This window comes from Camelus ferus, chromosome 5 (genome assembly GCF_009834535.1).
Source record: "Camelus ferus isolate YT-003-E chromosome 5, BCGSAC_Cfer_1.0, whole genome shotgun sequence".
Taxonomy (NCBI): domain Eukaryota; kingdom Metazoa; phylum Chordata; class Mammalia; order Artiodactyla; family Camelidae; genus Camelus; species Camelus ferus.
The window spans coordinates 85,933,836-86,222,193 of NC_045700.1; the positions used below are offsets into that span (position 1 = coordinate 85,933,836).

Consider the following 288,358-nt stretch of genomic DNA (forward strand, 5'->3'; position numbering starts at 1 on the left):
TTTATAGCAAGGAAGAAATAATCTCGATTTAAGTAAGGTTAAAGACTTTCCCTCCTTTGTCCCTCTGTAACAGTCCAAGCATAAACATTCCGGGGCTGACATGGCATCTCCACCATGGTTTGAATCTAGACTCCTTTATATTTTTATAGTTTTATTCATCTATCTTCTCATGCAAATTTCCCCTTGTGATCTAAGATCACTCTCTGCTGCATCTTGTCTTGCCATATCTGTATTTTAGACACCAGGAAGGGAAAAGGGTAGTCAGGTTCCTTTATTTTAAGGCATGGCCCAAAATTGTATGATTCCCTTTCACTCATTACCCATGAGCAATGACCTAGTCATGAGAGTACACCTAGTGGCAAGGGATGCTGGAAAACTCAGTTTTCAGCTGGGCGGGAAAAAAAAAAAAGAGTATTGACAGAGCATCGCAAGGTTTTACACAGACATTTATGTTCCTTCTATACCCAGTTCTTTGGACATATAAACTTCTAAAGAATATTTGAAATTATAAAAAGGTTATTTCCCCCCAAAATACCAAAAAACAAGCCCTTCAAACTATAATTTAATCAATATCTAATAACATATCCATGATTTGTAATTAGAGCAAATTCATTAATTATTTAATTCAGTGTTCATAAAAAGCTGTTTCTTTCGAAAATAGTATTAACATTGGATTTTCTCCCTTTGTCAAAACCCTAGAATAGGGACAATTCTTGAAAAATTATAGTCAATCATAAATTAAACAATAACTGTATAGCTAAAATTTTCATAGAGCAAATTTTAAAATATTTTAAAATTTCATAGTAAATACTATATTAAATGTGGTGTGTGTACACAACTTGGTTTGTTTCCTAAGAGTCAAGTAGCAAAGTCTTAGAGCTACGGGATTTAATGGTCTTCAAATGCTTTTCCAAATGGTCCTGAATAAATGACTTTAAAAAATGTAAGAGTCAAGTAGTATGAATCTTAAAATGTCAGCTGTTTCATTAAATAGTGATTTGTAAAGATCAGTATTTGTGGGATGTAGAACTGACTGCAAATAGAATGAGTGGGAAAAACATGTATCTTTATAACTATCAAACCATGAGCCCATATATTTTAATAAAAGGATGACTGTCATTTAACTGCCTGTGAGTTTCTCCCGTTCAGTGATAAGGGAGGGTTTGTGTGAATATTGAAGAGAAATGCTCTTTGTGCTGCCTTCAGAAGAGTTAGGGAGGAGAACAGGGCAAGGTCTTTCTTCTGTGATGCATAGGACACCATGTAAAGACAACTGGGTGCCCAGTGAGGATGCTTCAAGGGGCGTGTTGGGAGCCGTGTTCACTGGCCTCCGGGACAGCTGCCCCTCTGCCCCCTGCTACAGCAGCTTCCTATGGGGCTTGAAAGCTGCTTAGGAATCTCCATCAGCCAACAGTCATGGTAGGACCAGTCTTTCCACACATAAATTAGGAGAATAAACTTATTTTTTCCTTAAAATTCCAGCAGAACTTTGAGTACTCAGGGGCTAGAAAGGGCTGTTCTTTGAGTTAGAAAGAGTGATGATGTGTTAAAAGGAAATACTTAAAAAACATAATGCTTAACATTTCCATCATGGAAGAAGCAATTTCTTTATTTTGAAATTGTTCATGCATTCAACCAATAGTGGCTGATTGTCCATTCTGTCCCCGGCATGAATAATAAGCCCTGGAATGTACAACATGAACTTGGAGGTGCTCTATTAGACCAGCTGGTGTTTCCTGATAATGCACTTTCTTTGTGAACTTGCTCCTCTGAAAACTGTATACCATGTTATTTCACAATAGATAAATAAATGGACGGTGCCATTGTTGCAGATGGTACAAAGCTATACGTTATAATTTAACATATTTGATGTGTTTCTTTACATAAATCAACATACACACACATATACACACACATATATACATACATTTATATAGATGAAAAACGGACTGGTATGATTAAAAAGCAACTTGACATCCTGCAGATATGATCCGATTTGCCTATCTGTGCCAGACATCAACGCCGAATCCATCCTTCATTGGGGGGAGCACTGTTGTTCTCACAAGCTGTTGTACAAACAGCTGAGAATGCTCTCGTAGACAAGCCTGGATATTGTCCTGGGATACGAGAAGGTCATTGTGTTTCATGACACTGCTCTTCCTGCATCCTGACGTGTGATTTGTAACTTCTTTACTAGCCTTTTATATATATATATTTTTTTTTTCTGTGTTTTGCTTTTGTTGGTGACATTTCTCCTCTGAATTTACAGCCCTGATAGTTGTTATTTGCCCTCAAAAATAGTCTTTAATCAAAATAAACACTAGAAGTAAACTAAACAAAGGGGTCATTAAGAAGTATCATTTTTTTTTATTCAATATAAATGGCAGTAAAGGAGGAGGTAAGAAAGGGAAAGTGACCTACGCAAGGAGATAAATATAAAAGTTTTCTGAAATTTGACTGTACTTGCGTCATAAATACAAATGAGGGTGAATTAAAGTGGAGACCCCAGAAAGTCAAGTGCTGTGTTCCACCTTCAAAGTCACAGTCAAAGTCGAGGTTAAAATGGGCTTAATTGTTTAATTCGACTCAACTGGTCAAATACTCAAATCTCCTTAGACCTATAGCTATAATCTACTTATTGATATAGTTTTATTTTAGCAAAATAAATTTTATATCACTACTAATTATTGAAATGCTTATTAATTTTCTACACATTGATATTCCTCTTACTAATTAATTTCCCTGTAAAGTATCCACTCCGATAACATAAAGGGATAGACTTATATTACAGCAGTGGCCCTTCGCTGCTGTATTTCCCAGTCACACTTACGTAACACATACATACACAAGCATATAACGTGCACTCATTCAGTTATTAAACTTAAATTTATTATAGGACCAAATAGCATAGTGGTAAAGAGCCTGGACTTTGGAAACAGACAGATGTGGATTTAATTTTTGGCTCCACCGCTCAGTCCTTTTGAGCATCAATTTGCTCATTTGTAAAAAAGGATACTTGGTAATACCTCCCTTGTGGGATGGTTCCAAGAGTTCAATGAGGTGATGCATGTAATGTACCAGGCATTAAGTACTAGTAAATGTAAAATATAATTATTTATATTTTAATATAAATAATTGCACTGGGACTTGCGGTTGTGCTGCAGACTTCTTGTTGGTCTCCCTGTCTCTAGTTCCTACACCCACATTTAGTCAATCTAACATGCAACAGCCAACCTAATTGGACCGATGAAGTCTCTTCCCTGACGTTTTTTGTGCTTTCCTTTTGCCTATAAAATAAAGGTCAAACAATCCTTGGATCAACATTCACAATGAACTAGGACTGCCATAACAAAGTTCAGTAAACTGGATGGTTTAAAAAACAGAAATTTATTGTCTCACAGCTGTGGAGGCCAGAAGTTCAATGTCAGGGTGTTGGCAGGGTTGGGTCCTCCCGAGGGCTGTGAGGAAGAAGCTGGTCCATGCCTCTCTCCCAGCTGCTGGTGACTTGCTGGCGACCTTTAGCATTTCTTGACTTGTAGATGCATCACCTCCATCTCTACCTTTGTCTTCACATGGTGTTTTCCATGTGTGTATGTCCAAATTTCCCTTTTTTATAAGAACCCCCATCATATTGGGTAGGGGCTCACCCTACTCCAATAAGACCTCATCTTAACATCTGCAATGACCCTATTTCCAGATAAGGTCACATTATGAGGCACTGGCCATCAGGACTTCAACATATGAATTTGGAGGGGGAACAATTTAATTCATAACATTAAACATGCCTTAATCTGGCCCCAAATCTGACTCTCTAATCTAACTCTGATCATTTCCCTCCATATAGTTAAAAAAAAATGCTTGCTGACCTCTATATTTCCCTGCCTTTTATCAGCATAAAAGATGTCAGAGTGCCCTTTTTCGTATTTCTAGTTCTCAGGTCAAATTCCACCTGCTTCATGAGCTAATACGTGTCAGAAGTCATGTCCAACCTAGACCTGTCTGCTTTTCACCATTGCCTCGTCTCAGCTCTCTTTCCCTAAGTAATTTATGGATGAGAGTTGCAGTTCAGATAGTCACAGAGGAAATGATGGTAATTGTTTCTCTTTCCTCTTCTCTCTGAAATAATGTAGAACATACACACTGTTGAAATAAGCAGCTTAAAATATGTGTTTTCCTGCTATTTCATGTGCCTGTCTTTAGATCCTGAGTATGTTTCTACTAGCAGGTTTCACATCAAATCTTAGTTTATGTGTCCTGGACCCTTTTCTATATCAACCCAGTACTGAGTAATTAGTAGATGTGTCAAAACTATTAGTTGGTTCTGAATATTCAACTTTACTGGGGACAGATGTGTTTTAATGCGCATGGATAAATTTCATCTGAAAATTACCACCTTAAATAATGCCATAGATAAACTTGGAGATTATGTATATATATATACATATGCGTATACACACACAGTGCTATTATTGTGGTTTTAAGAGCCTGACACAGAACAAAGATTCTGGCAAGTGCCTTAGCTTTATCAAAGATAGACACTCTCGCCTTCTTCACAGAGCGCTGCCCCCACCATGACACCACAGTGGCAGGCTCAGACTCTGGGCTCTGAACTGCGAATTCACAGACCCTATTTGGCAAGTATTGCAAGATCATTGACAAATGACTGATGTTTTTATATAGGCCTTTGCATTGTTTTAATGTCTAGAGATAAAAATACCAAAATGTTATGGTAGATAATAACTCATATCTCTTTCTTTGTCTCTAAGTGAAAGAATTAAGAGTTAAAAATGGTAGGTATCTTTAAAATATTTTCACCTCAAGTCCAAGGGTAAAACAGGAAGATAATCTAAATGATTTGTTCATCCATCTACTCTTTCACTCAACACATATTAATTGCACCCTGACCTTTTTTTGATACTAAGAATTATGCCAGAAGAGTATAGATAATAGAACAGCATAGTACAAATAGGCAGTTTAGATCATGTATTGACTTTAGTTGCCAAGTCTCTTTAGTGCCTTTTAATATGTAACTGTTAGTTCTTCAAAAAAAAAAAAAAAGTATTATGATAGAAGATGCACATGCTTTGGAAAGACTTTTGGTTGTGCTTCCAAACCAGAATTAGAGTGTCAGTAAGGCTTCCTGGATGAAGTAATAACTGAATTAAGACCTGTGTGATGAGTACAAGTTACCCAGGACAAGATTAGGGAAAAGACTGTTCTAAGCCAAAATGAGAAACATGATCAGAAGCTCCCAAGAATAATGGGTTTAAGAAACTCAAAGAAGTTTAGTGAGACTGAAAGAAAATGTACTGGGTGAGTGAGGCGTGCTGGAAACGGAAGCAGGGGAGAGATGATGGATGCATTTCCTGTGTGAGTCTAAGCGAGTCGATGTGTTTGAGGGATGGGGAGGAGACAGTTGAGGGTTTGAGGACAGTGAAGAAGGTTTGGCATTGCTGACGGGCAGATTGGGAGAGGGAGCTACATGAAGAAGCACAGAGAGTGCCAGCATCACTGAAGGTTGAGTTTAGGTTGGAGACCATGAATATATAGTGTCAACAAATTACCCAACCAGTGATGGGTTTTCTCATTGTGCCCAGGATCTTGGATTAGGCTATTGAGAAGAACAAATTTTTATGAGTTGGGTTTTTGAAAGTTGTATTTAAATGATGTACTTGGAGAAAAGAAGTTGAAGATATGGGAAAGAGTATAGTTATAGAGATAGATCATGGAATCTAAGCCAAATAAAGAAGAGCATTAAGCCAGAAATGGCCTCGTAATTAGAGAGAAGGTAGGAAGGCTAAAATTTGGAATTTCACTGAAGTTAAAGTACAAGGGAGCAGAACATGAATAAGAAAAAGAGTGAAAAAAGGGATCTGAAAGGATGGAAATTTGTGATCACAGAATAGGTTATCTGAATTTATTCTTTCAGTGGTAGAGAGTTCTGGGTCACCACAGATTTCAGGCTAAAGCCATGGAGGTAGCTCACTGATGTTAAACAGAAGCAAAAGTTGTTGGAAATGAAGACACTAAGGAAATTAGAGGTAAGAATGAGTCAGTTTCCATTGGACATTGAAGATTCCCATAATGATGACAAGATGTGGAGTAGATGGGGACATGGTGACTCACATGACTCATCCTCAATTAAAAAGAAACTGAAGGGACCAGCAGTTTATTTTGTTTTTTTTTTTTTGCATAAGGATGGCAGGCTAAATGCGAGCAGCATGGTGCCCTTAGGGGGCTGCTGATGCTACCTTCCGATCATGGGGCCCGTCAGGTAGAATAAATGAAGAGTTTCATCTGACACTAACAATGAATGGCAATGAAAATCTTACTCGGTAATTTTTGGCAATGCTGCAAAATATGGTTTTGACCAAATGATGTAGGGTTAAACGTGTGGACTCAGCAATACGATGGTTTGGTTTCAAATATCAGCAAAGGAAAACAAAACAAAAGCTTTTTCTACAAAGAGTTGCTTTTTTTTTTTTTTCAGCTAAGGAGTTGTAAAAAATAGTACATACTTTTTCATGCATAGAGGTTTTTATTAATAGGTTTTTATTAATGGGTAACAGAGTACAGGGTAGAATGGTATAAGAACTAGAAAAACTATGTGAAGTTAGGATAAGGTCAAGGAGAGAATGAAATAGATTGAAATGCATAATGTAAGGCACAGGCTTGAGGAAAGACCCAAAGTTTGGGAGAAAAGGAAAAAATACTGTTTTGGGGGGCAGTGTGACATCTGAGGCAGTGGCCAAGGATAGCTGAGCTATGAGGTCCCCTGGATGGAATTTATCTGATCTCAAAATTGCCAAAGGATTTAGTTCTTCCAGTCAATATTGGCAAATTTGCCCAGAATACTAAGAATGCTGCCCAGTTTGGGTAAATTGTACTTCTGATGGGAAACTCCTTATGGATAAAACAATGGGAGATTCCCACGTCCCATTGTTTTATACAGAAGTCTATGGGAATTTGGTTAACCTGAGGCCATCACTGAGGGACGAATCCACTTCCTGTACAAACAGATCAGATTAGGCTGGGAACAAAACCTCTCACCAGGGGCAGGTCCACACTAGTGTGCAGGGAACTATGGTATGACCAGGACTTGAGTGCCACTGGCAGCTTCAACTTCAAGCTGAAAATCTGCATTTGCTCATTGAGGAGAGCCACATAAAAAGGACTCTTGCACACGACCATTGGGAATTCACCAGGCATTACCATGTCTCCCTGTAAGGATGTGTCTGGGCAACCAGCAGGTTTTTCTGGGATGATACCCTTCTGGATTGCTGGATGTTCATTAGGGATTTTCAGCTTTGAAATGCCTACAGATGTAATCTGTATGAGTTCCAAGTCGTGTAGCAAGTTTGGGAAGTGATTTTTAGATTAAAAATGTACGTTGTTGATGCTTACGGCTTGATACACTGTAAGGTGCCTCTCCCTAAAGTCTCCTTTGCTCAACTCCTGTCTCTGTTCAAACTGGCATGTGAATGGGTTGCTCCTGCCAAGTGAGGCAGTTAAAAAAGGAACAATAATTTGAGTTCACTGAAGTCAATGTCATGCTGGAAAAGGTGACTGTGTGCCCCACTGGTGCTTGGCCTCATGCACAGTGGTTGGGCTTGCAGTGAAAAGGCAATCCTTATAGAAGATGCTTCATTCTTCTTCAAGACAAGACTTGTACTTCCCAGAGCTGACACACATAGAGGAAGGCACATCCCAATGATCACACTGATGAATAACCAACTTTATGCAGACATGATCATTTAAAAAAGTTATAGCTTTTGCAGTGCATATTAATTTTCTTAAAATTATTAAGCTATTTACTAATACTAAATTCTAATGAAGATCTTTTATTTAATGAAAGATATAAAAAAGGACATACATATGTTTACATAAGGACTATGTCACGTGATGGATTGGGAACACAAGGCAGGGAACGAGGACCAGAAAATGAAGCTAAGGTTGAAACAGAGAGTAGAGAATGAACTAGGAGTGGAGGGTTAGTCAGAGCAGAACAGAAATCCAGAGTGTATCAAAGGTCATCAGGGTTTGAGAGATTAGAGAAATTGGAGCCTTTGATACATCTAACTCAGTCAAAGGGAAATGATTGGTCGAAGATAGCCAGGTAGGTTAGAATCCAAAAGACACAAATATTGACAGGTCTCAGAGCAAACATTTAGAGAAATAGTCAGGGACCATACGTCAACAGAACTTAAAGGGCAGGATGGAACAACAGGACTTGAATGGCAATAAGTTGGGTGAAATTAGGACTGAGATTTCAAAGAGAAAGAAGAATCGTTTACACATGTACAAAAATTCTGTAAATCAAAGAACAAATTATAAAGACTTGCTAAGGCAAAGAATGAGCACGCAGGAACTCAGAACCCAAGAAGTAAAGGAACAAGCGTACACAATATGGCCAGTGGGATTCCAGGGAGGAGAATCTAGGGAAGGCGACTGAGTAACAGGCAGAGATAGTGATAACATAGTTTTTACTGACCCAAGAACTGAGTATGTCTAAGCTGCTGAGTGCAGTTTCCTCTCGATGACAGAATAACCTTAGAGTTTGCATAAGTCCAGCCTCCCAAGCAGGTTCCCCTAATTGATGTGACAGCAAGAAGAGATCATTTCCCAAAGTGTGTTCCGTGAGACACTAGTCCTTCAGAGATGCTCCTTGCCTATCGAAGCTCTCTGACTTTACATTTGGGAACTAAGACAGATGTTCTCCCATCTTCATGATGTGCCATCATGCACTTCCTCATCTTAGAAGCTCTGAGAAGTTGTACAGGAAACAAACCTTTCATTTTTGCCCTGTATTCCTAGCATTTCTCAAACTTACTTGCCGGAGCACAGGTTGGCCAATGAGCAAGCCTACAATGCTGCTTTCTGGAAAAGTCTTTGGAGGGAGAAAAGCCTGGCCTCCAATCATACCTCTGCCATTGACTCTGGGCAGGTTATTAATTTTCTGTGATTTAGTTTCTTCACCTATGAAATAGAGGTAGTTATCATTCTGATGGAGTTGTAGTAAGGTTTAAATGAGATTTAAAAAAATAAATAAAAGCCTCCACCAAGGGTACTTAAATATTATTTCCTGTCCTTCTTGTCCTTCCCAGTGCGTGCTCAGGCAGCATCTTAAGACCCCAGCCACACAGCTCTGGGACATAAGGTGCCAAGTGAAGGGCTGCTCTGACACTCATGCAAACAAAGATTCTTTTACGCATCAGTCCTTGCTGCTTGAGTAGAACCAATCCCTGGGTCTGGTGCAGAATGATGGTTCTAATACATGTATGGTTCCATGGCAAGAAAAGAAAAAGAAAGAAACGTGTATTCTCATTAAAAATAGAACTAGATCTGCAAGAAACTATAATGAGATGGCCCTATTAATATTATACCATCCATACAGCTTTTGAATTATATGCAAATATCATATCTAAAGTTTTGAGTTTCTTTTGAGGAACAGCTACATAATAATTGTACCACACAATTCAGATCTCTTTCCCTTTGGATTGGTGAAGTACCTTTATGAGATGCTGGCTCAGACTGAAAAGCAATACTCAGTAACCACAGAGAGATGTAAGTGAGTTAACAATCTTCTGCAGGGATTACATTTTTGGTCTTGTGCGATCTGCCAGCTCCCAAGACATTTAACACATTCTTTGCGTAGTCTTGTGCCCAGCCAACATGGCAGCTGCTAGCAGGGTTCAAGTTATCTCAATGTGTGGTTCCATATTGAATGAGTTAAACACTTAGCAGTAATGATCTGTTCCTGGCATAATTTTTTCAGATGACCTTGGAATTATTTTAAAAGGCTGAAACTAGATTTAGTCAAATGGCAGCCAACTATTCAGAAAGAATTGTTGCTCCAGCCATGGATCCCCAGAGAGATTGGTTTCCTCTCTTCATTATGGCATCAACACTTCTTATGAAAACTCAGTGTATGTGGTCTAATGCCAACAGAGCCAGAATCAATATGAGTTAAATTCTGTGCACTGGCAACCACGCCCTCCCTGAATTCAGTGTTTCTCTCTTAGCACACACGTTGTCTGTGTCCCGTGCCATCTGCGGTATTTTAAAATGATGTGAACATATATGAGTATAAGATTGTGATCCAGACTGAAGTGCTTCTAAAGAGTAAAATCTTCCCATAAAGATTTGCATAGAAACCTGCAGACACCTGAATTATTTGATTCATCATTTTTCTAAACATATATATATATATACACACACACATAAAGGTGATGCAGTAATATAAAATGTAGGAGTCAAAATCAAGAGACTAATATGTGTTCAATTAATTTACTTGAAGTAAGCTCTTTGAGAAATGTGATTCCTTAGTTTGAGAAGAAAGGATATCTAGAACTTTGATGGAGGTGAGGAGGGAAAAACGGCATCACAGACCAGGTGTTACTGGAACAATATTATCTCCCTGTCATTTGATTGCCAAGTTATAATGCCTTGATAAAATAACGTGGTGCCTTAGAAACACAGGTATTTCTCCCATCTAGCTTGGTAATACAGGTTCAAAACTGATACTACTTATATATGTTATTTATCAACTTCTTCCATAACGTTACAGAAAGAAATACTTAAAATCGGAGACATTCCCCTCCCCTCTCCCCTTGGTGGCACAAATCATGCTGAATGAAAAAAGCGTCATCCCACGTTCTGTGTCATTGACCTAGCTATGAGCTCTGTCGCATTTCACTTCAGTTATGCTCATAAAACTTAATTTATAGAAAGTGATGTATTTCACCAAAAAATATAGAGGTAGATCCCTGATGTTTTCTGTGGTAAAACGTAAGAAACGTGTTTGAGTTACTCATAACATCGGAAGATGTTTCAACCACTCTAACTAAAAAATGTTGACTTATTTTCCATACACAGTTTTGCCAAAATATTACCTACCCCAGATTGCTAAAATGCATCCAAATTTTGTTCTTTTAATATTTTAAAGAATAACAAAAATTTGTGTCAGTTGAACATGAAAATGGCTCTCAATCATGGATATTTCTGAGACTTAATTTGCATTTGAATTAATGTGAAGTCAGTAAGCAGATCAGAATTACAGAAAAACCAAGCTCGAGGTGCCATCTGGAAAAGACTTTACTTCTCTCTCACTCCACTTTTTGACATTGGGTGTGTATATATTTATGTATTTTAATCCACTGAATCATGTGTATACTGGAATTTGAGTTCACTGAATTTTGATATGAATGGCTGACATATGATTTATGTGGCCTGTGAAATCTCTTAAAATAAGACTTAAAAAAATATATATATATATACGACTTAAAACAAAATCTGATGCAGTCAAACTGTGATAATTCTACCTAATAAAACTGAAAAAGGAAAAACAAAACAAAACACAAAATCTGAGTAACCCAATTTAATATCGGGCTAAAGCAAGAATGAATTAGAGTAACAGTGTTTTATAAAATATTGCAAGGAAGATATTAGGAATAAATCATTTTAATTAAAGGGGTATATAGACATATACAACCAAGTTAAATGTTTCTCCTAGTATTTTTTCATAAAATATTTTATTTATTTACTTACTTAGTAACAATATCCAGCCTTACCTTGTGCTATCTGACCTTTCTTTGTCCAAATTTCCTATTCCATAAAATTAATACCAAACTTATGGAATTACTATGATAATTAAGAAATCAAATGGCTTGGAGAGCATTAAATGGATATTAGCTTCCACTATTTTTCATTCATTCATTCGTTTATTCATTAATTCACTGAATCAGTTATGCTCTGCTGAATCCAGAATACAGAAACAAATCGCTCTCTCTGATATGAAGAACTAATTCTACTGGGTAGACAGAGATGTGAAATAAACAAAACCAACTCAGATGAAAATGAGAAAATCTGAAGTTACCTAGAACCGCAGAGGACGGAAGTGCGAGCTGAAGAAGGGTCAGAAGCGAGAAGACCCAGGCCCGTGGTGTCTGCAGATGTTAACAGTTTCTAGTGATTAGCAATTCATTGCAAGATCCAATTAAGTAATATTGATTTATTAAAAAGAGCATATACTTCCAGGCAATTGAAATGCCCCTGTTAAGTGGCAAAGCAGTCCATACACAGCAGCAGGGTGGCTAACAGGGCCACAGGGATGACGACTGCAGCTGTTGCATTTGGCTGGTAAGGGAGCCCAAAGGGATTCAGACAGTTTATGACTTACACGGACGGCAAGGGCAAGGTCAGCAGGGTGTCTGCTCCCCATGCCCTAGTCCCGCAGGACAGCCCTGAACCAGTGAGGCCATGGGAGAGACAGGGCAAGCGGTGTCTCTTCCACTGAGAAGCCAAGACCTCGCTGCAGCCAAGCAGCTCTGCCGACTTGCACAGAATCCCACAGCTCTAGCCTGGGGTCAGTGAGGAAGGAGCCAGATTGATGAGAAACTGCCTCTTGGCAGCTTCCCACCAGACTGCTAACCTCCTCTGGCTGCAGCAGAAACTGAAGGGTGTCATGCCAAGGCTCTGGGAAGCCTGTGGTCCAGCCTGGCCCATGGAGCCCAAATGGAGACATACAAGGTCATCTGGGCACCTCCTGTTGGGGCTCTTCCCTTTCATCCCCAGGTTGACCCCATTGTTCTTTGATTCCCATAATAGATAATCCAACTTCCCTCCTGTTTGGCTAAAAACATTTTTTTAACTGTGATTTCTTTTTTTTTAAATTGAAGTACAGTCAGTTACAATGTGTCAATTTCTGGTGTAGCAGCACAACGTCCCAGCCAATGCATATACGTACATATATTCTCGTTTTCATATTCTTTTTCATTAAAGGCTATTGCAAGATATTGAAAATAGTTCCCTGTGCTATACAGAAGAAATTTGGTTTTTTTTAAATCTGTTTTTATATATAGTGGCTAACATTTGCAAATCTCAAACTCCCAAATATATCCCTTCCTACTCTCTTTCCCCGATAACTATAAGATTGTTTATTATGTCTGCGAGTCTGTTTCTGTTTTGTAGATGAGTTCATGGTGTCCTCTTGTAATTTCTATTTATGTTAAATTTCTATGTTAAACTTGTTCATCTTAAAATATTCTAACTTTTGATATTAATATCAAATAAATGTTAACTTCATTCCCTGACCTAGAGAACTCAATATTAAGACAATATAAATTGTCCAAGAATAAATTAACTTGAGCTACAAACCCAAAACCTGCTGTAAAATGCTAGTAGCTAAGAGGAACTATACATATGAAACGTAAATAAGAATGATGTTGAGTACATTCCAAACTTGAAGGTGAGAACCACAAATTGACCGTCAATTCTTTAAATTATGTAGAACGGATGAAAAAAATCAGACAAAACGATTAGATAAAAGAGGTTGAAAGATCAAATACAATAAATCTATGCTGTTCAGAGCACTAACCTAGAAGGAACTTGGAAATGGCCAGGGAACAGTAAAATCGACGTCTTCTGCATTCCACGGCATCATTTATGCTCAGTTCAATATTAGTCATTTGAACTTGCAGCTCCCTGACCAAGAGATTATAAAAGAAGGTTCTGAATACAGTGAGAGCTGTTCCAAACAGCTGTTCAAACAAATGTAATTTCTGTGAATGTGCTTGATGTTCTTGGGTCTGACTGATCCTTAGTTTAAAGGGAACTAAGAGGGGGGATTCCATTTGAGGTGGAATTTAGGAAGACCGAACTTGCGATGATAAGGCAAATGAGCCTGGGACGCTGTCCCAGTTTGTTACCACCTGAGATTGGCCTTTTCAGCTTTGCTGGCAAAATACAAGCTCACGGCTATGGCTGGTTCGTGAGAGATCCAGTCCTACAGAAGCAGAGTAAAGAAAGCGCATTGGTAGAAAAAAATAAAAAGCAGGCCAAGTGGAGGCGTTGGAATCTTTTCAGCCAATTAACACTCCACCTCCTGCTTTTGAGAACACAAGCTGTAATCCAATGACAGTCATCAATAATCGTTAAAGATCAGGAGAAAGTGACAGGGCTGTGGTGCTGGAGGTTCACACTTGAAGGAGACCAGAGGAATGAAAGGAAGCAGAGGGAGATTTATTTAAATCAAAATATTCAGGGGATGGGGAGTAGGGAAGGATGCTAGATTGTTTAGTTACCTTTCTTTTAATGAAATACTTAATTAATGTGCTCATTCTTGGAGTTTCAATTTAGAAAAGAAGTATATAAGTAAATTAGTCCTTCAAGAAAGCTCTTATACTAAAGCTAGAGGAAATGAATGCTTCTGATTTATTGATTCTTAGAATTCAATTAATGTATGTGTTCACCTCTCCTGTGAATGGGCAGAGATCTGACCAGGTCTAAATACTCCCAGTAGTGCTGGTTCTCCTCTCTTCCCAAGCTCACACTTTAAGCTACACCTTCCAAGCTTTCAAATTAGCGTCACTGTTTAGAAGCACTGAATGTGGTAACAAGCCATTGTGTTTATCATGCTCGGGAATCAGAATTAGCCAGCGGGGATTCAATGAGCGAGTCCTAAGTTTAGGTTGTTCATTTTCCAATTGTTTGGCAAAGAGTGAGCTTTGTTTCTGTTCATTGCCCTAGTGGTTGATATTCATTCGGATCTGCATCAATTCTGGTGAGTGAAAAGGACACGTGTGTATAGGACAGAGCATTGCGGTTCAAACTGCCTGGTGAATTCCTTGGGGACAGTAAAAATGTCGATTTGTTACAGCATCTCTTTGCATCTTGTAGTATTCCATGTAACACACTGAAGATATTCTTAGTAATGAAGAAAAATAAGAGCCAGTCAAACTAATACATCTTTCGTGAGCATCTGCTATATGACAGATACTCTGCAGTCCATAAAATAATAAAATGGAAGAGGGGAAAGGTTTGCATGTAATAGTAGGTGCTGTGCCCTGGCAGTCACTTATCCTTGAATCTAATTTTCCTTGACTATATAAAATAAATCACAGTACTAACCTTACAAGGTTGTTGTGAGAACCAAACGAAACAATAGATGCTCTGCATAGTATAAACTCTGATACACTCCGCCAGCATGGAGCGCTCTCACAGTACTGTGCACAAGAGCCGTGGTCCACCAGGAAGAAAGCCTTACTCTGTATCTGAGGACATGAGAACTGGTTCTTGACATAGCAAAAAAAAACTACGCGTTGAGGAGCAACAGTCTAACGAGATCACTTAGTGCGTGAAATGCCAAAGCGAGAAAAAATCTAGACTAGTTTCTTGAAAAATGCATTTTCATGTTGAAACACCCTTTTCTACCCTGGACCCGAGGAACGGAGATCTCGCTCAATTCAGAGCACCTAAACCACACCTCACATTTTTCTATGCACCACAACTAGTTCTGATAGTCTTATACCTAGTAAAACTTCATTAGGCACCAATTTTGAAGGATGGACCCTGCAAAATCAGAGAAAGATCATATACAGTTTGGGCCCTTACCTTAAGGACAAATAGTTTTGTTCGGGGAAAAGGTGACATAGGCATTACAGATAAAGAATTCAGCTCCATCAAGGAAAATGCTACATGCCCTACTTTGGTGTAAGTTTGGTAAGGGTACAGTAGGGAGAAATCTCATAGACTGGAGTAGGTGAGGAGAGCTGTGTGCTGGAAATGTAACTTCGGTAGATAATACTCAGTTGGAAAGAACAGATTTAATGGAATATTTGTAAAGTCAGTAAATATGAAGAGTGAAACACATGAGACATGTTTTTGTCTCCGAGGGGACTGACTGGTCTGGATTTTGGTAGTGATGGCCAAACCGATTCCAAACGTCTTGGTGGGAATTTTTAGCTCCATGATGTGAAATTCACAGCAACAGAACTGGCTTCAGTTCAAATGACAGCACTTGAAGAGGCAGACGATAGTGATTAAAGCTGCACTTCCTGGAGCCACACATCTCAGGTTCAAACCCCAGTTCTGTCCTTTGATACCTGTGTGTCCTTGGACACACCTTAAAAACTGTGTGCTTCAGTTTCCTCAGCTGTAAAACAGGAATATGATCCTTGCAACCACCAACACGAGGTATTTACACGTGTATGGTGCTTATAATAACGCCTGCTGCATTGTAAATGCTTCACAAGTGTTCATCTTGTAATTGTTAAGATCCAATCTTTCTAGATCTTTGCCATCTCTTAGGAGCCATGGGGTGTCTAAAACCTCCCTGATGAGGACCAGTAGAAAGAGTACGTTTTCCCCCAGTTTACGGTGACTTTTTATCCTTAAACCAATCACCATGGCCAGAAAACCCCCACGTTCTGACCAACCCTCAGTGCTCAGTGTGGAATATTCTTGGAATAAGTGAGATAATACCACATAGGGGAGGAAGGGGTTTCCAAAAAGCAAAATAGGAATGCCCTGACCGTATAAAGGATAGCTGAAAACGCAGCAAAAACAATGTTACTTCTGCAGGCTTCAAAGGGAATAATGGAAAGAAATTAAATTAAAAAGGAAGGTGGGAACTAGGTTGAGAAAGGATTTGATTTTTGGCATTGGAGAAAACAGGTGAACAGAGTGAGGAAACGCTGGCAGATCCAACCACAGCTGCCAGGCGCCAGAAAGGTAAGAAATCACAGGGATCAATTTGAAATTCTCCTCATTGTCTGTACTTGTCCACAGCGAATGACAAAAGCTTTTATCTGATTTTAAGTGCCCTTGATATTTCAGTATTAATATTTTTCTTGTTTTAATAATTATATACGAAGGACCACAAAATGTATCTGTTTTTTTATGCAGAGAATTATTTCATTGAGGTTAAATGAAGGTTTTTTTTTTTTTTTAATCACACTACGAAGATTTAGATCTGGCAAAACTCCATCACTATGTGTAAGTGTCATTTTGAGGCTGGAAATTATTGCTCTGCCTTTAAAATATATATATATATATATACATAATACAGGATGAATGTGTTTACCTAGCAGATGATATGTACTTTACGGAAATCATTACCAAGATTGTAATTTAAAGTAATAGGTGGGCCACTTAAGAGCAGAGAGGAACGGCTGGCTAATTCTAGTTCACATTGATCACAAAACCTCACAGGACCCACATTTCTTATTTCACTCAGGTACATACTTCTGTGGCATTTAATACATACAAGATAAAAATAATGAACCAAATAACATCATTCTTAGCTTCAAAACTATGCTGTATGATGTGTTAATAAGAATGTTAATAATAGTTCCTGAATTTCTTCTAAACCATGTGCTCTTGAGTTTTTTACAGTAACTTGTTTAATCCTCACAATAACTGTGCTGTAGGTAGACAACCCCAACTTTCTTCTTTATCTATTTATATATGTATGTCTGTAGGTGTATATATACATATTCATATATACACTGTAGATGTACATACGCATAGTCATATATACATATACGCATTCATATATACATACATATGCTTTCATATACATATTTATGCATTGTACATTTTCATATATACATATACACACACGTATACATATACATATTCATGTAGTGAGAAATATTCAAAGGTTTATCCTGTATCAAATAACTGAAAAGTGGTAAAACATAAAGTGTTATTCTTTTTTTTTCACTGAAGTACAGTCAGTTACAATGTGTCAATTTCTGGTGTACAGCACAATGTCCCAGTCATGCATATACATACATGTATTCATTTTCATAATCTTTTCCATTAAAGGTTATTACAAGATAGTGAATATAGTTCCCTGTGCTATGCAGAAGAAACTTTTAAAAAATCTATTTTTATATTAAAGTGTTGTTCTTAAAAGTTAAGAGTCATCCTGTGCTCAGCACTGATAAGCAGGAAGGGCTCCAGTTGAGGAGACAATGGGGTCCCAGTCTAGCTTGCTTTGTTTGAAGTGTCTCATAGCTCTATAATCTGAGGGACTTGGCTTCGAACCCTATCCCTGCCACTCCCTGCCAGTCACTTGTACGACTTAACTTCTCCGAGCCTTTATTTAAAATGGAGAAAACTGTAGCACCTGCCTTACGGAGTTGTCAGTAATGAAGTTAAGGTTGTCAGTTGCGTTGCACCCAGCTCTTAGGAAGGGCTCACTAAATGTTATCTCTGACTGGTAATCATCCACATGAAACTTGAACCCCCTCTGCGGTGCTCATTTCAAACGGTCATTCTGCGTGAAGCTAAACACTTAGGGCAGCAGAGAGTTAGTTCTTCGGTTCTCAAGCCAGCCCATTTAATCTTTAAACAGCATTCTTGAATGGTGGGAAAATTATTTCTTATGAGGAATAATTCCTCCCTGTAACTTCTTCACGTTGTTCTCTGTTTTACCCCTTAGGGCGCCATCGTACACTTCTCATTCCTCTTCCATTGGACAGCCTCTCAAATATGTAAGGACACCTTTCTAGTTTCTCACTGAATTTGTTTTGTTCTAAGCTAAGCAGCCCAAGAGCGCCTGCAGGTGTTAGATTGATCAGTCTTTTGTTATTGTTCACTCTGATTTGTTTCCTATCCAAGTCAGTGTTAAAAGATAAAATCTACCAACACACACACACATACACACACAGAGTTCAGTTTCAGCCTCATGTTACCCTAAAATCTGCTCTAGCTTTGACTTTACCCTTGGCCTTTGGAAGGTCGAGTAACAAGATACCTGTTTCAGTGTAATCCCTAGAATTCATAAATTTGTGTGTAATCGACCATTGCAAGACTTTTTCAGGATACTTTCAAATCCAGTCGGCACACCCAGCTTAGTAATAAAACAGAGCATGTCTTCCAGCTCGTCTGTGTAATTACTCTGAATATTCACTTTCAAATATAGGTGATCATTCTAGACGTAACTTAACCCACAGCCTGTCTTTTTCTTTCTTTATAGACTGAAAATTCTGTCAGCAATGTGAAGTATGTTTATTTATTATTGTACAAATAAAATTATGATTATGAAGGCTGTTAATTTAATGCGCAAAACATTAATGAAGGCTTTTTAAAGAGTTAAATAAACAGGAAAACATATTGACAGCTAATATAAATGTTTACATTAATAAGAGGCTGCTCTATCAGCATTTCTCATAATTTAATGTGCTCACAAATCAGCTGGTAATCTTGTAAAAATTCAGATTCTGATTCAGTTTGGTGGACCCTAAGATTCTGTTAGTTCTAACAAGCTTCCAAGTGATGCTTGTCTTGAAGAATAGTAAATCCTGTTAGGGACAATTAGTGATCATAAAAATAAATACAAACACACAGCAGAAAAACAAAAGGAGATATGAAAATTGTAAGAGAATTATTTTAAAATTACTGCCAATAAAATAACTTTAATTCGTTTTAAAATTTCAGCTATGTAATGTCTTTCTGATCACATAGAACACTGGCCAGAAAAAGTGCCAGTCTGTCACATCTTCTTTTTGACTGTGGTATGGTTGATTTACAATATTGTATTAGTTTCTAGTGTACAGCATAGTGATTCAGTTACACATATATATTTACATATATTTTCTTTTGAATAGTCATTTTCATTATAGGTTATTGCAAGCTATTAAATATAGTTCCTCATGTTATACAATAGGACCTGTTGTTTAGATATTTTTTATTTAACATATTTGTTTATTTATTGAAGTTTCACTGATTTACAATGGTACATTAATTTCTGATGTACAGCATAGTGATTCAGTTATATATATATTCCTTTTCATATTCTTTTTTTTATTATAGGCTATTGAAGGTATTGAATACAGTTCCCTGTGCTATACAGTAGGTCCTTGTTGTTTATTTTGTATATAGCAGTTTTTTTAAACAAATAAATTAGCATTTTTGTGTTATAATGTTAAGACTTTCAAAGTTTGACTAATAGATTTTTCTCAATGAATTTCAAAAATCTTTTTAAAATAAAATTACAGATTTATTCTAGTGTCCCAGGAGTTCAGTTTTGAGGGTGATATTGGCTTCAACTTTATAGCATGGTCAACAGAATATTGGCTCCCGAAAATATCCATGTCTTGATCTCTGGAACTTGTGCATATGTTTCATTCTATAGCAAAGTGGAATTGACTGACTCTAAAATAAGGACATTATTCTGTATTATCTGGGTGAGCAGAATGTAATCACAAAGGTCCTGAAAGGCAGAAGAGGGAGGCAAAAGAGTCAGAATCATAGGACTTTAGAGAGATTTCAACTGCCCATTGTTGGCTTTGAAGATGGAGGGAGGGGCTCTAAGCTGAGGACGATGGGCAGCCTCAAGAAGTCAGAAAAATTAACAAAACAGATTTTTCCTTAGAGCCTCTAAAAAGACGTGCAGATGCCTTAATTTTAACAAGTGAGACCTAATTCTGACTTTTGACCTCCAGAAGTGTCAGCAAATGAATTGGGGTTGTTTTAGGCACTCAGTCTGTGGTCATGTGTTACAGCAGCAAAAGCAAACTAATACACTCATCGTTGGCTGAATGCTTATTTTAACACTTGGCCATGGAGCACACATCCAAAGCATGAGCCTCTCATTGTAAACATACCCAAATTCTCAGCTATCCATTCTTCGTGCAAGACCCTGCTTAATGCCCAAAAGCCCAAGAAATCATGCAGACCCCCTTTCAATGAAGTTTTCCTCATAATTAATCATAAATTTTGTCAGCAATGGGCCAGAGAGGAAATGGCCAATGGCTTTTTCTCTGAAACGGAGGTATAAATGTCCTTCATTTCACACACACACACACACACACACACACAAACACACACAACACACACACACACACACACACACACACGTGACTAGGGCATGTCACATGAGAATAAATGTGGTATATCTTCCTAAAGCACTTTACTGTTTTTATTTTTTCAAGTGGATATGTTGTGAAGAAGATGAAATAGTACCATAGCTTTTAAGAGGAAGTCAGACCCTGGAAGGTTGAAGGGTGTCCTCGCACACCTCTTCTCTAGAACAACACTCACGCTTCCCTGCTCTTGGATAACTTGGTGTAAATGTTTGAGAAGCAGATTGCTTTTGAAGGTGTTCAGAGAATGTCACCCCAAAATATGCCACTTCGGTGCACATTGGTTACTTTGAGTTACAGGCACTTGAGAAGCAGCAGGTGTAAGAAAGGCATTCTGACCTTCCATTTCCTTCCTAGAAGCAGGAGCTACAGCTCCCAGTGCAAGATGCCCTCCTGTACTGGGAGGAAAAGAGGTGCTCTTATCTTTTTCTTTTTTTTAAAAGTTTAAAAAAAATTGAAGGACAGTTGATTTACATTGTGTTACTTTCTGGTGTACAGCATAATGATTCAGTTATACATACACATTTTTTTTCATTTCCTGTTACAAACTATTGAACATAGTTCCTTGTGCTATGCAGTAGGACCTTGTTTATCTATTTTATATAATGGTGTGTATCTGCTAATTCCAAACTCCCAATGTATTCCTCCTCGCCTCCTTTCCCCTTTGGTAACTATAAGTTTGTTTTCTATGTTTGTGATACAAATGAACGTTCTTATCCTTAAAGGTGAGAAGTTGAAATTGAAAGAATTCTGTACAAACAGATCTTGTTAAAATAATTCTTCTCTTCTCTGAGCTCCCCCCCAACATAGTATAGTCACTTGTTTACAATAGTCTCCCATTTTCTACTTAATATAAAAGCAAGTAGGTTTTGCCATTTCTTTAGGTCATTTTCATGAAGGGCCCAAGTCATATAAAACTTAAATAAATTTATACTCTTTTCTCTTTGTCAGTTTACTTTTCAGACATGGTCAGGGACCCTAAGAAGATTGAGGGAAACTTTCCTCTCTTCACTTTGGTTAGATGCCCAGCTTTCATTATACTTATTAAAGATTATCAACAAGTTCTTAAATTTCCAGTTTGATTAAGTGATGCAGAGACCTATCTTTAGAAAATAATTTTTAAAGAGACAACATAGGTTCAGTCTCTTAATCAGAAGTTATATGAGTAGTCCTGGGATTTCCAGAAGCACCAGTCCTCGTGAGAGCCACCGTGCTTGTCACTAGGCAGGCTGGCCTCCTAGAATCTAAATGTACAAAAGCAGTCATGTTCATTACTCTGTTGGTGGAGTTCTCAGATGAAAGCCATTTGCCACAAGTTACATTTGCAGAAGAGTTACCATTTAATTACCAATGGTCTTTCCCTGCTCCTTTAAAAAAAACAAAACAAAACCAAAACAAAAACAAAACTCTAGGCCAATCACACGTGACTCAATGAATTTGAGTCACTTCTTGCCCACACTTGCTGCATGATGAACTGTTTGTCACTGAGAGTTCCTCATACTGGCTTTGATTCATAGCCTAAGATCTAACACTTGTCTGACTTGCATCTGGACATCTTCTACTCTGAAGCTGAGAACATGATTTTGGATTTGATTTCTGTCTCTGCCATTGCCTTCTATTCTCTCCTTCTTTCTCCATTGATTCAGTTCTCACTTATCAAGACTCTATTCTTTGCCAGGCACTGGCCCAACACTGTTCCAGAGTGTTGGCTGCAGTGCACATCCATTGCTTTTCCTATACCAGTCATGGTCCTGTGCCCAGTGTTGGTCTCTACTCAGCTCGGAAGTGAATGCAGGACAGTATTTTATTACATAGATTTAATGCCAGTTGTTGACATTCTTTTATAGAGTCTCCCAGATTTATTGCTAGAAGGCATGCTAATGTTCACTGGTAAAGTATAGAAGGGTCCACCAGTCCCTCCCTAACGCTGCCCTTTATTGATAGAAGAGAAAAAAATCACCTCTAAGTAATCCCACTTTAATTCTTATTGTGGTTACCTTTGTGAATCAAATAAAGGAACAAAATTTCTATATTATATAAACCCTATGTTGTAGAAACCCCTGCTGTAAATACTCTAAGGAAAATAGGAAAAACTGAATGCAATTAAACCTAAAACAAGGAACCGAGTAACATCTTAACCTCTCCTTCGAAGAACATGGTGGACTTCCGTGAACTTCGACCAGACTGAATGTGTTTAGCTAATAGTAATTATGACTGAACAGATGACTCAGTTACGCCATATGCCATTTTATTGGCCCCAGGAGTGTATTTGTGAATTCACAGAGATAAATGTAATTCATTATTATGTTAATCAAGACCAGAGGTCTTAGGGCAGGGAGGTAGGAAAAAGAGAGTGCCTGGTGAAACGTTTGCTTTTCTGTGTGAAACATCACAGAAGGAAAACATTCTTTGTGCCCAGATGAGTTCACAGTGGCAACAGTGCTCCTACATGAAGTTTTCCAGGAAAAAAAAATTTGTTTGATCAGGCAGAAATAGTGTGGAATCATTTCTAAGATTTTTTATTTTTAGGCAACTGATTTGTTGAGCTTTAGTTTTCTTTTGTTTTACTTTAGTTACCTGATTAAGTGTTACAACGGAAATAATTTCCACCAATACTTAAGAAAAAATAAATATGCAGAGTACAAAGGAGATTCACTTCATGGGTCATTGGAGGACATACACTGAGATTTAGGCATTCTCTTTAGCTTTAAGATTTCAAAATACAGGCCAGTCTATAGGTAAGATTTGATTTTAAGTTTTTAATCAAATTCATGTTAGTATAGCTTGAATCCTTTTACTTAGCAAAGAAAATCATTTTAATTGTTTTACTTTAATAGACCATAACAAAGGCTTTGATTTATTGAATGTCAAAGTAATGCTGCTTTCTGTTGGGGAAAAAAGAATTCTGAGTTCTGACTCATACTAAGGGAGAAAATTCTGCATTGATTCTGTGTTCCATCAGACCAGAAGCCTCTGCTTCATTTCACAATTTTTCACAGGTTTATGCTAATGTTCTGGTAAATGGGAGCTCAGTTAAATGCTTGCACTGAATGTGTCCCACCTTGAGCAACCCCAAATTTAAATTTATGAATATTTGGTGTATGAGATATATAAATGTTTAATTTCTTCTTACCAATTAGTCAAGAAGGTACAAGCTACTTCTAAACTAATTCTTTGCTGATGAATTTAAATCCATTCCTCCTTTCTCTGAAGACTCATATGAAGAGAGTGAAGAGGAGTCTGTTTTTTAGATATTATTAACACATTTTAATTGACTTCCATTATTAACTTTTTCATTGGTGATTTATCTCTACTTATGGTTTTACAACCTCATACTTAGTCTCTTTTCAGTTTCTCTTTAATCCTTTAAAAAACAGAAAGACTGATATTCACTTCAAAGTTGCAGGCAGTGAGTAGAACAAGGGAAGAGAGAGAGATTTACAGTTACTCGGCTCTATTGTACCAGACTCACTAAAAAAGAAAGATTTATCCCAACATAGTTGAACAATTTAACCTGTTGATAGAAATGGTTTTAAATTATGCGCATTTTTAATGTTTATTTTATTGTGTCATTCTACATGTGCTATTGTTATTTATATATATATGTCTTCTTCCTTACGAAAATGTATGTACAATGTAGTGTTGAGATTAGGGTGAAGATTACGATAGAGTTAAGGTGTCCCGTTCATCTTTCTTTCCCCCAATGACTAGTGTAGAACCCGCCCCTCCTCACCAGACTCTCACATAACACTTTTATTAGGTGTACAGAATATATGTTAAGCTAAAATAAATGTCTCCCTCCACTAATGGATGAACTATGTCTGCAGGCTAACATAAACCTCCATTTAACTATTTTAACACATTGACAATTAAACTAAATAACTAAGCAATACCCATTTAAAGGTGAAAATACATGCTTTAAATAAAAAATGGGTTGTGGGTAAATTCTCCTTTCGTGTTTATGACTTGGTGCTCTGGAAGCTCTCTCTGAGGTAGGTGATTATAATTAGAGCATATTAACAATTGGGGTGGGTGAAAAGATTCGGGGTGGCATTATCCCTTAGTCACCCCTCCTTAGTTGTAGGCGAGATGCTAATCAATCCATTAATTAACCAATCGATTGATGATATTCTTGTATATACACTATTTATCCCCCATGGTATTAGCTTTTAAGACACTCCAAGAAGATACCAAGCTCTCTTGCAGACAATCTGTAATTAATAAGGCAGTAATGTCTTATTAGTCAATTTGTTATATTTTATTTTCTATTGAAGTTTAGTTGATCTATTTTAAATGACAGTTTCTACTAATATTGCTAGTGGTGGATTATTTTCATTGGTGATTTACTTTAACTAAAAAAAAAATCTCAAAAAACTTAACTCTAAACCTACCAGTTTTCCTGGTTTTTCATTTTCTGATTTGACTTCAGTAGAAGGCTTACTAAGTTATATGATAAAGCCGCCTTTGGTTATGTACTTACCTTTTCATGTTGGAAGGTGGGTGGTAATGCTTCTCTTATCCTCATATTTCTTCCCACGTGGAGGGAGAGTTATCAGTGTAATATTCCTAGGCTCTCTCTGAACACAGGCGAGGAGGAGGTACTCTCTGCTGGCTCTGTTTGGAAGGAGTAATCTGGGCATGCTCATTTCAGCGCTTCCTTGTTTTCTCTCTTGAGTTAAGACAGCCAGAGGAGAAGGTGTTCTGTGCTAGACCTTCACTCTGGAATTTAAATTGGCATTTAGAAAACAGAGGATGGATATTTTGCTCCTGTGGGATGGATTCATGGCATCCATGATAAGTGGTCAAAACCTGATCTGGTGACTGAAAGAGAAACGAGCTTATCCATTAAGTGGATAATATTTCTTTGAAAAGCCAGCATCAGTGATCCTTTGCATGCAGGCATGGTGGGGGTTGCTTACATATTTCACTAAAATTATTTTTCTCATGCAAATACTTCTTAAAGTTGAATAATGACTCATTCTAAATAAATACCAGATGCACTTAATCCATTTTTTCTATATAAGGAATCTCACTGGCTTAGCTTAGATTCTGGCCCTGAGAAGTCTGTGGCAAACTCTTCCAAGGATTTGAGAATATATCATGTTTTGTTCTTATAATGCATGGCTCTGAAATTGCCATCCAGACCATTGTACATAATCTTCCATCCATCCTTTCTCATTGAGCAATTCGACCTTGTAAATCACTGTTTGAACATTTAACTGAAAATGAGACACATTTTATAGAAGAAAGAATTGCTTGATATAGTTAAAATAGACTAGTAGAGAAGAAAATCTGTTCCTGACAAGGAGACTTTGGGGAGTGGAAAGCTGAGTGTATTTGAAAGATAAATTAGTCTTCTATGCTTATGGAGATGGAAGACCTTTCAACTTCCACCTTCACCTTTCATCACTGGGCCCCAGATGTCTCTGTCCTGCTTTTGGCTTCATAGCTTTTACCATATTTAATTTGGGGACCATCATAGGGTAGTAAGGAAATCCAAGGATGCTTGTATCTACCAAGGATACTTCTAAAATTCCATTACTCTACATGGATTGACATGGGAGAAAGCTCATTAACAAAAATAATAGCAATTATTATAGGCTTAAAAAAATTTAAGCTCAGTGTTACTGTTAACTCAGGAAAGACAATAATTTATGTACCTTTGTTGTATCATTTATTTGAGTCAAAACATGTATTTTCTTCTGCCACAGATTGCTGTGTAATTAATGTGGGTGTCTCAACATCAACACTAATTAGTTAGAAATGTAAATTTCCAGGATGCTTGATCCTAATTAGAAAGTGATTTTCCCCCTAAAGTTTGTATGAATGTCATGTAAAAAATCTAATATCTAATTAAATAATCTCGAACATATAAATGTGTATGGTGTATCCATATATGCTGTATATTTGCACAGGTTTATTTATTAATATGCAAATTTAGTTAATTAGATTTGCTCTTTTACATATATATCTGTAGAGATTTTCAAATACATGCACAAGGCAGTGATTGTTACCAAACTTGAAAAAAAAAAAAGGTCTGAAGATTTGAGTCATAAAAATTACTAAAAATTGGTTTTAAAGAATGAAATGAAGGATACATTTATCACCTCTCTTTTCATTTTTCATTCTTCTGCCATGCGATCTTTCCCCGATCTCTCTCTTGCTTCCATCATCATTCTCCCAAGATCTGACTTCACCCTTCCCTTGTGTCTTGATAAGTTTCACCCGTTTTCCTGACCAAGGCACCCACTCAGACTTGAAGACTCCAGTGTCCAATTCTTGCATCCCAATGAATGGCTTTGTAACTTGGATGATGTTATATTTGGGTCAGAGGACAAACATGTCTGCTATTCATCTTCTTGATCTCATTAGATCATATCTTCCCCGGCCAGCTCCAAGGAAATGTGATTCCCTCTAAACCTGTACTGAAATCTCTGACATTGCGCAGGTGGGTGACCTGAATCAGAATGTAAGACAATAGAAGTATTTTTAGCACTTTTGAATTCTAGTCAGATCAGAATATTATTTAAAGCCCCTCAAGTAGCTTCAGTTGGTGCATTAAAAAAAAAAAAAAAAAAGACCGACTTCATGCTCCAGTCCCCTGTACCTGTAGTCACCAAGGGCACTTTAAAATGTTGACTTAGATGGCTTCATCCAGGCGATCTTAGTGATTTATATGTCTTTAAGCGGTTGTGATCAAATGGTTCCTATTTAATAGTGATCCAGAGCCAGAGATTCAAACTCACTTAACCCACTGTGACCAGACGTGTAACTTACGTCCTGAAACAGACCAGCTTGGACATGAAAAGGTGGAGACTGGTGATCTAGAGAGGAACGCCCCCTTTAAGTCGGTCAATTGCCCCTCAGCACATTTTAACACCATAAATTCCAAATCAGCATTGCAAAGAACAGCCTAAAACTTGCAACTCACCAACCCTGGAGTTGAATTTAGCTGCCGTCACAGTACAAAAGCCTTTGGGCAGCCCTGCTGTCAGTGCTGGGGTGTGGGATGGAGTGTGGGATAATGACAGGCCCAGTTCCATCTCTGGCATTTGGGATGATTTTGCAGCAGATTATTGAGTGGCAAACAAATCTGCAGAAACACTTTTGTCAAAATGAATAGGTCGTCAGTCAATCAATCATGCTTTTTAAAAAAAAAAAGTATTTGTAACTTTGATGTGTCTTTGATTAGCATGTTATTTGTGAATAATTTTGTCCAGTTGTTCAGAAATCTTCCTCTTTAAAAAATGTGTAACTTAGCTTTATTTGTAATAGTGAACACTCCAGAGCATGGGACCATGCTCCCGGGGTGCTCTAAAGTTATCAGCAAGTAATTAACCCAATGCCTAGTTGTGCCATTTGGACAAATTGTTTTCAATCAATCATTTGGAACCATTTTCTCTCACATCACCTTGCCTTTTCGTCTACACCTGCCCCCCAAACCCCTCTCCAGATCCTTTCCTGGAAACTCAGAAGGCACTCAGGTGGTGGAGTGGCCGACAGAAGCTGGCTAAGCACAGCAGTTTATCTGGCTCTGGATTATAAGCAGTATACACTTCAGTAACCGTGGAGGGCTCTGCTTATAGGGAGAGACAGCTGGATAGGTCATCCTGGTGACTCTTCTGAGTTAAAGAAGCTTGAGTCCTCCCAGCAGTTGTCCTAATACAGGTAGTGGGCAGCAAAGATCCATCCTTAAAACTGTAACAGGTGGGAGGGGCTGAGGGAGGAGGAGGGAGCAAACTGGCTTCTTGGATGCGATGGACAGAGACTCGTCAAGGAAAGACTTGTCTTCCCGGCTGTAGGGACTACAGTCAGCAGGGGGCGGCCTGCATCCAGCAGCTGTGAGAGGCAGGGGTCTAAAAGCCAAGCTTAGGACAATTCCAACAGCCATCTGAGTTACAGCTCTCTCTTTAGGACTGCGTTGCAGCTACACTGTCATGACCTCATATCATGAGGCTTTGGGGAAAAGCAGAATGACAGGGTCAGGAGCAGGTGCAGGGAAATAGGTAAACATTTGCTGCAGCAGAAACAACACAAAATCGAAAAACCTCAAGGGGCTAGGAAAGTAGCATGGATGATGGAAGCGTTGCGATTCTAACTCAGCAGGGAGGGGTACTGTCTGCAGTGCACTGGGGAGCTCATGCAAACTCAGCTCCATCCTATTTCTGCCTCAGGACCATGTGATGCATTGTTGCCACATTTTCTGGATTAAGGAGGAGCCAAAATTTTATTCATGTGACATTTTCTAATTCTTTTAAGGGTACAGATGATGAGGAAGTGGTCCGTTTTAGTCTTTCAGCATTTATCCATCCCTTAGGTGGTTTTGGGGAATGGTAAGAGCATGGGCCATGAGGCACACAGTTGCACCCTCATTTTGCAAAAGGGAAGAGAAGATCACTGGTTGACGTGTGCAGGGGCCCAGACAGTCTGATCTGCATCTGCAATGCATGCTGCTTTCCCCTTTGTGCTGCCTGTTCTCCGAAACGCTCTAGATCATTTGGGATAGCATGTGTGCTGCAAACTCAGCAAGGGATGAGTTATTTAGAGACTGTTAATCCCATTACTGGCACAAGTTGTATTTCCATCTCACCCTTAGATAGGGTACAAATTTAGGGATCCAATATGTAGAAGGCAATTAAATATACTACTTTAAGTACATAAAAGAATGAGTTTCTTTAGGTTCTCTGTAAAATCAAGAGCAAAGGAATGAGCAGTGGGGAGTGGATTTTCTCCACCAGTGGAAGGAAAGGAGTCTGTTTGCATAACTGTGGGATGGCTTTTTCAAATCGGGTTCTACCTGGCCCAGGTGGGCTCATTTGTATCTTCTATCAACATCTGGGCCCCTACATTTCTGCAAGAGTTATTATACCTCTGGATCAGACTCAAGAAGGAATTTATACTGTGGGGTATTTCCTAGACCAATACGCATGCTAAAACTATTCTCTGTGTCCTTAAGGGCTTTGTGGAAAAACATGTCTGACATCCTGTGAATACATCTCAGTGGACAAAAACCTGAACTCTGCTCAGCCATGATCACTAGACTTCCTTTTTCCTTCCACACTCAGTCACCTCTGCCCATTGTGAGGGTTCTTGTGAAATGCTCTGTGTTCCAACCATTCAGCAATCCCTGAAACACAAAATAACTGCACTCTTAAGAGGCAATCAGCAGGCTTATTAAGGTTCACCTGCAATTTGGAGGCACCATGGGGCTTGTTAATTTACATTGCAAATGTGGGGCTGGTGGCCTTAACCGGGCCTTTGTAGGGCATGAGCACTTTAAGTGCTTTGTGGCACAGGGAGGAGCCTGCCCCCTTTGTGTGCCATCACACGATACTGAACTGAAAAAAACAACAGATCTACAACGTTTCCTGAACGTACCATTTCCCCGAAACATTTTTGCTTCAAACATGTGCGGGAGATTTATGCCCTTTTGAAAAACCCTGTTTTCCCTTTCCCCATAGGTGATTTTTTATGGGAACTTGTGCCGTTTCTTTTCTTTTCTTGATGTTCTGTGGGTGGAATGGATGCCTGTTAAATTTGCCAGGTATTTAATCATCAAGGTTAAGAAAATGAACATTTGGGCTTACTTTGGGAATTAAGGGTCTACTTAAGTAAAAACATTAATAGAGAATTATTTAATTCTCCTATGTCAAGTATTCTTTGTCATATTTAAGACCCCAGGTGAGAGCCTTGCTCTGCTCCCCGTTGTGAAACTGATTAGGAATTATGAAAAGTTAACAGTCAAGACTGCAGGAGTTGCTTTTAAGATTTTCTAGTTTAAAGTGCTATTTAGCAGTCAACTGGGTATATAAACATGTATATGTATATTTTTTTCCCTAAAAAAAAGGTACAAATGGAAAGAGAAACATACCAAGAAAATTCAAAACCTGAAGTCCGAAAGCTACGTCCAGATGGTATCTAAACTATTCTAATCAGCTAGGTATCTGGAAATTCCTATAATATTGAAAGAATTGTGTTTGGCCTAAGCAAACCATTAACCACCGATCTATTTGATTTGGCTTTAATCTCAGGCCTTTCCTTGCCTGAAATAGCCTCCCACTTTTTTTAATGCCTCTAAACAGACTATTGATGTCTTAGAGCCTTTCAATCAGATTTTTCTAGCCCAATCAATTAACAAAGCATTTATCAGATTATTATCCACGTGGGAATCCCATGCTGGACTCTGTGCGTCTGGAGTACAAGGATAAAACAGTATCCTTTGCATTCTTTTAGAGGAGCAATTAATTTAAATAAAACAAATGACACTATGCCATTGTAGAGAACAATGAACTGAATTATATGGTATAAATTTATTCACTTTTTGAATATAGTCACTCATTTAACAAGGACTATTTGAATTCTTATTGTGTACCAGCCACTAGTCCAGGCTCTTGGAGTATAAGGATGAACCAAACCAGCCAGAGTTAGTGCCCCCAGTGAATCATTCAGACTTAAAAAATTCAGAAAAAAATATGAGCTAAAGAAATGAAAGGCATCTTCCTGATGAAGTTGGGGCGTATGTTGAGCACTGAGAGATGGGTATCTTGTTGAGTTGAATTGTGTCCCTCCAAAAGAAAGGCAGAAGTCCTAATCCCTTGGCACTTATGGATGTGACAGTCTTTAGAAATAGGATCTTTGCAGATGTAGACAAGTTAAGGTGAGGTCACGCTAAATTACGTGGGTCCTAATCCAATACGAATGATGTCTTGTAAGAAGAGATGAAACACAGACGGCACAAAAACAGTCTTGTGAAGACAAAGGTAGAGCTTGGATTGACGTGTCTACAAGCCAGGGGATGACAAGGATTGCTGGTGACACCAGAAGCTAAGAGGCCGGCGTGGGACAGAGTCTCCTCTCGAGACTTCAGTGGGAGCGTGGTCCTGCCAGCACCTAGATTTCAGACTTCTGGCCTCTAGAACTGTTAGGGAATTTCTATTATTTTAAGCCACATAATTTGTGCTAATTTGTTATGGCAACCCTGAGAAACTTACACAAGAAACAAAAACAGGACAGTGAGAAAGGAAAGATAAAGAAACGGAACAGAAAGAGCAAGTAGGGAAATGAATAAGACGGCTGAAACCACATGTTCAATTCAAGTGGGCAATATATTCCAGAAGCCATTGGCATTCAGATTAAGGATGTGATTGAATGACAAATAGAGAAATTGAGATGTGGACAATAAAAAATCAGAGAGGAGAAGAGGTATAACAAAAGGACTTTTAGGAGATTAATCCAGCAGCCATACACAAACCCACAGACTCAAATAACCCAGTCATTCCAGCAAATTCCTGGACAGCACCCACCATCCTAATGAGAGGGCAGAGCAAGCCACTGAGGACATGTAGAAGATAAAAAGGAAAAAAAAGATGGCTTCTGCTAACAGAGATAAGGAGTGATTTCATGTAACCTATAAATGTAACAGTTTGAATTCATATTTGAATTCTAACTTTGATGCTTAGAATTTCTCTGTCAGTTGGGCAGGCGGTACTTCAAAACTCTGAGTTCAGTCAGATCAAATAAGGGAAAAAGTGCTGGTTAACAGCTAATATGTAATTCTACAGACTTACAATAAAATATGCAGCTTTCTTTGTCTATTAGGCACCCTATAAATGGGAAGTGATTGCATTGTGCACTTCTGTTTTAGAGCCCACTCACAGTTTTAAAAATTGGTATGTTTTTCTAACGTTACTTGTGACCTAAATTTTTTATTCCTGAAGTAATGGATCTGGTAAGATTCTTCTCTCGAAATATTACTGTGGAAAAAGCCAGTCCTTCCCTATTGTCTCCACGTCTCCTTATTCCTATATTACAGGCAAACACATGCACATCTATTCTCGCATTTACTAGAAATCAAAGTAAATTCCCATTAGGATTCACTTTGACCTATTCATCAGCATAAATTGAAACCCCAGATTTCAGGACAGAAGCGAAGTCTGGCATATACGGTTCTTTGGAGTTTCTGTTGAGTCTTGCTAAAATTTGTGTCATGCTTGAGGAAAAGTGCACTCAGCATTTCTGATGGGTAAAAGCAATCAGAATAAAAACAGCTTGGATGGGAGGGGAGCCTGCTGAGAAATTCTCCTTTCCCACAGAATTCAGGGCATTGTCTGTTCTGTTTCACTCGCATTCTAAAATATTAATAGCCAGGTACATACGAGGACAGTAGTAAAAAACAAAAACAAAAACTTAGCACATATGGTCGCATTGGCTTGTAATGACTGTAAAAATGTATTTAAAGTAAGACTTTACAGATATATTTATATATGTATATACCACATATGTGGATAATCTCACATGCATCTCACATGAAACATGATTTTTATATGGCTATGCCAAAAACGCTGCTGAATCTTACTAATATGCATTCATGCCTCTGAAAATTTGCCCCTAATAAATGTTCAAGCAAGATGGAGGGTCAACCTTCAATTCAGTGTAGAGGAATTTGAAACAAGCCTCCATCGTTCATGGAAATTAAATAGACTCCAGCCATTTGAAAAAAAAGAAAAAGAAAAAAATGTCTGCCAGAAATCATGTCTGTATTTTTGCGTCTGCTATAAACATAGTTGTCCCCAAACAAGGATGCAATGGTCAGTTTCAAAACCAGGCCTGAACAGCTATTTGTGTTCTGATGTGTGTGTATCTCCATGCCTGAATGAATGTGTCAGAAGAACAGTTTGGATACGTTTTAATTTTTTGTTTGCTTAAAAAAAAAGAGCCTCTATAACCTTGATCCTTAGATATCACTGTGGTGATAGATTAAGAAAAATATACTTGAGACTTTTGAAAAGTAGTATTTTCTCTCAAATACTTTTTTTATCCTCTACATACAACCAAGTGCTGAGGCACAGTAGCATTTATACATATTTTGTATAACTGAGTTTACTTGAATTTGGAGTGGTCTTTAAACATTGATAGAAGTATCGTGGGCAGACACCCCATGGAAACATCTGCATGGCTGCGATTGACTTTGGTGAACACATGTAGCCAGTTTTTACAAGGTTCCAGGTTATGGGTGAAGGCACTGTATAGGCTTTATCTTCCTTAATCTCCACGCAGCCCCTGTGAAACGTGTTGCCTCATCTGATGCTGGGGAAAACAGGCTGGGAGACGCCAAGTTGCTCACAATCGTGCAAGGTGAATGGCAAGACCAGGACTGACCTGACTCTGTTTGCCTTTAACGTCAGACTCATCTCTCTCTGTGATGGCAAAAGTGCTTTTGGAACCCACTAAAACGCAGCACAGCAACCCCAACACACCCTGCCGTCCCTCAGCTGCTGATTTTAACATACAGAACTTAACCAAGAGGTCAAAAATAATGACAAGAAATACCATTTAAAGATTGTTTATTATATTTCCTGCTGGATGTGTATTAACCTCATGTCATCTCCCTGCCAACCTTTAAAGGAGACACTAATACCTTGTTTCATGGACGAATTAAGTAAGGATTAAGGAGGTGAAGTAATTTGCCTAGTCACGTATCTGGCAAGAAGTAGAGCCAGGATCTGAATCTTGAGAACCTGACCCCTAAGAATCATACTGCCTCCCAAGAAGAAGAAAACTGTTCAAATCAGCCAAATTCAGTGTCATATCTCTGAGATTCATACAGTTCTACTCACTCTTCAGACTTTCACGTGGAAGCGTCTTTACCTCTATTTCAATTTATTCGTGCTTCTGGTAGAAATTTTTGAAAGTGTGGAAAAATATATGCAAAAGCATAAGAGAAAGAAGTTATAAATGAACTGAAAAATGTATTCACTATGTGCGTTTTGGACTATGTCACTGTGAAGAGCTTTCCCAAGTTGACAGTCTTTCAAGTTTTTTTACTGGCCAAGGTCTAAACTAAACCAAACTAAGCCACTCACATTATAGTGCATGGACTAACTTCATTCTCTTTTTTCAAAAGATACCATCTTCTCTCTGTTCCTGTGACACTTAAAGTTCTCTCTGTATTGTTAACAATAATGCTAATGTTGAAAACATAAACAAAACAGAAGGAAATAAGTAAAATTAATTTCCATTTGATTTATACATTATGAGTATGAATTTCCAATGGGATAGGGCAGAAACAATTCTGCTTGAATCTGAAAAGCAAGAATGATGTTTTGACATTTTTCTGTGTTTATGTTACCCTGAGGAATCTCGATTAAGAAATCATTTAGTTAGACATTCAGATGGGAGAGTTGCCATTTGAGTCGGCTAGTTGCATATCTTAATAAGGAACCTTTTCAGATTTCATTCAGCTTTTTGGTTATTGAGTAGATAGAGCTAGAGAGTAAATCAATATTTCATTTATAATTCAAATCTCCTGGTCCAGTTTGTTGGGTCTATTTTTCATAGTACTGAACTGATTTCCCAATGAGAAACTGAAAAAGACACTCATCCCAGTCTCTAATACAGTACATGTTCAGAATGTTCCCTGGCATAAATAGTCCTGGAGAACATGGCACCCTCATTTTCCCATGATAAGAAAAGAAGAACCTGGAGATGTTGGGTGATTTTCCAATAAACGTGTGGACTTAGAGCTTGTTTAATGGAATAATTCATAACTTGGTGCTTCTAGAGAAGATCAACATAGATTCAGAGAAAGTTTTGTGTACAGTCTAAATGAATTGATGGAAACCTACAGAGTAGCTTACCTTAGTTTCAATAGATGTCCAAAAATGTTTATACATTTTGCAGATCTGTGAGGTTTCTGTTCATTGTAGGGACATTCTAGTTCTGGTATCTTTACCCAGCCATGTGCTGGTAAACGTTCAACAGGATTCTTTAGAAAAAGAAAATGTATGTAAGTGCATATTTTATGATGCACTTTAAAAAATTTTTAAAAATTGTTTTGTTCTATTATGGTTTTTAATACAAATTTTAAAGTTCGCAGTCCATTTAAGTGATTACAAAATATTGGCTGTATTCCCCTGTATTGTGCAATACATCCTTGTAGCCTATTTTATACCCAGTAGTTTGAGCCTCTCACTCCCCCGCCCTCTGCATGGCTGGGGCAGTGCCTACCAGAGCACCACACACTACCAACCCATTTCCAATGTTTCCAGAAGCTCCCTGGGCCTGCCCCATCACCCCACATCCTCCTCTACCTCTTCAGGGTCCTCATCTTCATCTTCCCCACCACCCACTGTGCCATCCAAACAGAAAACCAGGTCCCTCGGGCTGGTCTGGGCCAGGATCACCAGGTCTCACTTGGGGACAGATGATCCTGTTCCTGGTCTTTGCTGCCTTCCCGCTCTTTGTTTACTACTCCATGCAGGCTGAGGATGGCAGCCCCTTCTGGTTGGAGTCCTAAGGGTCTGGCTTTGTAGCTTTGGGGCCAGCTGCTCTTGCAAGTCCTAGCTGACTACCTTAGAAGTGTTTGCTGGGGGCTGGGGGCTGGGGGTTTTCTGTGTGTTCTAGCTTGAGGATACTGGGACAGGGGCAGTGTTTGCTTCCCCTGCCTTGTCCTGCCAGGGAGGCAGCAGGCCTGGGCCCTCTGCAGCATGGTGGGCCTGGGCAGGCCTTCCCCTGGAGCCTGTAACCACTAATTCCTTCTCTAAATCTGAATCTGCTTCTTTTTTTGTTATATTCACTAGTTTGTTGTATTTTTTACATTCCACATCTAAGTGATATCATACAGTATTTGTCTTTTTCTGTCTGACTTATTTCACTTAGCATAATGCCCTCCAAGTTTATCCATGTTGCTGCAAATGGCGAAGTTGTATCCTTTTTAAAGGCTTAGTAGTATTCCATTGTGTGTGTGTGTGTGTGTGTGTGTGTGTGTGTGTGTGTGTATACCACATCTTCTTTAGCCACGTATCTGCTGATGGCTATGACATACTTTTAAGTTTAACCTGCATTATTTTCATTTTCTCCATTGCTTTAATAAATCCAGAAGATCAAAACAATAAATAAAGCCCCGAATTGTAGCATTTGTGGATCAAGCAACCAACCAGAGGTCAGTTAATGCAGAGCTGCAGAGAGATGTACACATCATTATAAAGTATTTCACCAGACAAATGTAATAGCCCTAAGTCACTGCAAGATATAATAGTAGAATGAGTAAAATAATTGGGAAGTGGTGAGTTTTGAGTGTGTTACTTTTATCCCCAATATGATTTACTTGTGAGTCTGTATCATTTAATGTTTAAAAAAAGGCTATATTTAACAGCAACCTCAGAAACTTACTAAAATTTCAGTAATTGTGTTTTGCCAGCCTGTGTAAGCCAGCTTTAGCCATCACTGCCTGTATCTTTAGAGGAAAGAGGCTATGAAAAAAAAAAAAACTACACAGTGCATGGTGTATCATGTGTTATGCACACCATATTGAACACTTGTGAGGTATATAACCTATAAGGGTGCGTTTAGAAGTGTAATTCTAAATCAGTGCTTCTCAACCTTTAATGTGCATGTGAATCTCTTGGGGATTTTGTTAAAGTTCAGATTCTGATTTAGTACGGCTGAGATTCTAACAAGTTCCCAGATGCTAGTGATGCTGCTGGTCCACTGTTCTGGTCCAGGCACCATACACTTTTTCTTTTGTTTTGTTTTGTTTTTCATTTTTTAAACAACTTTTTTATTGTGGTATAATTTATGTACAGTAAACGACACATAGTTCAGATGTACATTTGGTGAAATGTAATAGGTGTATACACCTATAAAACTACCACCACATTCAAGATACCTAATATTTCCTTCACTCCCCAAGAGGTGCAAGTTTCAAATGTCCAATTTATCCCTTTCCATCCCTGTTCCCGCGGTTACCCTAAGTCTCTTCTGTATGTCTGTGAGTCTCTTTCTGTTTTGTAAATAAGTTCACTTGTGTCTTTTTTTTTTTTTTAGATTTCACATATAAGCAATATCATACGGTATTTTTCTTTCTCTTTCTGGCTTATTTCACTTAGAATCATGATCTCCAGGTTGTGAACCGTACTTGACTAACAAAGCCTCAGACTAATCTCCTTAGTGCTCTGCTATGTAAAAGGGTCAACCTGTTGATGTATGTATGCCTCAGACTAATTTCCTATCTATACATAGACAGAGAGATTGATGTGGATATGTAATACACACACGTGTGGTATGAAAGCGGTCCCGCCATCTGCCCAAAACAGAACAGTAAGTAATCAATTAAGTGTCACTCTGCAGAGAAAACAGGGAGACAAAGGAGAGTTCAAAGTGCTGGGAATGGCCCAGCCGAAGAGGAGGAACTGGCACTGAGGACAAGTAGGATAAACAATTCAGGAAGGAGTCAGAAAATCAAGTTTAAAGCCCTGAAGTCAAGGCTTATCAATCCTAGTAGTAAAGACAATGTTTAAGGAACAACCTAATCAATTCAAACTGAATGAGATGTGAGGGTGCAGGGGGGGGGGAAGTAAGCCTTGAATTTCAGCCAGGAACATTCAAAATTCATCCTGTAGGCATTTATAGGGACATAAGTAATTCATAAAAAAATATATTATGCCCTAGGAAGCTTAGTCTGGTTCTTTCCAAACTGGAGACACAGTAGACTTGGTGCAGAGAAGCTGTTTGTCATAAACTAGGGGCAAGTGATAAATGTCTGTGTCAGAGGGTGGAAGAACCCAGGAAGAATCTCAGTCCCAGGAATGGACAGTGGAGAATCTGAGCTACTAAACCACTGTGACTGGGAACATGACAGTCCAGCTGATTGGACAAGAGTCCTGGGAGGAGGAGAAGACAACCTTTTTCTTTTTTTTTCCTTTTCTTTCCTTTTCTTTTCTTTTCTTTTCTTTTCTTTTCTTTTCTTTTCTTTTCTTTTCTTTTCTTTTCTTCTCTTCTCTTTTCTTTTCTTTTCCTTTTCCTTTTCTTTTCTTCTCTTTTCTTTTCTCCTTTCCTTTCCTTTCCTTTCTTCTCTTCTCTTCCCTTCTCTTCTCTTCTCTTCTCTTCTCTTCTCTTCTCTTCTCTTTCCTTTCCTTTTCTTTTCTTTTCTTTTCTTTTCTTTTCTTTTCTTTTCTTTTCTTTTCTTTTCTTTTCTTTTCTTTTCTTTTCTTTTCTTTTCTCTTTTCAGTGGAGAGTAAGGGGGAAGACATGAACTTTGCTTGTTAATCCATTTTTCTCAAGGTTGGAGTAATTAAAGGCCTAACTCCTGACAGGTTTAGAAGCGTGATAATCAGGAAGTTCATGACTGGAAACCTCACGGTATAGTGAGAAATCCTATACACTACTAGGTTGCCTTTTATAACAAAATAAATTTTCTGAAACAAAACCAAACAGTGAGTTACACTTTTAATCTGCAGGTGGGGATATTTATTTCTATTTATGTCATTGTTTATATTGTTTTTATTCTTCGTGATCTGACCCTAAGTCTTTTTCAGGAGGAATCTAGGCATTTAAATAGATGATAACACATTGTCATGAAAAGCAGTGGTTCTGAAAGATTCAGGAAGGCGAGGCTAGAGTATTTTAGGAAAAGGCGACCAAGGACCTTACTGAAGGATGGAGAAGAAAAGCATATTTTAAACCCTGATATAGGAAGCATTTTTTCAAACAATATTACAGGGAGTTTCAAAATATCTATTTTGTGATTGTGATTTTTTTTTTTTTTTAATACAGAAACATGGTCTGCCAATAGTGGAAGGAATTGAGGATGACGTTTCATGGGCAGTTTCCAAGAAAAGTACTTAAATAGTGAAAGAAAGGAGTAAAGACATTTGACTTGTTTAAATTTAAGATGCCATCAGGGAATCCAAACCTCATAGAGAAATGAGAGATCCTGCATTAGGGTGTCAATTTATTTTAAAATTATGATAGCAGGTTGAATATAGATGGAGAGAGATGAATCTACAGATGATTCAGGGAACAACCGATGAGTGGGAACCGAAGGAGAAAACAATGAAAAAAAGAAGAAGGTGGAAGAATTAATGGGGGATCCGTTAAGGAAGGGGTGAGTCTTCCAGCAGCCAGAAGAGGAATTCAGTTAAATAAAATCACTGTTATCAAAAATCCATCCCTTTGAATTCAGAATAATTTGCATGGGGATTTCTAATTGTTATAAAATCAGGTCAATTATTCTTAATTTAAAATCCGAGTTGTCCTAAATTAATATTCTACCTCAGTGCATTAGAGTATCCTGACGTGATCTACTTATTAAGTGAATCTCAGAGAGGCTACTTCATGAAAAAAATCCAGACCGTTTGAACTACCCTAAGTGACCCATCAGGATAGTTAAAAGGCACTGTTTCCATATGCATATCAAAAATTCCCCAATACAACAGCATGGCATGCCAAAGGTTCAACTTTCCATGGGTCTGGTAGTCCAGCCAAAATAATAATCTCTAATAGCTTTTTTGGATCTGTTACAGTGCATTATGAAGACACAATTCCAAAGTACCATTATTTTCTTTTCCTGTTTTAATCCACCAGCAATGAGCAAAGGTTATTTGCTTACGCAGTCACTTTGTGTATCTTGCAGTGTGATCAGCATTTCCTTAAGGGCAAACTTTAGAAGATGCAGAGGTTAAATTTAGCTAGGTTGTTGGAATATGAGAAGCATTTCAATTTTGCAGAATATGTAATCGAATTTCCTTACACTTTCCCCTCAGTGACTTCCTTCCCCCAGTCCTGTTTTCTACAAAATATCTTTCTTAATGCAAAACTATATTCCATCTCCATGGTCCTCTCTTCAATTTCCAGCTGATCCCAAAAGTGAACCTGTATTAAGAAATTCTGGTTCTTTACCTGTCTACTGACAGTATTTGACTTTACCAGCCATGTAACCTTGGTAAAAGTTAAAGCAATCAAAACATGTATAACTTTCTAAGGAAATCCAAATCAGTCTCATATAAATCCCTAACTTAGCCTTTTCTGACAGTCTAAGATGTTTTTAAATTTTATAAAATAATTTTCTAAAAGTTATGTCCTTGTTAAGACAATTTTTTAGTTCAACAGAAGTCACTGAATGTCTACTGTGTGTGGGTATCATTACAGTTGTTACGGGGAGGGGAGGTGCAGAGAAGGTGTCTAGAAATTAAGAAAATATGGTATCTTCCCTCCAGAATGTGTAAATGTACAATAAGGAAGACAAACATTTATATGGAAATTCTAATACCAAACAAAATGTATGGTTAAAAATCGGAGGCATGGTGGAAATACGGTGGAGAGAAAGGTGAAAACTAACTCAGTGAGTTTAAGGAGTATTTCTTAGGTGAAAGGGCATTTGAGCTAGCTCTTAAAGAAATGTATGTTTTCAGTCGGATAGGTGAACTTTACCCTGGGAGGACTTGCAAGGGAAAGGAAAGAGTGCCAAGGAATAATGAGGTCCAAGAATGCAGGTTTTGTAGCTCAAGTAGTCTGTATAATCGATACATAGACTATATTGTGAGGCCAAGATGACGCAGAGAATATCAAGAAGGCTCTTGAATGCAAAGCTAAAAAAGAATGGCAAAATAGAAGAACGAAAAAGAATAGAATAACTATCCACTGAAGATAGTTAAGTAGGAGAATTGCACACACAGAGCTGTGTTTGAGAAGATGACTTAAAACTTGTTTGGAATGATTAGAACAGTGAGAAGACAATCTGGTTTTCTCTACAATGTTATTTTTGAAATTTCAAAATTTCTTTTAAAACGAGTTTGCTGTAATTTTGCTCAATAACACAGTCCGGGTATTGTTTCTGCCTTAGTGATCTTCAGTTTAGAGTGAACGACCCTTCTGCTTATTTATAATCCCTTTGATGTAAGGACTGTCTTAGAATTCAACAAGAAACCCAAAAATGGAAATTTACCTTTTTTCTTCCCATTTCTTCCCTTAAGTTGACATCTCTTTGAAATTTCAAAATTATTTTTATTTTATGCACCATGAAATCAAAGGGCTAAATCAGGATAGAATTGGATGATGTCTATTGATCTCTGGTTTTTTTTCTTTCTACAAGAATGCCTTTTCTACAGAAATATTTGTTAATTGAAAGATTTGCCTTATATATAATTCATCATATCTCAAGAAACAGGTCATCCATATACCTTTTAGAACTTTGTTTTCTCAATGTTTTTATCAGTGGTCAAACTTTCCACACTAGATGGGAAAATTATGGCTGTTACTTCTTTTCTCCAAATAGTCACTGTCAATTCATCTAATGCCCACTGTATTCACTAGCAAATGCTTTAGAATAAAAAATACTGTCTTAAATGTAGTAATTTAATACACTTGTTGCATTTATGTCTTTATTCTAAACTTCAAGGCTAACTTTTGAATGAAAAACTTTGTGATGTCCTAATAAAGAGCTGAATGGATTGAGAACAAGAATAGGGAAAACAGAGTTTTGTGGCCAGTTACTCTTACTAACTTTTCAACCTCTGTTGACTGATTTAAATGAATAGTGTTTACGAATGAGCCATTCGTTTCCTTAAGCAATGATGTAAAGTAGTATGTCTCAAAACTTTAAAATCGCTAAATATTTTCTATACTGGGAACCAAATATATGACACAAAGTTTGTGATGTTCTGGCTCAGAGTGGGCCCCTGGTGAGCAAGATTCCGCCTCAAAGGCATTCACTTATCATTTCTTCAATAAATATTTTTGGTTCACAGTTTGGCCAAACTTTGTGTAAGTGCTGGAGATGAAAGCAAGGCAAACTCAGAGCTCCTGAGGTTTGTGATTTAATTGAAAGAGAGGAATACCAAAATAGTAACAACAACAAACACACACACACCCCCCACCACACACACACCCCACCACACACACATCCCCACTACACACACACCCCACCACACACACACCCCACCACACACACAATGACAACTGTGTGGTATTTCATAAAAAGCAATGATGCATCAAATTATGAACAAGTATAATAAAAGTAAAATTACATAAAGCAACAGCATGCAAAAACCTCTCACCCTTACACGAGAAGCAGGATGATCATTCCTACTCCATTGTTTTCTGTCTTTTTATGGGGAGGGTATAGCTCAGTGGTAGAGCGCATGCTTAGCTTACACAAGGTCCTGGGCTCAATCCCCAGTACCTCCTCTAAAGATAAATTAGTAAAACTCAATTACCTGCTCCCTAAAAAATAAATTAAAAAAATTTTTTTAAAACAAAATTCTGATCGTGACTGGCTAAGTTGATTTCAAAACCCTCTAAACCACTACTTGCAATTTGACAGAAAAAGGATGTGTTAGAAATTTCTTTCATTCTGAAACATCTTTCTGTCTGCTTTTGCATATAAAAATTGGGGGCAGTTTTGTTGCGCTGCCCTTCAGCTCTTTATGTATGGTATATGGTGTCTGGTCCGAGAAAGGAAAGGACTGAAAACAGGATGTATGTGCTGGGGTGGCAGACATTTGTCCCTCCCCAGTGCACACTGGCTCTTTCTGTAATTTCTCTCCTTTTCAGCCTTTGTTGCTTTCAGCATAATATCAACCAGGAGACTAGTCAATATTTTTTTTCCTTCTGTATGTTAGCAACAGTTTAAGGGAATATTAAAGGAAAATGTAGCTCCTAATGCTGGATAAATAAGTCATTTTGAGGGAAAGGTGCAGAGTCTCCTGAGAGGTTTGGGAATGCACGCAGACTTCCCTCCTCAATCCTCCTTACTCAGAGGCAGCAGAAACCCAAACCTTCCAGAAGGTTACTTTATGTATTTGCCGCTTCATCTACCACCACGGCTGTTCTCCCTGTGGTCGCCCCCTCCTCCTGTTTTAGGGTCATCAGTTCTTTAAAACTCAAGTTCCCTCCTCTGAGTCTCTTAGCTGGAATCCCTAAGGTGGCTCTTTTCCCCAGCCGGCCCTACCTGAGCAAATGACTTAGGTAAACAAATGTGCAGTCTTGCTGCAAATGGGAAAAACAACAGAGTGAGGGAAATGGATGAAATGGTGTTTGGAGGAAGGAGGAAACCTGTGGACTCTTTAGCTCAGGGATCCCACGGACTGTTCAGGACATCTTCAGAAAGCTGGTAAATATTCCGTATTTTCTATTGAGAAGAGACTGGCTTATGTTTTCCTAAAAGATGCGTTGCTATAGTGCGCCTGTGCGAATTTTCCACGTTGGTAATTTGTATGCAGATATGAGTAATGTGAAAAGCTTTCATTTATTGTTAATTGTTTAAAAATTGAGTTAATTCCCCACTAGCCAACACTTCTGTCCTGGTTTGAACAGAGACTTAAAGGAAGAATGTTTGTTTCATGCTTATTTCCAGAACTGTTTCTGGAGCTGGTAAACATTGGGTGAGAACACTGGTCAGAATACTTCTTTTTGTATTTATTTGTAATTTTCACAAAGGCACTCATAGAAGGGGTGTGAAAAGTACTCAGACACAGGTGTACACAACATACACACTCTAATAAAATGATATTACGAGTAAAAGTACGTCTAAGACGAATATTGCCTCCAAGTAAATATTCAACTGAGTGCTCAAAATAATTTGTTAGTTATAAGTTTTATATGGTGAATAGAAATGATTTTATTTGAGTCCCTCAGAGTTTTATATGGAAATAATTAGGTAACAATTGCTAAACAAAGGAAAATATTGTAGCCATTTCTTTATTTCAAGCTTGGGGAAATAACTCTCTTGAAAAGAGTGCTTTAAATTATTTTAAGTGCTATCAAGGAGAAAACTCTTTCTTTGCTTAAAGAATCAGATAAACTATAAATACATGTAGGGAATGTAATATTAATTTTTTTAATAAATACATTTTAAAATAAAAATTTTTAATAGAGCGATTTTAAAAATTATTTTTATAATTTTTAAAATCGCAGGACTCCCATCTGCCAAGATGTGTTTTGGGGTTGTGGTTTACAGGGATGATTTGAGGGTCTTGGGATTTTCAGCTTAAGAAGCAGTGACATTCCCCCCAGCCTGCATAATAAATGCTCACTACGTATTTCGGGGGATCAGCTTTTCAGCATAGTGCTTTATGTGTATAGAAATTCCACTCTGTTATGAGAGGCACCAGGTGGCCATGTTTTCTAAGAAACTCTATTATAGCGTCTAAGAAGCAAACAACAATTATATGTCTTTGTTCCCATTGTTCTTTCTCTTAGCTCTGTAAGAGGGAGGGTGGAGCCCCAGGCTGCAGAACTAGAGACAGGATAGTCCTCCAGTAGGAATTTTTCCAGCTTGTAAATCCCAAATGAGCATTAGGGCTGGGCAGGGAGCACATCCCTTCACCAGGGCTCGGCTGTTTGCATCTGTGGCTTCAGGCTCGGTGTGGAAGCATAAGCATTCTTACATCCATTTGCAGCTAGTGTTACCATTGATCCTTTGTGAAAATCTTATTTAATAGTGTCCATGACACTGTGAAGTAGGTAAGGCAAGTATCTTCTCTCTATTAAAGATGAAGGGTTGAGGATCGGAAATTCAACGATTTCCCGAAGACTACTTATCTCCACTAATTCATAGGCTAAGGAGCGAGCCCTCGTGTCTAAAATCCAGGTGTTACCATGTGACATCCTTTACTCTTCCTACTGGACTCTAAGCCTCCTGCTCATTAATGTTGACTAGCTTAATACTGAATTTCCTCAAAGAGTCATCGCCAAGGTTGATTGCTGCTTTAAAAATGCTATTTGTGAATCTTAATGTTTGAACCTGAGCTTTGGAAGCAAACTTGGTCCTCCACGTCGTCCTAGGATGTCGATGTGTGGTCCCCAACCAGCAGCCTTAACACCGCCTGGAAGCTGGCTAGAAATGAAAGTTCTTGGGCCTTATACCAGATCTACCAAATCAGAAACCCTGAGGGTAGGGCCTATTCATGTGGGTTTCAACAAGCCCTGCAGGGGATCTGAGGGCTCTCTGGAGAGTTTTTATCATAAATGGATGTTGAATTTTATCAAAAGCTCTTTCTGCATCTATTGAGATGATCATATGGTTTTTATTCTTCAGTTCGTTAATGTGGTGTAGCACATTGATTGATCTGCGGATATTGAAAAATCCTTGCACCCTTGGGATAAATCCCACATGATCATGGTGTATCATCCCTTTAATGCATTACTAGAGTCAATTTGCTAGTATTTTGAGGATTTTTGCATCTTTATTCATAAATGATGTTGGCCTGTAATGTGTGTGTGTGTGTGTGTGATGTCTTTGTCTGGCTTTGGTACCAGGGTGACAGTGGCCTCATAGAATGAGTTTGGAATTGTTCCTTCCCCTGCAATTTTTTGGAATCGTTTCAGAAGGATAGGTGTTAACTCTTCCCTAAATGTTTGGTAGAAGTCGCCTGTGAAGGCATCGGTTCCTGGGCTTCTGTTTGTTGGGAGTTTTTCAATTACCAATGCAATTTCAGTAACTGACAATTGGTCGATTCATATTTTCTATTGCTTCCTGATTCAGTCCAGTTTGGGGGCTCTCTGAACGAAGCTTAGGATCACCAGCCTAGCCAGTTCAGACTCGCATAGATGTGCTTGCCGCAGTGGGTCACCGACTCTCAAAACCAGTTTAGTCACGTCTCTCCTAAGTTAGGCTTGTGCTTGCTTTGACTCGAAAGCTTTTTCAGAAAGGTTACTGGGGAGGGGCGCGGGGGTGGGATGTCTCCAAGACGAACTTGGTCTATTCAGTCTCTGGCTTTTTGATATTTTCCAGAGGGCTGTTTAAAAGCAGCAAGGCAGTGGGGAGCAGTGTGTGTTAGTACACGGGGCACACGCTCGGCTAGGAAAAGTACACACAGTACGTTTGGACTGAGCGTCCTCTCTGAATGCCACAACCCCACACTCAGGGCAACACTGAAAAGAAGATGGATATTTTCCAAATTGCTGAAATGAGGAAGTGATGGGCATAAGAGGAGAACGACATGTCATCGCCTCGAAAAATGTTGGAAGCCACGAAGTTAGGGTGTCCCACTGGCAGTGTTGAACTGGATCGCTCGTTGCGGAGACAGCTGTCCTACGTGCTGTAAAATGTTTAGCAGCATCCGTGGCCTCTGCTCACTAGGTGCCAGGGGCCGTCATCTGTGCTGGCATCATGATGGTCCAAAATGCCTCCTGGCATTGTTCACTGGGCCCTGGGGAGCAACACTGCCCCGGCTTTGGTTGAGAACTAGTACCCTTGGGCACCCCTCTCTCACTCTTTGCATCTCACAGCGCCATCTTTGAGTGAGCAAAGTGCCTGGTACCCTGGCTGGACTAGTCATCATCTCTGAGCTCTCCTTCTCCTGGCTAGTATTTCAGGATCAGTGTAAAAAGAGGAGAACCAGACTCTTGAGAAATGCAGTGGCCGTGCCTGGGAAGTAAGTCAGGGGAGCTAAACAGTAAAGCCAAGAGGGGGCTCACTGCTCTCATGCTCTTGGTAACAATTGACTTTGAAAGAGTGACCAAGGGTGGATGGGAGCTCTGGAAGTAGATGAGCTTCAGTAGAAATCTGCCAGCTATTAGCGTTTCTGTAGGAAGTAAACGTTCCAAGCTTTGATGCTACCAAGGAGTCTCTGAAGTCTTGGGCACAGAGCACGGTGTGTAAGCCTGAGGAGCCAGCAGACACAGGCATTGAGCCTTGCCTGCTGCCGCGCTGGGCTTAAGGTATTAGGCTGACGCGATCTCGGCTTCCAAGTGCTACAGATTTCCTCCACCGAGACGTTTGCTTCTCATAAATAACCTTTGCAATAACCTTTGGGTTTATTTCCCGGCACTGCTCATGTAAATTCATCATCCCCAGTCAAAGCAATCATGGCTGTTTTAAAATACAGAAAAAGCAACGCCATCAGAGCCCACTTTGGAGGTGAGTTGGCTGGAGGTGATGCGCCCCTTCAGGCTCTGCTGTGATATTTTCTTGCCCACCCCACCCCCACCCAACTCCCCTCTTTCCCTCCGCCGTGCACTCTCTCTGGCCTCTTCCCTCTGAGAAAATTATCTGACACTTCTCCCCTTCGCACATCTGAGTTCCCACTGTTCCTCAGAATCTCTACATATAAAATTTTTTGAGGGGAAGGGACTTACCAGTTAAGGGAATGTTCACCAGCTGGAACCAGTTAAATCCATATAGCTGGAAACCTTAGCCAGTGGTGTGGGAGAAGAGTCACACTGGGGTTGGGGTGAAGGCGATTGGCACTTCTGAAATTGTTACTGAAGGCAAGCTCGTGTGCCTGATGCACCACGAGGCCAAACAAACTGAAACATCAGAGTTTGGAGCAGAGAAAGGTTTACTGCAGGACCAAGTAAGGAGGACAGGGTGGCTCATGCTCTAGAAAACCCCCAACTCCTCAAAGAGTTTCAGGAAGGCATATTTAAAGGCAAGTGAGGGAGGGGGTCTCGCAGGGTGTGTGATCGGCTCGTGCACAACTCTCTGATTGGTTGATGTTGAAGGAACAGGGTGGTCAACACTATCAACCCCCAGGCGCCAGAAGGTCTGGGGCCCTGTGCTCTCCATCATCAAGTAGTTAATTTCTTCCCTTTGGTGGCGGTTTTTAGCATCTGAAAAACTCAGGAAATATACATGAGATTCTGTCACCCGGGTACTTCAGAGAGGAGCTCCAGCAGAGGATATGGGGGAGGGTCTGACCCTGGAAGGCTCCACAGGGTCCTGCTCGGTTACAAAGTCACACAAAATCATCAGCTGCCTCTGGTCCTCAAGGCCAGCCTCTCGCTTCTCTGTCTTCTGGCTTCTGTCCTCTTGGACTCTTTCGGGGGGGGGGGGTGAGGGGATTTTTCTGGCTCGACTTCTGCTTCCCTCTGGGGATGAGCATCTCGGCGTGTTCTCTGCTTTGCACTGGGAGTCAATACCTTTTGGCCTGGCCCTGGCCACAGACACAGATTTTGGCAAAAAAAAAAAAATGACAGGAGGGGACACCACACACACTTGGTTCCCTCAGAGGCGCTGGCCTCCGGGCCCTGAGACCCCTCACAGCTCTCCTTGACATGTTTCGTCTAGAGCCTCTCTTCTGCTTCTCATAGGTAACTTTCAACTTGGTAGTCTACAAATTGTTGATTGAATTTGATAAGCCAGTTTTATCCCACTCTGTAAGATAACCTATGGTATTTCTGGTGGTACTGGTTATCCTTAGGCATTTTCAGATATTTTAACAGTTTTTTTTCCATCACTCTCATGTGCATCTCACCTCCCATCCCCACCCCTGTGCCCCCAGTACTCACATCTACATCCACAATTGCACAGACAGCATTTTCAACAGATCCTAGACTGTCAGTTTCTATGTATGGTGGCATATCTGTTGGTGGCATTGGCAGACACCTGACTGACAGTCCCAGGGTGGTCAGAATAAGTGGAAAGGAAAGATCCCATTGGGGACCAGAAAATAAAATTTGGACTCAGCAGCCACAAAGCTCTCTTTGCTCTCTTAAAAAGTTTCTTCTGACTTCTATCGATTGACTGTCATAGGGTTAAAACCAAAATGTATGTATTTACATCCCCTAATCCTGCTGCTGCTTAGAAAAAAGAATGACAGAGAAAAATCTTAATTGTTCTTCTGCAGAGCTTGAAGGAGAACAAACATGCTTGGCAACAGATGCCTAATGAAGTCATAAGTGCCAGGAGAAGAATGATAATCCTTGGCCTTTACAAACAGAATAAACAGATTTGGTGTATTTAATTTAAGAAAAAAAAAAAATCAGACTGCTCATTTTGGAAGCCAATCATGGAAACTTAGCGGAATTTTTATTTCATCTCTTTGATATGACTTTTACTTCCCAAACTTTCCGAGTAGGCAGTTTGCCTCTTTGTTCCTCCTGTGAGGGACACTGTTACGGGGTAGATTTTAGCCAGTTGCCACGAGGGTCTACAGACCCCAGGAGACAATTGTCGTGAAATGAATTCAACCACAATGGGTGCTGAGTGTGAGTTGGTCAGTAGTACTGAAGTACTGAAACAAGGACTTCCCTTAAAGATCAAACTAGCTCAAAACCACACAGTGAAAATGGAACTATGCCAGCCAGGTAAGGAAATGAATGCTTTCCAGCAGAGCTTTGCAAAGAATCCAGGGGGAAGAATCCAGGGGTTCCAACTGCAGCTGCAGAACTGTTTGATGACTGGTGACATCAACTCTCGGTTGAAATAAACAATCTCCCTCACTCAGCTGCACGCCCACTCCAAAGTCGGCCTCCTACTTCTGGTTTTGTAGTTGTTTCCTCATAGACGAGAGGTTCCGCTTTTCCTTTCAAACATGAGTTGTCCCAGTCACCAGTAGCTGGTAATTAATCATAAAATAAAACAAGCATGACAATCTATTCCTGCTTTTCTTTCTTATTAAAAGTATAGTAAATAATGTATTGCCTTCTTTAAAGATGAAACAAGCACCAGTATTTACCATGTTCTGAACTCTCCAACTTTTATGGGGCTCGTGAAAGGATTGTGGGGTCATGCAGCCAGGGTCTGGAGATGCAAGTAAGCTGGTTTTCCTCACTCTCACAGCACAAGACTTCTCAGCCCTGGCTGCCCATAGTGAGACCTGGGGAGCATTTTAAACTCCAGTGCCTGGGACCTTGACCCAGACCTAGTAACAGATCTCTCTGGGGATGGATCTCAACATCAGCATTTTTAGAAACTCCCCGGGTGGATCTGTGGGCAGCCAAGGTTGAAAATCACTCGCTACAAGTTCATTCTCAGAAGGATGCTCTTCCCTCTATGAGACTCCTTGAAAAACAGTTTGGGAAACACGGCAACCTGTGAAAGCTTCTGGGATGGTCACAGTGCACATTGGCATGTTGTTCATCCTTGGGACCTGCAGCTAAGAAGTTTACTGAACTGCCTTTAACTTGGCTGTTTTTAATGACTTGACTATGAAACTCTTTTAACTCACATGTCACCCATTAGATGAGCTTCTCTTTGTCAGAGCAATTCAAGAAGCACCAAACGCTAGGGATTTAGGGCAGCGTCTGGCTCTGAGATTCAATTTCCTTTCTATCCTCTTCTGTTCTCTACCATTCAACATCCAGTGTTGTCCCAAAGGTATCCCTTTGATTACTTACAACATAAAACTCTTGTTTTACTCCCTTAGAAACAACACATGAGACCCATAAACATTATCCTTTGAAGAGAAATTTTTGAGGCTTCTCCATGAACAAAGCTTTGGAACAGTGATTTAGGATGCTTGTTGCTAAATGAAGGGGAAGATTAGTTTTGAGGAAGATTGGGGATTTTCCTGGGCAATGTAAATACTTCTCCTTGACCGTATTTGTAAATTAAATTTTACGAGTAGTGCATACTGTTCTACAGTGAAGTCTCCTGGGTGACACAAATGTTGAGGAGACTGAGGAAGGCCTGATGCTTGGGAGGATGAGGTAATCTGAAACCAGGAGTGGGAAATCTAAAACCAGGATTACCAATCCAGAGACTAAAAGGGGATTTCATGCAGGGCTGACTCTGAGAGGAAGGAGCCTTAGACAATATGGGTCCTGATGAGACAGAGATAACTAATTCTGTAAATTAAAATGTTGATGTACTCTTGTTTTGTCTCAAATGTGGACTTGCCAAATTTGTCCTGAAGTTTGCTATTGGCCAAACAACCTGGAACATGTTTGGGTGCTTGTACAGTGAGTTGCATGACAAGTTCCTGTTAAGAGGTGTTGATGGTCAGACTCGCCCAGCTGGAACATTATGCTGTTGACAGCTTTTATGACAGTATTCGTTTGGTTTATTATTTAACCAGTACTTGAAGGTGTTCATATTCCAAATAATGCACCAGATGCTGGGGACAGAATGAGGATCAAGATGGACAAACCTTGGGGTCTTCTGAATGCCACCCATCCCATCCAATATCCTTTCCTAGTGATGTTTGAAGAGTTCTTAATGTAGGACTTTAAGAGGGCAAAAAAAAGTTTAAATAAAAGTGCCACATTGCAGAAGAGAAGTACGGTTTATTACTTGAAGCATAATTATATAAGTAGTAAATAACTGTATTCTGTGAGATACAACACAAGAACCAAATTTTGATCAACTTGGTTTCTAAGGAGCTAGTGAGAGTGAATCTCTTGATTGAGTTGTAGTTGAAGGAAAGGTCCCATTGCTGGTTAAACCCATCTCTGCTTCCTTAGGTACCCTGGTCCTACCATCTTTTATTTTGCACAAATCACATCTCCTGTTGAACACTGTCACCCTACCTGTCTCTGTTGAAATATTTTTCTTTCTTTCATTACAGATTTTAAATCAGAGAATTTAAGCATCTGAATTTGCAATCTCTCAGCAGCTTCTTGAAATTCATTTGTAACTGTAGAGTCTTTACCAAAGGTAGTTCAACAGTTTTTACTACAATTATTTGTCTTTGGAAAGAACTTAGTAAGTTTCCCTGTCCTCCAATACGTGTGCCGCCAAACTCCCCAGTGAGTTGGGCGGGGGTCTTTACTCTGCAGTTAGTGATGTTTCAAGTCATGAGAAATGCTTACAGTCCCCCTGACTTTTGGCGGAAGACATTTCCAGATTGGGTATGATCTCAAGAAGGCTTATCTTTGCTATAAAATTCATTGATACTATGACACTTTTTTTTTTTTTAAAGCAATAAAATATTTCTTAGTCTGTGAAAGCTCAAGACTTAACCCTTTATTTTTATTATGCATTGGCTGCATATTCTCTGGTTGTAAAAGATTGGAAGCCTGTATCCTGTCTAGCTTCGGAACAAAAGATGATGAACAGAAATAATGGAGGAGGTGGTGGTCAGGATCAAAAAGATGAGACTAGGACCTGGGTGGAGCAGGTCAAGGGCAGAGATGTGTCCTTGAGTAGTTAAGGCCAGGTCCCTGTGCCCCCTCGCATGTTGGCTGTTCTGTGGCCCATGGGACTGGTGTGTGACAGGAAGACCTCTTGTGTCCCCTGGTCACACTGGCTATCCCTTTGCCTGTTGACTTTTAGAAGAACCTGTGTCAGGGCCGTCAGAGGCAGCACTGTTTTAACTAAGCCATCTTGTCAAGCATTATATTTATATTCTCGGATTCTATGCTTAGAATTTTTTTTTTCTTTTAAAAAAGTCCCCATATTCCATGAGTCATAGACAGTGCACAAGCTCTGGGGATAAGCAGGCCTGGTTCAAAATCAGCTGAGTTCCAAGCTGTAAGACCTTGGACAAGTTAAGCTCCTTACAATTTATCTTTCCATCTGCAAAGCAAGGATAATAAAGGTCCCTAATTCACAGGGCTGTTTGAAGACAATTTGTGTATAGGATAGTGCCTCATATATGGATGATTATAATTGTATTATCGCTATCATCATAATTATGAGTAATTTAATTTGTGCACTATGCCAGCTCATGAAATGAAGTATCTGGGGGTCATTAGCCCTCAGTTCAAATGTGAGACATGTGATGCCGCACAAAGGGGCAGACTGTTGCAGAAATGGAACATTTTCAAATTGACTCTACCAGTCAGTTTACCAATCAGGATGTGTTCTTCACTCCTAAAGCAGGTATATTCATGCTACACTGCATAATCCCAAGGACATGGTGACAAACATATCACTTGAGGAATAAATGTGTTTTGGATAAATATAAAATACTCTGATCATTTCGATCTTATTTCCATGCTGTATCCTGGTCATGTTTGGTGCAGAGTATAAAGTAGGGGCTGCTAAAAAAAGAACATTTTTATAACAACGTTTATGTTTTTTTTTTTTAAAGAGAGTTTAAAATGCGTACCCAAAACATATATTGGTGAAGAGTGATGTCACTGTTCCTTGTCTCGGGAAGAATCATGGGCTGGTACAAGGTGCTGCCCTGGGAGGTGCAGAGTGATAGGTGATCGTATGTATGTGTATGTAACATGTACGATGAGGCTAACATAAAAATAATTGGAGATTATACTCTAAAGTACTTTTATATGTTCCCAAAACAACTAGTTGAGTTGTTCTTCTGACAGCAGATTTGCAAGGAAACTCTCCCTACTATCTCCACGGTCATCACTCCAGTTCCAGGTTCCTGAGAGTCTGCCCTGGATTAATGTAGTGGTTTCCATTTAATCGCTCTCATTTTATTCTTACCCCCCTTATTCCTAATATTAACTTGGAACTTGCTCCATACCATGTCACTCTTCTGTTTAAAGCAGCAAAAACTTTAACAATCACCTTTGCAGGGAGAAAAAAAGAGTCTTGATTGGTGATATTTGCTGATCTCCCCCATGTAAACAGTTCCGCTGTGGTTGATTTCAAGCTACCAATGTGAAGTCACATTGGAGTTGGGAAGATGAGATCATGGGAGGCTCTGCCAAGCCAGAGTGATCGGCCCCAGCATGGAGTTAGAAAATTCTCCAGTGACTTCTCAAGCCACTCAAAGTGAAGTCCTTACAATAACCATGAATCAAGCCCCCATTTCCAGTTACCTTTTTAATCTCACTTCCAACGCTACTCTCTTCTTGGTAATTTCACTCTTTATTACTCAGTTATTTGATTCGCAAAATGGGGATGTGTTTGTAGCAACACATCACATGAAAAGGATGACAGCATTCAACACTGTTAAGAGGACAAATATTTTATAAATCCAAGTCAGTAGGAATACTGGCAGTTCCCTTATATGAGGGAATGTGACACACAGATCACTGACATTCACTGAGCCAGACAAATTACTCAATGACTGTGTCTCCCCACAAAACTGGATGTGAACCAAAGTTTCTGTCACCTGACTCTCTGTGAATAGTCTCTAGATCTCTGTGTGGAAATGGGAAGTGTTAGTTTGCTGGATTTTGAGGATGACTTCAAAAGGCAGGAATGAATCAGTGGCCGTGACGCATTCAGTCATGTCAAGTCCTGTCCGTTGTGCAGGTACTTGACTTTGAAGTGACCAGTTCAGCTGGATTCACCTTCTTGTCCCAGTTAGCCATTCATTTCTGCTCCAGAGCCTGCCTGTGGCTCTTGAACGAAGATACCAGATGTCGAGATATGAGATTCCATTCCTTCCAGAAGCTAAAAGAGGTTTGAAAGAAATGATTTGCAAAGCAGCCTTCCACATGTATCTGTCAAGGTATGGTTTTGTTGTTTTTGTGTTTTATCTGAACTTGGTCATATTGGGTCGGGGGATGTTGTTTACTATTTCAGTAAATGAATTCCCAAATGACGCTTTGGGAATTGAGGTAGAGTAGGAAGGATCTTACAGATCTTGTGCACACAATGTAATGACATTTTTACCTTCATTCTTACGGGCAAGTCTTGTTTGCCTGGACATCACAAGACTGTTCAGTGTGAGACAAGAGAAAACTATGAAGCTTGTTTATGTCTGTTTTATACCATTATTAGTCAAAGCTAATAATACCAACCCAAAACAGTGCATTAACTTTATCTAAACTCTTTAAATTTGGTCAGGGGAAAAAAATGCCAAAGACTTTATTTGCTGATATCATGCAGAATTAAATTAATCTTTCACTGCCATAAAGTCTATACATGTGCTTATTTTGATAATTTATATGGAAATATTAATAGGTCAGTTTTTCTGTCAGAGTAGTCTTTTAAATGTTCAGGACTCTGCTGGGCCCACGGAAGGTAAACACACATGTAAGAAAAGGCACTGATTCCCTTATTCCCACTTCAGGGACTTTCACTTTATTGCGGAACCAAAAATTAAATTTGTATGATGAATTGGGGAAAAAATCTGTTCTATTTGCACTTCAGAGGGCTGAGGAAGTAGAGAAGTTTAGAGAAATCAGCTCCAAGTGAGAATAAACTGAAAGATGAATTGATGGTGCATTTTAAAGGTTATGTAGAATTTGAAGACATGGAAAGAATATCTTCTAGGAAGAACGAGTTATTCACTCACCCCTCTGTCTGAAGAAGGTCCCCTCCACTTCTCTGTTTTGCCTTTTTCATGTCTAGTTCCATCTCTATCTTTCTTTTTCACGCTATTCTCTTTGTCACCTTGGTCTTCATTACCTGGCTCTGCCTCTAGTCTCTAAGTTTGGGGAAAACAAACATCTTGTTCTCTGTTGAAAGGCTAGGACCCAGCACACTATCTGGCAGAGATAGGTCTTTAATAATTGTAAGTTTAACTAATGGATTCATTAAGTGTTAATTACTCAGGTGTCTGTATTTTTGAGGGGGGATCATAAGCAGAGAATGGATGTTGGTAAGTATAGTAGCAGAAAATAACTTTGAATGAGTCTGGTGTTGTCACATTAGAAGATATTTTAACATCAAATACTGTTTGGGACTTTTGAGCAAAGAAGTGTTCCCTTAAATGGATCTTTAATAGACTGACCTAGTAATGTTATGGCAGCCTGGTGAGAGGGGAAGGCTGCAGACCAAATCTGGTTTATTGCTTGAGGTCATCTGTGCCTGTGATGATGACAGCCTCGCCTGCTATTACCCCAAACTGGCTGATCATGACCTCTGCACTTGACACACCCGTATTCATCACATCAACACCACAGGACAAGGACAAGGACAAGGACAAGGACAATGGTGTTGAGGGTATTTGCCAGGGAGTGTTAATAATGATCCATCATAAAACTTAAGCTGCGTGCAGAAAGACAAATTTCACAGCAATCCAAGAGGAACACCTAGAAGATTGCAAGACCAATAGGGATTAAGAGATTTCAAAGAAGTGTCAAAGGAGACTTGAGGTTAAGCAAACAGAGGCAGTGAGCCAAAAGGACGGGTGTTGGTGGTCAGCAAGACAGATGCCTAAAGTTAAGGTTTGGAGAGAGTGAAGATACTGGTAATCAAAAGGCTAGATTCTGACCATGTGAGAGGTGACTGAGACAGGAAGAGAAAAGATATCTTTCAGGAGAAGGTTTCAAGAAACTGAGTGGCCAGGGACAGAGTATTTTTAACACCGTGTCTTCTGTATTCCTAAATTAACTTAAAACTTACAATTTTTCACCCTCCATTTTTTAAACCAGATTAGTGATAATGAAAAGCTCTTTTGGTGATTCCAATCTGGAACCCAAGGTTTGCAAACGCTTTAAGAGAAAATTGAAACAGATGTCCACAGGAGACAGTTACAAATGGGGGAAAAATTCAACCTTTGCCAAAGAATCAATAAGTTAATTGTCCTTTAGTAAATAAGAAACTCCCTTTTTTATTAGGCAGTCACGAAGTCACATTTCCAGGCTCCTCTTAGCTGTGCATAAGAAGGGTTTATTTTAATACGGTAGATCTTAAATTCAAATGTGCTCTCCATTAAACCCTAAACCCTGCGGGCTGTGTATATTTCACTATTGTGTAGCGCAGGCAACAAATAACAGATGATAAATATTATAATGAGGCCAACTAAGATACCGCATCCATTGTAATGGGGAAATTGTTCCTTTTTATTTTAAGATGCACTGTGGGCATTAAAACTGTTGCTAATCTGTTGTGATAACAGCTTCTAATTTGTTAATGAATAAAGATGTGGAGGAGAGGATGAGGTTTGATCAAAGGCAAATTTTTAACACTGGACCCTGAAAGCCCTTGAGGGCAGCACCTTAAAGTGAGTAATCTAAACGCATGCATTGACGCAGAGCATGAAGCTCAATCATTTGGTCTGAAGGAAACCAATCAGGGAAAAGTGAGTTGTTCCCGGTAAGTCATCCTAGAAAGGCAGCCAAGCTTCTGGTCTCTGTGTAGGCCGTCTAAATTTCAGTCTTTCGTATTATTACATTTGGGTGCATTAAGCAGGTAGGTGTGCAACCTACTGTGCAAGAAGACAGCACGTTGGCCACTCCGTTTAGAGTAACAAACGCATCTATGAATGAATGTTTGGTTCTTAAGCAGTATCAATAGCGATTCACATTTACTTGTCACTCTGATTATAGGGACGAGGGATAGAAGGCTGAATTTTAGAACAGCAGGCATTTTTTAATGGACTTTTAAAAATGCCAAGGAGTGCAGATCTCAGCCCTACCAATTTGCCAAGATGTGTGTTCAAACAGAAAAATGTGTAAAATGGTTTCTGTTGTTAAATAGTAAAAACACTTCGTGAATAAAACCTGACTTTGTTTTACACCCACATTTTAACTCCACAAATACCCCGAGGGGTCGTTGGGTAAGGTGTTACTACCCTAGCGACACATGGATGACTCTATTTGGAAATGATTTCCTCAGTGGTCACATGTCAGAGCCAGAAACAGAATCTCCTAACAAGGGTGGAAAAAGCATGTGTACAGCGTGTGTGTGTGTGTGTGTCTATCTGTCTGTCTGTCTGCCTTTCTGTCTCTGTGAGACCTTTAGTGTCTCTTTCTATAGATGAAGAGATTATAATTTTTTTCCATTTTACAAGTACTTTCTGGAAAAAAAATGGCTTGACTGTTCATTCAATTGTAGATCCTGAGCTCAGTCCTCTTTAGAGTTTGGGAAATTCTGGATGACATAATGTACTTACTCTCTATATTTCATTTTATCTCTTCACTTCCTTCCAAACCAAACTCCCATTCAAAAAAAATTTTTGATCTGCCAGAAACTCAGTGTAGCAAAATTTCTAGACAGTTATAATCCTTTAATTTACTGTATACCTGGAAATAATTAGATAAAAGAATTAACTATATATTTAATTTTTGTCTAAATTTACCTTGAGTCCCTAAACATTTACATGTTATGTTTTATGTGCAAAGAAGTATACCAGATGTATGGGAGATAAAGGAATGTGCAAAATTTGATTCCCCATCTTCAAAAATTCTAGAATCTCATGTTTGTGGATGATAGTTATAATATAAGACAGAAAGTGACAAATCAAACACAAGAGATTTAAGCTAGAGAAACAAGAGAGTATTGATAAAAGCTTCATGGAGAAAGTGGCATTCAGTTTAGGCTCCACTGAACATGAGATTTATGTTTTTCAAATAGAGACGTAGTTCAAAGAGGAAGAGACCCCAGGGAGACAGAATTACGTGAGTGGGTAATATGACAAGGCTAGAAAGGAGGTTGGGTCACATGTACAAAGGCTGAATCACCTTACAGACAAAGTGGACTCTATTTTGGATAATCCTGACGACTCTAAGGAAGAGGAATGAGGTAATCCTATTTCTTGTTTAGGACTATTCTTTCAGGTTAATGAATATTGCTGGGGAAACTGGGATAGAGACTCCAGTTAAGAGTATCACTTAGTAGCCAAGACAAAGAGTTTAGTAAAAGCCTTGTAGGTAGTTTGGAAAATAGGAGATGTGAGATCCAGGGAGACGAGGAAGAGTGTGTTGACCTGTTGAATGTGTATACATGGGAAGAATGTAAGTGTCAAATTACTTGGAATTTTCTGTTCTCTGTGACTGGCAGAATGAGGATGCCTCTGAAGACAAAGTTTCAATAGCAGGAAGTGGGAGATTAATTTGTTTTGGAACATATTGGCCTGAGTGTCAAAGGGACATCCATTTGGAAATATTCAGCATTTAGGGGGAGGACAGATATATGTCTCAGGATGTGGGAAACAGTGGAGTCTTAGATTCAGAAATCATATGAATAGGATAGAGCATTGAAGTCTTAAAAATGGGTGGTTGGCAAGGACAAATATAGAGAAGGGAGAATCATGGAAACAGAACCTGGACCTCTACTGACACATGAAGGGCAAGGAGAGAAGTTGGTGAAGATAAGCAGGAACCATTAGAAAGATGAAAGATAACAGAGGACAGCTTCAGGGAAGCCAAGGAAAATGGGACACTCCAGAAAGAAGCTGTGGTCTAGAAGAGTGAAAACAGCTCTAAAGAGATTGAGAAGAATCTAGACAGAGAAAAAGAAAGCCTCCTAGATTATGAGATTAGCAAGGACAAGGTGACTTTTAAGGAAACCATTGCAGTAAACTTTGGTGGCAGAAGTCAGGGAATAACAGACACAGAGAGAGTTTGTTTGGTGGACACAGAAGAGGCCAGACGTTTGAGACTTTGATGTCCTGTTTGAAAGTGTATCTCCAGCTGCTAACAATGCTCTGGGTACAAAAGAGATGCTCAGTAAGTGTTTTTGAATTAGAGATGAATGATTTAATAAATGAATGAGAGAGAGGGAAGGAAAAAAAGATGGGTGAAAGGGAAGGAGGAAGGGAGGGAGAGGAGAAAAGTGAAAGGAAACAAGAGAAAGAATGAGAGAGACGGGCAGGAGGTTGCTAGAGTTTGAGGGAAAGGGTTCCTCAAGAAAGGGGAGCCCGGGATGTTTTGAACTGCTGATGAGACTAAGCCAACGGAGAGTAAAGAAGAAGGGTCAGTGTAGGCCAGGAAATCCTAGTGAGAGAGATGGAGTCAGAAAACCAGAGAGAGGTTACGGTCAATTCAAAGATGAAGGAGAGAGGGTCCTCTCCAAGCTTCTTAGTGAAATAAGACTTTGAGGTGCTCTACTGAGGGGCCGAGCTTGGATTTACCAAAACCGAGGTGTCTAAAGCTTCGAGACGGTCATTATGCTGTATACCATTTGTCAATATAGTACTACCTTAACTTTTAGAGAGGGTAAACCTAGTGCATTCAGATAACTTAAAAGTATTATTTAGAAAGACAAGATGATTTTGGGGGTTGATATGGAAAAGGAAAGAGCAGTGCGTTTTTATTCATTGAGAGCTTATTTTTTCACAATGATTCTATAAATAAATATTTAGAATTTCTTGATCTTTCTGAAGTGTATTATTCCCTTTCACCCCAATAACTCTATTTAAACTGCAAAATATTTGTGGACCTGAGCAAAATATTTTGCAAGTAGCATTTCACTGTGCTCAAATACTCTCTATCTGTAGGAACTTTCTACAAAGTTTTTGCGATTTCTTTTTGTCCAAAGAATTTACAGCATCATTCCATTAAGTTTTAAGACGCCATTATCAAGAGAAGAGCATATTTCAAGTATTTGGGAAGGAAGGGGGTGAATGCCTTATGTTTAAGACAGAGCTGACACTAAAGCTTTTTTCTTCCAGTCTGCTGATTTTGCTTGGCAAATTATAACATCTGTCTTCCAGCAGGTAAATAAATAGGTAGCTATGAGCTTTACAGATTCAAGGAAGGTTCATTTTTCTGGATGTAAACTCATGCCAGAAATAACTCAGGGCTACACTAATCCCTTTCTGTCAACATTACAGGTAATACAGACTCTGCAAAGTGGGGTGCATATTTTTGCTGGTTTTGCACAGAAAACAATAGCAGAAGCTTTCATTGGTGATGTCAGTATCTAATGTGGTGGCACAGATAATGGCCTGGGCTGGGAAAGTCACTAGGTACCCAACTGCTGATTTGTAACTTCTCAGAAGAGACAATATACTGAAATGGTACTGAAGAGTGTGGCGTCTGCTGCTTTCTGGAATTGTTTGGTTCTTTCCTGAATTCAGGGCATCGCTGTGTATGTTAGCCTCACTAGGGTCCATTTCCAAAGTGCCTTAGAATGTAATTGCTCAAATGGTTTTCTGTAAGTAAATTAAACTTTAACATTTTTTTTTTGACTGTATGTAATTCCACCTGAAGAAAAATATGACTTTCCTGTTTGTCAATGGCTGTCTGTAAAACAATTCTTTGAGTCTTTGGAGATAACTGTGGGTTTTTTTTTTTTTTTTTCCTTTGCAAGAAGGAATAAATCCAACATTTTTTGAGACTTATTGAGCTTCTACTGTGTGCCAGGCTCTTTGCTAATAGATTTATTTATAGGATATAAATGTAGACGATCTAGATCTAATATAACTGGGACTGATTAAACAAAATGTAAAAGAAATTGGAGCAATATTTAAGAAAGAAAAGCACAAGCACGTATAAAATGCTTTTAAAATTTAACGTTGCAAATATGCATTATTTACCAAATTTTGAAATAGTCTTTTATCTTTGTGTATTTTTCCTAATTAGGCTTCCATATAATCTTTATGCATAAAACATATCCATTAGTTTTCACTTTTTAATTTAGTTTCAGTTTCTTTAAAGATGAGCCAGACTTTAAAGACAGTTTGGAAAAATAAACAAACAAACATAGTTTAGATTCCTTTTAGATTGAATAGATTTACCCAAATCTCACCACACTCAACCAGACCATTTATTTCCCCCAGTAAACCTCCTTTTATTGAGTATCTTCCAAGTCACTGACACAATTTTTCAACAGAGTTTTCAGAGAAATTCTCATTAATTTTTCAAACTCACATTTCTTTGGTTTCTAGAGTATTTGATAACATAATTACAGCAACTAGCGTAGTTGATGCAAGCAGTTTTGAGAGCAAGCATAACTGATTCTCATAAGCATGCAATTAGGATTCAGTGTTAATGTTTGAGCATGTCTGTTGGCCGTGGGTATTCAGAACGCCCTGGCTGTTAATGAAAATGTTTTACAAAGTTAAAGAGCTAGAGCCTTCGGAATTTGTTAAATAAAAATTTAGTTTAGAGGCTTCCACTGTGTTATCTCGGGCACCCAAATTATCTATAGATATGGCAGGTAGCTATTAGAAGCCTCCAGTTTGTTTCAACAGTAAAAATAGTTATTGGATACTTGGCGTCTCATGGTGTCATTGAGGCTTTTCTCTCTAGTGATCATTTGAAAACACCTGAGCCAAAAGAGTTTTAAAGAGGAAAGATTTTGAAAATATCAAGCAATTTGTCATGGCTCATATCTTTCCCTCCCTTCCATTATCTCTACTTACTTTCCACTTGCTGCAAATAATTCATGGTCTGTCCCTTCAAGCAGCTCGCAGACCAGAAGAAGATATCACCTCACAGATGACAACCCTAGAGTGTCATCAGGAGGTGCTCTGATATGGGGATGCACGGAGACCTGTGACAGCCAGAGGAGAGACCTTGAGGTCAACCTTGAAAAAGCCTGTCTGATAATAGAAGCCTTCCTCAATGAAACCACATCTGAATTAGGTCCTTACACAGGATTTAGCCAAAAGGAGAAGCTCAAGCAGACAGAACAGCATAACTGAGTATAACCTGCCTGTGTCCTCACAACTCATTGCCTCCCTTGGCGTGTGGTCAGTCTTGAACTTTATTCTTGAATTGATAATCTAGAACAAAGTTAAGGTGGGGACATGTTATATTAGGGTAATCTTAAGGTCTAGGAGGGAAAATGCTGCTGATGAGATTTCATATAGAATCTAAAGCTGAAAAGACCTTGAATGCCACATAAAAGTTTGGATTTTTAGTCTCAAGGGATGGAAAAAGCTATCAAAGGGTGTTAATTTTGGGAGTGACATGAACAAATCTGCATTTACAAGGATAAATCTGGCAGCACCGTGGAAAAGGCTGCGCTAAGAGGCAATTGCATTAATTTACCCAAGACATGATGGGCACCTAAACCCAGGCAGACCAGTGGAGATGGAGAGGAGGGGATTAAGCTGATCCCTGCATTCGGATTACTCTTATAACAAGGACGAGAATTAATAGTGTGTGAGTATTCACAGATCTTTCCTTTCTCCTTCATCATAAATTAAGAAAATGGCAAGTGAAGGAAAGGAGGAAATAGAGCAGAATAGCGTTAAATACAACTATCATCCAACCTGGTGTCTTCAATAGTTATTCTTGAACTGTTCCCAATCATACATACTTTTCTCCATTCATTTATTCAATAAATACTTATGTGTCACTTCCTTGACCTAAGCACAGTTTCAGCCCTTGGAAATATGAGCAAACGGGTCCAGTGAAGTTCTTCCCAAATATCTCTGTAAATTCTCAATTTCTCTCGATTCCAACCGTCAGCCCACAAATTCTCTTCTCTCCACTTCTTGCCGTTATCTGATTAAGGCTTACTCACGCTCTGCATCAGCTGAAAAGCCACTTCCTCCCTTGGGATTTCCCAGACCCTCAGCTGTGGTTGGTGCCCCAAGACTTGTGCATTGCACCTGCCTGGTACTTCCTCCGAGAGCATCTGATCACATGATGCTGAAATCATGCTGGTTCAATAGCCTGTGATTCCCTGAGGACACCGACCATTCTGCTTGAGTCACTGCCCAGCAAAGAGTAGGCACTCAGATTCTTTGCCAATAAATTGTGAGTAAGTGAATTAAACACATCAATACAGAGAATCATCTCTTCCTCCATAAAAGTGATAACCTTTAGAGAGCCAAACTAGTCATTATACTTTCAACTGGTATTGTTAGCCTTCTATGCAGGAAGTTCAAGGCCATTGTATCTCTGTATCTCTAGCTTCTACTTCTACAGGGAAAAACGTAGAAGTGGTTAGCTTAATTCATTTGTGAAAACTTGGCTTGTTCTCAAACCGTATTCAATGCTTATGTTCGCTTTGAAGACATAAATTAGAAAATATATTTCCCAGAGCCTCCCCTTTGGTTGAATTTTTGAAAAATATCTCCCCTGATGTGAACTTCTGCAAACTATATTCTCAGTTGAATCTGAATATCATGATTTGATTTGAGTTTTCCATGTACCCTCTCTTCTTCAAGCCATGACACTTCAAGAAGTAGAGAAGACTTATTTGTGTATGGAAATGAGTGTTTTAATTTTAGATTCCAAAGTACCATAGATAATAACATATGTTAATCTTAAATACACTTGTCATGTTTTAAGAAAAAATAAGTCTCGTAAAGATGTTTATAGAATTTGTTCTGGCTTTAATAAGCCTTATAATTCAGCTCTGCCTCTTTAGAACCTCAGAAGTGAATAAAAGGAACTTTGATAAAGGTTAAAAAAACTGTCTACTCCTTGCTCTAACCTCTCGTTTTATTTTTATTACTAAGCATCAAATCAATGGGCCAAAATATCAACCTCAAACTCTTGGAAATAAGTACTTTATAATAAATCATGGAGTATTTGTTTTTCCAAGCATACCTCACTAGCCATGATTACCCCAAGCCCTAACTTTCATAAAAATCTTGAATTATCGTGGAGTTTTGGGCAGAAATAACCATGAAATCCATTCAAGACATTTGTCCAACTCCATATTATACTCTACTGATAATTATAACAGAAATTTATTTTTGTTAGTTTTCCTTCATTTTCAAGCAAGATCTTTTTTCCCCCTAATTTAGATTTAGAAGTATATTACCTGACAATTATTATCAAAGCTCTCTTACAGAAATAAGCAAAATGCATTAATATTGTTAGAGTCTGTCTTCCTTTATGGTGCCGCAGGGTGGAAATTTATCATTAAAATGTCTGTTTTACAGCTGGGAGCAGAGTTGCCTGGCAAACCAGGGAAGTAGAGAAGTTACATTAATATTTGTCTAGCCTCCACTTGTACTGACCACCTTGCTAAGTGTCTGACTTTTTTTTATCTTATTTTAATTGGTTATAGCAACTCTGGAAAGTACTTCCTTCAATATAAAGATATAGATAATGAAATCTCAGAAAGTATGTCCTTCCTATCTAAAATTAAGTAGCTAGTCAATGGTTGATTACATATTTAATACTTTTTCCGAGATACCAAATTTTGGGCAGAGTTGAAATATCTTAGCATAGAGAAATACCATATTTGATGCTTAAGTATATCAATTTTAAATATAAGATCTGGAGCTAAAAGAAACCGACTCCCTTCTCTTTGAGACAGGTTTATATTTTTCCTGTTGTTTTATTTTGTTTTGCTATTATAGCTCACCACAGCAGGTAATAAAAAGGTGTGTAAAGATCCCATTTTTAACACTTGACCTTAAGATCTAAGATGCATTAATAAACAGCCAGACACAGGAAATTGATGTCTGGGAAAAAAAAAATCTAGGAGACTTAGATATTAGGAGCACAAAAGTAGAAAATAGATATCATTGAGGATATGAAGTGGTGAAAATGAACGTTTGAGCCTAAGGCAAGAAACCCACAAATTACGGCTTTGAATGAGCAAGTGGGGCTCAGGAAAGACATTAAGGGTAATGGTGAGTGAACAATTTGGGAGAAAATGTGAACACAGTTTGATTTTACTGGAGCCACGTTTCCACATCAAAGTGTACTGTATGATCAAATACATATATATATATATGGCAAATGTATATGGCAGTTAATTATTTCCACTTAGATTGTTAAGTAGAAAGGATATTTTCAAGCAATAAATAGTACGATGCATTCATTTCATGCCATGTAACATTCTTAGTCCTTTCCTGACATCAACCACATTTTCTGACGTGTTAGCCAACAGCATTTATTCAGTAACTGCTGCATTGTACTGGTTCACTTGAGATTGTTTTCCAATGTAAGTGTCAGAAAACTCAACTCGATTGGGCTTCAACAAGATGGAATTTAGTATTTGACAAAACTGAAGGGTCCTAGGGTTGGCTTAGCTGCAGGCTTATCTAGATCCAGGTCTTCTATGACGCTGCAGACCTGGTCCTACTATCCTCCCTTTGAAAGTCACAAGAAGGATGAGGGATGTCTGAGCGGCTACATAGCATCCCTGTTTACTCTGATTCAACCAATTTGAGGCATTTGCCAGTCCCACAATAGTCATGGTGGCCACGGGGATCTAGTGGTTGGTTGGCTGAGTCTGAGTACCATGTTAGACTGAGAGGAGAAAGTCTGATCTCCCCACAGGAATTACCACTGCCAGGAGTAGGGAGAATGAATCCCTGCAAAGAACAAATAGCGAATATCCACAAAATTCTCTAAGCCCTCTATCTATTTATCTACTGATTGATTGATAAATCTATCAATCTGTCTATCTCCAAAGTGGACCTACTTCCCTTCTTCATTTTTCCTTTATAAAGCAAGTATTTTTGAGCATCTATAATGTGATTGTGATTCCAGCAGTATGCGAGGAAACAGGATTCCAGCTCAAGGTGACTAGATGCAGAGTCACTTCTACCGATAAGGGCCTAATGGGGCTGGGATGATGGATTGCATGCCGATTTCCGTCTGCCAAAAATCGCGGAGGATGTACTAAGTCATGCCTCTTTCTTGAAAGTCCAACTATGGGTTGAAGCATATTGCCTGTCAAAATAGAAAGAAGTATAACATATTAATCTCTTGGCTCTTTCTAGATCTAATTTTTCATAAGCATAGACTGTTTTAGCTGGAAGTGATACCTAGAAGAGACCAGTGTCGAGGGGAGAAAGAGGGAGGTTCCAGAGCAGACACTCTCTTCACACCTACACCCCCTACTCCCCGGTGAAGTGAGCGAACGAGACTCACTGGGCCGCACAGTGCCATCAGTGTTCAGTCTTGTGTATCTGCAGAGAAGGCAAGAGGGAGGCAGTATCAAATATAAACTTTATAAATTATAATTTTAATGAATAAAATCTCAATATTGATTTCCTTTTACTCATTCATTGTAAAATGCCTGACATGAAGGATCTGAATGGTTAGCAGATGCCAGTGGTCAACTCGCCGACAGGCAAGTTTTATTATCTCCTTTACAGCCATAGCCTCCATTTCCCTTTCAGATTTTCCCCGTTTGCTTTATGATTGAATATTCCCTTTCCCTAATACCAGACCAATACACCTTCTTGAAAAATCAACAGAAAAAAAATTCCAGGTGGTTTAGAAATTTGCAAATGTAAAAATATACTGGATTATGCATCAGTGTCAGGGATGGATTTAAAACATTTTTTTTTTACTGAAATGTAGTTGATTTACGATGTTAGTTTCAGATGTAAAACAAAGTGATTCAATTATACATTTACATACATACATATTTTCTTTTCAGATTCTTTTTCATTATATATTATTACAAGAAACTGCATATAGTTCCCTGTGCTATACAGTAGGTCCTTGTTGTTTATTTTATATATAGTAATGTGTGTTTGTTAATCCCCAGCCCCTAATTTATCCCTCTTTGCCCTTTCCCCTTTAGTAACGATAGTTTGTTTTCTATGCCCATGAGTCTGTTTTTGGTTTGTGAATAGAATTTGAATCATTTTTTTTTTTAGATTCCACATATAAGTGGTATCATATGATATTTGTCTTTCTCTGACTTACTTCATTCAATATGATAATCTCTAGGTCCATCCATGTTTCTGTAAATGGCATTATTTTATTATTTTTTATGGCTGAGTAATCAGAGATGGATTTTTGAGCTTTGCAGAAATGTCACCAAAAAAAAAAAAAATTCAAACAAGAAAATTCCTAGGTGACTCTTCAGTTTGTATCCCAGCTTCCTAGATATGCTTGAAAGAGTTTCTATATATGAACTGGGATTTTGTTTCTTTCCAGCAAGACTACTATGCGATATTGGCATGTTTGGTTTTCAGACTTATACACAGAAGCCTCATCTCTGTCACCTTCAGCTCTGACATCTCACCTTGGCAGCTCACCCTTCTCAGGGGTCTGTTTTCATTTCTGAAAGGAAGCATTTCTCAGAAGGAGACACAAGACATTAACGCTGATGGATTTTCAAGAAGAAAGCAAGACAAGTAACAATCTCTGTTGAATAGCGTTGTCAGCGCGGTTCCAGAGTTCTTGTTTTGCACCTTTATTTGTCAGTCCTGATCAACAGGTACTTTGAAAAACTGAACCAAATACCGTAGAAAGTTAAGAGCATGAAGACTCGGCTCGCCTAGGTTATCTTGAATGAAATGCGGGATTTTGTTTTGACTTTGTTTTTTGAGGTTATGTGGAATCATGCATCATTTTTTAGAGAAATGGCCTTACATTGCAAATGATGATCCTGGAAACAAAATTCAGGAGGACAGGACTTAAAGGTAGGAATTGTAAAGCCAAAGTTATGGATGGCATGTTATGTGTCAGACTCTATGTTAAGTGACTCATATGTAGCATTTCAGGTAAACTTGATCACAATTCTGCAAGGGCAGTACTACTATTTATGACTTAAGGAAATGGTGTTTGGGATCAGTAGCTAACGCAGAGGTACTAAAGGACAGAGCTGAGAATAGGAACCACAACTCAGCGACTCCAGAGCACAAACGTCCAGGCCTGTCCACTAGCCAATAGCTTGCTTGGAGGAAACATTTACAAGTATTTTATCAATTCCTTCTGGGAAAATAACCTCCCTCAATTTAAGCAATACTTTATTTTTTGATTTTGTAATAAAAAACCATCCAACAGACAAGTAGATCTTGAACCTTACCTTCATTTTGTGAGGAGAAGTGTACTTGTTTAACTGCAGGATTATGAAACTTATTTTTATTTTTATAACATGAGCTGTGTCAGGCTTAGTCTATCTTGAGAGCGAGAGTCTTGTTGCAAAAAGGCTCCGCTTGCTCCAGCCCACGTAAATTTCACTTCAAGCCAAGTGTTCCTGTAGTGGAGTTGGTCCCACTTCCCCGACCACCATTTAAGTGCTCAGTCTGAAGCAAGAGAATGCCCTGTTTTCACAGGCATTTCTTATTTCTGGGGTCTCATTTTTGTTATTTGGCTTTCTCTTCCCTGCTTCTTTGGTTTCTGAATGTCATAGGTTGTATGATTGTTCCCAAGTATGTCCATTTATACCCCCCTAGAAAGCAGACACCAAGCTGGATGGAATTTAAAGAGTGAGAGATTTGTTGAGGAAGAGAGGAGGATGCCTGGGACGAGGAGGGAGCAGGAATAGGCAGGAAGAGCCTCAGGCCCCAGACAGCATGAAACCTGTGAAAGAAGAGGGGGAAGGGAAGAATAGTTGGATGGCAGAGTCTCGGAGCATGGTGTAGCTGTGGGAGAGTCTCAGCCAGCTTAACAGCGGAACTAGAGACGCGAAGATGGCCCATAAAGGACTCCCTGCTGGGCAGAAGTAGCCAGGTCCCGTACTTCCTCATGCTCAGCTACTGGCTAAGAGCTCCCCAGGCCTTGACTAAAATGCTGCACCAGACTGGAAGACTCTGTGGCTGGTGGCTGTCAGCTAACTCCTGTCCTTAGAGAAGTTTCTCTATTTAGGGATATCTGATCCACACAGCTTCACCCTTTATGCCCAGCAGAAGCTCTTCTGCAGGTCTGGGGACCAGCTTTTTCACGGCTCCCTTTGGATGCTTCCTGAGGGGAGACGTACAAGGGGGCCGCTGGTGTGATGAACTGTCACCCCCACCGCTACTGTTCATATATGTGCTGCAGCTGATACTCGTCATCTCCCTCCTCCAACATTTATTCTAAATTCCCCTCACTCTCACCCTCAGCTGACATCTCTGCTGGTCTCAGTGGCTTACCTGGTGGTGAGGCTAAGCTCAGTTCATGAGAGGTTGGAACCTCTGGTAAAAAAAAAAAAAAGCCTTCTTGAGCCAGGTGGCCACCTGTGACCTTGCAAAGTCCCAAATGGGCAAAGGAGTATCAAGAGGGGCCCCACACATCTTTCTCTCTGCCCCATCTTATAAGTGCAGCTCTGCCTTCTCCTACTGATCAGGGTCAATGATCTCTTCCACAGTGGAGTCTTGTCTTCTTGCCTGCTGGCCACTATACAAAAGGAGTTCAGATTCCTTAGAGGGGAGCTATAGGTTTGTTGTTCAATGAGAGCCTTGCTGTGTCTTCTAGAAAGAGTGTGCCCTCGTTGGGGACCAGGACTTCTAACTTGGTAGAGACCAGAATTATGAGGACAGGAAGCACAAAATCCCCCAGTGGGTCACTGGTTGTTGGTTACCTTCACTCCGAATGTCAAGTTCCCCTCTTGAAAGGAGAGCTCAGAGGCATATACCACAACTGCTGTACCAGAATGTGGTCACCTGCCTGGAAGAGGATTATGCTTCCTTGCATATTGTCGTGTAACTTACAGGGTTTTCCTTTTGGAGGACAATCTGTCACCACCACAGTGACATCAAGCTTGGCCATGAGACTGGTTTTAGCCAATGAAATGTGAGTGAAAAATTATATGCCACATCTGAGCAGAAGCTTTAAGAGACACTGTGTGTTTCAGTGAGTACTTTTCTCTCCCTTCTGTGAGAACATACCCCAGTGGTGGCTAGATCCTAGAATGAAGACAGCATGTGGAACAGAGCCACGGCTGATACAAAGCCAACCCAAAGATTTCAAGCAAGAAATAAACCTTTGTTGTTGAAAGTCATTAAGAATTGGGGATCGTTTGTTACTCCAGGATAACCTCACAAGATCTGACTAATACATTGTACCTTTTCTTATCTGTGATATTTTGCATGGTCTCTGACAAGCCTCCTTTGTCCCACTTTCTGATGATGAGTCTCCCTGGCTGTTTCTCACAAACAGATGTCTCCTCATCAACGTCTCTAACTGCTGTTCTTAACATTTCTGGCGGGGGGGCAGGGGCAGTGTCTCTGGATTGGCTACATCAGAAATAGTTGGATATCATTTTTTAAGAAACAAACTCATCGGTTACAAAGATTCTGATTCAACAAATATGATCTGATAGTAGTCCTTAGTATGGGTCCAAGAATTTGCATATTTTAAAAACTCCACATGGTCCTATAATAAATTCAGAAATTAGTTGTGTGCTATGTTCCACAATCTTCAGTTTGCTTTGGACTAATTGTCTTTGCTGGTCTCTTGGACCCAGCTGTGCCATAATCTTTATTGCTCACCACTAGCCTTAAATAAGGGCCTTTGTACCCAAATCATCCTGAACCATTTCTTCATCCTGCATCCACAGCCTGGGCAAATGAAACTTGTACCCAAGACCTGCTATTCTTTAAATCATATGTTGCATTTCTCTTTGGAAAAAGCATGTGTATGTGTGCATCTGTGTGTGTATATATTACATATATGAACAAAAGGATGAAACTGATGCTGGAAAAAATGTAATTTTGAAATGAAGCAGCAGAGCTAATTATCTGTCTGGGAAAAACAGCAAGGCCCTATTTAGGTAAAAAATAACAGAGAAATTGCTGATGCAATGGTTCCTAGTAAGTCTCTCATAAATGCCTGTGTGCATTAACACATGCATGAATCCCCTCATGTGGATTTGATATGTGAGAGTGACTGTCTACATAAATTCCCAAGTACCTTTTGTTCAGTGGTAGGGTAGCAGAAGTAAGGAAAAGACAGGCAAGATAAGATGATTGAGACAAAGTTAGAGGAAATCAAATATCACAATTATCACCAATCAATGGTAAACCTCCCCATTTTATCACATCCATCTCCACCTCCACGACCCCATTTTGCCTTAAATTCTTAACGAGTTTTTCACAAATCAATCCATTTGAGTAAGCTTCTGGTAAATTTCTTGATTGATGTTCTTGAAGAAAGTACGGAAAATGAAATGCAGAAAACCACTGCACAGATTTAGGACGCTGACCATGAAGATGTGGAAACCTCCACTTAGCCATTGGCTTGATTTCATTCATGCTTCTGGATACCCACTGCTCTGGTTAGTACACTGAGGGTCCTTTATTTATTTTATTTTTTCCAGAGATAGTCTACCTAGTATCTGAATATCAATTCAAAATATTCAGGAAAAAAAATAAATATAAAAACCATTTTTGATTAAGCAGCAAAGTTGTGATCAGAATTAAATGCCAGAATCAAAGTCTCATGTTCTTGTTGGATCCTTTCTGACTCTATTCACAATGGTCATAGAATTGTCATAACTCCTTAACTGAAGAGGGAAAAAAGACTCATTTACCGTTATTGTTCCAACTGAAATCTAACATGTATGACGAACATTATAGTGACATGAAAGCTACGATGAAGAGCCAGATAAATTAAGATTAAAAAGAAGCCTAAACAAACTCATGTCTGGAAAGGTAGACTCAACAGGCTTCCAAAATTCATATACACAGAGATAATGTTTACACTTCATACATGTCTAAGAAAATTAACCAAATAATTTCTAACAGTGCTTCATTTTGTTTCTTCTATTGGTGAATGAGCATAAGTGTGGAAAACTCTAGAAAGATGTAAGAACTCACATTGACATTCATGTTCCTTTTCTTCATAAAAGAGTCACCATTACATGATGCATCATAGAGGAAGGCCCAAGAGTCATTTCCTGTACGATGAGCTGAATTTCAAACTGAGAGACAGTTCTTATATATTTTAAATTTTTTGTTCAAAGTTTCCTACGTAAAATTTAAGAGTCTTACATTTGGAAACTTTGCATACTCTGAATATTTATGAAGTATTTCGAACTATTCCGGGATCAGGTGATATGTTAACGACACCTCTTCATGAGATGTTGCTATCTTATTATACGAGGCTAATTTATTAGTAGAACCAAGTTACTAGTGTCACCAAAGGAACTCTGGAAACCTAAGAGAGATGGACAATTCCTTTACTGATTAAGCAAATATTTTTCCTCTTTCTTCCTCCCTCCCTCCCTTCCTTCCTTCCCCTCCCTCCCACTTCCTCTCTTTCTCCCCTCACCCCCTGTATTGGTAACAGAACCCCTTTGTTATTGTGTGTTTCGTTTTCCCTCTGAATTAAGCAGGTAAAAGTAGGGAGGATTTTGATGCAGTGCAGCAGAGGAGTTTCAAGTGCCCACTTGACCTCAGTCATGTGTCAAAAAGCAGTCTATGTGTCATTGTCATGGAATTCTTGTTCACTTTTCCAACCACCGACAAGATTTACCTCCAAGCAAAGAAAAGCAATTGAAGATGTGCTTTGTGGTAGCTTCCCACCCCCACGCCCCCTTTAGAATACTCTTTTGAGAGTATCTGGATACGTAGATCAGGATTTCTGGTTATAATCAAGTTACACTTGCTTGACTGTCCTATTGAATGCAAAAGTGCAGAACATTTTCATGCTAATGCAAGCGTTTCCTCACCAGTCTAAGGTTAAATTGTGACCTAGCCACTGTTACAAACATGCTCGTCCCCAGGACCTGGCACAGCCTGGCTCACTCCGCCCGGATTTCGTCTCTCTCTTACAGCATCGGTGGAGACGTGGGGCGAGGCCACGAGGGCAGTTACGTGGGCAAACACTTCCGCATGGGATTCATGACGATGCCCGCTCCCCAGGACAGGCTCGCGCATCCTTGCTCCGGCGGCTTCTCCGTCAGGTCGCAGTCGCTGCACTCGGTCGGGGGCACAGACGACGACAGCAGCTGTGGCTCCCGGAGACAGCCACCGCCCAAGCCCAAGCGGGACCCCAGCACCAAGCTGAGCACGTCGTCGGAGACGGTCAACAGCACAGCGGCCAGCAAGAGCGGGAAAGGCGCCGAGCGGACCGAAGGTAAAGCCCGCCTCCGCCCCGGCCGGGAAGGAGGTTTCAGACCCCGTGCTCGGGTCCGCGTGCTAACCCGCATCTGCCTTCCCCCCGGGTCCCATAACCCTGCCTCCCCCTCCCTGAAGTCTTAGGAAAGAAGAATCCTGGGGGATGGCTATTTATTGGGGTGTTGTCCAGTGACAACCCCCAAAACGTGTATCATTTGTATCATTAGAAAGGAAAGGCGATATGTGAGTTTTCTGACCCCCTCCTTAAAGTTATGAATAGTTAGGAAATTAGTTTGCCTGGAAATAAATCTAAAATTTATATTTTCTTGCTTTTATAATTATTAACTTGTATAATTATAGACATATTATGTGATTATGAGGGGAACCTTGTAATGAGGGAAAATATAAAGAAGAAAAATTTAGAAATAATTTTTTTTTCACATTTTGGTATACTTCCTTCCAGTGAATATGGATTTATGCAGATATGTGTGTGTAGTATATACACACATGCATTCATGTATGTATGTGTATATATATATGTATTCATATCTCTACTTCAATTTCTGTCTTTTATCTTTTTTTTAATTGAAGTATAGCCAGTTTACAATGTTGTGTTAGTTTCTGGTGTACAGCACAGTGATTCAGCTATATACATATATCTATATATATATTATAGAGAGAGAGAGAGAGAGGGGAGAGCCATATATACATACATATTCTTTTTCATATTCTTTTTCATTATAGGCCATTACAAGGTATTGAATATAGTTCCCTGTGCTATACAGTAGAACCTTGTTGTTTATCTATTTTATATATAGTAGTGTGTATCTACAAATCCCGAACTCCCAGTTTATCCCTCTATGCCCCCTGCCCCATGACCGTAAGTTTATTTTCTATGTCTATGAGTCTATTTCAGTTTTATAAACAAGTTCATTCATGTCATTTGTTTAGATTCCACATGTAAGTGAATCACATGGTATTCTTCTTTCTCTTTACGGCTTATTTCACTTAGTAGGACAAACTCCAGGTCCATCCATGTTGCTGCAATGGCATTATTTTATTCTTTTTTATGGCTGAGTAGTATCTTCTATTTCTACTTATATTTTACCTCAGTTATGAAATACATGCATAAAATATATCTTAACCTCCTTGCTGGTCTATGATTATAAGTTAGGTCAGGTTAACCCCAGAAGTCACCAGCTCTTTAGCCTTGCTTGAAGTAAATAAGTTTCAGCTTTCCTGAGTTTTTTCCGAGGAGTCCCTTGGTGGGCGAGAAGTCCCAAGTGTGCTTTGATACAGACCTGTTCGGAGTTTTGTGCATCAGGTGTGGAAAATGCTTCAGGGTGTCCAGTGCTGCCAGTGGCCAGCTTGAGAGCATGGCTCTGCCAGGTCCCATAGTGCTTCCTTACCCTGTTTGTCCCTGACATTCTTCCCGACTGGCTCCCCTGAGCCCACAGTGTTCCAAGGTTCCCAGTGGCTTGCAGCAGAGAGTGGAAGGCAGGTGGTCCTTTCCTCAACTGGGCAGGTTGCTTTGTCACCTGGGCTCCTGGGTCCCACACGAAAGCTCCCTCATCCTCTCCTCTCAGCCTTCCACAGAAGCTCAAACCTAGTCCATGAGATGGTTGCCCATGAGGCATGTCCCATCTCTTCCAATGCCCTCATCTCTCCTTTCTCCCAAATCGGTGTCCAAGTGCCTATATAGTCAAAAACCAAAAACTTCATAGCCTATTGAAGAATACAAATAAATTCCTGGAGATGGAGTTAATCCTTGCATTCTACTGGGAAAATCTCCACTTAGGCTCAGGTTTTCCTACTTCACATATATGTGAAAACACATCATGAGTATATGTGTGTACGTGAGGTGAGTTACATATGTGAATAACATGTGTATGCATATTTACAAAATTAAAGTCCTAGTGCATAGAATCTTGTGTTTTGTATTTTCCCTTATTTTCTTGTGACGCTTTCCATAGCATTCAGTTTGTTGTGGGGAACACCATTTTTAAGGAAGGGCATGTGCATCGTGGTGCTTTATTTAATCATTATCTCTTTGGTGAATACTTAGGTTGGTCCCGTGTTTGTTTTGCTACAATGAATGGCACTGCTTTGAATGCATGTGTGTGTGTGCGTCTGTTTATTTGGGTAACTCTTTTTACTGTTCCTCGGCTGCCTTGGAATAGATCAGAAATCTGATCCTTTATTCTCATGACTCAGGGTCATCAGTATGTCTTTCAACTTGTAACACATTGATGTTTTAGAAACAATTTCAGGTGTTTCATTTACCTGTTAATAAGCTAAAGAGCTCTAGAGTAAATCTGCCTTTTGTAAATTTTAAATGTTGTTCCTAAGTTTCCTCTGATAGTGATACGTGGTGCCTTTCATTTTTCTTCATATTCTGTAATCCTGTTTCCAGAAGCAACCCCGCTTCTATTTTTACTGCCAGAAAACTACATAATTGATTACATTAGATTGTTTTCAAAAGCAGATTACTAATTTAGAACAGTGGTCTCAGAATGATGAGGGTCTGAATATACTCTAGAATGATTCAAGAATAAAATAACCATGTGGCGGGTGTGGGGTGGGGGGATTGTGTAAAATGAAACAGCCAAGACCAGCAGCCAGTAAGGAGTGTGTTATCGAGCTGTGTGTGAGGTTGCTGGAAACATTCCTGGATGCAGTGTAATATACATGCCTCAGAATAGCCCTGCCTCCGAGGAGGGGACCCTGGGGTATTCAGAGTGGACACATGTGGAAAATCATGACTGTCCCACAGAAGAAACATTTGAGTGGTGATTTGGTTGTCTTAAAAATATAAGTGATAACCATTCCTTTGAGATGCTTGAAGAAACCAATTCCTGAAGTAGAGAAGCTCAGAATTCTTCCAGATCCCTCACCATCTAAAGATCTAAGGTTCTAAACAGCTAGTTATCAAACAGAAGACAGCAGCTCTGTTATCTTTATTTCTTCTGAGGACAGAAGAGGAGACAGAGACTAAATTACAGCAGCAGCAGAAAGTCTTATCTCAAATTTGGAAAACTATGGGCAGTGAGATTTATTAAACACTCGGTTCAAGTTCAACATCTGTCCTCAAAAGGAGCTCTAAGGATGGGGCGAGGAGCCTTCAGCTGTAGTGCGTCTTTGTGGATGGTCAGTGGACCAGACGGACTGTTAAGATCTGGTGCAGAGATGGTCGACTTCTAAGGAAGAGTGATTCTCAATGCAAATTTCACCTTCTCTTCAGAACACTTAATCAAAAAGCAATTGAAAAACTGGATACATTCAAATCTCTTCTACCAAGTTATGACTTTAATAACAGGAGAGAATCAGGGCTTAGTTCAGAGATGAAAAAATCTTGAGTCTGAAGGCGTGCATGCATGTGTGTACTCAAAGCCAAAATTATATAAATATGTAGATTGTTCTTTTATGAATTCTCAGTCCTTTATCATTGTGAGTTAACTGGAGTTCATTACGGAGCATATGTTTTCTTTACAATCTTTCTAGCTATCAAAATTATAACAAAGATGAAAAATGACTTTTATAAATCTTGGTCTGTCTTTTCTTTTTACATTAAATGTCAGCAAAATCAAAATATTGATTCACTGGCATTAGAATGATTTCCATGGTAACCAGCTTCTATTTAAGAAGAGGATTATGACTTCCCTGTGGATAAAAGTAAAACAGAACTGGACTTGCAGCAAGACAGCTTTTCAGAGTAGGAAAAATATATATACAGTTTAATGATGAACACACACATACAAAAAATCACATACTAAGAAAGTATAATTCCGTTTTTAAAAATTATAATTCTGTCATATTAATAAAACACATTTACTATTTTATTTTAAGATCTTTTATAATAACACCTTTAAAAATTTATACACTGGAGAAGGTAAACTGGTAATAAATATGCAAAAAATATTTTAATTTCCCCTTTCTATTGTTCCATTGTGATACCTGCTTAGTTTGAGGAAAGATTAGATGAAATAAGGGAGTTAACTAGAAAGGATGAGAGGCTGACAAGCTGCGTGGGTCTCATGTAGGATGCAGAAAAAGCAGGGACCGTACTAACTCACATCCTCCATTCCCATTGCTCAGGTGAAGGCACATCCCATTTCTCAGTAGCATCATTCCTAGAGATGCTCTGTGGTGCAGGCAAAAGAGGCTATACTTAGACTCTGCGGGCAAATGTTGACTTTGGGCAAGTGATCTAATGGGACTGTTTCTTTAACTTTAAAAGGATTACAAATCACTGAAAACTGATCACACCCTGTCTCCCTCACAGCCTTGCAACAAGCCAGAGGGCTGATGCCCACAATGGTGCATGGTAAAAAGAAATTGCTATAAAAGTGTAAGTTAATACAATTTTAAATGTGTACTTACCACCTATGAAGAGGCCTGAATAACATGAACTTTGGGGTTAGTGTAGCATCGATATTCAACATAAATAGAAGAGAAAAATAAAAGCCATACAGATTCACATTCTACATGGTAGGCTTAATAATTTTATACAATGACCCAAATAAACAGAGAAATATCCTCCAAGTATAATAACCTTTTAATAATATTATGATATTAATATATTTAGTATAATGAGGAAAACATATTTTTACTAAACTTCAAGTAATTCCACACTTCACACTCCTTTAAAAACATAACTAAGTATTTTTGAGGTGTAATTGAGGTATAACATCATACCAGTTTCACCACTGTACAAAATGGTGACCCAGTATTGGTGTGTATTGTGAAATGATCACAATAAGTCAAATTAACTTCTGTCACCATCCATGGTTACACATGGTTTTCTTGTGATGAGAGCTTTAAAGAAGTAGCCTCTTAGCAACTTTCAGATATGCAAGGCAGTCTTATTAGCTGCATTCACCATGTTGTACATCTCATTCCCAGGACTTCTTTATTTTATAACTGGAAGTTTATACCTTTTGACCCCCTTCACCTATTTTGCCCAGCTGCCAAAATGAAGTTCCATTTATTTTATTTGATTGATTGATTGATTTCTATTTGTTTTAAACTCTTTTAACAAGTCATTTCCAACTCAATGTATGATATTACTTCACGGTTGTCTACTTACAAAGCAGTGAAGAAATGTGCATGTGTTGGGATGGTTTTTCTGGTTTCTAATTTTATTGTCTAGAGATGTTTGGTAGAGTCATATCTATGAGTCAAAAATTGGGATACTGCGGGAACAGTTGGAATCACGAACTGTCCTTAAAACTTGAACCATGTGGTTGTGCCAGAACCAAAGTAAAGCCAAGTTCATCAGAGGGTCACCACCTTCAAAACAAAACCAAACATAAATGCCTTTTGTTCAAGTTTACCAAACAAAGTAGGTTACAGCCTTCAGCAACGCTGTTTTTCGTGCCACCATTTATTCTGCAGATACTTTGAGCACCTACCTTGCTGTGCTGGGGAGTCGCTGGTGAACAGTGATCCTTTCCCTCACGTTACCCATGCCCAATTTTATTTCCAGTTCTCTGGCTCAGCTTGTTTCCCTCTATCCACGTCACGAAGCAAGCACTAATTTACAGGAATCTTTTCTAGAAACCAGAAAATCTGGCATGACAACCATGTGAGCATCTTCCATGTGATTAGTTGTTTAGCTCTGGAAGAAACAGTTAAAGGTATTTTAAGAATGTGTTTTTCCCTCAAAGAATTTTTGCTTCTCTTTCATTGTTCCGTGCTAATAAGTTAAAAGTGTCCGAATCTGGTTTTGTGCCAAGGTAAAGCTTCTAAAGCAACCTTGGGCATTTGAGGAGAGAGGAGGAGAGACAAGTTCAGTATGCTTTTTTTTTCTAATTGAAGTATAGTCAGTTACATGTCAATTTCTGGTGTACAGCATAATACTTCAGTCATACATACACGTACAAATACTCGTTTTCATATTCTTTTTCATTATAGGTTACTACAAGGCATTGAATAGAGTTCCCTATATACAGAAGAAAAATTTTTTTAATCTATTTTATATCTAGTAGTTAATATTTGGAAATCTTGAACTCCCAGTTTATCCCTTCCCACCCCCTTTCCCCCAATAAGTTTGTTTACTATGTCTGTGAGTCTGTTTCTGCTTTGTAGATGAGTTCATTAGTGTCTTCTTTTTTGTTTTTTTAAATTCTACGTATGAGTGATATCGTATGGTATTTTTCTTTCTCTTTCTGGCTTACTTCACTCAGAATGACAATCTCCAGGTCCATCTATGTGGCTACAAGTGGCACTATTTTATTTATCTTGGGGAATTTACAGGTTTCCCAGGTCAGAATTTGAGTTTGGGATCCTGAATCAGCACCAGTCAGGGCCAGCCAGAAGCTTCATTTTGCTATCTCAGTGACTAGCCTAGATTTCTGGCACACAGGATACTCATAAAAAAATGTTAAGACTGTTTCTTTAATGACTCAGCGTGACATTAAAAAAACATGGGCTTTAGAGACAAACAGACGTTGGTTTCATATCAGTGCTGCCAACATTTAACACATTCTCTCTCATGGCCTCATTTTCCTCATCTGTAAAATGGGAATAGCAATATTGCTATTCTAAAGTGGCAGGTGGAATCATATCCAAGACTTTTATCCAGATTTCCACACTCCCTGCTCTACTCACCATGTATATTTCCTGGAACTGACACACCACTGGTGACCTGAAGATGGAGGAACCCATGTGGCCAGGAATGTGGGTGGTCTCTAACAGTTGAGAGTAGTTTCTGGCAAAAACCAGCAAGGAAACAGGACTTCAATCCTATAAGGAACTGAATTCTGCTAACATGAATGAGCTTGGAAGTGGGTTTTCTTCCAAAACCTCCAGACAAGGACCTAGCCTGGCTGCCACCTTGTTTTCAGCCAGGGGGACCCTGAGCAGAGAACACAGCCATCTGGGTCCTGGCCACGCCCAGACTTCTGATCTGTAGAACTGATAGAGAGGTACTGATTTTTCAGCTGCTCTGTTTGTGATACCTTGTTCTATAGCCATGGAAAAGTAATCCATCTTATCAAGTTGTTGGGCATCTTATCAAGTTGAGGTAAAATCCATGAGCCATGCACATAGCTTAGAGCCTGGAGACTAACAGATGCTCAGATTACCTGGCCATGCTTCCTCTCGGCCCTGGGCTGTGTTCTCAGCGGCCAAGACAGTGCCAGTGGCTTTCCAGACTTCCTGGGCCAGACCTGGAAAGTAAACAGAATGAAGGAGGTTTGGAAGAAGCTCCAAAGAGGACATTTTAGTCCTCTTGAATGTCTGCTTAGCTCTTTCAGAATTTGTTTGGATCTTTTCCTAAGAGGGCCCTTCTTTTCTCACCAATGGTTTTTTCCTTTCAAAGGGCTCAGCAATGGCTTTTCAGTGGTGTTTTGAATGACTCATTTAAATGACTGCAACTTGCCTGCTTTGTGCCTTGTTTTTTCACATAACAAGTGGCTCTTGTGCTTCACAGTGTGCTTTCTAGAAGTGTTCAAAGCCCCACTTAGCCCCAGACTCACACAACTCGAGGAACGTGGAAAACAAGCTCTCGAAATTGGCATCGTTTTGGCCTCAGGCAGCAGTCTAGTGTGTATTCTTGTTTGTTTTATGGGATGAGATGTGGGGAATTGTCATCGAAGGCCCACATTCCTGGATTTCTCTTTCCAGGTTGACAGAATCAGAAGCTGCTAGGCTTCCTGGTATAAAAGCCATCTGTCAAACCAGACTGCTCAGGCAGGGGTAGAGTTGTACGTAAACAGTGTGTGATCTTTTCCTGAACGTGCCCTGAGGCCCATGAATGAAACAGTTTGTGAGTCAAATCATCTTTCTCTCTGTCCCTGCCATGGTTGTTGATTCTAGTCCAAAGAACTACCCTGCCTTTTTATGGCTCACCCAACCCCCTTTGAGTAACAGTCTGGATTTAGCCTCATTTGTTTCAATATCTTAGATTCATAAGAGGATTTGCATCCATGTTATTGGCACAGATGAAGTCTTCCAGGAGAGACCGATAAGCCCAAGGTGTCTGTTGTGATCAGGGCACTGATTTTGAAGGTGTTCCATTGCTGTACAACAAGCTGACACCAATTTAGTGGCTGAAACAATACATGTTGATTATTTCACAATCTCTGTGAGTCAGGAGTCTTCTCAGGGTCTCCCAAGGCTGCATTCCAGGTGGGTCCTTGTCTGAGGCTCAAGGTCCTTTCATGCTCATGTGGGTGTTATCAGAATTCATTTCCTTGTGGTTGTAGATCACATGGTTGCTTAGTTCATTAAAGACAGAAGGAAAGAGTGTCCCTCCCTTTGATTCTCTCCCTTCAGGGAAGGCTTAGGTCTTTGTTTAAAGAGACCCTTTCGATGAAAGCAGAATCAACTGATTAGGAACCTTAATTACAATTGGAAAACCCTTTCACCTTTTCCCCATATACTGTAACTCCATCACGGGAGTAAGATACCATCATCTTCACAGTCCTGCTTACACTCGAGTAGAGGGAATTATACAGGGTGTAGGAGTCTTGTGCACCAGTCTAGAATTCTGCCTACTCAGCATATATTGCTTTCCCAAAAACTATCTAGCTACCTGATTAGATACTTAAGAAGTCAGCTTGTGGAAAGTTAATTAGCAATGTAGGAAGTAAACTATAATTCAATAGAATAATATAAATATCACAAGACATATAAATAATTGGTAAATAAATAGGGCAAAATATAACTCCTTTTCTCATTTTTTAATTTGTCTTTCCTTTTTTCTATGTAAAGGAAGTCATTCCTGATGTCAAATGCCTGGTTTATTATTTTTGAGTTGAAAATAAAATCTCATTTCTTTTGGCCTCAGCTTTATATGGAAGACATGAGAAAATATACTTCTCAGTCCAGCAGCTCCCAGGACAACGGCATTCTGTTGCATAAAGATCCAAGTAAATTATTGACACCAATGTGGTATAAATATAAAAAGTAGTAGTGTGCATAAATGTCTACTTGATCTTCATTGCTGATTTTCCTAGCTGATGAGCTCTTTTGTTGACTCAGTGGGTTAACTTAACCCAGCAGTCACTGTTCCCTAAAACACCAGATGGATGTGGGCTAGATAATACACAGCATCTTTGATATGGCAAAGATACTCTTCAGAGCTTTGGCCTGTTGGTTTCTCCAGAATTCCAGCATTGTAGGGATTAGCAGTGGTAATTAATACCAAGTACCTTCCTCTCCTTTGTCTACCTGTTGGGTAGCATTTTTATAACAAGTAAAGATGAGACTACACATTCCCAAATTTTGTGACTTCTGAATTGCAACACCTACATTTGATGCAGGAAAAACGGATGTGGGGTATGAGGAGGGCCGTGTCCCAGGCTTCGGTTGAGCCCCTGGGATGTGCGCCACCAAGTGTGGGACCTTGGCTTTGGGCAGGAAAGAGTTCAAGAGTAAGCCACAGTTGAGAAGAGGTAGATTTTTTTAGAGAGATACATCGAAAGGCAAGAGAAAGGCCATCCATGGGGGTTGGGTGCTCAGATTAAAAGTAGATACACACTCCATAGACAGAGTGTGGGGTCTCCAAAGAGGGAGAGAGAGGGGACTGTAGCCACAAAGCACTGTGTTGCCAGTTTTTATGGGCTCAGTGGCTTCATATGCTAATAAGTGGAAGGACCAGTCTAACTAGCTTGGGGAAGGGGCTGGGATTCCCAGGAAGTTGGCCATTTCCCACTCTTTGACCTTTTGTGGCTAGCTTTGGGACTGCCATGGTGCTTGTGGGCATGTTATTTACTATGTTAATTAATTACAATGGGTGTATAATGAAGCTCAAGATCTGCTAGAAGTTGAATCTGCCACCATCTTGAGCCTCAAGGCCAGCTGGGGGTTGACTCTTCCACCATTTTGATGTTAATCGCTGTAGCATTCCTTGAATGGCTGTGCCCTGCCCCCTTCCTGTCTCACATCAATTTCCAATTAGGTGTCAGTAGACCTCAGAAAGCATGTGCCCTCCAGTGAAGAAGAAAGTACTGAAGGGAACCCTCATTGCAAGTCCCCGTGGTCTCTGTTTTTGTCTGGCCTCAAATCTGGATAGAGATTTATTTCTTCTTTGCATTTATATGGAAGCATTAGGAAGTAATGTAATAAATTCTTAAGTTACTAAGATTTTGCAAGAAAACTGAGGGAAAAGAGTTGATAGCCTGCCTTCTTTAAATGATCTCTATCTCTTTTAGCTCTCTTCTCTGCAGAACCATCACCTCTTCTCTTCTCTAGACTTTAGTCGGGCCCCTACACCCTGAAGATAACAAGAGAATGTCATCCTTAAAAGGGAGTTCAGAGCCTTCCTGCACTGACAGAAGCATGCTCTCTGAGAGTTAACCCAGCCCCTTCCCAATCGTTCTAACCCGAGTCGGTGTCTTTCTGAGAGTATTTCTGATTAAAAAAGAAAGCATTTTCTCCCATTTGATTACACAAAGCATTTGATTTTTCACCAAACAGTTAAAATGTCGTTTTTAATTTTAAGAAAGTGCATGATTTCCTCTGTACCCATACTCTGCATCTCACAGATTTATCAGTAATGGGCAGGAATCTTTCCAGTGGGTGAACTCCCAAGGCATGTGGGAAATGGGATTAGCTCATTTCAGAGGAATCTAACTTTGATACTAATCTTACCTATTGCTAATTTGTCCCAGGGGTCTCCTCAAGACACAAGCCTGCAGCCCTCCTTCTTTGTTTACCTGGTTGTACAAGACTTTCTACATGTCCCTGCTCTGTGATCTCAACTCTCATTTGCTCCAGATCCACACTTTACTGCGGACTCCACCTTCACTGGGCCACTGAACCCAGTCTTGGTCCCCATCTCACTGGCTTTCTTCTATGCCTGTCCTTTGCTATTTCTCTTCAGCATTTTAGACCACTGATCATTCCTGTGTTTCCTAAAGTCTCTCTTTCTCTGTTTTTCATGCACGGTGTGGGTGGTGGCTCTTGTTCTTCCAGATTCCCAAATGATGACGTCTCCAGACTCTGTCCTTGGCTCTCATCTTCCACTTTAATATTTGTTGAATAAGCAAGTGATGAATTCTACACACTCTCCGAATGTCTGACTGCATCTCTGGACCCACACCTATCTGTAGATGTCACAGAGTCTTCAAACTCATCATGACCGTAGACTCAGCAGTTTCCTCAGGGTTTCCTATCTTGATACTCAGTTTAGAAATGTGAGGGCCTTATCGGTTTGCTCTCCTTACCTCACTCCTGGCGTCTCATTAGTTATCAAGTGCAGCGGGTTCTGCTCCTCAGCCTCTCCTGTCTGACCCTCTCCATCATGGGCACTCTTACGCTGCTATCTCAGACCAGCGTCATTTCTCATGAGGACAACTGCTCGGGCATCTCACTGGCCCCATGAGTTGCCTTTTTATGACTTTCAGGGAGGCTTTTCTCCTAGGCATGTCCAACCATGTCACTATTCAGCTCATGATTTCGTGGGACCGTGTCCTGTTCTTCATCCATCTGATCAAAGCACAACACTTGAACATAACCATCATCTGACCCCTGCCAACCTGCAGAGCCACGTCTCCCACCGTTCATGACTCTCACAGCATTCCCAAACTGTATCACTGTCTCTGAACAAGCCAAGCTTGCTCCTGCCTCTGTGGCCTTGAATGTGAAATCCCCTCTTTCTGGAATGTCTTCTCCAATTTAGTCTCTATGGCAAATTTCCACTCAGATATCAAGATCGCAGTGCACTCGCTACCTTCTCTGTGATTACGTTTGGAAGCACATTTTTTGTGTGTGTGTACTTTGTGTACAACTCCAGTTCTATACTATTGGTTACATGGTATTCTAAACATTTACCTACTGTTGTATCCTTATGAGCCTCAGCACTCCTTAAACACGCAGACCTCTTCTTTTGGTCTTTGCACCATGCCTTCCACAGAGTAGGGCTTAATGCTGAAGACGCATATTTTGAATAACGTGCTCTTTCTTAAATGAGTCTTCCAGGAGACTAATTGCTATGAAGAGTTAATGCACTTTCAAGAATCTTCAGTGTAGAAAGAAGTTCAGGCATTTGGAGAGCTTAGAGGAAAAGCGTGGTGATTGATGACCCTCAGGGAGCAAGTGTGTCGGCCGTCCATCCATCACTCCAGCCCCAGCTTTGTTTACGATGCAGTAACCACTCTGAATGATTTAAAGGATGAGATGGTCTTGCTTGCTCTTAGGTTTGTGAAACCTTATAATATACTTCCTCCATTTTTTTTTTTTAACAATTCTGAATCTTGGTACGTCCACAAATTAATTACAGGTCGTGGCAAAGAATACTCTTGACAAGGATGTAATGTGTTATTGGCACCATGTCCCTTTTAGTTTATCTTCATGTTTTAAGTCAAAGAACAGTCTGCTTGTCCCCTTTAGATAAGGTTTAAAAAAAACCCCACAATTTCTCAATTGAGATGCAACAGAGAGACTTCTTTCCCTAGAATGTCTTCTGGAAGTCAGTTTTAAGCTTTCCTATTCTTACAGATTTTAGCGTTCCCCTTAGCTATTTATGTCATAGTCTTAGAGGTCAGGTATGTTCTTCTAGATTAATTCTGTTTTTCTATTCTGTAGGCATCCAGCTTCTGAGCGGTTCTTCATTCTGCCTTCCAGAAGAGTGTGTCAAGCCATTTTTTAAGGCAGAGTGATTGCCTGTGTGCATAAATCTTGCCTTTAATTGACCTCAGTGAAAGCACATACTTACTGTAGAATGAGTGCTTCGATTTTATGGCCCTACGCCTGTACTGAGAGTGTCTATAATATGCGTTGCTTTCTGTGCTTTTGCTTGTTAAGTGGGAGGGCAGTGATTGAAGACAAACTCTTTAAAATTTTTTTTTTTTTGCTATTAATATGTATTCAACTAAGTTGATTGTTTGAAGCAGAACATGGGAACACATTGCCCTTTGGAAATCTCTGCTTCTTGACAACTCCATCTAATGAGAACAGCTGAAAATTAAGAGGAATTAAAAAAGAGCTCAGTTTAGGGAAGCCAAACTCCTTCTTGCACTAAAGCTCATGGATTTTACAGAATGTCAATTGCAGCTTTAAAAAAAAAAAAACTTATAAATTTGTTACTGGAAGCAATGGATAAGCATGGGAAAAGGGAGAGCAAGGATTGTTTTACTGATGCTAAGGGTAGAGAAACCAAACGTGAAGAGTTTATATACTTAGTATCAGTCAAAGAGCACCGCTCTCTTAAAAGGCCTTGATGCTAATTTGCCTCCTGGTATTTTCAGTGTTGGTGTGATGGCCCTGAGGATGTCATTAGTCAACAAATACTTATTATGTGCTATGTGCAGGGCACTGTGCTAGGTAATGGAGAAACAGGAAAGGTACGTTATCTCCCCTAAAAGACATTACAACCCAGAGAGGGCCACCGCTGATTAAACAGGCAGCCATGGTGACGTGGGACCAGTTCCCTGGTGGGGGATGTGCAGGGCCTGTTGAGTGAGCATAGATCAAGGGCACCTACCCCAGCTAGGAGTCAGGGATGGCTTCTCAGAGGACATACTGTAAAGTGCTGAAAATAAGGATGCAAGGTATTTTAGAAATATCCCTTATAAAAATGCTCAAAATGAAAAAGTGCATTGCAAGTGAATGAGAATGTTCTTCCTTCCTCCAGAAAATGTGACAAAGCGAACTGAGCTATATCCTTGTGCTTTCAAATAATTGAGGACCCACAGTCCATATAGAATCTTTATTTGGGGGAGGTCAGTTGTTTATTTTATCTTATAGAATCTCCCATCTCTCTGAAATGTGAAGGGCTGGGTTACCTTTAAGAGAAAGCCGAGAGTACCCAGAGATGTAATTCAACCTGAGATACTCCCACAGAATACACAGACCTCGCACCCACGTGTTAAGTAGAAACAAGAAGACACGAAAATTATGTCCCTTGCCTGTTTTTATATGTTTCCATTTTATTTCCTTTCTCCTAACTGTGTCTGGATAATCTGGCCATGATTGTTTATGTGAGATATAAGCTTGGGGGAAAAAGAGGAAATGTATGTTCTATCTCTGTGCCATCAGATCATGAAGGCAGAGCCATACCCATCTCTTCCTTAGCTGGGGTGCTCTCTTGTATTTCTAACTAAAATTTGGATTTCATTGTCTGTAGGAATCTTTGTTTTTGCAACATATGCACACCAGCTTGATGGTGAATCCTGGATTAAATATAAAATTAATTGCCACATTAAAAAAATAACTGAGTAAGAAGTTGTTGATTTGGTGCAAACACAAAATGAATTTGAGAGTGTTGAAACCCAGTCTTATACGGTGGTAGAGCAAAACCTGTGTCTTAAGGGCTACGCATAGAGTGATAAACAACTTCTGTAATTTGGAATAGAAGGATTCACATCTTTCTTAGTCTCCAAAGGATATGGAAATATGCTGACTGTAGCCACTAAAAATAAGTTAAATTTCTCCAACATGGGCCAGTATATTCAAAGAGGCAGCTGCTTGTGCTGTATGAGGTTATTCCCTCAATGAATATTTATTTGAGTACCTACTATGTGCCGGACACTATTCTAGGAGTTTGAGATACATCCATGAGTGACTTTTGGAAAAAAGATGCATGACCTTTGAGGGATTTATATTCTAGCAGGTGGAAGCAGTTGATAAACAGTAGACGTGATAAATCCATAAATTAGCTAGTATGTTGGAATGGTTTACGTGCTATGGAAGGAAGAATAAACTAGAGCCAGGCAAAGAGATCTGAAAGGCTGGGGCACATTTAAGAAGAGAGAATAGAAAAGACTTCGTCCTGATGTTTGAGCTAAGATACTGGATCGATCTAGTGCCAATGAGGAGAGAAAAACCACACAGTCATGTGAACATGGAATATTTACTGTAAAGAATTATTACCTATAACTGAGGATTACAGTAACAGGGGATGAGCTAGAAAGAAGTAAAGAAAACGGCAAAGAATACAGGATGAGAGTGAAGAGTGGTCACTGGTCCTAGGGCTGAGATCGAGACCCCCAGCCAGGACTGAGGTCCGTGCCTCATTGGGAGTCATAGTGGTGGATTATTGGATGGCAGAGACATCGCAGTGGTGGAATGGCGTTCTTCTTGACCGAAATCTTCCCTCTGGAACTTGCTGAAAAACCACCCTCTAAGGCACTGGGGAAAGGTGTTCACCGGAGTTTCTCATCAGAGGTACTCCACTGCTGGGGGCTGGAGTTGTTGCAGGCAGCCGATGGTTTTGGGGTGTTTCAGGGGGCCAAGTGCTAGTGAAACTGCATGCTCTGCAGCGCAGGAGCGAGGTACGGGAAAGCTACCTGAAAGGCAAGAGCTGGCCCTGGAACCAGGAGGTAAAACCCTTTTCTGCTGTAATGTCTCTCCAGCGCCCTCTACTGACAAAGCTTAACGTTGTGCTAGATGGCCCAGGAGAAAGTATTCAAAGGACCGCGATCCCTTGTCAGAAGCAGGAAAAGAGGATGCGATTGGAAGTGAGAAACACTCAGTCGATAACTTGCATGGCCAGTAGGGCGATAAGGATGTGACTTAGGAGGGTAGCTCGAGATAGAGTTTCCCAAAGGGAGAAAACAGTTGCTGCAAAGACCCAAAGGCAGGGGGTGCAGAGGAAGGAGGGCGGTGTGGGTGGGGAGAGCGTCGCGGGTAAAAAGGGAAGACCAGGCAATGAGGTCAGAGAGGAAAAAGGGTGAGACCCTGCAGAACCTTCCTCTTAGGCCGTCCAGGGCTTTGTGTCCGAGGGAGCCCTTGCAGGTGGTGGAGCAGAAGAGCGGCAGTGTACGTCTGAGAGGAATTTGTGGTGACTGTGGTGAGGATGGGCCCCGAGGGGTCGGATGCAGAATCAGGAAGACCAGTCAGGAGGCCACTGTAGTGAGTGAATCAGATGAGGGAGGAGGATTGCTTAGAACAGGGTTGCTTAGACCAAGGTGGAAGTGGAACTGATGAGAAAGAGAAAAGTATTACCTTTCTGGTTGGAAGAGTTACTGAAAATCCTACCTCCATTCCTTCCTTACCAGGGCTATAGATGTAGTTACGGACATAGATATATCGAGGTAGATATAGATATCTGGATATATTTAGGGTACACTTGTCCTATCTGTGAAAACTTTTCCTTGCGAAAAGGATGCTAGCACCCCATATAGATGAAAACTCATTAAATGTGGGCTGCTGATTGCATTTACATTTTTTCCCTTGCAATCTGAAATGTTGTGAGCCAAGAACGAGTTTCCATAAAAGATCTATAGATGCTTAAATTATAAACAGAGCAGCCGCAGCGAGTTCATCAAGTAAATACACGCAAAAGGTTGTGTTTAACGTTCGTGTTTCCAAAACACAAATTCTGGTTTAGAACCTGTAAGATAACGTTCTAAGGGCCCGCTTTGAGAGCTGCCTGCAAGCCCTCTAAGGCTGCACCAGCCTCGCTTTTCCCACTCAGCCCAGGCTGGGCCCACAACCTGGAGCTCAGTGTTCCCTCTGGCCGTCCGAACACACCCACTCCGGGCCCCGGGCCATTGCTCCTAGCTTTGTCTGTATTGAAGAGCAGCTTACTTTGCTAGGGCCCTGGGAAAATGCCTCACAGTCTTCATACTCCTGCCTCAAACCTCTTGGAGGGACGGCTTACCCAGGTCCTCCCAGGACTGTGTTTTCCCAGAAAGTAAGCACCTTTTTTTAAAACTGAAGTATAGTCAGTTACAAGGTGTCAATTTCTGGTGTACATACTACTCAGCCATAAAAAATAATAAATAAAATCATGCCATTTGCAGCAACATGTGTGGATCTGGAGATCATCATTCTAAGTGAAGTCAGCCAGAAAGAGAGAAAAATACCATATGATATTACTCATATGGGGAATCTAAAAAAAAAAAAAAAGACACTAATGAACATATCTACAAAACATAAGCACCCTTTTTTAAAGTGCTCCCTTCCACAGTGTGTTGCCACACTACGCATTGCTGTTTTTTTCTGCAAGACTACCTTCCTCTTTGGACTGTGTATTCTTAAAGGCCTTACTCCTTTTTATAGTCCTACTAAATTTCCTGAAGCATGATATGCTTAATAAATACATATTGAAGTCGACCTTTATTGTTTTGGAAATAAAGTTGTAAAGATTAATGTTAAATCCACTAATTCGAGATACATTATCTAAAAATAGTTGAGATAATTCTCACAAACTAATTTCCACTCTTCCATGCCAACTCAGGTCTGTGACCAGTAATTACTTACTCCACTGGAGTATTTATTGAACTGGGGAGTAATTCTTTGCGATATTCAATATTAACTGTGACATTTTCCACCCCTACAGGTACAATAAAAGCCACACTTTGTTAATAATTTTAATATTTTTTCATATCAAGCACAATTATTTTCCATTAACTCTCACACTTCCAGAGACTATCACACTAAAATATGAAATTGTTTACAAGGACTAGGACTTCCTAAGTGAAATATGATCCTATGAAATAGGATCATGATATATAAAGTTTGCATATACTTTTATTAACACTCAAGTTGTCACCAAATGCAAACACTTAAAATAAAAATGCCTGTGTATTAAGCAGTGTACCTCACTATTCAATTATGTAATGCTCATATGTCTCCGGAGAGTAGGAGGTTTACAAGGGTTGTCAAATTTCCTGCAACTCTAAAATTATGCTAGGTTGGAACAAAACAAAAATGCAGAGAGAAAGAAATGAAGTGGGCTTTCTAATGATATTCTGTAAAAATACTGAGGGGAAAAATAACTTAAAGACATCTGATTGGGGCAGGAATAATCCAAATCGAGTGGTACAATGAGAATTCACAGCCTGACAAAAGTCTCCACCTTAGGAAATGCTTCCGAGAACATTTATTTCAAACCTGAGAACTCTGTCCTGAGGGATAATTCGTTGTGAGCTGACTTGTTTGGTCCCCTTCAAGTAATAACCCAAATGCGATACTGAATGGTTCCTGTAAGGAGAGCATAATTTCTCAGAACCTGGACATTTGAAATAGTTTTCTCCACTTCCTAGAACAGTACTGGAGCCCTATCTGTTTGCTTACAGACATGTTTTATCTAGCCCTCTACTATCACAATTTCCCAGTTTTGTTGTAATTATCCCTTCGTGTCTGTTTCCGACTCTAAGCAGTGAACCCCTGTAGACAAGAATTGTATTAATCTATGTTTGGTGCTGGTACCTGCTCAAGTTAAATATTGATTGAAAGAATAAGTAAGAGAGTCAGGCATGATCCCTATGATTCTAAATTGAGCAAGTGAATATATGATGGAGGTATTGTCATGCTGGGGAAGATGAGGAAAGGACTGAGTTTCAGGTTTACATGCTTGAGATGTTTGTCAACTATTTAAGTGGTGATAAAAAGTAAACAGTTGGAAATCGTTCTCTAGAGAATTGGGGTAGCGGTATAGTTTTTGTGGTCCTTAGAATGAAGGTGACATTTAGCCACTAGGTTAGATAGAATCACCTTGGGAGAGAGAGCAGAAAAAGATCAGAGGGTCTAGAAATAATCCATGTGTTACTGAGATTCAGTTAAGTGTGAGAGAAGTCAAGAAAGGAGATGGGAAAAGTAGCCAGAAAGTAAGAGTCAAACAGGAGGTACTTTAAAAGCCAAGGGGAGATAAGGTATAAAGATACAGTGATAAATGGCAATAAGCCATTGAGAGCTTAGCTAGGTTGAGGGCAGAAGTGTGTCTGTTAGATCTGGCAATATAGAGGTCATTGGTGATCAGGACAAAAATGATGTGGGGACTGGTGAAGGCAGACACCAAATTGAAAGGAGATTGAAGAGAAAACGGACTATGAGGAAGTGGAGAGAGGGCAAATGTAATTTTTTGAGAAGGTAGGCTATGAGAAGATGCAGAGAAATGGGGTGGTAGCTGGAAGAAAACGAGGGACTGGGGTAAGATATGTATGCACATACTTGCATGATTATGAGAGGAAAGGTAATGAACAGGATCCAGAAGAGAGGGGAAGACTGATGATGCTGAGGGGGGAGGTCCCCCACCAGACAAAGATCTTGGATGGGATTAGGGCTGTTTCTTCTGTACTCAAAGAAGAGAAAATTATGAAATGGACATAAATTCTGGTTTGTGTCTTAATTTGGTCCTGAGACTAAGGAAATTTCTCCCTAGTGGTGTTCCAGTTATGTATGGCTGTGTAGCAAACCACCCCGTAACTTTGTGGCTTGACAGTGATTTCTTGTTTCTCATTCTGGGGTTGGACTGGACTCAGCGGGGTAGCTCTGCTCCACGTAGTGTAGCTGAGGTCGCTCATGGTACTGTCTTCAGCTGGGAGCTTGGCAAGAAGACGGTCTTTCACTCTCCAGGGTCTTGCTTCATGTGGGTTCTTACAATTCAGTAGTCTATCATTATAGCTTGGCAGCTGGCTCCCAAGAGCAGTTATTTCCAAGAGGACATGGCTGACATTCAAGTATTTATCTGCTTGCATCATACTTGTTAATATCCCCATTGGCCAATCATTGGTCAAAATGGGAGTCAGTGTCGGAGAGGCTATGCAAGGTCATGCATGATAGAAGATCAAGTTCATTGGGGGCCACTCAAGTAACTATCACAGGTGGCTTCTATATTCTGAAGCAAAGCAATGCTACCTCTTAGAAGTTGGTTGGGAGAGAGATACAAAAAATCTAACTGTCATTATGGGAACTGGAAAGACATATTTTGGGGGCAGTGCTGAGAGCCTGGATGAGATGTATTCATGAACATAATAGAAAATAACATCGATCTTCTCTTATTATGATTTTGTGTGATATTCTTCAGCAGCTCTCCAGTGCACACTGGGAGAAGACAGATTGGCAAGGTCATTTACAAATGTCCAACTCTGGGAGGAAGTATGTAGACAGCAGAAAAGTGACCCTGTGTGTAATATCCATCCTTTTTTCTCTCGTAGACTCTCCTGTTCTCCTTTAAGAATTAATCAATCCATCACAATAGATTTAGATATTTTGTATAGGCAAACCAATATGTTAAGCCCTTGGAGGTTAAGAAAGAGAGGTATTAAACCCTGTCTTTGGCATTAACATGTTCATTTTAAAGGTTAAGCAATTTGTAAAGTAGTTGGGACTGTCTTCTTCCATTACATAGGCATTTGTTGCCTCTCAACTTTTCATTCATTTCCCATGTCATTTTGCCCCATTCGCCCTTTTCAATGGAAGATTGTTCAAAATTCCCTCTCGTCTTAAGACTTTCCGACTTGCTCCCGCATTAGTCAATGTCCAGTCACACATACAGAAATAATACTTGCTGTTTAAACCCAGGGAACTTCATGTAAGGAATGGAGTCAAAAGATCCGGAGGGACTGGAAAGGCAAAGGGAGGTCTCAGACATGCCCAGAAGTGATGGCAGGAAACAGCTATCATCCTTTGGGAGCAAAAGGAAGAGGCTATGAAACCCCAGAAGCTTCACAACAATAAGCTAAACAATTCACAGTCTAAAGTGACCTTCACGGTGTTCTCCTGTGGCCTTAATAGAAACGATTCGCAGTAGAGAAAAATTCCCTGATATCCAAAGTCATCTATAAAATTGTCATCGGGAAACACTTCCCTTGATAACAGCAAATGTGCAGACCATGGAATATTGAGCACCCTCTGTGAAATAATCACAGGTTTCTCAACGCGACATTAGAGCAGCTTACAGAAACTGCGAGCATTTTCTAATTTTCCTTTCCAAATTTTTGTCTTTATTTATTTTTCTATACAAAAAAACGTGAATGTTTTTAGAATGATTTTTAGAGGATAATTTGTACACCAAAATAACAGTGTTCAAGGCCTTGTTCCAGAAGGATTCATGTTTTGACCAGCCATTCGGAAGGAGGTGCGAGCAACCAAGATAAATACGGGCTGGGCGAGGGGAGGGAAAAACAAGCATTCTGTTTCTCACATTTTACAAATGTAGTTCATGCACCTGAGTTGGATTTTTATTTTATTTCCTGTTCTTCCTCTTTTTCAAATTATATGCAGAACAAGATCAGGTTCAAATTTTGGGCTGATGAGTTAACAACCTTCATTTCCTTCCTTTTTAGTATTGGCCTTACACCCAAAGAGTCTTTGTTGTTAAAATCTTCTAATTACAGTGTTAGGTTAATAATGACATCTTTGATCTTTAGGAGACACCAGAACTTCCAGATTTAAGGTCCATCCTTCTGGTTATCAGTGATAAATGGTGCAACTAACAGGTCTGACACATATGCTGGTGGATGTCACAGTAGGCGTGGGCATGGAAGTGTGACCTGGTCCTGTCCACGGGGGACCACTGCCATACAACCCAGCCTAAGTCTGATTAGTCGTCTTTTCTTCCTCTGCCTAATAACAATAGTCAGAATCATTTAGGGCCGACATGAGGACAACAGGAGCCCTAGAGTTTCTGGAGTCACCCTGAGAGCTAGTGAGGGATGGTCTTATCTCCCACCATTTCCACTCACCCTGTTACCAAGTCCAAACTCATTCTGCTCACCACATAATAGGCCAATAAATCAGGAGACGAGGTGTTGAGGCAAGGAAAAAAATGACTTTTATTTGGAAAGCCAGCAGACCGAGAAGATGGCAGACTAATGTCCTGGAGAACCATCTTCCCCGAGTTGGAATTCAGCTCCTGTCATACTCAAAAGGGGAGGGGGTGTGGTTGGTTATTGCAAACCTCTCAGTGTCAGAATCCTTTGTTCTTGCAGCTGTCCACTAGGTCAGGTCACGATGTTCCTGTAAACCTCCAACAAGACAAATGGTACTAATTTAAATGATCCAGGAAAAACTGAACAAGGGTCCTCAGAAATGTTCTTTTTTACCCTGGTTTTCCTGCCCTGTGTCCATACTGTTTTGGATGCTGACTGGCAGTGATTCTTCAAGGGGGTAATATGTCTGTGGAGGGAGAACTAACTTTTCCCCACCAACATTCAAGGTATTTTGGATTATGATTAAGAGCTCATGCAGTAGATGATGAAATGAGGATTTGAGATTTCCACCCTTGGCTTCACATTAGTTTCCTCTTACTGCTGTAACAAAAGACCACAGACCTAGTGGTTAAAATAACCTCAGTTCATTCTCAGATAATTCTGTCCATCACCAGCCTCACTGGGCTAAAATCAAGGTGTCAACAGGGCTACATTCCTTTCTGGAGGCCGTAAGGGAGAATCCCTTTCTTTGACTTTTCCAGCTTCAAGAGGCCACATAAAGTCCTTGGTTTGTGGCTTTCTCCCTCCATCCCCAAAGCCAGCCATAGCTGGCGAGTCCTCAGGACACATCTCTTTGACCATCTTCCATCATCACATCACTTTCTCTGACCACACCCCTGGGATAGACCCTCTGCTTTAAAGGTTCATGAGACTCGCTGCATCTCTTCATCTAATTAGATGCACTCACTTCATCTCTTCATCGCAGACTCCTTAGCCTTAATCATATCTGCAAAGTCCCCTTGGTCATGAAAGGTCATGAATTCATAACTTCCAGAGTTTAGGACATGGGCATCTGTGGGTCCGCCATGTGTCTCCCTACCACAGCTTTACTTTAAATCTATGACTGATTTCCACAAATGCGTGCTCTTTACTGATTCCTGGGAATGCACGAGGCTAATAAAAGTGTTTTCTTAGCGCCGTGACACCACTCAGCTTCTGACCGAGGACTCAGTGCATCTGGGGGCTGAGGGCTCTTCATGACACGTTACCGGAAAGCTCCCGCCTGTTTGGTTTTTGTAGCTGGAACTTGAATCACCTCACGAGGATGTTCTGTGACAACCTGGAGAAATTGTTTTTATTATACTGGGAGGTGGAGGCCGTCTTTTCTCCCCCTTCATTGTTTATGTTTTAGCATCCTCCCCTTCTGTCCGCTTGACGGATTCCAAATTGTTCCTGGGAGGAAACTCTGGTGAGAATTCTAATTTCAGCTGCTCTTGCTCTGAGGACTGATCTGGGCCCTGGCTTTGATATTGTGTTCCTCTAATCATAATCCTGACTTTCTGAAATATGAGTGTCAGTGGAGGAAAGGCTTGCCAACCCTGTCGCTCGTTTATCACCAAGAGGATGCTTTTAAGGAAGGTCTTAAATGAAGGCATTGTACAAATGCCAAAAAAAAAAAAAAAGACGCTATGTCTAGGAATTAGTGAAAGCCTCCCATTGTCTGACCTCAATTAGAAAAAAGCTGAACTATGTCTAAGGACTGCTTTTGAGACGCCCAAAGTGGCTGGCTGGATGTTGCAGTTAACTCTCTCCTGAGCTGGAGCTCTTTGCCGTTAGTGATCTCGTAACCTCATTCCTGTACTTCTTTTCAGAATCTCCTCGTGAATTTCTGCACAGCCCCGCCCTCAGTGCCTTCAGTTAGATTTAAACCTGCACTTACTGAAAGAGAGGGGGAGTAATTCTGTGCAAAACAAATGCAAGGCACTTCAGTATTTCCAAAAAGATAGAGAAACGTAAGATTAGGAATTTGGGATTGCAATGAAGTGGGGTTTCTCACCCATTTCTTCATCATCACCTCCATGAGGAGTCTTTCTAGACACATGCTCCCTCACCATCCTCCCATGATATTTTAACACCACTGATGTTACTGAAGGCGAGTTTATGTGCCCAACGCACCACGAGGCCAAACAAACTGAAACATCAGAGTCTGGAGCAGAGAAAGGTTTCTTGCAGGGCCAAGCAAGGAGGATGGGGTGGCTTATGCCCAAGAAAACCCCCAACTCCCTGAAGGGTTTCAGCAAAGTATATTTAAAGGCCAGGTAAGGGAGGGGGGTGTCACAGGGTACGTGAGCAGCTCGTGAACAGCACTCTGATTGGTTGATGCTGAGGGAATGAGGTGGTGAACACTATTAACCCTTAGGCGCCAGAAGGTCTGGGGGCTCGATCATTAAGTAGTTAATTTCTTCCCTTTGGTGGTGGTTTTAAGCCTCTGAAAAACTCAGGAAATATACATGAGATACTGTTACCTGGGTACTTCTGAGAGGGGCTACAGCAAAGGATATGGGGGAGGAGTCTGTCCCTAGAAGCCCCCCAGGGTCCTGCTGGGTTACACTGATACCCTGAATATCCATTGATGTGCTGTATGTTTATCTGTGCTTTATACATGAAAAGAAAAAAATATTTTGCTCCTTCCTCGAGAACCAATGTTTATCCCCTTGAGGAAGCTATTGCTCTGTTACAGATGCATGATATCCATCGAAAGGGTGCACTTTAAAAAAATCTTGTCCCCGTTTTTATCATATTATAATTATTTAAAAAGTGATACCTGATTATGACATCAATATATACACATGGAAAAACAATGATAAAGAACAGCCGTAATCCTCCAAGTCATAGAAAAATAAATATAGAGTGTATAATATATACAAAAATATAACTTGTAAACATGACCATCTTTCTATGTCAAAAGGCATATTATCACAACATTAGTTTTATATTTGCAAAGCCCATTATATAGCTATAATGTCTCATGACTTAGGTACACAATACTTTTGGCAGATATTTATGTTGTTTCTAGCTTATTTTGGGGAAATCAACACTGCAATATAGATTCTTGTATGTATCTTCTTATATATGACTGAATATTTCCTTGGGATCCACGCCTACCAGGGCAATCTTCCAGGCAAAGCAAACGAACTTTTCGAGGCATTATACAGGACACTGAACTGCCCACCAAAACTGCATGGTTCCTTTCAACAAGCCATAATCACAGCAAAATTTGGAAAGGATCTGGGTAATTAAGTGGTATCTTTCTACCAATAAAATACTACATTTGTATCCAGATGATCAGGCATGTTTTTAGAGGGTGTAATTGTTCAGCTGGAGCAGAAACTCTCTCCTGCAGGCAGGAACCAGCAGAGATTTGCCACGTGGTCAGAATTTCACGTGTGGACCTCGGCTCAGCAGACTCGAGGGGGTTTGGTGGACAAAGGGGCAGAAAAAATGATTATCATCCATGTTGTTTTTTGCTTGATCCGTTCTAATATCCTTTCTTATTTTTTATTATTTTAAAGCTGTCCACACATTTCGTCCCAGCGTCTGTGAACAGATTTTCTGTAGAAGTTTAAGATGGCATGGATGCAGTTTACGAGGGAGGTCCCTTACCAAAACATTTTGTGTGTGTGTGTGGCTTCTCATGAATTATCAATTCAATAAATATTTTTTGAGCAACTAATAGATGGCAAGCACTTTTGCAGGCCCGGAGTGTATAGTGGTGCCTAAAGACAGGTCCGAACCATCACGAAGTTTCTGTCCTGGGGTGGGGAGGCAGACAAGCACCAAGTAGACATAAATATGTAATATGACGGCAGCTAATGATAAGTGCTATGAAGATAAAAAGAAAGTGAGCAGTGGTGAGGGGGTGAGGAGGCAGGGGAATGACTATTTTAGACAAGAAGGTGGGAGAAAACCCTCTGGGGAAAATGGAAATGAGGCGATGGAGCGAGCCTTGCAGATGTCTGCAGGAGGAACATTCCAGGCAGAGGGAAGAGCAAATGCAAAGGTCCTAAGATGGGAGCGTGCTTGGCGGTCAGGAATAGGAAGGAGGTCAGTGTGGCAGGAGCAGGGTGAGCGAGAAGCACGTGGGTCGGAGAAGAAGTTGGAAAGATGGACAATTAGACAGGCGTTAGTTAGTGCCCGGCATTACGACACAGTGAGTAAGGATGCCAAAACATCGCCAACTTTGACTCATTGTACTCATCTGTTCAACAAATATCCTAAGGCTCCTGTGACATCCCAGAGCCCTGGCTGGCCGCTGGGTGTGTAAGGAGGTGAAGAGAGGCAGGGATCTCATCTAATGAACATTCCAGGGAGGACACAGGCAAGCATAGAAGTGGTTATGGTTTGCTGTGATAGTGCCACCACGAGTGAAGGGGGGACCATTAGTGGGAGCTCAGGAACAGTTCCCCTAGGTAGCTGCAATGTAAAAATCAGTATAGCTTTGCGGGGGAGGGTATAGCTCAGTGGTACAGCACGTGCTTAGCATGCATAAGGCCCTGGGTTCAACCCCAACTAGCTCCATTAAAAAAATAATAGTAAATAAATAAATAAAATGAATTACTCTCCTTCTGCCAGCTAGGGTAGTTACCTGTATATCTCATTCTGTTGTTTGCACATATTATGTTATTTAGAAATTAAAAGTTGTCATCTGCTCACCCCACAGGACTGGGTCCTGGGATTAGGGGCCACATCTTGTCATCTGTTTCCTTCAATTTGGCTCTGTGTCTGGAACACGCTTTCATCAAATTTGTGGCAGTGAACGTATAAGGCAGAAGAAATAATTAAAGTCTGGCTTCCTGCTTTTTGAAAAGTTCTGGACAGAAAGGGACCTTTGTGAAAAGATTAGATTGTGAAGAATGGCTCCCTAGAAATACGGAAGACGGGGTGGGGCAGGAAAGAGGGGGCCCAGCACGTGGATTACGGGTGCTTTTCCTGCTGGTTTTGTCAGTTTTGAGTCTCACTTGCTGGTAAATACTTCGAAATTATTATGTGTTTTGTTTCCCCTTTAAGTGGTAAAGTCACTGGGGGAAAGAACAGCCTCTGCTCTTGCTTTGTGTGGGAGTCTGACAAATGATACATGAAAGAGGAAAACAATTCTCCTTCGAATCTGTTCACAGAAATACACAGAAAAATGTGAGAAATCCAAGGCATGTGGCTTCCTGCTCAATCTAAGGGTATTTACCATATGTGTCCAATGTCTCAATTATCTCCGTGACTCCGGAATTTCCTTTATAGCGTCGAGCAGCATGCCAGAAGACCCCACTAGAACGCTCTTATTCTCTGCTCTAAGTGCTGTGTACTTTAGGGTGATTGTGGGAGGTTTTCAGGACACGGGTTTGATTGCTAAGGATCCTTATCTCCAAGGTAACACCAACATTTGTATTGGCTGAGAACAGTTTGTCTTCCCTGTTTGGCTCTTTGTGCTATTTGAAAAGCACAGTAGGAGCGAATTTACTTGAGAACGTTCAGAGTCGAGGAAATGGAAGAGGCAGCAATGTTCCCAGTTACCTTGTGTGCTTGTTCTGTATAGTTTGTGCCTGCTGAGGAACCCAGGACACCACCCTGAACCACGTTCCTGTTAAGACTGACTCCCCCGCACCATGTGATGTCCCATCTTGCACGGCTCCAGCATCAAGCTTCTCTGTAGCAGTCATATCTCTGCCTATACCACCTTCTTAGCTTGGGTAAGGCTGGACCCCATCTTTTCTCCTCTTTTAGTTGTGACAGCCTTCACTGCTTCTCATCCTACGATTCATTCTTCCTACATGGATCACAGATAAGATGTCTGATGGTGAGACAAGGTCTACCCACTTGTCGACTTCACAGCAGAGTAGTTCTGAAATGAAATTCATCACAGGTATTTAGAAGGAATACATCTTTTCCTTTGTAGCTTTGCAACATTTTAAATTCTGTTCTAATACAAGCACTGTGCTGTGAGCTGGGGCTTCAGAGGTGAGGAGGATGAACACGATTTTCCTCACATCAAGAGGACATTAAGCCAATCTGGTAATGCAGAGAAAGATGCACTTAGAAATGGGGGGCACAGAAAAGAGGAGGGTTCCAGGGGAGGTTGTTTTTAGATTGAATTTCCAAGAAAGAGAGCCCTGAGTGAAAATTAAGCTAAGACTTAAACTTTAATTAAGGGATGACGAGGGGAGCAGAGGGTGCTGGGAACAGCCTTCTGGATGTAGGGAGCGCCTGGCGGGACAGCACTCAGTTGAGGAATCACTTTTTTGGCCCGAATCACCGAAAAAAAAAAAAACCTTCTGGCTGAAAGGAGTTCTCAAAGGGATGAGCACTGTAAAATGTGTTTGGAGAAAGGGGCCTCAGCCTTGTGGTGGGAGACTTTATCATAATGATTATGGGAAGTCATCGCCAGGTTTTGAACAAGGGTTGGAGAGTGGGTTCATGACACAGTCAGAGCTAACTGACTGTAGTAATTACAACTTCATGTGTAAAGGATCTGATCAGGCATTTTCTTTATCACAAAGCAGGGCATTTCTGGGTGCCCAGGGAATAGATAAACTCGTAAGTATACGTAATGCATATGTTACACACACACATATGTGCATGAGTATACATATACACATAAACATGCATACGTGTACATATGGTGCGTGTGTATATACATACGTATGTGTATATGTGTACACATGCACAGAAATTCAAATTGGAGTTTGAAAATACACTCTGAGATTAGGATTAGAGCATTTCTCTAAATTCTCAGTATTATTACACAAAATATCTATGAGTTGAAGTTTAACTTTCAGATTAAGATTCCAGGCTGCTGTTTAAATTAGATGTTTAAAGTATGATTTGGGGATTAAAAAAAAAAAGATTAAAAATAGGAGAAGTAATCTGAAGACAATAGTATGAGAACAATGCAGACTGGGAATACCATAATCCCTCTCATCTCTCACATTTTAGGTTCAGAATTCATGCCATCCTGATGACTTCACTATAAAGAAAAGAAAACAAACCCAAAAATAATATGAGAAAGAAGAGAGCAAAGCTGATCTGAGGCCTCGGGTCCAAAAGCCAGGGCTTACGCTCTCCCATTGTCCAATGCTCCTTCAGTTTGGGTTGTGTTTTTGGTGATCCCTGAAAACCCAGTACCAAAAATGACCAGTGTCTGTTCCTCCTGGTCAATGAAGTTCTGGCCTGGGTCACACCACCCAGTCCTGAATGAGACCATTTCCCTCATTTGAATTTATGGAAAGGTAAATGGAGCGTATATAGAGGGCCTGCTGAAGAAGAAGTATGGGGTCATCAAGACTAAATAAAAATTGTAAACAAACAGAAGGAAATTCTTTCCCTTTTCCAGTCCCCATCTGCAAAACCTGGAAGGTAGGCTTAGACAGGGATAATGGAATATTTGTAATATCCAGAACTGAATGGCATAAGTATTAAAAATTTACATGCTCATTATATGCATAAAGCATAAAACACTAGGATGTTCTTGAGATGAGCCCACCTCATCTTTTGAAAGTATTCTCTTCCTCTTGTTTTACAATCTAGTCGCACTGTTCTTAAGTTTGAGAAGCCCAGAAATCAGCTCCCAGATGTCATTTTGCAAATGCTAAAGGGCACATCTATGGTTTGGGAAAAGGAGGGTTTGAATTAAAGGTGTTAATCTGTTGAGTTTTCTGCGTTGCCCACGTATGCTGTGCTTCCATCCTACACTGACTCTTCGACTCTTTTGTTTTGATTTTAATTTTAAAATTAAAACTCACTCGAGGAAAATCATCTTTTTTTTTTTTAATGTAAGTTGATAAGAAAAACTAAGAGTGCCACCACTGAAATGGTAAGGTCCAGAAAACCCCAAAGCCCATATAACTCTAAAGGAAAGATTACATCTTTCAAAATAAATTTACTTCTACTATGTGGCCATACATAAGATATCACCCTGATTCCAAAGGAAACTGAAATATCGATCTCATAGTTCACTGAACATAAAATCTATATTTATTTAGGCAATCACTCATTTTACAATTTCCCAGAACTGGTAGGCTCTCCAGCATCAGCACCATTAATTTTTATAGCTCAGTGCTAAATAAATGTGAAGTATGCGTGAAAGCAGCCGCTCCCATTATGTATCTTCCAACATAGAGAGTTTTTTTTACGAATACTGATGGTAACTGATAATGATACTGGTTTTACTTTCTCAGCCCTCCCTATGGCCCAGGCAGTATGCTGAACTCTTCAGGCGGGGTGTCTTTAAATCCTCACAGCATCCTGTGAACAAGCGTCATTATATTCACTTAATAGTTGAGTTCAGTGAGGCTAAAAGAAATTAGAGTTGACTTACCCAGGGTTACACAGCCACTAAACTGGGATTGGAGCTCTTCGTGGAAGAGTATTGGTAATTCAAAAGAAGGCTTAAGAGCCTGTTAACTGTATATTTGTAAAACAAAAATGCACCATTATTCATAAAGGCAAATTACTCTTTGACAATATGGCAACTAGAGTCAGATCCCCTGGGTTCAAAGCCAGTTTCTACCACTTGGGCAAATAATTTGGTTTTTCTATAATGTTATTTCAATGCCTGCAAAGTGGTACTTATAAATAGTATTGCCTCATAGGGATGTGGTGGAGATTCAATAAAACAATCTCCCAAAAGCACGTTGCCTGATACAAAAATGCATTTAATGCTATTATTATTACATTTATTATTACGATTATATTATTATTGGTGGTGGTGGTGGTGGTGGTGCTATGTTTTCATTAGAGACATTAGCACACATCAACACAATGTCAATAAAATTGAACGAGATGATGTATGGCTCTGTAATCCCATGCTGCTGCTTCTGTGATCTCAGATACTTTAAAAGATCACAAACATTTCTATCTTTCTATCGCAACCAGGACAGATTTACAAAGGATAATCCTCAGTAGACTGTATCTGTGGAACCGCAGGGATTCAGCTTCTACAAAGTTAACTTCCCAAGGGACACAGGGAATGTTCCAACCGTTAATCAGATTTTTCTCTCAGTTTACTTTCCTTTAGCATAATATCCCCCTGGGTTGAATCCAAATTAACTGAACTTCTATTGGGTGCTCGGCATCATGCATTTGCCATGGCTGCTTTTTGGTTGTTACATTTTTTCCCCCCTCAAGACTCAGGAAATTAACTTATTTGCTTCCCTTCTCTGCAGGTAGTGATGCTACAAGTGATAGCTACTGGGAACTGGTAAAGCTGATGGCTTCAAAATATTTGAGCAAAGGGATAAAGAGTTATAACCAGTAGTGTAATAACTCAGCTATGTCTCAGTTAAATATATATACATATATTCCCTGGCTTGCAAGTCCTAAGTATCATTTGATTGACCACTGAGTGGGGGTGACTGGTATGCACAGATAAAACCAGGAGAGTTTTTGGTTTGGGGAACCTGCAGAAATGCAGACATACAGCTTTATTTAGGTTGTTTTCCTAAATAAAACTAGTCTTTCAGTACTCCTAAAAAAATCTGTATTCTTCCTACTCCCCTCTCGCACCTATTATGATTTTGATGTATATATATTTTTTAACATCTTCATATTTATTCTCTTGCAACTCATTGTAGTTACCACATTTCCAATTATGGTTTTCTCATTTCTATAGCTTCCTGCTTCTTTTCTATTTAGAGTAGACCTTTTAGGATGGGTTTAGTGTTGCTGGATTCTTTTAGTTTTTGCTTGTCTGTGAAATTCTTTATCTCTCCTTCTGCTCTAAAGGATAGGCTTGCTGATAGAGTATCCTAGGTTGCAGCTTTTTCTTATTCAGGACTGACTGTATCTTGCCACTCCCTTCTGGCTAGCAGTGTTTGTGTAGAGAAATCAGTTGAAAGCCTTATGAGGATTTTCTTATAACTGACTGTTTGTTTTTCTCTTGCTGCCTTTAGAATCATTTCTTTATCTTGTGACTTTGGCCATTTTAATTATAATATGTCTTGGTGTAGGTCTGTTTGGCTTCTTCTTATTTGGGACCCTCTGTACTTCTGGTACTTGGATATCTGTTTCCTTCTTTAGGTTTGGAAAGTTTTCAGTCATGATTTCTTCAAATACTTTTTCAATCCCCTTTTCTCTTTTGTCTTCTTCTAGGACCTCTATTATGCATAAGTTGGCATGCTTTATATTATCCCATAGGTCCCTTTTATTGCTTTCATTGGTTGTTCCTTGCTTTTTTGTCTACTATTCTGATTGGATGACTTCTGTTATCCTGTCTTCTAAGTCACTTATTCATTCCTCTGCATTATCTAGTCTGCTTTGACTGCCTTTAGCTCAGCTCTTATCTCAGCCATTGAGTTTTCTGTTTCTAATTGGCTCCTCTTTGTAGTTCCTATTTCCTTTCACAGTATTCTCTGTCTCTATTCATAGTCCCTCTTGTTTCCTTCAGTGCTTTTATCATTCCCCCTTTAAAGTTATGATCTAGTATACTGTTGAGGTCTATCTCATTGTTTGTTCTTTCAGGGGACCTCTTTTAATTGGGAGTAGTTCCTCTGCTTCTTCATTTTACTTATGTTTCTCTGGCTCTATGGATTTAGGGGTATCAGTTATCTACTTTGGTCTTGAAGGGCTGTTTTATTTTTTATTTGTTTGTTTATTTAAAGTTGGAGTGTTCCTGTGTGGACTGTGTGCATCTAATAGTTTTGTTGAGAAGGCTGTTCTTAGTATGGATGGTTGCCACGTCTTTCCTATGTGTTGGCTGTTATCCCTTTGACTGGGGGTGTGTTTGGTGGTGTGTTGATCAGAACTTGCCCTGACTGTTTTTGAGCGGGACCTCCTTTTTTGTTCTGTGTTTGTCAGAGCCTTGACAGGGGCCAATCTGCTCCCCTGTTGCTGGAATAGAAGCTTCTAGACCTGTTTCTGAACTGTGATGTGTGAGGCAGGTTTGGAGCACTTCAGCTGGGAAGAAGAGTCATTGAGTGTACCTCCAAAGGAGATGTCCACTGGGAAGTGCCCTCTGTGGTGTTGTCTGTCACTTGTTATGCGGGCTTACAAAGTACTCTTTGTCCCTGCCTTAGTTGTGGAAATGTCGGCCACTGGCTCTGGTGTCCCCCCAGGTTCTGGGCCCCAGGAGCCACCAGTGCAGAATTGCCAACAGCAGGTGCTAGGACCCACCTTGGTGAATGTGTAGTCACACAGCTGAACCTGTGGCAAGCCACAAGGTCAACACCGACCCCCAGTCCCACCTCTGCATATGGTATCGTATGGTGTGCCAGCCTGTTGTAAATACCTGTACTAGCTCCTGCCATGTGCCAGAACTCTGCTCACTGCCTGTTTGTCCCAGAGGTGCAGATCCACAAAGGATCCAGAGAGAGCAAATCCATCCTCTCTGCCTGGAGCTGTAAATAAATCTCAGTCCTGCCTGTGAAGTTGCAGGGCCACTGGGTGTGAATTCAGCTTTCAGCCCCGCCTTCATGCAGCAGTGCTGGCTATGACCGAGCCCCACCTCTCTACTCATGAGAACACACCAACAGTGGAGCCAAACAGAGACAGGGGCTATGGCACGGCTGCATTGTGCCCCTCTCCTCCATGCACACCAGCCATGTTGCTTTTTTATGGGGGTTCCAGGCTCTTCTATTCCACACACACCCCCAGCCAGAGTTCACACCACCCTCCAGTCCCCTGAGGCTGTGTCTGTGCAGTGGGCCTCACCCTCTCCCCAGGCTCCTCACCGATCTCCAGCAGCCAATCCCAGCCTCTTCCTGCTGGCTAGGGCTGGGGATCTCAGAGACCCTCCTTGTCAGTTTATCTTAATTCTGTCTGCCAAGTGGCTACCACTTTCTCCTGCAGGCCGTGGAAGCTCTGCATCTGTCCCCGCTGACCTCCTGGCGGATTTTGTGAGAATCCTCCTGTATTTTGAAATCAGAGACACTCTGCCAGAGTTCACTAGGTGTTCTGTGTGATTCAGTGGGTTTGTAGATATAATTCTTGGTGTATTTGTGGGAGAGGGTGAGCTGTGAGTCTCTCTACTCTGCCATCTTGGCCTAAGTTTTGTATCAACAAGGGAAGTTCATTTTTTCAGGAAATGATTGTTATACCTCTGAATTTCATGGTCAAGGATAATGCTTACAAAGCTATCAGACCTTAAATGTTTTATACATCACAGGATCTAACTTTTGAATTTTGCCTGACCTGTATGTCTTCATCTCTTCCTTTGATCTTTCCTCAGTATAAGAGAACTGAAAGAGGACCATTTTCTTTTTCTTTTTCATTATAGTTTATTACAAGATACTGAATATAGTTCCCTGTGCTATACAGTAGGACCTTGTTGTTTATCTATTTTATATGTAGTAGTTTGTATCTGCCAATCCCAAACTCCTAATTTATCACTCCCCCCATTCCTCTTTGGTAACCATAACTTATTTTTCTGTCTGTGAGTCTGTTTCTATTTTGTAAATAATTTCATTTGTATCACATTTTAGATTCCACATCTAAGTGATATCACATGGTCTTTATTTTTTCTGTCTGACTTACTTAGTATGATAATCTCTAGGTCCACCCATATTGCTGCAAATAGCATTATTTCATTATTTTTTATGGCTTAATAGTATTTTGTTGTGTATATACCACATCTTTATCCATTCATCTGTCAGTGGACATTTAGGTTGCTTCTATGTCTTGGCTGTTGTAAACAGTGCTGCTATGAACATTGGGGTGCACACATCTTTTTGAATTAGAGTTTTCTCCTGATATATACCTGGGAGTGGGACTGCTATGGTAATCATATGGTAACTCTATTTTTAGTTTTTTAATAATCCTCTATACTGTTTTAGATAGTGGCTGCACCAAACTACATTCCCGCCAACAGTATAGGAGGGTTACCTTTTCTCCATACTATCTTCAGCATTTATTGTTTGTAGATTTTTTTTAATGATGTCCATTCTGTCTGGTGTGAGATGATATGTTATTGTACTTTTGATTTTCATTTCCCTAATAATTAGTGATGCTGAGCATCTTTTCATGTGCTTATCATGTACTTGGCCATCTGTATGTCTTCTTTGGAGAAATGTCTGTTAGATCCTCTGCTCATATTTTTGTTTGAGTTTTTTTGTTGTTGCTGTTATTGAATTGAAATGAGCTGTTTGTATATTTTGGAAGTTAAGCCTTTGTTGCTTGCATCATTTGCAAATATTTTTTTTCCCCAGTCCATAGGTTGTCTTTTTGTTTTGTTTATGGTTTCCTTTGCTGTGCAAAAGCTTATAAGTTTAATTAGGTCCCATTTGTTTATTTTTGCTTTTATTTCTATTGCCTTGAGAGATTTCCCTAAGAAAACATTGCTACAATTTATGTCAGATCATGTTTTGCCTACATAGGAGATTTATGGTATCCTGTCTTATATTTAAGTCTTTAAGCCATTTTTGAGTTTATTTTTGTGTACAGTGTTAGGGAGGGTTCTGATGACTTCACTGATTTACCTGCAGCTGTCCAACTTTCCCAACACCACTTGAAGGGACTGTCTTTTCTCCATTGTATGTTCTTGCCTCTTTTGTTGAAGATTAATTGACCATAAGTGTGTGGATTTATTTCTGGACTCTCTATTCTGTTCCACTGATCCATGTGTCAGTTTTTGTGCTAATTCCATGCTGTTTTGATTATGGTAGCTCTGTAGTACTGTCTCAAATCTGGGAGGGTTATGCCTCCAGCTTTTTGAAAGAGGACCATTTTAATTCCTTAGTCAGTTTTTCTGTCTTTCCTTTTTAGCAGGTAAAATATTTAACCTGCCTCAACTTCTACATGTGGGTAATGATGAATATTCCTCATTGACTCCTCTCTCATCCACACCTTCATTTCCTTCACCACTGTTACTAGCCTTCACAGGCCTCAACATGCCTCTCCATTCAAATAATGCCTAAGGAAATGGCACATTAGAGGACCATTCATGGCTCTTTAGGATCTTTATGGAGCATAGTAGATCTCGAATGCTGACTCTAAGAATGTCATAAGTCTGTTGTTCACTAAACAGTGAGCAGATGTTTGCCAAGAACCTGTGATGTTCTAGTTACTTTACACAGGTTTAGCAAAGACCGAGGCAAACAGGGAAACACTGATCTCACGGACATTGTACTCAAGTGGGGAAAATGCCTACAGAGGTGCTTAGAAACTTACATAATAAACCAACTGAGAAACAAACAAGAGAAATATCCAATGTGATAAGTACTGATTGGATGGTCATGGAAGATTTCTCTGAAGAAGTGACTTTTATGCTGAGATCAGAGTGTCAGGAAGAAGCCAGCCATGTGTAGTTCAGGGATATGAAACAGAAAATAAAGCTGGATGGTAAAGAGGCAAAAACAGATTTTATTTAGGCCTCTGCAATAGGAGAAAAGAAACCTCAGTGTGAACTCCTCTGAATTCTGAATACACTATGGAAAAGTGAAAATTTATAGTCAGGAAGCAGGGTGGGAGTTGGTGGATGGAAAATTACTCAGAGGAGACATCAGGGGTAAAGGGAGGTGGGTTTCTGGCTAAACTGACCTAATATGATTCTTGCAGACAAGCCAAGGTGATCAGAACTCACTGGGAAGATGGTGGAGGATGGAGAATCCAATCAGAGATCAGGAGTGATCAGATACTAAGGGTGGGGGCTTGGTAAAACTGACTTTGGCAGGGTTATTACGAAAACTGGTTTTACAAGGAAGTGCATAGATAGGTCCAGAGGAAAGTTCAGAAGCCTGACTGCTGTTTTATCAAGAGGAGAGTTCTTGTCCCTTACGGAACCTCGCATTTTAGGATATTGCCCAACTGAGGTCATCCCTGCAGGGCAGTCCCTCTCCTGGGTGGAAACATTTCCTCCAGTTCTTTTGTCCAGTCCTTCTAGACCTGTGCAGGGTACGGAATGGCAGGTGGAATCTGAGAGGGTGCAGTCGTGTAGCCAAGGAAATGCCCAAAACCCAGCCACCACTTCTGTTCTTTAGAAGTGGGCTCTGTCTAAAGGGCTTCCCACAACAAGAGCGGGAGACTGGGAAACAAGATACTGCCCTGAGATGAAGATATCAAACTAGACATTTGTGATAAACATTAGCAATACAGGGTTGCTTCCTATCTGGACAGATTCCCATGAAATGATGTTACTGTGGTGAATTTGGCCTGGTACAGTACCAGCCTTTAATCTAGAAACTCAGAAAATCCATCATTAAATGTCTAGAATAACCAAAACGTCATAGTAGCCAAGCTCAAAAGAGATGGTTGCATGTCTCTCTTCGGGCAGCTGTAACTAAAGAAAAGAGACTGGGTAATCTGTAAACAACAGGAATTCTTTTTCCCTGTTCAGGAGGCTGGAAGTCCATGATCAGGGTGCCAGGATGATCAGATTCCAAGCTGCAGACTGCTGACCTCTCCAGCATCTTCACATGGCAGAAGAGGCTAGGGAGCTCTAAGGGGTCTGCTTCGTAAAAGCATTAATCCCATTCGTGAGGGCTCCACACTCATCAATCTCCTAACACTGACATTGGGTGTTAAGGTTCCACCACGTGAATTTGTGTGGGGACACAAAAATTCAGGCCATTGCAGTGAGTGAAACCAGAATTCCACCTTGCTGGTTTCTAATGTGAAATATGCACATAATGTTTTGGAAATCACCCTTATTAAAGAAGTCTTTTGATGAAGCTGAAGCTAGAGAAGGAAGGACTTATAAGAATCATACGTGTAGGGGCTTTAGGTTCTATTAGCATGTTGGGTCCATCCTTACAACAGGGATGTCACAGAGGACCAGGTCCCCTGGGCACCACCTTTTTGCTCTGTGAGCATCCTGCTGTCCTTCCTTTACATGTGTTAATACCTCCACTCTGATTTCAGTCCAGTGTTTGTGAACAGAAAGGATGTAATCTCTTTCTGTATCTCTTCTCTGAATCATCCTGTGTTGATTTCCTAGTACTCAGAAGTCAGTCTTACTTCTTTAATTCCTCTATTCTAGAAGGATGCTTTATGTTTCCTTAGGGTGCACACTGTATCTTAGTTCTATGAAAATAACAATAGCATTTTCTATGAGATATCCACACACACAGGAAATTAATTTTAGGATTTTTTTTCAGTTCTCTATTGATGTGCAATAAACCAGCCCAAAATGTTATGGTTTAAACCAGCAACAGTTTATTGCTTCTTATTATTCTGTGAGTTGAGCTGGCTTATGTGGGTGGTTCCTCTACTCTCTGTGATGTTGGGGGGGGTGGGTCTCTCATTTAACTGGGTGCAGCTGGCTGTGGGGATGGGCTGGAAGGTCCAACAAGGCTTCACTCATATGCCTGGGAATCTTTCTCCTCCACATGGTCTCTTCGTTTAATTAGGCTGAGTTTCTTCATAGCGTGTTTATCTAAGAGGTTTTACATGGCAATTGGCTTTTGAGATGGAGGAAGTGAAAGCTGTCATTTCTCTTAAGTCCAAGACTCAGAATATCACATTCTGTCGGTCACCGCAAGTCACAGAGCCTGCCCTGATTTGAGGAGAGGGACATAGACTAGCTATTGATAGGTGGATAGGATACATGGAGAGAAGGAATCAATGGTGGCTGTCTTCCAAGACTGTCTATCACAACTTGCCTTCTAGTTGCAATATTTCCAACAGGCACATACTGCCCAAAAGTTTCATTGCCTTACACCATCAGCTTGAAATCCAGGAAATCGTCATCTAAATCATGCCCATATGCTCTGAGGTTCCTTGGGTGCAATTCCTCATAATCAAAGGTCTTTGAACTAAAAAGTACAACTCATCTGCCCTACCAAACCTGACACAGACTGACAGGTCTGGAGCAGGAGAACTGCAGTGTGCCGTCTTGTTCAAAAAAGTGGGGGCTGGAGGGAGGGCAAGCACATAAACATCACTGGTTCATTGCCATTCGGAAGTCCAGTTGCATACATGTGGCCAGTTCTCCCTATTCTGGGACAGAAAATATTTATTCATTAGGGCCCAGTTCTGGTCCCTAGTTCTCATTCTCTGTGGCTTTTAGTCCCTGAGCTTTGAAATCTGCCCCTGAATCATCTTTTCTTGTTCATAAGAAATAGCCTATATCTAGCTTAAGGCAAGACTCAGTTCCACTCAACTTTAAGACCAACCTGTGGACACAGTTGGATGTCTTACCTTGTTTGTTTCCATCCACACTCTGATCTGAGCTCTCTGTTTTCACTGTTGACAGTTGCAGGACAGTATTACAACACATGCACTACAATTCCAAATCTGATCCTTTTTGCACATTACCACACTTTCCTGGTCCTGCTGTAAATGGACCAAGGGTATTTGCAACTTCCATCCCTTTACAAAGACCTTCATTTAAAACAAAAAATAAAATGAGAAAGGAACAATTTTGTGGGTAGTATTATGGGGCTTGTGACTCTGAAAATAAAAATAGCCCTCAAACCCCTGGAATTGTGAGTTGTGAAAAGAGAGTTACTATGAGCAGAATTCTGCTGCAAGAGGGAAATATGTCTCTCACCTTCCAGCATCAGCCAGTTCAGTATCATGTAGTGTGGCCATTGCTTCTGTTCACTGGACTCTCGTTGCCCAGTTTGCATCGCCTGTTTAAATATACCTCTATAATCAGAGCTACAAAGTTATGCTCCTGCCATCATAGCATGAGCCGAGAAGACTTTTAAAATGATACTTTATGCCATATACAAAATAATGAATTACAGAGCCTTTCCCTCTTATTTTTTTCTTTGCTTTAAAATTGTTTATAAGATTGAATTGACATGATGAGATTTTCTTAAAGTAACTGATAAAGAATTTATATTTCTTCATCAGTAATATTAGAGTTTGGGTTGGATAATCTCTAAGAGCCTTTCAAATTCTGGGATTCTGTGGGCCAGAGAGACTTTCCATCAGAAGAGATACTGACCTGTGTTGTCTCTTTTTTCACTTCTTGGGTCACGAACGTGCACAGATACTGAAGCCTGGTTTTACATCACGCTTTTTTTTTTAACAAGGGAAAAAAAATATTTCAGAAGGATGGCTTGACAAGGAACATGGTAAATTTCCAAAATTAACTGTGAAAGACAGATCATCTGGGCATGACTGAAAGCCATGCATAACCTTTGTGCTCAGGTATTTCATTTCAAAAATGTCACTCTCTGCTTATTCAATGCCACTGTCATTATACTATTTTAAGCATTAAAATTTGTGTTCTGGAGCTGAGCAGGAATTATTGCTTCTATCTTTGGACTTATTAGAAATAATTTAAAATTCATTCAAGAGCCATAAAAGTCACCTTTTTATTGTAGTTGAATTTGGTTAAATGTTGAAATTTGCAATACAATTTTTATTATCTTTTATTAGCAGTATTTCAGCATCTATGTATATCGACCAAGGCTATTTTAAAGCACCTTCTAAAGAAATAACTTTCAAAACATGAATTTTTCCTTAATTTTTAATTTCCTAGAGTGATGTTAAAGTAGACTAAATGATGAGACAATGTTGCTAAAAGTTTCAGACCTTTTTCTTATTGGGGTAAACGAACAAGCAAACAAAGCATATATGACAGTTGAAACTAAATTTCATTGCTCCATGAATTATTCACTCAATATGTGGAATAAGGTGAAATCAGATAATAAATGGTAAATGCAGAGAAAAATCTGTTCTTTAGAGATGGAATTGTTCCCTCCTCCGACTTTCTAATGACAGCCATGAGATTGCAAGGGGGCAACAGAACGAGAAGCAGACATTGCCTGGAATAAAAGCCGCCCAGTATTGACGGGATGAATCTGTTTATCCATCCCAATTGTGTGTAATTTACTTAACACTTTACTCTGTAAATAATCCTCAATGCTCTCATTTCAAATGTAGATTAATACAAAAGAAGAGGAGCAGGAAACAAAATGTGTCCGAATCACATGACTCTGCCTGCATTAGGTTCTTTTCATCACCCAGGGAAGGGGAGAGGGAAGAAGCTTGCGCACGTAATAAAGGAATCCCTGGGTAGGGCTGGCTGGAGAATTGCCTCCAATGGGGGGCACTAGGACATGCACAACCTCGTGGAGCAGGGAGTTTACGTGCCCAAGCGAACGACAATAGAAAACAAAAGCTACCCAGAAAATGGGTCTAGGTAGGTAGCATGGCATGTGCTTCGGCACATATCACAGATTGGAGTGTCAGATCAAGGAGAACCAGAATAAGAGGTGGTGTGGAGGAAGGATGCTCCTGAGTGGATCCCTGGGATCAGCATCCTTGTATTCAGCTATAATGTGCCCTCTGTGATGTGGCTTTAGGGGGTAAAGAGGTACCAGGCAGGGGCAGGTGCAAATTACTTTTAAAAGACTGGGAAAGAGTTGTAGTAATTTTTAAAGTAACCAAGCTAATTAATGCCAGAGGACTCAGCTATATAGGGTCTTTACATAGGGATCAATAAATAGACTGTTGTTTGAGTCATCTCAAGTTGCCATAACAAAATTCCATAGACTTGGTGGCTTAAACACCGGATATTTATTTTCTCATAGTTCTTGAGGCCAGAAGTCCAAGATCAAGATGGTAGTGTAGTCAGTTTCTGGTGAGAATTCTCTTCCTGGCTGGCAAGTGGCAACCTTCTCTCTGTCTTCACACGGTAAATGAGGTAACCAGGATGCTCTCTGGTGGCTCTTCTTGTAAGGGCACTAATCTCCTCCATCACGATGCCCCAATCCTCATGACCTCATTACCTCATGACCTAGTTATCTCCTCAAAGCTCCACCTCCAAATACCGTCACGTTGGGGGTTAAGATTTCAACATATGAAATTGAGGAGGGGCACAGGTCAGTCCATAGCAACTGCCAATTATGCTTACCTCAGCATCACCGAAAGAGTCACATATTATATTTAATTCCTCTCATCAGACAGTATCTCCACTAGGATTGGCATTGAAGCTGTCCTCACAGGACAAATGGATTGTATGAATTCCTTCACAACGAATAGTTTTTCTGTCTTAATTCTAACTATGTTGTGTTAGACTAGAACCTTTTGCTTTCTTCCATCATTTCATGCATATGATGGATCTTTATTTTATTTCATTTTTTTTCCTGTTTCTTTGGGCAAACAAAGTGTCATTTGCCCCTATTTTGAGTGCAACCCAAGCATTGGTCTTGCTCATTCCAGAAGCCACCTTCTAACCTAGGTGGGAAGTGGGATGTTGGCTCCAGGGCTTTGCTGAGGCAGCTGGTCACTCCCAGCTCTACCACCGACCTCACACTTCCTGGGAATCCTGGGCCCTGATCTTCCTTCAGTGCAGGGCTGCGAACTAGGCTTGGGTTCCATCGATGCTTGTGTCCTGCCTGTGCTGTTATTTCTCCCCGTAAAACCACCCAAGTCTGTGGTGCAGTATTAGACTTTAGTGAAGAAGCCATGAATTATAATTTAGGAGGCAGAAAAATGAAAATCTCATTCTAAGCATGATTATTCCCATATAAGGAAGCTATCCATCTCATGCACACCCGTCAATTCCTAGCTTTCGGTTAATCCTCCATTTACAGAACACCTTGCTACTTCCCACTCCGTTCAATTCCCAGAACTCAAAAACCAGGGGCAGATATTCCGAGAGGGTGAGTTACTGAGCCTAGGTGACATGCCGAGGTGGGGGATGGGGAAAAGAGGTTCAGAAGAGCAATCTGGATGGACTTTTGTTCTCCTAAATCCTGGCTCTTTCACAGTCCCTCCAGTTCCCAATCTTATTCATTCATTTGTGGTTTTTATTTGGGTACAGATTTTTGTACATAACCAGATGACTGATTTAAATCCTATGAAAATTAACATGCCTGGTAGATTTCAAAACCAGTAAAATGTAGGACCAGTAGGAGATACAGAGAGGAGCTACTGCCTAAAGAATTATCTGGGTAGTTTTCACCCCATTATGTCCCTCGGCTTTTCCCTTTTGATACTAACAGGCTCTACTGCTGTCCCATCCTCTTGGAAAATGACATCCAGTTTTTCCTATTAGAAGTTAAAGAAAAAGTCCACATACATTAAGAAACTTCCCTTCAAAAAGCTTGTTTGATCGTAGTGAGTGAAGTCATCGTCATGGGCAGAATAGAGCCAAACACGTGAAAGCAGGATTGACCTAGAAAAGTGAGAGATACAGCCATTGTTAAAATATTTGATGCGTTCCCTTTCTTTGAAGGCATGATTGCTGTGTAGAGCAGACCCTAACTAATCTTAAAGCACTGGCTTCTCCTAGAGTAAGTTTTAGAAAAGCTCTTATGTCATGTTGTATTAGTTGGGAAAAAAAAAGCTCATTTTGAGTGTTTCCTGACTTGTGCCTTGAGATCTTCCTTCCTTTTAAAGCTGCAAATGATAGAGAAGCTGGGTATTTTCTTATAGCTTTGCATCTATAAGCTATACCGTCAACTTACATTATATGCTACCGTTTGCCACGTTGCATAAAAATGATAGTCATTGTAACCATCTATCAACACAATGAGATAATGTGATAATAATAAGATTCCAGTACCTTCCCCGCATGCTAAACAATTGATTTTAGTCACAGACACGTTGCCAGCCTGCTCTACCCTTCTGTATGGTGTCAGGAGTTTATGTTCCATTACAAGCATTTATACTTGTACCTGTTGTGAGTTTCCAGAAGTTATTCTTGAAGCTTACACAGCATTCTCTGGATTATTCTCTTATAAAACTCTCCAGGGGGTTCTAATGTGTTAGGGCAACACATCTAATAAATTCCTTCCCAGACAGCATTTGGGATATCATGAGAGATCTTATGAACAAAAACAGACAAATACTCCACAATCAACAATACCTGGAGATCTGGAGATTAACTTGTCTAGCCTCATAAAATGTTCACATCAATTTCCCCTGAAGTATCAGACCCATCTGAACCAAGACGAGATTAAGTCTAGCCGACTGGAACATTTTTATCCTAAATGAAAGCAAGATGTGATCACTTGTAATAGCCACATCATTAAAAGGGCTCAGTCCCCATGGCATTTTTGTAACCATTTGTGCTAACAGAAACTCTAGCTGTTTTTTCTTTCCCTTAAGTTTCTATGTTGCTTAATTCTTGAAGGTTTTTTTGTTTGTTTGTTTGTTTGTTTTTTAAATGTGTGATTGTTTTTATCCAATTTGTTTCATCTGAAAGTTCCTACTTAGAAAACACAGGGATGAATAGTTCTGGTCTTAATGCATTTATCAGTGTTGGCTTATTAATATTTGAAGATAAATATTACTCCTGGTCTCACACAATGTTTTTCTGAATACAGAGATGTTTGACTTTGCTTGGAGTTTTAGTCTATGCCTCCTGCTAGAAATGAAGTTTGGCATCATTAACCCAGGTGCAGTCCTTTTTGAAAGCTTTCCTATTGTCGTTATTTACTCTACCTTTTCTTCTTCTTTTAGTGACAACCAAACCAAGACCCCACAGTGATGAATATTCAAAGAAGATTCCTCCTCCCAAACCGAAAAGAAACCCAAACACTCAGCTCAGCACATCCTTTGACGAGACGTATATCAAAAAGCACGGGCCCCGGAGGACGTCGCTCCCGCGGGACTCCTCCCTCTCCCAGGTCGGCAGCCCCGCGGGGGACCCCGAGGAGGAGGAGCCCGTGTACATTGAGATGGTGGGGAACATTCTCAGAGACTTCAGGAAAGACGATGACGACCAGAGTGAGGCCGTCTACGAGGAAATGAAATACCCCATTTTTGACGATTTAGGCCAAGACTCAAAATGTGACCTCGACCATCACAGTTGTTCTTCGCAGTGTGCTACTCCCACGGTGCCTGACTTGGACTTCACCAAGGCCTCAGTGCCATGTACTCCCAAGGGTTTGCTCTGTGACATCCCCCCGCCCTTCCCCAACCTGCTTTCGCATCGCCCCCCGCTGCTGGTGTTCCCCCCGGCTCCTGTGCAGTGCTCCCCCAACTCAGACGAGTCTCCGCTCACCCCGCTGGAGGTCACAAAGCTTCCCGTGCTGGAAAACGTGTCTTACATGAAGCAGCAGGCCGGGGCATCTCCATCCGCCTTGCCGTCCCACGCCTCCGGCCATCCTAAACTGGAGAAAGACCCGGCCGGAGCCCTGGGACCGGTTCCTGCCGCCTCCGTGCTCTCCTCGTCCCCTCCCCCGCCTTCCACTCTGTACCGAACGCAGTCTCCCCACGGCTACCCCAAAAGTCACTCCGCCTCCCCCTCACCTGTCAGCATGGGGCGGTCCCTGACCCCGCTCAGCCTCAAAAGGCCGCCGCCCTACGACGCCGTGCATTCGGGCAGCCTCTCCAGGAGCTCTCCATCAGTGCCTCATTCGACCCCCAGACCGGTGTCGCAAGATGGGAGCAAGATGGTCAATGCTTCGGTGAATACCTACGGGTCGGCTCCGAGCGGCTCCCGGTCCAGAACACCCACGAGTCCTTTGGAAGAACTAACCAGCCTCTTTACCTCGGGACGCAGCCTGCTGAGGAAGTCGTCGTCCAGCGGCCGCCGTTCTAAAGAACCCGCAGAGAGTAAGTGCACGGATCGTGTGTGACTTAGGAGTGCAATGAGGCCCACAGTGCCCAGATCGTGTGTGACTTAGGAATGCAATGAGGCCCACAGTGCCCAGATCGTGTGTGACTTAGGAGTGCAATGAGGCCCACAGTGCCCAGATCGTGTGTGACTTAGGAATGCAGGGAGGCCCACAGTGCCCAGATCGTGTGTGACTTAGGAATGCAGTGAGGCCCGTAGTGCCCAGATCGTGTGTGACTTAGGAGTGCAATGAGGCCCACAGTGCCCAGATCGTGTGTGACTTAGGAATGCAATGAGGCCCACAGTGCCCAGATCGTGTGTGACTTAGGAATGCAGGGAGGCCCACAGTGCCCAGATCGTGTGTGACTTAGGAATGCAGTGAGGCCCGTAGTTATGGGAGCCTTAGTCCTTTTGGTTGAAATCTCAAGATGCGTGACTGTACTTTTGCTACAGCTAAAGGAAATAGTACATTGCGAAAGAACTGAAAGTGACAGTCTGCACAACATAACACACCCAATTAAAGAGAGGAATCGTTTTTTAAAACAAAGCAGAAGATCTAAATTCTTAAATGACTCTGGAAAGTCTAACAAAGAAAACAGATCACTATAAAAATTTTAGGTACATATTTCGATTTGAGGTAAAATTATACATTCAAACATGGAATTGGTACATGTTAAAATTATGCTTATCTGATATTAAAAGTCTGCATGAGCAAATCTGTATTAGAAAACCTTTGATGGAAAGAAAACCATTCTAATAGCTGTTACTTTTTTAAAAAAACAAGGAATGATTCTCTCCGCATATTTCAGGTTGTTACATTCGCACCTTCCTGCTAAGCTAGAGAAGGCTCACTGTTTCTCTTTTAAAACTCTCAGTAATTAGCATCTTATTCCTTTGGTACTCTTGCTAGATCCATCAATATGTAAATTACAGGAAGATCGCTAAGTGATAAATAGGTGGTGAACTTTATAGTCACCACTGAATTTCAAAGATCGAGGAATGTCTCTATCTGCATGGCTAATCCTTTTGTGAGTCCCACATAACTGCATAATGACATTGTAAAGTCAAAACAGAGCCCAGTTTTCTCCATGTTCATTTCATTAAATTACACTGCTTTCCCTTATTTAAAAATGCCTTAGGGTAGCTTAGCTGAAATGAATCACTCACATCTCAAAGGATCCCACCATAGGATTTTATTTATCTACTCATACAGTTAAACTGAGGATCTTCCTTAAAGGAAAAGAAGCCTTCCTGATGAAGATGATGATGACACCCCTTAGATAATTAATATTCATTGGTAGTTATAAACCATTTATCTCCTCTTTTTCCCCTTTAACTAGAGAGATTTCTGAGAGCATTAACAACTTAAGTAATCCCCTCTTAAGAAAATTTTATTTACCTGACTGAAAGGGAAAAATTTCTCATATTTTAGATGTATCTGGAATTAATACATACGTGCATACATTCAATTATTTTTAAAAATGAATTAAAATTAGGAACGACTTAGTTCTAGAGTGGATGGTTCTCAGCTGGGGTGATTTTGCCCCCAGGGACATTTAGCCGTATCTGGAGACATTTTTGGTTGTCACAGCTGCCAGTGTTACTGACATCAAGCGGATGGAGACCAGGGATGCTGTGTTGGCAATCTACAATGCACAGGACAACCTGCTACAAAATTTTTTTTTAATGAAAAGAAATTAAGAAAAAAAAAAAAAAAAAGGATTATCTTACCCACCATGTCAATAGTGTCAAGTTTGGGAAACCCTGATCTAGATAATTTGTTAAAATTTTAAATTTCTTCCAGATGATTGGTTTGGTTGAAACACAGATCAAGCAAGGTTTTTGGAGTAAATTGAAGAAAAAAATTAAAGGAAAAGATTTTCCTCTCAAAATACGTAATGGTTAGTATAGAATTAGTAGACATTCCATCCTAGAATTGATGGAATTAGCCAGTATTTTCTCTACCTATCAGTTGCTTTGGAGGATTCTTAAAAGCTCCAGCTGGAAGCTATACCAATTAGCTAGAAAAAGTATATGTAAAAAAAAAGTGATTAACTAATGAAGTTATTTCAAGAAAAATCCATCTGTTAGAATCAGTCTATGTGCTACATGTCACAGACTTCTCCATTCGACTCCAAAATGAGCTTTGCGTGCTTCTAAAACCAAGCTTATACATGGAGAAGTGATCCAGGCTCTTTATAGCTTTTAGGGATCTGAGGATTAAATTCCTTTCCATATGCTGTTAACCATGTATCAACTCTTCAGAGAAAGGTCATGCCCTGAGTTACATGAATTTCAATATTTTACTTTGCACAAATAGATGGGAGGAAAAATGCACATAGTACCAATGAATAACCCAGTTCTATTTACTTTTGACTCTGGGAGAAAATAGAAAAACACTATCTGATGTTAACAAAATCATAGGGGCTCTGAGACTCTTTATGTAATCCAAAAAGTAGATCCAAAATTGTTGACAATTGAGAGGTAACCTTCAATTACTGCTGCAGCACACTCAGTGACACAGCTGTCACCTTCACTCTTGACAGGATTTGTAGACACCTGCTGATAACAAACGGACAGAATAAGTGATATGAAATAGTGGAACATTCATCACCCCTGCATCACACGTGGCATTTTTTTACATTTCAGAAATAAAAGTAAGGCTGGTGTTTCTATGTTCCATACACCTGTAGCTTTACTGGAAATGCCAATTTTGGTAATTTTCCAGTATTCAATTCAAGGCAAATATAATCTTTCTGCTTTTATTTAAAAATCCATGTCAAATACACCTTGTGCCTTCAACTGTTATGTTGAAATCTATAAAAGATACATCTAATTTAATAATGTCATATCTTAAAGGCTTATAATTATTGACGGGGACTGGGAAATAGGAAAGAGATGAACGTAGACAATAGTGGTAGACTAGGAATCAATTTCATTTCCCTTCACAATTTTCTAAATATGGCCTTCACAGTCATTGTTCCAGGAAGCATTTTTTTCCTAGATGATGGGACATTATAACATGGTTTAACTGTATATGAGGTCATTAACCATAATAATTTTATTTGAATTGGTTATTGTTAATATTTTTTAAACTCATGCAGAGACACAGAAGACATAAGGCACGTAAGAAGTGGTTCACTCGTATTTTATTGCTGTAAATGTTTCTGTCTATTATGAGAAGTAGGTGAAGTACAAATACATTTGTGGTGTATTTGAAGACTCAAATGGTAATTTTCTGCCTGATAGTTTTATCTTCCTTTCACATGTTCTTATTTTATATATCCTTTGATTGGAACCTTTAGAACACCTAGGTCACGAATGGGCCATTTCATTTTAATAAATCGGGACTCATAAATCGTAGAAATTATTAGCCAGAATCAAATGAGAAAAAGGGAAAACCCTTTAATCCCCTCAAATAAAAAATATTTTAAAAAGCAAGGTTAGCCTATATTTAAGAGAAATGCATGAACATATGCTCCTATGAAAATGTACAAGGCATAATGAAGAATATAATTAAACTTTATAATATACTTGAGGGAGAGCATGTGATTGAAAAGTTAAAAGTAGGAAAATGTAAATAGAAAATTTAAAGAAAAAAATAGAAGCATGAGACAGCAAAGAGAAGAAACTAATTAAGAAACTAAGGCACCAAGAAAAATACCAAAATAAATGCACGCAGGGTTGAATGGACATGTAAACCCATATGGGTACCCACACATGGAGCACATACAAAGGTACACAGAGAACCACAGATCAAGACACAGTGGGGTCAAAGAAGGAGCCAAGGAAAAAAAGATGTAAGCCCACTCATCTGGTACTTTTCTTAAAAAAAAAGAAAAATTGGTTGGCATCACCAAAGAGCTTCTTTATATCAGTGACGTTTCCCATTAATGGAGATACACAATTTTCTACTGTTAAATCTTTAAATCTTATCTTTCAGCCTTTAAAAATACTTTCACTTAAGACTTTTAGATGTTCTATTGAATTTTTGCAGCTGTGGATATAAATGGGTCCTATGGATCTGGTGACATAAAGTTGGGTATCAGATGCAACCTTTGCTTCCCATTCCCTTTCTTAAAACCAAAACCAAAACCTAAAACCAAACACAGAGACAACAACCCAAAACAACCATGCAAACAAACAAAATAAAACCAAAAAATTACCCCAGGGCTCCTGCCCCCCATACATACAACTTTCTCATTTTTTCAGTAGCTTGAGGTTCAGCAATGCCTAAAACATTCACCATTTGTTGGTGAAACATCTCATCCGACTTACTCTTACTAATTTAATTAAAGCATAATTTTACATGAAAAAAATAATGATTTGGGAAGGAAATATCTCAAAACACATTTCTGCACGTGTATAGTATCCCGCTTTCAGGAAGAAGGATGGGTCTACTAACTAACATCACGTAGCCATCTTTATGATTCAGGTCATTATAGTGAACATCGTTGTGTGCCTACTATGTGCTAGCACATGATGTGTCTGGCACGGTGACCCAAACAGGGGAGGTCACAGTGGTGGCTATCATTGTCCCATCATTTGTAATAGAGTGACATGGTATTGTGAGTTTATGCCACTGGGATGTCCTCAGGGGGCTGTTTGAGCTTGTAGAGCTGTCTGTTCACCCTCTATGGATCTAACACTTAAATCCACTTAAACTCTCCTGTCTATTTCTCGTTGTTTCCTTGCCTCTTCTCTTTCTTCCAGGACGTTGTATTGATGCATCTAGCCTCTCCTCTCCTCCCCTTCTTTTCCATTCTCTTTTTACTCTTTTCCTCATTGTATTATCACACCATTGATCAGCTGAAGACCAAGAAACCAGATGCCCAGACTTGTCTGAGGCGCCTCTCAGCTGACTTAAGTGTCTGACCTTCAGTGTAGGGACTTAGTGGCCTTTTCTTTCAAAGGCCATTTGAATCCACATACCACATCTTGGATGACGTTCTTGGATTCCTATCTGAGACAATCAGGAATGTCAACTTCCCAAGAACTAATCTGTCCTGGAAAACATGGAATGAATGCTACTTTACTTTGGGAGAACTCACACATTTTGTTTAACCCTTTGAAAAAAAAATTCTGTAAAACCTAGCAAGCATACTAGCTAAGGTCTTTATTTTCCTTCTTTTTATTCCTATGAAGGCGGAGGGCTGACACAGCATAGGTCAGACAAAGCAGGTATTGAGAAACCGAGGGGAAGGCTGGGGAGAAGACCTCAGGAATCTGGATGTTCTGGGAACGGGTGAGCCTTCAGCCTGTGAGTGCCCACTGCCAAGCACGCTGACTTCAAGCAGACCTTCTGGGTGATGGTGACTAGGAGCCACCTGGCCAGAGTTGGGGCCCGGTCGAGAGCATCCGAAATGCTCTGATTCTTCAGACGCATTTAGGACTTGAGCCTCACCTGGAACAGCTGAAGATATCTCAGAGGCTGTCACAAAGCCTGGCAAGACCAAGGCCTATAGGTCGTGCTAAACTCCTGAAATAAAGACACTGCCCTTGGCAGGCTCCTCCCCTGCTGTGTGTTGGTTGCCATCCTGCTCAGAATCTCACGCTGTGGCCTCAGACTGGGGGTTTCTATCTTAGCAAGACTCCTTCCAGCAGCTCAGAAGAAAAGTTGAGCCCGGACTTGGGTTCTGACGATGCTCTCAGGCCAGGACCCTGGGGACATGCCCAGGCCTAGGCCACTCAAAGCACAGCAGGCGAAGGACTTTCTGCATTGTATTTACTTGCCTGCTGTTAAAAACCTAGATTCCTGGGCTTTATCATAGCCGCGTCTATGCAATGAGAAATTCCAGAGGTCGGGCCTGGAATGTTGACTTTTTAAAGGACATTCCTTAGTAACGTTTATGCCTCTGATCCAATGAGAACCCAGGGATATATAGCTAAATATTAGCAACACCATCTACTTGTGTGCAAAAGAATCCTATACTACACTGTTTCCATTGAAGAAAGTCAAAATCAGAATTTATATAAGAGGAAGAAGAGGGAGGGGGGAAAGTCAAATACAGCCAGCTTGAAATGAGTGGGTGTTGTTTTTCTTTCCTTGACTAAGCTACTGATTAGTTGACAGCTTGGCAAAAAGACCATCCAGGTCATCTGGATGGATCAGCAGGGAAAATGATTTCACTGCCTCTGGGTTCTTCCCAAGACCTTGAGAGATTAACATTGTAGCCTGTGGCGGGCGATGTGTGAATAATGTCCGTTCTTGTTCTTTGTCAGAAGCTTTGTCTTAGTCACGCCAAGTCTGTGCCCTTTCCTTCCTCAGAAGTCCTAACTGGTTAAGTCTGAGCATCACTGGTAAGAACTGCTTCAGGTTCTATCGGGTAGGCTGGGGAATGTGGGACTCAGGCCAAAAGCAGTCTTCAGCCCAGAGGTCTGTGTAGATCTGTTCAGGCCCCTTAAGAGGGAGGACAAGCCAGAGCAGCCTGGGGCCCCCAGATGGAGCCATGATGCAGAACAAGGGTATGCAGTCTGGAGAGGATGCCCAGCCCCGTGATCTAGCTGATGTAGGCGAGCAGTGCAAGAGAATGGGAGTCCTCCCGCGGACGCTGGCAGGGATTCTGAAAGCAAAGAGGAGGTCTGGCTGTCATGACTGTCAAGGATCTCAGTAGTTGGAGCTGACAATGCTTATGGGGAAATGAGGTGATGAGGTTCTTGGAAAATGCTTCTGCCCCAAATAAGTTTGCCTCAGAAATGATTTCAAGACTAGCTAAGTCCAGAGTGGGATTCATCCAAGAAGTAGTGGTGAGGACCTGGAGAAAGAAGGCAGCACCAACCTTTGCCTTGAGAATGCTTCCATAACATAGTGGCATGTGCTTACTTTCATGCCATTTACTCTATGCCTGACACTGTTCTAAGCATTTTACTTATATCAACCCTCATAGCAATATTCGGAAGCAGGTGATATTAACATTGCTAATTTAAAGATGGGGGAAACTGAGTCACAACTTAGCAGAGTCACCTAGGGAGTAGAGCTGAGACTTGAACCCAGTTTATTTGGCTTCAGAGTTGCTGGTCTTAATAATACTTTATCTACACTTGACCAATCTCCTCAGCTTCTTTCCCCTTCCTATTGCCATTAAAACTGACCAGTTATCATCAAAACCTCTAATGGCTCATACAGTTATTTCTCCCAGGGATACCTGCTTCATAAGAGAAAGCTGGATCTGTACCTAGATGGCATGGACTACTTAATGGTTGCCATCAATTTAGGAAGGGGTGGAAAACTTTTCAGGACCCTCCAGCATTCACTTTGGAATGTCCTAAGTCACCGTGAGAAGCTGTTCTGTACCGCAGGCTTCTGAGTTGCCCCGAAGGCATGTAGTCTTCCCAGTGGCCTCATCATCGCCTGAATGACGGGGGCAAAGAGGCCACAGGTGCTCACCTCAGTGCCTCTACGCATACCTTGAGGATATCTGTGCACATTTCTTTGGTCTGAGAGCTTTTCAACACTGAGCTACCAACTAGATGATTCAGCTTCCAGGGATGTAGGGTTTTGTCCTCAGATCCTTGCACCTCGTCCAGCTGGGCAGTAACTTGATGGCCCGTGGTGACCCCAAGGGAAAAAATACTCAGTGGATCAAAAAAAAAAAAAAAAAAAAAAAAAGAAAGATCAGCCGATGCCCAAAGGCAATGAGGGCCCTAGCATTACTAACCTAGAAACTGATTTGGTGAAACAAACAAACAAAAACTCCAAAAGAGCCCTGTGCAAAATGCTTCTTAAGAGAAGCATCATCTCTTTTCTCTTTAGATTCATGTTACTGTGTAGTTGACAGAATCGGACACTGGTCTTTAAAACACACACACACGCAGAGTTCTTCAAAAGCACCCAGACTTATATAATTATTATTATTATTTTAAAGCTAAATTTTTTTTTCAAGATGGTGAGGTTAAATAAAGTGTAAGGAAAATCTTTTGATTTTGAAAATGTATATGACTCCTTGGTTAATTGGGACCATGACATTGTCTGTTTTCCTCATTCAGTTTCTCTTAGGATTACAACATAGAATCACTGAAGAAGACATAATTTCATAAATAATTGCTCACCTTTCTGGGGGTAGACTGCAGCTGTCTTTGATTAATGCAGGCAGACGTGTTTATCCCCTGTGTTTATATTCTCTGGCTGCTGAATCTTTAAGTGCAATTTCTTGCCGGCAATTTAATCAGCAATTCTCTCCATTAAGAAGCACCCTCCCTGCTTTTGATTTAAAAAAATACAGAAACACTTTCAATTCAGAAATAAAGCTACACCAGTCTTTTTTTTTTTTTAAACCAAGGTTTCCTCAGTTTGAAGTGAATGTACTAGAGCTGATTTCTTTCCCTTCTGTTGAATTACCTCAAACAGGAAACTCAATTGCTGATTTGTATTTGATATCATGTGTTTTCCACAGTTTGACATCTATGAGTAATTTCATATTTGGTATAAGTAAAGGAGTTCCTATCAGCTACATCATACTCCCCTACCTTTGTCCTACATTCTAATTAAATACAATCTAGGAGGCTGGGGCAAAGTTTGTCACAAGACGTGGCTTTTATCTTGGCTCAACTCTTGAGAAGCCTTGAGACTTTGGATAAGTCAGTTCATCTCTTAATGCCTGAGTTTTCTCACTTTTGAAATGAAAATATTAGGTGCTAAAACCGTGAGTCCCTAATGGCTTTGTTGTTTGGTGCATCTGTGGATTACTGAATGAGCTGTAGATCCCCAGACAAATGACCACTTCCTGCCTCTGAAGCTTTCTGTCTGATGTTGTTCTTTCTTGCTGAAAAAACTTCCCAGAACTCCATAAAACAAAGCCTAATGCTTGGATCCCTGCTTATAGTCTTCATCGAGTTTTTCTTATGCTGTTGTCTACAAATTATCTTTCCTTCAAACTCTGGGAGCCCTATGTACTTCTGTAATAGAATGTGTCTTATTTTGACATATTGTAAAGTTTTTTTCTGTCTTATTCCCCAATAAGACATATGATCAGGGAGGACAAGGGTTGTATCTTTTCATCATTTTATTTCATGTAGCACTTGGCCCAATGCAATCTTTCCCAAAGTTTATACATGATAAGTATTTATTGAACCTGCTGAATTAATGTCATAACGACTTGAGAGGGCTATTGAACTTGAGAAAAGAAAAGCCATGTGAGACATTTTTGACCGTTAAGTAAAAAAAAAAAAATCAGATCCTATGACTTAGAAAAGTCTACATTGAAATCAATATAGTCATTCAGACAAAAAGGAACCATGTTGAATGCTGAATTCATTGCTTCTGCTCTTAAATGCCCTGTTTTTAAAAGAATGCCCATTTCATTCTAGGCAGATTTATTAGGGGAAAGATGTAAAGGATATTGCCATAAAGCATTTAAATGTGGATCATTTTGTAGATGTCAAATCATCACCAGTTTCTGTACAAATGAATTACTGTGAAGATTGATCACTTCTCAACGTTTGGAGATAGAAAGATGCATTTTTTTTAAGAAGAAATAATAGAGACTAATATTTTAAAGAAGGAATTCCAATCTGCTTAACATTATGCATTATTGAACTCAAATAGTAGAGAGGATAAGAATGCATTCAACTAAATCATTTAACCTCTTCGGTGAAAAAGTACTGCATAAATCCAGGGAGCTATTATTATGTGACTGGTGACCTTTTTGTGTGTGTTCCCAGGTAAAAATGGGTTTAAGTTATAAAATATTTTTAAAGCTTTTTCAATTTTCAAAAAGATCAGTTTTCAGAATTCAGGAAATGGATGGCAATTCCAATTTTAATGAAGTGTCTGGAGTGGCGCATGGTGTTTCTCCACTAAAGCAAACTCATTATTGTTGTTAGTTGATGGGAGCTAGGTTAATTAAATGTTCCACTCCTGGTAGAATAACCAATCAACTGAAGAATCTGGGCCATTGCTATTCCCAAATGAGAAGAGTAAAAATACTAAGAAGAAAGAGGGAAGGAGGAAGGCTTAGTCACATGGATTTTGAAGCAGCATATCCTGTCTAGCCAGGTATACCCCAAATGGCTGAAAATAAAGGACAATTTTCGAATACAGAAGTCTGTAATAGCCTTCTGACAATTGAGGATGGAAGAAATACTTTCCCCTACATTTTCTGCTGGTCAAGTTTCAGTTACACGGAATAAAATATCATTTTTCTATTTTTTACATCTATTTCCATGTTATAGATGGAATGGATATAATTAAGCTAAGAAAGAAAAAGGATGGAAAAAACAATAGAGTCAGAAAGTAGAGATAGGGGGTGTCCATGTATTGTTGAACCCTAGACACGCCCACTGTGCTGTGAGTGGGTAATTCTAAAGTGGTTTTTGTTCCCATGACACAGTACGAAATCCAGATTTCTAAGAACGCAGAAGCTGGGAAAGGATTTAGATGTTAGCAGCCCCCAACAGAAGGAGCAGAGCTGAAGGGACGCGTGTCTCTCTTTACGTTATCACATTCTAAATATCAAAGTGCCTCTTTCATTCTTTGATTGGTAAGTTATTCACCACTTTCCAATGATGGAGGACAAGAGAACTGCATCAAAATGATGAATGCTTTTTGTCAAAGAAATTTGTCCAAGCTTTTGTTCAAGAGAAATTTCAAATCTAAGGAATTAAACCAGATTGCCTCAGAGTGGTCTTTCTTTGGTTGATTGATACGCTCACTCAAAGCCTACGGCACTCATCTTTGGCTTCTAACCCATGCTTTGCTTATGATCATTGAATATGAATGATAATAAAATTGTCCATTGATGTTTCAGAAAAAAACAGCTTGATTCTATCCCAAACCATGATTCTTCATTTTCTTTTCATGGCCAAACAATTCAAGTGAATGTTTACTTTCTGCCACCACTTCCTGCCTCCCACCCTGTCTTTAATTTCCTACAACCTAACTTCCTCTTCTGCCCATGCCAGAGTCAGTCACAGAGGGCTTCCTAACTGGTCTCTGGCCCTCTCTTGGTTCTCTTAGAGGTCACAGAACATTTAACATTGTTGATTCCTCCATCTGAAGACATTTCTCTTGGGTCTCATGAAATGTGATATCCTCACTAATGATCCTTTCTGAACGTTGTCTTTTCTGCTTCCTTCTTTTGGGAGCTCTGCTCCTCCATTTACATAAAATAGCTCTTCAGACACATGATTGACCCAGTGCTGTGATTAGTTTTTAAATATTTGCCTTTCCAACTAAATTGTCAGGACATAGTACTGTTTGTTTGTTTGTTTGTTTTGCAAAAACTAGCACATGTTTGGGTGCACACTACAGGTTCAAGATCTGTTCCTTGAATGATCAAATGACAGACTAAAGTGAAAGAACATGTATCTAACTTCCACAACTGGATAGTAAATTTTTGAGAGCCAAGACTATATATTTTATTTAAGTGTCCTTGGCCTCTATGATGGTACTTTTACATGATCAGTTTATATTTATGGGTATATTGTTTTTTCCAAAGCTAACATTTTTTTAACAGCAAAGTCCAGTAGAATTACCATGATTCCCAAGTGTTGATTATAATCTGACTTTTGCATAGGGTGCCAAGATCAACACTCATTAAAGTATTTAGTAACTAACTGCTGTAAGGAATATCCGTGGAGAACCCAGGTTTAGATGATTTTTATATAACATAGTCAGAAAGGAGATCAGTCTTGTTGTTGATTGGGGAAACCAGGCAGCCCTCAGTTAGAAAAATGAAAATACTCATAATCTAATCTAGATATTTTATAAAAGAGTAAAAGTAGGGGCCGCAAAAAATAGCATAGCATAGACTCTCAGTAAATGGCTATGAAAGTAGTATTGAGATAGTATGTTGTAGATAGAAAACCATCAGCTAGATGGTACCTGGTATTGCGTATGGCCCTTCTAGTGTCTAAATTACAGAAGATGATAAGGAGTATTAGAATGTATCTTCATTTCAATACCTTTGCTTGTTTTTTAAAATTCCTTTGTTTGACCCACTTCAAAAACCATCTCAATATAATGGAAGATATATGTAGGGGGGAATCATTTGATATTTATGAATGGAAAATGACACAGGAGTCAAATATCATGGAGTCAAAAGATGGATTTGTCACTGACCAGCTGTGCTTTAGGGCAAGTCAAACTCTCCAAGTTTTTTTTTTTTCTCATATTAACCTCAGAGGATTCTTGCATAAAATGAAAGAGAATTGTGTTCAGGAAAAGACTGTAAACTAGAAATTTCTGTGCAACTTGAAGGGGTGATTATTTGGTGTTTAGATATCTGGGGAAAGAATAAATATTTTATTAAAAATGCAGTCAGGCCAAAAATGAATTACATTTTCAGGGAGGCCGCACTGTTCACACAGCTCTCTTCAGTTGGGCTTGGGTAAAGGATCTGACATCTTAAGTGGCTCATCCAATACCTGATGTGAGGAGCACGAAGCATGGGGCAGAATGTTCCCTCAGGAAGCGGGCTGCTTCTTGCCTGCTGGGTGATAGCTAACCCTTGAGGGTGGAGGGACATCGCACCGGAGAGAGCACAGCTGCCCTGACCCTATAAAGAGCAGCTCTCAGAACAAAGCGCCCATCTCACTGTACGAAGGGCCGGGCAACATGGTGACGTGACTGGGCGAGATGAGTTATCAGCAGAAGAACAAATTCAATATAACTGGGTTGTCGATGTGTTTTTCACATGTAATAAGTATTTTCCTTTTTCTGGTGACACATTTATCTTTTAAAATAAAGACTTTGCTTCCAAAATAGGTGGCAGTGTTAACCAATGTATTAAGTAGAAGCCAAAAACTCAAAGTGCTTAATATAGAAAAATATTTAGTACGTGGATGGAGGACTATTAAAAGGGTGATTTGTAAAGTGTTCTTTCTAAGCAGATTCAGACAGACTCTCTTTTCCTTTTCAAGTGCTTTGTCAACATGCAAACAAAGTTTAAGGTTAGCTAGTGTTTGAAAAATGCAACAATGAAAAAAGCAACAAGAAACACACAAATTTTGTATAAAAACATGTGTGCAAGCACAGATAGAGAAAAAAATGCCAACCTCCTAAATACAGATTAACGAGCAGAAATAAGCAAGGCATGAGGTGACCATCCCTCGACTTCTCATAAATGAAAGGCTACAGACACAAAAATAGCTGTTCAGATACTTCTTCGTCAATTTTCTCGTTTTTTATTAACTTCCATGGCTTTCTTAGTAAAGTCTTTATCCAGATGCTAATTAAGCAGAGGTTCGCTTTGCACATCAATTTTTAATATTCCCTCCTCATAGTTAAATGAAACCTGCAGCGTGAGGCTTCTCCAGTTAAAAGCCATCCTGACCTACTTCCGTGTGAAATCAATGGACGACTTAGAGCAACTCACTAGTAGCTGACATTTAAGGAGCCCGGCTCGTAATCCATGTTGGTGTAAAATGTATGTTTCCCTGGGCTCCCACATTCTTTATTTCTTTATTCATTTTAAAAGTTCTTCTAAGAATAGAGAAGACTGTGGAAGCTGTTGAGCCAGATAAGTGAAACCCGCCCTGGGTTTTGTGCCCCTGAGAGATGGTGGGCTCATGTCCCAGCGACCTGTGTAGTGGCTTCAAATTAACAGAAACCCCTGGGTCTGGGACTGAGGAAGGGAAAGAAAGGCCTGAAAGGCACCCACTTGCACTCAAATATAATCCACAAAAAAAGCAAAATTGAATCCACCAGGATAAAGGTCTTCACACAACCATGATTCGTTTTTGAAAGTAAGAACATAGGGTATATGGCAGACTTCTTTGAAGATTTGCACATTAGACTCCTGAGTTTTAGGGTATGAAATAGGAACAAGACTCAGAACCAGAGAGGCTGAGTCATCAGGGTACGGAAGAGCACACTGGGTCTCCATCTGGAGAGGGGCTCCTATTAATGGTCAGGTGAGTTCCCATCACGTGTTAACGTGTACGCACATAAGAAGTCACCATGCACCCTGATGGAAAGGGAGGGCTGGCCTCATGCTAAATTCCAGAGTAGTAAGCGAGGGTGGGGTGAGCTGGTACAACTGATGGAAGAAGTAGCATCTAGGGTATATATCTTTTACTTCTTTGGTTAATTATATTCCTAAATATTTTATTCTTTTTAGTGCTATTAGTACATATGCATTTTAACCATGTATATACAGCCATTAATCTTTCATTCATTCAGTGAACATTTATAAAATACCCGCTGTGAGCCAGGCACGATTCCAGGTGCTAGAATCTTTATTTTGAAATGTTGAACAAGAAAACCCAAGAAGTCAAGTGAAGATGAAAGATACGTTTATTACTGGAAAGGCACCTTCTGGTGGAAGACTTGGCAATCAAAAACATGTTCTTACAAAGACATGAGTAGTAAAGGAGACAGGCAGATTTTTGGGCTGAGTGTTTTAGAAAAATGTTCTGTTTCTCTTTCTCCTTTTCCTCTGCACCCTGCCAGGCTGGCCCTCCTGGCCCACATCACAGCATTTCGTTAGGTTCTGAAGCTCACAAAGGCCTGGGCATCCTTGAGTCACCCTTGATTCACCCCAGTGGGCTGGGTCTGGTGACCCTTAGGAGACAGGTGGGTTTTGTTTGAGGCATAATCATAGCCTCATCTAAAGAATCTAGTATTGCAAATACTGCTCTCCCCTCATCCTCCTCCTATTCATTTTCTTTTTGCCTTTTTCCCTTCCTCTTTTTTAACACATGAATCTAACCCAAAACAATGGATATTGGAATTCTCTGAGGCTTTTTTCATTCTTTAGATTCTTTTTGCCACAAAGAAATCTGCTACCAGATAACTTATGAAACAAGATATCACAGTAATAAAGAGTATTAGTAACATCGGAAATAAGGAATGATATCCAGGTTAAGGGGTTTTTAAATTTAATTAGCACTTGTGATTAAACAGTTCATACATGTTTCATATGTGTGTGTAGGTAAAAGAGTGTGAAGAAAAGGTGATGACAATAATTGAAAAGAGGGGACAGGAACTTGACTCCAGCTTTGATTGCAGAAACATCCACTAGAAAGATGGTTATCTTGAATTAACATTTTGCCAGCCACAGGACTGAAGAGCCAGGTGGCCCCCTCCCCACCTAAGCTCCTTTGTTTTAGAGATCTTGGTTGATTTCATAACTGACCATTTGGGTCCACTTGTTTTTTCTCTTCCTGGGCTTCAAATTCCTTCTTCTATGTTTTAAATTCACCAATAAAGAGTGAGCCCACAAAAACCTAGGCCCCTACCCTCAAACCCAAGCCAGTGCTTATTCTCTGTCTGTGTGGTACCATGTGCTTTCTAGGACCTATGAGTAATAAATCTTTTTTTTCCCCCCCAAAGTTTCTTGATGGTTGTTGCTGAGGGTGTCTTGTAATCATAATAAGAACCACAAGGAGTGGTCCAACTACAATACTGGCTACTAGATAGGTTGAGACTGGCGTAAAACGGAAAGAAAGATAGTCAAAGGAGGAAGGGAGGGAGAGATGGAGAGTGAGAAAGATAGAGTGAGAGAATGATGTTTCCTCATGAAAATTCCAAAGAAGAAGTTTTATATCTTATCTTCCTTAGCTTCAAAAAGAACAAGTGGAGAAGGGAATGATTGACCCCCTACTCTCTGTCCTTAGATCATGAATCACACAGTAGGAGCCCAGTCAAATTTGCTGGACATTAGAAATAGTCTTATTTATCTCCTTCATGTTACAAACTGAACTGCAAAGAGATTCAATTACTTGAGAAAAAAAATAACATGTAGAAACACAATCTGAAAAGAGTTCCAGCTTTCCTAAGTGTCCTCTCAACATTAAGAAAGCCACGTTTACATATTTGTGTATTTTTCTCCAAGAATGCTATGAAAAATTCCAGTTGTCCAATGGCAATTCCCAAACACTATTTCTCTCTCTAACCATGTTTAAAGAAACCGTGATTTAAAATCTTAAAGAATATACTGTATATATTCATTTCTGTAGCCATCAGTTATCCCTAAAAGGATGCTCTTTTTATGAAACTTTAATAGCTGACTTCTTTAATCCTCTAAATAGGGTTATTAGTGTGATTTCACATTCTAAGTTTTGCATTTACCCTGATAGAAGTGAATTATTCTGATTACCCTTTACGACGAAGAGATTATTCTTCTTAACATTGAGCATTTGTTTCAGAAACATTTATGAATGTATTTTCAGAATTACATCTTTCAGGAAGAATGGAAATGATGTTTCTCTTCCCATGCATTAATATTTTTAGTGCCTGAATGCCTCTGTTACTTTAAAAGAAGATTGAAACATTTTTCCATCTGCCTATGAAAATGATTTGAGTCTTAATTAAAGTTGATTGCACCTGTGCATATATTCGACAACCCACACACCTTCCACCTATGAGTGAGTGAAAAAGCTTGTCTTTCCTTCAAAAATTGAGGGAACTATGACCTTTTTATAAAAAATCATAGGCATAGCTAACAGACAACACTGAGAAGTAAGTATGGTGTTCTTTGGAGATCTTAGATCAATGATTTTTTATCTTCAAATGACTTTTGGTGAGTGATGTAAAGAAGTTGGCTTTCTTCCGTAAACTGCGAGTTTCCTTATCATTTTATAAGGCAGCCCAACTGAAGAAGCCAAGTAAAAGAATAAAAATTCAACAACAAATTCTCACCCACTCACTGGTTGCTTGTGTGTGTTCTTAGCGTTGGCAGTTCAATCTTTCCTTGCTTATGAAGATGGGGAAATAATCATAATATACATATATATGTACATAAAATTATGGGGCTCATCTTAAAACTTGAGGTGGTCAAACATTTTCCCCACCTGTAAAATTTTTTCCAAAGAATTCTAAAAAAATATAAAATAGATTAGTTGTCTTTTGTCCCCAGCTCTTTTCTCTTTCTCTTGGGAAAAGAAGGATAATTAAAATGCTTTCAGCTAAAATAGGGAAAGCTGGGGAAATAAAGGACCCAGGCAGTCTACAAAAAGAATAATGAACATTATATTAAATGTTGCTAAAATCATTCCATTAAGTATAGAACAGTGGTTTTGAACACTGGCTTTACTTGAGAAGCTCTTGGTGAGCTTTCAAAAATTATTAACATCTAGACTCCACCCTCAGTGATATAATATAATTGTGGCCCAGGCATGGATACTTTTGGAAGCCTACCTATGTGTTTCTAACATGCAGCTAGGATCGGAACCTCCAGTACGGCATGTATTCTGGTACTTATCAATAGAGTCCTAAACCTGAGGATCCTTGAGTCTGGATGCCTCATTTGAAGATAAGCAAATGAAGACTCAGAAGGGGAAAGCGATTTGCTCAAGGCCTCACAGTTAATCAGGGCTAAGTCTGAACTGGTACCCAGGGTCTCATAACCCTAAAGACAACTCTGTTTACACTGTAAAATGCTATGTCTGGGATTCCCCAGATCATGGCATTAAGAGGTATGAACGCTCTGCCCTTGGTTTCCAAATTGCTGGTATGAATCCATCTCCTACGTTATTAGTACTGATTTTATATCTTCCAAAAACATCAAGGCCATTTCTATAAAAATGTGGCAATAACCCATGCAACAGGAACTTCAGCTGTGATCCCAAATGTCTAATAGTAATTTCCTATGCCCATTAACTCAATCTTGAGGACACATAAAAGTACTCTACATTACAAAAGTCTTCCCAATCTTTATATGTCTGGCAACAGAGTATTGCTTGGATCTTTCTAGTCATTCTCTTTCTTTCTTGTTGTTCAAAGGGTCATTCTGACATAACCACTTAAAAAAATAGATGGAAACAGACACGGTAGAGGCATCAATAGGATTCCACAGTCTTTTTCCTATGGAAGGCAAAAGTTAATTTGGATTCCTTGCATCCAATAGATAATTGGTCTACTTTCTCCCAATGGCCTTAGTAAGCAGTGATTCTGCTCATAAAGCCAAATCCTCTGGACTAACTTGTAAAAGGGCAACTCAGATGATGGTTGTGGTCTCTTTATTCTGCTCATACCATTGTTACTTCTCCTTGGACTTGGCATCATTCCTTCTGCGCTTTGGCTTTGTGATTGTTCACGCTGTCAGCAGCATCTAAGGATATTTTGTATGTAAAATTACCCCTCTTCTGTTCTATACTGAGGTATCATTAATTAGTTTGAAAATCTCTTCAAAATAGGCCAAAATTGTAGTTTTCAGAATATTGTCCTTCGGTGGCGGGAAACTTTCATCAAATACCACTTCTATGGTGTATTTAAAGTGGACGTGAATCCCATTTCACCTTAAACTAAGGAAACAAAAGATATGATTTTAGGTCTTTGGCCCCCCTCATAGAATTTCAGATCCAGAGGGCATCTTAGAGCCGTTACGGTATAAATCCCTTCTTTGAGACAGGAGTGCACAGAACTAGAGAAAGTAAAACAACATACTCAGTGTCACCTGGATCATGGTGGAACCATTACCAGGGCCAAGTTGCCCAAATAATTAAATCCAGAGATCTTTGAACTGTGCCGGTCTCTACTCAGCAGTGCTGTGACTGGGAGAGCAGGAAGAGAAAAAATGTAAAGCTCACATATGTTCAAGTCCCTGTGGCCTCCTTTCTTCAAGAAGATTCTTTTTTAGATTGTTAGCTTCATGTTAATCTGCTGCCTGTGTCCTACTTAAGCATGACACCAGTGTCAGGTCTTTTATAACTGTCTGCATATGATTTTGGAATTTGTCAAAAGATGTATCATAAAACATCCTAAGCCAAAATGTGCGACTGATCCAGGTTCAAAGATTTTTATAACACTGAAACTCTGTTAGAATTGTCAAGTGCTTTAATATTCTCTTTGTCCAAGAGATTTTTATTGGTAGCCTTTCTATCAAATACGTGAAGAACTGGAGGTAGACGGAAGTGAGATGAGCCAAAGTGTTGTCAGATTTTAAATGGGAAGGAAGAGGGAAAAGCCCACCATTGGCATTATGGGGGTCCTAGAGAATGTGGGCATAAATATTCAATGTGGTAAATTATAGGAAGAAATTTGCATTTTCTGCACTATTTTGAAGTAAAAAGGATTGGTGAACAATAAGGACATTTTCGACAATGATGTTCCATTTTTAATATGCGGAGAATTGACTCTGGGTTCAGAGTAGTTATTTAATGAAATCTCAATGTAACCTCGTCTGGTGTTTCTCTTTCTAAATCTTGACATCAGATTAAGACCAGACAATGAGGTTGGTGCATAAAAAATGATTATCTTGTCATTGAGCAGATGATAGAGTTTGAATTCCAAAAAAAATCTGGTCTTCATCTGGCAGGTAGTCACAAATTCATCTACATTACATATAAACATTAAAAATTGTTTATAAAAAGACCTAAGACCAATAGTAACTAGGAAACATGCACATTCCTTTAAGGATATTATCTGCATTTTCTTGTGTGTGTATATTACCAGGGTCCCTATATAGTTCAAATCTTCTAATCAGGTGACAAGAAAAAAGTTAGATACTAGCTTGGCAAATGTTCTGAAACAAATCATTGGTATTTTTTAAGATCTCACTTTCTTAATTTATTTTAGAGTTCAGTTTGTTTTACTTGAAAAAGGAATTATGAAACTACAAAAAAGTCACCTTCAAGAGTGTAAAACACTGAAATAAAAGTAGAGGTGTATTTTAGAACAGACACAGTGGTATTACTGAAGTCTCATGAAGTATTTTGCTCTTTGTAGGAACTTTGGTAACATAAGGGTATACAATTTTAGACTTAGGAGGATACTTAGAAATAATTTACTTCAAATTTATAATTTTATCTGGGAAAAAAAATCAAGACTCAAGAAGATTTTATTGAATGGACCTGAGAATGGCTTCTAAATCCTCTCCACCACCTTCCAGAATGGTTTACTGCTTTGTAGTTCTGAGAAAATATTCTGATTTATTTTGAATTTTTTTCTAAATATACCTAATTTATATCTAAGTTATTTTTATGTTAAAGAAATGGTCAGTATTTTCTTTGTGACTATTTTAAAAATAAGCTGATTTTTAAAATCATTTCTTAGAAATTTTGTTCTTTGCTACTATTTTGGATGAAAAACTAATTTGGAAAAAAAATTAGATGACATGGTCTTCATTCAAATTAATACAAATAATTATATAATCTGTTTGAATGGTCATTTCAGGGGCTCATCCATTAGTACATTTAGCACATGATTATTGAAGTCATAGTGTTTAAAGTATTTATTACATACCCAATAAAGATGTATTTATCAGTTTTGTAAAGTATTTTTACTATAGCTAGAGCAAAGAGAAAAGTGTTGCTTGTTGAATTGGCTTACCGTATCTGTCAGTTTAACTCATCTCTCCGCTCTTCATTTTTCGGTCAGTGTGTCAATAAAAATGTTGTCCTCATTAGAGACTCAGGGACTTTCTATTTAGAATATATCTTAAATGAGAGAAAATGAGAAATACTATCTATTGACATCTGTTTAAAAGTAGTCCAACTACCATAGCAAACAACTCAACCTCCCCGGCTTAATACAGTGTGACGTACATCTCATTCATGTCCATAACATACATCACAGATATGTGACAATGAATTCATGGCTTCAGCAGAAAATGGGCTTTTCTCCACCTAGTTATGGGAGATTTTCCATCTCATGGCTCTTCTAGCACCTAGGACCTCAAAAACTCCCAGCCAGCAGGACAGGGATGGAAGAAGATGAGGGTTTTGTGCGAAGTTTTATGACCACACCTGGAGGTGGCATACGTCACTTCCACCCACATTCTGACAGCCACGACTCAGTTATGTGGCTCTCCCTGACTGCAAGGAATGCTGGGAAGTATGACTTTCCTGGGTGCTCAGAGAGAACAAACAGAATTGGTCAGCATCTAGCTAGTCTTTGCCCACAGGTCCTCTTGGTTTCTGCATTACGAGAACAAACAAAAATACAGACTGCATTCCTTAATCGTATGGTCTCTCATTGCCCTGCGATGCTAGAATTTCTTTAATAGAGTGTGACTAAAATGTGTCCGTTTGCGATATGCCCGATGACTTCAATGAAGATTTTTTAGATAGGGAGAATTTGGCAATATCTCTAAAATCCTCACACACCGTGATAAAAAGGGAGAAATTAAATCCTGTGGACATTTGGTTGAGAGTTTTTAAAAGCACGGCCTTGAAAATTCTATTTATTATTCTGACCCTATGAATAAGTGTCATTGTTTGCAACCATGAAAAAAATAACTTTTGAATATAAGTCAGTATGTGGGTTCCCGTGTCTAATGGTGAGAGGTACACGCTGGGCGGTGGTCAGGAAAACTGTCAGATCTTTACTAATGGCCACTTGTGTGACCTGGAGCAAGTTGTGTAAAAGCTCTGAGCAGTTTTTACAGCTGTAAAACGATTAGGATTCTTTGCATAGTCTGTTCCGCTTCAATGTGCCTCGTCTATTTTATTATTTATTAAATAATGTGCCTCATCTATTTTATTTACAACAAGATTTCACTTTCTTTGCCTTCTTAACACAAACCTGGATTTTCTTTCTTATTTTATTTAAAACCATGGACTCTCTAGACGCCTGAGCCGTTGTTCTTTCTCTGTATTTACTTGATGAGAAGGCATCCCTGAGATGTTGGAATGGACAATACTGACCTCAAATGCCAGAGTTCACACAAGACAGAAGCAATCATTAAAAAATGTAAAAACTGCCCCTGCTCCCTGGTGCCCTTTCACTGTGCAGACAGGGGAGCCTGTGCCCTCTCCTCCCTGGGGCCTTGGGAGATGGAGTAATAGAAGTACAAGTTGAGGACCCCAGCACCCACCTGGGGGGCCTTGGGAGATGGAGTAATAGAAGTACAAGTTGAGGACCCCAGCACCCACCTGGACTCGGAGGTAACCCACGTCAGCGTGTCTGGCTCTGATTGGCTCCAGACATCACAGTTTTAAAAAGACACCATGACATGCAATTAGTGTCCAGGCCAGGGTGACAGAGAGAGCGATTTGTATTCTGAAGATGACATGACCAAGGGGAGACAGACTCCCTCACTCTGGATTCTAAAGGGTGTTTACTTAAAAACAGAAATAGACTAGTTTTGAGTTGTTCCGGAAGCAGGACTACCAACAACCAACACATGGTGGCGCTTGGAGGGAGGCCAACGAGAGCTCTGTATAAGGGCTTTCTAGCAACTAAATATGTTCTCAGTTGAGTCAAGCTTTTCCATGAGATACGGACCTTCGCTCCGTGGGACTAACCTCCAAAAGGCGGGATGACCGTCTGCAGACGTACACTCATACCTTGCTTTTGATGAGCTGCTGTGATTGCGATTTCCAAGGTCATTTTCAGCCCTAAAATCTGCTGATTGAATCTAATACCCACCTGACAATGCAGTTTTGTGCAGTGCCTCCTTTCGAGTTCAAATGTCTTGTCTTTTCTGCCTAATTAACCTGCCTTGATCATCTTTCATTATTTCCATGGTTCAGCTGCTGGAACAGAATAGAGAGACTTTGGTCTTCATGATTATACCAATATGAGGGGACAATTCTGAAGCATTCTTTGTTTCCACAGGAAGCTCGAATTCTCATCAGCGGCATGAGCTGTGGTCCCTATATTGCCAGGAAAAATTAAGTCCATATTTTGTAACCAAGGGATCCTTATGTGAGAGTGTGAAATGTTGAGATCAACAGCAGTCACAAACCACAAATACAAAACCCTCTGTCTGAGTCATCCTGTTGCCAAATACAGGTTCATGTGCCTGATGCACCATGAGGCCAAACAAATGGAAACGTTGCAGTTTAGAGCAGAGAGTTTACCGCAGGGCTGAGCAAGCAGGACAGGGCGGCTCATGCCCGAGAAAACCACGAGCTCGCCGAAGGGTTTCAGCAAAGCATATTCGAAGGCCAGATGAGGGGAGTGGGGGCTTGTCTCAGGGTACCTGATCAGCTCGTGCACAACTCTCTGATTGGTTGATGTTTAGGTAACAGGGAGGTCAACACTATCAACCCCCAGGCGCCAGAAGGTCTGAGGGCCATGTGCCCTCCATCACCAAGTAGTTAATTCCTTCCCGGTGGTGGCGGGTTTTTAGCATCTGAAACACTCAGGAAATATACATGAGATACTATTATCTGGGCACTTCAGAGAGGAGCTCCAGCAGAGGGTACTGGGGAGGGGCTGTCCCCTGGAAGGCCCCACAGGGTCCTTCTCCATTACAATCTGAGTCATGTAGATGTTCCTAGAAGCAATTAAATGACAAGGTAAATTAATCCTTTTAAATACTTCAAAAAAAAAAAAAAAGGAGAATGGAATCTTATGTGTCCCCCTCCCCCCACAAAAAAAACCCATGTTACTGGTCATATTTCCAAATAATATTCATTTTCTCAGACATATCACTTGTTATCTGGTCTATCATTAGCAAGTCAATTAGAAACATGTATGGGTTAACAAAAAATTAATTTTGGGTATAGTAATTAACTCATGTTTTCAGTGAAGGTTATTGGTTCATGCCATGACCCGTGAGCTGGTTAGATTGGAGAGGCAGGAGGCAAGGCTATGAGTCATGGTCAAAGATATGGTTACATTCTGGAGCAAAAGCTAATAAGCTCACTGTCCTGCAGGAAGAAGCAGTATTCATCCGCTCATCCTGCTGATTTCCACTGGGGACGCTATCAGATTTTGGTACCAACATGAAGGATGTAGTCATTAGTCTTAAGAAGCTTATGATCTGGTGGGGAGGCTAGACATATAAATCAATAATTACATGATCTTTTTAGTCAAAAAAAAAAAAGAACAAGTTTGGAGAGAGGATAATACTGTCAGTTGTAAGTTGGTGTGGTTCCCCAGACAGCCATATGTAAAGTTCCATCAGTGCAAATTGTTTTCTTTGTCTCTAGAGCTTGAGAGGGATTTTTAGGTCATGGAGATTGATAAGAATCATTATAAGAATGAGTCACTGTTTCACTGTTGAGAGAGCGAATGTTGATGAGGAAAAGTGAATCAAAGATTCTGGGAAAACTCAGTAGCTGGGTGGGCAGCAGAGCTGATGGTGTAAACCATGACACCTGGGGAGCCAAGTGGTTGTGATACAGGAATAAATGTGGGACGAGAGGATGGCTGAGACTCAGGTCTCACTTGAGTCCCTGGGACATGCCCCGCCAAGTGTGGGCCCTTAGCTTTGCACAGAAAAGAATTTAAGAGCGAGCCACAGTTGAGTAAAGGTAGGTTTATTCAGTGAGTCACGTACTTCTAGACAGAGTGCAGACTGTTTAGTTTAAAGTAAAAGTAGTTACTCACTCCATAGACAAAGTAAGGTCTGTCTCACTCAGAAAGGAGAGTGGCCACGGGGTGTGAGGGTTGTAAGTTTTTATGACCTCAGCAACTTCATATGCTAACAAATGGGAGGATTGTTCCAACTACTCTGGGGAAGGGGGCTTGGCTGGGATTCTCAGGAATTGGGCCATCACCCACTTGTTGACCTTTCAAGGTCAGCCTTGGAACTGTCATGGCGCCTGTGGGAGTGCCATTTACCATGTTAATATATTACAGTGAGCATATAATGAAGCTCAGGGTCTACTGGAAGTCACATCATCCTCCATCTTGGGCCTCAAGGCCTACTGGGGAGTTGAATCTCCCGCCATCTTGGTGTTAATTGCTGTGTCATTCCTTGAATGGCTGCACCCTGCCCACTTCCTTCTTGCCTCAGTTGCAGGTGGCCCAGGACAAGGAAGGAGAGAAGATTGAGTTAGAAGCTGGAGAGACAGCTGTAGACTCAGAGGCAGCATAAGCAGGCCGGAGATGGGAGAACTTTGAGAAGGGACTTCAGAGTTAGCAGCGTGAAGTCTGGTGGTTTGGAATCCTGTAGAGAACATTTCGGTCATGAAAAGATGCCTCCTGATCTTTTGTCCTTATTCTTCTTTAACTTAAACAGCGTAAGATGTCTAAGACAATGATAAGCAAAACACACAATCTGAAAGGCAAATGTAATGCAATTATATGTTTTTTTTTTTTCTCATAGCAAGATAAGATTTCAATGCGAGAATCAGATTTTAGATCAATAGTCAACACTTGATGAATAGAGGATGAGCAATTTCTGTGTAGTGGGCCCTGTGTCACACACTGGGGCTTAACTGTGAACATCAAAAGAACTTAGATTCCACATAAAAATTTCCCACAGTACCTAAAATTATTCTTGTTCAGGAAAGTTGATGCTACTAAAATCAATTTTATTTTCAACAGGCTTTAAGAAAAAACATTGACATGTGTGAATATGGCTAAGTACATCCTTACTCCTCTGAATAGGTTTCTCTGGGCTTTCAAGAGTTCTTATTGTATGTATTTCTTAGTCTAATTGTCCACTTTCCATGCCTCTTTTCAACAGCTGTTTTGAAGATTTTCATATTTATTTTGATTAGAAAATGCATTTTGTAGGAAGCTGTTCTTGAATATACATGGGAAACCAGGCTTATTCTCCAATAAAATGCTCAATAATACATTTATGATTTTCTTACAGATTTTTCAGCTCTGCCTTCTTTTAAGAGGCAGAAGTTAAGCTACAAGTCTGAGTAGCATGATTTCTTCAAACCTTTGTTCAGGTTTCTCTAAATACACCTGCCAAAATTCACTGAAGACTAACCTCTGGGACTTGAAAACAAAGCAGAAAGAAAGAAAGAAAGAAAAAAAGACTCCTTTTTGTTCCCAAAACTGTATTGGGCTTTTATTTAGTTGAGGTTTGGGACCTGAACAACACTTCCTTGGTTTGTGTATGCAGGTAATTTGAATAAGAACAAAGAAATGAGGTTGGTGGGGGTGCCTTTCATATTTCAAATCTTGTCCAAACTTGCAGGAACAGTTTTGGACCCAGTCTTAAGTTAGAGCCTTTTTTTTTTTTTTTTTTCCCAGTTTGGGTAGTTTCAATTCCAGTGGTAAAAGACACTGGGTGTGTGTGTGTGTGTGAGAGAGAGAGAGAGAGAGGGAGGGAGAGACAAGCAGACAGACAGAGACAGAGGGAAGGGAAAAGAGAAATGGTAACTGCTTAATGATGGCAGTGGAAGAAACTGTAGAGGTTGATAATCAAGCAAACATCCCAATGGTTCGTTTTAAATCTGGAAGAGAAGGTGGGGTGAAACAGATGGGTCATTAGGCTCTGAGGCTGTGACATGTGGAAGCCAGAGTTACTTTTCTTTGAAACTGTGAATAAACAGCTTGGAAATAGTCTCTGATGTTCTTTTCTGATACTGATTTGATTCCATTTGACTCAGGGCACAGAAAAGCAAGTGTTGGTTAAATTGTCTTGTGGTAATTATTTGCTGGAATGTGTTAGTTTAAAAATATTTTGACTTCTTATATTTGATTTCAGCAAAATGGGACTTCAGCTTATGTACCCAGGGATCCTTCTGAGGGTGTTATTGTGGTATTGCCCTCCCGGCTTAAGTTCTGTCTCATGGACTTGTATTTTTGACATGAATTTGCACAACTGCATAGCATCTTGGAGCTGGAAGGGACCATAGCAATGTGAAAATAAATGAAGACCAAACAAATGAGGGCACATGGGGCTATTTATTCAGACCTTGCTGTAGCCAGGCAGTCAGCCACCATCACTTCCACTTGGCAGGGACTCAAGGCAGGAAGAGTGGGATAGCTTCATACAGTGGGGAGAGAAGGAAGGCTTCATATACACCCCCCAGTGGAGGCTGTTGGCAAAGGGAAACTACAGGCAGCCTGACTAGAAGCAGGGCATTCTATGTCATTGGTTAGAGGAATATTTGACTTTCTCTGGTGCTTGGTCCTGTGTTAAAAAAACAGTGCCAAAACTTAGGGGAGCTGTCAGTGATTAATCACATCCTGGCTGCTTTGGGCCAATTGTTACACAGAATATTGTTTGGCTTCCTGGATTGGTTACTAGAGATAGTGGTCTGAATTCCTGTAAGTCTGACTTATAGATAGTAGGTTGGCTTCCTGGGCTGGCTACTGTGGATAATGGGTTAGAATTCTACTTTAAAAAAATTTTAAATGGAGATACTGGGGATTGAACCCAGGACCTCGTGCATGCTAAGCATGCACTCTGCCACTGATCTACACTCTCCCCTCTAGAATTCTATTTTTATCTGTGATCTGGCAATTTTCCATTCGTATATGTAGTCCCTCAGCGATTACCTAATACAAATGCAGAAAGACTAAATAAATTCATAAAGGACAAATTGCTACAGTTGAAAAAAAAAACTACTTTTGACATGTGTGGCACTGTTTAGTTTTTTAAAGTATTCTAAAATGTAGGATATTATTAGATCCTTCACACTTCGGGAAAATTAGGCAACACTGATATTATCTCCATTTTGTCGTTAAGTAAAATGAAACTCCAGGAGGAGAAACCAGGGGCTCAGCGTCCTGGGTCAGCAGCCATAAGGCCACAATGGCCAGGGCTCCAAGCTGGGCTTCTAAGATCCCTCTCCCAGCTGCTTACTGTATTACAAACTATTCTATCTCTGCCCACAGATTCAAATATTAGGGAACTGAAGTGTGACATGCATCTTATTACACTGCTGAGAGTTGATGAGTGTTTGAACCTACATGCAAAGAAAACAAAATACAGATTCTCTGAACCATTTCTGGCATTTGTTACCATAGTCTTTCTCAGAGATGCTGTATTTGAATTAAACTTTCAAGCTGTGGTGAATTTTACCACTTGTGATTGTTAGAGAATCAGATTTTGGAAAATACCACAGCTCTGTGCCACTTTAAGGCATTAATAACACTTATGGTCCCCTTGTTCTGTTCGGAATATGGCATTTCCTACACAGAGGAGTTGGGAAAACTACTCAATACGTGAATTAATTAAATACCTACTGAGCAATATGCTGAGTGCTGGAGGCACCAAATGGAAATTAAAAAAAAACAAAAACCAAAAAACAAAACTTAGACCCTGCAATTAAAGAACTCAGGGCCCTTTGAGAAGAGCAGATACACAGAAAAATGCTCTAACACAGCGTCAGTGCAGAGATGACCATGTCCCATCCTAGGGTGGGGATTTGCATGGGGGAGGCTTCAGAGCGTACTTAAATTGAGGAACCAGGATGGAGGCAAGGATTCCTCAATCAAAGATGAGGTACAAGGGTATTCAAAGGAGGTGAGATCAGAGAACACAGCTACAGAAAACTGCACTGTTGTTAGAGGTGGAGTGGAGAGGAGGAATCTACCGCCAGTTTATTGATGTTTCTTGAATACAGTGTGCAGGTGGGAAGTAAAAAGTTAGCGAGGCGGGAAGAGAGATGTTAGGGAAACTTGTGGGTCATAAGGAGCTTAGACGTACTTCTGTGGGTAACAGGAGGCTTCTGGAAGGATTTTAGTCAGGGTCACACTATGAACAGATTTTCTTTTTTGTTTGTTTGTTTTTGTCTTTAAACACTTCTCTATGTGCATTAGAGATTGATGATCACATCCATTCCCTGAAATAACACTGTTCTCAACGAAGCAAGCAGGGTTTTATATACATATTTTTTTATATGCATGTGTTTTTAAACATTTCTCTACGTGCATTCCAGAATGGCTGTCACATCGGTTCTCTGAAATAACACGGTTCTGAACATAGCAAGTGGGTATCACTCTTAAGTCATCTTAATTTACTACATGCTTCCATACATGCCTTACAGAATGGTTATGGTGTCTATTTTCCCAAAAAAACAAAACAAAAAAACCCAAAACACTTGATCAGATTTGTATTTGAAAGAGGTCACTTTGACAGTATATGGAGCTTATATTTTGGGGGAGCCAAGGACAGAAGCAAGGAGACAAGTTGCAATAAGTCAAGGGTGATGATGAGAGCTCGAACCAGAATGGTTGAGATAGACATGATATAAAGGGCAACAGAAGGGAGGGCAAGCCATGCAGAAATAGTATCTGTAGAACTTGCAGATTGATGGATTTGAGGAGTAGCCATGAGAGAAACATACAGGTAAGTTTCTAGCTTGGATGGTTGGCAGGTCGGAAGGAACCATTGGTTTAGTAAGACATGGTATCAGTCCAGTATCTGAAATGCTAAATTTGTATGATCCAGGGGGCATCCAGATGGAGTCATCCAGCAGGCAGTTGGGTAACTGAGTCTAACGCTCCGGAGAATGGTACAGGCTTGTGATCACTACTTAGGAGCCAGTTGCCATCAGACAGTTGCTAGTTGAATCCTGGAGGATAGATGTAGAATGAGAAGAAGAGTTATGAGGGTGGAACCCTGGGGACAACCAGCATGTAAGGGACACATGGAGGAGGAGAAGGTGTGACTAACACAGGAGTGGCATAAGATGGAACACACCATCATAGAAGCCAAGAGAATGGAAGATATACATAAGAGAGTCATCAAAGGGGTATCAAATGGCTTAAACATGTCTTCTGAATTTGCCAACTAAAAGACACTGGGCAATTCTAGCAAAAGCAGTTTTAGCAGAGCGGTGGGGCTAAATTCATGTCACAGTGGGTAGCAGAATGAAAGAAAGATGCCGAAGTAGAGAGAACGAGTGTAAAGTCCTCTTTAAGAAGTTTCCTTGAAGATGAGCACAAGGGAAGAGTTACTAAAGGATAGTCGAGATTCATCAGGGCTCTCCACTGTCAAAGAGAGAACTATTTCCCAGGAATATTAACCTGCCCAGCTGAGAAAAATCCATGATCTCTGTCCCTGTTTTATTTAAGTATTGTAATCTCCCACACAGGTCCAAGTTTCCAAAAACATTCTAAAAATATTTTAGAAAGTCATTCTTTAATTTCTTTTAAGGGATCTGGGAAGGATTTGACTTTCGTTAACAGAATATAATTTGGTTAATATGCAGAATCGACAGAGGAGCTGAAAGTCCGAAGCCACAGCACGGAGCCTATACCAAAGTTGGACAGCAAAGAGAGAGGCCACCATGGGGCATCCTCCTCCAGAGAGCCTATCAAAGCTCAGGAATGGGATGGAACACCTGGGCCACCCGTGGTCACAAGCAGAATGGGAAGATGCTCTGTGAGCCCCACCTTGTTAGCAGGAAACCACAGCTCAGGTAAGAAAGATAATGCTCTCCCGGACAGTAAGTCTTCTTGTCTCTAGAAAATGCTTTTATGCAATTATCACTTCGAGAACCGTAACTACAGATATCTCTGTATCTACTCATAGAGACACCATAAGTAGCCCTTCACACAAAAGGAGGTCACAGTGTGTGGTACACTCCAGGGAACATTATTCACATGGAGACAGAGAAGTGAGTGGTACTTTTTGGAGCTGTGCAACACAGCAGCCCTGACAACTCTGACCATCTGCTACTAAATTTCTTCCAAAAAAAAAAAAATCCTAGCGTCTCATCTAAAGCAGTTTTAATGTATAAAGTTGAAGTGATTTAGAGTTCATGCCTCCTTTGATTCAGACTATACAATGGAATAGTACTCAGCCATAAAAAATAAAATAATGTCATTTGCGGCAACATGGATGGACCTGGAGATTGTCATACTAAGTGAAGTAAATCAGAAAGAGAAAGACAAATATCACATAATGTCACTTATATGTGGAATATTTAAAAAATGACACAAATGAATTTATTTGTAAAACAGAGGCAGACTCAAAGACAGAAAACAAAATTGTGATCATCAGAGGGGGAAAGTGAGGAGGGAGAGATAAACTGGGAGTTTGAGATTTGCAGATACTACTATATATAAAATAGATAAACAGCAAGGTCCTACTGTAGAACACAGGGAACTATATTCAATATTTTGTAATAGCCCATAATGGAAAAGAATATAAATATGTATATGTATAACTGAATCACTGTTCTGTACACCAGAAATTAACACAAGATTGTAAACTGACTACATTTCAATAAGAAATAAATTTAAAAAGATTTTAGACAATTGGGAAAATGAATAGAAACTAAAATTGAGGATAAAAGTGTAGCAAAGATCATCTGAAGGCAGTAGAGAGAGTAAATATGAGGCATCTGATGTAATGAGCAAAAATGCAATTTTGCACTGTTGGTAGACAAATGTTATTAAACATCAGTTTTTAAAAAGCAGACTATGTGTGCTTTGAACTGATGAATCTACACGACAGACTCACAGAGAGCTGTCAATTGAGATAAACAGCAAATAATCAAGCAACCTCCTGTAGTTTTCAGGTTTCTATTCCTTAAGAGTGTTAGAGCTTTGAAGAAAAGACCAATCCTTTAATGTTCTTTTCAACTCTGATATTCATCTTGGAAAGCAATTAACGTGAATTTAGCCTGTGGTCTCTCTGACAATCGTGCCTAAGTTAAAACTGGAACAGGATGAATGATCTCTGCACTGGGGAAAGTATGTTTCTAGAACAGTACCCACATGGGGGCAGAGCAATAGCTTCCTCAGACTTAAAGTGTAACCTAAAGCTTTGGTGATGGCACCCATCATGAGCTCAAACAGCATGAGTCAAATCTCAGGGAAGGAATGTGCTGTGAATTTAGCAGAAATTTAAAAATATATTTATGATAATACAGTAGAAATAGCTATAGATACATGAGAAGAAGATATCTGTGCATTTTGTCAAAAAGGAAAAGAATGTAGGGAACAAATAGTATTTTGCGGGGGAAAAAAAGCTACTCTCAAAGAACTTTGACATCATTAGTCACTTGGGAATTATGGTCTATTTTAGGTCTGTTATCAGTATATTGTTAATGGTTATCTAAGTTTGTACCAGTTCTGTCCAAAAATCATGAACAGCATCTGCTCCTGTTGTGACCACAAGCATAATCGTCGAGGGGAGCAGAAGAGAAGAGTTAGGAGAGGAAGTTCCTGGGTCTTCAATGATGTATCTAATCAGTCACAAGATTCCTGGAGCTGCCTACCTCCAGATCCAGTGCTATGGGGCGTTAACAGAGGCCACTATTACTTTAGCTACTGTCAATTGGTACTCTGTGGATGAAAGCATTTCTGTTAATTTCTGATGTGGCAGACTCTCTCTTTCATCTTGCTGGTCATACCTGAGAAACGTCCTCTAGATCAGTCACTGAGTGAAGAGGTTTGGGATTCCCATGAGCTTACAGAGGTCCTTTCTTTCCCTTACATCAAGGGGTCGCTTCCTTATATTTGGAAATGACGTCAAAATTGTATTTGCAAGGATAAATGGGCTGTCACATAGGCAATGGACAGTTACCTGCCCCAAGATGGTTAGGTTTTAAACATTATAGGGTGGATATTTTGTAGTCATTTAACTTTTTTTTCAGATAGGTTTAATGTAGTCCAGTTTTCATCTCAAAAGTTTCAATGATGACTCCAAGTCTTCAAATATGGGTTACTAAGACAAAGGTAAACAACATCTCATGTTGGATAGGAAAGCATGGACTTAAATTTTGACTGTGTTAATTTGGAAGTGCTCTGAGACCTAACTGGGAAGCTAGTGGACAGTTGGGATTCTAGGTCTGGAGCTAGAGATTTAGTGGAAATAGAGACTGAGAATAGGGCCCTTTGGCAGGGCTGGTACCCTAAGACTGCATGATTCTAACCTAGGAGAGCAGGAACCTGAGATGAGACGAAACTGAGCTTGAACCCTGGGGAGTCCAAACATTTCAAGTGTGGGTGGCGGTTACTACAGGATGGTGAATATCATTCCCTGTGCTATAAGTATAAACTTGTTGTTTATCTATTTCATATATAGTAGTTAGTATCAGTAAATCTTGATCTCCCAGTTTATCCTTTCCCACCCTTTTCCCTCTCTAGTAACCATAAGTTTGTTTTCTATGTCTGTGAGTCTGTTTCTGTCTTGTAAATAAGTTCATTTGTGTCTTTTTAAAGATTTCATATATAAGTGATATCATATGGTATTTTTCTTTCTCTTTCTGGCTCATTTCACTTAAAACCCTGTTATTAGACTACATACAGACATGCTTAATAAAGTAAAATAGTATCTATTGTATAAAAAGTGTGGGCAGAGGAAGAAGAACCTGTGATACAAATGGAAATGAAACAATGAGATGATCTACAATTGAAGTTTGATCAAACTCTTAGTACGTTGCATAAAAATGGGTGAACTCTTTGATTCTTTGACATGATTCTTCTAAGGAATTCAGAGTGTAAACAGAATTCATACACTACTTTCACTTTCTCCCACTGCAAACTCCCAGAACATCTCTTTTGGTTTATGTCATCTAAAATCTGCTCCGCCGGGTTTTTAAGCTCTGTTTGTAGAGCAGTAAATTGTCTACTGACCAGAAAAAATAACACACACACTTTAGTTCCTCACATTCCCTTTGCTTATGAGGGAGGTAGATAAATGTGGAAGGAGAAAAAAATTTTTGTTACGTTTTTGATAAAGACATTTTTGTATCCATATTAAAAGAAGTGTGAAATGCAGGGGCAAATGTGGAGTCACATGTATGATGTCTGTGCCAGTTAGGGTTTTTCATGTGAAAGGGAAACAGATCAGCCTGAACACTCAAAAGAGCATCACAAGAACTTGAACTTTCAGAAGTCAGTGCCTCGCAAATATATCACTGCGATTGTATCTCTTGAGACTACCCTTCTACCAATTTTGAGGGAAAAAGGAGAAAAGGAAAAATATTTCTTACATTGGTAGTTTTAATTTTTCTAAAATGAAAGAAACAAAAATGTGCCAGTTCTATACTAGAAAATGCCATGATTCCACTAGCAAAAATGTATAATATTTGAAGTTCACTCAACTTTGGGGTTTTAAACAAATGGTGCACTCCTTAAAGAATTATACTCCTCAGTGAAATGGTCTTCATTCAGAACAGTCAAATAACTACACGAAGAGAGCAGCTTGGACTTGCTTTTTTGGAGCAGAAGAGAATAAGTCAGAGTTTACTTTTTATCCCTTTTCTCTTTATACTTCTTCTTCATTATTGTCTCCTTGACACTTGGCGTGGTGCCACTGGATGAATTCGCTACCAGAAACACTAGAACTGTGATCATTAACCTCCTTGCCTAAACGAGAAGTTACTCGACTCCCCACCTAACCCTGAAGATTCCACTAATTTCACCTTCAGAGCGCGCTCTCTGTGACAGTCACCTCTCTGTCTCTGGTTCTCTCTCTTTCTCTCTGTCTGTCACTAACACACACACATAGACATAGACACACACACACACACATGACACACACCAGCTACTACCAGTCACAGACTATTTGCTTTAACAAAAGTAGTTTAGCTACTTGAAATGCTTGTTCTTAACAGCTCTTTTGAGGAATGGAGGAAGTGCTGAAGTAAAGCAGACGAGCGTGTCAGGAGATCTCCGGTCTAATTAACAGTGCCACTGGTTGCTCTGGTACTTTATTAAAGTCACTGCTGTTTAGTAAATCAGAGATTCCCTGGGGGGTGATTCTTGAAGGTGGTGGAGGACTGGGACCCAAATGCTCGTGAAAATAATGGCAAAGAGTAAAAAGTATACAAGTAAATATAGTATTAACAAAAATGTAGAGTTTAATCACTAAATCAATAAATAAAATTTCCAAGCAGCTTGTATCCAGTTCTGTTATGGTTTCTGGGGGATACACACACAAACACAAACACACACACACAATACAGTATATAACACATAAAACATGGTCTCTGCCACTCAAAGATCTTACTATGCTTCTTTATGACACAAAAATATTGAACATAAATGAATCAGATTATAGCTAAATGTATTTTTTATTACTATCTACTTTTCACTATGCATTTAAAATCATTCAGAGAATAGAAAATTAGTGCAGGCTAGAGAAAGAATGGAAGGTATAATGCGATACATTGAGTCTTAAACCAGGATTCTATCGGGTCTTTAAAAAAATCATTTATTATTATTAATTGAGTAGAAATCTAGAGGGAGAACTTTCTATCTGGGATGAGGAAGGTGAACAAATGCTGAGGCAGACCTCTCCTGACTTGGCCCTACCAGGCGAGCCTGACTATAAACACAATTTTGGAAGTAGACTCAGAAGGCCTTGGGTTAATGCTATAACTGAAATGATCTTAAAAATACCTCAGTTTCTGTGTGTTCAACCCTGTGTGTTTCTGCTCTTCTGCGAAGGTCTACCATGGGGTGCAAACTGAGAAGCATGGTGATAGGCAGGGAACATCAGTGAGTGAATTAGGAGATTGCCTCCTTCAGATCAGACATACATTACATATATAGGAATGGTTTTTGCTCCTACAAAGGAAAATACTTTCCCCATTTTTCTTGAAACTTGAAATTCTTTGGGTTTAAGTCATATATTTCCACATTTTTAGAAGCATAAATACAGGGGACATTTCTGCCTTACAAAGAAAATCTATTGCCAACTGATGAACATCAGGATGGAATTATGGAAATGCAGGTGACCTGGAAAGCACAGGAGCATCTCAAGCGGACAGAGTTGATACTCACTGTGAGACATGCTCACCTCAGTTTCCCAGATTTCATGACTATAATGTGCAATCTCTCAAATTTTAAATAGAGCTCAATTAAAACAAAACAAAACATTGAATCAAAGAATTTGCCTCCTCTGGCTGGAAAAGACATCAAAAATGTCGGTGTGCATTTTCTGGCTTGAAAAATCAATTGATGACCATTATGTGGAGGCATGCATTTGACCCTGAAGCACAGAGAGGTTGGATTATAGCAGAAGCAGCAGGTGTCAGTAGACATCCTGCCCTCCTGGCTTTTATTTTCCAGAAGCTGCATCTCCTTGAGAAGGCTATGCTAAGAATAGGAGCGGGTATTAGAGAGAGACACGTGGCCTGTGATGATCAAGAAGGGAGGGACAATATCTTGACTCTGGAAGAGGAACAGAGACTGGCATTCCATGAATAGTAACGACCAGGGGCTGAATCCTTTCTCAGCCTCCTGGCAAAGAGGCACAGCCTCTGATCCGGAGAGAGGACAGATGGGGTAAAGTTTGCAAGGAATTTCCAGTGAGGCTGGACTTTATGCTTTATGATTTCAAACTCCAGAATATGGAATCTTGTCCTTCAATGGGGTATTGATGCTTGGGAAATAGAGTCCCATGTATTAACCAGTGTGGGCTGAAGGCTAAAAGGGCCATCTTGTACATTCTGATCTGCAGAACGTTTCTGGCTCTTTTCCTGTTCTATTGAAAGGAAGCATTTTCCACCACCATTCATGGATCAGCCATTCATATCCAAGAGGAGTCCTGTGCACACACAAGTTCAGAGAAGTGGGAAATGTATGACTTTAATTTTATTTGAAGAAAGCAAAGAAATATGCCACTTTTAGTACTCCACATTTATAGAATAATACATTTTACACTAATTATAAGTGTATGCATAAATTATAATATAATCTTTGGGCACTGAGGTTTGCACATCCAGAAAGTCCGAATTGAAGTCAAGATTCCGTTTTTTGTTAGTGATGACACTGGTCATGTCCCTTTATCTCTCTGAGCTTCATCCATAAAAAGATAGTGGTATCTAACTCATAGATACTATTGATACCTAACTCATAGATGATAATGGTACTTAACTCAGATACTATTGAGAATTAAAGGTGAGGATTAAGTGAGATAACATATTAACACACTTACCATGGGGTCTGGAACACCATGAATGTTAAATAAACACTTGTTCTGGGTGTGATTCTGATACTTTTGCAGATATCTTTGCAGGAGAGCTGAGAGAATCACTGGTTTGGGGTAATGAAAGAGTAGTGAGTAGTGGCATCTGAACTGGGCCCTAAACTGAGCAGAATTTAGACAGAGAAGGTAGCAGAAGGGTGGCAAAAGGAGTCACGGGTTTTTTTTGCTGGGACGGTGAGATCTCCACCTCCAACGTGGTACTTAGCACACCTACACCCCACACTATGGTTTGTAAGATATTTTCAACTCCAGTTCATATTCTAATCATGCCTTAAAGATTGGAAAGTTTACAGAAATGTTAGAATGTTAGCCAAAGACCTAAGCATAGATCCCTGGGAAGAAGATTTAGAAGAATGGGGGCCATTTTACAGAAGCAGCAGCAAACTGGGATTCAGGAGAGGGAACGGCAATGAAACCCAAGAGTGTAGTCTTTGAAAACTGATTATCATCAGTTGATTTATAAGAAGGATGCTTGCCTCTTGAAATTCTGAAACACATTTACCATACTTTACATAATAATGCTGGAATGACTGACTGACTTTACCCATAAGCCTCCTGGCAACCATAACTCAAAAATACCCATATCCAGGAAGCATCCCCTCTGCACACAAGTTCAGAGAATGAAAAACAGACAAGCAGCATGAATCGGGCAGCAGCACTGGGAATTGCGGAACAGTATTTTTGACAATCATTCCTGCAAACCATAATAAATCAATGTAGTTTTTCTTCTTTTTCAAGTGCAAGTAAACCTTGCTTTCCAAATGTTAATAAATTAATATTTTGTTTATTTGAGCATTTTCCAACAAAGATTTTAGGAGAGTGTAAAGGCCAATTTTGGATCCCCTCAAGTCTGTATTTATGAAATTTGGAGAACGTGTCAGGGGCAGGCTTTAGAACTTGGTTGGTGCATTCATTATACGTGACTATGAAAAGTAAGCTTAACCTCTCGCAGTGTTTCTTTTCTGCTGGGCAGCAGTGAGTGGGCTTTAAAACCACGTTAGCAAGGATGTGGGCATCACAGGAAAATATCGATATCCACTAACGTATACGTCTTTAGTGAATACCCAACTAGACACTCATTCATCTATTCATTCATTCATTCCCTTTGTGTTTACTTAACAAAAATGTATTCAGCATCTCCTCTGTGCCATGCAGGGACTAGGTGCTGGGGGTGCTGGGGGCACAAGGTCGATGTCGTGGACCAGACCCTGACTTCCCAGAGCTCATGGTTTAGCGAGGAAGACAGAGGGCAAAATAACAGATCCTTGTAAATGCTATGAGGAGGAAATGCTGGGCACAATCACATCATTTATCCCCTGTCTAGAAGGAAGGTAATTCAGACAGGCTTCCTGGAGAAAGTGATATTAAATTTGGTGCAAACATGAGCAGGAACAAGGCAAGTAGGAGGGGATGGAGCATTCTCTGCAGCTCATGGAAGTGCGGATGGAAAAGATTTACTTTTAGAACCTGATTAGTATTAAACATTTTAACATGACTACATAATTCCCAAACCCTATCCTCTTCTCCCTCTGCCTTTTTTCATGTGGCTTGGCGCCTTTGGGATGCTTAGTGCAGTAATAGTCCCCTCTCCCTGTAGCCACAGTTTTTGCAAACATGCTTAATAGCTCCTTGTCAAGAGGTAAGATCTATTTCCTACCCCTTAAATCTGGGTTGGCCTTGTGTCTTGCGTTGACCAATAGAATGAGATGGAAGTGACTGTGTGTCAGTTCCAAGCCTCAGCCGCGAGAGGCCACCAACGCTCCCACTCACTTTTTCCAACCCTGACTGCATCATGTAAATGAACTTGAGTTAGCCTGTTGGAGGATGAGATACACACAGAGGAAAGCCACGAGTCCTGGGTCTTCCGCCAGCCAACCCGCAAACCAACGAGGAAGCACAGCATGAAATAGCAGAAGCTTCTCCCTGATTCACAGCCGACCACGGATGCATGAGTGAGCCCAGCGCAGACCAGGAAAACCACTCAGCTGACCCACAGACTCATGAACAAAGCTGAGCGAGAGTCCTTATCAGTCACTAAGTTTGGGTGTCATGTGAAACTATTAACTGATTATAGATGCTGTGGTCTGCTTGAGTTTTGCTGATTTCCCTCAAATGGAAATACTTTATTATTATTATTGTTGTTGTTGTTGTTGTTGTTGTTATATGAGAGAAGCATGCTCATTGAAAAACAAAAGTCAAAGAAAGAGTGAAAACCCATCCTCTGATTTTTTGCTTCACTGTCCCACTTTCCAAAGCATCATTTTTAACTGTCATAGTTTCACCGTTTGGAGCTTGTGTATTCATATTATTACACAACAGGAACACCAAACCAGCCTGGTGGAATTCAGGCCCCCCCTCCGTAATTCAGACTTCGCCGGAGGATACTGACTAACTTCCTGCGTGGCTCCCCATCAGCCTCAGGCAGCTGGGGGCTTCGTGTCTATGACCCTCAAGGCTGTCATTCTGCTCCGTGGGCTCAGGCACCAGAACTCAGCTCCCCGCGTCTGCTCTCCACGCCAGCTCTAATTGGGTGCTGGGTTATTTCCTCAGGGAACACTGGCCGGATCTGGCTGCTAGGTTCTCCTTCCTAATTTCACACTCTCCAGTTTCGCTCTCCCTTTCTGAATTCTAGTGGTGAACACATAACAGAATTCTCACTTGGAGAGTCTTTGGAAAGTAATGGAAGTCATATCCCCAATCGTCCCACTTTTATTTCTCTGCGGAAAACTGTGACTTCTGGCTGCTACAATTTGTGCTCACCAGAGAAATGGTTCTATTTGTGTTTCTCCGGATTCTGATGATACAACTTTGAGAAACAGCCAGAAAAGGAGGCCTTGGTCTTAATCATTTTAAATAGCCAAAGAGTAGCTTATGCAGGGTTTGGATGTAACCCAGCAGGATACAAAATGCAGCAGGTTAGTTAAAAAATGATAGGAGGTAATTCCTCTCGCATTCCAAGGGAAAAAGCTGGACTACAGAAGCAGACCTTGCAAGGGAAGTGATCACAGTGAATGACTGTCCTTAAGTGAGCTCTCTTCTCTAGCCTAGGAGAGGGGGTAGAGGCTGAGAAGCTGGAAACCAGATATTAGTGAGACTTCAAGATAAACTCTGTGTGTGTGTGTGAATGAATGTGTGTGCGTGTGTGTGTGCGCGTGAGGTGGCGGGAGGGGGAGTGAGAAATCCCCATCCGTCGTAGAACAGGGACGAGAAGTGACACTTGTCTCCCCCAGTGAAAAATCAACTCAGGGAGACTTTCACGGGACCCCCTGGACATCTTATTATTTGTTTCTAGTCATTGAAGGGACATCAAAAATAAAAAGTACAGGAGGTTAGCTGAATGGCCTGTGACAACAGAGCAGAAAACTTCATGGCAAGTAACTCTGCAGCCAGGGATGATGGGTTAAGGGTGCATGTTTCCCATGGAGCAGACCAGACCATGGAGAGAAACTCTGGAGGTGGCTTAGGTCGTGTGACTGTCCTGGAGGGGCAAGGACTCTGCTGGACGTGGTTCGGGGGTCCGTCCACAGGATGCCCAGTGGGCAGACAGCCAGGAGACCCCCAGGTGGGAGATGGGCAGTCATGAGGAGCCTTCAGGGTGCACCCGAAAGCACCCCAAGAAGAGAAGATTCACCTGTCCCTCCTTTCTCGCTAGGCCAGAGAGTGAGACACGCCAGCTCCCCACCCCAACCCTCCCTCCTCCTTCCTTGGGCCTCCTGATGGCAGACCTGGTGGGAGCCAAGTTGGGGACAGCAGGGTAGGAACCTTGTCAGGCAAAGAGAGACACTTCACCTCCTCTGTTTGTGAGGAGAGAGGGCCTGAATGGGCCAGGAGAGAGATGTTTCCTTGAAATAAAGTTCAAAATTCTGATTAATGTAAGGAGGTAGGCATTTAAATTATTACTGCAATAAGACTTTTTGTGACTTGAAGAAACCAAAGGATTTTAAAGTCTTTTATGTTCAAATTAATAGTTAAATATGCAAGTTAAAAAAAACCACACACACACAGCAATAGAATCTAACATGATTATAAAATTTGCTCTCAGATGATTGCAAGTTATATTTAGCCTGAATTATGGAATTTAAGTTTATCGTCTTTGTTGATTATCTGTGACCCATTTTAAATGGCTTATATTTACAAACCATGTGTTAGCTTTTAAAATACTGTTACAAGAGGTATTTCATATGATCTTCACACAAAGCCCGTGCATCGGTGGGCTGGTGTTACGATCTGATTATCTAGGTGACCAGGCTGCAGCTCAAAAGGAATCAGTGAAGTGGCTCAGACTCACTGGGAAGTAATGGGTTCAAATAGGATGTCAGGTTTCTGACCCTCAGCACAGCTCTCTTCCCATGACTTAATTAGGTTGAGTTTCTCTATTTCTACCTCCATGTTCAAGAATTCATTCAGGTATTCATCCATTCCTTTATCTTCTATTTCTTTTTCCAATATAAAGTTATCAGGCACTGAGCACGTGCCAGTGGGGGAGATTGCTACTAATCACAAAAGTTAAAAATATAATTACAATCTGTGACAAAAACCACCAAGGAAAATAACACTGCACTGTCTCTTCAGGAGCTTGCTAACCACCTGGGAATTGAGATCTCAGGTGACTTAGGAGAGAGAACAGCCCAGGGGAAGGACCCAGGAGGTGTGATGACCCTGTGACTCAGGGTGGGGCGTGTGTGGGTGTGGCTTGGAGAGGAAACCTGACAAGGGCCAGGCTGAGCCGGCCCTGTCCGTGATTCTCACCTTGAAATGACAGGAAGCCCCTTATGGATTTTAAACTTAGGGATCAGATTTACCAAGTCAGCTAATGCATTATCATCCTAAACCATGGGAAACGGAATTATGAAGACAAATAAGTGGCCGCAAATTACCTGCCTCATGAATTCAGAGAGGTGTCTTCTCCGCTCTCTGACCCGTGAAATTTCCCTCTTCCTGTAACTGAGGGAGAGCTGTTTATACCCGATTGTTTTGCTATATCTAAAAATTAATTCTCCAGCACCTGAGCAATCTTGTCACATGTACTCTTCCCCCTAATAAAAGAGCAACGTGCTGTGTGCTTGTCTGTCCTTGGATCAGCCGTTTACTCGTGCAGCGAACTTGGGAGAACACCTGTCTTGAACAGCACCCCGTAAGGTGAGGACAGGTGACCTCTGCCTTCAAGGAGCCCATGTGGGTCTGCGATGGTGCTTGACTTTTTTTTTGTAACTTTATTTTTATTGAAGTGTAGTTGATTTTCAATGTTAGCTTCAGGTGCACAGCAAAGTGATTCAGTTATACACACACATACATAGAGGGTATCACTGTCCCTGAAAGGACGCTGGACTTTGTTTTCCAGTGGTTTGTAAGGGTTTCTCTAAGCTATTTATATTCTTTTTCTCATCTTTCTTATAGCAAAGTGATAGGTTAAAGCTATGGGGGCACTTTGGAGTCAAGGAATTTGGTGATATTAACTGGTATGTGTGTGTGTGTGTGTGTGTGTGTGTGTGTATCTTAGCCACCTATGGGTCAGAGCTCGGTCTTCTGTGATCTGATTTGCCGTCAGCTAACTTACTATCATATTCTGTACATAACTCTTAAGTGTGGGTGTATATACTCACACAGTCCCTTAAACTTGATTTCTACTAAGCACATGCATAAACTAGGACATTGTATAACCTACAGATGCCCTGAAAACTGACAGAAAAAAATGCAACTTGATAGTAGTTTCATTCTTGTTAGAGAAATTCTGAACTTCCACCTATTCTCTGTGTGATCCTCTTGGGGAATTCAGATAACACAGAAGGTACCTTCACCTTACTCCCCTCTCTGTAGATGAATCTTGTTTGAGAATCATGCTGACAACATGCTGGCCTGAGTTTTGACTCTCCTGCCTGCTCCTTGTGTCTTTCACTGCAGGGAATGTGGCCCCACCCTGTTCCCATCTCAGGGAAGAGTGGGCCTTGGCATTGCTCCTGGTTGACAGTTGTAGGCTTACTTTGGAAGGGCCTTGTGGGCACACCACAACACCAGTATTCACAAAGAATGCCCTTTCTGTTTCTGTGAAAAGCCACAGAAGACATTACAGAAGAGAAGGTTCTGTCTGACTTATGCTGTGCATGCACAGAGAGTAGTTCTGGAAGCTTGTAAGCGGACCAGAGTACATATCACCTGTATTTGCACTGCCATCTGCTGTCCAAGACAGGCACTGCAATTTTCCCCACTTTTTTTTTTTTTTTAATATGTTAAATTCAATTAAAGTCTAGTCAATGTAGTTTTGCCTTTTTGCTGGAATCTTGGGAAAGATGAAGCAATGGAGGAAGATTCTTTTTTTAAAAAAAAAATGAGAACTATACAGATAATTCATCTTTTACACTGGCTTTATTCTTCAAAATACGGTTTAAAATAATTCATTCAGTTAACGCTGCATGAGTCCTTATCAGGGATTTGCTATGTTATTCAGGGGGAATACTGTGGAGAATGAGACAGGCGTAGCTCTTGTCCTCACAAAGCATACAGTTCAGTAAAGAAGGGAAGGGGAGGAAGGGAGAAGGAATAAGTGTGTCGGGCAGAATGAGTGGCGTCATTAAAATCCTAGAGTAAGAGAAGGCATGGAGCGTTAGGAGAATTTAATGCAGTGTGGCAGGTGCAAGGCCGCAGGTGAGGCTGATTTTATGAGCTGAACCATGTGTACCATCATAAGGAAGCAGTTTAGATTTCATTACATTATAAGCAGAGGAGCTGAAAGATCACATTTGCCTTTAAATAATAAAAGCAGCTAAGATTTCTTGAGCTCTTACGACATGCTGGCCACTGCAGTGAAATCTACACTTATTATCTTATTTAATTTTTATAATAATTATATGAGATAGCCACCTTTACTTCTCCCATTTTACAAATGGGAGAACAAATGGAAGCTTAATGGTCAAGCAAGGTGTCCGTGGTCACTCAGCCAGTCAGTAATGAGAGTTTAGCAGCTCTTACACAAAAATATACCTATTTCTCAAGAACTCCAGCAAAAGCATGAAGGCAATTCTCATTGGTGGACTTGGGTCACATGGTCAATCCTGAGCCAGTCAGTGAAGCCAAGGGGGCAGAACGATTGACTGGACAGGCCTAATCACATGGCCACTTCTGGAGCTGAAGTTGGGGTCGGCCCCCACTCTGGAACCATGAAAATTGAGATCACCGGTGATACTGTTCTCCGAAGGAAATTCGGAGAAAAAAAGAAAAGAATAAATGGATTCTGGATAGGTGAAAATGAAAAATGACCATTACCCCTCCTAAATTTCATTTTAAAATAACTGTTATGTTTAACCATTTACTATCAACAATTTTAGACTTTGTTAGCAAATAGCAAACTGGAGTTCTGCATAATCCTACCAATATTGTTACAAAAATAAAGCACAGGGTTCCCTCAGTTCTTCTGGGTCTCTCCCATGTATATACGATACTAAGCTTTATTTGAAAATAACTAAGTGAATAAAGAACAAAAAGGAGAAATAAAAGCAGTGACCTCAGTAAACTAGCTTGTGACCAATCAAGAGTATTTTTAAGGTCATTTCAATGATTCCAACATATTTCACTATGAACATCTAAGAGTCAGTGAGCCTTGGAGCTTACTTCTTATTATAAGTGATGAAAAGTGCCCTGAGAATTTGGATGGCTTCCCTCGGGTCTCCCAGGCAGGTAATAGCTTTTCTTGGACATAGCTGTATGGATTTTTCTAGGGCAGCATTTAATAACTGGTGGTTCCCAAATCCTCTGGTGTTTTCAAAGGCTTTCCCATGTTTCTCGTGCTTCAACATCGTATCTCCCTCTGCTTCAATTTTTGTTTTTTAAATACTCTACTGGAAAATTAATTGGATAAAAAGTTAAGAGAACTCTGGGGAGACCCAGAGTCTGTAGAAGCAACAGTTCTTAAACTCTTCAGTCATAGAAGCCCTATGTTCTTCAAAATTATTGAGAACCCCGAAGAGCTTTCCTTTATGTGGGTTAAGCCCAACAGTATTTATCATGTTAGAAATTAAAATTATCTATTCATTAAAAAATAATTAACCCATTATAGATTGACATCGATAATTTTTTTCACGAAAAATAACTATATTTTCTAAAACTGTAACAAATGGGTTACCAAATTGGTATTGTTTTACGTTTTTGTAAATCTCTTTGATGTCTGACTCAGCAGAACATAGATTCTCACCTGCTTTGGATTCAATTTATTGTGATATGTTGTTTTGGTTAAAATATATGAAGGGAATCTGGCTTTACACGAAATGCATAGTTAAAAAAAGAGGAAGATTTTAATAGGTTTTTCATGTAATTGTGGATATTTTAAAATTGTTCTCCCAAACTCAACAAGCAAGTTTCATAAGCGTTAGTTACACATCAGTAAACTCATCATGCTCTGTTACACTAAAATCCACTGGTCTAATTTGGACTTTAAATGTATCTTTCCCATGAGTGATTTATAATATTGTGCTTTTAAAAAATACCAGTTGACTAAGTCATGCGGATCTTCCACACATTGACACAGTTTGTTATAAAAGTCAATACAGCACATTCATTACCAACACCGCTGATCTCATAAGAAATGTCTTTAAACATTAGGATGCTGTCAAGCTCACAGTGGTAAATACAAGTTTTCCAAATTTTTAATTTTTACCCAGAAGCTCAAATTCATCGTTGTCAACAAATACTGCCAGTTGTCTTCCTTAAAGAAGTAAGCTCACTTTGTTCCCTGTTGAGGAGATTTCTGCCAAATATCCAAGTCTGCGTGGCAGCGAAAAATACACAGTTCCTGGTACAGTTTGGTGCCGTTGCTTTGATGTGCTGAGGTCACAGCACATGTACCCAGCCCTGTTTCTGAGTGTTCGGTGCATTTGTTAACACAGTGGAAAAAACAAAGAATGTCTTAGTATTTTTATGAAAATAGTTTCTAGCTAACGTCACCATCTCCCCAAAGGGCCTTAGAGCTTCCCAGAAGTTCTGCTGTAAAATGAATGAACATGGCCATTACCAGAGATCAGATTGAAGTCCCTTACCATGTGGGCTCTCCATCTGTAGTCTTATATTGGTCTTGTTCCAAGATACACATGCTGCTCATTTTATGTCTATGATAGGTGGTTCAAGGTAGAAGGACCACAGCCATTGAAACAGAACGTGCTACAAAGACCATACAGAAATTTAACATCTGGTTACATTTTGTTTCATGATGTTTGTTCTTTAACAAACCACAAAATGAATGGTATAAAGAGGAAATATCATTAGCATTATGTCCAGTTCTGATTGTCATTTACATTAATAAGGTGGGAGTTATAGAAAATTCAAGCCTGGCATTTCTTTCTTTCTATTTTGTTATTTAGAAGTAAAATGTGACCTATTTTTGAAATAAGTTAAATTATTTTTGCCATATATTCATCCCTAATATCAGAGGACAAGAGAATTTTGTTCTTTTTTTGTTTGTTTGTTTATTCTATTTTAGACACTGTAGCATAAAGTTAAATTTTATCCCCAAGGTAATATACACTTGATCCAGATACAAATCATCTGTCTTTTGCTGTATATCTTGGCAGATGGATTTTTTTATGTAATAGTTTTAGAAATAATCAAAGAGCATATATTACTTGTTAAATAAAGTTTCTTTGTAGACAGTACTTTCTTTTAATGGGAAATCAACTATTTTTTACGAAAAGTACATTTTCATATTCAGCTAATGTGATGAAGATCTTAAGGGCATTTCAGAAATTATATGTTTCAACAAAAGAGGCTGTCAAATTAAAAAAAAAAACAAAACCTGTTAATGCTGCACTATGCTATGTGGCCATGTAAGAAACCAACCCTGTGTTACAGCGTCTAGGACATTCCTGCATAGTGAGCAGTGTGATTTATATTCTCTCTACATAAGAAACTGGAAGGCAAGGGAAATCCCAGCCCTCAGGTATTCAGAAGGAATACAGCGGGTACTCCTAACTCCACATGCTTGTGATTCTCTTTAAGGATTCTTTAATATTCTTAGGTCCATCACTGGATCATGAATTTTATCCACTACGTTGCCACCTCACTTTTCTCTGGGTTTTAGATCTTCACCAGAATTCCGGTGTTCCCCAGGAGACCTACCGATTATCCCAGCATCAATAGTGTTTCTAGCTGACCCTTTAGGTAACACTAGGATTTGGTTCATACCTCCAGGATGCTGGGAGTCATTCAAAGCTTCGTAAGTCTCAGCTGCTTTACAAAAGGAATATCCCATGAGAAGCTGGAGAGAGAGAAAAATGTCTGTTCCCAGTGTAGATTTTTGCATCCTGCTGATTTTTTTTCTCCATGGTCACAAAATGATCACACCATTGATCAGATTTATTTCATCTTTCAGCATCATAGCGACAGTACCTAGGCCTATGAGCTCCTTCCAGGATCTATAAAATTTTTTGATATTTAACAAAAAAATAGACTTAACCAAAATTCCAAAAGAAACTGCCACATTACGATTAATGAATATCTAATTAAATCAGTACAAAGTGTGACATTAGGTCAACTTGATTAATTGTTAAATTTAGTATTAAAACAGTTCCATTACATCTGAAAACAATTTCTAGATTAGATTGTCTAATCCTGTAAGGATTCCTCGGTGTTCATGATTACTGTCTAGAAATCATGGCCAATCGTGAATTAATTGGATTATTCACAGTCCAATCATTTCAAAGCAAAATGATAAAAAAATGTATTCAAATTATATACAGTAAAAATTACTTTTGATGTGGGACATGAGGGCATCTTGTATGTTTGCTGGGATGTGCTGTGATGTATAATCGAAACAAAACGTTTGAAATCTGTGAAGGTTTTAACCTAGTGCTGGCAAAACTGCACCTTATTACCCAGGCGTCACTTTATCTCAAATAGCATATGTGTTATTTCAAAAAAGTGCCTTCCCCAGGAGGGAAAGTAGAGTCTGCAATAAGCATACCTCGGTGTGTTACATAAAAGGCCTCTCTGTGACCTCCAGGTAGCCCTAAGTTGTTGATTAGAAACTTCCAGCAGCATGATTGACTAGGGAAAATCAGGGTATGTCTCTGCTGGTACAGAAAAATATCATGTATTGAAAAACAAAAACATGACGGAGGAAAAAAATTATGTCTCTGGAGAATTTGACTGATTTTATTCCTTTGATGCTAGATGAAAGTGTGTTCTTTGGTGAAAATGCACTAATCCGTTATTGCTGCGTGGATCTAGAGGGCGAGAACAGTCATTTGTCTTTGTTTTCTGAAAGCAAAGAGAGCTCCAGAGCTCACAGTGGTAACTGTAGATGCCTTGGAGATTTTCCTGTAACCACACGAAGGGACATAATCCTGAACAGAAATTCAGTTCACCTTAAAGGGAAGATGGGAAATGATTGAGAAATTACCATGTTAAAAAAGAAAAAACCAACATGAAAGCAACATTGTAAATCAATTACACTTAAATAAAAAATAAGAAATAATAAAAAAAAAATAAACCTAAAAAAGACAAACAATGAAAGATCATATGCAATAAGAATAAAAAGAAAGCTAATAGTTCTTTCTAAGTGACAAAGTCCAATGGGTACTTACTTAATAAAAACGTTAAGATGATGATGAATTACTTCCCTGGAAACGTCACATGGTAATATCTTGACGATGATTTATTTTAAGGAATTAAAATTAGTGTCTTCTTTCTTCCTTCCTCTCTTCCTCCCTCCCTCCATCTTCCCTCCCTTCCCTTCTTTCTTCTTTCTTTTTTCCATTCTTCCTTTTCCTCTCTGTCTCTCTGTGTCTCTCCCTCTTTCTCTCTCATTAGTTTCTGTTCTCTGTACACTTGACCTTCACGGAAATTGCACAAACAACATCAACTTTTACTTCACTTGGTTATTGGTAGTTTATTACAAAAGAAGAGGTTTTTCCTTGTATGTAGGAAGAAGAGGTACTTTGGAGCTTATAATTAATATTTTAGTGGAATGAGTTTTTCTTGGGGGGGAGCCCTATCTTAGATCTCTTTTGAGGGGTAATTCCACTGTTTTGCCCCCCCCACACACACACAAAAGCCTTGGCAGTTTTTATTTTAACAACATTCAGGATGAAAGCTTACTGATTTTAGTGTCATGATTCCTAAGCCTCACTATTTAAGGCTCCAAGCACAGTATACTATTTCCAAAGGTAAGTGAACTGGACAAATTAAACTTTGATGGCACAGCCCTGGAGTATCTCTAAGAGGCTTGGTTATAATAACAGGAGCTTTCCTAGGATTTTTGAGACTTTTTAGAGCATTCTTTTGACCAAAGAACGCTTGGTGGATCCAACATCATAAAAATTTGTTTCACCAACCTGGTCCCAACAAACACCGTAATGCATTTTAGTTAAGGATCATATGTAACAGAAAGAAAAGCCAAAATGAGTGTAATAGAGATAAAGAATAACCTCACAATTTAAAAAATGTGCCTCTGACATGAGACCACTAAGCAGCAATGCTGTGGAGTGTGTGTGTGTGTGTGTACTTACAGATGTGTGCATTTTCACCTGCCTGTGTACGCACGTGTGTGTAATGAATTTATAAGTAATAGTCTCACTGCAGGGGAAGTCATACCCCATATGAGCCATGTTGGGTTTGAACAGTCGCCCACTGGCTGACCTGACGTCAGAACCACAGGGTGGCTGCTAGGCAGGTAATGAGTGGTGAGTGGTTATATTGCAGCCCCTAAGGGGGCTGATGGACAGAGGCCTGATCTGGACTGCTGTCCAATGAGGGTAAAGCAAGGCTTCCTCCGATCATGAGGAAATTGGGAGTTTGCTTGGATTTTGGTAATGCTCAGCCTGTCCATTAGAGATACCAGCATCTGTGTCTGAAAGAGGCTGATGAAGTCAGAATCTGGCTGGAAACCTAGCAGGGGAGATTAATCCACAGGTAATATAAAAGGCACTGGATTGTGTCGCTTATCCGATAATCTCAGCATAAACTTTAAAGGAACCTGACAGTAAAGAAATATTATTTGCCATCTTTTCCTAAGAAAAGAGGTTGGATTTTCTCACTCCGTGTGGCTAAATGTGCTACTGCAGTCAAGGGATGCATGGAAACATTGGCTTCTCGAGAAAACATGTCAGCCAGGATCCTGAGGGATGCTTTGCCTTTGTCTTATATAATAAAAGATGATTCTTTAAGGTGTGCGAGGATTTATGCCTCTTGGGAAATTAAGTTAAGTTGCAGTGTTAGTTTACCTGTGTCATCCTGGGACACCTTTATATTTAAACATCTTTCAAGAGTGGATGGGTGGATAATGGAATCACCTGCACACAACTTAGGGAGAGTTTCCAAACCCCATGTCTCCCCGGAAATGGACCCATAGAAGGTGATGTACCCTTGAATGACAATCACTGCCTGAGGAAATAGGAAGCCAGGCCTTGAACCCGGGTCTTAAAACATGTTCTATCTTACCTTCAACCCTAGAACCAGACTGGAATCTACGAATGAGTATCCCTGAAGGTCACCCACTCTATTTGCTTTTAGAAGTTGCACTGACGTTTTCCAGGTTCATTTTAGTGTCTTCAGCGAAAGAAAAATAATATTAATTGAGCACTTACTGCATGGTCTTCACCAGCAGAAATGCTCAGAGCTGCCGCAGGCAGTGCACTTGGTACATAAGGGCTAAGGGCGCTCGGAAGAGAGGAGGTAAACGAGATCACAGGGTGCTTTACAGTGGCTGTGCACACTGAGGTAGGCCTTGGAAAATAGGTGAAATTTGGTTTGATGGACACCTTGTGAAGGACCGAAGGAGGGTCAGGTGTGGAGACTGAGGGAGGAGACTGAGTTGTGTGTGTTTCCAGGAGCAGAGAGCAGTGAAAGATACACTGGCTCTGATCAGATGGGGCCAGATCATGGGGAGGGCTTTGAAAATTAGTCAAATTAGCCAAAACATGGAAGCAACCTAAATGTCCATCGACAGATGAATGGATAAAACAGATGTGGTGTATATATTACAATGGAGTGCTACTCAGCCATAAAAAGAATGAAATGCCATTTGCAGCTACATGGATGGACCTAAAGATGATCATATTAATTGAAGTAAGTCAGACAGAGAAAAACAAATATCATATGATATCACTTATATGTGGACTCTAAAAAAAATTGATACAAATGAACTAATTTACAAACCAAAAATAGATTCACAGGCATAGAAACCAAACTATGATTACTAAAGGGGGAAGGGGTGGGGAGGGGACGGATAAGTTAGGAGTTTGGGATTAACAGCTACATACTGCTATATATAAAATAGGTAAACAGCAAGGACCTACCGTATAGCACAGAGGACTATATTCAGTATCTCGTAATAACCTATAATGGAAAAGAATCTGAAAAAGTATATATATATATTTATATATATATGTGTGTGTGTGTGTGTGTATGTGTATATGTATAATTGAATCAGTTTGCTGTACCCCTGAAACTAACACAACATTGTAAATCAACTATACTTCAATAAGAAAATTGCAAGCCATTCATATTATAATACAGAAAAAAATTAGTCAAATGAGCTTAAAGTTTTTATTATATGGAATAATTTGAAATTTTTGTATAAGGTGACTGACCTAAAAGCAAGCTAGGAAGCTCAGCTTGGCATTGCATACAAGCTAGTTTTGAGCAGAGAGATTATGGGTATGGGACCAGCTAGGTGATTTTACATATAAATATATATGTTTTAAATTATACATTATATAATATTATATATAATATGTAATCAATTTATAATTAATCCATAAGTGTATGTTATATATAATTACATATATGATACATATAGATTTTTTTGGCTCAAGTTGTTGAGACCAAAATTATGATAGCATCTGTGAGCTGAGATAAATCACAAACAAAAAAATTGCTGATCGGACTAAGTACAGAGAGAGGAAAAGAAACCTCTGAATTTAAAAAGGAACAAGATTTGGACTTCAGACTCTAGGAAAATGGAGGTGATATTTCTCCTCGAAATGGGGAAACCAGAAGGACCCCAAAGATGTTGAGGAAAAGCCATAATTTGGTTTTCAACAATAGGCAACGTGAGGGACTAGTGTCCGGAAGGCACTGGGGCTCAAAATCAAGCAAGACCATGGGGGACAGGACAGAGCTGGAGGAACCTCCATGGGACCCAAGAGGGAAAAGATTATATAAGAAGCATGAGAATGCATGTGTCCCGAGAGAGAAAGTGCAGAGAAAACAAAACAAGACAAAGAGACAACGCGAAAAGAACAGAGAGAAGAGAGATGAGGCTGTAAGCGTCACAGGTGGAAAGGGTTCCATCCTTTATCCATCATTAGCTCACCTCGCCCCTACTTTCCTGGATACTAGAATGTTTTATTTATTACTATTTCTCTATAATGTATAAGAAATAAAGTGAATGCAACTATCCTGAAATAGTTTTGGCTTCTGGGTAGGTTGAAAAATAAATCTAAGCACCCGGGTTCCTCCCTACGTGAGCTTTTGCCACCTGCTCAGCGCTGTCGGCAGGTGTTAATTTCCACAGCATTTTCAGGGCCCAGCCTCCCCTGGCTCCCGGAATATGAGGCATATTCTCAATAAGTGATACCGTGGCACTTTGGACTTCTCCTTCCTAATTTTCACCAGTTTTCAGCAAACAATTTTGGGCATAATGTCTGTTTCCCCTGAGAAAACATAAACCTCGTTAAAATACGGGTAATTGGTGTGGTCCTCACCCACATCCTTAGCCTCTTACTGCAGTGCTTTGCATGTAGTGGGCCCTCGAGAAGTCTTTGTTGAAGGAACACAGAGCAAATGAGCTCTTGAAGTTTTACTGCCCACAGAGAAGATGTCCGTGTCCTTCCAAGGCTTGCTTGTTCCCCCAATAATGCTCTTCTACCACTGATAATTCCAGCAGGAGGGCCGATCACAACTGCTTTTATATAATCAAATGCAGAATTTGTTGTCTAATATCTATGTTCCTGGATAGACTGGAAGCTCTCTTAGGGCAGGAGTGGGTTTTTTGGTGACCATACCCTGCCCAGTCCCTGGCACATGGTATAAAATAAATAGATGCTGAATGTCAAGTAAGTGATTTTATTTGAAAAGAAATAAAACTTACTGATATTAAAACACTTCTAAGATTACATAACTAGTGGAGTCAGATTCAAAATCATCTTAGTCCAAAGCCTGTTTGTTGTCTTTTTCCCCCACTAAATCAGAAGCAAATTCTAATTTGCCAAGAAAGAGGCTCTTGGTAGCCTTTGAGATAATAATTCTGATTTGGATGTGAGGCATTGTGTAATAGGGGAAGCGGGGTAGGAGAGGAAAGGTGTGTGTGTTGGGGGATGTGTGTAAGGATCTCTGTGTGAATGGGTGTCATCTTACTCTGTGTGTCTGTAGCTGCTGTCTGTGAGGGATGGGGAGGGAGTGACAGGAAGGCAGTTGGCAGAGGCTAGAGTCTGCAGGGAAAAGTTCCTTGGTGCAGACGTAGCAACACTTGACTCTGAAGTGCAGCTTGTATAAAAGTGGCATCAAGGTAATGTTTCTACCCACCACGTGAGCGGAACCGGGCACCTTCCTGCTCTCCAGCATCCGTGTGTCCCCGCTTAGTAAATTAGTGATGTAATATCATTTGAAGCCAGGTGTTCAGGGAATTTAATCTTTCAAGTCAAATTTATAATGAAAGGCTTTTTGAAAAGGGCTTGTGTATTTGCAATGTAAATATTAACCTTGCTGAGCCTCAGGTTTCCAACGTATAAACCAGGAGCATTTATAGCTAAGTCTGTAGTTCTAAAGATCATCTTTAAGATCAGAGATAATTTAGGAATAGCCCAGACAGAAGCTGGGATATACAAGGCACTCAAAAACTGACAGCTTATGTAAAAGTTTGTGACAAAAAGCGCAGATGTCAACTTATCTTTTTATACCTTATTTTCTTCTCCTTTATAAATACCTTCAAGTAAATCTGAAAATCAGTGTCCTTTGCATACCAGAATTCTATGCTTCTTGGATGAACAGGCAAGAAGCACATCCATCCTCAAATTCTCATCTCCAGAGCATCCTGACAATGACCTAGGCAGTCCGTTTAGGCTCCTTAAATAGAGGAAGATTTAAGGGGAGTCTTTTTAATTTTGAAAAATAATATGATTATGAAAGATTGCAGAAGTCTTAGAACTAAAAGCAAATTAGGTTAAATTAGAGAAATGTTACTTTCAAAACATGGTAAAAGAAGTCAGCACAAGAATATAGACTTGAAAATTAGAAAAAAGAAGGAAAGAGCAAGAGAATAAAAGAAGAAAAAAAAAAGGAAAGAATGAAAGGAGGAAGGGATGGAAGGAAAATATGGAGAGGGTGGAAAAGACATTTTAGGACATAGGAGACCCATGGACCAAAGCTGAAAATGAAGCATCAGAAATAGTCATGTCACTGGCTTTTTCCCCTAATGGGACGTTGTTGCTCCAATAATCACTGTATAGGAACTCACACTAAATGGGGTAAAATGTGTAAGGGAACAAGGTCTTGAGCTTAAGTGATTTGTTCTTTATTCCCAGGAGCTGATCTGTGAATATAGCTCATTTCAGAATCAATTGGTATGGAATTGTTCCATCACCTGCCAATGGTTAGCAAACATCAGAAGCATTTAAGGCGTTAAAAGAACATGCAGCAAAACAAAAAGAAAGCCTGGAAGCCGGTTCATCGCTGCAGACTTCGCTCCGCTAACTCTTTGTCTTTCCGCCTTGTCTACAGAACCGAAAGCCAGCTGCAAGCTAGGCCGGTCAGCGTCCACGTCAGGCGTGCCCCCTCCATCACTTACTCCTCTCAGGCAAGCCAGTGACCTGCAGCAGAGCCAGGTACCATCATCGTTAGCCAATCGTGATTGACTTCCTGTGATGCGACTTGCCAAACGCTTTCCACCTCTGTCTGTCGTGTGTTGCTGTAACAGCGTTCGCATTCGCTTTTATTTTTCTCTGTGTGTATGGGGTGGGTGGGGGATGAGCTGTGGCAGTCTGTGTTTTCATCCAAAAAGGAAAGTCCTTCTTCCCTGTGACTGGTGCAACTTTCTTTGCTGTTTGTTACCAAATCGTTTTTTTTTGTCTCTGATTTCCATCATTGTGTAATATAAATGTAGTAAACTTGTACTTCTATGTATTGGCTTAGTGGTTATTTTTTAAAATTCTTTCTCCCTTCCATGTTTTGTGTACTTTTATACTGTCTCTGAAAATTTATCAGCATTTGATAAATTTATCTACTTTGTTTTATGTAGATTTCTTTTTAAATGTTTTGTCCACAACCTTTGCACAGACGTTGTCAGTGACTTTGTACATATCGTTTAGTTCTTATCCTGTTATACTGTAATATTTGAGGCCATTTTACTTTTAATTTTATTTAGCTTGGAGCATGATTGTAAGACACTGTGAATATTGATATCCTTATAAATATTCATATACCAACTCATTTGGATTGAACATGGCAGCTAGTCCTTTTTTTTTTTCCTTAGGCCATAAAGACAAATTGACCAACCAGATAATCTAGATATTTTCCCAAAACTGTAGATGAATAAGGCAGTCTTTAAATAAAAGACTTTTCTCCCTTATACCAACAATATCAGAAATGCTCTCAGTAAGGGAATGTTAAGTGTCTCTGCATGGTAAATGAGATCTCCATTATCATTTGGAGCAAAGGCAAGAAATAAAGGCATAAGCTACAATATCACTTAGTCCTTTACAGGACCATATGTTGCTCTGATGTTCATTTGGGTACATGGTTGTGTACAGGGAATTCAGTCTGGGGGAAAATCACTACACGTAAAAGCTCTATCTATAAGGTGTCCAATAGAAATTCAATACATTGACGTAATTTGTGAAGCTTAATTGTTGTTTCTGCTCATTATTATGGGTGTAAAATAGGGTAATGTCATTCCTGGAGTGGTTTCTCCCTGTTTCCCAGCTTTAATCTTTGCATCCATAAAACTCCTCTGACATAGTAAATTATATGACTAGCGATGATTCCTCCATGGGAACTGCCCATTACTGATTAGCAAATTACATATTCATCAATTCTTTAAAATGTCAAGCCACTTTAAAAATATAACTAAGAAGAATGATTGCATTTTTTTTCTAATGGGAGGCACGGTGTTTTTTACTCGTTTGGTCTGGCTTAACTATTCACAGGACTTGATTTATGAAGATATACAGTATCTACAAACACGAGATGAGAGACTTCTCTCAAGTGCCATTTAGAATTTCTCGTGTCTTAATTTAAAATAGTAAATGCCTTCATAATGAAATGAATCCACCTCAAACACTTTTGGGGTATAAAAGAGGTAGAAACCAGAAGACAATGGATAAAGACATAAATAACCCAATTAACCTCACCACGATAAGCTGCCGTCTTAGTTGATGAAAGCTGTTTCAAAATATTACATTTACTAATTTTTAAAGCTTAAAATTATTAGATACAGAGAGGAGAGAACTTTAGCTAGCTGGCGGAGGATCGCATTAATACAGTCCGTTTTCCAAGTCCATGTGCTTTGCTGTTAAGTTACCTTGGCGTCACAGAGAGGTTTTGTGCGCCTTGTTTATTTTGCTTTATCCCCCTAATGATTCTTACAGTTATTTCATCCTAAGCCCCTTCAATTTGCAGTGAGAGCGGGTTCCTGGGGTAACTTCTAGAATGGAAACAAAGTACAATCTTTGTGCCGTTGTGTTATCAACTCTTCTCTTACCTGCTGGGATGTCCTTCTTTCTTGAAAACACAGCAACATGAGAAAGCCACCCCCCACCCCGGGTCACTGATCGGCTCCATGTTTCCCCTCCAGCCAGCAGAAATTCTGGCACACATCCCCACTGTGGATGGGCTGTCAGGGCTACGGAGTAGAAGGCTGGCCTGAGTCTCTCCTCTGTGGTTTGTGCTCTGATGTACTAGTCACCTATTCCTACATCCTGTAGCTAACGGGGTAAACATGGCTCAGAAGACCCTTGCTCTGCATTCCTGAAACTTGGAATTGAACTAAAGTCAATGGGCGCTTACTGAGGATCCTCTTCTCGCCTCATTCCCATGCTCTTGACTGCGATGTCTCCTTAAGTTGCACTGCCCTTTGCTCAGTAACCCAAGGCAATGGTAAAAGACCTCTAAACTTGTTTTGAATCTAAGACAGAATAGTCATACACAAACTAGGATATGGGACACCTAGTGATCAAACAAATAATCACCCTAGTAACTTTTTTTAAAAAGTGTTATTCCAATACCAGGTTTTCCCGATAGTTATTAAAACACAGGATGCTTCACTGAAGATGAGTAAACTTGGTACCAGGAAATCACTGGAAGATGATGTGATCTGTTTAAAACAAACAACAGCAATCCCTGAACCCTGAAATAATTCCAGTAGTGCTTATCTGTTGAGGAGTCTGACTTCCTGCTCGCAGAGAAGGAACCGCGTGCTTTTTTACAGCTTGTTCGCGTCATGTCTCTTCCCAGTTCCCTCAGCACTAGTTTTTTCACTCAGCACTTCGTCCAGTAGTTGGAGCTTTCCAAGAAGGCTTGCAGGGGGAGGAGGCGAAAGTGTCTGGTGTTACTGCAGCAGAGGTGGGCAGAGGTGGCCCAAAGGGACTGGCCCTCACCCCGGGAGCCTAGGCCAACGATGTCTGACCCCTCCTAGAGAACCGACTGCCCACCGAGGGCATCCGTGTAAAAATCAAAGCGGAGGTATTGCTTGCTTGGCTTTGCCCTCTGTTTTAGCTGCAGGTAATGTGGCAGACACAGGATTTGTAGAGATGTAGAATTTCATCTGCCTGGAACTTTAAACCATGTAAGAGGAAGTGAGAAGCCCAGGAAAGAAGCACGAGGTCTAAAGAGTTTAGAGCATCTCACACAACGCGTAATACTCCCTGAAACTCAGAGAGATGAAAAATAGATCTTTTCTTTCTTAATTCATTCCTGAATAAATAGAGCAGGCACGGGGCAATTAGGGGTAATTGACAGTTCCTTGAAATTTTATAGCGATGCAACCACGTATTTTGGCATTTGTCATAATGCGGATCTTTGGAGGTTAGACTGAGTTTCTGTGGCTGCCATGAGAAAGCTATTTTCTTAGTTATAAAACCAAAACTGTGTAAAGTTGTATTTTGAACTAGGAGCACGTCGCTGTCTCTTTTTTTTCCTTCTCTGGTGAAGTAGAAGGCCACGTGCTCAGAAGAAAGATGTGTGAGTGATTTTATAGACAGCCAGTGATGTCCGTGTGGTTCCCCCATCTGCGGCCCGTGGCCTCAGGGATCCCCGTTCCATTGCAGACGGCGCCATCTCTAGTCCTGCTGTGGCAGGTGCTGGGGTAGAAACTGATGAGCACGGCCATGTGGAAGGCAGGCTTTCCTTCAAGGAAGGAGCAGCCAGGGTGTATCTCCAGACAGAAGTGCCAGCTTTCATTGAAAAAATGTTCCCAAGAAGTGTTTGTACTTCTTTTTCTGGAAAGGAAGGAGATGAGAGCCCCATCGTCCACTTCACCCACACACACGCACGCGCGCACGCGCACACACACACACACGCACACACACTGACAATACACTTAAGCACACTCACAACCTCAGACACACAGACTCACATAATCACATGTACACATACATACTTAACTCACGATCACACACACACACACAAACTCACTCAGAAACACACACTTAACATTTTTAAACTGACAAATCAGGGAACCACAGAGCTAACAGTGACCTAAGTGTTGAACTGAGAGCTCACTTTCTTTCTGAGGTTTATTGTTCTAAACTAGATTATCCCTAATGATCCTTGATTCTAGGAAGGGGGGTAACAAAGGGCCAGCGGTAATTTCCTTTGAACGTAGGTTGCGAAATCTGACAGCCCCCGATCTCTTTAGAAATGCAAATATCGCCCTCAAAGCCATTACCTCTTGTTCCCTGGTCCCTGTGAGCCCTGAGAGCTGCCCTCTCACCACCCAGGCCAGGCCTCGCCAGACTGGTCCCTGCTGTGTGCTTACAAGCTGTTATCCAGGCAGACGAGACTCGATCCTTTCAACTTGCCCCTTTAGGATTATTTCTCAAACGTTGCCGTCTTCTGATGGTGGTCCTCTGGACTCCCTCCAAGCTCTTAACATCCTCCTTTAGCGTGATGAGGCTGCTGGGGCCTAATGAGAGCCTGCCTGGGCGGCCGACAGAGCAGAATGCCTCCTCTTCTCCCCTGGGCTCCCCTATGTCTGCACACCCGCATCTGGCCAGCTTTCCTAGATGATGGAAGAATGTGTCAGGGTGTCTGTAGCTTGACATGTGTCTGGGGTGTGTTTCTGGACATGCTTGGATGTCAAAATTGTTTTCTAGACACTATAAAAAAGGGAAGCTAAATCATCCAAAAATAGAGATTTAGGGATCAGTACGTATGTATGAAAGACGAAGATTTAGGATGCAACTGGACTCTGTGACAAGGGCTAGAGTGTGATGCTTACTTTCTAAATACCCCTCTCCTTACATTTCTCTTTCTGTATATCCTTGAGAAAATTGTTTCCCTCATACAATCAAATTTAGTCTTTTCCCTTGGTTTTTAATACCTCTAGAGTAGTGGGATGTTTTGGTTTGTCCCACAGCCTCAGTAACGCTTTGCCTTAAAGTTTGAGAAGACCATTGTTCTTTCTCAGCCTGTGCCCAAGTTCTGGGCTTTTGTTTAAATTTGAGAGAGCCAGGGCATTTGCACGCAAAACTCGCAGAAGCCTGGAGAGCAGGAGGAAGACTAAAGACAAAGAGGGAGTGAGTATACTAATGTAAATGCTCAAACCGGGACGTAGAAAGGAATTCTAATTGCATCCACTCATTACCTGCCCACATTTCTCCATCATATGACCTTAAAGGGTATTTCTTATTTAATTTTGCCTTCTGAGCATTGGATCAGTTAGAAAAATGAAAGCAAACCTGTCGATTGAAATTAAAATAACACACAATGTGAGAGCTAAGTAGGTTTCTGTTTTACTGGGGGGCTTACTGAGGATTATAGCCCCGGAGCTATAGCTTCCCAGAGAGCTCTGAGGAGCTGCTCTAAAGAGCTAGAGGGAGAGGCCAGTCTCCACGTGATTTTGGCAAAGGGGTACATGCGATCAAGCATACGTCTCAGTAGAACATCACTGCTGCTCATGAGAAACAGCTATCTCAGCTCTTCTGAGATGCAAGAAGATGCGAGAAGATGCAAGAATCCAGGTTCATAGAAAATGTCTCTTGAAATATTTGTAACTATGTAAGGGCCTGCTTGGCCTGTTTCCCCAGGGTGCAGAGCACCTCATCCTGATCTGATCTTTGCCTTGAATTCCCTTCAGGCTGTATTGCAAGTCAGCAACTGCAGGGCTAATGACTTAATCCTTGTAGAACCGGATGGCGAGTGATGTTCCTTGCTTTACAAGCTCTAAGAGTAGAGAAGCTTCCATTCTCTTTAGAATTCCTGTACTTCCATCGGCATAGATAGGACTTGTTTTACCAAGACTCTACTTGCTTTGAGCTCTGGGTCCTGGAACATAAGCGTTATGAGGCGTCGTCTGATCAACTGTACATACATCGTCAAGTGCTTCCCATCCAGTAGTTAAGGTTCTGTGTTAGATGGGAGAAAACAGCGTTAGCAGGGAGGAGCAGAATATGTGGCTGGGGAACGTGTTCCGCCCTAACTTAACATGATGAAGGGGTCCCCTTTCTACTATCCCTTGTTGGATGTTGAACAAACTGTTCTGTTTTGTTTGTTTGTTTGTTTGTTTGAGACCCTGTGATATTCCAGATCCTATCAAACTTGAACTGAGAGAATGTTGTACAACGTGTTTGTACCTTTGCAAGGTTACATCATATTATAGGTATAGCGAAAAAAAAAAAAAAAAGGCCGAAATAGCATACAGCCAGTCAGCAGAAGCTGAACTTTTTCTGTTCTTTCCACATGGCTTCCTCCTACCCCTACAACAGAGCTTCCTCCCAGCTATGCAATAGATTTTTAAATGATGCCCATTGTTTGTTGCATTCTGTGTACAAGTTAACCTGACATATGTTTTCAACCATGTATATAAGCCCAGTAGGGATACTTGGAAAACTCAGTAAGTTTACAATGTGATGTAGGGAGAAGGGTTTATCTGTACTAACTTCAACTTGTAAAATAAAGTATGATGTTAACGAAGATTATGCTACAAAGAATTACGGTTATTTGTTATAATAATGCTACTTACCAAAGAGATGGGATTTAGCCCTGTGAAAAGTGGAATAAATTCATGTTACCAACAGGAACGTCAGTGGTTATACTGATTTATTGCCATGTATTATGGCAGAGTTGTATTAAAATAATGCAAGTGCCAAAAAGTAAACAAGTAGAAGTGTTACCTTACGTGTGTGCTCTCTTCAGTCCTGCCTGATGGATTTATAAAAACGGCAGGCTGCAGTACGTTGTGGGGCTCGCTGTCACTAGTGTCATAGCTAAAGGAGAAACAAGATTTTGTCATTACCTTTAAATGACAGCCAGATCCAGTAATATGTGTAATGAAATGTTGGCATGATTTAATTTCCATTTTCATGCAAAGAGTTCAGATGGTGGGAACTCAGATTGCTTTCTACAACCAGCCACAGTCTGGATTGAGAAATCTTGACATATTACATAGGCATCGTGTGCTTGTTAACTTGGTATATTTCAAGTGGCAGAATATTTGGGGCCACTTTTTAAAGGCCAGGAGTCTTACAACCAGTAATTGTCCAATATTGTGTAAAAGGAAACCAAACAGACCCGTCCTTTTGCCTTCGTTTCAATCTGCCCACCAGATAATCTTGCATTTATTCCTTTGGAGTAGGGATAATTGTAATAAAACAAGAAGATGTTCTCAGAGGAGTCTTGAACCAGGTGACAAGTAAGGGTGGGGATGGGGGAAATGGACTTGGAGGGTACCAGCCTCTGACTCTGCCCAGTCCCCAGTACCCGTGTGCACCCTTCTCCTCAGCATCATGCTGCCAACTTAACCCTCGGGGCTATAGGCAGAAATGTGAAGGTGTGTTAAGTCTACAGGCCAGCTTTCTTTAACACAGGGAAGGGATAGCAGTTCTCTAGGGTTCTTAGGTGACACTGGCATAATGAAAACCATGTGCCATTCACTGCCATCTCTGATGGGCTTACTATGTGCCAGGAGGGTGCTGAGAGCTTCCCCACATCATTGTAGGTGTGCTGTCTACAGTCCTACCCCACCACTCTCCCTTTACAGCTAAGGATACTAAAGTCGGGTTACGTGCCGTGTCCAAGTTTTATACCTAATAAATGTCAGTCTATGAGTCTATCTACTCAGCTGGTTAAAAACATGAGGTTTAGAGGAGGATGTAAGGCTTCCATTAGAATCTTGGCTCCACTCGTTAGAACCTCTGTGACCTTGACTACATTGCTCAACTTTTCAGAGTCTGTTTTCTCATCTGTAAAATGGGAGCAGGATTATCTGCCTTGTATGGTTGTTGTTGAGGGTTAATAAGGTAACATATGTACATAAAGTCCTGGACAGACATTCCCTGTTAGAAAAGGAATGATTGTTTCTTCTTTCCCTTATGGCTTTTCCTTCTTCCAAAAGCCAACTTTCCTGCTTGCTGAAAAGTCCTTAGGAGGAAAGCCACCGTAGTCCGTGGCATTCCGAAAGTGGACGGAGGGAGTGGTTCGGTCCACCTGACAGCGCTGACCTTTTATAGATGGGCAAGTGCACAGTGGTATTAAAACATGGACAGATTTTTCGTCATTTTTATTACTGACTCTAAGTCTCTTGACAGTGCCTCTCCTGCCTGCCAGCATCCGAGACAGATTGGTTCCCCCACCCCTTCTTGGGACACTTGATATAATTTTATTCATTGTTCCCTCTCCTCCAAAGAGGAAATCAGATATTCAGTTATTTACCATGTAATACGGAGTCTGTATCTGACATTTCTTCTTACTTTATAAGTCTCACGTGTGGTTTGGGAGCCAAGTGACCAGAAGTCCACTAAGGGTATCATTTCTGAAGTGTCACCTGTCCCTCACACTTCTTTTCTCTCCTACTGGGTTCCAGTGTGAAGGACCTTTTGGAAAACATTAGGGTGGTGTTGGAGGCTGTTATCTGCCAAGATACACGAGGCACAAAATATGTTTATTTCCAACGTCAGCATTTACTTCAAGCCTCCCCAGACCACAGTTTGAAATGCTTTGTTTCCTTACATGCGCCTGTATTTACCCACAAACATGCCCATCGGGACATTGTATCCTGTTATATCAGTTTAATTTTTATATGCCCATTATATCAATTTAACTTGTTTTTGTTTTTTATTTTTATTTTTTTCCACTTTAAATGAAGAGAGCATTAAGGATATTGCATTGTGATATTGAATTGTGATGTCAACAAGGAGGCCTCAATTTTTAAAAATTTTCGTGTTTTTTCCCAGTTTTATTGCGATATACCTGACTTTGTTTTAGGGGGAAGGTAATTAGGCTTCTTTACTTATTATTATTAATTTTTTTAAATGGAGGTGCTGGGGATTGAACCCAGGACCACGTGCATGCTAGGCACACTCTCTAAAGCTGAACTGCACCCTCCCCCAAGGAAGGACTGAATTTTAACAGCATTCCATCTGGCCACGGGATCGCGTGCCAAATCTAGTCCCAGTGTGTGGAGATCAGTTGCCACTGCTTAGTATTTCTTAGGCAAAATCAGAATCAATGGAATACCTTTTATTTTTTTATCGTAATTTTTGGAATCCTCATTTATTCCTCTTCAAATGCCAAGAGTTGTGTAGTTTACTAAGCGAACAATAACATGGATGTGTCTGGGGAAGCAAAGCTGAAGATTTTAAATCCATTTACTGTCACATTAGTTTATTCCCTGTGTTTTCAAGCACATCTTTAAAGTTTCCAATTCTATGTCCTTTTTTTTTTTTAATTTTATTTTTAGAAAATAGAGGTTTGAGGAGGCGGTTGAAACCATTTAGCTGCTAGATTTATTCAGAATGTCAGTAGAATTGAAAGTGAAGCTTTGGCTCCGAGTCAAGAGGACAAATTATGAATTTATAACCAGGTCTTGTTTGAGTTGTACACAGCAACTGAGGGAGTATTGAAGCTTCACGGATTGATAACTCCATTTGAGAACTAAATGCTATGATCGTGTTCTGCTGCCAGTTATTAGCAGACATCACATCTTGGAAAGCTTCCCCATCACAGGCTTTAACTAAAATGCACGGCAAGCTCAGATGGTCTGGTCAACCAAGTGCCAGGAATAGAACAGAACATTGAGTGGATACATACCGCCACCTAGCACCTGAACTGCGCTTTGCAATCTGTACTTTGGTTTCAGAATCGAATTAAATAAAACTGCTTTATGACAGAGGTGACATACTGTTTAGGACAATAAGCATAATGCTTATGGAAACCTGGGACGAACTTTTTTCGATGAATTTTTTTGGATCTTTTTCATTACTTTAGTTTCATAATTTTAGGCTGCCTAACTTAAATGCACCTTTTGATACTTTGGGGAGGGGGATAAAGAATCAGAACCAGTGAGTTCTGAGGGTTATAGATTATCTATGAATAGATGCAGCTATTTTTATTAGGATTTATGACTTTTTTTGCACATTGTGATTCCCTAAATCCAACCAGAGTCTCTGAGAAAATGCAGACTGAAAAGTAAAGGCGCAGAGAAGGCTGGCTGAATGGAAGAGTTCCTTCTTGCTAGCTTTTGATTGACATTAATATGTTTAAAACACATCCCTTAAGATTCTTTTCTGAAAAGAGCAATCTCCCTAACCAGTGAGTAAATTTACCTCTAACTTAAGTTACATGTGGATTAGGAAGAAACGTTTACATTATATTAATATTGGTTCAGAGTTAGGCTACACTTGACTCAGAAGAATGAGCACATCCACACTGTGAGCGCCTTTCTCATGAAGTTTCTCAGGGAGCTTTCATTTCCCCACCCAGCTCACCTGCTGGGCGAAAATTTGTTCTTTATTCTCTGCTCTGACTGAACTTTACCCTCCGGGTTGAAAGCAATTTCCCCAAATAAAGCAGGTTTCTAAAATGGTTTTTCTTGAGGGTTATTATGTGCTTGGAAAAGTGTTCAGAATGTTGGGTTATATAATTTTATTCTCACAACATACTGATGGAGTAGGTAATATTACCCCCACTTCACTCATGAGAAAACTGAGGCCACAGAGTTTGCTACCTGTTGATGGTGTATAGCTAGGAAGTGGCTATACGGACATAAGGATGTTCTATCTACTAAACCTCTGCCTTATATTCTACCATGAATCACAGTCTCTCTGAATCTGCTGTCTTCATAAAACTCACCTTCCCTAACTTCTTTCATTCGTTTATTTAATCATTCTTTGGTTTTCCACGTCTTACCTTATAACTCTTCTAAATTAAAAGCTACATAGCAGAGGGTCAAATTCAACTCAGGTTTCAATTGAATGAGGCACCGCCTGAGGCAGGATCCAAGGGTGAGATTGGGGTGGGACTGTAACTCCTGGAAGGAAGCTTCATACCATGTGGTTGCATCCTTCTCTTGTGGATCAGGGGCTGGTGTTGAGAGCTCAGCCGTGCAGATGTGTGTGCATGCAAGCGTGAGAATGTCAGCACTGGAGCACGTCTAACTCTTTCCACATCCTGAAAAGAAAACACATGCACACGTAAATACCAGCATCTGGAGTACTTGTGTAAATTTAAAACCGTCAACACACAAAAGACAAATAATGTATACAGAGAGAGACTGAGCTGGCTTCTGGGCTTCCCCAGCCACCCCATCAGCAGACACTTCTAGGGGGAGGGTGGAGAAACAGCCATACCATTACTTCACAGCCTTTGTTTTCTAAAGTAAAGGCTGCATTAGAGCTGGTAACAATCCCTGGTCGTCAGTTATTTTGACGGGGATGGTATTTGGAAGGCAGCATATAATGACTTCCCTTCCGAAAAATGAGGAAGTTACTTGAAGGACCAAATGGTATCAGGAGTCATCTTACCCAACATGAGAGAGGGAGAGGCTTTGCAGGAGAAGTCAGCAGAGCTTGATCACTTACCATTCACAAGCCAGCCTGGGAAGAAACACAGTCCGGGCTGTCACCTGTCTGACATAAACCTCACTAATGAAACAGGAGCCCTTGATAAGCTTATGTTGGAGGCACTTACATCCAATGATGGCTTTCCCGGGCTCCACGCAACTTCCATGTATTTTGATTTCTACATCCATATGAAATGAGCTAATTCACGTGACAGCAGCAATTTAAGCTAGAATGTTTAAATGTAAATGCTTATTTTCAGTCACTTATTTGTTCAGCTTAGGCCCTTTTTTATTTAACATTTTATTGAGCAAAGAAGTGTGAGGCCCTGTGTTGCCTCTGAGAAAGCGTGGCGCACGGGGAAACACGACAAGCCACAGGGCAGGAGGGGAGAGGGAGGCGGGCCTGGGGTCCCTCCAGCAGCTTTATGGTGTGGCTTTTCTTAGATCGACACCGTCTTGCAAGATGACCATGCAGTTTTATGAGAAGCTCACCATCTCTCACGCTCTCCCTCACCTCCCGTCTCCGCGGTCCCCCGTCCCCGAATGCATCCTCCACACCAACAAGAGAGTCGCCATGTGTTGACTCCTTCATATAAAATTCTATAAAGCCTGCCCACTGCCCACAGGATGGAAATAAGCTGCTTTGCATGCATTTCAAGCCCTGTATGGTCAGCCCTGTCTTCCTGCTCAGCTTCAATATCCAACACCTTACATCATGCCCACCCACATATTCTCCATGTTTTTTTTTTCACTTTTAAATGCCCTGGGGATGCCTCTAAGATTTGTCTGACACTAACTGCTTCTTGGAATAGCCCTCCTAAGTCCTGGGCTCTTGGAAAACTATTACTCATCCTTCAAGTCTGGGAGCAAGTGTGTTTTCCCAACTACGAGGCTGTCTCAACCCTGCCAGGCATCTCTTCTGTCTCCGCATCGCCTCTGGATTTTGTACTTAGTACATAACCGTAAATAACCTTATTGTTGTATCCAAGGACGATGTTGTATTTAAGAATGTTATCCTCTGTACTGCTACCTAGAAAAGCAGTCTAGAGAAAGCCAGGTTAGGTAAATTCCTTTAATAGCAGAGTTTCACATTTGTACATGTGCATTGGAAATAAGAAAGAGAAGGCTCTCATAGGTCAAGTTTCTCAAATATATTTGACCACAGAGTCCCTTTTTCATTTTTCCACAGAGCAGCTCTTTGGCTTCTAAAGATGCAGACTACACTGGCTTTCATTAGACTGTAGACTCTCTGAGGTTTTGGCTGCATATTTTCACCTTGGAAATCTCGAATTGTCTTAGTGTATATTGAATGAATAAATTAATTAATGCTAAAGGTAGGAAACAGATAAGTGTCAACTCAAGAGAAATGCAGAGCCTAAATGTGGAGAGTTATGTTTTATTTGGCAGACATTTCTGAGGACTTAAGCCCGGGAATGCTCTCCCAGACCCTCTGGGAGACTGCCCCAAAGAGGCAGGGAAGGAGCCAGGAAAATATGCAGGAGATTTTGCAGCAAAGACTGGGTAGACAGAACAGCAAAAGCTTGCTGTTAATTAAAGAAAACCAGGTATCTCCAGTTAAGGAATTTTGGGCTTTTCTAGGTATGGGAAGATGCTAAAGTCTGGGCTCATTGAAATCACTCCTTTGATGTGCACCTGGCTCTCTAGGGCCAGTATCCTGTTCTTTCCCATCCTGAGTTCCCTGGCGGGGTGGGGGGAGCAGCGTTGGGGGTGGCTGCAGAGGCAGCGCTGCCTGCGTGTCCCCATCCTGAGTTCCCTCGGCTCACTGTCAGCCGCGGTAGTGGCTGATGACTTGATGGCTGCAGCATCCTTTGCTTATTGATATGGTAGGCAATATTTTCCATTCACATAAGCATCTCATTTTAATAAATACTGTTGTAATAGTTTGCAGGAGCATTTGGGCTCCTGACAGGTGGCTTTGCACATAATCATCACATGTGCCCACCTCAGCTCGTTAATGAACTAGTTTTACCTTCTGGTGGAGGATGAGACACAAATGTTAGAAACGACAGTTGAAAGGCTTGTGCCACTGATAGAAGTAACACAATGAATGCAGTTCCCACTGAAAGGGAAACCTCTCTTAACCTCATTCCACCCAAATTGATTTTTTTAAAAATCAGCTTTGTTAACAGAAGGAGGAAAGAGTGTGTCATGGGGAGCACTATAGAAAGATAAGCTCTAATGATGCGAGTATGTAATTAGGACAGAACATAAACTAGGAGCAGAGCAAGTTAAGACCTTGAAGTCTCTAACAGAAGTGATTATAAAGCCCCTTCCCCCATGAAGAGTTCAATATGAATTTTATCTTTTAAAATAATGCAAAATTCACATAATTTTTATACTTCCGACAGCAACCACAATGTATGCTGTTCATCAATTCAGATTCTGACGGGTGGGTTTATTTCCCCCTACACCCACACCACCTAACAATTCTCATCAGCCAAGGGTTCAACAGTTGAACTCAACTCTGACACTGTCTACCTGGAGAGAGTGCCCGAGCCCACAGGTTAAGGGCTTCGCCCACAAGACTGCTCCCCTTCAGACACCAGTCAGAAGTCCAGGTTATTTCCTGTGCTTCTGACCCACCAGCCATAAATCAGAGGCTCCCACACTCTCTCCTTGGGTTTAACGCATTTGCTAGTGCAGCTCACAGAACATAGAGAAACGTTTTATTTACTAGGTCACCAGTGTGTTATAAAAGGTTATATAAGGTTATACCCCAAAAACAGCCAGAAGAGATGCATAGAGCAAGTGCCAGGATAAAGCATGAAGCTTCTGTGCCCTCTGAGCACTCCACTCTCCCTGAATCTCCACCTACTCACCAACCGGGAAGCTCTCCGAACCCCATCCTTCTGGGTTTTAACAGAGGCTTCCTTACGGAGGCATGATTGATTAGCTCATTGGCCACTGGGGATTGAATTCAAGCTTCATTCTCCCTCTCCTCCCTGAAGGCTAACCCTCTAACCATAAGGCTGGCTCTGCTGGTAACCAGCCCCCATTTTAGGTGCTGTTCAAAGGTAACCTCCTTAAATTAACAAAAGACACCTTTATTGCTCTCATCATAGGAAAGTGCAAAGGTTTTTGGAGAACTGTGCTGGGAGCAGGGAAGAAGACCAAGTGCAAATTTCTCTTTATAAATCACAATTTTGTCGGAGGAAGAAATTCTGCTCTACTCTTCTAGGTTCTTCTGGTGGGTCTAAGAATTAAATTGACATGAGACAGAATAGTAGGAGAACATCAAAGAGAAGTTTCATAACGTGTATATGTGGGAGAGACCCGGGGAAACTGAGTAACTCATCAAAGGGGCCAAGCCCTCATCTTTAATATCATCTTCAGTTAAAGATGAAAGAGGATGTTGGGCCTAGTGATTTCGGACTTCAGAGGGGAGGAAGGCAACTGACATGGAGATGGAACAGCAAATGTTTGGTAAATAAATGTTTGCTGGGCCAGGTAGAGACCTTGGGTGAAGTTTTAACAGACTTTGCCGGACTCCTCCCTATCGACACACCTAGTTCGTACTACAGTGATCTGTGGTGATGTTCCCTTCCTGGAACAGGTCCTCTACCTACGTTCTTGTTAGTTACGTATTTATTTTTATTGAAGTATACCCAGTTACAGTGTGTCAATTTCTGGTGTACAGCATAATATTTCAATCATACATTTATGTACATATATTCATTTTCATATTCTTTTTTGTAATAGGTTACTACAAGATATCAACTATAGTCCCCTGTGCTATACAGAAGAAACTTCTTTTAAAAACCTGTTTTATTGTATTTTTTTAGGGAGTGAAAGCCAAAATTTCTTCCTGAGTCTTCTGGACCTTGATTGTTTTCAAACAGAAATAATTTGCGTGCCAAAGGAACATTTTCTGGTGACAGATTTTATTCCCCTATAAATCACAGTCTATACTTCATTTTTGATTTTCTCTTTACAAAATTTTGCATAAGGTTACTGAAGGTGAACTCTTTTGTCTCTTGCTTTCTCTCTCGTTTTTTTCTATAGTCTTGCTTCAGAATTGCTAGGCAGATGCTCTAAAGACAGGAGAACTTGTCCCTTGGGAGATTCAGCACTTTCTACCTACCCAGAGAACTTCTAAAACTACTCCTGCAGTCAAATTTAAATACAAAGGCAAAAAGTTAAAAAGAATTTTTTTAAGGTGTGCAAACTCTGTGACAGAAAGCTATTTGCTACTGTAGTGTATTGAATTAAAAGGAAGTCTGCTTTCCTGTTGAACTGTCTTCCCAAAATGAGTTACGGCAGGGGGACTGTGTTAACACAACTTATTAACGGTATGATGAAATGAGTGTGAGGATTTGCTAAAGCTGCCAGAAGAGGGCAGCACTTCATCTTCCTCTACCTCCTTTAAAAGTGGTTCCAGCAGGAGTGACATATTTCAACATTCTTCCATGGAGATGGAAAGAAATGAGGTGGAGGAGGGTGGCCAAGGGGCTGCTCTAGAATAGAACACATCTTGTCTTTTCTCCCCCACCCATCTTGTCCATCATCTTTGTCCTCCCTCCTAGCTGCTTCCAGGGGCTTTGAGTGGAGTGGTTGGACCCAAGGAAACAAGATTCACTGGAAGACACTGCTAAGTCTGAATTTCTAATGATTTGACATTCTTACATGCCACGGCTCCACGTCACCTAGGGTCTGAGCAAAAAGATAGCATGGGTACAATTACTATTTGGCCATTTTACCTTCCCCTTCTCTTTCTAAAGCCTCCATTCTCTAAATACCCTATGTCACATAGAATTATCCAGCCCCTGTGCCCCACATCCCCAGTTTAGCCCACCATCTCTTGCACCACCAACTAAATGCTGGTAACTCACGTGTGTAACTGTCATGACTAATAACTAGCATGTGTGACTGCCACTGCCACTTTGCAGTAATTAGCATTGCACCTTAGAGTTTGCAAATTGCTCTTATACATTCACTCAGCAAACGCTCTTTGTCTGCTTGATGAGCACGAGATGTTCTAATTGATGCTCAGTAGTTGATACAAACTGTGTCCAAGGAAATTTCAGCCCAGTAAAGGATACACATACACACACACACACAATAAATGTAATTAAGAGGAGAGTACACAGAAGAAGGGATGTCATTGAAGGTGGTCGAGCATGATTTTCCAGAAGAGGAAGTGGTGAAATTTTCCTGAAGTTATAATTAAAGAGGGTGAAAGGCCATTGCACACAAGGGAAAGAGGATTTGCAGGGGAGCTGGGTGTCTGACACCATACAACTTGGACAAACGTGCAAGCAATTTAGCATTCCAGTAGTAACAAATGTTGAGGCAGGAAAATCTGAAGGGAAAAATTATAAAAGGATGAAGAGCAAATGGTTAAGTTCCTGGAGAATCCAGAACCATGATTATTATATTCACATTTTACAAATAGGGAAAGTGATCCTCCCAGGGCAGAACTTTGCAGAGGAGCTGTTTCTTTATAATTCAAACTTAGTTACCTGAGATCATGGCCCAGAAGCCTCAGATGAAGGTAGACATGGTTGCAGAGGGAAACCTTCCCCAGACAATTAGCATTACCAAGAGGTTCTTCAGTTAGTAGAATATCTAAGAGCCTTCATTTGTTTGTTTTATATATATTTTTTAATTTTGAAAATTTTCCAGTGGCAAAAAGTTGGAAAACTAGCACAACTGTATTCTTTTAAACACACACACGTACATACACATACACACAAATCTATTTTAATCATGGTACTTCATCTCTAAATATTTAACCATATACATCCTAAGATCAAGGACATTCTTCTAAACAATCACACTCAAAAAAATAAGTCAAGTAAATTAGAATGATTAAATATCATGGTCTCAAATAAAGTCCAAATCTCTACAAGGGCCCCAATGCCATGACCCTTCCCAACCCAGGAGCCAATCAAGGATTATATATGACCTCATATATGAAACCATTAGTTCTCATAGTTTTAAAAATAAATCTCTTCTTAATTATGAACTTTTCTCAGCCTCATTGATTTTTCAAGATACTGAAATTTTCAGACTCCAGAACAATTTGGGGGTTTTTTTGTTTGTTTTTAGAAAACCTCTCAGTTTTGCTGTGTCTGACTGTTCCTTTATGATTAGATTTGAGTTAAGCATTTTGAGCGAGAACATGACAGGTGGAGGCCTTCTCAGGGGATCATCACCTGACACATGGTGTCAGTTTACTGGGAGTGTGATATTTGATCACTTGGCAAAGGCTCTTTCTTTCTCGACTCTAAGTGCTCTGTGTTCTCGGAGGGAGGGACCACGGGAGCCACCCTGGGTCTGTTCACCACAGGACCAAGTCAACTGGTTAAAAGTATTATGTATCTTGTATTTTCTTAAAGAAAAAAAAAAAGAAAGAAAAGAAAGTCTAATTTTGTTTGATCAATTTCTAAATAAATTTGACTCAACATTTTCTCTTGTGACCGTCACACAAATGCAATCTTGCAAATCATCTATGTCTGATGAGAAAATTGAAAAACAAAAGGCTAAGTGAAGCCTCAAGTTCACGTAGGTGTTAGTGGCAGAACTGGGACTTGAACCCCTCTCCAGATGCTTTCCAAGAAGGGTTTTCTTTCCTGCAGTATCAGCTGCAGTCCTCTGGCTATTTCAGGGCCGCCACATTCTGTCAATTTTCTATACTGCTTTTCACCACTAGAGGGGGCGAGAGGCTCTTTAAAGTTACTATGACTGCATTTATTTGGACTGGAAATCTTTTGTCATCAAATTCAATGCTGGCAAAGAGTACAAGAATCAATAAGGCGAAAAAATTACTTTGTCCCAACTGATGCCCCCTCTTCTTTTGTTTGCTCATTTTAGATTAAAATAGATTGAATACTTTAACTACAGTCAGTATTGAGTAAGATTGATGACAAACTACAGAATGAGCATACGGCCCACATAGAATGTATAGTGAGATTTTAAGCAAAACTATGCAACTGGTTATTCTTCTACAATATACATTAGCTACCTGGAGATGTAAGACATGGCATCTGCCCTTATGGAATGGCTGTTAATTGTAGTACTTTCCATGAACCTGTCCTTCCCATAATAGAAAAGGTCAAAAGTCATTATGAAAAGTGAATTTGGTGTTTATTATACTGTGCTTTTTAAAACATTAAAGTCCCCCAGATGTGTCTCTGCACATTAAACCTTTACATCCACAAATAAGACATCATCATGTTTAATTCATTCTTTAAAAACTCACTCCCATGGAAAAACGTGGGCAAACTAATCTTAACATTGCCTGGATTATAAAAACAAATCCTATCTAGAGGTATACTGGAAGCCTACCTTCTAAATCATCTGAAGTAATAGTAATAAAATGGTAAGTATTTAGTGAAAATAAAACAAAAAAGAAACAGTCTTCTCATGTCAACTCTATGAAGACAGAATGCGCTGGGCAGACATCAGCTTGTTCTGTACTTTGAAAATCACTGGGAAGTGCTAAAGTGAAAACAAACCAAAAAAAAAAACTTTATTAATATTTAAAATGTTTAATGAGGAAAATATAACGTCACCTTCAGTTCAATAATGGACAAGGTATAAAGCTAGTATTTAAGGAGAAAAATATTTTAATTTTAGTTTTGTCTATAGTTGATGCGCAAAGAGTGAAAACATTAATAGATGCGGGTACTCAAAACCTCTTGATTAAAGCTGGTTTTGAGTGCGTCACCTCTGAGAAGAGTCAGAGGGGTTGGTGCGGAAGTGCGGAGGTCGGGGGAGCGGTGATTCACCTTATGTGAGGGACCCCTGCATCACTCTTCAAAGGAGGATCTCTGCTTTGCGCTTTCCGGCCCGTTGAGTCACACCCTCTGCCCTGAACAGTGGACCTAGATGTGCGAGTCCTCCTCTGCCGGTGTTTACAGGTGTGAGCCGTGATGAGTTCCTCTGACCAAATCCGTTTCATACAACCTTGCCGTGGTTCCCCCTCCAGGACCCTCACGATGTACGCAGATGCCCAGGGATAAAGGACAGGGGGCAAATCTTTTTCTCATCTCAGCCAAAGAGGCAGGTTTAACTAGGGGCAATGGGTGCCTGCTGTTGTGTGAAGTGTTTTTATTAGACTTGGGACTAAACTCCTGGAACGTTTTACCGGGAGAGGTCGTGAAACCTTCCTTTTGGAGCGTTTTGAAACCACCGTGGATTCCCAGGTTGGTGAGATGGTACCAGTGTGCGGCTCTGCAGAAGGCGAGGGAGAGGGTGTGCAGAGGAATGTACTGCCACAAAGGGGTGCTATTGGCTAGTTCATTGCTTCCTCGGAAAATGCTGCCTGATTTTTCCCTAAAAGTCAAAGTCCTACTGTAGGCTGTTAGTATTCATTTTGGGAACATCCAATAATAATTCAAAAATTTAAAAATATATTTTGGGATGGCAGATATCTGGATTCAAGTCAGTTTGCTTAAAATATATTCGAATGGCTTATAACCATTTTATTTTAGAAAAATAAACATGATCCTTGGATTATTACTATGAATCAATAGAAAACTCCACTTTTTCCAGGCACTGATAGGACTTATGGGCACTTGTGAATTAAATTCATGTCCTATGCTATGGTCATGTAACCTTTTTGGTAAGAGAAGTCTGGTACCGATGAGTAATTGTTAGACATGTAGGAAAGTCAGGAAGCTCAGTCTCCTTGGAGGAATGATGTGTGGTGAAATAGGAACACCGGCGATATTAGCTCCCATCCATTATTCCTTGGCAGGGGGGTGAAAATGCCAAAGGAACTCTCAGCATCTCTCTACACACTACCAACAGTCCTCCATTTCCCCTTCATCCTGGGCACAATGACAAAGCAGGGTCAAGGCTGAGGAAGTCAGGCGAAGCCGCAAAGCTTAGGGTCTTAATGTTCCTGAGTTGAGTCCAGTAGAGTTTCAGTAACTGGCTTTCTTGCGCTGAGAGCTGCTGGGTAGAGAGAAGAAGTAAAAGTAAATGAAAAATGTCTGCTTCTCCCAGCAAGACTTTGATGAGGGGACTGGTGTTTTGAAGAGAGTAGCTTGCAGAGAGTTTGGGGCTTTGAATATGTATCAGGTTGTGGTGTGTGGACTCGGAGGTTTAAAAAGCATTCTGACTTGCCCTGTTAAGAAAGGCTATATTTTCTGGTGTTTGCTGATGCAACTCTTTGTGAACTTAATGTAAAAATAGTCTGAGAGTTTATGACTCCCTCTTAGGACAGTTTATTATCTCTTTATCTAGAAGCTTTGGAGAGGAGCGGGGAAGGTTAGTGCATTTAAAATAATTGACAAGGAATATTTGAGTTCACATTTGCCCCTTGAGGCTGTTACAGGTGAGTGTGGGAGGATAGCCGTGAGTTACGGTGCTACACTGGTTCTTGCAGAAAGCAGAGATATGCACAGTGGCTCAGAGCACAGTGGAGGGTGGACAGCTGCCCGCGGTCCAGAAGCCCTGCCCCCTTACCATGACCCCTGACCTGTTATTACTCTGTTGATCTGCCTTGTTTTGCTATCTGAGACCAGGAAGCCCCTGCATATTCAACATTAGTAAACTGAGAAGTGGAACATATGTTCCACCCCATATCCAGAATCGGATCTCTTTTGCAGATTCTCCCGGGACCAATCTGTTGATAGAAAGCTGGAGGTTATATTTGGTCCCAGGGGAGATGTCCCGAAAATTAGTTGATGTTTGCCAAGTGCACAGGGGTCACCAGGGTTCAGAGAATTTGAATGGGGGTATAATCTGGAAGTTATATTTCTAATAACAAGCTGATATTAGAGTAGATTACGTTTTAGCAAAGTAAGGGACAAAACTTCTGTCTTAACAGGAGAGAAATAATGGGATTCTTAATTTCCATAGTAAAATGAATCATTATCTACTACAACTTTCTCAAATTATTTGACCTTTTTTTCCCCCACACTCCACCTAGGTTACATTAATGATTTTCATTAGTCATTGTTTACAAATGATGAAAGAGTTTCAGTTGCTCTTCTGAAAACTTAAGACAAATGTATGGCTTGGCTTCCATCTTCAGAAGTCAAGTTCTTTCAGAACTTTTTCTAACCTTTCATGGGAAAGAGGCAATCTTTCCTTCAATTTGGAGTACGTTGTAAGAGAGGAAAAATACGAATAAAGCCCTTTTGTTTCTTTCCTGAATACTATACATTTTTGAACTGCATAAGGTGTGAGATGTAAGCTTGGGGAGTTTAGAGGAATCCCAGTCGGAATATTCTAATTTATGGAATGCATTACTCATGAATGTGATGAGATTGCATGTAAATGTGCAGATGTGCAGAATCTCTGAGTTTAATCCTAGTTCAGTTATCCCCTGGCTGAGTTTCATGGACAAATTATTTAACCTCTCTGACTCAGGTGCCTTATCTGAAAAATGGTAGCATTTAAGATGAGCTGTAATTATAGTTCTCAAGAGTATAGGATCATGGTAATATATGATAAAGTGGATTTGACAACATCATTGGTTTTGTTACCATTATTCAAATTCTCAAAGGACAATGCATAAATTATTTTATTTCTATCCTAGTTAAGAGAAAGATATTATATATATATTGTCTGAGAAACTTGGCAAGTACATTCAGGGAAAAATGTAGCTTAAAAGGATGGATAGGATTACAATTGCTTTTGGAGGCATGCTCTCATTGTTAAGGAATGCTTTTAAAAAGCAAGTACTTTATTTCAGGAAAAAAAAAAGGTAGAAAAAAATATTAATAGCATTGTATAAGTTGAAATTCTTGTCCTAGGGAAAAACAATACTTACTAGTAAGTGAGATATTTTGCATTAATTATAATACATATGATACAGAAAGTGCCTTGGTGTGTTAGAACTTTTTCTACAATGTTTATTTAAGTGTTCAATAATTATATTTATAGGGGAGCAAAATCTGCCACCCAAAATTGTGTCTTTTTGGCAGAAGGACTGATTTAGGCTGATTATTTTTAAAGCCCAAAGGACTCAGGAGGAACCTTTGACCTTCCCCACTAACTGCCTAAAAGAATGTAGATAGAGGACCAATTCCAGGAAGGGAGCATCACCACAGATAAGTATAGCATGAAGTAGGTGTGTAGACGGCAAAGTATGTTTGTTAAAATTCCTCTCTGTGTCCCATTGTCTCTGCCTGGCCCAGCAAACATTTGTTTGCCAAACAATTGCATTTCCATCTCCATGTGAATTGCCTCCATAGGACCCCCCTTTAAAGCCCCAAATCACTACCTTCTACATCCTTTTTTGTTTTTGGCTGAAGAGGTATTTTAAGATGAGGGCTTGGGCCATTTTGATGAGTTGCTCAGTTTTCCTGGGTCTCTCCTGTGTACACATGTTATTAAATTTCTGTTTGATTTTCTACTGTTGATCTGTCTCATGTCAATTTACTCCTTAGATCAGCCAATAGAACCTGGAAGGGGAGAGAAAATTTCTTCTTCCCTGACATATTGAATTAAGTAATTCTATTAACTATCTAATGTAATTTAAAGCAGTTTTTTAAATGTTGCAGACATATTAATAATACATTTGCATTTTAAGAGTGAAATTTCTAATGCTTTTAATTTCTTTTCCAAATCTGTTTTATTATTGATTTTTATCTTTCTTCTAATTTGAGGGAACACTTTGGCATGTAGAAAGATGGCAGTTTGTAGAATCAATCAGCCCTGGCTTAAAACTTCTGTCCTCCATCACCAGGCTCTGGAACCTCAGTCTCCTCATCTGTCATACAGATACACTCACAGCTATTTTAGTAAATTTAAATGGAGACATGAGATGAGGTGGCTTATAAAGCAGCTCGCACAGTACTTAATGCCAGTTTACCACTTGGCATTTTCTCTTGGCATCTAAGTCCCTCCCACACACTCAGTGAGTTCCAGTGTTTCAAGTTAGAGTGTCATTAGAAACCTCTAACTGTGGTTTTGATGAATTTGACAAAATAAATCTCTCTCCTGTTAACCAAAGACCTCTTTGGCAGAGAGTAAAACATTGCTCAAATTTAGAAGTATGGGAAAAGTTCTAGTTCTCTAAAGGCCTGCCTTATGAAAGTGTACCAGTAGAGGGCAAGAGTGTGGAGCTGATTCAGGGGCTATAATACATGTAGCAAAGGGTTGTGATTGATTTGTAAAGTAAATTCTGTGCTACCATGAATGCCAAATACTGTCATGCTTCCTTCTTTGTTCTATTGGCAATAATTTGCTTTTTTCTAGGGTTCTAGGGCTCAGTGATCTCAAGAAGTTTATTTTGGTTTTAATTCAAAGAATTTCATGGTGAGTATAAGTCTTTGAATGATAGAGATAGTATCTTCTATTTAGATAACTTTATAATAAGGATATTATCTATTTCATTGACCCCCCACATAATCAAATTGTAATAGAGACTAGTATTCCTATTCAGTTCATAACTTCACCAATGTCCCTTCCAATGCAGTTCTATTTTCTGAAAACTGGAAGTGGATTACTGACTGTTAAAAGGCCAGGGTTGGTCTTATAATTCTGAACCCACGCGTTCATTAAAAAAATTGTATGTAAAGAGGTCATCTCATCACTTATGGCGCATGCAATTAGATTTGTATCCACAGGAGTGTTTTTAAAGGTAGGATTTAAAATGTTGGAAAATATCATCCTAGTCCGTTCCACTCTAGATCCGGCTACAGTCATATTAAGGAATTAGATGGAACGCTAGTTGTCCAGTATCAGTATACTTCCTCACATCCTGAGTACTCTTGTACATTTGTGATTGTGTATTAGTTAGGTGAGTGACAGAGCTGCTGTAACAGGCACAACCCCAAATTTTAGTGTTTGTTCCTCTAAATAAAGTTTCTTAGTCGCACAAATCCAACATGAATCTTCCTGGTTGATGGCTGTTCCTGACCGTGGGACAGACCTGGGCTCTTCTCAACCCGTGACTCTGTCATTCCTGAGAACCTCTGAGCCTTCTGTTGGATCCTCTGTCTCAGGCTGACAGGTGGGGGAAAAGAGAGAATGCCATGCAGGGCACTGATTTTATCTGTCTGTCCTGAAAGAGACCCACATTCAGAATTCAGTCCCAAGGACCTGTGTAACTGCGAGGGAATGGCTGCTCGATAAATCGTTATTGTTGACAAAAATGCATAAATCGTGATGGTCCTGATGGTGCAGAGGTGGAGGGGACAGTCCTGGAAGTGTCTACAGTTTTAAGACATGCTGGTGACTTCCTGCATTCAGACAGATGCAGGACAACTTCGCAGATTCTCGAGTTAGACCTGGCTGTCCCATTCCAAGTGGCCTGTCTTTGGGCAAGAGATTTAACTCCTCTGAGCCACAGTTATTTACTCTCTGAATAGAGAAAGAAAATGGCACTTATTGGTCAACTTGCTCTTTTCCAGAAATAGCGATAGCTACATAATAGGGAATATTTATAATCTCATCACATTCATGTAGCCACCCCAAGAACAGAGCCACACAGTATAAGATTAAAAATGGGGGCTGTGGAGTTAGTTTACCTGAATTCAGATTCTAGTTCCACCCACTTCTTTGCTCAGTGATTTTGGGCATGGATCTTACAGAGCTTCAGGTGTCCATATGTAAAATGGGCATCATACTGTCAACTCTATAGACTAGATGAGTGCAAGGAGTAAATAAGTTAGCATATACAAAGCATCTGGAAGAGCACCAGACACTGTGTGCTCCACATAGGTTAGTTTTTGTTAATATCATTTTTATCCCCCCAACTGCTAAGAAGCATCTTCAGTACCCATTATTCTCTGGACACATTGGAAGAGGCAAACCATCCAGTCATGGCAGGCATGTCTTTGAGCTTGAGCACTCTTCTTTATGAACCAACTTAGAGGACCACTTATGTTGATTTCATTAGAAAAAAATTAAGTATTGGTCTTAAGGAAGATATTCCAAGAAAAATAAAATTATTGAAATATATAGGTTCTTTATTTTTTAACACTAGGATCCTAAGTATAGCTGTGAGAAATTGTAAGGTCTTTTATAAGTAATATATGAATGATTCTACTAGAATGTAGCAAGTGTATTTAGAGTTATCTTTATGTTGGCAGGTGTGGGGAGCCATGGGATGAGTAGCTGAAATAGAGAAGAAGAGAGGAAAGTTAATAGTAGAAGTTTTTGGACACCTCAATTCCATTTGAATCCTGGTAGCTACAGACTGTCACAGAACACCCATATGCTCCTGCTCGTCCGTTGTCTTTCTGATTTTCATTTTACACCCACTTAAATATATTTTATTTCTGAGTGGGTTATTGGTCTGAGTCTTGGTGAAAACTGGCAGGGAGGAAAGTATGTCATAGTTTGTATGTAAGCATGGGTTTGTGAAGTTGTGTAAGCTTATTCCTCAGGCTCTTAGAAACCAGGCCCGGAACAGCACGCCAAAAGGGATTCCCCATATTTTCAAAAGCAGTAGACATGTCATCTCCTTGGACATCGAGTCTGCTTGACTGAGAGAAGCCAGATTTCGATTTGAATCAGGAGTGCTGTGTGCTGCTCAGGAATGGTGGTCTGAGCTGGAGGGAGCCCAGGGTTCCAATGAGGGGGTTGTAGACAATAGGATCATGAAAGCAGGTGTGGTTATAAGGTCTGTCTGCTTCAGCGCACTCTAAGTTATGTTGACATAATGCTGTTGACAATGGAAGCTCTTTGACATTCTAGGAAGATAAATGACATGATAAAAGCAGTTCTCTAGGAGCAAAAGTCTTATATTTTTAGGAATATTCTCCCCATTCTACTCTTCCTTGTCACTGTTCCCCGCATCATCCCTCTGCGGACTTACTTTCTTTTCTCTGAAGCCCTCAACAGAAGGGCTATGTGATGGCAGGTGCTACAGTGACTTGCGAACTAGGGTAGCCTAATATGGTAGGGACAATCCTAGAATAACTTCCAGCAAGGGATTTATTGCCTCAGAGCTTAGCTTAGCTTTGCTTCCACTTCTGAGCATAAGTTGGCCCTTACGTATGATGGCGAATTGTGATTCTTCTAAAGGAAGAGCTGAGAGGATCTGGGATGGCCAAGCCATTTTCTAGGTAGTAACCTTAATCACTTTCAGGCTGAAAGAGTGTATGTTTTTCACAACTAAAGAAGCGTTTTGAGTATTGCTTTAGAAAAGGTGTTTTTAAATGAGCTGGCATCCTCAATGGTTTTAACATTAACTACCATTTAATAAAAAAAATTCTAGATTTTAAAGTTGAGCAAACTGCATCAAGTTGCCCTCATGAGAAGTGGTTAAGAGCATATAAAAGTGTTTAATTCTGGAAACTGGATTCCATGACTTTCAACTTGAGACCTACCTGGAAATCCTTGTTTGGTTTCTCTGTCAAGCACATCTTACACAGGGCCTGCCTCTCCCAGTCATCAGTTAGATGAGTCCATGACACTTTGTTTTTAGCTGCTCTGAAGGGTGTCATCTTGGGCAGAAGGAAACAGCACAGGAAGCAAGAGAGAAGAAATTGAGATGGAAGACATGAATTAGGCAGCAAGGAAGGAAGGAACTTGTCTGTTAAACTCTCTGCTTGGTAGATCATAGGCACAAAGACATTGCTTGCTCTCAAGCCGATTTGGGTTGCTTGTGTAAGGTGTTCATTGCTTCCTGTCTTTCCATACTGACCCCATCAACATTTGGATGAATTTGGCTAAAAGGAAAATGGCCAGCTTCTTTTGAGGAAATCCAATTACAACTGGATTAGAGTCCAAGAATAAAGCCTTGTAATGTTGACCATAAACTAATTGGACTCTGTTAGTTTATGGTCAACATTACAAGGATTATTTTGATTACTTGGGGCATAAGTGCTGGTTTTGAGTTAGGATAAAAGGCCTCAAACTTTAGGTCAATGTGGCTCAGACTTGGAATCGCAGAAAGGAAGGAAATTTATTAAGGCGGTGCATTGAGGGAGATGCAGACCGCAGTGCATACAGCTGTCCAGGGGGTGTTGGAAAGGAGTACTTTCTCACTTTGATAGAATCAGCAGGAATGAAAATATTTTTCTACCAAATGAAAAATTTCATTCCTACTGAAATGAAAAACGGCACTGGCACCTTGCCACCGTGTCAAGTTCCATGGGACCAAGCTAAACGGGAAAGACAAGCCTATTCAAACAGGTAGCGAAGACTCAGCTCTGGCCAGTCGGTGCCATGTTTCTTTGATTTTTTCAAGAGAAGCCAAAATCTGGGCATTCCTGCCCTGGCTCTCTCCTTCCCTCTTGTGTTTTTGTTTGTTTGTTTTCTTCTCTCTTCCTCTATAATCTACTGATTTGTGGGTTTTTTTTTTTTCCCCTCCATGGGTTCAAAATTTTAAAATATTGTGCATTTTATACAAAATACATGTGTTAGCCTGATGCAACCCTCATGTCCCAGTTTGTACCCTCTGGTCCTTTCCAACCTGAGCCCCAGACAAATGATGTGACTGGCCAGACCTAGTAAATAATGAGGCTGGTTTCAGAATAGAATTACTGTCATCAGCAGCTTATTCCTTATCCTCTAGTCTATGCTCATATTGGGCAATGCATTCTAGTGGAGAAAAAAATATATTTGATGTACTTTCCCAGTTCTATTCAAAGTTATAAGATCTGAAAATAATTGTTAGCTCAGCCAGCAATTATTAAGGCCTGTTTCTTGAAGATTAGCTGATTCTCCTTGTCTCTCATCTTCCCTCTCTTGCTTTAGATAAAACAAATGTTTATTGAGATGTGATTCTCCCTAATTTATCTGTGGTCAAGTCCATCTGCACTATTAAAAACCAATATTTTGTGTTGAAATTAAACTTGAAATTAAATTAATGCTAATGTTAAGTGATTAAGAGAATATACTTAATGGAAAACATCAATACATTTGTTGTAATTGAATTTTATCTTGTAATACAGTTGGCTCCTTCAGGGAATGTCTTTTTAAGGCATTCTACTTAGAAATTTGCTCATTTAAATATTGCTCATTTAAAAACAGAAATTAATTCTGAAACCTGCTCAGAGGTCTTTTTTTTTCTTTATTACAATTAGTTTAATCAATTAACAGCTGAAATTGTATCTTTAGTCATTATTAGAGTTAATTGCTGAGGAATATGTTGTGCCTTCTTTATTGGGAAAAATGTATCACAATTTTTCTATAGTCTTTTTACTTTCCAAGGTAAAGAATTCATATTTATAGTCATAAAATAGCGAAAAGGCAAATCAAGTTTTACATATGTGTGTGTGTGTATATATATATATTTTTAAATTATACATGGTTCTGCCTGTGGACACATACCATAGACATAATGGTTCTGCCTGTGGACACATACCATAGACATAATATTTCTGATTTTTGAACACAGTTCAACATTCATCTGAAAAGCCTCATCTTTCATTTTGCCATAGGAATATCATATATCATTGTATATATTATTTATGCCCTTCACAACTTTATACAGATTTTAATGCAGCAACACTTTGAGTCAATTTCAGACACTTGAGAACTATCTCATAAATCAACTCTTTCTCATGCAATTTGATCATTATTCCTCGAAGTCGTTGTATTTGTATGCTTCCACAGATAAACCTCCTTATTACATCTATATACATATATATATGCTCTGTGTACATGCATAGAGAGGCAGGTGCCATGCCACTCACACCTGGCTGGACGGGGCATTATTAGATAGATAGGTTTCCATTGTATGACTGAACACAGTCTTTCACCAGGGAACAAGTGCTAAGCCACGAAGAATTGCCACTTTGCATTTTGCATTTGTTCACAAGAGATACAAAGTTAACATTCTATTTTGACAACTTGCTTTTTGCATTTAGTCATCATTTGGTGTTATAAAAATGTTATGCATTTTTAAATGTTTTAAAACTTCCATTTTTCTAGATGTTGAAATTCAATTCTTCTCTAAAATTCTGCTGTAGTGAAGAGTTGATAAAACGGTGGTTTGATGCAGTTAGCATCTTCTTTCATGGTGGTGTGAAAACCATCCATGGACTTTTTCTTTTAGGCAGCCTTTCTTGGGCTTCTTCTCCTAAGGCCACTCATTGAATCAGCTAACATTTTTGTGCAACTCAGTTGAGAGACACTAACATTTTACTCTACTTGTCGATATTCTTGGAGATGTGCAAATATGTGTGGGAGGACGACTATGTTGTTTGCTGCCATGAAACTGAGGAAAAGGTACTTATTGAAATGAGATTGAGCTGTGGGTGGTGAAGGAAAAAGAAAAATACTTTCAGAGGGGCTCCCTTGGTGAAGTATCCGGTGCGGGTAACATATTACTGTATTATCCACACACAATTATACGGAAGGACAACCAGCCAGTTAGCATTTCAAAAGTGAGATCAGATGGAGGTATTCTTACATAGCAAGAAAGGACACTTTGTTCTTACTGCTTTGGGGATTGCTACTATTCACCACTCGGACACATCTCTCATTAGGATGCTCCGTCCATTAAGTGCTTTAGAAGTGTTTAACTTCTTCAAGAAGGAAGCCAGGAAGGAGGGAGAGTGAAGACAGAGCACTACCTTGGCAGCTTAACCTTGGGATATTAAATATGATCAAGTGCAAATATTGTGGGGCCTTAGGGATGTATTCTTGTGCGTTGGAGGCAAGAAACTTGAGCTATGGATGGAGAGCGTTACCCAGGGAGGGAGATTACTGTGTTCTGCTCTATTAATAACCCCTTTCACGCCCAGTACAGGATCTGTCTCTAGACACAGCTAAGCGATCCTGAACCTCTTCTAAACTTGATTTTCTCATCCCGAATATGGTGACCACAGGGTTATGCTGAGGCTAAAATGGAATGAAGCGGGCTGAGTGTTCATACAGTGCCTTGCTCACTGAGAGGAATTGCAATGATGATTGTGCCCGTGACCTTGACAACTACGAAGATGAGAGGATGCTGTGATGACAGTAATGACAGGTTCAAAGCTTTGCAGCCACCAACGTTTTCACAGCTTATAAATCCTCTATTAATCTTTCAGTCCTTCAGTGGCAAACTTTACCCCCTTTATTTAATCCAGCACACTCACCCTCGTTGTCGGCTCTCTGAAGTGAAAGTACTCTGGCAGTTGTGTGTGTGTGTGTGTGTGTGTGTGTGTGTGTGTGTGTTCAGTGTGGCCGCTTTAATCCTAATGAGCTGAGACAATCCAGTGCCATGATCAGGGCACAGACTAGCATTTGGTATATCTAGTTCCAATTCTAATTCTGCCTTCTGTTAGGAATATGATTCTATACGTATTACTTAACTTCTGTAGGCCTCCATTTATCATCTAACAAAGAGCCATAAGGCATCTTATCCAGTTATTAAGCTTTAAAGGAATTGGTATATGCTAAGTGCCAGTTGAGTGTCTGGAACATGGTTTATAACCAATAAATCACGGTTGCTGCTATAATTACACTGTTGATGTTCTTATGATTATTACTCAGATTGTGACAATCCTTCTTCCCAAAGCCACTTGGTCAAAGGTGAATGTAACAGGCTAGGTTATTTCAGAACTTTTATAAAATCATTCAAGGAAGTTTTGAGAGTATTCCTTGAGGTGGATCAAAAGCCTCAAGGTACGAGATTTTATTAGCTTTAGCCTACTGTTTCTTCTTCAGTGACATTACTGACACACATTTTCTTTCAGCAAAACTTTTATAATTTTGTTTTCTGAAACCTAGAGGAGGTAACAGTAATTTAATCATATCTCTATGATATATACCCTTATGCACAAATATACACACAAATACATACATATAAACACACTGTATGCTGCACACTTTTATACACACATCCATATGTATGTTTATGAATATATATGAAATGTATGTATGTATTCATGGGTGCACGTGTGTGTGCATACAGTAGGCTTCCAGACAGCCTTCAAAACAGACATTTATTTTCTTTTAATGAAATGTAATGATTCTTTTAAACACAATTTTTCTTATGAAATATATTTTCCCTTCCCAAGCAATGTACCGTTAGCAACAAGGAAGAATATAAACAAAATAAGTGAAAGGTAAATTCAAGAGTACGGTAAACCATAAGCCCTGAAAAATGTAAAGAATTGTATTTATAGTTGTCAAAAAGTTTAAGAAACCTTGAAGAATTCAAACATGGAGACATTTTGAAAAAATTCAACTGATTTGACTACATAAAAATTAGAAACATCTATTATTAAGTAATAACCTAAATGACTAATTATGAAGTGTCAAATACTAGAAATTGTTAACATAAATAATATATAAGTATCCTAAATTAAGAAAATATATAAATCTGTAAGTAAAATTATCCCCTCATTAGAAAAAAAAAGAATAAACTAAGGTCTTGATCCACTCTTCTGTTACTAAACATTTGTGAAATATCCAAATACATTCAACTCGCTGCTAATAAAAGTAAATACGGAAATCCAAGAGTTCTTTTCAACACATAAAATGAGTAAGATTTTTGTTCGCTTATTTGTTCATTTTTTTTTCAGTAACACAACTCAGTGCTAATGCTACTAATATTCTCACTGCCCTGTTTGAGTGGCTGTCAGTTTTCATTTGTTCATTCATTCATTGCATGAGCGTTTTGACATACTTCCTTGTGCTAAAGGGAAAGATGTGACATTCACTGTAGAGCCCCTGTCTTAAAAAAAAAAACTCAGTCTGCTGGGGTAGAGGAGTTTATATTTTTGTTTCCACTTCGTGGTAGACGCTAAATTATTACATGCAATCTTCCCGACAAATCTGAGGTCTTATTATTTTCATTTTACAGATAAACAAGTTCTCAGGAAGATTAAATGATTTGTCCCACATCTCACAACTAATAAGTGGTAAAACCAGGTCATGATACCCATTCTATCTACCTTATACTGTCTCCTAAGATAGAAAGAAATCAAAGCTGCACCCCAAAATAGGATTGTTGTTATTGCAGAGAGATGAGCAGTGTATTGGCAGAGCTTGCAAACAGCTGTAATTTTCACTGTTTAGGACAATAGTTGAAACCAGCCTCTGTCCTTGAAAGTGACTTGTGACCTGGGTCTTGATGAAAGGACGTTGCTATAAAACTCAAGAGTTACGTGTATACTGTATTTTGGAAAGAAATGGTGTTTCTAAGTAGTTGTAAAGTCACATGGATTATTGACTCTGCCTTTTAAGTTTTACCATAGAAAAAACTGTGACGTTAGGTCACCTCAATGCACTTTCAAAATATCAATTGTTTTATACAAATACATATGCATAGATAGGTAGAGGCACATATAAATACATAGAGTAAGCTTTACTCTTTCAAAGAAAAAGACATTTTTCTTTCTCTGTAATGATCAACGAACATAGATTTGATCATTTATTATTGATAGCTAGGTAATAATTTGTGAATTTGCTGACAGGTGCAGATAGTTATAACCCCTCCATCACTTTGCTTTGTCAATTTCAAAAGGCCCGTTGAGGGCCTGTGTTGTTGTGTATATTATGCAAAGATGACCCCTTCTTTCCAAAATATAGTTGGGAAGGAAGAAAAGAAATATAAATTACTAAAATTATTTTTTTTTAATTCTGAAAACAACTTTTATATTGAACTGGAATCACCACTGTGACACATGACAGACAAGCAAATAACCACTGCAGAGTCACTCAAAGGAAGGGTTGACCTTGTATTAAATCTCTTATTTAAAGACTTTAAACCAGATTATCCACTTTATTTCTTCAATTCCAACATTCCTGTTTTTCCTTATAATGATGTAAAATGTGTAGTCAATATGCCCAGTTAGTCTAAACCAATTGTCAGAGATGACTTTAAAAGTAAACCTCATCCTTTATGATTTATCTAAAGGACCAAACTTGATATGAAAAATATTGTGAACGTATATGAATCAATGCTCTTGATTTGGTTCTATAGTCCTTTCTATAATACCAATATTGGTATTACCCTCTTTGTTCTTCTATCAGGCAGTTCCAGTAGATATGTAATTTAAGGGTTAATTGGCTATTGACTTAGTAAGTTAGCAAACTTTTTCTTTAAAGGGACAGACAGTAAATATTTTAGGCTTTATGGACCATAGTATCTGGCCCAATAACTCAACTCTAGTCAATAGTGTGAAAGTAGCCAGAGACAATCCATGAACAAATGGACTTATCTGAGGCCAGTGGAAACTGTGTATACACTGGCATTTGAATTTCATATCATTTTCATCTGTCGTGGAAATACTCTTCTTTTGTTTTCTTTTCAACTATTTAAAAACTTTAAAGTTCTTGTTCATGGGCTGTACTGAAACAGGCAATGGACTTTATTTGGGAAATGTGTTGTAGTTGGCCAATCCCTGCCCGTGATCTTGAAGACAGATGTAAAAAAAAGCCATGGTGCTTACCTGTTTCTTCTTTATGTATGTTTTGTTAATAAAGAATCAATCTCTTTGCCCACTAAATAGGAGAGGAAGAGCATTTTTGATGAGATCGCCAACACCTCTGGCTAACCTGTGTGTGACTCACTCCTAAGGACAGGAAGAAGCGCAGGTCAGAGTGACCTGCCACCTCCCATAACTCCTGAAGAAGTTGCTTCCGCTTCTCAGATTCCCCGCCCCCACCCTGCCACGGCAGCTGGGCTCCCGGCCTGGTCTTCCTTGCTTCCCCACTAACACAGCCCATCCTCCCTTGGAGAAATTTTCTTCAGGGTAAAGGGAAAATTCAGAGAAATTTGGTAACTCTAGCTTCCTTTCCAGCCAGATTCAGGCTTACACTCCCCCTGCTGGATGACGATGTCTTATAAAATGGGCTATCCATCCAGGTGGGAGAAGGTGGCCCAAAGAGAGCAACTTCCGGAACCCGTAGATTTCCACCCCGCCCAACCCTGAGCATCTGAAGATGAGTATTGGTGTTGTGTCTATTGTCTCAGAAATTAAATTTGATTCTCAAATCGTAAGACTCCCAGCTAAACTTAATTCCAAAGCCAACGAGGCACCAGCTCAACACTGTTTCCTGTCTCCTAAATCTTTGACGACATTTTTTCATGTGCTAACTCATGAAGCATAATAGTCAAAATCAATAGAGATACATATGCTTGTATCAGTTTTATTCTGCTATCATGTTTATTACTGAAATGCTCCAAGTGCTTATTTCAGAGTATTTTTTTCTCTTTATGTTTTACATATTTTGAAAAATTGGATACCTTAAATAAATATTAGGGAGATTTATTATTGGAAAAAATCTCACGATTTCTTTGTTTGTTGGATAAAATATACCCAATATCAGGAAGTACTCAGTTTATTTCTTAGAGAAAGTAATTGTTGAAGTGAATTAAAATTCCTTCTCATTTGTGCCATTCCTGATGCATTGAAGGATCGGAAGATTAGATCATGATCAATGTATGGGACTTTACAGTTTTTAATCTCTTTGCATGCATTAGTTTACTGCTTCCTACAACCTTGTGAAGTGTGGTATACAAATATGCATAATATATATAAAGTGTTCCAGTGTACATCTATGTATATATAAATCATGTACACACACACACACATATATATAATGTATATAGGAATTATATGCAAATTTAGAGAGATACATGACTTTTCAATGCCACACAACGATCAAGATCCCAGTCAAGTCATTTAACTCTTCCATTCTACCATGTTACTTCCATATAAAAGAATGAAATACACACTTACATATTCTTTGGAAAAAATATGGTCCTATCATGTTATTTTCTAAAATATATTTTTAAAAATTTTAGTATAGTTTGAAATTTACAGAAAGGCTGCAAAGGGATACATGGAGGGTTCCTGTATACCCCATGTCCAGTTTCCCCTATTGTTAATATCTTACATTATCATGGTGCTTTTGTCACAACTAATGAATCAATACTGAAACATTATTATTTGCATCCATACTTCATTTGGATTTCCTTGGTTTTTATTATTAGTTTCAAGATTTCTTCCAGGATACCACGTCCATCAACTTCACTTATCATGTCTCCTTGGTCCTCTCTAAACTGTGACAGTTCCTCAGACTTCCCTTATCTTGTATGACCTTGACAGTTTTAGGGATTACTGGACTGCTGTATCATAGAATGTTTCTCATTTTGGGTTGTCTGGTGTTTTTCTCATGGTTAGACTGGAGTTATGATTTTGGGGAGGAAGATCACAGAGGTAAAATGCCCTTCTCTTCACATCATATCAAGGGTGCGTACTGTCGGCATCACTCATCACTGCTGATCAGCCAGTGCGGTGTAGATAGTGCTCTCCAGGTCTCTTCACTGTGAAGTTTCTCTCCTCCTCCTTTCCATACTCTTTGGAAAGAAGTCACTGTGTATAGACTCCATTTATGTAGTGAAGATTTATTATGTTTCACCTTCTTGAGGAAGAACTTCATTTGATTTTATCCTCATGAAATTAGCCAAGATCATTGGCCTCTGCTGAATCTTGATAATATGAAAATCTTATCCAAGCTATGTAAGTGTGTTCATGTTAATTGAACAACTATCTCCCAATGTATACTTACTTGCCTGTGTTTGTTTTTTTTTCTTCCCTATGTGGGGCATCCAAGAAATGCATTCAGATTAAAGATAAGAAACAGGCCACTTGATTAAATAACTAAACTGAAAGAATTTCTGTTCTAGGCTTAATTTCAAATTAGTTGTAGATGGACTCACTGAGTTCATTCAATGTCAGGGTGAAATGGAATGGAATTTTACAGCTAAATTTAAATTAGATATGAAGAATTTAATGATAAATAAATAAAAAAACAGAACATCTAGATATCCTTTATGGGTAGTAATCTTAACACACTTCATAGAATGACTAAACATTCTAGTTGTTATATCTGAAGTAATGAATTGAAGTATAACATCTTATTGCAAGAATAGGATATAATATTTGACTCACTTTAAGGGAGATGGATTTAGCCATGTCAACAGGCATAGAAGTATCATTGAGTTTAACTTGGGGAATTAAAAAGAATGTGTACCCTCCAGAAAAAAATTACTAAAAAACATGTGTCTTTAAAAATAAATATATAAAACAGATTTATCTCCCCTCAAATGAATTCCATGTATCACTCATTCATATCATTGTAACATAATAATTTTGGGGGTTATTTTAAATGAGAAAAAAAAGTTCAATAGCAAATTTAACATGTGAAGATTCTATTCCAAACTGGACATATTTGTTAAACTTATCAAAATTAAAAATATTTTAATTGGCTATCTTCTGACAACCTGTATTTGAATTTTGTTAGAATGCCTAGCCCTCTTTCATGTATTGGGCAGTGATTTCTCTCAGCATTTTTATTGACCATACGTCTGGCCCCTAAAAGAAGATAGTTTAATATTGCAGGGTCAGTCTGAAAGAAAAAATGGTTGATTTTCTTCTATTTATATTTTGAGCCATTATATTGCAATCATGTGGATATATAAATATTCTAAAATAAAAATGTAAAGAATATGAAAAACTGTATTTTATAACTCTTTATTCTTAAACACCTATTCTTTAGATTTTTAAAGAATGGATTATTCTTAGTATATTGACATATAGCATAAACTTCTAATTGACTGAAAACACATACTTATTATAGATAATGTAATGCATTTATGAACTGTGATCACAACTATGAAATATATTGGTGACACTGTTGTCAGGGCAATCCCGGAAAATTATTATTTTGCAGTTGCATATACTGACTCATACCCTAAAAATATTAAAGAAAATTAGGTAATAGATTATTTAATGTTTGTGTGGACAAGTAAATATATTGCAAATGTTGAAATAATGCTGTAAATATATTACCTTAAAGATTTGATGTTTTGCAATTTTCCTGGAATGTGTAAAATCCAGTGAGATTTCATTAGGAAAAAATTATCTGAGTTTCTGAGAAGCAACAAAAATTGTTCAATGGTGATGGCTTCAATGCCTTCCTAAAACTTTTACTGAGAGTGAAATGACTCTGTTCTGCATGTTGGGGCTACTGAGATGAATGCGATTTGGGGTTGGCCCTCTGGAAATTGTGTTATAAATTCCACTTATGACAGTTTATAGTTACTCAATAAATTTTGCTTGTATTTCCACCAAAATAGACTTACTGTATTTTTATTGCCTAGGTTATCATGTTATAAAACATAATAAATCTTTGAAAAATTTCCAAGTCACTTTAATAATTGCCTGTTGAGACAGAAACCTGTTGGGCAGAACTTCACTAGAACTTTACTTAAAAAGTGAGCACTGATGTCCAGGGCCCTGGGCTAAGGGCTAGAGGACCCAAAGGGCATCAGACACAGCCTGTTCTTTCACGGAACTTTATATCAACTTAGGCTCCTTACATACAGGATATTTACCTAAGAATATCATCTTCTGGAATCTAAGTCCAAGCCATTGATTTTGATTTATTTGATAAGCAATTTTTATCCATTCATAAACCTATAAATACATGTGCATTTTTGAATAGCCTCTGGAAATGGTAGTACATACAACAATAACTGTTATTATAATTTCTAAACCATATTCAGGAGATGGAGCATGCTGTAGTAGAAACACTATTCACTTTGAAGTTGGACAGTTTTAGTTTGACATAGGTCTGTATCATAGCCAATAAGCTGTGACCTTGATCTAGTACCTTAAACTTTCTGAGACTCAGCTTTCTCATTTGCGCGTAGCTAAATCCTAACTTTCAGTGTGGCTGGGAGAATTTAATGTAACATATATGGAACTCTTCCCACATGCCTGGCAGAGAGCAGGTATGAAAAAACTGTCGCTAGGTACATGTTGGTATTAGAATAATAATTTGTGGGATTTGTTTTACTGTTTGTAAAAATGACTTCACCTTCATCATCCAGTTTGATCCTTATACTTACTTCTGAAATTAAGATATTATAAAGTCAGTGATTTGGATAAAGAAACAGAAATGGAGTGGCCAGTGGAAATTTGACACACCCAGTATTCGAGTCAGTCTTCTAGCTCGGAGTTCTGCCTTCTCCAGAAAGAATTAAGAATTGTGAGAATTCGGTTTTGCCTTGTTCACATCAAAACTTAACCTGAAGTATTTGCTGATTGTTTTCCTAAAATCGTTCCATCAAATTTAGTGACTCCAAGTGAGCTATTTGCACCCTTCAAATCATAAAGCAGATTTGTTTAAACAATTAATTGTAAGCGTCCCCATCCTGGGTCCACGGCCCAGTCACACTGCTGTGCTTGTGGCAGACTCAGCCAACTAGCTCCGTTCCAAAGAACAGTTGTTGGTGGACATGGCCTTGTACACCTGGGAGTAGTGTTTACCTGTCCAGAAATATATGTATGCGCATCAATACATAGTCAGCACTGAACCTTCTCCTGGTACCCAACTGACCTGACGAATCAGGTTCTTTGAAGTTCTGGAGCTAATTAGGATCTGTGTCAGTATGATTGCAGAAGCCAATGATTCTAGTTAGATATTTGCTGAAGCATCAAACAGTGTAGCAAAACTTCTTTGCAAAATAATTATTTAAGTATTTAAATTCCAAGCATTAGATGCACATTGAAGCTCGATTTGGGAGAAAACAGTTGAAAGTCTTAATTCTTTATGCTATGAACAAACACAAGTTTTATTTTAAGAATGAAAATGTTCATTAAAATCTTTAAAACATATCTCACTCATTAGATCTCACTGAAAAGTAATTCTAATAATTCAACTTAGGCATATTGGGACCCATAAGACAATGAAGTCAACATAAAAATAATAGGTAAATATTTGGCAAATGGCTTAAAACATTTGACAAAAGGTTTTATCTCTGTATCATGGGCTTTTAAAACATATTGGAAAAATATCATGCTTCAGTTATCATTTAATAATATCACAATGTCCACTAGTTCGAGTATACATTTTATTTATGGTTCCCATGCTTTAATTTTGCTTTCTAAGAATTTCAAAAAATACAAACAGCTGACATTTTTTTTTGAAACAAATACTAGCACAGTGCAAAAAAAAAAAAAAAACTGCTTTCATTCCATTTTTTTCTTCTGTATTCACTCTTTGTTTTTTGCTAGGTGGCATGCATGCAGTGGTTTCATGGAGACCATACAATGCTTGAGATGATTGAGAAAAAGCGTTGCTTGTGCAAGGAAATAAAAGCTAGACAGAAAACGGAAAAGGGCCTTTGCAAACAGGATAGCATGCCTACCCTCCCCAGCTGGAAGAAGAATGCGGGTGCGAAGTACAGCCCTCCACCCTACGCTAAGCAGCAGACGGTGTTCTGGGACACTGCCATCTGACCGTGTGCAGGATGGCGTGAGCTCCACGTTCCTTAACAGGAAGAGGGAGGTCGACTCGGTCATGTGATAAGTAACTGTTACACTTTTTCCCTGTCAGAATGGAATGCCAGCACTTCCCTGGAAAACCCATGGGAAGCTGTGCCTATTCGTGGCAAGTTCAAGATAAAACGTCTATTTCCTTGCAATTAAGGCACACTTATTTATCACGGATTATTTTGAATCCAGAAGATAGTAAGATGTAAATATTTTACAAGTTTATGGGTGACACCTGAAATAACACACGTTATACGTATACAAATTACAGAAATATCAAGAGTTTTACTATATGAAACAATTTCGGTATTAACTGGTTTGTTATCTCTTTTATATGTAATCCCTTGATGCCTTTTATTATTAATTTTTGCATTTAAAGTGTGTTTTTTGTCTGCCCACATTTGGTTTCTGTACCTGAGCTCACATATAAATTATGTTCAATCACATAATATATGATCTGGTGCTAGTAATGTAGCAGTTGAATATCATATTCGTTCAGAACATCTGTTGCTTTGTAAGTTTTTAAGGGTTTGACAGGAAATGAACGCAAATGTGATGCTGAATTTGGACGTCCACATCACATCAACACCGATATTTTTGCTACATTGGCTTTATAAGAATTTCTCATCAGTATCATCTTGTTTGTACTAAGCAATGGTTAGTCAGACTCCAGAAAAAGTTGCGAGCATATATTTGGACATCCCAGCAGAAAACATTTCCTTCAGAAATGACTTTAGGGATACCCGTCCTTGCATCATAGATCTGATTGGAGGAGACCAGGGTTCACTGTGACAATGGAAGGAACAAGGAATCAAAGGGTAAATAGCAGGACTACTTTCAAGAAGGTGGGAACAGCGGCATTATGTTGCCACTGCAATCATTATTTTTAAGTAACTTTTCATGTGTATGTCTGTTTCCCCTAGAAAATGATCAATAAGCTTTGAACCAGACGAGTTTACATATTAGTCCACTCAATACCAATCTTAAAATTTAGGTCCATTAATGGAGTAGTATTTCATGTTAATTTTTCAAACTAGTCATCGCCATATTTTGTGGTATAACTTTCTGTGCATTTTCATCAATCACACCCATTCTTACTGATTATGACACCATGACCAAAGAATTATGACCGATTGTTTATTTTGTTTCAAGGAAGAAACAGGAAATGCAGGGGATGGGAGCCGGGTTGGATTCAATTTTATGTGTTGGTAAAGTTTAAGTTAAACAAATCGTATATATCTTTTAAGAGTAACTTGTTAGTCGACTATAAATATCCCCATGGGTGAATAAAAAGGAAACTATCACATATATTTTGTATATTTAAATTACTATTTATGCTTCCTGAAATTGACAGTATGTGATTCTTCTTTAACAATCAATTTAGTATTATATTTCTGAGAGAGAAGGTATGTGTTTGAAGTTATTGTCATAGCGGTTTTCCTTGTAAGGGTTTTGACAGCAATAGTACCATGCTGCTCAGTAAAACCAAATATAGCAGGAGTTAGGGAATTTTTGTAATCTATATCGCTAAAGGCGTAGTAACGCTTTATCAGTAATAGTTTCTTTCAAGCCTTTGAAATGTTATAAAATACTTTTTTAATATTTTATAATTAATGTATATTTTGATGCCCAACAAGAATTCTGAAAGTATAAGGAAAATAAGGTAAGGGGGAGCATGTGTATCTGTTATGTGTGCGCGTGTACGCGTGGAGGAGAACTCAGTGCGAGAACTGTATACATAAAACGCTTATTGAAGTTTTAGGTTTTGCTTGAATAACTGAGGTGGTTAAAAAAAAAAAAAAGCAGCGTCACAAGTACAGGAAATCATGGCGAGATGTTAAGTAGCCTAAATAAACCCTGCTGCCAAATTTCACCAATTATCGATCATGTTTCAAACCCAACGATCAGTGGAGTACAAGTCTAAGAGTGATGAAAATGCGTAAAATCAGAATTGAGATAAAATGTGTTTATGACCCAAGTTGTTATCCTGATTTAAGTTATTATGACCACGTGTACTCTAGCTAATGAATCAGTCATCTATAAGCCATCAATTCTCAGCATCATTATGATGATTTGATATATATAGATATATTATATAAACAGATAGATATGTCTCTCTCTATATATCTAGATCTGTGTATCTATATATATAAGGCTCATTATGATAATGATGGAGAATTCCTTTGAAATTTCTATTTAGGTAACACATGCAAGTGTGTTTTTCAAATGCCAATCTTTCCCATATCTCTTTGAATAAGGCAGAAGATAGTTCTTTAAATACTGGCCACTTGTCAAAAAGCTACTAAAATGATTTGTGTTGGATTCAGCCATTTCCGTTTGTTCTGCCAAACTCATGCTGTAGCCAGGTTTTATATGCTCCTTTTTTAAGCCAGTTATTTCCTGAGAAGGTAACTTGCTTGAAAATCTGACCTTAAGCAACTATTTCCACTTAATTTCTCCAAATCTTGTCTTCAGTGGGAAGTAGCTGAAAGACCTGGAAAAGCAGCTTAATTGGTATTTGACTCAAGAGATGGAATTCTGTGCCTATATGGCTGACCATGGTGACTTAGCTTATGTGGCAATAGCCATCCTATGATTAATTTCCTCTTTGTGTAGTGTTTCTTTATGTGGAGCAAAAAAGATCATTAGGATAGAGAGAAAAACAAGCTTGCTCTCTGGTGGCAGTCAATCAGGACACTTCAACGGATGAATTTGGTCAGATGATAAAAATCTCCCCCTACAGCCAGAACGCTATGGAATGATAAAGCTCACATTTTTTTAGCAGTCCCAAAGAACAAATCATATCATGGCATGGTTATCAGGTTGGAAGAGCTCATACCTATAAAAATTACCTTTTCACGGCAAATTTTATAGAAACAGAGTTTTATCGGCTGTCAGCAAGATGCTTTTATGTGTGAAAAACTTCTTAGAAGAGATAAATTTCTTTAGAATTGATGGAAGGGGAAAAAAAAATCAAATTTTGCATTTCTGCCCAATTCCAGAGCCAGCACCTTCTGAGATATAACCGTAGTTCCTTATGTAAACATTGCCAAACGTTTCCCTTGTGTTTATGCTGTCGAAGCAAGATGGGAGTGAAAAGCGACTGATTTGTGTAAAAGTGAATGTCCACTTATTTAAAAAAGTCATGAAAGTGAAACAAAATAAAACATTAAGGGGTTAAAATTTATAGTTTTAAAGACTATACACATTCAAATACACAGTAACTGTCTGGATGCAACTAGTTACAACTTCACTGTTCGAAATGGTGACACTGAGGCTTCAGAGGCACTGAGGTTCCAAATAGCTTTCTTTGAATGCTTCTGGAGAGTAGAGAAACATTTTTCTCGCTACATTTTGGCTTAGGCCTTGTCCTTACATACAATTTGGTTTGACTCTTATGAGCAAATTTGGCGATCAAATCAACAAAACTAAACAGACCTATGGTTTTAATTGTTTTAATTAATTAAATAAGACATCAGAACAATGCGCATACAACACAATTTCAGTATCACTTCTATGTTAAGGTGAGTCACTTGCCTAAAATAAAAAAGAGCTTGCAAGCTAATTAGGGCTACCTATGAAATTAAGAAAACATCCTTATGATTTTAACAGCAAGTAATCTGAGTTGAGAGATAATGCACTCTTGCAAAGAAGTAGAAATAGAATAGGATAGAAATTCACAATTCATTGTGTCCCAAACTTTAATGGAAGTGAAAGAAAAATTGTACCTATCGTAGTTAAGGTTAACTCACTAAATCTTCCTTGTGTGGGAAAATACATAGCTAACTCTAGAATGTGAGCAATTTGTTATTAATCCATTATTCACTTAACAGTTCATTTACTGAGCAACTTATATCAGTTATCTTAAAACATTTCTGAAGGATTTGGCATTAAGGGTTCAAAAAGATGCGGCCCCTGCCTTCAAAGAGCTTGGTTATGCAATTATTAATGTTTTCAAAACAAAGCCAATTGTTTTTAGGAAGATATACAATATCACATGTGTTTAACATCGTTAATGTGTTTATATATGCTATTCTCTTTTTTCAATCAAGTGTGTAGTCAAAACAAAATACTAAAACATATGAAAATTGATGTCAAAGTATAAACTATGTATAAGTGTAAGCCTCTGTATGTACACCTAGGTATGTAATGCTGTCTATGTAAATCAGTAAAAGGATAACACATTTTACCATGTTGGACTTGAACATTATGGCTTGGGGTTTGGATTTATTTAAAACCCATTGATATTTGGGTCAATTACATCGTAGCAAAATGTGTGTAATCTGAAAAATAAAAGTCCTATTACATTCCCTTTAAATATTATAAAGTTTCAAATTTAGGGGGAAATATTGTTAGAAATATTGTAGTTATCTCAAACAACTCAATTATATGAAAATCTTTTTGAAATTTTCAATTGTTCCCAAATATGACTGGGTTTACCCACCCTAAAAGCATCTACATTTACACATGTATACATCCACATACAGTATACATACTGTATATAATAAATATGAAAACGTTTAGTATGCACTTCTTTTGTTTGGAGCTCCTTCAGTTAACATTTATAGTGTAGCAGCAGTTTATGTAAAGTGCACTGTGATTATGAAAAACAAAGCACAGTAAAGTCACAGGTCTTGTTATTTTGCACTGAAAATGTGTTTACGTATTTAGCAATTGTATGTTTACTTTCTTGCTCTTTTCAAGAAATTGAAACAAATAGCTATTGAGAAAATGATATCAAATAATATGTTTTTTAGTGGATAATGGCACTACCTTTTTAAAAGACAGGGTTTTTAAAAGAAACCATTTAACATCCATTCCAACGTAACATGTTTACGGTATCTAAAAATCTGAACGTCATATTGCATTTTTCATAATCCATTAAAAATGTCAGGTATGTGCCTGAAAAGTTGTGCAAATAAGCATTAGATAACAGATTTCTCACTCATGTGTTGTTAGCCATTTCTATATACATAATAATATAAACACTGATGTTTTCATTTCTTTTAATTTTTGTACTTGATTTTTTTAGGTAACATGTAATTATAAATGTACTTTGATACTACTGAAGTAACCAGATGTTGTTTGAAAAGAAATTGTTTTCTTTAGTGCATTGGCAATATTTTGCAATACTTTTGTGCTTATTTATTTGTGCTCCCGTGTAATTATAATAAAAGCAATAGTTTAAATTAGTTGACTTTGTCTTTGCTCATATTTATTCATCAAGAAACAAGATTGGTAAGAACTCTTTCAAAGAAAAGTACACACATTTTTCCACTTTCACAGTTGCCTCTGAGACTGTACGTACTGTGGAAGGCTGGTTTGGGTGAGTAGTGGGGTCTTGGACTCTTCAGTTGGATTATGTGACCCTCAAGTGTCCTCAGTTACCACTTGGCTTCTGCTTCAAACAGATAACCCACTAAATAAGAGGAAACTTGACATTTTTCTTCAGTATGCACCTAATTCCAATTAAATGACTCAGTGTGTGTCTAAAGTGTGCAGAAGGCATTAAAAAAAAATCCAGCAATCTTAGACTTACATATGCAGATAAGATATTTATTTGAAGGATATTTAGCACATTCATGTATTCATTTTTCCAGAATTAATCTGGTTTAAATAGGGAGCAAGTCGGTATGTTTAATGTTACTGGGGTATTAGTAACTAAAATGTTTTTGAGCATCTGAAATACATAAGACAAGTTTCTGGAGTTCAACAAGCTTACAAAAAAAGTACATCTGTAATAAAAAAGCCTCCTCTAATAGTTGCTAAGGGCTACTTCATTGACCATTTACGTCTTCTCCCATATGTCCAATTTCAGTGTCATTTATTATTTCACAATTCCTCATAAATTATTTTTATATTCTTTTTATATTCATTCTTAAAAGGAATCCAATTCATTCCCATTATTTAGTTCCACTCTTCCAGCTACTAAATGCTCTGTGTGCTCTCTACCTCTTGATTGAACAAGAAATAACTAATCACACTATCCATTATCAACACTTCAAACTTCCATCCATCTCAGCTCATGACAAGAAAAGCCCCATGGGTTAAAGACTTAAACATAATACCGGATGCTATAAAACTCCTAGAGGAAAACATAGGCAGAACATTCTTTGACATAAATCCCAGCAATATTCTTTTGGATTCATCTCCTAGAGTAATGGAAATTAAAGCAAAAATAAGCAAATTGGACCTAATTAAACTTAAAAGCTTTTGCACAGCAAAGGAAACCATAAACCAAATGAAATGACAACCTACAGAATGAGAGAAAATATTTGCAAATGATGCAACTGACGAGGGATTAATTTCCAAAATACACAAACAGCTCATACAGCTTAATATAGAAAAAAAAAAAAAAACAAACCCAAATCATCCAATCAAAAACTGGGCAGAAGGCCTAAATAGACATTTCTCCAAAAAAGACATACAGATGGCCAACAAGCACATGAAAAGATACTCAATATTGCCAATTATTAGAGAAATGCAAATCAAAACTACAATGAGGTATCACCTCACACCAGTCAAAATGGCCATCACCAAAAAGTCTACAAATAATAAATGTCAGAGAGCATATGGAGAAAAAAGAACCCTCCTCCACTGTTGCTGGGAATATAAATTTGTGCAGCCACTATGGAGAACACTGTGATCTAGCAATCCCACTCCTGGGCATATATCCAGAGAAAATTCCAATTCAAAAAGATACATGCTCATACGTAATAGTACTATTTATAATAACAAAGACATGGAAACAACCTGCATTCATCTCAGGAGATTTTTATTTATTACTGATGCCTGGGCCTTGCTCCCACAGATTCTGCTTTTATCAGCCTGGAGTCAGGCTGGACAACTTCTCCTTCTCCTCCTCCTTTTTATCCTTTCTGCTTCCCTTCCCATAACCTCCCCGGTGTTTAGAATATGCAGCCGGTACTGAGAAAACTATATTAGAGAATCCATTCTGTCTCATATGTTGGAAATTGTATCATATTTCTCAGAAACAACGTTTTATCATGGGACTAAGTGCTAAACTTAAATCATTTCATACACCTCCTCATCAAAATTACTTGTAGGTACCTTATAGCAATGAGTGCTGTGGGAAGAAAGTTTCAGCTTTTGGTTAAATCAGTTCCCTATGATGGGGTGACCATCTGCCATCTGAGGAAGTCAGTGCTTCATGAGGTCAGAGTTACATTATTTTAAAAAAGTATTCTAAATGTTGCTTAAAATTAGCGTCCAGGTGCTACTCAGAATCTTCCTTGTTGATAATAGTATTCAGAGTCTGTCAAATTTTCTCCCAGTTGGAATCGTCGCACACCCCTCAAACACCCACTGTTAACCCCAACACACACGCAGACCCATGCGTTTGAGTCTCCATCACAATGCCAACCGACTTACAATCGTTGTTTCTTTGGGGATTTGTCTTCTATACTCTATGGCAAGTTCCAGAAAGGGGAGCTAGGTTTGCTTGTTTTAAATCTTTTATTCCCCCGGGGGCTTGGCCCGTTGCTCTGTACGTGAAGCACTGAGTAACACCCACTGACTTCATTTATGTGTTCATTTCACAAATATTCATTAAAGTCCTGTATATCAAGCACTGTTCCAGACAATAACAGGGCAAAGTCCATACACTTGTAAAGCTTAAATTCTAGCTGATTTATGCTTACCTTTGACATCACTTCCTCTACTTCCTCTCTTTCATTATGGAAAATAAAAATTGTATGAGATCTTGTGAAATTTTGTAATTTCTAGCCCAAGATCGCTGTATATACATGTATTATTTACATAGTTAAAAATTTAGATCTATCCACCTACACATTTATTTAAACCCCATCTTGTCATCAAATAAATTAAAGCACTTAATATTAATGCATAAAATATAACAAGATAACATGCATTAGAAATGTGCGAGAATTGTAAGAAGGAAAACAAAAGGGCATGAGATTAAAACCAGACAGAAATGATGTTAGTTCACAAAGTGTATACAGTGATACCCCGTGTAATTACTAACTATATGTTCGTAATTCATCCTAACAGCAGCACTCCAGTAATAATACCGATGACTGTTACAGGTATTGCTTACTCCATGTCAGATCCTGCGCTGTCCATTTTTTAAATATACTTAATTCTCACCTCAACTCTGTGATTACCTCCATTTTCTAAATAAAGTAGTTGAAGTTGGCAGAACTTGACCAAACTTACACAGATAGTAGTTACAGATTCTAGGAACTTAAATTAAGCTTATCTGATTCTAAAACAAAATCAACGCCCACACAGCCTCTCATTTAAATTAATTTTTGTCAGCTTACTCTTCACCATTTACAGAGATTCCAAAGTGTTTTGGACACGAGGCAAACACTATGCCCTATTTATGTAGCATGAATGAAACTAACCCATATAATCTTGATCGACTTTAACACCAAAGAGGCAGTATTTTCCCCCACAACAGAGCAAAGTTCATAGTCACGGCCCAGTGTAGGTGACTGTAGGTTTTCTTTGCCATTATTGATCATATTTTATTAATCTTTTAACTGGTTGCAAGGAAGGTCAGATGAGTTTGCTAAGGTCAAACAGTAAATTGGCTTTTAAATTGATTTTGCTGGTACGTTTTCCTTGGGGTAGCTATTATCACCACAATGTGATCATTTAAGTTTCTTGGTATGTTTCAAAGTGCCTTCTCAGCTACATTCAACAAAAAGGCTTGTTGGCTTAAGGAGGTACTTTGTTACAGAGAATGCATCCATCCAAATTTTGTTAGTCTTTCTTCAGGGAGACACTGGATGATCTTATTTAAAATGCAGGGGTTGGGGAGAAAGAATTATAGAGTAATATCTGGTATTAAATTAAAATGCACTGTCCCACTGGGCAGTGACAGCTCAATACTCAGTTCTCCACCAACATTTCCTCACAAAGACCCTTGAAATACGCTACTCGTGACATTGGGATGGAAAAAATAAATAAATATTCTGTTATTATTTAATAGTTAAGAAGTTTATGTACATTTAAAGTATAAAGCCAACACATTAAAATACTTGATTTCTTCCACTGAATAAATACTTCTTGAGAGCTTATGTGCCATTCATTGTTATTACCAATGATGGAGATATGGTTTGAATAAAAGACAATCCTACTCCTTGAGGTTGCAGTTGGTAGAACCAAGTCAGCCCCCTTGCTCAGACCTCAAGGATTACAAGGTGTGGCATTCACACGATATTCAGAAGTGTCTGAATGGCTGAAAGCCGGCTGCTCTGAGACCAGAAGATTATACACTGCCTCTGCCAGAGGAGGCTTTTCTGTCTCACTCTCCTCATTCCCTTGGGGTTTGACACCTGAGTGTCAGAGATCACACACACAGGCATATTGATTCCTTGAATGGAAAGTTACCAAAGGGGGGAAAAAACACAGGACCACTTTGGAGACGATTAGACACCTCCCATTATAATTATGTCAAAATAGCCTGAATGCCTGAGGACCCCCTAGTCTTTACCTGAGACTAGCATCCAAATGTTTGTCTTGCTCTAGAAAATTCTTGGCTGCTCATAGTCTACAGTATCAAATACATTGTCTATGTTCCAGACAGTTTCACTTGGTTCCAGAAGTTCACAAGACCCAGTATCATACTATGAGTCCCTGCCTCCTTCCAGACTCCAGCATCCTACATGGACAATCTCAAATTCAAAAGACTGTGCATTGGGTAAAAGAGAAAAACCTTTACCTTCAAGTATTGGAAAATTCAATGATTAAGGTAAAACTTGAAAAGAATGGAGGAAGAGGGGATAGAAGATTGCACTGTAAATGTGAACATGAGAATAAGGAGTTTGCTAGGGAAAAACACAAGAGTAGGGATACAGTTATCTTAAAAATAAGATTAATAGTAGTATTTAGTTTTGAAAAAAGTGCAATTGATCCCAAAGATGGTTGGGGTGGGAATTTTTAGAGAAATTTACCTCATTTTTATATTTGAACATGTGGCTTTCTTTCACATTTGTATCAGGATTCTGCAAAAGAGACCAGTGGGGGACCTGATGAGAGCAGGTTAGAAAGGCAAACGAGATAGGAAGTCTAGGTATAAAATTGAAACAAGTCAGAAGGCAGACACAAGGGAAGGATAAGGCAAAAAACCTCTGACCTCAGTGTTTTCTGATGACTCCCCATAGCCTTTTCCTTCTGCGCTATCGCTGTATCAGTTAGCAAATCTAAAGAGGTGAGTTGACATATAAATAATGAATAGTCAGCTATGGAAAGACCTGGAGGAGTGTTTCAGGAGTTCGGGGAATTGTAAAGATGCTGCAATAAAATGAGGGTGATGTGCTGAGGGACCCTACTGACCACAGATATAGTAAAGAGAAAGTCAGGGAGAGAGGCAGGGGCCACACCACATAGGCGCTGTGGCGTTTACACGCCTTAAAGTTCAAAGCACATCCCTTGCAAGATCTGAGAAGCAAAGGCATAGGTGGAGTTAAAGGGTACGGAGCTACTAAAAAGGATATCCAAGACACTTCCCTAAACTGATCAGCCCACCTCTCAGTGATAAGTGCTCTTGGAAAACCAAGAATCATCAAGCAGACAGCACGAATAAAAGAAAATCCAACAGAAGAGGTAAGAAAAGCAGAGAATGGATCTTCATAAATTACAGCTAGGTTGGTCACCAGAGGTAGATTTAATGGGAAACTAACGACACACATTTTATGGCCAGACACAGGTAAAAGCCAGTCTAAGATACTGGGAGAAACCTTAGCAATGTGTTCACATGGTCATAGGATTATGTAAAATTTGCAGAAGTGGGCCATTTTGACTATAGTCGGTCAGTTCAGAGTGATGTCTTTTTCTTCTTTAACATTTTTTAAATTGATTTATAATAATTTTACAATGTTGTGTCAAATTCCCGTGTAGAGCACAATGTTTCAGTTATACATGAACATCCATATATTCATTGTCACATTTTTTTCTCTGTGAGCTACCGCAAGATCTTGTATATATTTCCCTGTGCTATACATTATAATCTTGTTTATCTATGCTACAATTTTGAAATCCCAGTCTATCTCTTCCCACCCACTGCCCCCTTGGCAAACACAAGTTTGTATTCGATGTCTGTGAGTCTATTTCTGTTTTGTATTTATGCTTTGTTTGTTTGTTTTTTTTCTTTTTCTACTTTAATTTACCTTCCATCTTACTTCTCCGTCTGGGGTCACTGGGGTAGCTGGGGGAATTTTTGGGATCTGGCTAAGAAAAAGTTGGGCTGGATATACATTCACTTTAGGCTTCATAGAATAGTTTCACATAAATCACAGAATTCATAAATTTGTATATTTTTTTCTTAAAGAGTACCTCTCCCCAATTTGTATAAGCTTCACTTTTCACAAAATTTGGAGCAGCACTTGTTTTCACAGATATTTGTAGATATTGAAAGGATTAACATTTCCATGAAACTGCAACAGCTAAAGCCATGCGTACGAGCTAGAAATCAGGAAAACCAACCAACTGACCAACCATAAAGTGTAAAACACTTCAGGCCCCTGATCTTCCCTCACTTTTTCAAACCCAAAAAATAAATAGAATAAACAATAAACAATATAAAGAGATTAGAGACACTTTATCAACCATTTCAAAGATTTACGATTTAGACTTCTAGGAAACTCTTAGATCCACAGGCTACATACAGCAAGTTATATTTAATCTCTAGAGTGGCCCCCAATCCTGGATATGCTCATATCCTTTAGAATATGATTATTGTAATATTTATGAGAACTGATAAAGTGAAACTACTTGAAATCTTTTTTTTTAATTGAAGTGTAGTTGATTTACAATGTTGTGTTAGTTTCACATATACAGTGAAGCAATTTAGTTATACATATATATATTTTTTCTTTTTCAGATTCTTTTCCATTATAGGTTATTACAAGATATTGAATATAGTTTCCTGTCTATACAGTAGGTCCTTGTTGACTATAAAGTGCTTGGAATCTTAAGGACATTTGTCCACTTAGAAATGGCAAGATAGTAGTAAGTTAAACACAACTGTGAAAATGGTCAGTTTATATCCTTTCAGCTCCAAATATAAGTGACGCTCACCTCCATCAAGTTCTAACGGCGTCTAGGAGGATGCTTCCCGCTTACGCAGTCTGCAGACCAGCTCTGGCACAAGGCAACCAGCAAACTACTCTGCCATCCATTGGGCTATAACCACACTCTCTCCAATGAGGTCTGAATCCCAGCACCAAGGAAGAAAACCCCATCTTCCAAATTTGTCCCCTCCTTGGGTTCGCTCCCTCAGCCCCAGAGTAATTTTTAGAATTCTTGTTACTGCTGTATACAGTTTTCTCTGCTACAGTTAATACTTCTTTACATCAGCTTTTTCCTATTCAAATTATTACATGATTACTATCACCTGATTGGATCTCATGATTAGAACAACAATTTTTTTTAACACTTCCTTACTATTATTATGTTTTTCATTTTTATGAACACTTTTTATGAACTATTACCTAGTACCCCAATAAAATAAATATGTGCTCTATAAATCTTTTTACTATTGGTACCTGCAAAACATTGAAATTGGTGTTGGACTTTTTAGGCCAAAATTAATATTGGTCAATTTTGGTGCCATTTGCTTGTTATGAATAGCTTAATGAATTCTGAATATATTTTATTAGAATATGCAATCCTTCCTGTTAAAACACTTCTCTGAAATTAAGTTCTTTGATCCCATCCCTCCCAGTTTCATTATTTTTTGTTAATATTAATTAAAATTAAATCAAACACATTTGATGTTTTAAAAAACTGAACATGGGTGGAAGAATTGGTCTTGAGGTAGAAGAGAGGCTTTCAAATATTCAGTTCATAGCAACCATTATAAGTTGCTCCAACAAATCTAACTGGTTTGGGAATTAAAGTCTTTCATCAGAGAACGAAAGGATGATGGGTGTACACATGTATTGTCTGCTACGCTACAGAAAAATAAAGTTTCTTTCCTGGTACCTTATAAATTGTTATGGAAGATAAAGATAAATGAATAAACAGATAATAAATTCTACTTAGAGCTTGTATCCTGGAGAAAAACGAAGCTCTGTGATGGTACCAAGAACTGTATGGTTATTGTTGATTCCCATAAAATAAAGGAATGTAAATCTTTTACTGCTTACACTTCTTAAATGCAGAAGGTGAACATGCCTTTTCTGACACCTTATAGATTTTGAGGCATACCATGATTTTCTGAAATACCAGAGAGCATGATGACATTAACATGATGCAAAAAAAACGTATTCCCCATGGCGATGTTTCTCTCCTGGTGAGGGATCCCCAACAGCCTCTGGACCTCTCTCTCATTTCCCAGGGAAGGGAAAAGGACACACGATTTTTTGTTTGGGACTGAAGCCTGACTCACATGCCTTCTCTGCCACGGCGCGCACTCTGATCTGCTACCGCTTGAAGCGCAGTGAGCCTGGCAGTAGAGCCTGGCTTTAATGATATATTATCATCTCATGTCTCGCGATGATGAAAACAAGCTTTTTGTCAGAGGTAAATTAAAGTTTAATTCACACCTGATGTAGTAAGTCTTTCCTTCTCTGCCTCACAAACCCTGTTTCCTCTTGAAAAAAAAAATAATTGGTTGGAAACATACTTGTGCATATTCTAGATCAGGCAGCAGGACGTTTTACATAATATATGGATCTAAGGGGTTTTTTTTGAGAAAATAAAACGGGAAAAGGTGGGGAGGCACACTGGGCCCACGTGTCTACAAGGCAGTTATGGACAAGGCTGACCCTCTCCGCTATGTTCCACTCTTTCCCCCTCCCTCTTGTCTTCCTCCAGCCCCGTTTCATTCAGGGATGTTAAGAGCTTGATGCCTGCTTGAACTTCCTGTTTCAGAGCCTGGTGGTTTTCCTTTACGATGGTGCACATTAGAACGAATAAGCACCGTGGCCACCGACTCCTTTCCTGGAACTTGTTTTCATGAGGATACATGACTGACTGTTCTCAAGAGCAATATTCACTCATTAGAAAACTGAGGGCCAGTAATGTAAATATATCCCTTCTTTCCAAATTTTCACAAGTTCAAGTCCTCCCGAAGTGCCTGCTGAGACAGGATTTGGGGTGCAAGGGGCCTGTTAGAGATCCACAGATGGGAAGGGAAGGGGAAGGAAACAGAACTGGGTGCAGAACAAAACTGAGCAGTGATGCCGGCCAGTCTTGGCTAACCTGGCAAGGCGATCTGGAGGGAGCGCTGAGCCCTGGGTGGTCCTATGTTGGGCCAACTTGGCCTGCCCTTTACACGCCCCAGTGCACTCAGCAGTAGCAGCCAAAGCCAGTCCTCAGGGGGTAACTAGCCGGAGATACCTGCTGCCCGCACCCACTGCAGCAAAGCTGAAGTCCTTCCTTAGGGGTTATCAATAATCAGAAAGTGCAAATTAAACACACTGCTACGTGTTTTTAACTCACCAGATCCTGCACAAATTAAACGATTGATAGGTTTTATCCAGTATTGGCCACAGTGTGAGTCAATGTGTTCTCATGACTATTTTTCTAGCAGCATAAATTGTGACAGCTTTTTTTATAGGACATTTTTGGCAATATCTGTCAAAGCTGACTCCATATAAAATCTGCCTTGGGTACAAAAATATAAGATACAAATGAAAGCATGTCTAGTGCCACTATTTTATATACAGAAACAAGTGGAGGCACCAATGCCAGATCCATTATTAGGGAAATGATTGAATTACAGATACTGTTTGTATGAGTCAAGAAAGGCTGGAGTCTGCTGGAGTAATACACCACTTCCAAACCCCAGTGGCTTAAAACCGGATTATTTCTTGCCCACGTGTGGCTGTCTCAGGTCAGCTGGGGGCTCTGTCCTGTGCTCTCCTCACTCAGGATCCAGCCAGATGGTGCAGACGCCAATCTGGGCCATTTAACTTCAACCTAGCTTCCACCTGAAAATGACCCAGGTCTCTCTCATTCATATTTTATTCATATGGACACCCCTAAACTCAAGGACATCACAAATTCTGTTGTGACTGTAAGGAATATTGGAAACTATGGAACTACCATGCAACAGAATAAAAAATATTACACCTAGAAAGAATGAGGCAGATAAGGATATTCGTACGTTAATTTGAAAGTCCTCTAGCTCTACAGTATATTTCAATTCCATTGTCATTTTGAAAACACAGATATTTGTATACATGCATATGCATTTGTGTAAACAGACAAAATTTTGAAATCATATACCATTAACAAGAGGACGTGGCATATTTGTTGGCCAAGAACAGTGAGGGGCACTTTCATTTTTACTTTGTATAGTTCAATATACTTTCCAAAATGTAACTGTAGGACTGCATCAACACATTATTTTATTGATTTAAAAACAAATGAAAAGTACCACAAGTCCTGAAACTTCTCCCACTTCTTCAGATGGGAGAAACTGTCGAGATGTGAGAACAATGAATGATTACTATCTGTATCTTGTATGTTCCAAGAAATATTCATGTTATTTATATCTTACATGGTCCAAGCAATATTTACATGGATTGGTGAAGATGCCAAGGTCTTACTAGCTGTTCCCAGATGAAGGAATCATTGATGTTTAGTTTTATCAGACCAAAATGTATTTTACTCGTAAACTTTAGTCTCTTCCCTGTGGCCCACCCCTTCTTAAAACAAAAGACTTATTTAGGAAAAAAGTTGTGGCCCACTTTCCTTAATAGTCATCACTTCCTACACACACACACACACACACACACACACACAGAGTTGTTAACTGTCCTAAGCTAATTTGGTGGCCTTTCTCAATTATTAAGCTGTTTCCCGAGGTATAAGTTCCTGTAGTTAGCGGCAGGTGAGGGCCCCTGGCTCACACATTGCCCATACCTTTTATGGGTGATCTGTTAAATAAGTTTCTAGTGTTTGCCAGACTTGAAAACAGGTCTTCGCAGGTGGAACCAAATTTGTGCATTCAATTCTACAATCTCTTGGCTTGGCTGTCTGAAGGGCAGCTTGCAGGAAAGGTTGGCCAGAGTGAGGTGAGACAATGTTCAAGGACAGGTGTCAGCTGCTCCCATCAGCCCAGGTGACACAATCCCATGAAAATGGCCAGACACAGGGCCACATGCAGAATTTGTCTTGAAGTCCCAGGTCTCCTGGAGAGCTTGGTTTCCTGGGCTGGCTGGGTGCTGAGACTGGGGGTAACAATCACACCTCCAACATGAGTCCCCTCAGCAATGACAGAACATTTCTAAAATCCATTCTGCTAAATAAACAACAGCCTTCTGATTGTGGAGATAAAGCTGGCTGATGTGCTGTTGCGACCACCTTTGGAATGTGTGTTCTGATTAGAGTCTGTGGAATCACCCTCTTGTGACCTGTGCAGGCTTGATTAAGGAAAATCAAATATTTACTAATCAGCAGCAGGCTGCAAATTTAAGCAAACACAAAGATACCACCCCCCATCCCAAAGGATTTGAAAGTAAACTACATAGTTTTCAACCACTAGCAAATCCAGGGGGCAGTGGCAGAGATGACCAGACTAAGCAGTAAGGGTGGGTACCATCAGTAGCCAACACATAAACAGTAATTTAATCAACCAATGGACCTACTTTGTATTATCACCATGTGCTTGGGGTGGAGGGGGCTGATCAATGCCAGTGATAAAACTACTTGTTTCCTGAAAATATATTTTGTTGGTCTAAGTTCTAAACCACTCGGGTTATTTTTGATTATTAGCAGTATGTCTGTAAACATCAAATTAGCCATTATTATTACATTTAACAAACGTTATATTTTACATGGAATTTCATTCAGAGAACCCCCGAATACACAGCTCCCAGCATGCATGGGCACAGCTACAGACACTTCTCTGGAGAATATATGTACAGTGGTCTGGCTTCGCTGGAGTTTTCTTTGGACCCAGTTTGTCTCTCCACCCTCTATGGTACTACCTAGGCCTGTATTCAACAGTTGATCCCAAATAAATAGTTCTTGTGCAGTGATTATAAAGACACAGAAATGGAAGCTGAGTTATTTCAGTTCGCCACGCAAGGCTATATGGCAAGATGGAGTTTGTATTGTTTGGAATGTAAAACATTCAAACAGCCTGGACTACGTACATGTATTTGTACTTTGTACATGTATTTTGGTTTGATAAAGGCAAGTTTTAATTTGCACATAAAATGTTTTACTGAATGTAAATAATACACTACACTCACAGGAATAAAATGTATATTAATTTTACATACATAAAAATAAAATTAAAAATTTTACTCTTCTTTCTTAACTGTTAGGTTTTTTTGTTCCTAATGAGAAATAAAATGTTACAACAGCAGAATGATTTAGTAATGGCCTAAATTGTACTTTTTTGCTTATGTTAGCAAAAAATTTAGTGTATGCTTGACTATAAATAGCATATATTTCATTAATATTAACTAATAAAAAGTTAATGAGCAATTATTGATATAGCTTTATAGAACTGTCCCCTAAAGCTCAGTGTGCAAACAGCTAGTTAGATATAAACGGCTGAATACATGTGCTTTTTTGCTTTTATACTGAAAAATCACTTTATTTTGTTTCACCTTACTTTCGCTAACATAATTATGTATGCGAATTTCAGTAAAAGAAACTTTTTACTGTCTGCCCTTCTTTTACGGATATTATTTTTATTAGTTTCGTTACATAATTATTACTGGAAGCAATGTTTTTCTATAGAGGAGGGCATATTAAAACGTGATTCACTCTATATTGAAAATGCATTAGCTACTGGTGATGACACACACTTACAGGCACACAGACAATTACACACACCAGCTCATTTATCATTCTGGATTTTTCTCTGCCCTTTAAACTCATCCCCAAAGAGGGGCTCAGCATCGCGTAGCCCACTGCTCCTGGGACCTTTCCAGAGACTTTCTCTCAAATATTCTCCCCTTACCTCAGGGACCAGGTAGCGGGGAGAAGCGGACAGAAGGAGAAGTAAACCAGTGAATTTCTCATTTGTTACAGATACGGAAAATGTACCTTTTCTTTAGCTCAACTTTTCTGTTTTCACCCGAAAATGAACATCCAGGACCTTATAAGGACATGCTTTCTAAAACCAAGTCCTTTGACATTGTCTAATCTGCCACCAATTCAGGTTTGCTTGGCATCTCGACAGAGTAACAAACGCAGTAAAATTTGGCACTGAATTAATTTCCATAAATCCTTGCCATCTCCTCTTCCGTGCTAAAGCTGGACTATTAGAGCTGGTGCTGGGGAGACTCAGGGAGCTATCCTATCTTCTCCTCCTCGGATGAAAAGTCAAAGTGACTATTCTTGTCGTATACGAAGCCTTCCATGTATACAGATGTTGAACACTTAAGCCATACGGCCCCTGTGCTTTCCTCTAAAATTGTCTACGTCTATTTCATTAATAAGGACACATGTTTTTCAGAGTGGTGGAATGATCTGCCCAGGATCACTCTTCTAGTCAGTGGCAGAGCGAGGATCTGCATTTAAATCTGTCTTTAAAACCCACTCACTTTCTACCACCTTGCTGTTTCCCGTAGTAAATATTAAATGAATGCCATCGTCACCGGACGCAGGGCCAGCACTTTGGAGCTGAGCTATGCTAGTCAGGGTTCTCCAGAGAAGCAGAACCAGCAGGGGAAAATCTATCTATTTATTTAGCAATGTCTTTATATAGATATTTCTCTATAGATATTATTTATCTGTAAGTAGATAGAAAGATAGATTTATTATAAGGAATTAGCTTATGTGATTGTGGAGGCCGACAGTCCCAAGATTTCCCTGGTGAATTGTCCAGCTGGAGACCCAGGATACCTGACGGTGTAGCTCTAGTTCAAGTCCACCAAGTGCAAAGACCTGAGACCCAGGAGAGCTTGTTTTAATTCAAGTCTGAAGGCAGGAAAAAGCTGGTGTCCTAGTTGGAAGAAAGGCTGTCAGGCAAGAGGAATTCTCCCTTACTTAAGTGGGGGTTGAGGGGGGCGGGGATCAGCCTTTTTGTTTGATTCAGCACTTCATCTGATTGCATGAGGCCCACCCACACGAGGAGAACAATCTACGTCACTCAGTTTATTTATTCAGATGTTAATTTCATCCAAAAACACCTTCACAGACACAGAACAATGATCAAATATGTGGACATCCCTTAGCCCAGTCAAATTTACACATAAAATTAGCCATCATAGAAATCTCGTAATACAGCAAACTTGCTTCTGGAAATTTTTCTGGATGTCATCTTTCTAAAAATTAGATTATAGAACTTCTAATAAGCTAACAGTCTTATCTTCTCAAAAATGTATTACTTGTATATAGGAACTATATTTCTATGCTTATGACAAATCTGTAAGTCCTGAGTTTAATTTACCTTGTTCTCTGTGCAGTGATTAACCTGATTCTTAAATAAATTGTGAAAAGCTTTAAGAACCTTTATTTTGAAATTCCTGTGGGTGGCATTAAGTACTAAGGATGTTAACTGATTCCTAAATTTTCATTTAAGTCAGGATGTTTTTACCTACAGGCCAACTAGTAATCAAATGCATATTTATCAAAATGGATCTGACTTCTTACTTTGAAAATCTTATCTACATTTTTAGAGAATAAATGCTCTTCATCGATTTTTCTTTGCAAACTTCTGTTTCATGGAAGTCGTACTAAGAAACTTTACTCATTGCCTAGTTAACTTTTTATTCTGTATTACAGCTGAAATGGGAAAAGTCCCTCAAAATATAATTCTAGGTAAATTGGATGTGGTATATTGCGTCCAGAAAACACTTTTGTTCCATGATCACTGCTCATATAAAAACTGTCAGAAATTTTTACGGATGCACTTAGTTAAAAATCATCAAGGTAATAGTTTTATGGTACTTAATATTTTCAAGTGGAATTACATTTATTAAACCTGATTAGTAGTCAATGGTCCCATGAAGCCTGAGACAAAGTGATATCAAACTCATCAATCAAAGCATTAAAAGGTTAGAGGGTTTGCAAGATTATGTAGCCAGCGTACTTCCTGTACTTAGAGCTTAATGATTCCAGCTTGTAAAAATCTTTCATTTTAAAATCCCTCAGGATTTCCAAAGGATTTATTACAGAAAGGGCTATTGCATGGCAGTGGGTAGAAATAATAAAATATGTTCTTGATATCTTTAAGCATACAACTCAGGTGCTTCAAAGATTCATTTTTTTCTTTACTTCAAAAATTTATGAAATCCCCACTAATAAGTACTTTCTGACTTCTAGAAGATTCTTTAAACTTTAATGAGGACGGCTGAACATCAATTTGAATATAACCACAACTCATACTTAACCCATTTAAATGCTCTTCCAATGAAAGAGGAGAACAAATGGGGACAAAAAAAAAAAAAACCAAACCACAAAATGTCTGATATTTGCAGGCCACCTGAGGGTTGGGCATTAACCTAAATGGCCTTTAAGAACCACTAGGGAACAGGAGTTAGCAGCTCATGGGAACCAGCCTTCTTGGTGGCAGAAATGTTGCCTCCTGACTCCTCTAAAAGCTTTTCTTCTTTATCAGATCTCCTGTGGGTCTGAGATGAAAGTTATGGTATTAACACAAAGGGTCCTCAGATGACTGCCCCACCATAGGTGGGAGACCTGAAGTTAGAATTAACAGACACGGTGTCTTTGTTTTTTCTCCAAATATCTTGAGATGAGGTTGAAGTTCAAAATAATTGTATTTCTGGGACTGAACCTCAAAGATTTATCAGTTCACGTCAGATTCAGTTTTGAAAATAGTTTTGACTGGCCAGTGTTGCTTTAGGAATTGCATAGGTTTAGTGTTTGTTACAACGCACAGGTAAAGACTAGTCCATGTAACTATTTTCCAGCTTGAGTCTGAATTGAGATTCCGACATTTCTGGAGTGTAGTGTATGGATCATGAGGAGTTCATTTAAAGAATCAGCTGTTGGAGCGGTTTAATCCTACATACAGGGTAGGATTAAAAGAAAAAAGCAAAGGGAAATAAAAGAAGCTACTTATTGAAGTAGTGACCCAGATGAGAGACTGGGAAGAATCACTGAGAATGGGTCTTTCTAGCTGCAGAGAAGATAAAAATGGTTTGGGCTGGGGAAAAAGGGTGAAAGTTCAGAATACAAAATGTCACACAGTAAATCACTGATATTGGTCTCTGATAAAAAGGCTCCCGCCCTCCACTCTCCCCGAAAGTCAAATTCCTGAAAGGCAGCAGGGAGGGGGCATTAGGATGGATTTCCCGTATAGTTTGGGGATCTCAAAAACAGAAGAGATTTTTATAGCATTTATATCTAAATCCCTTAGAATCTGGCAAGTCTCACTGAGTCCCTCATGCATGACTGAGGAATGGAAGAGTATAATAGAGATGTGAAGGAATTTCAAGACAGACCTCTACAGCCCTGCTAAGTTTTCCTGACCACAGCGTGGGGCTGGAGAAGGCGTGAAGGTTGCTGATATCCACGATGGGAGACCAGCGGATGAGAGGTTGGGAGGAGGACCAGGTAGGGCCATGCCATCTTAGCTGATGTCAGCATGGGAATATGTGGATAGGGGACCAATTCACCTCCTCCCTCCCATTCTCTGACCATTCTGGAGCCCCAGAATGTTAGTCCTCCCTTGGAGAAGGAGTGAGAGGGGAAACACACATTTCTAGAGAAAGTTATGAAGTAACTTCTGTTTCTCTGGATGAGAGGTTTGGAAAATCATAGGATGGTATCAGGGCACATAGTTTGAAAAGAGAGGAGGGGAGGGGAGGAAGGGAGGGAGGGGGGAAGAAAGACAAGAGAGGAACAAAAGAAGAAGAAAAAAAGGAAAGGAAAGGAATAGAAAAAAAGGAAAAGAAAACAAAAAAGGCAATTGGAAATGATAGAACTAAAATGTACAGAAGGTCATAGTTTATATAGAAGTAAATAAAATGGGGTATGATTTGAGGTAGTAAAATAAAAATAACTTGACCCTGATAGTAGGCACATTTCTTTCAGCTTTCACAGAAGTCCTGACATTAAGTTTCTGAGATGAGAATGTAATTTGAATGCAGTGTTTAAAGAAGCAATAAAATTACCTACATCATGATAATAAGGTAACTATTTCTACACTCTAAATTTCTAGAGTCCGTCTATGGACAAAGCATGACCCCCTTGGCTGTGGGTGCAGAACAGAGCGTAAAAGTTGATAAAGTGAGTTACTTAAAAAGTAAAAATTTCACTGGCAAGGTGGGAAGTGAAGAATGAGGGAGGAGTAAGGGTAGTGATTTCATCTTAAGTGGGGATAGATCGACAGATACCATAAAAATCCTATGGAATGACTAACAGGGATTTATGTTCATTACTAATGTCATAAAGTGCCCGTGTAAAAACCAAGAGCTGTAATCCCAGTAGTGGTACTGGTATTATTGGGACTAGGGATGGAAAACATGGGTCTAGTACATACCAGCTAAATAATCATCTATTACAGTGTGGACAAAATAGTATTGTTTTTTATTAAAATGTATCAAAAAGCATATTATCTAAAATTAAAAGGAGCGCCACCACAAGACTTACAATCAAAATGGAAAGGGATCTATAGATGATGAGATTAGGAAAGAAAAAAAAAGAGAATTCTCACACTTGATCATAATTCTTCTGTGCTGTTGGATGTTACTAGAAGCAAGACTTACTACAGAAAGGATTCAGTGACGGTAACAATAATGTCACTTGGTGTACTGGTTAAATCCATGGATGTTGTCATACCTGGATTTTAAACCTAGCACTCACTATTTAAGAGGCTTGAGAAATTTTCTTTAACTTCTCCTGTCTTAGTTCCTTCGTCTGTAAAACTGGAGAGAAATTGGAGCTTCCTCTTAGGGTTATTGCAGTGATTTAACCTGGGGGCTTAATCTCTGAAAATTAAACTGTGCATGGTATTTAGACACCTAGTAGATGCTGTGTGAATAGTGGGTTTTATTGCCTAGTGCTTCTGGCCCTTAACAGATTTATACTTGCCTATATAATGGTGACTCCTACATTTCCATGGCTGGGTTACAGTTAGGCTTTTAATCTACATGTTGATGCAGACATGCTCTCTTCTGTGTGGTTTACGTCCTCGTCATCCCACAGCCATAGCAGGTGTCTGGTTGAGACTCTTGTCTCTCACATGGCCCATTGCAGCAGTCTCCTTGGCTTCTCTCTTCTCCTCAGCCTCTAAATCATCCTTCACACTTGCTCCAGATCTTTCTAACCCAGCCAGATCCCTCTTCTCCATAAAAATCTTTGGTTCTTCCCAATATTCTAAGATCAAAGTTTCCACTTCTTGGCAAAGTGACTCATCTATTGTGTCCCTGTATTGACATCTTCAGGACAAGCCATGCTAAACTTTTGTACTTACTGTAATAAGTTATTGAGATAATTAATCCTTTTTGTACAAATTGGGCCTGATCCAAATAGGTAGCAGGATTTCAACACAAGTTTATTGAACGAATGAATGAATGAATGAATGAGATTATAAAACCATAATAAGTCTGTTGTTTGATTCCAGAAATAGTATTTATTCTGCTCCTAAACATCTAAAAATTTATATAATCTTTTTCTATGCCATATAAATCCAATATGATGAGAAAATAAAAAACATTTTTTTCCCAGCATATTTGGGGCCCTGGTTAGAATAGAGTCATGCCCACAGTTGATTCTAAATACATATTTGTTGAATGAGTTAATACATGGATGGCTAAATGGATGAATGAATTAATATGTGTTCATTTTGAGCTCAAGAACTCCTATTAAACACAGTTAATTGAATTTAACTGCAGGCAGTATTTGAGTTTTCTCATTTTAAAATTAAACTCTTCAATCCCTAGTATATTTAAATGCCTAGGTAATCTTAAAATAGGTAATATGCAAATGCAAAATTGGAGCCAAAACTCAGGTATTCAATGTTTTATCTATTATAATCCACCGTGTGGAAGGGTTTTTCTCTATTAAAAGCATTCATCTCTAAACATTCGTCTCCTTTTCAGCCTTTATTTGTTCTTGCTACAGTAATTATACAAGGATCCCGGCTCACCAGGGTAGTGGTCACATCACCCGGGAGCATGGATGCTGAGAAGGCAGATTTTTCTAAAGCAGAGGGGACTGAAGCCCAGGCAGTTGGAAGCAGGTGTGTGATTAATGCAGGATGGTGAGTGGTGTTGGCTGGGATCCAGCAGCAGCAGTAGGGCTAGGAGAGGAGCTCTGTGGGAAGATCTGACTGTATGAGCAAGGCAGATAAAGGGAGTCCTCAATACCTTGTTTGGGCTGTAATTACTGCAGCTTGCAAGTGTTGTTAGTACCAGGGCCAACCAGAAGAACTGGACCAGTGGTTGGTGGGTATGAACCAGCTGCCAGCTTCTGGGTTTCTTTTATTCCCCCTCATCCTTTCAATATTAAAACCATTTTGGTGGTAATTCACTAAAGGCTGGAAGTGCACATCTGTTGCTTTCTGTTTGAGTTTTGGGGTATCGGGAGCCTCTGAGTGGCATTGGAATGAAGAAAAACAGCTTGGTCTTCAGGTAGGCAAATGAGTTCATCTCATTTCAATTATAGAATTTATGTTTCTCATTTAGTTATAAGAAGATGCTATAAAAATCTAATTGCCTAGAGGCAGAAAACTGTGACAAACTTTATTCTTATTCCTTATGCCTCTTCTTGGATTTTGACAGCATAGGCTTAGGATATAATTTCTAAGTCAAATAAACAAAATGCAGAAGAGGGAGTGGTTCAATCAGTGACTGATAACAAGCAGAAGCAATTAATGAATGAGTCAGATCATGAAATCAAGAAAGAACTTAAAATGTATTTCTTGTTTCCAGGTGGAGATGACATTTACAATAATAGGTTGTGCCTGGACAAGACCATGGGCTTATGTGTACTTTAAAGCAGGCCTGTGAGTTGCTTTGGACCTTAGCAATTATGTCACTGGTTCTGCGAGATGAAATAGCCTAAGATTTCCGTAGGTCTCCCTGGGATTCTGTTGCTGAGGCTTGTCTTTAGTCTTGATAACCATCTCATAGCTAAACTTTGCATTCATTGCAGGAATCACTTTGAAAATTATATATTTGTATTTATGGTTCTCTATTTTCTTTCCTCCCTAGGAGACTTTCAGCTTCATTTTCCTCATGGACCACATGTTCTGTTCTGTCCACTGTAATCTACCACTTCATCACTCTGTACCTGACATGACTGGCACTTAATTAATGGGCGCTGAAAAAGAAGTGATGATAGTAAATTTCAAGGCCGATTGTTTGACAAAACAAGTGATCAAAAGGCAGAATAAGTGTTAACAGCTGGTGACAGCAACAACAAAAAAGATTTTGGCAAGACTCAAGCAAAAAAGTAGCTGAAGTTTTCTGAAAATGGAGTAAGAGTCTTTGTGAGCTGTTGATTTCCCTTTCATCCAGTGAAAACTCCATGCTTGGCTTGCGGTTACAATCAAGGAGCGATGCTCAGTGCATGTAGTCTTTTATGACTTGAACTCCCACAGCCACTTGAACTTTTCCTGATCACTCAGTCTTCTCTTGGCTCCCCAGTCCCCTTGCGTTCCCCACTGTGTCCTTTCTGATGCTACACATTTCTTTAGACAGGACACTTCCTCTTTCTGGAAGCCTTATCTCCTCTTTGAAGGTAACCTCATTACCATTCTCTAAATTTTAAAGTTAAAGCTCTCAAATACCCACTCAAGGCTTGCGATCTCAGACTGTATTTCCAACCCATTCCTTTTGGTAACCTCTCACTGCATTTTGGTTGCGTTTGTATTTTCCTGTTTCACAAGGGCCTTGAATCCATTGAAGTCAGAGATTATTTGTTATATCTCATTGAATTCCCAGCATCTAGAGTAGACCTGATGCTTATCAGGATATCAATAAGTGTTGGTAGGATGAATAGATAAATGAATTCTGGCCTAAGCTTTAAGTATCACTTGTGATGGTTAATTTTATGTGTCAACTTAAGTGGATCATGAGATGCCCAGATATTAGATCAAACATTAATTTGGGTGTTTCTGTGAGGGTGGTTTTGGATGAGTTTGACATTTAAATTGGTAGACTGAGTAAAGCAGATTGCCCACCCCAGTGTGGGTGGGTCTCATTCAATCAGTTGAAGACCTGAATAGAACAAAAAGGCTAGCCTTTCCTCAAGTAAGAAAGATCAGATCCTATCTAACTACCTTTGAGTTTGGACATCCATTTTTCCTGTCTTCAGATTTGAACTGAAACATTGGTTCTCCTGAGTCTCCAGTTACCAACTGCAGACTTGGGACTTGTCAGCCTCCAAAATCATATAAGGCAATTCCTTATAATAAATCTCTCTCTCTCTCTCTCTTTATATATATATATATATTCAAAACAAAATAACCTGGGACCTTTTACTTTTTGACTTTCTAAGTCCCCTGATATTTTCTTTCCTGTTACAGGATATAGTGATCAAGGTGACAGAGGTTTTAAGATAAATATCTTTGATTTACTAGTATTATTTTCTTTTCCCTTGCATACCAGTATCATTTTTTAGCTCTTCCTTACTCCTAATAATAAGTTTGAAGTATTTTTTAAATTAAAAACAGACAAATGCAGTGAAAGAGCAGTATTTTTCATTTCTGAACTTTACACACATTTTTCAACACAAAACCCAATATTTAATAACGTTTCTTTATATAAGTGTATAACCTATTGCCCTGTCAATTATTTTTCCTTGAATCAAGTTTATTGCTTGGTCTGAGCTTTGGCAATTTGAGAGGTTAGCCCTGTATTTTCAGTGGTCAATCATTTTTAAAGGATTTTGAAAAACTTGAAATATTTTATATTAGCTCAAATACTGCTTTGTTTTTATATAAAAATTAACATCCATTGATAGGCAAAAAAGGGAAATTATAATAGAAATATAATTCTATTATATATAGAATTAAAATATTAAGGATATTAAGGCCCATATTCTGGGGAACAAAAGTACAGTAACACTCCAGTTATTTAGAATCCAGTTTTTGACAGTGTAGAAGGAATTCCCTAATAATTATAGATAGCATTAATAATTATGATGATGACTGAAAATAAAAATTAAATACAAAGATAGTTTTCAAAAACGAAGTCACAATTCAAGCTACTAATTACACTTAATGTGCCATGGGTTTATAAATTAGTCGGCCAGAAATAAAGTAAAGTAAAATATTATTGCTCTGGATGTTCTGTTTGGACCTTAACATTGGCAGGAAGAGTGAGCTTTCACAAGTACTAGTAAGAGCATGTCATTCTGTGGCTTGAAGCTCACCTATAGCTTCTTGCCTTTGGCATAAAATCCGATTTCTTTTTTAAATCCATAAATCTCCATGTGCCCTTATCATTTCCCATCTGTTCCCGATCACCAAGGTTCAGTCTTAGTGATCCGATTTCTGCCAAGTTTAATTCTTCCTCAGTGCACTAGTGCTTGCTGCTTCCTCTTCTTCAAATGCTTCTTAGCAACTGTTTGTTCTCATCTTTCAGATCTGAGCTCAGAAGTCACCTTCATGGCCTTCTCTGAGAGTCTCATTTGATGTTTGGTCCTTCTCTTCTGCTCCGAGTAACACTCTACGTTATCACTGTGTCTGTTTTCCTAAATGCGCTTGTCAGAAATATTCTTCCTCGTTTATTTTTCTGATATCCCACACTAGAATTCAAACTCCACGGGTGCAGGGACCCTGTCTGTTTTGCTCACTGCTACATTTTCAGTTCCTGGGAAACTACTTGACACACTGTAAGAGTGAGTGTGCATGAACAAATGAGTCATATATAAATTGCAATGTTGTCAAGGCCTTCCAGAAAAATCCTCGAAGCTGGTGTTTGAGAATCAAAGCAGAGTGACTGAGCAATCAACTTTGTTTCCCCTTTGCCCTGATACCGCCACCAATGTCACTCAGGGAATCCTCCCTGTGACTTCTCTTCCAATGTTTTAAACTAGGCTTCTACTCCTTAATTTATAAATATGCAAACTATCTGAGGATGGATTACATAGACAGTTTGCTCCAATCATGGGTTCATGATCTCATCCAGAAAAACCTGCATCCCACAAGAAGGCAGCTGATAATTTATCATCGGATTGGATTAAGTAACTTTAACATAATAGGTGATATTCACCAAAGTGCACAACAAACATAGTATGCTGTATTCCATATTTAAATATTTAAGTAGAATTTGACAGCTGGGCATGGGCTCATAATATAAAGTAGGAAAAAACAATTTTCAGTGTCAGGACTAAGTTATAAGAAAGTTCAAAAATACATTTCTTGTATAAAGAGACAGAAAAAAATCACTCTTCCTAGGAACCAGAGGTTTAATTTTTCACATAAATAATTTAGTTGTGCTGAGATTTGTAGGTTGTCAGAACAAAGACATTGCTTGCAGACCCTTGGGAACAAATGCTTTCTTGAAGACACCCACATTTCATAATGTTATTTACACTTGACTCTTAGTATATCAAAGATTTTAATCATAGCCCCAGAAAGCAGGTGAAGCAGGGGTGGCAAAAATCCAGTTTCAGGTGTGCTTTTGGCAGATTTCCAAGGGGAGCATGAGCATCTCGGGATGCCCTGGCCTCAGGTAAAGAATCAGCATCACTTGAAGTTGCCAGACATCTCCTTATCGACAGTCAATCTGTATCATGGCGACATTCTAGTGGTGCAGGAAAAAACTTGCCCTGCCATAACACCATAAAAATCAAACTTAGTTTATAATGAAAAGAAACTTTCATTTATTTATTCTAAGAAAAAACTAACCGAGAATATTTATAACTAGTATTTTCTTCTTCAATAAATGTTTACTGACTATCCAGTGGGGGCTGGAGGAGATACCTGACAGATTAATAGTATACAGTTATTACAGCTACTCACAACTCAACTTGGCGGAAGGGGTAAATATATCTACTTGCAATTATATTACAATATGTGTATTTACTGAGAAGTGAATAGTAGAGAATACTGAACTCAAGTTGAGAGAAAATACGAAGTAACCACTCCTGTCACCTTAAGTGATGAGCAGGGTTTAGCAGTGCAGAGCAGGGGGGAGAAACAAAGGACATTTCAGGCAAAGGGACAAACGAGCAAAAGCACAGATAACAGCAGGTGTTTGAACACTGGAGTTCAGGTGTATTGAGAGCCACTACACTATCAAGCAGCAGGAGCCAGAAAATGAGTCTTCAGAAGCAGAGAGAGATGGTGATATGGAAAGCTTTTTAAGGCATCTTAGGATTCTTGAATGATTTCAAACCTGTACCACGCCTTTCCTGTATCCTTGACACTATAGAATGGCATATCTCACCCTCCCCTTTCCCCCAAAGAGATGCTCTGTGTATCTTTCACACATGGATTATCAAAGGATGCAGAAAATGGGACTTTACTTCAGGCGTGGACCAGACAGAGTTCTCTGTGGGCAGGGAGTAGGGGATCTCTCAGGGACCTTCTTCAGCTGTCCTCACCCACTGCTTGGATCCTGAGGTGGGGCCTAACTTTCTACCCTCCAACACTGCTTCCAAATGGGCTCTCTCTCCTCTGGGGCCCTTTCCTCACTGTCTCCACCCCTGCCCTGACCTGGGGTGTCCCACACTCTGCAGCTGTGACCGTCTGCAAGGAGAAGAGGCAAAGAAGTAACAGTTTAACTGAGTTTCCTCAATTTCAAGCACCTTTTATCTAGCCAAGAGTGGCCGGTCCTTAGAAAAAGTGTGAACCATTTCACTAAAAAAGTCTTTTCCCTTTTCCTTTTATACTGGTAGAAGCAACATAAAATGGCCTCTTCCGTAAACTGGACACTGCTTTGGTCAAGCCAGGAAGGGAAGAGGGTATGCAGCCTTTGGCAGAGGATTTGGCTGGGTACGGGAGAAACCAGGCTTTAAGCCATGTACACGCCATGGAAGGGCTGAAGCAGAGGAAAGACACAGATTTGTTAATTTTATCTTTGATAGCTGTTTGGCAGCACATGGATAGTGGAATAAGGGAGACAACCATGGAGTTGGGGAAACCCAGGGGCAGCAATTTCCCGCTTGGGAAGGGAGTGAACTGTGCTCTTTAGAGAGTGAGTCATTTATTTATTATTTTCATTACATGTACTATTTAAAATTAACCTTGACAAGCTCTCACTGACTTTGGTGATGCCCGTTTCTAGGAAGGGAGCAGTAGATGATACATGGTTAGAAAGATCTTGAAAAAGTCGATTTTGGAGGCTGTAGGGCATGCAGATGGGGAGATCCAGAAGGCGTTTGGATGGACCATTCCCAAGTTTGAGGACAGGAAGCTCTGGCTTAAAGCTTAAGGGCCAGTAGTTAGTCTTCTTGTGAGATCCTGTAAGCAGGGAGGATGCAGGCGCTGGGAGAAAAGGCGTCAGGCAGGCTGGGCCTCTGACATGAAGAAAAGAAGGGGAACACACAGCAGAAAGGAACGAGGGAAAGCGTCAAAGACTTCAGTACTTAACAAGGCTTCTAAAATCACCCCGGCTCATCACAGTCCTTGACGTTCAACCTGTACGCCACTGTTAGATACTGTATTAAGACTTGGGCTCTTTTCTCGCATAACAGGGATTCTGGGTTATTTCCATGAGGAGTATATACCCCACAGGATATTTATTGGTGTAAATTTTCCTGACTTGAAGTTGTTCAGACATTAGCTTGTGCCACATCATAAGAGCAAATGTGCAGCTGTCGTATGTTATACATACACAAATAGCACTTAAATGTAAGTCTAATGTATATATGCTTATTACACATGCATATATAATATATATGTATAATGTGTGTGTATATAATATATGCTTTATATACATATATATGCAAGTATATATTTATTCTTTATATAAATATATACACACACATATAAATTTCTTGGCTAACCTGTGAGTTAGTCTGAGATAAAGCTTATTTGTGACATTTTTTTCCAAATGTGCAGTTTAGACCCCTCTCCAACAACAACAACGGAACATCTGGGACTTCGAAGTTCTAAAGCATAGAGTCTGAGTTTAATAACCGTTGTCTGATAAATGAGAAGGCAAAACAACCACCAGACACAGACGTAGCTGCCTGGAAATTTGCGCTGACCAATTCACATCCCTGGAATAATCCTCTCTCCTTTGCCTAAAACACACCTCCTTGGGGGAACACATACTATTGTTTCGAATAAAGTTCTTCCAGCATTTCAAATAAAAAATTATTGAAGACACAATAAAACTCAAGTCAATGCCATTAGACCCAGTTAGAAACGGTGTTACATTCTGGATTTATTACAGGGGTGGGCTAAAATAATCAAAATCCTTTCATTATTAGTTTAATTAATCATCAGTAGTATGGGGCCTGTTAATAACATCCCAGTTCTTGGACATCCCAATATGGCATAAGAAATTGCAGACTAGCCTGAGATACTCTAAGTACAATATAAAGTCATTTGATATGATCCCAGAAATAACCCTTAGTTACAGAAAATACCTGTCTTACATTGCTCCAAAAGACAGTGTTCCAGGTAAAATTTGGAAGTTTATTTCCAGTTGAGGCAATATATCCAACCCATACAAGGTCTGCTTATTTTTTCTATTTTATTCTCTTGTATTTATTTTTACATACTACTTCTCCTTGCGTTATGTCGGTAGACCTGTGGTCTGAGCATTTGATTGCAGGGAAACCATTTGCAGGACGTGTGGTGAAAAGGGATCATCATTTCTGCGTGTCTCAATCTTTCTCTTTGGCCTCTCTCTTCTCTGTGAGGTCCTGCCCCAGCTTATCCAGCATCTAGCATGTCAGGCATTTTCCTAGTCCCACCCAGAGCCCTGCTCCATGGGAGGAAGGGACATTTTGGATCTTGATATGAAGAAGGAAAAGGGCATGAGGAACTTACAGAGGTCATATAGTTTGAGCTTGATGCATTGTCTCCTAAGTGACAATGGAACTTGTGCACAGTGAGGGCGAACCTCTTGTTCCTACAGTGCCTGTCCCGTACGAGGCTACCAGTGCGTCTCCTTCCCTTGATTTACACTGCATCATAGGAAAATGCTTTCTGTTGACTTAGCCTGGGTAGGCAGAGGGTTAAGTGTACAAGAGATAAAAAGCCAACTGCCGCACGAAGGTGACCCAAGCATTTATCACTTCTTGCTTAATTCCTGAACTTTCCACTGCTTGATAGGAGATGGAGGTTTGTGAGAAAATGTGCCTGAGCTGTATTGCATGGAGGTGAAGGTCAGGGGTATATTTTCTTTTGGTTTAGAAAAATGGCTTTATTTCTGTACGACTGTGTGCACACACACACTCTTCTATGCAAATGCATGCATGCTAACACATATATGCTAATGTAAGTTTGTGTGTGTGTGTGTGTGAGTGTGTGTGTGTACAGCAAAGGGAAGCCCAGAAGCTTGAGGCTCAGAGCTGAATTGGTCTGTGTAGACATGTGATGGTAGCAAGTAAATTTGGGAGTGATTCATCAACTGGGTCGGGAGACAAGAGCCAACCAGGGAAGACCTCTCAGGACAAGGCAGGAAGCCCAGACCGTGGCAGGAGAAAAACAGCTTGTGAGTAACACAGTTGCCCAATGTATTTAATTCATCCTGGTGTCAAGGATTTGCTTCCTGTTTTGCGTTCAGATGTAGCCATAACTTCCCCCACATCAGCCTTTTAGTAAGAGTTTTCACCTCTAATACAGTGTGAAGAGGATGCCATCTGGAGCCCCAGAGCAGTGACGATGGAACTGACAGGGCTGGATTCCAGCAGTTACCCCTTGTGAGTGGGGCAATGTGGCCCGGGCAGAGGCTGGGTGCCACCTCACACATGGAGCATGGTGCTCATGGCAGATCTAGTCCCGTTAGCTCCGTGGTTCTCAATAGGTGATTCCCACCTCCCCATCAGGGGACATTTGAAAATATCTGATGATTTTTTTATTGTCATGAGGGAAAAGAGGTGCGTTGGAATCTAATAGGTAGAGACCAAAGATGCTGCTAAACATCCCAAAACACACAGGACAGCCCCTGGCAACCAAGAATGATCTGACTGCTATAATAGTGAGGTTAAGAAGTGCCAGGTTGGATATGCTCATCAGCAATTATATCACGATGCAACATAAATTCCTGACCCTAAACAGAGAACTTTAGAAAGTGTTCCTTCTCCATGCCTTAAAATATTCTGCATCCTGTCCATTGGTAAACAGCTCTTGTATTTCCCTCTATTAGCCCTCCCTGCCAAACTCACCTCCCACCTCAAACAGTGGATGTGTAACTGGAACTCTGAGGTGGAAAAGAGGCCATATTTCATATTGCAAAAAAGAACGTAAGGGTTACTAATATTAATGAACAGTTGTTAAATTGTCTATTAGTTCTGTCTCAGATTGACTGCAAGAATTTGGCCTTTTTGAACCCTCCTTCACTACTGGTGGGAATGCAGGTTGGTGCAGCCACTGTGGAAAACAGTATGGAGATTCCTCAAAAGACTAGGAATAGACTTACCATATGACCCAGGGATCCCACTCCTGGGCATATATCCAGAAGGAACACTACTTCAAAATGACACCTGCACCCCAATGTTCATAGCAGAACTATTTACAATAGCCAAGACATGGTAACAGCTTAAATGTCCATCAATAGATGACTGGATAAAGAAGATGTGATATATTTATACAATGGAATACTACTCAGCCATAAAAACTGACAACATAATGCCATTTGCAGCAACATGGATGCTCCTGGAAAATGTCATTCTAAGTGAAGTAAGCCAGAAAGAGAAAGAACAATACCATGTGAGATTGCTCATATGTGGAATCTAAAAAAAAAAAAAAAAAAACAAACACACACACACAAACAAAGCATAAATACAAAACCGAAATAGACTCATAGACATAGAATACAAACTTGTGGTTGCCAAGGGGGCAGAGGGCGGGAAGGGCTAGACTGGGATTTCAAAACTGTAGAATAGATAAACAAGATTGTACTGTATAGCACAGGGAAATATATACAAGATCTTATGGTAGCTCACAGAGAAAGGAATGTGACAATGAACATATATATGTTCATGTATAACTGAAAGATTGTGCTCTACACTGGAATTTGACACACCATTGTAAAATGATTATAAATCAATAAAAAATGTTTAAAAAAAAAGAATTTGGCCTTTTTTACAGACCTAATGAGTTCTTGATCTTCTTGAATTCTTTGCACCTTGCTTCCCCTACATAGACTTAAAGAAGGATTCATACCCCACAGAAACAGATCCCTGGTGAGCAGAATTCACAGATCACATAGTCACAAGCTAAACAAGAAAAGATTCCCTTGTCTTCTGGGTATACACAGAATTTCGTCACTTTGGATCTTTTTCAATACTTGTTACTATCTCATTTAATTCTCTGGAAGTTTTAAAGGTTAAAGTTGAAATTAAAGAATGTGAAGTGTGGGTTCTGATTTTAAATTTCAGATGTTGGGAAAATAAGGTCATCCTGAGAGGTCTATAAAAGAACAAGTAGTTCAGAGTTTGCATCTGCTCATCTTGAGATGTACATGCACACAATCTACTACCTGCCCCTTGACATGGGATGTTCCAAATTAGCAGAAATTCTGCCAAGCAATTCATGGGACAGAGTAGAAGAGGATGAGTCATTAAAATATAGGCACTAACTTTAGTCAGAGAAACTGATGGGATGGTTGCCAAAGCAAAAAAAAAAAAAACAAAAAAAAACAAAAAAACAAAAAAACAAAACAAAAACCTCATAGTTGGACCACCCTGGTAGATTTCTCTAAAAACACAGCCCGATTTTCCTGTACTTAGGTACTTGATCCCAAGGTTCTCAATTATCAGCACCAATCATTTCATTGCTTCAGAGGGAAAATGTTATTTCACTAATTCTTTTCTGGGGGGGTGGTGGTAGTAATTAGGTTTACTGATTTATTTTTAGAGGAGGTACTGGGGATTGAACCTAAGACCCTGTGCATGCGAGGCATGTGCTCTACCACTGAGTTACACCTTCCCCCTGGAAAATATCATTTCAAAGCTAATGATTGAGAGAGAAGGTGGCACTCATTTCTCTGGCAGTATTTAGCTTGTGTATGGGAAATGAGAAAAGGATAAATTCCAACTTACTTGGGAGTCTGAGTCAAGATTTGTAAACCAGGATTTTCAAGCTTTACCGTCTAAAATTCATGTTACCCAGCACACATGTTAAAAGTGCATATTCCCCACTACCAACTCCATGGCTTCTGATGCAACACAAGTTTTGTTTTTTTTTTTTTTTTTTCCCACAGACTTTACCAGTATTTCTGAGCAAGTGGTCTGTGGACTCAGCTTTATGAAGAGTCTGTCAGAGAAGCCTGGTCAAGGTAGTTGAGTGATGGGAAAATAGCTAGACACATGGTAAGGGCTCAATAAATATTTGTTGAATGAATTCTCCAGCTCTTTTTCTAGAGACAGAAGTTTCTTTTTCCTCTCATTATGAGTGGATTGCTAATGGGCTTACGTGTGTGTGTGTGTGTGTGTGTGTGTGTGTGTGTGTGTGTGTGTGTGTAATTTCAGAGAAACTCAACTCTTCCCCATTTATTCCCCACTTAGCGTTAGATGAATTTTAGTCTCTGGTGTCAGAAAACTCAAGTGATGTCCACTCTTCCCTCTCCTCATAATGTGACCTTGGGCATTTCTTTTCATACCCCTTGGTCTTAGTTTGTAAATTTCTAACCTGGGAAAGTTGACTACACCTCAAAGCATCATATAGCACTGGAAAGAAACAAGGGATAATGTGTGTGAATGACGCAGTGTAAAATGTGCTACTCATGTTATTCGTTTTATGATTCCTAGAAACCAAGTATAAATTGGAATTCAGAGTTGAACAAGACAGACAGTGGCGATGTGTCTCTCATCAATTCTCTGCTTTAGGAAAAAGGTGTTTTCCTCAGTGGTTGGGAGAAAGTCAGGTTTAAAATGAATACAATTTAAATACCAGTCCATGAATTAAATTGTATCTTCCTTACATCTTTTTACTTTGTTGTTTCAAGAATTAACATCACTGAAGCATTAGCTACTTTAAAGTTAGCTTGTTTCTGAAGACAGTGGTTGCCCAGGTCCCATAGGGGTCAATTAATCTCTAAGAGGAGGATGGATGGTCTGTTGGGTGGAGAAGGCTTGTTTAGACAACCAGTGCACTTCACAGCCTCCTCACCCTAAAAAGCCCCTATTTTATACATAAGTACAAACTCACACACACAGGTAGATACACGCCCTGTCCCCTTATTTCTCATCCTGTACAAGTCGAATCAGATGAGTTCTTCTCGCCTCCCCTTCTGCTGTGCCCTGGGACAGATATGTGCTGGCGAAGGACAGCTCTTTAAGCGTGTTGGTGAGCAGTTACCTGTTGGGCATGGAGATGCAAATGAGTGTCTAAAAGTAATTCCAAAGCTCCTCCCCACCCCCATTTCTTTTCTTTCTGATAAAAGAGGTATAAACACTTCTGGGAAATGAGTCATCCTGTCACCTGCACGAGAAAGGCAGGCACTTCCCTGTTTAAATCTAGCATATTAAAATAAAGGGAAGAAAGCAAGCATGGTGGTAGGTAAAATGCAGTAGGGCTTACTCATGTTGGCACAAGCCAGCCAGACAGAACAAAAACCAAGACAAGTTTCTTGGGCAGGTGCTACCCGGCCTGAAGGACACAATGACCCACTGGGATCTGGCTTGGTTTAGCCTTTGGGCATCACCAGTCTTAGTCATAGCTCTTTGCATTCTGAGCCTCAGAGCCACTGCTTGGATTAGGGAAGGAAAAGAAGAAAACACGTTGGGAATTTCCTATTACCATGGGAAGGGAGTTGGACTTGAGGGACACCTGGGACATGAAGACTTGAACACTCTCAGATCACTCCTTCAGACTCTGCTTCTGGTTCATCAGCATGGATGCGCCTTCCCCAAGAAGAGAGGAACAGGAAAATCAGTTCCTAAGTTTTGTATTCTCCATCTTCAGGGTCCAAGGGGCTAAGAGCATGGTAGAGTAGGTTAGATCTGAGATAGAGATGGGAGGTAAAGTCACAAGGACTTGGTGTGTATCTGTGTGTGTGTGTGTGTATCTGTGTGTGTGTGTGTGTGTGTGTGTGTGTTTATCCAGGGGAGGAAGGGGGACCTGTCTGGACACAATGACGGGACACATGGCTCAGAAACTTCTTCAGGAAGAAAGGGCTCATGATGCAACTTCTGGGAGTGCTGCTGGCACCCTCTTCTGCAGCCACTTTTGGAGATCACCTCCTGCGGAGAGACCCCCCTCTCCCAAGGTCATAGTCTCTTCCTGGGATATCCAGCATCAGCCTCTGATGACAGATTGAGCCAGAGGGTATAAAAGCCTGTCCCTCCCGCTCCAATTTAGGGGAGTTTTAAAACCCCTCCATGCCCACTCCTGCTCTCTTCCCCTCCATGGATGCTGAGTCGAAGATCACACCCTAGTGAAGCCCCTGCCCACTCATCTCCATCTCAGAGTTGGCTTCCCAGCCAATGTCAACTGAGAAGAAAGAAGAGAGAGAATAGAACTCTGTGTACTGCCAACCTTTAAGATGCAGGAAGAGGAGGAGAATCTGTTCAAGAACGTAAGAAGAAACTGAAGAGGAGACTGGTCCAGAGAAAGCAGTATTATAAGATGAAGTGGCTTCCACCTGTAATGCTCCATTTATTTATTTAGGTGAGTAAATTGGTTTACAGTGAGAGGAGAGGATTTGGCAGGATATTTGAGGCTCATGTGAAATTTTTAATAGCAATAAGAGGGACTGGTCATTGCAACAAGACAAATGACAAATGGCATTGAAGCTCCAGATGGGACTGATAACTATGAACTGTCAGCACCAAACTGTACACCAAATGCCACCGACTCTTGCATCACTCAGTATTCAAAGTGTAGGAGAGAATACAATGTACTGAAGGATTGCTATATATTTGGAGACTTATATGGAGGAGCAGAGTGGCTACATAAAAAACAGGGGCCAAGAGAGTTGAAGCAGTAATTAAAAATTGAACATAAAACTTGTACACACACACGCAGTCATACACACTCTCACGCAGTCCTCCCTCTGTACCCATGGAGGATTGGTCACAGGACTCCTCTGGATACTAAAATCCACAGATACTCAAGTCTCTTATACAATATGGTGCATGAAATTGGATCTGTGGTTGGTGGAACCCATGGACATGAAACCTGTGGATACAGAGGTCTGAATGTATATGATTGTTGATTCTTCTTCATCAATGATATTCACATTTTCACATTTTTATTTCCAAGGAATGGTTATAAGGTAACATTCCATGATTTTAAGTGGGTGTTTATTTGCAATAAAGTTTTATCTTTTGTATTAATGAGGCTATCATTCCATTTGTCCTTTTTAGGTTCTGTGTGTACAGTGATACATTAAAAAAAAACCCAATATGGGTATATAGTTACACAAATGATTAAAATAGAAGGTAGGGATTAAGTCTTCATTAGTACTGGGCCAGTCGGAAAATTTACAGCCTGTAAAACATGAGAAGGATGCTTTAAATTTACTTTCTGTTAATATGATTTCACTTCCTTTTCAAATAATGCTTGCCATCCTTCAAGCTGGAGGGATAGAGGATGAGAAGGGTTGGAGAATGAATGGAGTCATCTCTTGGGCTTCCCTGTAAGGTTGGTGGGGAGGGGCCTCCTTATCTTACCTTAGGCTGCTGTGCATTGATCTAAATAGCAACTGGAGTCTTAACAAAATGCAAGGGTAGCCATCTGAAACAAGGCCAATGATCCCAAAGGGACAAGTAGATGATAAGAACAGAAGACAATGGAAACCCACCAGGTTCAGTGAGAGCCTACAGTTCCCTCACTGGTGCCTCATTGTACTCAACATCAAGCACAGTCTTTTATCAAATTTCCTGCTTGTTTACAAGTCCATCTCTACTATTAGTTTAGAAGCTCCTTAAGGGTAAGGTCTGTGTGTCATTTGTCTTTTTGTCTTCAGAACTTAACAGAAAATTTGGCTTTTGATGTGGTGTACAAGAAATGCAGGCTGAATGAAGGAACTCAAAAGATATATCTGGCAATTATTTTGTAGGTATTCAATGAAAATATCCCAAAGCTCAATCATCCTATAGGAAGATTTCTATTGAAATTATCAGCATCTTTAGTAATTTATCCCAGAAAGACTTCTGTGCCGTCTAGCACAGGGAATGGGTCGCGGTCTTCCTGCAGTGCCTGATGTTTGATATCTCACCCAGCAGAAGGTTATCTTACAGCCACCCTTCATTCTGCATGTTGGGAAAGCTTCAAGTAGTTCATTAGGGAGGGTGGGAGTGGATCAACCCCAGTGTTTAGCTTCTCAAAAGGTTGTCAATTAGGAAATGACGTCTGTGTTTCTCCCACACAGGTGCCTTTGATTAGCAAGGGGCACAAACATGTATTCACACAGAAATGTGCTCCCTCATTCAGAATAAAAAAGTAATCAAGTGCTCAGCTGGGTTACGCTTCTATACATTCCTCGACACACACAGATGCTTCTTGAACCTGGCTGGCCTGCCCTTGAGCACCGCTGCCAGATTCCTCAAGAATAACTAAGGAATGCCCAGAATTGTTTCCGTTCCTTGTGCCGGGGCCATGCCCTGTGGGATAGACCCATTCCACTGAGCAGCTGTGTGACCTTGCAAAGCCCTGCTGGCTCTGCTGTCCCTGGACTTGCTTTAAGATTGTAGATGTGGATATTTTTCACTATTGACAAATGTGGATCACTTCTGGGTCTTTAGAAGGGAGTGTTGAATAATTAACACTATATATGGTATATTAGAGTATCCAGTATTGACTGTCTCCTTGTCCATTACATTTGGACTCTGGGGTCAGATGACAGCCACTGAAAGCAACAAGGATTGGTGGAGAGACTTCCCTTGACCCCCTTTCTCCAAGCTTCCCTTCTGCCCGCCACCCCCAGAAGCCAGATGGACTTTATCAGTTCCGACTGGCTTACTCCATTGCTAACATGCAAGGACTTCCCATGACTTTCCACATAAAGACCAAATTTCTTTGTTCTCTGCAGGTCCTTACCTCCCTGTTCAAGGAACACTCCCTCTGGTCTAATCAGAAGCCTAAATCTGCTCTTCTTTGCACATGTTGTTCTCTTTATCTGATTCTCTCACCCAGATTTCCGGATTACATCAACTCTTGGAACAGGTGTTCACCTCAGTGGATGACTCTTCTTCATAGCATTTCCCCAGGTGCAATTTTACATAGAATTTACGTGATTGCTTAATACAAATCTAGCCCTCACTGACAAGAATCATGTCTGTTTCACCCTGCACTGTCCTCCAGGGTCCAGGGCTGTGCCTGACAGCCCACAGTTAAGGGCTATGTGGAGTTCAGAAGCTTCCCTCGTGCCCACCCTCTGCCTTCACAGATTCTTTTCCTGTGACTTTCCTGCACAGCTCATCCTTTCCACTAAGTCAAAAAATCTCTCTTAAAAGAGGATTTGACTTACTACATTTAAGAAAATCAGTCATGATGAGAAGCTATTAAGAACAACTGGTTAGAGAATATACTAGATGAGTTGTGCCGAAATAATTTACAAATGTACAATCTACTCCCAAGTGTGTCTGCTTTCCTTAGCCCACAACACACACAGTATATTATCTTGGTTGAACTTTGCGTCTAACTCATAATGGATGCTCAGTAAAATGCACCATCTCTAGTGATATCTAGATGTGTCTTTTTCAGCTTTATTTAAACAACCATACCAATAATTATTCCCTATTTTACATTAATACACCCTAATAGTTATGTACATTTATACGTCTTATTTTAGTTGGTTTATATTTCCCAGGCAATATGATCTCAATTACATCATTCACAGCCAACTGTAAAATAAACATCTCTGTCACTAGGTCCAGTAGATGGAAAACCCTAGGAAAATTTAAACAAATATTTTGATTTTGTTTACATACCTGCCACCAGCTGCTTCAGAAAATCTACTTGGAAAAAACAAAAATTAGAGAAGAACCCTATGTTGTAAACACCTGGATTTAAATTCTCAACAGAAAGCCAAAAAGTAAACACTGCAACATTAAACTCAGTCATCTGGGAAAAAAACCCACTCCCATGTGTATTTGAGATATTGTTTAATTTCACATAAAAAAGACTGAGAATAAGTGATAAAGCAAAGAGAACAGAGCAGATGAAAGCAAAGGCTCATCAGTGTGGAACCAGCTAGGTTCATCTGAGTAGGCATTGGTGGGTTGATGGAAAGTTCAGAACATGCTAAATGTATTGGGTGTCCCTTCTGACTACACTGTTCCCCATTCCCAGCTGACAAAGAGGATCTTTTAACCACACACTCACTGTCTATTGGCAGGAAGCACATTTGCTAAGAAAGTGCCCATAGTTTAATTTATGTAAACGCTGAAAGCCATTGATACCTGAGTGCTGTGCTCAGCGTTGGGAATACCAGAGATTAGGAAAAGGAATTCTTTCCTTTAGGGTCTACAATTTACTGAGGGCAAAGGCATCTGTGAATAATTGTATGACATTCCTGACACATGCTGGATAGAGGTTAGTGCTAGGACTAGTGGTGGCTCAAAAGAGGAACTGATGAGCTCTTGCAGAATGTGAGGAAGCTTTCATATAAGAAACGATCGTTCAGCTGAGCCTTGGAGTATGCAGAGGAGTTTCTCCAATATTTAGATAATGGAGAGTGTGTTGGTGAGGGTGCAAAGGGTTACAAGTGTGCATTCCAGGCAGAGAAAACGTTGTTTCAAAACTAAAGAAGGATGCCCAGGACTGCCTGAGGTCTGCATAAGTACGTGGGATCAAATGCTATGTGCACCTGCTGGATCCTAACTCCGTGCTCACACTGCCACCAGGGTGACCCCGTTATGCTCCATTGTCCTTTGGGACTGCATTGCCAAAACACAAGGTCGAAGACAAGATAATTAAGAATTTCAAGATGGCAACAGGAGATTATTAAACCAAGGCTGGGTGTCTTTCTCAGCCCGGAACTCTGTGCTAATGCACAGAATTCCTGCCAATGAAGTCAGCTCCACATTAGCACAAGTCTCGATATACAGTAACATGGTGTAAGATCAAAAAACATTCAATTTTTCCCTCTAGTCTCCCAAAGGTAGTATTCACTGGACTTGAAACACAAACTGGAGAAGTAGGGGGAGGGAAAGTGCGCAGCAGAGGGATGAAGCCGGGACCACAGTCAGGGACTAGGTTGTGCAAAACTTTATACAACATGCTGGAATTTGATGTTTATCCTGTGAGGGAGGAAACACCTGATTGATTTCAGGCGGGGATGTCACGTGACCAGATCTGTAGATTAGGAAGTTCAGTCTGGTGCCAATGTAATGGGTGACTTTGATGCGGGAGAAACGAGGTAAGGCAACTAGGTGAGAGTTACAAGTGGGGGGATCTCTTCCCTCCCTCGCCAGACTGTGGAGATTATAATTATGGCGCCAGTCCACACCCGCCCTGTGTTCTAGTTCTGAATACGCATGCCCTATTTCTCACACTGGGGTGAACATTCCTTGGCAGTGGTGCTGCCTTTTAAACAGTACATTCTTCATATATATTTTCTGTTAAACTGAGGTTGCCTTAGCTATTTGAATAATCATATCAAAATCTTGACTCATAGAGGCCTCAGCCTGAATTTAACCAAAATTGTGTGTTATTGTAGGTAAATGTGTTTAGTGATATTGACTGCCTGTGCTGATCAATGTTCTTGAGTGATGTTAAATACCCGAGTGTGACCTTCAAAGGGAAAAAAAATAAAAACAGATCATTGTATTGAGTAATAAATGCATTAAATAAATCAAGTGATAAATCAACAGATAGACGTTCATTAAGAAAGAAGATTGCATTATGTTCTGTTTGTAGAGCAGCTAACCTTCCTTGCATAGGAGTGTGATGCTATATCCCGGAGGTACTGGGGCTTCTAATATGAACAGCACAGAGCAGTAGGTTTCAACCCCCACGTTGGACTCACCTGGGAGAGTTTAAAAATTACCCTTGCCTGAGTTCTAGCACCACTGAATTCAAATCTCTGGAGACGGGGGGCATATTTGGAAATCTAATTTTTCCCCAAGATTTTTTGAGTTATGATTTACATACAATCAAACTCATTCATTTTAAAGTAATTTCTGTCCCGACAGTCATGCCTTTTCCAGAATGTCATGCAAATGTAATCAGAGAACTTAGTCCTGGGCACTGATTTCTTTCACATAACATGATATTTTGGAGAGTCATCGTATTGTCGAATGTAACAGAAGTTCATTTCTTTATGCTCCATTGAGACTGCTAAGCAGTATTCTGCTGTATGGTCATTTATATCACAATTCATTTCTCCACTCACTAGTGTCTTCATTCTCTGAAGTTTTAAAAATTTTCCCAGTTGATTGCAGAGCATACCAAGGGTTAAGAACCACGACCACAGAGAACCTTAATTATGAAGATTACTTTATGTTTTACCAAATGTTTTCATATGCCTTGGTTATCATGCTTGCATGCATTGATTGAACAGGATTTAAGTAGAAGAAGTTAGAATTACCAGACCGTCTATAGACAACATCATCTGACACACATGGAAACCTTGGGTCATTTTTGCTTAACCATTATTTTCTATTTGATGTTACCTAAAAATCTATGTTCTTTCAATGACATAATAAAGTGGTATGACATACATCCAACTCTTCCTGTTATTGATAAGGCTTGAAACAGTGGAAGATTTATGGAAAAGACATTCCAAATCATCTCTCTTATCCATAAATGGAAAATTTGTGTCTGTAAAGAGAGATCAGCTTTTGGACCTATGATTTTTAAACTATCTAACATGCACATATTTCTGACCACTTGGAAAACATTATGAGAGCGTTTCAGTATCCAAGTCTATAAATTATGATTAGAACAATTTATAAGGGCACAGCCATTTCCTTCATAAACCCTTGGTTGTGACAGTTAATCTGTGCTTCTCCAGTCCTTTAAAGGCAACACTGAGAAGCAGCAGGATCAGAAATATCCTGGAAACTTCAAGATAGATCATTGTGAAAGCACTTTAAAAAAAAAAAAAAGTGAGTTTCTAGGGCAGTTTTTAAATTGCTGGGATTTAATCGATTAGGGTGATGTTACGTACACAATAAAACTGAGAGTCAAAATGACATGGCTGGGGGCCCTGAGGACTCCGAAGAAATTTGAGAACAAAGGATTGATTTAGGCTTACAGAAATTAAAATACCATTCAAGGGAATTTCTCTGAGTTAAATGAAACTTGAACTTTATTCTCTAAAAAGAATGAAGTGCAGGAGGTTATGTGGTGATGAGGTAAGATCAAGGAGAATCTGAATTCTGAGTAATTTTTATGCATGTTTTTGAATAAACACATTACAACCCTTCTCTACTCCAAAAATGAGCGCTGAGATCTGAACTCCATGGGTCTAACACTCTCCGTGGCTTTTGTGATCTCTTGGTCTCAGGAAACAAAATTATCACCTGGACTTTCTAGAGTTTCTTTTGTCTGTGTCCCCCCACCCCTAAAAAAAAAAATCTCTTTTCAGGATTGTTATGAATCAACTTTGCTTTTTATTCTTTGAAACTTAATGAGTCATACTCATCAGACTTGAATGGTTAAAAAAAAAAAATTAGGGAGACTTACTCCTCACCCCTTTGCTGGTCATTTCATTCCTTCCCTGCAAAAGTTTTTCTTTTAGCAAGTGAAGGAAAATGAAGTGTTGCCTTCCCAGGGGCTTTATGTTCTGCTCTCTCAGTAAGCACATGCACACAAATAAAGTACTGAAGGAGCCCCTGGTTTCTGAGAACGTGCCCAATCTTGCAAAGAGAGCAAGGTGGTAATCCTAAAGTGAATGACAATTGTATCTTTGTTAGGGAGAAAAGCCTTCAAAAAGAACTTCCACAGGAATTAAATAGAATCTTTAAAAAGTGAAATAACCTTGGGAGAGGGAAGGTCATTTCTTATTTGTTTATGAAGAACTTATTATTTCAAGTTCATATCTAAAGATATCAAGCCTTAAGAAGCTGAAGTCTTGTGTACTGGGTTGAAACGTGTATCCCTCCAAATCCAAGTCTTTTCTGGAACCTTAAAATGTGGCCTTATTTGGAAATAAGTTTATTGCAGATATAATTAGTTTTGATAAGTTCATACTGAAGAAGGGTGGGCCCTTAGTCCAATATGACTAGTGCCCTTACACGAGAAAGAAAGGGGCCACAGAGACACAACACAGAGGGAAGACAGCCATGTGAAGACTGAAGCAGAGAATGGTGTTACACTGCCACATAGCAGGGATTGCCTGGGCTGCTAGAAAATGGACGAGGCAAGGAAGGCTCTTCCTGTAGAGGCTGAGGTGAGAGCATGGCCCTGCCAACATTTTGATATTTGAGTTTTAACTTCCAGAATAGTCAGATAATAAATTTCTTATTTAATTGGTTGGTTGATGTTTTGTATTTTTATTGAAGTATATTTGATTAACAATATCGTGTCAGTTTCTGGTGCACAGCATAGTGATTCAGTTATACATATATATTCTTTTTCATTATAGGTTATTACAAGCCATTGAATATAGTGATAGCAGATATGAAGCAGATAAACCGGTAACACACCTCTGATGTTTTAAGCCATCCAGCCTCAGGCACTTTGTTTATGGTGGTCGTAAGAAATGATTTCAACTTGCCTCTGGTTTTTGGCCAAAGCAAGAATTAAAGGTTTACCATTCTGTAGACTGGTGACGTAGGAAGAGTCAGGGAATTTCTAGGAGAAAACAGAGACACCAACATCTCACTTCTGCCCACTCATGACTTCATCACTGTGCCACTTGTGTGATCTCTGAGCTGCTCGGTGTTCAAAAGGCAGATTTCCTGCCCAGACCCTAACCTATTGGTTTGAAGTGTATTTGGCTGGAACCCAGGGATCTGCATTTTATTAAGTTTCTTATATCATTTTTATGAATGCTAAAATTTTGGAATTTTTACCGTATGGATCTTATCTATTACTGTCTTTGTGGATAATCTAACAAAAATCCATCAGTCCATTGAGAGTCAACAAAAGGCTCAATCCTGTTCCTAAGTCTTTATATGGGGCCAAGTAAAATCCAAACACTTGCCAGCATCAGTAAGCCACCTAGGACCACGATGTCTTCCACCAGCACACGGAAGTTGCCAACAGCATTCATCCTAATGGCCCTTAATTTCCTCCTCCCTACAGTAAGGAATGGCAACAAGTAATTGGTCCTCTTACCTTACATCAAAACCATAGCAGCTAGAAGTTGGAAAAACTGTGCAGAAATGTGGAATCTACAGAATGCATATCTTGCGACCTGTATGGTCTTCTTCATTAACCCTTTAGTAAAAATAAAAATGACATACTTTCAAGAAAATTAGAAATCATTACTAAGATTAATTTTACAGAGGGGAAAAAAATAAAACTCTTCTGAAGAGAAATCTCATTTATTAAGAGCTTTTCAATCACATGAATCTGAAATTGCATTTATGTCAAGTCAACGAGGCAGATAATTGGTTGAAAGATTTAACACGGAAATTCTAAGCCACTCCTTTTATATTTCAGACTATTGGGATCTTTGCACTTGCACAGTGGGTGTGCAGTTGATGCAAGCGAGGTAACTCACGTGTGTTTCATGTAAATACAGAAGTTTGTGATTATAATTACAGGTTTTTCTCTTATTTCCTTTACAGGTTGTTCTGGATTTTGAAAAGATTAAGAAGCACAGAAAAGACTAGAGAATAATGTAACAGTCACCCGTGAAGCTACTCTCCAGCATTAACAAGCTTTATAATATTTCTCTCTACTGTTCTTATGAACAAAATCCATAAAGCATTCTAAATCAAGTTGTAGGCTTTGTTTATTTGCTTGTTGAGCTTGTTTCTGTCACTTTGGGAGCATCGCCATCTTGTTTCCTGAGAATCTCTTTCTCCCTGCCATATCTCTCCATTTGTTATGTGCATATATGGTTATGTATATGTACATGTAAATGTGTATGTATTTGTTTTTATTCACTTTAACTACTAAATAGGAGTCTTATCATTTGAAAATAAAACAGTTTATTCTAGATATTTCCCAAACCATGACTTGTGTGTTTTTTCCTCAATAGTCACAATATTGAGGTCATCACAACCTTTTAAATATTATGAATGATACCTGTTTTCCTCTCATATTCAATAAATATCTTTGTTGGTATAAGGACATTACTGATTTTTATATGTTGGTCTTCTAGGCAGTACTCTGCTTTTATTAGTTTTAATTATTTTTTTTTTTCTGTAGAATATTGTAGGCTTTCTATCTAGGCAATCATATCACCTGCATATAAAAAGAGTTTCACTTTTTCTTTGGATTGAATGGCTTGGGATCTCTAGGGAGAAGATATATATAATGTCAGGCCTATGGTAGGGTTGAAATTTCCTGACATTAATAGGGATATTTCTGATGCTAAAAATTAAGCAAAATGATCATTAGAAACACAACTGTCTTCTAGTAAGTTACTATTATGTATTTCTCCAGAGCTAGGCCACTAAATGAAAGATATTGCATTTCTAAAGGCTTGGTAGAAAAAGATGTCAACACTTTATGAGGTAAGAGATATTTTTCATAGAGAAATGTTGGTTATAAGGTATACTAGTTAATGACCTGAAGAATTTCTTCAAACAGTGGATCCTGGACAAAATTGACACAAAGAGAAGATTGTTTTTTGAACCACCCCCCTTCAATATACAACACAAATAATTTGTCTAATAGTTATAAACTTAAATGAATAATAATTATGACCACAAAAGAAACACAGTGAATGTTTTCTTTTTCTGAACTTCCTATAATAATTATACAAATAAAAATAAAACATAAACTGCTGTGTGAAAATGAAGAAAGGAATTAATTATACTTTTAAATTATGCTATTTGCCCTTTTTTGGAACACAGGAAAAAACAGTATAACAATATAGTGTGTTGCAGGAATGAAAGAAACATAATTTGTGTTTTTGAGCCTTAAAATGAAATATTATAATATACATAGTTTTGATTAAAAAACTTTGATCAACCTAAAAATATTTCCCTTTATTTCTAGGATGCTAAGAGTTTTGTTTTTATTGTAAATGGGTGTTGTAGTTATAATAACTTTTCTGCTATCTATTGAGATAATCACACAGTTTTTTTATACCACAGTCGATAAAATGGCTCAAGCTTTTGACCTTGAACATTCTTATATTCTTGAGATAGATTCTACTTTATTATGATTTTTGTTAATATCATGTGAAATGCAATGTGATGGACCTTCATATGGGATGTTTTCGTTTACATTCACAGGTATGATTATTTTATTATTTTTCTTTTACGATGCTTCATGAGTTTTACTATAAAACTGCATTACCATGTATACATTGAAGTATGTTGTCTTCTCTCTTTTTTTCTCTAAAGTAATTTGTATGCATTATCTACTGCTTGGAGTTTTGATATAAGCTTGCCTTTAAAATCCTGTAAGTCTGTTTTCCTTTGGAGTTGAAAGTGGAGGTAAATTAGGCTGGGAGATATTTTTATTTTTTTAATAAACAATCTTTTATTTTAATGGTTATTTGTTTATTAGAGCATTCTATTTCTTATTTTAACTGCTTTATTAATGTATAATTTACAGGCCATAAAATTCAATGTATAATTCAATGAATTTTAGTAAATGTGTAGAGTTGTGCAATCATCACGACTATGCATTTGTAGAACACTTCTATCTCGCCAAAATATCCCTTATGCCTATGTTCAATCATTTCTCACTCCTATCCCCAGCCTTAAGCAAACACTAACTTATTTTCAGTCTGACTGAGATTTGCATTTCCTGAGCATTTCACATAAATGGAATCATACAAAATGCGGTCTCTATTGCTAAAAAAAATACATGGAGGAGGGGACAATGTACTCTAAGGGATGGTAGCCGATCTTGTAAAGTACATGCCTCCATACACCCAAGGATCTGTGTACCTCTTCTTCCCACACTAGCACTTACATACTCAAGGGTGAGGACCAAAGAACCTCCCTGCCCAAGGGATGCAACCTACTGGATGTGTTTCTTCCCATGCCCAATGCATAATGGGACAGGAATAGGAACACTCAAGCTTGAAGAAGGCAGACTGACTGTAAAGTGTCTGATATCACCCATTTTCCAGGGGTGGGGTTTATCTAGTCCTTACTGATCTGAGAGAGAAGTCTTCATAACTTTTAGGCACCTGGGTACCTATGTGCAAAGATCTGTGGCTCATAACCTAAAATGAGTGCACACATTCTTTGTGCACATTGGTGTATTGCTTCAAGTGTTATCTTGACACTCATGACTCATCGTCTTAATGGTTCTGGGCATTTATCCAAAACTCTTTTGCCCTTTCTTGCTCTGGAAGGTTAAAAGACAAGTTCACTGGAAATATACCAGATTTTTGTGCATCTTCTGGGAAAATGCTCCATGAAATTGTAGTTTTGAGTTACATGTATCGACACTGCTTGATATTTCTACCTACAGTATTGTAGAAGATGACAATAGTTTAATAAAACAGTATGATTCTTTCTTCAAAGCCATTGCAGTTCAATAGAGCAGGCAGATTTATCCATGTCTTATAAAAATAGCACAGTTATATGAGTTAAGACGTTTTGCTGACTTTAAGAGCTTTTGATTGGGTGTAACCATTGCCTTAGGCAGAGAATTTGGAAAATCAGTTTTTTGATATGTGTGTTAGATAATTAGCCATTTAATTTAAACTTTAAAATGCATTGAAATATTGGTAAGGTAAAAAGGGGTAAAGTTTTAAAATATTTTATCAGTATTTTGGAAAATAGAAATAATAGAAATAAAATACAGTTGAGGGGAATGGAAGTTTCACATACGCTGGAGAAAGCATAAAATGATACACTTCCTGAACAGAATATATTGAAAATCAATTCAAGTATTAGTGAACATGTATTTAACATGGAATCTTACTACTGAGAATTAACCCTGCATTATATATGTATCTATGTGCAAAGAGACATGTATAACCAATACCCAACAATAGGAAAATTTTAAAATTCTATATGGTATATGCGTAAAGGCAATGCTGTGTGGGAGAGAAAAGTAAGGCGACATTTATATTAGTTTTCTATGTTGTGTGATAAATGACCACAAAATTGTAGCTTACAACAGTACACGTTTATTATCTCACAGCGTCTATAGATTGGGAGTTCAGGCACTGCTTAGATGGGGCTTCTGCTCAAGGTCTTATAAAGCTACAGTGAACTTTGGGCTGGGCTGTGTTCTCATACAGAGGCTCATTCTGCATCCATAGTTACTTAAGTTGTTAGGAAAAGTCATGTCTTGGTGGTCACAGGATTGAGGGCTCCAGCAAATGTTGGTTATTAGTGGAAGTTCCCCCTTAGCTCCCAGAGGCCTTAATTCCTAGAGGCTGCCAGGAGTTCCTTTCCACATGATTGCTTACTTCACGAAGCCAGTAAAAGAGTTTCTAGAAAGCATCTGCCAGCGAGACAAAATCTTATACTTCATTCTAGCAGGTATGCAGTGGCATCTCATTGTCTGCTTGGCATTCCCCTGCAGGCTTATGAATATGGGACATATCTTCATCTGCTCATTTTCCATCAGTATATCTTATTTGGTGAGGTGTCTGTTAAGAAATTTGGCCCATTTTTTAAATAGGTTGTTTGATGTGATCTAATTCTTTCCATTTTGGGATTGTGCTTTTACTGTGTCAAGCCTAAGATCTCTTTGCTGAACTCTAGCTTCTGAAGATTTTCTCCTGCTTTTATTTCTAAATATTTTATAATTGTATGTTTTACATTTAAAGCCATGATCCATTTTGAGTTGATTTTTGTATAAGCTGTGAAGCAGATTGATGTTTGTATTATTTTCCTTATAGATATGAAATTGTTTCAGCGCCATTTATTGGAAAGGTTACCTTTCCTCTAATTGTTTTTGCACCTTTGCCAATGTCAGTTGGACATATTTGTGTATTTCTGAGTTTTCTATTCTTTTCCATTGATCTGTGTGTATCCTTCCTCAGATACTACAAGGTCCTGATTACTGTTGCTATTCATCTAGAAAATTGAGTAGAATTAATCTTCCAACTTTTATTATTTTTTCAAAAGTCTTAAAGCATTTTTAGTTAAATTTGTAATTTAACTAAAAGTAATTTTTAATTACTTTGTTTTCCTATATAAACTTTAGAATAATGTATTTTACTACATATTATATCTAACATATATAATATGCATAAATATTATATATTATCTCCATTTATTTATATTTTACTATAATTTCTTTATCTGAATGTGACTTTTGGCATATAAACCCTGTACATGCTTTCTCAGATTTATATTAAACATTTCTCTTTTATAATGGTTATAAATATTGTATTTTTAATTTCACTTCTCAGGTGTTCATAACTAGTATAGAAAAATCAAACAATAGTTGTATATTTATCTTATATCTATGACCATGTTGAACTCACTTATTAGTTCTAAAAATTTTTGGGTGATTTTGTTTAGATTTTCTACTTAGACAATCATGGCATCTTTAAATATAGACAGTTAATTTTTTTTCCTTTCTAATCTGTATACATTTGACCCCTTTTCCTTACCTTATTGCACTGGGAAGTATTTCTTCCAGCACTACGCTGAGAGTTGTCACACTGAATATTCTTGCCTTGTTTCTGAACTTACAGGTAAAGCTTTCAGTCTTTCACCACTAAGAATAATGTTACCTGCAGATATATTTTGGTATCCTTTATTAAGTTGAGGAAGTTCTCCTTTATTCTTAGTCTGATGAAAGGATACTTTTGCTTGTTTGGTTAAATTACGAAAGGAAATTAGATTTTGTCAAAATGCTTTTTGCACCAATTAGTATGGTAATATGATTTTTCTTCTTTAGCCTGTTAATATGGTAGATTATGTTGATTGATTTTTTGAATATCAAACCAGACTTGCATCCTTGGAAGAAATTCCACTTATTTATGATATATAATTATTTTTATATATTGCTGAATTCTAAATGCAAGTATTTTGTTAGGTATTTTACATCTATATTCATAACTAATATTGTTCTCGTATAGTTTTATTTTTTACTCTGTTTGTATGGTTTGGGTACCAGGGTAATACTAGTTATAAAAAGTGAACTGGGAAGTATTCCCCCTTCTTCTATTTTCTGGAAAAGTTATACAGGATTGTTATTAACTTTTCCTTAAAAGTCTGATATTTCAGGAACACCATATAGGCCTGGAGATTTCTTTTGTTAGTAGTGTTAAAAGTATGAACTAAATAGCCTTAGTATTTACAATGTTATTCAAACTATCTGTGTAAGATACCCCGAGGCTGGGAGTTCACTTTCATTCTGTCCGGCAGGTATGACAGTGTCAGCTCCCTCCCTGGCCTTCTCTGACGCCACCTGGCAGGGATGTGCTGGGAAGCCTTATACCTGCACAAGAGTAGATGCTCTCGACTTCCCACTCAAGGTCTGCTGACATGAATTGATGTGGCACCATGGCTCTTTCTGCAATGTTTGGCTAGAGTAGAGTAGTTATTTTCTAAAAGATTTCTGTCTTGCTGCCTCTTTCTTGGTCCTCTGGTTAAAGAGAGAAGTCTTTTGTTGAGGCTACTGTTCTGTCGGTTCCTGTTGACATTTCCAAATTACCTGCTTCTTCTGCTCCAGGTCTGCCATAAATAAGACTAAAAGAAAATCTGCGGAACTTGCCACCATGCTGTCACTTGTGTCCCAAGGTCCCTAGATGATCTTCCTTCTCTCTGCTGTTTAGAATCTTATGTTTATTCTATATGTAATTCCCAGAATTCATAGCTATTCTTTGTGGAAAAGTATGTCTACATCATCTTCCCAGAAGCAGAAGACAAAACCATTTTTCAAAACATAGCTTTATAGCCTACCTCATTTCACCAAGGCTTGAGACAGATTTCAAAATGATAATAGTTAGACTGACATTTTTGACAGCACAGATTTAAGTGGAAATTTTTGGGGGGTGTAATTTTTAAGAAAGATGTAAAACCCAAGTTTCACTACCTCTTTGACTTCTTTTCCTATGTTTCCATTCTTAGGGGCTGTTTCCTATCCTAATAGAACACACCCCTTGGAGGATTTAGTATTTACTATTATATAAATAAAAAATATATACACGATAGAAATATTCACATGCATTGTCTCTCTCCTCCAATTACAGTAACTTGGTAACTAAACTTTACCAAGAACGGAGCTTCCCAAAAGGTATGGGTCTAGCCCACTGGTGTGCTTAGATGAAAATGTCCTATGCATTGAACACATTAATCCTCAGGATGACTGGATGGTTCATTGGTACTAAATTTGTTGAGCTCATGCCACAAAAGTGTCCTCAGTTTCCCTCAGTGTGTTAAACGAACATCATTTTCTGTGTATTATGAAGAGTAAATGTTTGGAAGGCCCTGCCTGGATTAAAAAGAGATCCTACTGTGCTGTGAAAGGGGTATGCAAATGTTCTCCTGTAACAGATACTACCAACTACTTCTCTAAAGTGGCTGTGTACATTGTTTTCTTTTATCACCAGCCTAAGAGGGTTCCAGTTTCTCCTCAGCCTCATCAACACTTGTTGTCATCAATATTTCAGTCATAGTTATTCTGGTGTTGTGTCAGTACTCCATTACGGTGTCAATTTTCATTTTACAAATTTAATAAATTTTCAGTTCCCAGAAGTTTTGATATGTTATGTTTCTGTTACCATTTTGTTAAAAATATTTCTACTTTATATTTTAATTTGAAATGAATTAATTTAAAATATATTATGTAATTTCTGAACATTGTATTTTTTAGCTAGCTATTTTGTTTGTTTATTTAATTTCTAAGCTAATGTCTTCTGGGGTCAGAGAATTAGCTCAGCATGATTTTAATATGTGGTCTTTCGCTAGACCTATTTGACCCTTGTTCTAGATAGTTACATTATTTACGTCATTCATTTATTTAACAGTTTCTCCAGGGACTAAAGATGCAATGGTAAGCACAAAGCAAATATCATTTCAAAGATGCCCAGACTGTGAAACATGAAGATACACAGAATAAGACCCTGTGTGGATGTGTGGATGTGTACCTCACAATTAATTTGATTTTCTTCATAGTTTTTAATACATTGCTTCTGTTTTTTAAATCGCTATCTGAAAACTCCAATTCTCTCCTTATCTTGAGTACAATAATATACATTAGTGTCTAATTTAATTTTTTTTTGGTATTTGTCATAGGGATCATTTTATTTTCCACAATACAAAAGATTAGGCAAGTTAAGTATTATTTATTATCACAATCTTACAAATGCTAAAAGGGAGATTTAAAGACTTCTCTGAGGAGTATAAGATCCACTTACCTATGTCATAAGGGCCCGTGTCAAGATTAAATGGAACATAGGTGAGATTGCTTTCTAATACTATTTAAAACTGTAATTACTGTTACCAGTTTCTGCTCTTTTTGACGTTAAATCTAGTATGTGGAGTTACTACTCCTTACCGATAACCCTTTTTCCAAACGTGGGATTGATTTTTGAGAATTTTTAAGCCTAATTAAAAATCAGCTACTTGTATGGTTTATTTCCTCAAAGACTTTGAAAAGTTAATGTTAGGGTTTTCAGCCTAATTTTGCCAGAATTTCCCTTTTTTCTTTGTGGAGGAAGAAGCCAACAACTCCAAATCACCCTCTGAAGAAGCATAATAAAGAGATAGAACTTAGATTTAAGAGGCCTCCTTGGGTGGAGGCTCTGCGGCTCGCAGGCTTTAATCTTGCCCTACACTTCCTCTTCCTTTTAAAAATAAACTCTAAGCATTGTTTCCTGGATATAATTGTAAGTGATCTTTCCAGAAAAAGAACAACTCTATTTTGAAAGAATCTGGTAAGTACCACTGAAACCTGTGAGATGGAAGGTTGGTCAGACCCTACGTGGCTAAAACTGGAAATTCCACAAGACCAGAGCATTCTTTAATTGTAGTCAAGCAGCACACACAGAGGGAAGATTCTTTTCTAAGTTGAACCCTTTATACTAAGATATTTCATAGAATTGAGTTTTGTTTATTTTTTTTAATGACTTTAGCAAGGCTCTTATTTTAAGAATCGGCATGCAAGTTAATGCCTTTGTAAACATAGGACTTGTTTTGCTTTTCTTCAAAAATAATGTAGTCACTTGAACATAGCTGGAAAATTCAGAATAAACCAATATCAATTTTGTGGCCTTTAGCTAATCTAAATAGGTGAATACGGGTATACACGCTTTAGGTGTAATATCTTGGTAGGTCATTTCAAGCATAGTGGGCTTGTTCTGGAATTTAAAGAACTTATGTTTACAAGCAGAAAACAATGGCTTCAGTGCCCTATAGTTGATTTTCAGGGTCCAATACTGAAGCAGGTAGTACAGTATTCCATTACTGCAGCCAGTTTCACACATCAATGTAAATAAATGTGTTTTCTTTGCAGATTTAATGAATACAAACAAGTTTGCAGAGTTCTTAGATGATAAGGAGAAAAGTGCCAACCACTGTGTGAGTTTCAGAAGGTGCTGGGTTTTCTGGACTATCATTTAAAAAGTGTTCCCAAATCTTGAACTTTTTCAGTAAAACACTGAAACTACATTCCTTTACCAAATAACATATGCTGGTTGCTTTGGATCATAATATATATATGTAATTTATTCAAAGTATCTTTCATTATTGTAAGTCAAAGTTTTTCTACTTTTATAAAATATAATGTTTTTCATTAAAATATGCAAAAGATAAGCATGTATTTAGGTTTAGCAAAATGCAAAGTTCTTGATGACTAGGTTAAGAAGAACCTTGCTGGCAGGTGTCCTTGTCTGTGTCTGCTGACCAAAAAATATGTTCAGAGGTTGCTTAACGTCAGTACCAGGACATTTGTGTGCACTGGCCTGCCTACTTTTCTTTCTTTCATACTTATTTATTGAGAACCTATTCTAGGCTAGACAACTTGCTGGAAGCTGACGAAAAAAGATGAATAAGACAAGGCTTCTGGTAGAGCCTATGAGGAAATGTGCTTATGTCTTAGTTCAAGCTGCTAGAACAGGATACCCTAGGCTGGGGGCCTTATAAACAAGACATATTTCTCACAGTTCTTGAAGCTGGAAAGGCCAAGATCAAGACGCTGGTAGATTTGGTACCAGGTGACGTTCCCCTTCCTGGTTCATACACAGCTTCTTCTCAGTATGTATTTACATAGAGGCAGAATTAGGGAGCCTCATGACCTAATCACCTCCTAAAGGACCCACCTTCAAATACCATCGCACTAGAGATTAAGATTCAACATGTGAATTTTGGGGACATGCATTTAGTCTATCACAACATGTAAACACAAAATTTCAATACTGGTTATGCTATACAGAGTTTTCATCAAAGTGCTACAGAGCATGAATGGATAGGATAATTTCAGAAGAATCAGAAATGAATTCACAGAGGTGGCATAATTTAAGCAGGACATTGAAGGGAGGTTAGGCAGATATAAAAAGAAGATAATTCCTATAAATACTCAAAGCATGTGCTAACTGTTAGTTCAGAAAAATAATACAAGTAAAAATTTAATGGACATCACAGCAACTGTGGATTTCTTTCACATGGCATTTACTCCTCTTCCTTGTCATCCCAAGATTATCCTGGATCTGACAACCCTTGTTCAAGATTTACTGCAGAAAGGAGCAAGTGATGTGTCCATATTACTTCCTTCAGGTACATGGGAGACAGAAAAGAATTGACAACCATTGGTTAGTACAAAACTACCATTGATACATGGATGAATTACTTAAACTGTTTAAAGAGTCAGCTGGTTCAGCAAGAGGATTCTATATGCAATGACTGATGGCAAGCAAGTGCACCTGCCCCGAGAAGAAAGACAGCCACACCAGCGTTTCTCTAATAGTATATACGGATGACAATTTTCACTGGGGATATACAGTACAGTGACTGGTTTGGCTTAGCATACGCTGATGCAGTTACTCAGAGTGTGGTCCAAGACCATGTGCATCAGATCACCGGGGATGTTAAATAAAAACTGATTCCTGGGCTACTTACAAGATTCACTGCATCAGAACCACTAAAGTTCAAGAAAACAGAACTTAAAGCAGCTTGTCAGCTGATTCTTTTGCCTGCTCCAGTTAGAAATGGAATAAGCTAAATTTTAAGCATGATAAATTCAATGTTGCTTTACCATTGAAATCTTTGCCCTTCACTTGAAACAAATTGGGGTAAAGGTAAGTCTGATACAAAATTCTGTTTTATCACAAAGTTCTGTGAAACTTAGTTTCTGCATCTTTAAATCTAGGTCATTAACCATTGAACTAGATAATTTCTAATTCACTCAATTATTCATGCTTTCGTTCAGACAATACATATTTTTCTAGTACCTACTGTGTGTTAAGCACTGCTCTGTGGGTACCAGAGGCAAACAATTTCATGGAGAATCTGGGTTTCAAACACTGTGCTTATCTGATGAAGGGTACTAAAATGTGGGTGCTCTACGTTGGGCTACAACTCTCAGAAAGGCTATTCTTCTCAGTGAGGCTATTTTTCATTCATTAAGCTTTGAGAATTAAATTTTCTCTATGCTGAAAGCTCTGTCTGGGCAGATTTACAATAACTGCCCTTTGGTGCTTTGAGGGAACTCTACTTTCAGAGAGACATAATGGATACAAGAGGGTTAATTACTCAAGTCTTGAAGGCACAGTGGTCAGTTCCTTGAATTAATTTTTAGTATAGTGCAAACAGTTAAAAAGCAAAACTCTCTTTTGGGACTTAGAATGAGAAACTTTTGGACAGATTATAAAACTTTAGAGAATCAAGGAGAATGTGTCACAATAGAAGCCCATGGAATTCTGAAGGTAAAGTAGAAGATTATGCTTTGGGATTTTTCAGGGACCTCATAGGCATATTTTTTAAATTCAGTACATAAATGTTAAGTTTCTTCCTTCCAGGGTCGACTGCTCACTGTGACATTTTGGATGGTGGTGAGATTAATAAAGGGGTTTGTGTGCCCTGAAATAGAGGTGAGTACATTTCTAGCCTTGTAGAAGGTAAAATAACAAAATGTACATTATAGAAAACTTCACCCAGTAATAGAACTTGTAATAGTCTTTATATTTTGGTTGTGGTTTCTGTTTTATTCATTTAACTACAAGATCTCAAGAAGCATGACCTCCAATTAAACATCGCAACTAGTGTTATGAGGGGGTCAAAACAAAATATATGGAAAATAGAAAATTAAAAGATGTTTTGCTTAAATAGGAAAGTTCATTTCATGGTTAAGACTTTTTCATGGTTAGATCTTCTTCACTTGTACTTTCTTTCAAAAATGAAGCTTCATTTTCAACAGAGGTTTTGTTCAACCACAAAACATGAGATTCTTTGATGGTGTTTGTGCAACTGCATTTTTAAGTTCCATGCCATTACTTTTCTCCTACCACTTGAAATCTTTGCTCATAGCTCTTCCATTCACTCCCAGTTTCTTAATTGAGAGTACTCACCATTCTCAAGTCTTGTTTTTCGTCTATAATTTCTGCATCAATATGGTCATTTTTCTTATGAGTTCAATTCTCATTTCTATGCTGCTATTACATTCTGAGGCTACAAGTTCAATTTCCTTAGAGAATCTTCTCCTTTGTTTTTTTTTTTTTTCTCTTTTTTTCCTACCCTGGTGGCTCCTTGTCATCCAGAAGAGATTATCTGGATGACAGATAATCTCTTTGTGGTTAAGTCTTCACCAACCCTCTAATGCCCAGCTAATGACTTCTTCCTCTGTGTTGTATTGATCCTTTCCAAAAAGCTTTACACATGTACCACAATTCAGGGCAACTCTCTCTCTCTCCTCCCTTTTATTGTGAGGACAGCATCCACCTGTGATTTCATTTGCAGTGCACAATATACAGCAATAAATGATTATTCTATGAGAACTGAATAAAGAGATTCAGTTTGGATGAAATGGTGATATTGCCAAAGGCAAAACTCTAATTCTACCAGCAATCACATTAATATGCTGGAAAAAAAAACAGAAACAAAATAGCTTTGGAGATTCTAAATGTGCACAAATAGAGAAGGTTTAATTTCATGAGTTGGTAGGTACTGAGATGACATCAAGGGTTGAAACATTAGAATCTCTTACTGATAGGATCTAAAATTGTAACCCCTATGAAAGGAGAAGAGGTGTAACCTTGAACCCGAGGAAAGTGAAGAACTAGAATTGAGGATCCTTCCTAAACTAGAGATCTTGGAATGACTCCTTCAACTGAGGAGCCAAGTCTGCACCATGAGTTGTCATGGAAATAAAATTTACAGTCAGGGCCCGTTTTAATTCCTCACTTTAGGCATTGCCAAATATTTTCTAAACTGCTGAAATCCATGGATGTTCAGAAACAAACAATTTATTAGATTTCACTGCACAATCCTATGGTAATGAGATTACTATACATACAAGTCAATTATTTCTAAAATAATCTCATAAACACAAATTACAAGGCAACTAGCCTTCATAAAGAAAAGCTAGCAGACAGAATATATAGCACAATAAAGAGTAAAGGTGATAATATATGAAAAATATTATAAAATAAAATGTTGATAATTATGAAAGATAATGAAGAAGAGAAAACATCAGAATTATATAATAAAAGAGAAAAGAGATTTTAAAAAGAACCAAATAAACCTTAAAGATATTTTTTAAAAAGGAAGTAATTAAATTAAAATTTCAAAGAACAGGTTTGACAGGTTAAGACTTGGCGGACATAAGTATCTGTGACCTTAGCAGGCAGATGAGGAAAGTACCCAGAGGCAGGACAGAAAAATAGACAATGATTGAAAGATGAAGCTAGCACCCAAAAGAATATCCTGAGGAAGAGAGAGCATGAGGGGAAAGCCAAATTTTAAGATATATTGGATAAGAATGTTTAGCATCAATGAAAGACTTGATTGCTTAGAATGGAGAAACATAGAGGCCATAAATATAGTAAAAAAAAAAGCCATGCCATGGTGTCACAGCAAAACACTAAATCAAACAAACAAAAAATCCTTAAAACTACCAAAAAGAAAGACTGATTTGATGTAAAAAAGGAAATTGTCACAGCAATATTGCTGTCAGAAAAAGTATCCTTTAAGGACCCAAAGCACTATTTAATAAAAAATGAAAGGAACAATTTACCAGAAAGTTGCAGCAATCCTAAATTCTATTCTAGTGATACAAAGCAAAATATATAAAACAATAATTAATTGGAAGTAAAATTCACAAATTCACTATTGTGCAATGTAAGATTAGGGGATTTAATATATATTTTTTTCAGAAACTGATAAATCAATTAGAAAAAGAATTAATAAAGATAAAAACATTTGAAAAACCTAATAAGCTTGGCTTAATGGACACACACATAGTGAGCTCACTAGAAAATTTGGGAAAATTAAGTAATACATCTTATTTTCAAAAAAGCATACCACATTTCTAAAAATTGATTATATTCTGTACCACAAAGGAAGCCTTAAATATAATGATCATGGTCTCTATAAAAAAAGTATTAACACCAGACATCAGTAAGAAGATAAACCCCAAAATACATTGAAAAATTTTAAAAACTCACTTTAAGCAATTTAAAATAATTAATATGAGTCAGAAAAGAAATTACAGTAAATCTAAGTAGTTAGAACCGAGTGACATTGAACTATCCTTTCAAAATGTAACACAATAGAGAGCAGTGCTTATAGGCAAACATATCAATTAAATTCATACGCTTGAAAAAAAGGTTGAAAATTACCTTTAATAAGTTAGAAAAAGAACACAGGCTAAGACCAAAGAAAACAAAAGAAAGGAAGGAATAAGAATAATACACTTAAGCAATGAAACAGAAAACAAAGAAACCAAACAGATATTAGAGATGAATAAAAGAGGCAATCTCTTGCCCATGTGATTTATTACAATGAAGAGAAGGCACAGAAACACTGTGAACATATAAAATAAATTTGAAATCTTAGATGACATGGAGATATTTGAGAGAAAAAATTACCATCAGTGACTAAATAATTAGAAAATCGTAATTAATCAACTGTCTTAGTTTATCCTCTACAAAACTACTGCAGACTGGATGGCTTATAAATAACATAAATTTACTTCTCGCAGAGTTGGCAGCTGGGAAGTCCAAGATCAGGATGCCAGCAGATTCAATGTCTTGAAGAGGGTCCATTTCCTGGTTCACAGACAGCTGTCTTCTTGCTTTATCCTTATATGGTGGAAGGAGCAAGGGAGCTCTCTGGGGGCTTCTTTTATAAGGGCATTAATCTCATTTATGAGGGCTCACTCCTATTGACCTAATCAACCTCCCAAAAGTTCCACCTCCAAACACCATCACCTTGGAAATTCTCTTTTAATATATGAATTTAGAGGCGGGGTGGGGGCACAAACATTCAGTCTGTGACACTCATGAACTCTGTTTCCATTGGAAATAAAGTGTGATTCCCATGTCCCACAGAGACATAAATTCAAGATGGATTCATGGTCTAAGTGTGGAAAGCGACATTTTTAAATAATAGAAGAAAATATCGTGAATATTTTTTAAAATAACAGTTGTTAAAGTAATTAAACAGGGAAGCCATTAGACTTAGGTCCTTGAGAGCCTATGCAAGTAAACTAAAACCTAAACCAGAGTCAATTCACTCGAATCTGAGAAAGTGAAACTTTAGAACTATCACAAACAGCCAGCAAGGCTCTCCCAAAAAAGACAACTGCTTAAGCTCTAGCCAATCAAATAATTGCTTGCTTTGTTTCCATGTCTCCTCTTTAAAAACCTCTCCCCTAGCTTCTGTTGGTGGAACACTCCTAATTACTTTTGGTTTGGCACATCTACTATTTGAGTAAATGTATAGTTATATAAAGTCTTGAACATTTTAATGTGCCTTAGTTTGCCTTTTAACATGGTGTAGAGAAAGAATTCTTGACTAAGAGACAGAATGTATAAATAATACAGGAAATATGTCCACATTATTAACACATATTCTTTCTTTTTGTCCTTCTGAAATATGTTATAAATCTATAAGTTGCAGTACTGAGGACTAATTGGAGAAAGGGATACTTAAAAATTTTGGCAGGCTTCAACTTCTGTTGAACATGAACCCTGGTGTTGCTCTTTCTAAAATAGATTCCAAAATAGCACCATCTTTCAAAGGCTAAGGATTTGACCCTCAATCAGTGTTTCTTAATTTGGGGTGGAGGTTACTTCAGGCTCTGTGGGCATCTAGGAATGGGCTTGACATTATTAGTTGTGCCCAGACTAAGGGGTGGTTGCAGCTCCTGGTATTTAGTAAACAGGGACTGAAAATGCTAAATTCAGGGTACAGGATAGTGTAGAACAAGGAAGAACTGTTTTGCACAACTAAGTAACAAATATGGCTTCTACAGAAATCCTGTCTTTCAGTGAGATTGTCCAAGAGCATCTACTAACACAGAAATGTGTGATCATCACCAGTAAGATCAGTGCCTGGGTATTCAGCCTGAAATATGAAGCCAGGAGAAAGCAAACCAGGAATGGAGATCAAGAGTTTCTGCAGACGCACATGGGTGAAATGCTCTGTAACTAAGGAGACTGAGAGAACGTCATGAGAATTGTGGGGTTTCCAGGCTCTTAAGTCTGAAAATGCTGAATTTCAATAACAGTATCCTTTCAGGGAGGCTGTGAGTATTGGTTTGGCATTAGAACTATCAGTGTTCCAGCAATAGACCAGGGTGGAGATGAGGGGTAGTCCTTTGTGTGCCAGAGCTTGTGCTGAATGTCTTGTATTATTTCATATCCACCTTAGGAAGTAGGTGAGAGAATGAGGCTCGGAGAGGGTAGTAACAGGGCCAGTGGAGTCTTCTGCCCACAAAGCTGGTGTTCTCTATTTTCCAACATCATTTTGAAATAGATGTTATTATTCTCATGTATCAGCTAAAGAATTTAATGTCATGGAGTTTAGGTAACATCAGTGAGTGTCTGAATTCTAACCTAGGGCTTTCTTCTAATATTTCAAATATTCTAAAATCTATAGTCTTTCTTCTTATATTTCAAATATTCTAAAATCTATTGTCTATATTTACTTCTACTTCAGACTATAGTGTGTGTGTGCATGTGGTGTGTGTGTGTGTGTGTGAGGGAGAGAGAGAGAAGGAAAAAGAATACCTGTATCTTTGCATCTTTTTGGTTTTGAATTTTTTATAACATTTAGTACATTAACATTTTTTGTTGGAAGAGTTACCAGAACATTATTCTGCTTTTCCTACACATAAACGTTTTTTATAATTTTTAATTTTTTTATTGAAATATAGTCAGTTACAATGTGTAAATTTCTGGTGTACAGCATATAATATCCTAGTTATGCATATATATACATATATTCATTTTCATATTCTTTTTCACTAAAGGTTACTACAAAACACTGAACATAGTCCCCTGTACTACACAGAAGAACTACACATGAAATTTTAACTAAAGTTAAAAAAAACAATAAAAGCTCTACATACCTTACAATGTCAGAGAAACAAATTGCCTATTCTTCAGTTAACTATCATGTGGACCAAGGTGAAGTTGCAGACTAATCGCCAACCATTGTCTCCAACGCAATTGCAAAAATACATAAAAGAGGTACATTCCTTCTATACTCATTTTATTTAGAGTTTTTATCATAAATGGATATGGAACAAAGAACATACAATGGATAATGGATACTTTCTTTAAAAAATGATATTGGAAACACTAGACAGCCACATGACAAAGAATGAAGCTAGACCACTATCTTACACCATACATAAAAATCCACTCAAAGTGGATTGAAGACTTGAATGTAAGTCCTGTGATAATAAAACCTCTAGAAGAAAACATAGGCAGTGCACTCTTTGACATAGGTCTTAGCAATATCTTTGTAGATATGTCTCCTCCAGCAAGGGAAACAAAAGCAAAAATAAACAAACGGGACTACATCAAACTAAAAAGCTTTTGCATAGCAAAGGAAACCATCATCAAAGTGAAAAGACAAACTTTTGGGAAGGGATATTTGCAAATTATCTATCCAGTAGGTAGTTAATATCTAAAATATATATAAAGAACTCATACAAGTCAACAACTAAAAATGCAACAACTCAATTAAAAAATGGACAGAATAGATATTTTTCCAAAGATGACATAAAGATGTTCAACATCACTCATTATTAGGGAAATGCAAATCAAAACCATAACGAGATATCACCTTGTGCCAGTCAGAAAGGCTATTACCAAAAAGACAAGAAATAAAAAATGTTGGAGAGGACGTGAAGAAAAGAGAATGTTTGTGCTTTGGTGGAAATGTAAAGAGGTCTTGCCATGATGTAAAACAGTATGGAAATTCCTCAAAAATTTAAGACTAGAACTACCATATTATTCAGCTATTCCAGTTCCAGATATTTATCCAAAGAATACAAAACCACTAATTCAGAAAGTTACATGCACACTTATGTTCATTGCAGCATTATTTAAATTAGCCAAGATACAGAAGCATCCTAAGTGTCCATCTATGGATGAATGGATAAAGAAGATGTGGTATATATGTGTATATATATATATATAATGGAATACTACTCAGCTATAACAATGATGAAATTTTGCCATTTGTGAAAATATGGGTGGACCTTGAAGATGTTATGCTACATGAAATAAATCAGATGGAAAAAGACAAATACTGTATGATTTCACTCTTGTGTGGGATATTAAGAAAAATAAAAAAACAAACCAAACTAACCAAAAACAAGCACATAGATTCAGAGAACAGTGTAGTGGTTGCAAGAGAAGAAGAGGGAGAGGGAAGGGCAAAATTGGTAAAAAGGGGTAAATTGCGTGGTGATGGATCAAACCAGACTTTTGGTGGTGAGCGTGCTATAGTGTCTAAAGAATCTGAAATGTAATGCTGTACACCTGAAACTTAAGTTATCAACCAATGTTACCTCAATAATAAAAAAACAAAACAAAACGTGCACACGTAAAGGAATCAGGTGCACTACACTATGTCTAGTTGTTTGGGCCTCTTAACCCAGAGTTCAGATAATCAGCCATGTGTTGTTTTCATTTCATTGTAGAGTCAAGGTCTACAGCTCCTCAGGGAATCAATTGCTTGTACTTTTTCTTCAAGATTTGTGTTTTTTCAGTTTGAAAAGTCTGCAAATGTGGTTCAGCTTGATTTCTTCCCTCAAACTGTTTTCTTTGGATTCCAAAGAGTGAATCAGAACACATTTGGATACTTTGCTGAATATGTAGTTAGTAAACGCCATCTTGTCAACAACAGACCAGATTGTTTGGCTCTTTTCTGTTAGCTAATCCTTGTCTATAATGAGATAATGCATTTAGAATAACATGTATTTCTCCTGGTTTGTAGTGTAGCTAAAAATCATGTTCCCATAATTTTATATTTTGACTGGCTGACTTTATGGTGAAGTCAGGTTAAAAAAAATTATGGAAAACTGTGAGTGGTTTCTCTCTAGCACAGTTCCTCCCATTACTGCGACACATTCCTTCTCACATGGTGACGTCTTCTTATAGATCTGGAGTTTGATTGGAATGCCTTTGCATGTTACACATGATCAGTTTCCAATGAACTTCACAACAATATATTTGTATAACAAACTTAAATGTCTTAAGATTTGGATTTCTTTGATCAATATTTACTTTCATTGCTTCAAGTTTTATTTATGACACACCTATAAAAATTAGCATGGGCTACTGTTTTCTACTTTATAATTTTATGATATATTTCTTACTGCAAGCTTTGCTGTACAAATTACAATTGTCAGAAATATACATACTTAGAAAACTGAGTTCAAATGTGTAGGCTAAGAATGAAAATTCTCAGGCTTTAAATTGACTGAAGTGGCATATTTTCAATACATAAAATAATATTTTGCCTTTTACTGTGAATTCAACCAGAAAAGTATTATAACTTATCCTTAAATAGATGCTTGGAGGGCTCACCCCTGTGATGAAGATTGCTCCATGCCTTCTAGCATCTAGGCCTGTTTTTTTTCCCCCTCCATAACAGAATCCCGATTTTAGTTGACATGTCACTATCTGAAACAAGAGTCCACATAACCCTGCTTCCCATACATGCTAGATGTGGTGTGTAGCCCAATTATAGCCATAATATACAGGGTAATATCTTTGGTGAGGCACTTTACAAAGGGAGGAATAATTCCCTCAGCATGCCTCAGATCAGAGCATCTCCCCTTTACTGCAGGAGCTAGATGTATGACTCAAGATGAAGTTGTTTTTATGACACCTGGACCATTCGTATTTAATCTGGCCTTGCTAGAGACTGCAGCACTGTGAACTGCATAGAGGTGGAAAGTGGTGAGATACTGTGATGCTGGTGGGGGCTCCAATACTAGATTTTTTTTTACTAGCACTGCTAGATGTAAGTATAGTGCTGGACATTGAAGATGTAAAGAGGAATAAGATGGTGCCTACCCTCGATAGCCTTGTGATGCAGCTGGAAAGAAAGTACATTACATAGAGAGATATGTATGGACGAAATGAGGCATTGTTATGAGTCTGAGTATTGTAGTCAGTAATATCCACAGTCAGTCAGAGGAGAGGTGCTCACTACCTTTATTTTGATTCGGGAAGATCTCATGGTAGAGAAAAGACCTGAATCTGGCTTTGGAAATACAAAAAACAAGCCAAGAATTCCATGTTACAAGGATATTTGTTGAGCAGCTGTTGCCAGGAGAATGTTCTGTGCCTTGGGAAGATTTTTAAAAAATTGAGCAAGGTCATTAGTTTCAGGAACTCACAATGCAATTGTAGAAATAGAATTAACACATGAGAAATATGAGTGGATAATAAATGTAATATAAATGTGGGTCACCAATTTCAAGTGTTGCAGAAGTATAGGGATAGTTTGCAAAGAGGACTAAAGAGGTCATGAAAGTATTATTGAGATGGTGGGAGTGAAATCATGTCTTAAAATGTGAATGATATTTGGGTAATGGAAGGGTATCTGGAGGGATGAATAATGGGCTAAGAAAGAGGGACTCATACTAGGGCAGCAACTCTGTAACAGAGAAGAACAAATCTGCCTCCATATTGAATCTCTGTGCTCTGTTGCCTATGCTTAGTCAAGCTGGCTCTGCATCTTCTGTAAAAGAATGTTACCTACAGCCTGAAATACACAGGATAATCCATTCTCAAGACTTTGACTTCTAAAGGTGTAACACTTTTCCATTCTTAGGTAAAAAGTTGCAGAACAGAGAATAGCATTTGTCTTGTTGAGGTTTATAGGAATGTGGTGACCAGACCTCCACGGACAGCTGCAAGGACAAAGGAATCTGTCACCAAGAAGTTTGCAACAACCAATCACACCCCCTCTCCTTTTAAAATAAAAGAAGCCTGAATTCTAACTCATGTAAGATTGTTCTTTGGGAACACCATTTTCTCCACCTGCTGGCTTTCTGAATAAAGTCTCTATTCCTTGCCCCAGAAACTCGTCTCTCAATTTATTGGCCTGTCTTGTGGAAAGCAGTAAGAACTTGGACTTGGTAACAATAAGTCTTGGTTGGTCAGGAAGTATAACTTAAATATTGATAGAATCAATGTTTACTCTCCCATGGGTCTCAGTTTGGATGATAAATTAGGTGGTCACTGACTTTTGAGGGACTTTCCTATAATGCCTTTCAATGAACATTTCATTAATACATCTGCTAGAGAGCTCTGTCTTCGAAGATGCCTACTTTTTCTTGGTTTCTGTTTTAGGCATTTTAAAAAGTTTGCTCATTTTGTGGTATTTCTAATAGAACTTTCTGAGTGAAAATGGGATATACACAGCACATGCTGTTTGTCTCTGGCCTGCAAGACTCCATTACATGCATTATAGATAACTTCTTTCCTTTAGAGGATGAGAGAGTGGAGAAAGCTGATTTCTGTGGTCCTGATTTCACTCTATTTCCCCCTATGGATTCATTACATTACATGATAGCAGACAGCTCCATTTCCATCACACGGAGTTCCAAACTCCAAAAATACGCTTGAAGAAAAAGGTATTCATTAGAAAAAAAGGGTAAAAGTGGCTTCAAAAACTGTTGCTGTCTTGCAAAATATGTTTCTTTGTTTGCAACAAAACTGTTAAGCGTAGCTCACAGCTGTATATGTCTACTAAAATATGATAGAAATTAATAAGTGCTAATGGGTAGATATTTCATACCCCTTTGGTGAGTTAAAACTTATAATAATATATAGCTTTTATAGTTATAAGAAATCCATACATTTAATTTCTGTTTCTGTTTCAGGGGTGCAATGTAGGTAATGATTCTTAAGAAAATAAACAATTTGAAACTCATGTAGTTAAGTTTGGAATGTAATGTGTTATATGCCAAGCCTAATGACTTACAGGAAACTAAAATAACAGTGATGTCTCCTGGAAAGAAAAAAGAGACAGCTTCTTCCAAGTCTTTGAATATCTTTGAATTTCTCATCCTATTTTTTTTTTCTGCATCTGAATTCCCCACTCTCAAATTCCAAAAATACTGGTTTGCTATATGGTGAAATTACTACCTAATTTGAACTTCAGATTAATATAAAAATAAATTTTTCAGAGCTAGCAAAACAAAACTTTTATGAGTATTATTCTGTCTACTTCTCTCTCTTTGTCTTTCTGTCTTCTTTCTCATCTGATAAATTTGGCTGTGGATCTCATGAGTGCTGGCTTTTTCATGAGTTATCTGGCACTCACACCATCATTATTTCACTCCCAGATGGGAATCCTGAGAAATAAGGAGAAATCAGCCTTACTTTGACCCTCTGGGTTTTAAAGTCAGCCAAGACTTTAAAGTGAAAAATAAAGAAAAGAGAAGAGCCTGGACAACCTTACATGGGAGATATCATTTGATTTGTAACTTGGTGGTAGATCATTCAGTCCGTAGACCAGATGAAGGCTCCAGAAATACTAAGAACCACCACTGTGTTTGGCCCTACTGAAATATCTCCTTTCATGGGTTTGGGAAAGGAAAGCATGGAAAGTAGTTCAGATGCATAATCTATATCTGTGCTGTCCAATATGGTAGCAAACAGCCCCAGGCACCTATTTAAATGTAAATTAATAAAGTTAAATAAAATTAAACATTAATTTCCTTGGTTGCACTAGGCACATTTCAAGTGTTCAGGAGCCACATGTGGCTACTGGCTAAAGCATCTTGTTATTGCAGAAAGTTCTTTGGGTAGTACTGATGTTTATGGTCTCCAATTAAATCGTGTAATAAAATGTACGTTATATTTAGTGTGGCAGTCATGTGTTTACTTGGAAAAGTGAACAACATAAAGGAATTTGGCTAAATGGGGTGGTAATTTGAGAAAAGGAAACTCTTGGATGTGAAAAAAGAAAGTCAAACTACATGGTAAGAAGAGAAAGCTTTGTTTCTACTCCTGCCACAGTTCATACTAGGAAGACTTTAACTCATTCTCCCTACAAATTCTACAACTTTTTAGTCCCATGATTCATGAAAAGACATACGTTTTCAATTCAATTTTTAAAAATTTACAATTATAAAATGCTAAAACTTGATACCTTATGGAAGCTTTCATTTGTATCATTATTACAGTTAAATCAAAACATATTAAGGCTCATAGTCTATTAGGCTAATAGTTTATTTTAATACACCAGAAATGCACAAAACCTCTAAAGAAAGCCAAAAGTACATAGAGGTAAATCCTGCCTCTCCTTTTTTTATGTGTAACTCTGTCCATTTATCTATCTTCAGTTTATTGTCATCACACTAAAACTTTGAATAACTCCTATTGAGAGGAATTTTATGAGAATAACTATTAAGACAAAAGTGACTGTTTTATCCTAGGTATTTCCATCTTAAAGCTAAATCCTATGATATTATGAACATAATGCATGCGATAAAGTCTGATTAATTGAAACAAACTGAAATTCAAATCAAATAGGTCAGTTGAGATGAAGTCAATGCTTTTTTTATGTTCTTTAATAATCCATATACATTAAGTATCATAATTAAAATCACGTGAATATAACTAAAAACTCTCTTCAAAACTTGTCCTAAAGTTAAAAAAGAAATTCTAAATTACATTGACTTTAAGCATTTATTTTTTTAATTTAATAATTCCACTTTAAACATTTACTAAGCTCCCTCTATGCTAGATATTGGTGGTAGATTTATGAGGGAGGGAGCCCAGATCCCTGCCCACACAGACCTTGTGACTTACATTTTAGAGGTGGAAACAGGCAATAAACATATAAATTCAATAGTATTACATGTGACCAGATGAGAATATAATTAATACAACTGGAAGTGAATGGAGTGAATGAAGACAGCATTGCATAGAGTAGTCAGAGAAATCTTGTTGACTGGTAAGATTTCAAGATCTTATCAAGAGGAAGCTAGTGTAAGATTCCTCAGAAAAGAATTTTGCATGTGCTGATTTTAAAGTATGTCTATTCACAACTTTATCCAAATGTCATGTCTGGAAGATGGAAGGGAAACAAACACACAAAAAACAGGTTACCCTAGAGGGCAAAAACCTAATGGCTTTTATTTCATTCATTCAACAACTATTTATTGAGTGTTTATAATATTTCATGCTGTAAGTTAGCAGCTAGAAGCACAATTCTGAACAAAACAACCTTCTCAGTTGTCGCTGAGAGCAGACTTTGAGGATTATTGACCCTCAGGAATGGGGACTCTGGTTCGGTGATGAATACCATCTTTGAAAAAAAACGAACAAAAAAAGCATTCAGAAGTTAAAAACACACAAACACAAAAATAGCAAAAGTGAGAGAATAGAAGTCTTAAAATTACATGACACTCAAAGGCCTTCGTTTTGGTTAGAAATTTCAGATTCATCACCTGCCCCCCAAAACTCTATGATTGATGGTGTTATGTTTATAGCTCCAGGTTGAAAAATGCAAAGTCTTCTCTTTAATTAGATGTTTGCAAAAACTATGAATGGTCATTGAAAAGGAGATAGGGCCAGAGACTGATTTTGTTTTTGTTCATCATTCCTCCACCTGCTCTTTAAAGGCTGCAGTTGGTTTCCCACTAATTGCGTCTGGCATGGAGTTGGCAAGCTTATCTGCCAGACTTTCTCTATTGTGGTCTAGGTCAGCTTCACCCCATGGGAGAAAAGCAGGATCTGGTTCATTGAATCAAAGACCTAAAAAAAAAGAAACCACTGAGGAAGTTTTCCTATAATCTTGAAGTTTATTTTGTAAACAAGTTATCTTTAATCATAGCTTCCAAGCTATTCTGTCTTGCTTCAAAGTAATTCCTCTCTAGCCCCAAGTCACATTTTTGGTGCATAAGCAAGGAATGTGCTATCAAAAGCAACCATCACTACCACTCACCACTCTGCTTAGTCTTTTTTAAAAGTCCAGAAAGCTACAGCAAATTCTCTGAACAATTACTGGAAGTATCATTAAGAAGAATTAATCTAATCAATAAATTATTTGAAGATCTATATTTGGGTAGAAGGTATAGCTCAGTGGTTAAGTGCATGCTTAGCATGCATAAAAACTATGGTAAAGACCTGTTTAGACTTTAGAAAGTGTACGATGATTGCTCACAATTTTCTGGTTGGATAATAGCTGTCAAATGGAAATTTCTAGAGTAGCCTCCAAATCAGCGAAAAGCAAGGGCTTTGTTTTCCACAGTGGCTGTCTTCCGAGCGTTTTGCAAGGCTCTTGTGAGCTAAACACACATTGCCTAAAGAGAGAAATGATGCCAATTTGGAACACTGAGAATGAATGGTCTTGGGGAATGTAGTTCACGCATATGTGAGTTGGAATGTGGGACCTCTGATAGACTGAGTGTTTGTGCCCTGCTCCCCCAGTTTTATATGTTGAAGCTCTAACCCCCAATGTGATGGTAATAGGAGGTGTGGCCTTTGGGAGGGAAATAGGTTGAGATAAGTTAGTGAGGATGGAACCTCCATGATGGGATTAGTGACTTGGTAAGATGAAGAGACACTAGAGCCTCCAGTCTCTGCTCTTCGAGGACACAGTCAGAAGGCGGCTGTCTCCAAGCCAGAACAAGGTCCCTCACTAGAAGCCTAATTGGCCAACACCTCGATCTTGGACTCCCCAGCTGCTAGAGCTATGAGAAATGCATGCCTGCTGTTGAAACCACTCAATCGAAGGCTTTGTTATGGCAGCCTGAACAGACTAAGATGGAGCTCATGGACCCTAAGGGAGTCCCTGTTCTGCAAGGACAGAAATGCATCGGCATCATCATGAGGTGAAACCAGAGAACAAAACCAAGTGTATTAGTTTCTTGTGGCTGTTTTAACAAGTGACCACAAACTAGGTGGTTTGAAACAGGAGAAATTTATTCTCCCAGTTTGGGAGGCCAGAAGCCCGCATTCCCAGCACTGGCAGCCCCACATTCCCTCGGGGTCTCTAAGGGAGAATCCACTCTTTGCCTCTTCCAGCTTCTGGGGGTTGTTGGCACTCCTTGTCCTGTGGCCGTATCACTCTATCTCTTTGTGGTCACACTGCCCCCTCCTTTTCAGACTGTGTCCTCCTCCTTTTATGACTGACTCAAATCTCCCTTTGCTTTTTTCTTTTAAGGACATTGTAATTTGATTTAGGACCACCCAGATAATCCAAAATGATCTCTTTATCTCAAGATTCTTGGTGCAAAGACCCTTTTCCCAAATGAGATCACATGCACTGGTTCTGGGAATTAAGATGTGGACATATTTTGAGGGGGGTGCCTACAATTCAATTCTCTACACCAAGCGATGTCAAGGCTAGCCAGAGAACTTCTCTGGGTTTGTTCTCTTTGGGAAGCTGCTGGCATTATAAACCTCTCCTTCGCCTCAACTGCAAACTCAGGGAAAGTGCTGAAATGGTGAAGGAGTGTTTGTTGTATCTGAATGTGTGCACATAGCATTTGGAGTGAGTACACTTGATTTGCCAGAGTCAGCAAGTCCTTAAACTGCGATACTATGCGAGTTACGGTTAGATCAGCTTTCCCTGTTTAGTCTTCATTTCATGCTAGGCTTGGTGAATGGAGATAAATAAAATACGGCTACTGCCCTTGAATTGATTAGCTTGTTAAACATGGGACTTGTTAAATGGGAATGTGGTGTTAGATTAATTCAAGTGAATGAGCTGAAGCTTTGACATTCTGCAGCATTTCATATTCTTGTCCTTTTATGTATTTCTTGTCTTATCGTATTGTGAGTTCCTTGCCTTCATCAGTTCTGTATCATCATTGTTTACCACAGACCTGGAAATATTCGGTGTTGTGAGTTGTGAAAGCAAGTTTGTTGTGTGAATGAATGAATGAACAGATGTTTGCCATGGTGATGGTGCTTTTATCTGGAGGTTAATAAGTGGTCAACCCACCTATTTAAAACACAACTTAGAATAAAAGATTTAATTTTAAAATAGTCTCCCAGAATCTAAGTCAGATGCTATATATCTTATTCCCCATGACTACCTCAACCAAGCCTCAACTTTCATTAATTCCTAGTATTCATTTTTTTCTTTTCAGTTTAAATTGAAAATTATGTTTTCCATTTATCCAAGTGTATTTGACAAATAAAATTGTAAGATATTTTAAGTATATATCATGATGATTTGATATACATTATGAAAGGATTCCTCCCATCTAGTGAAATAACAAGTCTAACACCTCACATATATTTTTGGTGAGAACATTTAAGTTCTAGACTGTTAGCAAACCTCAATTATACAACCCAGTGTCATCAACTAACATCACTATATTATATACTAGATCTGAGAGCTTATTCGTGTTATAGCTGAAAGTTTGGACCCTTTACTAACCTCTTTCTGTTTCTCCCACCACCCCCACCCCTGGCAACCACTTTTCCACTCTCTGTTTCTATGAGTTTGACTTTTTTATTTTTTAAGATTCTATATATAAGTGATGCCACACAGTATTTATTTGTCTCTGGCTTATTTGACTGAGCATAATGCCCTCAGGTTCCATCCATGCTGTCTCAAATGGCAGACTTCCTTCTTTCTCAAAGCCAAATAATATTCCACTTTGTGTATATATGTGTATAAATATATACACACACACACACACATATGTATCTCACATCTATTTTTATCCATTCGTCTATTGACAAATGCTTAAGTTGGTCAAAAAGGATTGAATTTGAAGATTTTGGCTATCGTGAATAATGCTAGAAATTAATATGGGGATGCAAATATCTCTTTGATATCCTGCTTTAATTTCCTATGGATATATATCCAAAAATGGAATTGCTGAATCATATGGTAATTTTATTTTTAATCTTTTGAGGAATCACCATACTGTTTTCCATAGTAGCTGCACCCATTTACATTTCACCAGTGGTACAAAAAATTCCCTTTTTTCCTACATGTTTGCCAACACTTGTTATCTCTTGCCTTTTTGATGATGGCCCTTCTAACAGGTGTGAGGTGATCTCATTCTGGTTTTGATTTGCATTTCCCTGATGATGAGTAATGTGAGCATCTTTTCATGTACCTGTCGCCCATTTGTATGTCTTCTGGTTATTCTTGTTTGCATGTGATTTTTATAAATCTGACTTAACTGCTTTCTGAGTAAATTAGAAAGCAAATTACAAGGGAACACATGGGGTGCAAAACAAAATTACAAATACAAGTTTGACAGAAAATGATTAAAATGCAGATTTATACTTTACACAATGTTCACTGAGGAGTTGGATGTCTCATCAGTATCACATTTTTATGACAACTTTTATTTGTTTATATGCCCAATTATTTACTAACTTCTTGTTATTAAAGTTTGGCAGATGGATCCTGAAAAGTACATTAGGGCTGACCATTGGAAACACAACTGTATTCGTTTCATCTAAAATAATATGAGGTAACTAACATACATATCCATCAGTAACAGAAGCTCAAATTTATCGATCACACCATGCAATATGAAAATCATTTAACATTTGCTTCTCACAGGAATCTTAGGTCTTAAGTGAATCATATGCTGTTATTACTTCTGCTATACTGAAGAGAAAAGAGGGTCAGGGAAGGTAAGTGACTTGCCTGAGATCGCACAGCGGGGGAATGGGTGAGATGGGATTCTAACTCAGGGAGTTTCATGCAAGATCTACCTGTCCCATCATTCACACCTTCGTCTACTCACAGTATCTGAACCCTCCACCTCATCTCTGGTAGAACCACAGGGTCTTCTTTGCCCCAGAGTTGCAGGCACTGAGATGGCTTCGCTCCTCATCTCAATCCCGATACGTAAGGGTTCTCATCTACTCTGACCATCTACTGCCCCATTCATTTTCATGTTCATCTCTCTGGCACTTCCTCCTGATGTCTTTTTACTTTGGACAATTTGCATTCCCTCTTGTCAGGAACATACCTCCTCCTTTCTGATCAAGGTAGCTGGTGAGTTTACGCAGCAATTACATTCATTCCTGTGTATTGTGGAGAAAAGATGTGGAAGTGATAAAATAAGGGCAGGACATCAGAGACCTCGGAAAACCATGGTCTCAGAAACAGTGTTGTTCGTATTATCTCAGTTTTTGGACGGACATGTTTGGGAAGTTGAAAGGGCATAGAATTTAAAGTCAGAAAGCCCAAATTCCAGATCCGACTCTCTCAAAAGCAGTCTCTGTTGCTGTGGACGAGTCCCTTTAGCTCTCTAAGCCTCAGATCCTTGTTAATAGAATGAAGATCATACTAACACAGGTAATTATTGAGATAGTGTGAGTGAAAACTATTAAATATTATAAAGTCACAAAGGAGTATCAGTCATTTTTTCTACACCCCAAGCATCACTTTGGGTTAATAAATCCTGTCTCTGATCATAATGTTGTCTTGCAGCAGAGCCAGCTCTTGACTGAAGCAGGCGAGCCATAGGGAAAGCTGACCTTGGCATCAAAGTGATTTGTCCATCGCCAGGCAATACAAATTTCCATCAGCCAAGGTATAAGCTTCCAAACCAGATTAACATACCAGAGGGTAGTACTGGCCTCTGTATTGCATGGTGCCTGCTAACTTCAGTCTTTCATTGCTTAGTTCTACCTACCCACAGATGCTCTGGAAGGAAAGATGTCACCAAAGCTGGTTTAATTAATGGCTTCCAAAAGAGTCATCAATTTCCTTTGTTCTTTCAAAAGAATTGACTGATTCGTATCCCTAAAAATCATCCCATGGTTCATGCTGCTTACAAGTTTATGTTATTCATTCATTCATTCACTCACTCACATCTACTCTACCTACTTTTTGAAATAGATTTGAGGTAGCCAATGTATAGTTTTGGGGAAATAGAAAGAAAACAATTTCTAATGAGAACCACCTCTGAGTATCATGCTGTTACAGTCCCAGCTTATACATCTTCGGGGTATAAAACAAAACCTGCCTTTTCAATTGCCCTGCCAAGAGGAAGAGGCAGTATGAAATACACTATTGCATTACTAGCAGCCTGACTAAATATTTTAATGAATGACCTTATTGTGTTTGTACCCTGAGGCTTTTTAAAGTTAAGGACATATTGAAAAAATATGAAGAACAAAAAGTAATCTTGTGAATGTGATTACCTGCCCGTGGGTGGTGAAAATGGGCTATTCCAAAGGTCACTTTTACTGAAAGATGTGGGATCACCCATGGCTTAGGTACAGCCAGCCTGTGTCCTGGGGCTGAGTAATCTGTAATCCTGGGGCCACCCTGCTGCTTGTCCTCCCTGAGAGATTTGTTATGTACAAACACAAAGGGCCTCTTGCTTCTGAGGATCTTTGACAGCTTTCAGAAGATTAACATTCTCTGTCATAATGACCCTTCCTCCTTCCTTCCTTCTCTCTCTCTCCTCTTTCTTTCCTTCCTGCTTAGAGAA

General features: G+C 39.2%; 1 protein-coding gene across 2 annotated transcripts; it reads left to right on the forward strand.

Moving 5' to 3' along the window:
* The first annotated feature begins 73,003 nt into the window (after positions 1-73,003).
* On the forward strand, positions 73,004-211,748 carry NYAP2 (neuronal tyrosine-phosphorylated phosphoinositide-3-kinase adaptor 2). 2 transcript variants are annotated; one of them, XM_032480374.1, is made up of 5 exons: positions 73,004-73,283; positions 116,932-118,029; positions 147,710-147,919; positions 172,150-172,253; positions 205,744-206,209. In XM_032480374.1, the coding sequence occupies exons 1-5, from the start codon at positions 73,040-73,042 to the stop codon at positions 205,786-205,788; spliced, it is 1,701 nt and encodes a 566-aa protein (XP_032336265.1). In that variant the 5' UTR covers positions 73,004-73,039; the 3' UTR covers positions 205,789-206,209. The 2 variants fall into 2 exon arrangements, with proteins under 2 accessions (XP_032336265.1, XP_032336266.1); XM_032480375.1 differs by lacking the exons at positions 73,004-73,283; positions 205,744-206,209 and adding an exon at positions 211,321-211,748 and having other exon boundaries at positions 116,854-118,029.
* Positions 211,749-288,358: the final 76,610 nt, after the last annotated feature.

What these genes read in the sequence shown, in the direction of transcription:
- NYAP2 (XM_032480374.1), top strand. Translation starts at nt 73,040, where the DNA reads ATGGGATTCATGACGATGCCCGCTCCCCAGGACAGGCTCGCGCATCCT. An exon ending in AGGCGCCGAGCGGACCGAAG is followed by an intron (nt 73,284 to 116,931) that starts GTAAAGCCCGCC and finishes TTCTTCTTTTAG; the next exon opens with TGACAACCAAACCAAGACCC. An exon ending in TTCTAAAGAACCCGCAGAGA is followed by an intron (nt 118,030 to 147,709) that starts GTAAGTGCACGG and finishes GTTAATATGCAG; the next exon opens with AATCGACAGAGGAGCTGAAA.